This window comes from Cydia strobilella, chromosome 5 (assembly GCF_947568885.1).
Source record: "Cydia strobilella chromosome 5, ilCydStro3.1, whole genome shotgun sequence".
NCBI lineage: Eukaryota > Metazoa > Arthropoda > Insecta > Lepidoptera > Tortricidae > Cydia > Cydia strobilella.
Window position 1 is genome coordinate 2,084,515 of NC_086045.1, and position 247,841 is coordinate 2,332,355.

Consider the following 247,841-nt stretch of genomic DNA (forward strand, 5'->3'; position numbering starts at 1 on the left):
TTTCGCAACAAAAGTACACGTGCTAACGTTTGGAAAAGTACCTAACTTGCGTTATTTACAAAACACACTAATTAAATATTAAAACTAAAGTAGCACTAACATCACATTCATTACTTACAGTCTAACAAGATCATTGTCATATCCAAAACCAAAAAATACGAAGAATTAAATATTTCAGTAAGTTTTAGGAACATGCGTAAAAGATGAAAAGCTCAATTTCAATTAGTTCCCTAAACTATTCTAGGTATTTACATGTTGAGCACTCCACACATTGTGTATACTAGGACACTTTCGTAAAAGTTTACAGTCTCACTCCGAGCATGTGGGGAATCGCAGTTGAAGGGTTAGAAATTTTGAACAGGGATGGGCAAAGTACGGCGTGAAATGTGTTCGCAGATGAACAACCTAACCTCAGAACAGTCTACCTCGTAGAGCACAAAAACTAAAATAATGTATACTATAGGACAAATGGAAAAATTAACCGCTTCGGTCAAGATCAAGACACGAACTTGCGATCCGCCGGAACACCGGTCAAAGCTTACCAGAAGCGTGCGAATCTTTCATTCCTTCCTTATTATTTACCTACATGTTTTAGGGCGCGAGGTGCATTTCACTTTTTTCTCTTTTCTCCTTTAGTATTTCTAAACATTTGTAGTCACATATCTGCTTGTTAAAAAATTGTTCAGAAAAACTACGGTCCCCATGACCAAAAAAGCTTTGCCCGCCCCTGTTATCACCAGCTGCCTATTCTAACTCTTCAAGACTCCGTAGAGTATGATTCCCCTGCGACCAGGGGGACATCACATCTTTCCCTGTTACTCCGCGGTTTAGCAGACGTTATCCTGACGCCCCGGACCCGTTGCTGTATACATCAGTGGCTGCGCGCTGACCCGCACGGATCACGCTCTGGACGGTCTGGGCGGCGCCCTGAAAGTGCATTAATAAACAGAAATTAGATATATGTATAAAGGATGGTTTTATGATGTAACTATATTCTGCGACTACGGCCACGGGCCTATGGCTTCTTCGCGCTCTCACATACCCCTGGCCCCGTAGACAACATGCCAATCGCTAACGCTAGGTAGCGAACGAAACGCAACTGTCACTGTCACGCTAATATGGAAGAGTGATAGAGAGACACAAAGCGATTCGATGGCGAAGCGATAGCGATTGTCACCTTGGCTAGGCCGCCTGTTTGCAGCACCTTTACACGCTAACACAGACGCTAATAAGGTCTTGTGATGTTCGTAGTTTCTTTATAATATTCGGAGCATGCTGGTGTGCTCCAACATACAGGGAGCCTGCTCCACTCCGGCCGTATGTATGTGACTAATACTATACCTATGGCTGATTCGCGTGCTCAAGTTTGGGTATTCTATTAGGAGAAGCGCGCTTAGGAGAAGCAAATTTAAAACTTATTTCGTTTAAGTCTGGGGTACTAACGTAAATTATATCTGTGATTGTTGAAGTAGAGCATTGAAACTTAATATAAGCAAAAAAAAAATAATACAGAAATATTGAATCCTGAGAATGCAGAAATATTTGGATTATTTTTAATTTTATTTGATAGCAAAGAAGTACAATATGAAACAGATAAAAGTGATAAAACACCTGTTTCAAAAATGTTGTTAATCAAGTTTAAGGTTAGTTAGTAACGACAATTTTATTATTGATTTCAAAGCAAATGTTGAAAATGTTTATAATGTCATGTCAATATGAGATGAAATGACATAAGTTTGTTATTAATAGGTGATTATTTTGTTATCACAAGTACGAGTATACAAAAGAAAAAAAAACTTAACGCACATTATCCTGTAACAAAGTCCAAACATAAAAAATTTCCAATTTTGGTTTTTGAATTATAATTATAATTAAGTATGAGTGGTACCCTTGGTACCTACATTAACTAACCGCATCCAATCCACCTATTTACAAATATTCCATTCATAGGTACCTAAGTATATCAACACTCTCTATATATATATCTCTATGTATATCTGGGAGACCGAGCTTTGCTCCGAAAACATATGAAGGGTACACGGAAAGCACATATCTACTCACTTTTTTCGGAAAATGAGATTTTCATTTCAAAATGTAGAGCTCTTAATGAAGTATTAGTTATACCTTTTGGTGGTAACTGTAAAATATATATAACAATTTTTTTTTTAGTTAAAAAAGACGGTCACGGAATTATCATACATTTTGACATGGTTCCAAATTTTAAAACCTCGATTACTCAAAATGTTACTAAAGTGACTAGACATGTTATTTCCGTGTACCCTTTATATAAAAACTCAAAAATGCGCGTTTTCCCAGATATAAGACCCAGCTAGATCGATTTTTCGCCCCCGAAAACCCCCATATAGCAAATTTCGTCAAAATCGTTAGAGCCGTTTCCGAGATCCCCGAAATATGTAAATATAGATAGATATATACAAGAATGATTGCTCGTTTAAAGGTATAAGATAAAGGAATGCATTAACTTTTTATCAATATCCTAAAACCGATTTTGTTATTACTTATTACAAACCGACCTATTGGCCGGTGTAACACATACATAGTTCGTATTCCCAATTTTTGGTGTATTCCCATTTGACCCCGCCCACGTGTCCGTCGCCTTACATGAGGCAGGGACAAATGGCAATGATTCATAAGAATGCACCTATTTCCAATTATATTACTATTATGCAAACATTTCTTTCACTGTTGCATCCATCCGCTTTCCATTTTGAAGTTACCTGAATAGCAGCCCCCAGGAACTGCGAGAAGGCCCTGGTAACGTTTATCGCCGCGGACACCAACTGCCCTCGTCCCGGGGTCTGCTCCGAGGTCACTGCCCTCGGGGGGTCCAGTGGTATCTATTTATGAGATGTCAAATGAGTTAGACGCACAGGGAGTTGGCTAAAGCGAGGTGTGATCATTATTTGGAAGCTTAATTAAGTTTGCGTGAATTTCACAAAAACTGCTTATTAGAGGGCGCTTCGAATTATAGGTATTAACTTAAAAAATAAAAGTAGAATTAACCATAATTTTGTTTAACAAAGCAGTTTTTGTGAATTTGGTGACTAATTACTGATAAATTGAGTAAAAACAAAATTTAAATAAATAAAACATACAATTAGTGCAAGTGCAATATTTTCATGCAATATAATAAAGAAAGTGGTAGGTATATATTTTATATACGTAATAGTGATTGTTAGTGATTTGTATAATGTAGGTGATTATTATATACCTACTGTATTTTAGAAATGTAAGGATTTGTTACATTTCTGAGTCGTAATATTTACAATAGGTAGTTAAATATTATCACATTTAGAGCAATTTCACATTGTCCGATCCGATGTGAACTTAAATAAGTTTTTGGCAAAAATTTAATTTTTGGTACAAGCTTTTATCGCTGACTGTACTTTTTTTCCACAGGCAACTAATACTCATCGAGACAATTCTAATAACCCCAAACACAATTAGGTTGCGTTGTTTTATCATAGTTCCTATGGCCATCTCCTGTCTCCAGCATCAGATCAGCTCGATGGCACCATAATATTGCATTGTCACACGACTTACATATGTATGCGAATTTTCAGCTTCGGAAACCGAGAAGTGGGTCAAATTTAACTTGCAAGATTTGACCCTTACAAACATGTTACATACATATTACATACAAACTTACATAGGTACATTGCAAGTTAAATAAAAGCTTGTAAAGAGTATAGGTACAACAGGCAAATCAGTTAGATCCATTGAGTAGGTAAATTAGGAAATTTTATAGTTTAGAAGATTTAAGCTTAAATTTCAACAGCCAAGGAATCAGTAAGTAATTGGTTATTAGGTAGGTTACAGTTATTAAAGTTCGTTAAATTACTCACCAAAATGGAGTGCCGTCAAATTTATTAACTTTGTATTAACTAACTGTTTTTTCTTCTTTTTTTAGACAGAAAATTTATACTTATTTTACAGGTATTTATTACTAATTTAATTTTAAGTAATTATCATAAAAAATCAATATAAAGTAACTGGTATTTATTTAGAAAAAATGCTATAGTCACTTTTACGTTAAAAATGAAAGGGAATTTAAAAAAAGAATAGTAGGCGGCACTCCTTTACACAAAAACACTTCACTTACACTGACACTGTTATTTACAGGGTTTCAGGATGACATAACAGGGATACTAAGGGTACGTATGTTTACACTAAGTTGTAGTATATATACAGGATGTCCTTAGCCATTGGACAAAGCCGAAATGTACTTATGCATTATTAGGGTATATATAATCAGTATACAAAGTATCATAACAACCGGTGTAGCGGTTACGAAGAAATTAACAAATTCCGATTTTTTACTTTGGAGCAGCCTGTATGTGTTAGTAGCTCCTGAGGTAATAAATAGTATGACACCTTCTTCGACTTTATCGATTATCTTTTTTATTTATGACATTAATAAAATTCCGACTTTTGACAAATGTCATCATTGCCGCACATTTTCAAGCAAATTGTCAAAAACACTGCCAATGATTAATACAGTATGTTTCTTTTTGTTGTCGGTCATTGGAAAAAAAATTTGTTTGAAAATTTATTTTTTTATCTTTTGTTCTAATTAAACAAATATTAACGTTAAAGCATTCTTGAGAAGTAACGCTACTTGGGATTTCAGGGTTTGTATAATGGCTAAGGTCACCCTGTATAAATATAATTAGGTATTTATTTCCTACTACTACTAATTTTTGCAATGATTTTCTGCGTCGGTTTATTGTTAACTTACATAAATGATAAGCAATAATAACTAACAAGTGTTATGTCGGGGAAAAAACAAGTAGGTAAGTACCTAAATAAATAAAATATTGAGTATAATGTACTATAAGGTCGGAACTTTATTACTTTTGCATGCTGCATGATAGGTCATAAGAATCTAGTCATAGTTATAGGTAATACTTGTTATTTCTATGCCTATTCAGGCAGGATGTGCTGATCAAAAATTGTTTTATTAATGCATCTTTATTGTACCGCATTCAAGAAATAAGTAAATAAATGATAAATGATTTTTAGCAATATTAACATTGCACAAACTTTCATCGATTTTCTGCTTGACTGTGTTTTATTTATTTACACTAAGTTTGTTTTGGCTTTGTCACCTACACTTAAGTGTGTAGGTAATAGGCTGGCTAGTAGGTAAAATCAGTATTCGAAGTACCCATAAATCTTGCAATTTTGACTAAAAATTAAAAAAGGAAATGCGACCAAAGATTAATCATGAATGAATTGTGGTCAACATTGCTGTGAAACTATTTTTCTTTAGTCATCATCATCATCATTCGCTTGCCCGAATCCCATTCATTTCAACCATTTCAACTATTTTTCTTTTGTATTTGCGGTAAATTAAATTTTGATTTTATTTTAAATTTTACGGTTTATTTGGATTTTTTATTCCATCCAGAAGTTACTGGATAATCCACCACTAAAATAAAAACCGTATGTATATGAGTACAATAGTGTAATTCTTATAGATTAAAAACAAAAGTCGTGTAGGTGAAATCACGGGTGTGTAATTTTCTATAAACTAGGTGTTTGTAGGTTTCAAGACTACAATTATGGGATCCTTGTTAAATCCGGGTAGTGTTAAAACGTGCAAGGTTAGTTCGTATCTATTTCGGCCGATTTTTATATATTTGCCATTTTTTTCGTTACATTTTGATACAATTTGGCCGGTTTGAATTGAAGAGCTCCTCATTCTGGGCGGGATAAATACGAAATCTCATCGAATTTGAAAAAAAAATAGAAAATTTTCTGGTGAGTTAGTATATACGAAAATACCAAACTTTTTCGTAACTCAGTGGAAGATTTTTTAGGACCTACGGTGATGACTTTTAATGTACAGAATAGGGAGCTCTATCTCATTTATCCACCAAGTTTTATCAAAATGATGGAACATAATTCGACAACATAATAAAAATAGGCCAATTTAACGATTATTTTCAGAAACACAACGTATACCAGTGTACAGACATAATATGTATTAGAGTAACACCAACGTATTTTTTTATTAAAACGCTAAAACGAAATCTAAAAATCTGAAGCTATTTAACAAATAAATTAACAGTATTATTTATATGTACACTATACAAATAGGTACTAAATTCATGTCTAAGGAGATATTATGTTACATTTGGGAAAGGACAATCTTTACCTTACGAAACAATTTATTTCTCTATTTACAAAATATCCACCTCCTCAGTGCTATACAAAATCTTAACAGACTTAGATTAAATAGGAACAAATTATTTAAAAAAATAACTAGCACATGGCATTTTTGAATTAACTGTACAAAAACAAAGGAAATTTAAGTCCACAACCATATTTAGATCATAAGTACTTGGTCTTTACAACAAGGAAAATGTCCCACACGTTCACGAGAGTTAAGGAAACTGAGGGCCTACCGTGAAAAACGAAAATCGAAATTTCGTTATCTGCCTCTCTATCTTTCTTGCAAATTCGAGCGATACTTTTATAGAGGCAGATAAGAAATCGATTTTTCCCCTCACTAGCTCGGAAAGTTGTCGTTTATCCTTCAATACAAGCGGGGAAAAACGCGTTTTATCCACTAGTGGGGAAAGTAATTTGACCTTGGATGGAGCGTGTTTAAGTAGCTTGACAGATAACAAAACGTAAAACGCTCATGATAATGGTTCGTTCGATATTAATTATCATTAAATAAATAGTTTGAGAATCTAATAAAAAATACCAAATTTAGCTTTATTTAATGATTTTAAGTCATAAACCTTAAAATTCCATAAGAAACGTTTGTTTTTCTATAATGATGTTAAATATAATTCTGAACGTACAAGTTGACTCGATGCAATTTCAAAACGCATCGTTGACATTTTATACATCAGAAATGTCAACATTGTCAACAATTTTTTTACTTAAAACCTTTTCTCACCGACTCGCGTAAAAATACACAACTTCCAGAGTTTTCTGTTATAATATCGTAAAGAAATGTGTGATCCCAGTGATGAAGATGATCTAACGCCTGTGGATGTTGCACTTTCCTCGCTATAGTGAGGTGAAAAGTTTTGTGTTACACACGGGCGCAAATGTATTTTACTTCTCGTGTGTTGAAACACTCGCTACGCTCAGGATTCTATTTTAGAACCACTCGCTTCGCTCGTGGTTCACCGATAGAATCCTTTCGCTTACTCGTGTTTCAATTCTACACTCGCGGGTAAAATACAACTTTGCACCCTTGTATAACAACTACTACTACTACTACTTACTATTCTTGTATTTGCTTACACATTAATTGCCAAGAACACGCTAGGTGTGTTCATTTTGTATTGGAAATGGGGCGCCTGACACTGAAAGTTTTAATGTATGTTTTGTGAAGAGATAATATTTAGCTGTGAACGGCTCGTATCCTTAACTCTCAGGAGCGAAAAACTAAATTAGAACATAAATCCGAGTATGACCAATTTGTTTATTTAATCTAGTCTGCCTCCCTCACCGCCAATTACCCCAGTTACACATTTTTAGTAAAAGTGCTGAAAAACCCACTCTGTTGTTTGGCTTATCGTCCGCGTTTCCGACGAAAGGCCCCGAGCCAAACCAGTTGACCCTGTTGCTCGTCGCCTGCGACGCGGACACCGCGGCCGTAGGGGAAGGATCTGGTCTTCTACTTGGTCTCTGCTGGGCTCCTGTCCCAGGCCCCGTCTCTCGCCACTGCTGCCAGAGCCACGCCAGTCCGTCCAGGATTGGTCTTCTCGGCGCCGGTGGTGGCGGCGGTGTCGTCGTCCGCCTAGCTTTCGGCGTCACTACCACTTGATTGAGCAATGCCTACGAGGTTATAGTTAGCAAGTTATCCTAAATAGATATAGAACATGCGTATTTGAAAGAGAAAGATTAGAATGTATATTAAAAAGACTATGAAGCCAGAGAAAGAAAATCAGATGAACGAGAAGCGTCTGATGATGGGATTGAAATGAGAAAACTAGCTTCCTTAAAAGGGATTTAGATGTCTTTTGTCCCTTTGAAAGAAGTAGTCTAGTAGGAAAATAGTGGAAAATTTTGGACTAACGGCGAGACGGATTTGCTCATCCAAAGAGCTGGCGGTGGTGGGTCCGAAGCCTTGCTCCTTCAGCAGGGCAGCGAGGAGTGCATCGTTGCTCTTTCCGTATTCCGTGCTGATCGCAATCGGCATCTTGGTCGCATCCTGCACCATACCTGGCGACTTTGTTTGCTGGATCAGCTTCTTTAATGCTTCGTCTGTTGATTGCCCTGGAATAGAAATAAATATTTTCTGGTTCTTCATTTTCTGATATTGAGGATTGATCTGCTTAATCTTTATATGTTGAAAATGTTATTGAAAAGTTTACCTGTAATAGCAATTTTACTCTTTTGCGTCGTGGTTTCTTGCACGCCCTGCAAGTTTATTAAAGTTTGTAACAATTTCCCATCATCTTGTATATTTTTAACGTCATCTTTTACTGCAATCTTTGCGCCGAAAGGTTTAGGAGTTGTAGTGATAGTGGTCTTAATTTGTTCTTTTGGTTCTTGCGTGAGTGAATCGAACGGCTCATTGAGAGGTGAAGGTGAAGCAAGAAGATTTGAGAGAAGATTTAGTTCACTGTGAACTCCTGGTGGTATTTTCGGACTCACATTAGCGTTTATGTTTGGTATTGTCGGTAGGTTAAGTTTAGATGGATCTTGTCCGGTTGCCTTAAGCAAAGCCTGCAAGAGTTTAGTATCTTCTTGAAACTGTCTCAAATCATCTTCGATGGATGGTGTGCTAGGCGCAGCTGAGGTTGGCCGCGGTGTTGTGGTGGTCGTTGTGGTTGTGGTCGTTGTGGGGGCCGTAGTAGGTACCAGATTTTTTCCCATGCGCTCAGTTCCTTGGCCTGATTTGATTTCATTCAAACTTCTGTCTACTGCAAGAGCTATGATGCGATTCGCTAATGCCGCTTCAGGATCCGTACTATCTGTATTTGTGTTAAGGACAGATTTCTGAAAAACAAACACAATATATTTAAATAAGTATTGTAATTTGGGCATCAGCATATTTATAATTTACTTAATTTTAAAAACGTACCAGATTGTTTAGGAAAGCTAAATCTTCTTCAACTGAAAAAGTTGATGATGTAGGAATCTCTGTTGTTACAATGAAGCCAGGTATTGGAACTCGTCGAGCGGTCGCCACAGTCGTTGGATCCGTAGATACAGTTGTTGCAGTAGGTCTTCTTCTGAATGGTGGGAATGTGGTAGATATCCGAGCGGTTGTAGAGTCGGTTGCACGAGGCTGGAACGTAGTAGGTACAGTAACAGTGGTAGGGGGCAACGTCGTCGTTCTCAATGTTGTGTATATTGGCCTAACATTTATCGGGGTTGTGGGATTTGACCCCAGGGATGTTGTGAGCGGATTAGACGCTATTCTGACATTTGAAGTTACTCCCGTTATATCAGGGATTTTAAAGTTTCCATTATTTTGACCGGTAGCTTGTAGAAGCGCTTGTAAAAGTTTAGCATCTTCTTGGAATCGAGTTATGTCTGCGTCTATTGACGGTGTGGTTGTTTGTGCTCTTGTTGATTCAGTGGGTTTAGATGTTGTTGTTGTTTCTGTTGTAGGAACTAATGTTGTAGTTTTAATGTCTAGAGTCGGTATGTTAAATTTGGCTGGGTCTTGTCCTGTAGCTGCTAACAGGGCTTTCAACAATTTCGTATCCTCTTCAAATTGTCGTATATCATCTTCTATTGAACGAGCTGTTGTAGTTTGTACGCCGTTGACTTTAATGTTACCTCCAATATTTGGAACCGTTAGAGTATGCGGATTTTTGCCAGCGACCGAGAGAAGTTGTTGTAAAAATTTATCGTCGTCGCTCTGTTTAGTTGCCGATGCTAGCTTTGTTTGAGTATTAAATGATGAAGTACCGGTGTTTTGATCTAAAGTATTGAAGTTTAATTTTTTAGGAAGACGTTCAGCGCCACTTAAAATTGCTTCTAAAAGTGCTGCATCTTCTTGATATCTTTTTAAATCATCTTTAGTAACTCCTTCTGTTGGTGCAGAGGTAGCTGTCGATGGGAGTATAGTTTCAGCTGCAGTAGTCGGTGCAGAAGTCGTTGGTGGTACAGTCGTTGTTCTTAAAGTAGTTCTTAAAGTAGTTCTAACTTCGGTCGTTGTTTCTATCGCTTTCGCAGTAGTCGTCGTAGTTTCTGTGGTCGTTGTCACTGGAGCCATGGTTGTAGTTGTGACCGGTTCAGTGCTTGCTATTGGTGTTGTGCTAGCCTCAGTAGTGCTTGTCGTTAGCACGCTTTGAACAGTGGTTGATTCTGAGACAGCGTCCGTAATAGTTCCTGCTGCTACTTGACCCGTAGTTGTTCGATCATCATTTTGTACTTGTGTTGGAATCTGAGGTGTCTGTGTACTAGACTCAGTCGATGTCTCCATTTGACTAGTTATAGTTGTAGCGGGTGATTTGCTGGAAGCCAACTTTAAGACATTTGTGTTTGGAGATGTAGTAGTGGTCACTTCGTCGATTGATATGAATTTAATTTCACCAGGCTTTTCAGTGCGTATTTGTTTTGTCTGTAATGGTTTAAAATACTTTTTAAATGTGCTACGTACAAAATAAAACAACTAGTCTCGAATAGCGTAGCAATCTACTTCTAATATACTAATAAACCAATCACCTAATTTTACTAAAGTATCAAATTTGTTGAATTGTATAATTTGTATACATCCACCAAATTTGATTCATGCATGAAACTTTCCCATGGAGTACCATTGCTATAAATGTGGTACTTCGTGACAGAAATTTTTGATTTATCAAAGTTATTATTGTGAATGAGAAAGATTTACATTAAAGGTGATTTTAGTCGAGATATACATGTGTTTATACCTCCGGATCAATATCCAGTGTTAATATTGTAGGCTGGCGAGTGGAACTCGTCATTGATGATATAACCATTTCCTCTTTAGCAGCCGAAGATATACTATTAAGCAGAATCTCATCGACAGAGGGTAGCATTGTAGTTGTGCGTAAACTCAAAACATGCGAGGCTGTGCTTTGCTCAGCTGGCTTACTAGCCACAGTAGTTACACCTCTACTGCTATCTTTTAAATTAAGTGCCGATGTCGATATCTGCAATTACGAAAAATTAGGTTATGACGGGTCTGTTAGAAGCGGTTAGAGTGTGACTGCATGCATAGCTTACTAAGTCCGCAGGCCCCGCATGCGAGGTTTGTCCACTACGCGAAGTGAAAGAAAGCACCAAGCGCTTCAAGCTAAATAACATGAAGTCGATACCATATTTTGTAGGTTATTTACAGTGTCGGTGGTAGTTAAACGTTCCGTTCCGTTATTGGAGGTGGATGTCTCTACATTAGTGGATACTCGGATGGGGTTAGACTGTGGTCTGACAATGGCCGGATTGTTATGGATGGGGCTGTATGGATTCCTCAAACTCCATGGGCTGATTGGTAGTATGTCAATTTTTTGCATAACTCGAGGTACTCTGGTTCCGTTTGGGAATTTCCGTATTACTGTGTTATTGGGTAGCAAACCATAAACGATGTAAGGGCTTGCCTCTGTTAATGTTTCCAAAATGTCGTCGTTAGGATTTTTACGAATCACGGTGTTGTTAGGCAGTATTCCGAATATAACATAATCTTTTTTCGGAATAGTCGATTGGTTATTATTATTTAGATTAATAGATGTTGAAGCTGAATCTGTCTCTTCGTTAGTATTTGTAGTATTTTCTATCTCTACCTCGGTAGTTGTTTCAATATCATTTTGAGTCGTAGTTTCTTGATTCGCTTGCGTTGTGGTTGCGACATCTGTAGGCGTGACCGTTTCAATACTCTGTGTGGTTATTTCCTGTATAGTTGTAGCCATTGTCGACTCGTTTAGCGATCTATTCGATAGTTCAATAGCTTCCGTCGTTGACATAGCAGTAGCAGTCTCTGCATTGCTCGATGTAGAAGATGTACTTGTACTAATGTCAGATAACGAAGCTGATACCGTGGTAAACGATTCATTACTGATGGCGACTTCTGACGACGTAGTACTTGTAGTGAGGTTAGCTTCGAAAGATTCGTTTGAGGGCAAAGTAGAAAGAGGACTAGGAAGAGAAGGAGTAGGAGAAAGAGAAGAGTCATCGGAGTCGGTTGATTTTGTCGTAGTATTCATAGTACTCATTATTTTAGTCAGTCGTTCAGATATAGGTGAGTTATCTGATTGTCTAAACATATCTGTCAGTGCAGTCGCATTTGCCAGTTCGTTGTTATGGTCACGTATAAGGTCTTCAATCAATTTCAGTACTCGGGCTTTTTTAGATAATATCCACAGCTGAAGGGGTGTCACGTCATTGATGTCCTGAATGTTAGAATCATCGTCATTTTGAAATGGTGTTGCAGGTACAGCACTGAAGGGTATAGGTACACTTTGCAAAACTGATGTGTTATTAAAATTACCTGAATTCTGTGTAGTGAAATCATCTATTTGGAAATTTGATAAAAATGGGAAGGATACATTCGGATTATTGGGTGCAGCATTATTGTTAACCCCACTCTCAATAACAATACTATCGCTATTTTTAGGAACGAATGACGAAGCTAAATTAGGACTGGCTGCATCAGAAGGTGTTACGGTTACAGTAGTTGTGGGAGCAGTTATTAATCTATTAAAGTTAGCTGTCGTCGTTCGTCCATCATTTGATTCTGGCAAAATACTAGCTAATTGTGAAAAACCTTGGTCATTACCATCCTGAGTAAAATCAGGCTGTTCTACACCATTTACTGTATTAGCAACACCAGTTGTGATATTTACATTGCTAGTGTTACCTACATTTTGAAGAAGATCAAAGGTCGCAGGGTTACCATTCATATTTAAGTTAACATCAAAATTTACGTTTTCTGTGTCTTTGATCTCCTCTAAACTGTAGGGAGTGGTATTTGGGGTAGAGTCAACATCGTTATCTAAACCACCTATAGCCCTGGGAATCAAGTTCTTCAAAATTCTATTCATGTCTGCGGACACTCTAGATTTAGTCCTGTCGTCCATATTTCGGAGTATATTGTTAATATTACTAGACAACATGCTGGTTAGTTCAGACGACACTACATTGTTATTAGACAACAAAAGATCAGAAACAGTGTTATATACCATTGATGGGTTGTCAGTCGATGGCTGGTTTGATGTTGGTTCAAGTGCAGTCGTAAGTTTGTCTGTTGGTTCGGAGTATAAAACTTTGAAAGCGAAAGGTTTCCTTGCGGAAACAGGAGTAGTGGGGATGGGTGTGGGTAAAGACTGGGGCGTCGACGTCGATGCTGCGCTAGCCGCAACCGATGGGTTATTCACATTTAGTGTCTTGTCAGTGTTTTGTACATTAGTGTTTACAATAACATTCAACGTGTCTTGATTTGGCAAAACTCCGCTATTTACATTAATGTTGCTACTCACGACGTTGAGTGATTGTATAGAATCGGTTTTAATGTTTTGTTTTTGTACTTCTGTTGTCGATGATAGTCGGTTTCTGGGTGTAGACGTAAGGATATCAGCTAAAGCATCGAATATTGATACAGTAACTGACTGGGAGTGTTGTGAAGTTTCAACATTCATGACGTGTGGTTTCACCAAACTTTCTGATAGTTTCAATAGTTCAGCTGGACTTCGTGTTTGAGTAAACGTGATAGCATTCATATCTGGCCCTAATTGATATTCATCTCCCTCTATCTGAAATAAGAAGTGAGCTCACCCACATAAATAAAAAATAGATAGCACAGTGTAGGAACTAAGATTAAGTAAAAGAAAGGGAAGAAACTCTTGCAATTGGAACTGTGAATAAAGTTCGTGCAAAGACCAAAGCCTCTTTATTACTTTTGGGCTTGAGATAGATTAAGAAGTTAGAAGAATGACTGGTGAAAACAGCCGAAATGAAACAACTGTTGATTAAAACAAGTTGTACAGTCATTATGATTTTAATTTATATTACTACATGTTAGTGTTATTATGCTAAACTACTATATTTTTATTTAGATATATTATCATTAAGTTTGTGCGTTATTTAGATCATGATGATGTATAAAATAAATAGCGATTATTTTTTGAAAAATGAACGCAAAAACTTTATTTAACATTATTCGTTTCAAAGAGATGTATTATAATAATTTAATAACTACTTAAATAATAAAAACAATTGTAAATGCATTGAGTAAACGAGTGCACGACATCTCTTCGAGACTGAAATAAAACACGATAAATGTACAAGTGATGTTCATGACAAGGTTAAGCATTGTGAATATGTAGTTGTTAATTAAATGAATCCATTAACCAGTTCTATGGATGATTCGAAAGTGATTGGTGGCGTGATGTTCTGTCTGGACACTGGTGTCGTGACGTCATTATAGTCCTCTTCGAACCAATGTGGCTCGTCGACATACTTTGTCAATAGCCGATCGGTCACGAAGAATTTCAGCCAGGCCTTTAGCGATGAAATGATTTTGATTACTATGTGTAGAACTGATTACATTGTTAATCGATAAGTGTAATTTAGACTGAAGCTATGCTACGTATATAAAGCCGAAAGAATGGTAATGGTCTGGATATATTGACTTGATGTACACCAAGGGCCTATTTCTCGAACAGTATGAGTCTAATATTATTAGTGTGATGTCATGGTAAACCATACGATTTGACAGTTCGCGGACTAATCATATTAGTCTAATACCATTCGGGAAATGGGCCCCAAATGTAGGGTATGTATGTGTAGTGCTGAACAATATAATCAGTTATACATTGAAAATTTTGTAATGATCCAAAACATGAATGATGATGATAAATAATGTCTATGATAACATTTTTGAATTGTAAAAAATTTAGAAGTTCTTGAGTATATTTACATCAATAATAAAATGAAACACTAATGTTTTGGCCAATTTCATAAAGGGGCTTTGAATTTCAAGATTATTGTAATAATGTTTATTTATGTATAAAATATGTATCGTATAGTTTGATCACGTGTATTTGTATGGTTAGATTTGTTTAATATTAGTGTAAAATTGAGTACGAGTAAAGAGTAATGTACTCACAGTTGACGGTGTAACCGTGGGCACAGTTGCTCTATAAATTGGTTTGTCATGCGAAGCTCTAAATTTAGAGCTGAATCTATGTCTAGACTTTTCAGTGTCCGGATTTATCTGTGAATATAACACATATTGTTAGGAAGGTTCAGGCTATAATCCCTTGGCTTAATGTTTCGTACTCATAATACAAAAACAAACTTACCCCATTGGTAGAAGCTTCAGTGGTTTTTGTATAAGAATCTGTATACTTCCCAGCCCCTCTGTCCCTCGTTACTGGTTCTTCTGAGACTCCATCATTTTGACTTCTTGAGCTAACTCTGCCTCGTCCAAATTTTCGAGTCGGAATGTTTCTAATGGGAGGTACAGCACTCAAAACGTCACGTTCTTCTACTTTAGACGTAGTTTGAGGAACTGTATATGTAGCATGATATTTTGAAGTCGATGAACCCACGACAGATCTTACTTCAGTCTCCTCAACAGTATTAGATGTCATTTCATTTTCTGTACTAGATTCTGGAGACTCATTACTTGTTACTGCAATAACAAACATTTTATGTGGTTTTTCGCTATTGTTTTCATTTTGTGAAATATCTAGATTGTTTTCATTTTGTGATACGTCGGTGGGTTTCAATAATGTATATATCAAGGGTATGTCTACATTATCCGCGTTTTTTCTATCAGCAGTTTCTATGACACTGTTACTGTCCTTAAAAGGCTCTTCCGTCGATGGGATAGATGTGGTTAAGACTTTTTTACTATTTCTCTGTCGACTATAATAAGATGTCCTCGACAATGTTGCTTTGTGTTTTGCTATACTTTCTAAAGCACTTCCTATATTAAGGCTTTCGTCGTTACTTGGGGTTGTGGTACTGGCGTCACTTTTGCTTGAATTTCTTCTTGAATAAAATGTAGGTCTGTGCGACGTCTTTTTTAAGAGATTGTTAGTTTCAACACGTTTGGAATTAATTTTAAGTTCGGTTTTGGGAGCCTCGGTAGTGCTCATTTTAAATTTTCTATTATATTTGTAAGGGGGTTTATCACTACTTTGTTCTGTGTTTGAGACGGTTGAAGAAGTAAGGTGACTAAATTTTCTGCTTCTTGTGGTTTGTTGAGACCGAAATTTATAACTGGGTGCTTTGGTTGTAAGCGTATTTGGTGCTACAGTGCTTTCTGTAGGTTTATCATCAGGTTTGATGGCATTTTTCAATTCTTTTTCTACATTGGGTTTAGGTCGTAACTGAAACATACAATTTTATATGAAACAAATTTATATTAATTTCTTACACATTTTAGTGATAAATGACAGTGCAACAAAACTATATGCTAGGTACAATGGTGATATGTGAAATTACCCGTGAGTATTTATTTTTAAGAGAACTTAGTGTCGACTGTTGTGATGGTGCAAAGGAATTGTAAACTTTCTGTGATGCTTTCAGGGTCAGACTCTCGTCATTCGGAGAGGTAAACTGTGTCTGAAAATTTAAAATTTTGACATGTGAGTTAGGCCAATTTTGTAAGAAAAGAGGAAGATTTGATTACTTAAATAAAACTCACCGAAGCATTTTTAGCTTGCAACAGCGCTTTAAAAGGTTCAGGATAGTTGTCGTCTTCGCTTACTTCATCTGAACGTTTTTTAGCTAGAGACAAGGACGCGTTAGGCTTGAAGCTTCCCTTTCCTCTCTGGACAGGACGCCTGACTATCCTCATGACCTTCAAAGTCGTCGTTTTCAAAGGGTTCGTCTCAGTGCTTTGTTGAACATTTTCTACCGGAGCAGATAGCTTGGTCTCTTGACTAGGGATCTCCTTTTGACTAGACTGTTGAACCTCATTTGAAGCCGTAATGCCGAGACCCGTTAAATTGGTATCAGTATCTGATTGCCGCTGTTTATACCTTAGTTTTCGGGAACCTCTTAGATCTATCATTTTGTCAGTAGTGGGTCCCTTTTCAGAAATGGAAATGGAGTTTGTCGTTCCGGAACTGGTAAGGTCTGATTGCTCATTGGTTCTGACATTGACTCGGCTACGTCTTCGTTGAGTGACATTTGCAATGGTTCGAGTTGAACTTCTGCGATTAGATTGTGTTACAGGTTCATATTCTTTAAAAACCATTTTGGTTATTTCTTCTAGAGTAGAATTGATGACTTCTATTTTGCTTTCATCTATAATGGGAGAAGTCACCTCTGGTGCCTTTGTAGTAGGGGTGGGTTGGGTTGGAGCTGGTCTATTGAATCGCGTTCTGCTTCTAATGACGTTAGCTTTAGGAGTATCTTCTTCTGGTTCGGGCCTGTTTCGGGTCCGACTGTAAGCTTTTCTCGAATCGAAGCTTTCGTCGGTGGTATTTCGTTTAGTTTCTGGTTCAGTGACCTCTTCAATTTGAGGAGCACGTGTCCTTGTTCTTCGCACAGCTTGCCGTGGCGAGGTTTCTTCTCTTCTCCTCGATCCCCTTCTTGGAGTAGAAGCATGCTCTTGTCCAAGAGCGCTGCTTTCTGTGGACGTGTGTATTGACAGTCTTCTGCCTACACGCGTCGTTCCCTCCGCCTGGAAATAATCAAAATTATCCTATTAGAATTATTAAGATCATGAGATAATTACAGGATAAGATAATACGGATCGTTGGGTATTATTGAAATTTGCATAAAATGTTAAGCAATTGACTCATGGTCATTCTAGTTATCTTACTGGAAATCTAAATAAAAATATTCGTATTAGACAAATTACAGGATGAGATAATACAGATAAGTATATCGCTATTCTTGAAATTTACATTGATTAATTTAGATAACCGTGGTTAACATAATATTAGAAATCGGATATCAGGTCAACCTAAGATATTTGATAACAGTGTTCTTCGAAGTTAAGGTAGAGAAACACGGTGATAACCTTCGAGTAACACCGGAAAGGGAGTCGGCATTCACACTATATTTCTATTTCTGTACACAAAAAGAGATCGAGGTGTGCAAGGTTTGTCTGTCGTGTGTCATTTTCTATGTATTTGTGTCGTCATTACATACTGGATTTTGTTAATATGTAGTGAGTGAGAAGTGCAACTTTATTGTGCATGTTTGCCCCTGCAAAAAATGGCAGAACGATTTGTACGGTAAGATATCGCTTGGACTCCCTCCTTCCGACGTGCGAAGTTGCGAATGGGATGTCGCTATAATAATACGCGCATGCGACATGCGAATCGGATGCAGTGTGCCATGCGCCTTATATGTACTGAACATTCAAAAGAATTATCCCGCATAGATAGAGGTACAAATAGGTTATACTCGTAGACGGTAGAGGATGACTCGCGACTGGTCGCGTCCGGCCCGAGGCGTCCGAAACTTCAGTTTTTTTCGGTTCGTACCCAAAGGGTAAAAACGGGACCCTTTTACTAAGACTCCACTGTCCGTCTGTCCCTCTGTCTGTCACCAGGCTGCATCTCATGAACCGTGATAGCTATAGACAGCTGAAATTTTCACAGTTTTTTTTTTCAACAACTCGGTGGGCGAGTACGACTCGCACGTGTCCGGTTTTTTATAGTTAGAAAGCATCACGTGATCACCGATCAACCGTATAAGAAAACGAAGTGTCGAAAGCCTTGGCCCGACCCGGACCGTTCTAGCATGAGTCAAATTCTAACGTGATGTAATATGTAACTCAAAAATAGAACAAGATTCTGCATCCAACTAGAATTTAACAGGCCATTCGAGTTTTACTTTTCGCCACTTTTGACATTGACAGGTCAGTATCATATCGGAAACAATTCGAATAACTAAAACTCGAATTGGCCTGTAAGGTCCTTGTTTGATACGAGTAGTAAGTAAAGCAAGTTACAGCAGCGATCTCTGTTCTTGTGTGCAAAGTTGCAAGTTAGGTACTCAAGTTAGGTAACATTGGTGTTCCGCACATTGTTGGCATCAAAGTTAAATCATCGCACTTTCTTTGTTTATACTTTAGATGGTAGATGCATTGGAGTAGATGTCGAAATAATGCATTGTTGCATCGTTGCTTCATCTTTATTAAAGGTCGCTGCATATGTAACGATTTTTTTTCTTACGTGACAGAGGCTGATTTGAAAACGGACACGGAACGGAACGGACGGAATATGGGACAGGAGCGCTCGTACGTTGCTTACGAAATTTTCCTATCATAAACTTATTTGTGTTGCGTATATAGCCAAGTTTTAAGAAGAGCATAGCCTATGTATGTTGGCAGGTTGATCGTCATATTGAAAACCTTGTAGAGGTACTTGATTAGGGGAAGGCAGGGTAATTACGAACACCTAAGGGAGTTTTGGAATAAATCAAAAAATAGTATTTGTGGTTAAATGTAATAGCTTCTTCTGAGCCTATTGTCAGGTATTCTACACGTGCAGCCTCTGGACTAGTTATACGCAGAAGACCATCAGTTCCCTGCGCGTCCAATATAATAATGGTTTCAGGATGTTGTTGGGGCTGTCCCGTTTCTGCAGCGCATCGGGCATGTTTGCGCAAGCTCACACGGATGACTACTATGCCATAATACGCAAGAGAATTGCCTCGTTGCTCTGCAGAGTGCGGGCCAGCTCCAACCCCATCCTGACCACTGTTGCGGGCCGATACGACTCACCTATAATGCGGCATTTTGAATGTGTCATAACCGCTATTAGGTGAGTTGTAAGAATTTTATTGCTGTCTGTTTTTGTTTTGTCGTTTTCTGTTTTTTGTGTTCCACTAACACTTAGTTTTTAACCTTAATTGTTACTAACCGTTATGGGCCAGTGTTGTCTTAAATAAATAAATTGAATTGAATTGAAAGGTAAATTATCGCACTTTAAATTACTACAATCAACAGTATTAATTTATCTTTATTTACTCAACTTTTATAACAAAAACAAAACCTCTTAGTATTCGTGTTTACCCGACACTGGTCGGGCAATTACGAACACCGAATGGGACAGTTAACATCGTTCACAATTAACCTAGGTTAGCTTAAAAATGAGATCATTGTACGACAGATTAGTCAGGATTACGTACATATTCCCAGGTAGCAAAATGACGTCAGCGACGTCATAATGACGGCATTATTACGTCATAATGACGTCGCTGACGTCATTATGACGTATAAATGCTACTGGGGATTGCCCGGCCAAAATCATAACGTTATCTCTAACATAGTGAAACAGCTGCGTTAGCGACTACCCAAAGTTCGTGATTACCCGGTCTTCCCCTAATTTTATAAATTCCAAATAATTTTTAGTCGTCTTCCTCTCCTGATACTTATCTTTTCTTCTTTTTATAAGTATGACCGTTATATTTACCGTATATCCAATTCAATATTTTATTAGTACGTGACTGTTGACATGGCCCGTGGCCACTAACCATACGAATGTCTATCGGTTTCAATATCACGTGTTATCTTTAAAACAGTGGAATACAGGTTGGCCTAAAAATTCGTTGACATATTTTTTTTGGCGGCATATTATTGATAATTTTTACTAACATTTACGTTTGTGTATCAAAAAATATATTATTGTATAGGTAATACGTTTTGTTTTAGTCAAACGAATACATATAATAGAAGACGTTTACACGTGATAAGAAAAATATGCCTAAAAATTTGTTGTTCACGTATTTTTTGGGTATACTCCGTATACTATACTTGCTGATGTTAATATTGCAATTTACTAAACCGCTGAGCTATTTCGAAACTGACTGAGCAAACCTTGATCTATTAGATACTAGGTCTGTCCTTAGGTATACATTAGAGGTAGTAATTTTAACACTTAAATTAATCAAAACCTTTTAAATCCATTAACGAATGGCTTGTCATATGCTTAGAGAGTGTAAAGTGGTCAAATCGTGAGTCTGAACTTCGTGACCGCCAAAGCCTTTTGTGAGGTTTTTAAATCAAGAGTGAATAGACATCTTTTAGGTAAGCATGATCCATCCTAGACTGCATCGGCACTTACCATCAGGTGAGATTGCGGTCAAGTGCTTGCCTTTTTGTAATAATAAAAAAAAAAAAAAAAAAAAAAGGCCTAGAAGGTCGAAAATATTTGCAAAACGCTGAGAGAACTGGGTCATGAAGAAATTTCATACAGTTGATACTTCTTAAATAAATAATACACTCAAGGGAAATTTCTTATCAAAGTGCCTTGTTTGCGCAGGCAGTTTAATTAATATTATTATTATTTGCCTGTCTTTCCGTATCTCGGGACCATGGGGTCCCGGACCTTTGGAAGGCGTGCGTGGGGCCGAAGCCAACAGCGCAGAGGCCCTTTAAGACAAATAAATCTAAAAGCAAGGGATACACGTGACGGATACCATCCCCGAACTCACAACTGGAGATGGCCCCACCAGGTGCACAGACTATTGCGTGCAGCACTTTTGTGCTGCGATGGGAACTAAGGTCATAGGCTATAGATTTGAATGTTGGATGGACTGGATAATGGGCTATTGGAGGAGACCAGCGGACACCTGCCGTGACAATCAGTCTAAAAATTGTGAAAGACAGGTGGTGACTCGCCAACTCATTTAGTGGGCCCTACAACGGCCGCATGCACACTGCGACAATAATAGAGCAACACTTCAGAGCGGCTGTGAGGTTGTCGAGGGGCGAGTCTGTGGTAGCCAGTTCCCTGTAATCCGTTTAGCAGGCTGCCGGCGTTATGACATTTTACATTTCCAACCTGGAGCATAGGTCCCGCTCTTGCGACTCCACTCTGGCCGGCCAGTCAAAGCAAGCACAGAGGCGGTGGCCAGATGAAAGGGCCGCCGTCCGCTCGCCACAAGCTGCCCCCGCAGGGTTATTATTATTTCACAGCCGACTTCTAGAAAACAGACCTTTCGCCTTTATAGTATTTAATACGAAAAAGCTGATTCCTAATTTAGATCGATCTAGCTAGGTCTTATCTCTGGGAAAACGCGTATGACATTGCAATGCCATACGCATTTTGATGCCATAATGTATGTTTGAATTGGCCTCATTGACCAAAACATGCTTCTTTTTACAAGCTGTTTCAAATCAAATGTTTGTCAAATCTTGCAACTTAAATTTGACACTTCCCGACTTCCAATGAAGCTGGAAATTTGCATACATATGTAAGTCGGGTGACAATGCAATATTATGATATCATCGAGCTGATCTCATGATGGAGACAGGACGAGGTGGCCATGGGAATTTTGTGATAAAACATCATCATCATCATGTCAGCCGATAGACGTCCACTGCTGGACATAGGCCTCCCCCAAGGCTCGCCACTCCGACCGATCCTGTGCCGCTCGCAACCACCGAATTCCCGCGGCCTTCACCAGGTCGTCGCTCCACCTCGTTGGAGGCCTACCGGCAGTTCGTCTTCCGGTACGCGGACGCCACTCCAGAACCTTCCGGCCCCACCGGCTATCAGTTCTGCGAGCAATGTGCCCCGCCCACTGCCACTTAAGGTTTGCAATTCTGCGAGATATGTCGGTGACCCTAGTTCTACTGCGGATATCATCATTTCTGACTCTACCACGCAGAGAAACCAACGATGATAGTGTTAAAACAACGAAACCTAATTGTGTTTGGGGTTTTTAGAATTGTCTTGATGAGTATTAAAGTGTCTAACTTAGTGTCAAGCTAAGTAGACAGCGATTTTGATAGCCCAAACTGTGCAAATTTCATAGAAGTTTGACGTTTAAATAACACTGGCACTGCGTGTGCTATCGAAATCGCTGCAGACTTATCTTGGTCTAACTCTGGAAAAAAAGTACAGTCAGCGATAAAAGCTCGTACCAAATATTAAAATATTTGCCAAGAACTTATTCAATTTTTCATGTATTTAAGTCGGTTGGTACGAGTATGTCTGCTGATCAATGTAAAACAGATAAGCTCTATGGGCTATGCAAATACAATTATTTCACACTACTTACCTACAATAAACAGGCGTATTAATTTAAGGCCCTTAAGGGTCTAAAACCAGTTCACACCACACGTGTGCCACATATATGGCTTGATGTAGGCATAATGTGTGGACATTGTCGTATGTGGACCTCTCACTTTAGCCAGCGTTGATTTAAACTGATATCGTTTGAACTCATTAATTAACTTTGACTTAAACGGACACTCGAAGACATGTAAATATTGTATATGTATAAATACTGCATGTGATTATTAGGAACAATAAGATATGAATAGTAAGTAAATAGACAAGTTCTTTATTTGCACTTGTATAAATGGATATTAAATAACAAATGAGAGACGAAAATGATTGAATGGTCTTTTATTTATTTAAACTTTATTTCACAAAATATAAATGGCATTCTCTACCAGTCAACCATAGGGCCAAACAGAGACACTTACAATTGGTGCAAGGAAAAAAAGAAAAAAAAACAATGAATTAAAATAAAAGCAAACTATTATACTTATAAACTACACATATTAGGTAATCTTAAAATCTTAAAACATTTAATCATTTAAATATTCATCAATAGAATAATGCCTTGTTAACTATAAGGATTTCTTTTAATTTGCTCACAAACAGATTTCCTTTTCTTCCTTTATTTTTTTGGTACAGTCACCTGCATATGTTACACAACGAAGGCCGCAAAAATATCTGACACCATATTATTTGTAGAACCATAAGTGTGTCACATAGTACAGTCGCCATCAGATATATCGGAGCGGCCGAGGTGCTCACAAATATCTGAACACGCCTCTATTGTCAGGGCGTTAGAGTGCGTGTTCAGATATTTTTGAGCACCTCGGCCGCTCCGATATATCTGATGGCGACTGTACTATTATTGCAGGTGTTTAAGTTCAACATGTCAGTTACTAACTGCAAGGCACCTACACCAGTTAAACAATATAGACAGCTCTGAGCAAATATATAGGTAATTAAACGATAATTAAATTTGTGCTGTCGGTGATTTATGACATAATATCGGCAGGACAAAGCGCTGGTACAGGGGTGAAAGGCAAGGCGACCATTCGCAAAATGTAGGGTGACAAAGTTTTCTGATAGCTTAAAAAACTCCTTTTGGGTAGTTGACACATGTTGAATTTTATAAATAAATCTAGTTAAATAGGTAGAAAATGAGCAATTAATCACAAATTTTAACTTTCACATAGGAAAAAAATAACGGTACCATTCGATTCCTTACATTTTATTTAAAAAAAAATATTGTATAGCAACAATATACATAAACATAAACAACATTTCACCGAAAAAATCGCAATTTCCTTGTTTCCCATACATCTGTAAGGGCAAAGAGAGATGTGAAATTTAAAATTAAAATAATATAAATATTCTTTTCAAATTAAATTTCAAAGGGCATGTAAGGGCAAAGTCGATATTCAGGTCGAACCATAATACTCACAATCGATATGTGATAACCCCGTAAGAGTGATAAGGATAGATATATGTAAAACAATAATGTTAGAGTAGGATAGCGCTTTAGAGAATAAAGAACACTTCCAATATGTCGTTGTTTCAATCAGCAAGTCCTTACACATCGAAACGGCTTCTAAGCAAAGCAGCTTCTACGCAGTGACACAGTGACGTCACGATGTGTTGCCATTTGTGTTAGAGCGTTTGCTCAGTAAAGTGGCGATGCCAGACTTTGACCATCATTTGTGACTTTTGTATTGCTTTAAGACAATGGGTCCCATACGGACATTTGTTCCTCAAAACAAACCTGATCGACTGATACCATTAAAAAAAATTGACAACTATTATCGAGGTTCTTCAAACAATTAAATGGATGTCCAGACACAAGCGGAGTTGACAGCTATGACCGTTGCGTTTTTATTAGTTGAAAACTACCGCCTATTCCTCGAACCGTCCTAAACGAATGTACTTATGTCGGGATAGTGTATGGTGACAGGCGATAAAAACGCGACCATGATAAATTTTTATCGCCTGTCACATTATAGCAAGTAAGTGTAAGTGCGAAAGTGACAGGCGATAAAAATTCAACCATGCTGCCCTCTCTCCAGCGGCGGTAAAGAAGAGACGCTTTTCACATAGATTTTCGTACATCGACCCGCCTGTTGCTATCTCTATTGCACTCTCATAATTATACTGCTGTACCGCCCATGATGCTGGTTTTCAAATCAAGTCAAATGTCACTGTGCGAGCTAAACAGCAATATAATTATGCGCGTAATATAGTAGTAGTAGTATGTGAATAGGTAATTCACAACTCGTGTCGATTTAATTTATTTTTAAAATTTTCGAATTTCCTACTTTTCGCACTTGTACCTATCGTAATGTACTATTGCGACATTTGCGACGCTTAAAATATTGAGTTACAAATTCTAAAAACCCTACAAGCTATGAAGCTAATACTGTATTGCTACTTTAGTATATCATAAAGTCTCAGTACACTAAGTCTAGCATAATTACCTGACAGTCAAAGCTATCGGTTTACATTACAAACTCATTAAATACCTGATAACATGGGTCACATAACCGCAGAACTCGGTATTTTGTTCTGTCATACCTCGCCCCGAAATTACTCTATTATGGCCTCTGTATCACCGTAATAAGGCAGAATATAGATGGCTATCTAGACTTGTCTGTCCTGAATGTTACACATACGTCAACGTAAGTGGCTTTGCATGAACTTACGCAATTCAGATTCGATTTTTGACAACGCCCTAAAATGACTGCTATTATAATTTGTGTCGCACGATTTTGTGGGTTCTGTTGACATTAATAGTAGGCCTAGAGTTCTAAATCAATCACAGTTATATCAGTATGACAAAATACTCGTAAAGACTACCTATTTACCGCTTCCAAATTGACCAAAATGCTTACAGCGAAATTATTTATTGAGAGCTTTTGGACCAGACTCGAAGCAGACGTTTTTCTAATATGAGCAAAGTAAAAATTAGGTATATCTAAAAATAAATATGTGTTTACATATAAGTTTACATTTAGGTCTAATTAGATCTACATAGGTGCCTAGATAAAACGAGTCTCAATTTATTAAAGCATATTGTTTTGAATCAAATTTGACCACAGAGTAAAGTTCTCAGAGAATGTATTGAAATATAAATGCATTCGGAATTAAATATTAAATAAGAAGTCATAATCAAGTCAAGGAGTCAACTGACGACAAAATAAGAATTGTCGTTCTGTAGATTTTAAAATATTTGCCTGGCCAAAAATAAGTATTTACTTACTTATACTTACATAGTTGAGGCGAATAAAATTTATAAATACATTTTATTACGATCAGATTAGAATCGGTTTAAGTGACTGTTATTGAATTATAGGGCATACTCGGGAAATAATAATGTGCAGATAGGCTGTGCAAGGAAAAACGAGTACTTATAGTGAAATAAAACCAATATAACGAAATTCCCAAAGCCCTGATAAAAGCCTAAAGGTAGCAACAATTTTTTGACACAAAATTACGTAAGATTAATCTTACGAAAACCTTTTATTAAATGATCAAAAACCTCAGAACCCGTTCGCCAAGGCGAAATATTTCATGTAATTCAGAGTTTACTGTAATTCGAATAAATCATTTAATAGCAAATAAATTTGCAAGAAATTTGCGTTGACTTCCGACAGGCCAATGTCAGCCCGATATGTTTGAAAAACCACCAGTTTTACTATATTTAGAAAATGCTCGTGAGCTCGTGACAGACGGACAGGCTACAAATGAATAAATATTGCGGTTTCCAATTTTAGTACCCACGACACAATGTAACATTTTCATTATCGATTAATCGTCACGTCACCAGTCGTCACTGTTCCAGACATGTAGTCTTTAAACTTGTCACGAGCGATAGAGGCGACATCGGGGTGTCTGGTGTCAGCTACCTAAGGACATAGGTAGTAATTAGGCAGCATGTTGAGCACTTGATAAAGATTTATTGTTCAAGTCCCCTGCCTGAAGAAGATTTAAATCCCCCTCAATTGGAGGAGGCGTCTTGGACGTTTACCTTAAATTGGTTGACGCCATACATCGATGTAAGCTGATCAGAAATTGTTTCATGATTAGAAATATCTTTGGAAATATTAAGATTCATCACTATAGTGGGAATATTTAGGTCTGCGTTTTCTTTAAAATCTTAGTAGGTATGAGGTGCCCCATTTTCTCAAATTAGGCAAGCCAGTGGTAGTCGAGTGGACGCTTCGTCATTGGTACTGCCTTTTTAGGGTTCCGTAGTCAACTAGGAAGTTCCTAGTAGCAACACTTATAATTTTACATATTTGTATTTGGAACGCCCGCTTAGCAACTTCTGCTGCTAACTGTACTCCAATTATAAGCACACATAATGTCACATATCAATAATCAGTAAGTCACAAGCCTTCGTCATCGATCACGCCTTTATCATATCAGAAAGCTCTGCTTTCTTACATAAAGCCGAGCCAGGTCAAGGTGGGACGAAAGTGAACGGGGGCAACGGGAGCATATGTTCCGATTTTATCAACGGGGCATTGTAGCCTCCGTTATTACCTAAATCATGTATGCAGACGATGCTGCGACATTTGACAAAACGCGCGTGACTTTTGATAATGTTATGTTGTGTGTGTTGTGTGTGTGATGTTGTGTTGTGTGTTTTGTTGTGTTGTGTATGTGTGTTGTAAACTTATGAGTCACACGAACATGCAGCCGCTGGCATACAATCGAAGTTACGCTCTCATCTTAAAATACATTCTGAAATAAAACAAAATTTGACAATATAAGTCTCGCGCACAGGCCGGCGCTGCTGCCGACCAGGCCCAACTACTCAAGCGCCGCAAATAATCATCTTTACTGCGAGATTATGAATTTGCGGCGCTTGCAGTGGAGACAATGGGTCCTTGGTCGGCGGACATGGAAACCTTCATGGGGGACCTGTCGACATGGCTGGTCGACGCCTCGGGAGACTATTGGGCTGGCACTTACCTCTCCCAGCGTATATATAGCTGGCAATACAGAGCGCGGTGCCTGTCGATTCTGAGTAGAATGAACCCAAGAATGTCCAGGTTTCGAAGAATCAGGTTTTCAATATTTAGTTTAGAAAACGCCCAGGTACCTTATTCTACTTCTTGCTAAAACTTTATAAAACTTCTCCTCGCTCTATTTTCTTCGATATTTGACTTCAATGCAATGGAGCGGTATTTTGGCGGAGGGTTTGTAAGACTTTTAACCTCCTGATGACCAGCGCAGTAGGTACACAGACGCCCCCATTGAATTGGGATCGACTTTTTCAAATTTATACGTGTTATATATATATATATAACTATATGGACACCATAAAAATTTTTAGGCTCAAGTCACAAATTTAGACAACTTGAGGTCTATTAAACTTTTTTAAGTCTTCTGTAGAAATTCGTAAATAAGTCGTCTGTAGAAATTTATAATGAATAATTATTCAGTTTCTAAATTAATACTAGGGGGTAAATAATGTCACCATATGTCTCTTGGAGTCAAACCGTTCAAGGCCACAGGCTTGTCCAAAAATTCCACCAACTTATCCGTATCGAATTCCATGCATCTTGCGGTGGACAGTTTGCTACCGGTTGCAAATGTTACTTAATAACATTAAATATTTACATTCTTCGTAGTAATTCAGGTATCTGAATTACTGATGTGTTCGTCAGGTTAGCCTGATGCGTCTTGTGGATAGGGTTGCCATATGTCAGGATTTCCCCTGACATTCCGGATTTTTGGTCCTTTGTCAGGATTGCGGGGGGACTTGGTTAGTGTCAGGGTTTTTTTAGAAACCTCACCTAACCACTAGAAGTTAGCTAATAATAGTTTAGAGTTGGGCAGAGGAAATAGAAGGATATGTTGTAGCTACAGCATATGGTACTCGTATTATAAATTTGAGAAATTACCGTGTAAGAAAATCAGCATTTTTAGGCTAAGGATATTTCATTTTTCTATTTGCGGGCAAATCTGTCAATGTTTAGCGAGTGTTAGGCACTGATCTGTCTGCATCTGTCAGACAAATAAGAAGACGGTAATCTGTTAAACAAAAGTGGTTCCTTTTGTGTGAGCGGTCGCCCATTGTGTACCATTGTCTCTGACAATGGCACGCGCCGTAGCACGCGCTCAGACTCAATGGTAGACAATGGGCGACCGTCGCATAAAAGAATCAATGGGCGAGACTATATCTAATACTTATTAGATTTTTTAGTGAGCTGATGTTTCATATACGGGGTAGATGGATGTCAGCTCGGTCTACTACATTCAACAGCATTGGAAACGGGTATCTTTCTATGAAAATTCATAAACAAAGGAACCATTTTATTGTTGCTTTTAGGTGTTGTTACGGTTTTGTCAAAACAACTTCTATTAAGAATGAGTAGAATGACTGTAATGAATAATGAATCGCACGCGCCACGATTTTTTGTTGAATAGTCGTGCGATTTGTAAGCTTATCGCTTTTCTTAAACTATCAAAGAGGCGTGAGCAATACTATTGTAATAAATAGAATAAAAGGGGCACGTGCTTTGACTAGGAATTGACTTGAGTCTGTTTAAATAAAATTTTGGAGTCACACGAACTTAGCCGCCGCCATACAATCGGTTACGTTATAATTTTTATACGACATTCTGAAATATGTAACATGAAATTTGTACATGTACATTGAGGTATAGTATGAATTATCTCATATGGTTTTTTTTTGGGCTCGGACCCTTATAAACAAAAGGCATTGTTTCCTTTATGCAGTGGTTACACTGCTTACTAATAATAGCCCCAACATAAGTAACGGCAAAGATAGATATAACTCCGTAATAGCTGGATACAGTCTAAGGAAAAAACGTGCCTCGAAAATCAAGAAAATTTGGTTCTCGTTCAGAGGGCGCTACTAGTTTTGGCCTACAGTCGTATAGATGGCGTTGACGGTTTCGTTTGTTATTTAACAATTTTAATGCATATCAGTGAAAGAACATGGGTCAAAATCATAAAAATAATTAATGCAAATAAAAAAAAAACATTTATCTATATTTAAATACATTTTATCGTATTTTTATAAATCTTCACTTTTAGTTTTAAAGTGTGTCGACAGATGGCAGTGAATTTACTGGGGTTACAAAATTTACTATGACAGTACCGCTCTAGTATAAGTTACTCTATGGTAACGGGAACAAGCCCGTTTTAAAATCTTTACCATTCTATATAATATGGTTCAAATTCATAAAGCAGCCTATTCGGAGACGTTTTGTTATCTCCAAAGAAAAGCCCACCCTGATTGTATTCTGAATGAGCTGTCACATAAATTTGAACCTTAATACTATCACGATAGTTGTTTTTTAAACGACATGGCTGCTTTGGCACGTGCTGAAGACCGCTCTTAAAATACACAAAGGCTTTTGTTTAACAGATTAGAGCCCGAGCCTGAAAAACTTATCTGAAAAAATTCATAGTATAACATATCTGGGACTAGTTTTTGTTGCAAGACATTGTAAATTATAATATAAAGAAATTAGAGCTATTTTCTATGAGAACATACCTTCGATTATATGGAAAAGGCTTTTTGGCGGCGGCGAACGTTTTCATAATGATCTCCCTAATGTGATAAACACGACACTTTATGTTGGCAGGAAAACTTCTGTCTTCTGGTGTTTTGCAATTCAACACATAATAACACGTAATTTAGACTGTGTGGCTAGACCGTTCTTAATTACCTACCTACGGTTACGCAAATTTAATGCACTCTGAACACTTCCTTATTAAATGCATATTTAAAGTTATAAATAGTTTTTTACTTTTTAGCGTTGAAGCGTGGCAAAAACAAGGGAAGCCGATTTTTTGTTCCGTTTAAATTAATCTCATTCTAAGGCCTTATTAAAAAAATTTTTTTTGGCGCAATATTCACCGTCTAGTGGTTACTAGAGTCAGTCTAAGCTACGAGTAAGCTAACTGCACCGATTTAGGCTGCGTTTCGAGCAGAGATGTGCGAGGGATGTATTTTAAGAACCAATAGAATCATTGCACGCTGAACGAGGAAAAAAAATCAGTGGTTCTTCACAAACGCATCCTAACCTAACACAACTTTGGTCGAAACGCAGCCTTAAAAAGGACAAAGAAAGGAAATGTCATATTTTCATACAAATTTGACATCAGTGATGACATTTATTAAATCACATATAAAATCGGGTCTATCGCGAATTTATTTTGTTACCTTTACGCGAAAGATTTAAATGCTATAGTGTTATTATCTTTGTTATTGCAAATGCCGTGCAGACGACGTTGCGGGCAGGAGCTAGTACATATACAGGTTGGCTTAAAAATAAGTGCATTCCCGTTGCCAACCACGAAATCGCAAAAAAAAAATTACCCTCCCATAGAAAATGGACCAGCCAAAATGTATGAAACAGCCAAATTTTTTTTCGCGATTTCGGGGTTGGTCCCATAGTAAAAGTTGCTCAGTATAATCCAAAAACCTCCCTGGCAACGGGAATGCACTTGTTTTTTAGCCACCGTGTATAATTAAGTCGTATAGGGACCGTGCGCGTTGGAGGGTCTGCCATCTTGTGGCCTGAATCGGAACCATAAACATGTACATCACATGTACATTGACACTTCACGCCAAAGCAAGTGCTTCCATCTTGTGGGCTACTTTGGAAGCATAAACCCCAACCTCGCGCCAAAAATCTGACGTCTCCTGTGCTGCCCCCTACAGTTTATGCACGCTCCCTATATATAGGTACAAACAGCAACAATCTCAACTGTCCATCGGTGGACCTTACGCCTTTTGTAATAAGATTCACGAACTGTCAGTTAACAGTGTGTTAACTAATAGTGTTAACTATGATTAATGTATACAAAGTAAGCACAGGTTATACTAGAAAGTAGGTAAATGAAACGATCACAGATCTTAGATTAAAATGAGGATATCGTATGTTAGACTACAAGCTATCATTCGAGACAAGAAAGTTAAGCGATTAGTACCCTAGCGATCTAGTACATATCCAGATCTTATTACTTACGCGGCTGATAACATTCGTGATTAATATGTTTGAACATATTTATTAATGTAGGTAATAAAATATAAGTATTTAAAGTTGAGTAGGTAATACTATAGATAGTATCGCTTGCTCTACTTACGAGTACAAGTAGCTGCAAGTGAATATTTTAATCACCTTTTTTTTCAAGGATTCTGAAGTTAGAAGCAAGATGGTAAAAAGGTCGTTCTGGAAAGTTTGTAGAAAAATAAAATTATTATAAAAAGTTCTTTATTTAAAAGGCGAGGCTTAAGAGTCCCCGGCAAGCTTGGCCGAATTCCACCTTCCACCACCTACGTGTTGGATTGTAACGAAATATCTAGGTCTGTAATTTGTTTTTATAGCTCCAGTTTATAAAACAAACAAAATAGTGCAAAAACAAGTTTTGTATGATACATTAGCTGTATTTTTTTAAATATGGTATCTAAAGCTACATAAACTAATTACAGGCATACCCTATAATATTGTAAGTACAAAGTTTCAGAGCAATCTAGCTAGTCGTTTTAAAATGAGAAAATAAATAGGTACGTATGGAGAACCGAACTTGCTGCCAAGAGTTGCTGTTAGTTCATTTTGTGGTAATAACACCTACTTATTACCTACTTTACAATTTCGATAATCTTAATCAGTTACTCAGTTAATGGCGATTTGATGAATGTCAGAACTTTGATGATTGCATCTCCATTCTAATTCGTGATCGCTGGACATATGTGATTGCGAAATCAATAACAACTTGATCGATTTGATGAATCTATTAGCATTAAAAGTTTGCGCAACATATATTGTAGACAGATTTAAAATCGGGACGCACGTATTGCCGTTATCCGTTATTAATGAATTGTAGTTAATATATTCACCCCGTTTTACTTTATTACCAATAGTAAACCATGACATTTAATGACTGACTTAAAAAAATGTAGGCAAAAATCGCATTTTACTTGTGTAGTATTGATGTAACGTAATATGTATTTTATAACTTAACAGGCAAGAAGTTATAGCCATTCATACATATTCATATTCTATGGGCCAATAGTTGCCTGAAAATAAAGATTTTTGTTTCATATAACATATAATATACTTACACAATTAAGAGTTACACGAGCACGCCGCGCCGCCAAAAACCCGCTCCCATACAATAGAAGTTACGATCTCATTTTAAAACGACATGATACATGAAAATGAAATAGAGCGAGTAGAACTATTGTATGTAAAAATTCTACTGACACTAATTTCGTTGTATGTAAATTTCTAGCAATTTCAGCTTATTTCAGAATGTCCTCTGGAGTTGCAGGCATACATAGGAAGACTGCTTAACATCAGGCGGGCCGTATGCTTGTTTGCCACCGAAATAGTATTAAAAAAAAGAGCGTAACTTTGATTGTATGACTGCCCGGCCTGATTCGAACTTTAATATAAATCAAATATTAGCTCTAGATACGATATGGACTGGATATGTCAATGTCAAAAGTGACGTTTCTTCAAACAAAAAAGCCACTGACATATCCGATCCATATCGTATCTAGAGCTAATTTTTAACATTTATTAAAGTTTGAATCAGGCCGCGGCTATTTAGGTTCGTGTGGCTTAATACAATAAGTCACACGATACGTCACTAGACAGGAAGTATAATGACGACCGGTCTGGCCTAGTGGGTAGTTACCCTGCCTGTGAAGCCGATGGTCCTGGGTTCGAATCCCGGTAAGGGCATTTATTTGTGTGATGAGCACAGATATTTGTTCCCGAGTCATGGGTGTTTTCTATGTATTTAAGTATTTATATATTATATATATCGTTGTCTGAGTACCCATAACACAAGCCTCCTTGGGCTTACCGTGGGACTTGGTCAATCTGTGTAAGAATGTCCTATAATATTTATTTATTTATTTATTTATAATTATGTATTTGTTGTTCTTACCACATTTTTAATAGTTGTAGTTTGTAGTTGATATTTTTTAATTTGCCGTTACCTGCAAATAAAAATAAAGCAAGATTAATATTTGAAACTTAAATACGTATTTAGTAACCGAAATATAAAAAAAAACCGAGAAAGCTACATAATACAAATTCGAAAATACTTTAGAAATCTCTTTAAGAATATAAATATTGATATTTAGTGTTTTAAGCGATTCCCAGCAAAGTTTGTGCGAAAGTCGTCCAGCCCGCGATCGCTTTCCAGCGAAACCAGTCGGCTTTCTTCGGAGCTTAATAGCTTAGTCCGTGATGCATGGGCGCATGCCATGAGCGATAGCGGATGTGTGTCCGTCTAAAGACTAGCTGGACTTCCGAGCAAAGCGGCTATGTTTTTGGCGCCATTTCTTCATGTACCATTAATAAAATAACTAACAAAATCTCCAAAATTTTCATTGTTCTCCCATATATCAGTGCGAGCGAGATAGACTGAAATCGAGTTTACGCAGTCGCTAACGTAAACTTTAAGTGTCAACTCGTGGTACGGCTATACCTATATAGATATCGGTTTTGAAGTAGGTACGTATACAGTACAGGTTAATAATCGCTCGATAAAATATCGATTCAAATTAAATCTCGAGCTATCTAATCTTAAGCTTTATTTAATTAAGTATACTGTGATTTCATATATTTAGATTTTGGTTTCATAAAATAAATAAATATTATAGGACATTCTTACACAAATTGACTAAGTCCCACGGTAAGCTCAAGAGGGCTTGTGGGCTTGGGGACAACGATATATATAATACTTATACAAATATTTATAAATACATAGAAATGTCCATGACTCAGGAACAAATATCTGTGCTCATCATCACACAAATAAATGCCTTTACCGGGATTCCAACCCAGGACCATCGGCTTCGCAGGCAGGATCACTACTAGGCCAGACCGGTCGTCAATATATTTGGACTAATCGCATATCAATATCTAAGTCCGTGGGAAAGGCATTTGGGAAGGCCGTGATGAGCTTGCAGCAGCGCTAGACCGACACAAACCAGATATTATAGCATTGAACGAAACGTGGCTGCGTAGCGGCGAGGAAAAATGTATACCTAAAATGCCGGGATATATCCTTAAAAGCAAACCACGCCAGTCAGCCGCCAGAGGAGGAGGGGTAGGTTTTTATGTGCGTAAGAATCTCCGTGTACTAATTAAACAGCATCCTCCTTCCTCTCTGGAGCAATTGTGGCTAGAGCTGCGGATATGCGGTGTCGGGCGCCTTGCGATCGGCACCGCATATAGGCCTGAATCAGTGCCCGTTGACAGCGCTAGACTCTCTTAATGAATCTTTAGACGTATTTTCATCATACAAAGGCGTATTCCTATTGACTGACTTTAATGTTGATGTACAACTTCGAGACAAACCTAATACAAAAAAACTATTTACATTTTTATCACAGAGAAGTTTGGAACAAATCATAAATGAACCGACTAGAATTACAAAAGATTGTTCTTCCATAATAGATCTTTTTATAACAGACAAGCCTGCTATTTGTAAAACAATAAATGTGCATCATAATCCTAAACTAAGCGATCATGCTATGATAATAGCAGAACTACTCATTGTCAAACCTAAACCAGTGCCACAATATATCTACAGGAGATCTCTAGACAAAATGGATATAGAAAGTTTCAGTGCAGATCTTAGACAAATACCTTGGAGTCAAATAAAAGACATAACCGACTTGGAAGGCAAAGTGAGTCGTTTTAACTGCCTTCTATCTAACCTATTCGACAAGCATGCACCCATACGTCGATCGCGAATAAACGGTACTTCGCACCCATGGATCACAGAAAATATTAAGACCATGATGGACCTTCGTGATGCTGCCTTAAAAAGAGCGCAAAAAACAAAAAATGAGTCACATCGCAAGTATTACAAAGATCTTCGTAACTACACTACTGGGGCATTAGAGCGTGAAAAAACGGCTTACTTCGCTTTCTACGTTAACAAGAATAAATCACAACCAAAACAAATGTGGAAACACTTAAAAAACTCATCGAGTATAGGAGACACGGATAGATTCACTATACCTGACCATTTATTGAAACCGGATGAAATAAACAACTTTTTTTTGACACTGCCGGGGAAGCCCAATACAGACAAGGAAATGCAGAAATTCTTTGAAGGACAGAAGCTTCACAATAGCGTGTTTGACATTAAATGTTGTTCAGATAGCGACGTCAGTAAAATAATTAACTCGATAAAAACAACGGCAAGTGGTCACGATAATATTAACATAGAAATGATCCGACATACACTAGATGTCACTTTGCCTGTAATAACCCACATCATTAACACCTCTATCAAATCTAGGACCTTTCCCGAAGCCTGGAAACTCGCCAAGGTAAAACCAATACCTAAGTCCAGCAAAACTGAGGAATACAAAGATTTGCGCCCTATTAGCATCCTACCTGTGCTGTCCAAAGTCATCGAAAGAGTTGTCAGTCAGCAGCTGTCTATGTACTTAGAAAATAATAATATACTACCTAGTATACAGTCCGGGTTTCGCGGTAGGCACGGAACGGCGACTGCCTTGGCCAACGTGACAGATGACATCATCGCGGCATCAGACAGGGGCAAGGGATCTATTCTCGTTTTGCTCGACTTCTCGCGTGCCTTTGACTGTCTTAATCCAAAACTGCTGCTGTCAAAAATGTCATATTACGGCGTATCTATACAGGCGTGTCAGTGGTTTGAGTCGTTCCTCACAAACCGCAAGCAGTATGTCGAAGTACTAAATAATAAAGGCGAGTTGACTCATTCAACTACTCGAGTGATCAGTCGTGGCACACCCCAGGGGTCTATTTTAAGTCCTCTGCTATTTATTCTGTACACGGCTGATCTTGTAAAAAACTTAAAACAGTGTGAAGCACATTTTTATGCAGATGACACCCAAATATATTATTCATGCGCACCAGATGAACTAGACACGGCAGTTAGTAAAATAAACGAAGATCTCAGAATAGTAGCAGATTGGTCAATCAAGAATAACCTGGTTTTAAACCCTTCTAAATCCCAGTTTGTAATAATGGGAACTATCAGTCAACGACTAAAAATCAAAGCACAAAGACCAAGGATCAGTCTTGGCACAGAGATAATCTCGGAAGTAGAACACGCAAAAAATCTAGGAGTGACCATGGATGGAGAGTTGCGGTACATAGAACATGTGAATATAAACATACGAAATGCCTTCTACAGACTTAAGGTACTGTATAATATTCGTAAATACCTATCGGTTAAAGTCAGGGAAATTTTAGTGGAATCACTAGTTCTCTCACTATTTAACTATGCCGACATTGTGTATGGACCGAGACTACTTGCGAAAACAAAGAAGTCTATACAGCGTGTGCAGAATGCATGTGTTCGGTTCTGCTATAAAGTTCCAAGCAGGTCACACATTACTCCCTTTCTTAATGAGAACAAAGTTCTAAATATGGAAAATCGAAGACGACTGCATTTGGCATGCGCTGTTAGGAAGGTGTTAGATCTTGAAAAACCCCGCTATCTGTTTGATAAAATAAAATGGATAAGGGATACGTGCTCAAGGTCGCTGAGAAAATGCACAAAACTAAGAATCCCACCGCATAAAACTGCGTCTTTCAGGGGGAGTTTTAAATTTGCCGCTAGTAAAGTCTGGAATGACCTACCACCCCCCTTGCGAGAACCTTCAGCGTTTTTAAAATATAAGCGACTAGTTCGAACACATTTATTAAATATGCAAAATATGTTGTAAACTCTAATAACTATATATTTATTTATTTATTTATTTATTTATTGCTATATATACATCTTTTTTAATTATTTTTTCTTTTTTAATTATCTTTTTTAATTTTTCTCTGTATGTAATGACAAAACATGATACACACACACAGTACAAAATACATTCTTACCTACACTACATCCACATATCAGCCCCACATATCCATATACGCACACTAATAACACAAATACACATAAAGTTATAAATATAGAGCTGTACCTAAGAAGGGTACATTATGATAGTAGCGACCGACCCCAACCGTCCCGGGACCAGTCTGAAAATCAGCGCGGAGCCCTCTGGCACCGCACATGCTGAGATTGGGACCCTTTGCCTCACCATAGATTTAAGTTAATAGTTATTATGTTATGTTAAGTTGATATTTAAGTTTAAGTTTAGTTTATATTGTATTTTTAAGCTATCCTTTCATAAATTTTAGATATTTTTTTCCTAAGGTGTGGCAATAAAGATTTTTTAATTTAATTTAATTTGTCAGGATTTTGGACTGGAAGTTGTTCAGTATGATTTACATTGTACGGCTAAAATAAAAATATAAAAAAAACTTTTTTTATCGTATATACCTCCTAAGTGGTTATCACGCTGATGCGAATTCGCACGTCGCTCCGATTTATGAGCGTGACAGCGGGGTTACTGATGCATTACCGAAATTTTTTTGCCAAATTTTCATATCCCAAACTATCTTTCCCAAAAATTTTAAACCCAACTAATCATTTCCCAACTTTACATAATCCAACCTAACCTAACCCAACTTATTACGTCATTTTCATTTCCCAACTATGTGGTTGGGAAATGAAATGGTTGCGAAATAATTATATGGGAAAGATTGAGTTGACAAACGTGCAGTTGGTAAAGTTTGGTTGGGAAATGAAATTTGTAAAAAAAAATCGGTAAAATAAAGGGATCCGGTGACAGCGCTATCCGCATATACATATAGCGATGTCCCACACGCACACCAGAGGCGTGCGAATCCGCATCGAAAGATAGACCGCTGTAGAAAAATTGTATTCCTTGTTACAGTCACTGTCATAATCGGAATGCAACATTGCATACGCTGTTACCCATGCCGCGCACCACACACAACCGTAATAATGCGACAATATAACGCGTTCAAGGTTGCGCGCGCGCCGAAAGTGACAAAGCCTTGCTGGCTGCTGCGAACTCGCACTTGTTAGGGCCCTTTTTAGTTGCAAAATACAACTGTATGTCTAGGTAATATAATTAGCTATTACCAAAGATAGATATAACTCCGTAATAGATGGATACAGTCTAAGGAAAAAACGTGCGTCGAAAATCACGAAAATTTGATTCTCGATCAGATGGCGCCACTAGTTTTGGCCTACACTCGTATAGAGGGCGTTGACTGTTTCGTTTGTTATTTATAATCTTAACGCATACCAGTGAAAGAACATGGGTCAAAATCATATAAAAATATAAATGCAAATAAAAAAATCATTTATCTATATTTAAATACATTTTATCGTATTTTTATAAATATTTATTTTTAGTTTTAAAGTGTGTCGACAGATGGCAGTGAATTTACTGGGGTTACAAAATTTACTATGACAGTACCGCTCTAGTATAAGTTACTCTATGCTATTACTAATGGTAATATCATTTATTCATGTAATAACAATTAGAAATACATATAAAACTTAAAAAACTAAAACTAAAAATAAATAAAACTAATCTTAAAATAAATACTTAAAAACTAATCCTAAACTAATTAGCTATTACTTATGCAAAGTTGCTATTATCTTCGGTCGCGACAAATGTTTTTTTTTTATACAGGATGGCTCAAAAATAGGTACCATGTATGTGAAAGATTTTTACTGTGGCAATGTGGCATACTGTTGATAATTTTAACTAAAATTTGAATTTGTGTATCAAAGCTAAAGGGAAATATTTTGTAGACAATGCGTTTTGAATTGTTAAATTATTATAATTTTAATGTTCAATGACATTTTGTATTTCGCCCACAATTTAATTCGGTGTGGTATTTTATCGGCGCAAATTAATCTAATTCTTAATTTAATTTAATCATATATTATTATGTAATTCGTTTTAAATGTTTTAACCTCATATCATTTTCTGGATTAAATAATTTCATTCATTCATTCATTAAATAAAAATTTATAATCGTAAATTTAAATTTCGGAATTTTGAAAGTCTACCGTTTTAGTTGTCGGGACTCACTTAATCTAATATGTAGGTAATCTAATCACTTATTGCCCAAAACCGGAACATAATATACTAGTAGCTATATAAGAGAACGGATATAATCACGATAAGCAAAGCTCCAATTGATCAAGGTCTGTGAGAAAGGGACCTTGCAACTAGTTGGTTGTAGTGAGTTGCTGACTAACGTTTAGGTGTCCTAATGAACTTTGTATTAAAGCCATATTTTGTGTTATACACTATAACAGTCGGTATGGTGGAAGTTATATGATGTTTACATATTATATTATTCATTATGAAAACGGGACTTATTTGCATATAATTAAGTGTGGTGTAGTAGTTGTTTTTAGTTTTCGTAATTAATAATGTGTAAAAATCGTAAGAGTTAAGTGCCAGTTGCACCATGTGCACTTGACAGACTGATCAACGTCACCCGGCACGCCGCGGCGGTTTACTATGAAACTCCATACAATAAAATTTAGCGAACTCTTTAACGTAACGAACAGTTTGGTGCAATCGAACCTTAATCAGATGTTTATATACACGGTGGCTAAAAATAAGTGCATTCCCGTTGCCAGGGAGGTTTTGGGATTATACTGAGCAACTTTTACTATGGCACCAACCCCGAAATCGCTAAAAAATTTGGCTGTTTCATACATTTTGGCTGGTCCATTTTCAAGGGGAGGGAATTTTTTTTTCACGATTTCGTTTAGTTGTTGGTCCCATAGTAAAAGTTGCTCAGTATAATCCCAAAACCTCCCTGGCAACAGGAATGCACTTATTTTTTAAGCCACCCGGCACCCGTATATGACATAGGTTACCTTTGTAACCTACCCGACTTAAAAAAGAGAAAATTTTAATTGATAAAATAACTGATCTAGGACAAAGCTAAGTAACATATGACTCGTTAAGGTGTAAAAGTGTTTCTATTCGAAATAATTTGAAGCTGACACGTGTGGGTGGTCTAAATGATGGACTTAACAATCCACTAAACGTTTAGCAGTTTAGTTGCGCAGTTACCAGAGCGCTAAGAGGTGTAATTCCAATCGCTATGGGGCACAGTCGAGTCGTGGACTCAGATGGACCAGTATAATATTAAATGCATTTTTAATTATGCGTCGTATAATGTTTTTTTCCCCTCACTAGCTCGGAAAGCCGTGTTTTATCCTTTAAAACAAGCGGGGGAAAACGCATTTTATCCACTAGTGGGGAAAGTAATTTGACCTTGAATGGAGCGTGTTTAAGTAGCTTGACAGATAACAAAACGTAAAACGCTCATAATAATGGTTCGTTCGATATTAATTATCATTAAATAAATGGTTTGAGAATCTAATAAAAAATACCAAACTTAGCTTTATTTAATAATTTTAAGTCATAAACCTTAAAATTCCATGAAACCTTAGATTTTTATAGTGATGTTAAATATAAATCTGAACGCACAAGTTGAGTCGATGCAATTTCAAAACGCATCGTTGACATTTCATACGTCAGAATAGAAATGTCAACATTGTCAACAAAATTTTTACTTAAAAACACTTCTCACCGACTCACGTAAAAACCAGAATTTCCAGTGTTTTCTGTTATAATATCGTACGAAAAATTAGTGATTCCAGTGATGAAGATGATCTAACACCTGTGGATGTTGCACTTTCCTCGGTATAGTGAAGGGAAAAGTTTTGTGTTACACACGGGTGCAAATGTATTTTACTTCTCGTGTGTTGAAACACTCGCTACGCTCAGGATTCTATTTTAATCCTTTCGCTTGCTCGTGTTTCAATTCCACACTCGCGGGTAAAATACAACTTTGCACCCTTGTATAACAAATAACTATTTTTATATACTACGTCAGTGGCAAACATGCAATATAAAAGAAAGCATAATAATAATAATAATAAATATTCTTTATTGCACCACAAAGAAACAAAATTTTTAAAACAGATTTACAATGTAAATAATGGTAGCAACAGGCGGTCTTATCGCTGTGAGCGATCTCTTCCAGACAACCTTAGGGTAGCAGGATATGAAGAACAAAAGTTTTTATAAACAGGTAGTGCACGAAATAATTAGAGGAACAGGAATTACACATACATTAATCAGACAGTACATATAGTAAATTTTAGATAAATAAATAAATAATATAACACAAATAAATATATAAATATATATATATATATATATATACATACATACACAATATATACACAGCAGCACATTAAGGAAGAGATAAGTAATGATTTTTAAGTAAGGTTTTAAAACTTTGAAGAGTTTTTGCGCACCTGATATCTAACGGCAGGCTGTTCCACAGCCGTACAGCTCGAAAAGTAAAAGAATCATTGTAGAATTTCGTAGAGGATGGAGGGGGAATAAGTAGATATTTCCGTGAAGGCCTGACGGAGGAGAGATAAAAGAAACGCTCTTTAAGATATGGGGGAGTAGAGGGGTTGAAAAGAACGTTATAAAGAAGAGCAAGAATATGGGAAGCTCGACGAAGACGTATAGGGAGCCACTTGAGTTGGGCACGGAAGTTGGAAATATGGTCAAATTTGCGTAGTCCAAATATAAATCTGACACAAACATTTTGCAAGCGCTCAAGTTTATTAAGCATAATACATGTTTAAAGGTTAAAATATTGAAAAAAAATTGGTGGTTCATAGATCATATGCCTGAAGACATTTTTTCAACGATTTGAAGACGTCTATAAAAGTTTCGGTTTCGGCTGAAACTGAGTCAAAACCTAACATTCGGTTTCGGTAAAGAATCCGGTAAAGAAACTTTTTTTAATAGTTATAGTTCAATTTTGTTGTATATACATTATAGTTTACACTGGTTAGTACTACAACTCGTTGCGCCTGCGCGCGAGCTTCCAATAGGAATGCGGCAAGGTCCTAGTTGACAATGAGAGCTCAAACTCAGGTCGTCACGATAGAGGTATAACAGTGACAGCGTGTGAAGATCCACATCTTAATTTCGTTTGAGAATTTGTGTCATTTACTTGATGGTACCAATAAGGATGCGGAGGCTCTACCAGGAAAAATGAAAATCGAATTTCTTCATATGAGTAGATAGGCAGATAATGAAATCAGTGCCTCTGATCATCGTTTATCATTTTAGTAGCCCCTAAACGAGAATTGGAGCTTACTCAGATATACTAATACTACTTCTAAATCATCTCGAGTATGCCGAAGAATCCCCGCCCTGGCTTGACACGGGTGCAATGCTGATGTATTATACATATAAACCTTCCTCTTGAATCAATCTATCTATTTATTAAAAACCGCATCAAAATCCGTTGAATAGTTTTAAATATCTAAGAATACATATGGACAGGCTTCCATCCAGACAGCAGGAAGTGACTTTGTTTAATACTATGTAGTAATTTCACGTTTTCGTAAATGTAAATTTTATCCAAATCAATTGCTTGGTAAATATTTAAGATGGATAACTGTCATAGTTATGTGTGCAAATTTTAATGTTCTAGCTTTTGTAGTTTCGGCTTTGCGTTGATGAATAAGTCAGTCAGTCAGTCAGGATACACGCATTTATAAGATATCTCTCTGTGGTCGCTCCCTCATGACTGAGGATCGTGGTCATCAGTGGATGTGGATGTTCCACACCTGGTTCTTGTAATCTGCCTCCATCGGTGCCTGTCCATCGCGTCTCTGACGACCGAGCAAAAGCTGGTTGAGGATGGGGCCCCTTTTACTTGATCGCTCCATCTAGTTGGAGACCGTCCCCGGCCTCGTTTGCCCTTCGTGTTTCCAACAATGATCAGCTTTTCAAGGCTTTCATCTCTCCTCCTCATTATGTGGCCGAAGTAGGACAATATGCGCTGCTGACAGACTATGGATAGGCGAGTTTGGACACGAAGCTGTGAAAGGATCGATACATTGGTGCGCATGGCGGTCCAGGGTATCCTCAAGATATATTTATAGATAATTGTTACATATTTACTTATTTCTCAAAAGTGTTTTTCAATAAAGAGACACGTCAAAATGAGCTATAGTGACAATGTGATTAAATAACACACCCTTTGACGCCGTCAGACCGTACCGTACCAAATGTTCTTGTTTTCACATATTTTGGAAATAATTAGCATCTGAATCGCGTTACGTAAGTGTAGCCGGGATTTTGTCTAGATCTATAGATCTAGGTCGACACGAAATTCTTTTGTACCTAATACCGTGAAATGTCTACGTGCCATCAATATGTAAAGTTATTGTTTTCATTTCAATAGGTCTCGGGTGTTGTAAGTGTTGCAAGCTAGGTATTGAAATTGCTTTGTATAATGGATATCAATTTTGCAATTGTGTTTTACTAATTATTGCAGTATTTTTATAAGGGAGTCCATTGAAGCGTGTAGAGCGTTCCATTAAGAGATAATTAAGGTTTCATAGATGAAATTAAATTATTTTGTAAAATACTTTAATTCCGTCATACATGGTCATACTTAAATAATAGACAAGTCAAGGCTAGAAATATATAAGTGTTTTAATTGAATAATGTAGGATATCCCTATCATAATCGAGTTTGCGTTATTTCATGTTGTAGGTACATTTACTAATGAGGTATATATTCTTAACATACTGTAGGTTAGGCAAAAGTTGTATCCGCGTGGGATTTCCTTGTCTCATGAGCAGATTTCAAAAACTAAGTAAACTTATTAGGCCGACCTTAAAAATTTAAGCTTCCTATACCATGTTTCCATACAAATATACGATTTAGCCATAGTTTTAATTTCGTAATTAGATACCAATTAGTCATTACTATTAATGCCTTCATTGGTGTATATACCTAGCTACCTACTGATTTGAAGTAGCAAAGACAGATAAACTCAAAAAAACTTAGGTGTGACAAAACAAGCATAAACCGGCCACACACGCTCACAGCTTTACATTTGGCTTCTGCACGACTGCTCTCAAAATTGTTGGTAGGTAACTTAATACAAAACAAACGTGTGTTAGATAATCTGGTTCAATGTATGTAACATGCCGATTTGAAGTTGTAAGAGCAAGTGCTCTCCTTTCCCTAATAAATGAATAAATAAACATTTTACGCCTCCCTCGCTCTCCTCTGTAAACAAACGAAGGAATGGAAGAATTCACACGCTTCTGGTAAACTCAGTAGCTTAGTTGGTTAGAGCGATTTGATCAGTGTTCCAAAAACACGCAAGTAGAGTCGTGCTCGAGGCGATTTTTTCCATGTTTCCTTTAATTTAAAAATTCACTCCTTAGGTACTTACCGGAAAAAAAATCGGAAACAAGACATCAAATACATCCTGTTGAGGTAGGTATATTATTGATTAAACAATTTAAACATAGATAATATCATAGTACTACCCTTTAATCATAAATATAAACCGAAGTGGGTTATTAGCTAGGTCCATTTTAGCATCAAACTATACTAAAAGTTAAATGTCACCTTTTAATGTATCTTCCAAATAAATAAACTAGTGGCTCTGTGAGCTGGAGACCTCGCGAGCATAACTTAAGATAAGATGGATTTGTAGAGCTGTCCTGCCGCTCCCGACTAACCACAAAAAGATCAGTAGATTCGTAATGTAAAGTAACCTAGATAGCGGATGGAATGTTTATTGTTAAAAAAGATTAGCAATTAAATTAAAATTCTTGTTTGAGACTTTGACAAGGCACTGATATTTTCAGACATTAATTGTCATGTGCTCGTAGGATCCGTAATCTCTTGTTTGAAAAAAATAATCCAGATAATAGCTGAGATACCTACATGGTTCAAACCCCGACGGTGCTAATTTTTTAAAATAATTTTAACGTTCTTTTTCAAGTTAAGCGTATGTTATTCTTATTATCAATTTAGTGTCACGAATTCTTCTACCGATAACTACAAAAACGCTTCTATTGATAGCTTAGTGCTGTTGGCGTGCGAGTCACATTTTGAGTAGGTAACAAAGTTTTACATTTACTATGGAGAAAACGTGAATTTTTTTTCACATTTTTTCTATCTCGCCGATATTCAGTCCTGTTACGTTTAAGAGGGTAGAATAGCTACAGACAATAGGTACTTTTTTCATAGAATTTCCATTTCGGCAGAAAACGGTTTCCACTAACTAAATCTTAACAAAGAGTAATATTTCCGAGAAGTAGTCCTTCTAGCCCTGAGCCGACGGAGCCCCGCTACGCGGGGCTCCTATTTCTGGGCGGTTTGCCCTTCGGGCATCTGAAGCTACCTAACGAACCTAACCTACCTATCTATCAACTTAGTGTGACTATCGTGAAAACATTACTCTTTGGGGAAAACAGCGACTGGGACATACGCGTGTGATTAAATTAACTACTGAAAAAGTTAACGCCTGGTTAAAAAGCAAAATGGAGAAAAACGCGAATGGAACAAAAGCTATTGGGGAACAAAAATTTTGGGTAGCTAGCTAATCTAAACAGTCATTGCGAAGACCGCATAGGGCCGCTTAGGGACCTCATAGCGTAAAGCAGGCGCCCTGTATGTAAGACTTAAATGTTGGGCTTTACCCTAACCTACAGTGAAAAGGTTGTAGGCAAGGGAAAAAGGCGCCGCAGGCGCCTTGTACGTAATCTTTACAGTGTGAAAGGCGCCGCAGGCGCCCTTTACGTAAGGCGCGCTTTTGATTGTTGGGCTTCGCTCCACCCTACAGTGTAAAGCCTGTGTGTAAAAGCGCGCTTCGCGCGCTTGAATGTCGGGCTTCGTCCGGTCCTACAGTGTAAATCCTGTGTGAAAGAGCGGGCTTCGCACGCTTGAATGTCGGGTTTCACCCGACCTTAGAGTGTAAAGGGCGCCACAGGCGCCCTGTATGTAATCTTTTCAATATAAAAGGCGCCCCAGGAGCCATGTATAAAAAGCGCGCTTCGCGCGCTTGAATATCAGGCTTTACCCGGCCCTATATTGTAAAGCCTGTAGGTAAGAGCGCATTTGAGCTTTTTATGCCTTAATTTTCGCACACGGTGGCCCCAAACAAACGCAGTCGTGATATTCCTTTAAAAATGCCACATTTTAACTCTTTTCCAGCTTTTTATAATACCGCGTATTTTATTTTTATAATATTTCAAAAAGATCTATCAAATGAACTCAATTGTATCGAAATCGGTTAATGGACTGATGAGTAATTATTAAATAAACACTGCAAATAGGGGTCATTTTAGCTCCGAATGCGTCGTTTCACTCGTTTCTAGCGCAGAATCAGCGCCATATATATCAGCAGCACATGCAGTTCCGAGTAATGGCTACTTTCGTTGATACACTGATATCAAAACCATTTATAATATACCGCCACCGCGCCATAACACTTTTTCTTTAATACCGGTTTTCGATCCGAGCCCCTCTACGGGTTTTTAAAGACGTGCACCTTGTGTGTGCAACACAAAAAAAGTTTGTCAAAAATGACTTTTTTCTCGCATCCTGTAGGTACCTTTTTTCCAAAATCAGTAAACCCCAAAATTAATTAATTTGAAATTGAGGGAAGGTTTTCTATGACCATTTTCGCGTAGCAGCACGGGATCCGGTAGCTGCCCTCTTAGTAGTGGAGATATGTCGACTCTAAAAACCGAACAAGTGCGGGTCGGACTCGTCCACCGAGGATTCCGTACGTTTTAGTATTTGTTGTTATAGCGGCATCGGCAACAGAAATACATCATTTGTGAAAATTTCGGTTCATTAGATACAGCCTGGTGACAGACAGACAGACAGAGGAGTCTTAGTTAATAGGGTCTCGTTTTTACCAGGGACCGGCCCGCTATCCCTTATCGGGGTTTTATAAGGGTATTGCATAAGGCTTAACTCACCATACCCTTTGCCAGACGAAACCCTTTGTTTTGGTTTTAAAAACCCTTATATAAAGCTACCACATTTGAGTAATCGGTAGCCCAAATACCCTTACAAAACCCTTATCATCCGCTTACCAACACCTTGCATATTGCTTATAAGGGTTAGCCTTATAAAGGGCTTCCCTTTTAGCATATAAGCGTGCTAATTTAAGTCGTCTACCTTGTTCATAAAGCACACATTACTTCGAATCCGAGCGCTCGTCGGCGGCGACGGCGGCGTTCTTTGACTAGGCACGTATTTTCTTTCCTTTTCATACACTACCGTAGATATATACTAATCCTGTCTCTTTCACGCAAAGGGAAACCTTTATAAAAAGCGCTTAAAGATAAGGGTAACCCTTATTAAGAGCTAGCCTTATTTTTGGTTAGCTTTTCGGTAAGGGTTAGACAAAGGTAAGGGTATATGAATGGGCTTGCAGTTCAAAAGGGAAAGTCTTTCAATGTGTTAGCCGTGTTTAAGTGTCGCCCATTGAAAGGGTTTTATCGCGGAAAGGGTTGTCCGGTCCCTGGTTTTTACCCTTTGGTTACGGAAACCTAAAAATCGGCCCGCTTCGACCTGACGATGTCACCACCTGTCGAACAAATTAGATACTACTTAGTTAGGTCAACTGTGTTAAAGTGACATCTTTGTTAGTTATTATTAAACAACTTGTTTGACATGTATAGTGTAAAGGTCACTCACACAAACAGGCGTTGAGTAATATTTTCTCAATTTTTTATTGAATTTTTCAATAATATCATTGAATAATTGGCTCCATAAACCCGCTCAGACAAACGAAGCTATACTACATAAACCTCAAAGTTTATGGTGCAAGAAATCTATATGTATTTTAAAAGAAAAACTGTAAATAAAATTGTATGACATTCGGAAAAAGGAGAGAACCATTTAAAGCTAACTAAATGTATGCCTCCGCCGTTCAAAACACTTTAGAAAATTAAAATAACAATAATAAAACATATTTTTTAGGGCTAGTTAAATAAAAGCTTGTAAAAATGAAACGAATACGCTAAGCCCGCGCTTGATCAATTAATTTCAAAATAGAAAAATAAAAAACAAATAAAAAAAAACAATACGAAATTTAACTTTAAGTGTAAAAAACAAAATACAAAAAGTTATGTAGCAGCATACAATTACTGGGGATCGAACCCGGGACCACCCGGTGCAAACGAAAAAAGCGAATGTTTGCAAAACACGCCATGATAGTGCTTACCTAAGCTGACGAAATTCAGCTACTCATTCTCGAATAAAAACTAAATATCTAAATACCGCCAAAACCAGCAATACAAAGTTTCTGCATTTTCCGACATTTAATCTGTGAACATATCTTAAAAAGAAAATACTATTATGATATCGATACGACTATTTTTTTAGGCGCGAGCTATCACGACTCCGCCATTTTGAAAAAATTCCAAAAACCGGATCGACAAAAAAATTCTATTTAGTCATAGAATTTGGTCACAAAATTTCACGAGAATCGGTTGAGAATTGCGACCTGTAGAGGAGAACATCCGGACATACAAAAGCAAAATGCGCGAGTCAAACCGTAGACCTTCGCTACGCTTCGGTCAATAAAACCGGCCAAGTGCGAGTCGGCCTCGCGTCTGAAGGGTTCCGTACCATTACGCAAAAAAAACGGCAAAAAAATCACGTTTGTTGTATGGGAGGCCCACTTAATTTTTTTTTTCTGTTTTTAGTATTTACTATTTGTTGTTATCCATCAAGGTCCATGTCTTTATATGCCTTAGAAGTCGCAAGAGATAGAAATGCCTGGAAATCTGCTATCCGAAATCATGTGCTCCACGTAGGTTACGACCCTCAGCACTGAGGAGAACGAAGCAAGGAGGGAGGTTATAGCGGCAACAGAAATACATCATCTGTGAAAATTTCAACTGTCGATCTAGCTATGATCTATGATGGTGCTTGAGATACAGCCTGGTAACAGACAGACAGACGGATAGACGGACAGAGGAGTCTTAGTAATAGGGTCCCGTTTTTACCCTTTGGGTACGGAACCCATAATGATTCAGCTATTTAAAGAATGAGGAAAGGCGAGATACTTTTGACGCGTAGTCTCAACCGCTACTTGTGATGCTGACTCTATAAAACGCCTGATTTACCGTGTTTACTCAATTTCCCGGTAGATGTCGCTTTTTATTTCTAGAACTAGCGAACGGTTGTCTATCGTAGGATACTTATGATATTTAAGTTATTTTTGTATATCGACTAATTATCGAGGTAATTTGTGTGAGCCCATTAAACATACTATTGTTTATACTTAAACGAGGTGTTTGATTGAAGCTTTCCCTTCGAAACCAGTCCAAATTGTACACTGACTGTACCTACCAAATTTTAGGAACTTGGTGTTATTGGGCTAGAGAGTGTTGTGTACGCGGACATTGGATAATATTGACACGAGAATATCAAACGGTACACGTATTTCCGTTTCCTCTTTTGTTGTTAAACGGATAATACATAACACAAAAGCTTACAAAGTTTAGTATGAGTTAGAGAGATGACAAATAAAAACCGGCCAAGTGCGGAGTCGGACTCGCGCACGAAGGGTTCCGTACCATTACGCAAAAACCGGCAAATTGTTGTATGGGTACCAAGCCCTCCAATGGCGGAGGAAGGGGGGACCTAGCGAAGATGATAATTGTTTGCCGAAAACGACACAAATTTTTCATCTTGGCTTTTCCCCTAGACCCCCAGGCTGTGCCAGGGCGGTATCCTTCCCAATTTCTCAAGTATATTAGTTATGCAATCTCTGAAAGACTAGACGTCATTGACCGACTCTAAGGGTGAGCAGTACTCGCTTGCACCTCCTATACAAATCCCTAACCGAATTACGATATAGCGAGTACAGGTTTTTTTATTTAGAGTTACAATAAATCTTCACTAAATGTCAAATGGAATGATATATCGATGCCGATGACCAAAGTGGTAGCTATCCTCGCTCGAAAAACTAAATGTCAATTCGTCCACTTTGCAACCAATAGACTAGACATGTATTGTCCTCACATATACCCAAGTGGTCTTATGTCAAAGGCATATGATTTAGTTTCGGCTAACATTATAAGAAAAAGGTGTTTGGACATTCGAATAAAATGCCATTGTGGAATGGAAGCGTGTAAATGTCAGTTGATAAAATGGCTGATAACGGTGGTTTAATTGAGAGTTTTTCATGTGCCTGACAGACATACATTAGGCATCAAGTTGTGCAAGGTGCCTATAGGAAGACGCCAACGCGCAGCTCAAAACCATATGTAAGCTTGAAATTGGTTCTTAAAATTTCCTTTTTACATTATTCTGTCGGCCCGCTAGCCTCTATACTCGGTAGTGAGTCACGCCGACAGAACTAGATTCGAGTTAGACCAAGAAAAGTCTGCAACGATTTTGATAGCATACGCAGTGCAAGTGTTATTTATACGTCATAATTGCATAGAAGTTTGACGTTTAAGGTCCTGGGATTGAAATTGAGGGAAGGTCTTCTAAGCCCAGTTTCGCGTAGCAGCACGGGATCTAGTAGCTGCCCTCACTGACCCAATTAGGTTTGTTCTAATTGTACTTTAAACGTAGTTGTAACTATTTACTTACTAAGCCGATTGTGACATTTGTGACAGTGACGAATGGAATGTCAATAGATTTATTTTTACACTGAATTCCAAAAACTAACTTAGTAGGTATATTTACCTCTGACTTGCTAAAGTACCTTACCTACCCATATTAAAGTTGTTTAAATATTTGTGACATGTGGTTATACAGACTTAAAGCTTGCATCATGTAGATATCGTACAATTATTATAATTTGTTATAGGTACTTAGATATATGTAAAACAATATCAATGAAATTAGGTTTAACTTTTTGCTATAGGTAACTCAGTCGGGAAAATTTATAAAAACACTTCCGCTGGTGAAATCGTTTTAACCTTGCTTTAGCTTTGACAATGGGTAGTCACTACAGAAAGTAGATTGATTAATAACAATTACGGCGGCATTATCAATGGTTCAGCTAATTTGATGATTAGAGTTTAAAATAGTAGCCAATTTCAATGTTTTTGCTTAGTACTTGTAGTGTGCTGTAGAACACAGTGTTTTCAAGACTTTCAAGCCCAATGTAAAAAACCGGCCAAGTGCGAGTCGGACTCGCGTTCCAAGGGTTCCGTACATTACACAATTTAAAAAATGTATTTTTTATGTGAAACGTGCGTGAAATGTCTTTAATAAACCCGTAGTGGTTGGATCAAAAACTAAATAATTAAGTCCGACTCACGCTTGACTGCACATTTCTAATAGGTTTTCCTGTGATCTATAGGTAAAGATCTATTTTGTGTATTTTTTTCAAAATTTTAGACCCAGTAGTTTCGGAGATAAAGGGGGGGGGGAATGGTCATGTTTTGCATATTTTCTTGAATAACTTCTAAAATGTTTATTCTACAATTAGAAAAAAATATATTTGAGATTCTCACAATGAGCTCTTTCATTTAATATGTAACACGATATAGTTTGGAAAACTTTATTTTTTAATTTTCTTTTTTACCCCCCAAAAGTGGCCCCCATGTTTAAATTTAATTTGTTTACGGTACATGTCCGTATTTGGGTCACAAACTTACATATGTATACCAAATTTCAACTTAATTGGTCTAGTAGTTTCGGAGAAAATGGGCTGTAACAGACGGACAGACAGACAGACAGACAGACGCACGAGTGATCCTATAAGGGTTCCGTTTTTTCCTTTTGAGGTACGGAACCCTAAAAACCGGCCAAGTGCGAGTCGGACTCGCGTTCCAAGGGTTCCGTACATTACACAATTTATACCAATGTACCTTTTTTTTATGTGAAACGTGAGGTCTTTAAAAATCCGAAGGGGTCGGATCAATCTATAGGTAAAGGGCATTAGTATATTTTTTTCAAAGTTTTAGACCCAGTAGTTTCGGAGATAAAGGGGGGGGATGCTAATTTTTTGGCCATTTTCTTAAGTAACTTCTAAAACATTTATTTTAAAATTACAAAAAATATATATTTGAGATTCTCATAACGAGCTCTTTCATATATATTTTTTTTTAATTTATTTTCAAAAAAGTATAACACATTTTAAACTTATACAAGTTTCGCCAAACTTGCGTTTAACGGCGAAATGGTGCACTCATTTTCAATGTTAGTACCTTAATCTAAATTTAATGATTAACTTATATTACTAAGGTTAATACTTTTATATTACATTAACAAAGTGTAAGTTGTAGGTATATATGTTGTTGTTATTCTTTAAGAATTTATTTGTAGTTTTACATGTATGTAAAATGTATGATTTTGGTGCAATAAAGGATATTTATTTATATACAATATTTACCTATCTTATATATTTAGTCATGCGTTGTACCCAATAGCAACTTCTTAATTTTTGATTTAAAGATGTTTTTACTAGCACACTCGTCTTCTATTGATAAATTTTATTGTTCATTATTCGCGGTGTGATATACTTGCGCGTCCTTCTACCATAGTAGTTGCTAGCGGTTGGTTCCACGTATTTACGACGTTTTTTTGTCTATTATATTTTTTATCAATCGTAGTTGTAAGTTTAATATTTTATCCAAATAAGTTTTGAAGGTGCGTCCATAAGCTATTAACCCGTATCCAATAACAGCGTCAGCCAGTGCATGGTATAACATTCGTAATATTTTATTATTAACTATATTTTTTAAACTAATAATTTTACATAATATAGACCGTAGTCTATTACATACTGTATCTATGTGTATTTTCCAATTAATGTGTTTATCTATAGTTAGGCCTAAGTATTTAAATTTATCAACTACTTCTATTAAGTTACATTTACAGTCCCGCTTCTCGACATGTAAACAATCGTATGTATGACCAATAATTTTAATAGGCTCTTGACTTGGTTTTATATATGGTGATTGTATGAGTAGAAATTTGGTTTTTTCGGTGTTCAATATTATACCGTTATCGTGTGACCATTTGAGTACATTTTCGAAATCCTGCTGTAAGTCTGTATTTTACTAAGGTCTTTATCAGCATACAGTAAGCAAGTGTCATCCGCATACATGTATGTGGAACAGTTCCGTACAACATTCGTTACGCTGTTTACATGCATTATGTACCCGAGTGGGCCATACACCGAGCCGGTCGGCACTCCGGTCTGCACCTCTGCCTCGTCACCGGTGACACCGCCCACGGAGACGCGCAGGGTTCGTCTCGACAAATATGTACGGAACCATTCCAACACCGGACCACGAACCCCACATTCGTCCATCGCCTGCAGTAGTTGTTCGTGGCCCAAAGTATCGAAGGCTTTTTTAAAATCAATAAAAAGCACCCCTATGTATTTTTTATTATCCAAATTGCTATAAACTTCATCTGTAAATTTCGCCAGGGCCGTAGACGTACTTCTTGACTGCCTAAAACCATGCTGCGCATCCGAGATAACGTTATATTTTTCAAGGAAAGTACTTATCTGGTTCACAATTACTTTTTCCATGATTTTATTGATGACAGGTAAAATCGCTATAGGCCTATAGTTTGAGTACTCGGAATGACTTCCCTGCTTATATATCGGCCTTATAATAGTTTTTTTTTTTTTTTTTATTTGATATGTAACACGATATAGTTTTAAAAACTTAATTTTTAATTTTCTCATTTACCCCCCAAAAGTGGCCCCCATGTTTAAAATAAGACAGACAGACAGACGGACGAGTGATCCTATAAGGGTTCCGTTTTTTCCTTTTGAGGTACGGAACCCTAAAAACAATGATTGTTTGTCATACAGCCAAATGACGATTGCCCATCGTAGTTTTGTGATTACTATGCCAAAGCTGACCCCGGGCTCGTTTAATGGATACATTAAGATGTAAAGGATCTCAGACACATAAATTATGTTCTGTATGTTGATAAAAAATAAAAAAAATAAAATGAAAATTTCAACTGTCTAGCTATCACGGTTCATGAGATACAGCCTGGTGACAGACGGACAGACAGACAGACAGCCAGCAAGCCAGCCAGACAGACAGACAGACAGACAGACAGACAGGCAGACAGACAGACAGCGGCGTCTTAGTAATAGGGTCCCGTTTTTACCTTTTGGGTACGGAACCCTAAAAAAATTAAAACGTGACGGTACGAGCATTTATTGCGTCTACTCAAATAGTCTGTGGTTAGAGCATATGTCAGAGATTCACACGGAAAGTCCTTGCTCCGATTGGGTGAAGATGACCGTCTCGTCTCCTTTCTAGTACGAGGCCGCGAGTTTCGAGCTTTAGATTGTTTTTAGTTTAGCATTAGAAAGATCACAGAAGTTACTTGAGTGATCTACTAGATATACTGGGGGTTTTTAGGGTTCCGTACCCAAAGGGTAAAAACGGGACCCTATTACTAAGACTTCGCTGTCCGTACGTCCGTCTGTCTGTTTGTCTGTCTGTCCGTCTGTCACCAGGCTGTATCTCATGAACTGTAATAGATAGACAGTTGACATTTTCACAGATGATGTATTTTTGTCGCCGCTATAACAACAAATACTACAAACAGAACAAAATAAATATTTAAGTGGGGCTCTCAGACAACAAACGTGATTTTTTTGCCGTTTTTTTTGCGTAATGGTACGGAACCCTTCGTGCTAGAGTCCGACTCGCACTTGGCCGGATTTAAAAAAAATTCTTAGCCATATGTACCACATAAATGATAGTACTTTTGTACTGATTATTAAAGCAATTCGTGCAAAATTATTCCCTAACCATTCCAAAATATCAAAAATGTATAACGTTAATATTCAAGTTTTCACTTCTGCCGGCACTCCCGGAGTGCAACCCGTTGTTTTTTAGATACTTTATTCATTTTAATTTTTAATTTTAATCCTGTGTCGAAATGTGGCAGTAAATTTACTGTGACTGCAAAACTTACTATGACAATAACTCTATCTATACACACTGTTCTCTTTGATATTATCTTTATCAACAGTGATGTGAAATTGTATTTAAATAATTTTAGCTAGGTAGGTATGTACTTTTGTTGTTAACTATATTAATGATCATCTTCATTCGTTTAGATCACATAGGCTATAACACTAAATCTTAAAAGCTCCTGTCGAAACAAATCCATTTATTTCTATTGCCCAATATTGACATTTGAGAGATCAAGAATGGTCCAATGGGTTTTATCACTATTTTACCATTATTTTACACAAGTACTAATGCGATATCCGTTAGTTAATTTTTATGATGTGCAATGCCATTAACATTTAGCACGTTGCATCATTATAGAAATAAAACATCAAACATCAAACATTTATTCAGCAAATAGGCCACAGGGGCACTTTTACATGTCAATTTTTACAAACAATAAAATTAACCCAAAATTACAAAAAAAAACAATTACATAAATATAAATGTCAAATTACACAAAAATAAACTAATAAAAAATATACAAACAACAGAAGTACTAAAATTGTTTAGAGATGTAAAAGTCTAGGTATCAGAGATAAAATGTATACATAATAATAAAAAAGATCATCAAATCTCCAGAGATGTAAAGGGTCTCCAAGACTTGAATTGTTATATAATTAATAAAAAGACAAGATATTAAATCAGACAAACAGACAAGAACCGAATGAAGTGCCTCACGTTAATGCCACTTAAAAGTAAAGTTACATAGGTAAAATGAAGCCCGTGTAAACTTAAACAGACCGGTCTCCACAAACAGCACCCGTTCACGATAATGATAAATGTAAAATACCTATTTAAAGTGAATTCCCAATGTCAAACCATAATATCTTAGAATCGAGTTCCTAGCTACTATAATAAACATCTATCCGAAATAGATTGCTTTCAAAATTCGTTAGCTAGTCTAAAAAATATTGTTAATCGTAAGTTGTTTTTAGTACCTAAGTACATATAGCAGTTCTTAATCTAATATATTTATATAGATAATATGCATTAGTTATAATTGTATTGGCTTCAGTTAAGATAATTTATCATTATGAACCTCCAGGTCTTTTTGTTGTATTTTTCTTTTGTTGCGGTACATCTTTTGTATCGCATTTTTGATATGTTTATATGACTGTTTTCTGAATAAACGAAAAAAAACTGTTTTTTAGGGTTCCGTACCCAAAGGGTAAAAACGGGACCCTATTACTAAGACTCCGCTGTCCGTCTGTCTGTCTGTCTGTCACCAGGCTGTATCTCATGAACCGTGATAGCTACACAGTTGAAATTTTCACAGATAATGTTATTCTGTTGCCGCTATAATAACAAATACTAAAAACAGAATAATATAAATATTTAAATGGGGCTCCCATAGAACAAACGTGATTTTTTTGCTGTTTTTTTCCGTAATGGTACGGAACCCTTCGTGGGCGAGTCCGACTCGCACTTGGCCGGTTTTTTAACAAGTCTCTTTACCCTTTACAAGTACGAGTACCTACTGGTTTCATAAATTGAAACTAATAAACAGACAGCGTCGCACCGTATAGACGGCGTTTACGTGAAAAGGGTCACATTACACGCTCCACCGGTCATCAGTTCCGCACTACCGTCAATAATAACTGACAATTGATAAACTTTGTGTCAACGACATAAGGATTACGATTGATCAATTAAAGTTCTACTGACCAGTTCTGGTTATGTAACGTTCCGATCGACTTCATATTTGCGTTTTCCATCATTTATTGATATTGTGCGTATTTAAATTACTTCATTGACGCAATTTTAATTATTTATTGCACTAGGGTACAGTTGGACCAATCACAATCACCCAATAATGACCGATGATCGTTTAATATTGAATATTAAAGGGTTTTTCAATAATAATATTCAATATTAAAAAATAAACGTGTTATAATGATGAAGATGTTGATTACGACGTTTAAAGGAAAATAATAAATATTAACACTCATCAATAAGTAGTCATGAATTGGAACAAGAAATTTAAAAAAAAATGGAAAAGTGAAAAGCACTAGTTCGCGAAAACCAACTTTCCGTACGCTAAACAGCTAAGCACTTTTTGAGCAACTGTATTAAAAACTAATTTAATTAATGCTTAGGTACTTTTTTAACGGTGACAATCCGACAGGCTAACTATTATATATATATATATTATTAGGCGAGAGAACCTCTATCTTCTAGAAGGTATTCATATATTTTGTTAATAGGTACTTACCTACCTACCTATATCTAGTTGCATATTTTTTTTCAAAAAAATAGTCTAGAATATCAAGAACAAGAACAGCACAACACAACAGGTCAAGGACAGAATACATAATTTAACCTATTAATGTGATAATGTGGCTTCCGTCCTCATTTTATTAGCAAATGCAATTAGATTTTTTAATGTGAATTCTCTTAAAAAATAGCACTACAAAATTATCATGTCTTAATACCTATAATAAATAAATAAATATTAGGGGACATCTTACACATATAAACCTAGCCACAATCTAAGCAAAGCTTGTACTATGGGTGCTAGGCGACGATAAGTATACATACTTATATAGATAAATACATACTTATATACATACAAAACACCAATGGTTTCGCCGGAAGATCAGCGCTGACTTTTGGGTTAGCATTATGCTGAGGCGGGACCATTTCGTGGTAAACTATTTATTTTTATGTTTATATTTCTTTGTTCTTTTATACTTTTGTATGTCATAGTTTATCACGAATAAATGCGATGATTCTGATTCTGATTCTGATTCAATGACTCAGGAACAAATATTTGTGTTCAACACACAAAAAAATGCCCTTACCGGGTTTAGAACCCAGGACCATCGGCTTCACAGGCAGGGTCACTATCACTACCCACTAGGCCAGACCGGTCGTCACATAATCAGCAAATCTAATTTAGTTTATTGTGTGAAACCATAAACAAAATGTCAGTGTTGAAGGTCATCCAGATACTTTTAAATTAGCGAGACTAAATTAAATGTTTCCATTTAGGTCTAAAAGTAGTGGGCCGTGAGCTGTTGAAGTTGAAAGTTGATGTTTCGAATATTATTCGTTGATTGGTGTCTTTGAGTGATGTCTTGTGTCTTTAGTTTTATATCCCTCTTCGTGTTTAATTAATCTTTGTCTTATGGTTTTGCATTTAAAAGCTGGTTTCCCCTGACATACCTAATTACTTATCAGGATATTTGCTTTGTCCGAAGAGCATGGGGACATTTGGGACTTGCAGAGTATCAGGGGTTTTTTTAGAAACCAGGACTAACCACTAGTTAAAATTTGGGCAGCGCAGAAGGATAACTTGTTGCCACATCACATGGCATTTTTTGTGAATTTATCGTCTAGGAAATGTCAGGACTTTTGTTAGGATGTAATAACATTTTCTCATATAGCAGTCTCATAGGAATTATTGTTCAGTATAATCTGCGATTAATGACTTTAATTTTATTGCCACCTTGTCATAAGCACAATGAGTAACAAGAAATTCCTCGCGGCTTTCATTATCGTCAGAAATATTCCTTGCTTACATATCCACTTCACAGGGAATTACTAAACTGAATTAGAACATTTTAACATTTATAAAAATTATGTAATGTTATTCAATACATCTTTATCTTCGCGTACCTGAGATCAGAAAAATACTTTTAATAGAGGAAAACGTATGTTCTAAATCTACCAACAACGATCAGTCTCAGACTAACTTTTCCTTTTCTTTAGAAAGCAGAGAATAGCAAGTAATTTTATGTTCAATAAATGTGATAGGACAACAAATACCGTGTTTACGACGTTTTCATGTGACTTTCAAACCGCAGGTTATACGGTGAATGTGATAGGTATTACATGCGACTGATATATTTATTACCTATGTCTGCCCGCTGCCTTGTCTGCGTAGAATTAGTGTAATGGATGGATGCCAAGTATTGCTAAAACTAACTTAAGGTCAATGTGGGGAGGACCGACTTATAGAGTTTTTCTCGTCTCTCGTCTTTAAATACGTTCTTGCCCAGACACAGTTAGGAAGAGATTAGCTTCTTCTGCTCTACCGACCTTATGTGTACCACTCCGGCGTTTCACCCCTCTGCCGATTGTGAGGGCGCACTGGGATCGATGACATTCCACCACGGCGCCCTCCGGCAGCCTCGGCTTGTTGCAGGGCACCCTCACACACAGTTGAGGACTGCCAACCATCTAAGTGGTGAGGATGGTAATGTTGCCGAAGAAGCGGCAGGGATTTTTCTTTTGGGGTTGTCTTAATTATTATCTTAGTAGCAATTGAACGTTGTAAAACACAACACAAATATAGTAAACGGTTCGTCTTTATGGCTCGAGTGCCAAAAGCCATACTTTTGATCAAGTTCCAAAAACATAGAGGTTTCCTTTACCTATATCCCTCGCTCTGGCTCCACAGTAAACCAGCGCCGTTGACAACGCTAGTCATGCCAACTGCAATGCTGAGTGGAGACCATTTCAGCCTCACATCTTTGTCTTTATCTGTTTTTTATATACTTCTTCTTTCTCATTTTTGTTATGCATTTTGTAATGATGTGATGCCTGAATAGACATTATTCTATTCTATTTTATTCTTCATATACCTACTTACAAAAGATTTTTAAGCCTTTTAGTTCTTGTCTTCCAGTTTAGTATGCTTGAAAAATATTTCATAACTCATAACCGCTGACACGTGAATGCAGATTTTCCAGCGAATGCATCCATCTTGCATACTGTCATCACGTTAGGTAACCGACACGTTTTATAGCGTATTGAGATATCAGAGATGAATGAAAAATAAACACTTTAAATCACCATATAGAGTCATGCATGCGTACCGAATATCGAACTTGGCAATTATGTGGTCTTCAGTGTTTTCCCATTGGATGTGACTGTGCATATTATCTGTACAGTATGAGAATCCGGAATTTACAAAGTCTGTACCTACTGTATAAAAGTTCAAGCGCAAACTAAATTAGATTACTTAGCTTATTGCACCTATTAAACTAACAAAATCTATGTGATTTTAGTAATTTATGAACTATAACTGATTATGGTTTCGTCCAGTTTTTACCTATAGGTACAATATCTAATACAGTTCAATTCAATGCGACTCAGTCCGGAAGTTATAGGAATAAAACATGACTTTATTACAAAACATAAGAACACACATTCTGAATTTTTGATGATTACATATACATCTATGATGATGATCGATGATGATCCTTCCGGCCGATTTCGACCATGGCGACCACTTCGACTCCTAGTAACTAGGAGCTAACTGTTACAGTTAGCACGGCGCTCGTGCGCCCGAATATGGCTGATGTAGCCGATCTTCGAGGCGAACCCCCGTGCACATTGAGAGCACGTGAGAACACCAGCCACATAATGGTAATGAATGGAAGCAGGCTGGCGTGCTTTCAGCTCGTCGCGTTTAGCATCGAGGTCAACTATGTAATATACATATCGATAATATTGATTGTGAAATGATGACAATTATAATTTATAACCATGACGAGTACCTAACGCAATTTTATTTGTACGCTCCATTCTCTAATATTTATTAGTCTGTATTCATGTTTCGTTATTGTGATAGTTCATAACCGCACATCGTTTGGGTCGTATCGAGCACACTTCGGTGACTTCGCTGCAATACATCAATTTGCATGGCTACATGCACAATTTATTAGGAAAATCGTCGGAAGATAACATCAATAGGGTTTTTCCACATGTTGAATTTTATAGCTAAATCTAGTTAAATAGATAGAAAATGAGCAATTTGTCACAATAAATTGGAAACTTAAAATATATATGGGAATAATAAATATATAAGTACAAGACTTCAGTTAAATTTTTTGTAAAAAATTAACTTCCAAATAGGAAAAAAATAATGGTAGGTACCATTCGATTCCTTACATTTTATTAAATATATATATATATATATATATATATATATATATATATATATATATATATATATATATATATATTGTAAGTATAGCAACAATATACATAAACGCAATATTTCACCGACAAAATCTCAATTTCCTTGTTTTCCACGGCTTCTAAGTAAGCGACGTTACATGCTGACATTTGATCCTCAAAACAAACCTGATCGACTGATAACATTAATAAAACATTGTGGACTACCCTATTACTGTAACCTGATTTTAAGTATTTTTTTATGATTTCCTTAAGTACAATAACACCAATAAATGGCTATTCGAACGAGGTTGTTGCTAGGCCTACTTGAATAGAGCATAATATTTTTTAATGTTTTACATTATCCTTGAAAGTCGATTAAAATGTAGTAGGTATAGATCATCCGCGTCCGCAGCCCGCGTTCGATAAACAAAAATGTAGCTTATACGCGTCAGACTAACGAATCGATTGGCACATTCACAAAAATCTGCTCATACTCGTACTACAAAATTACAGGTAAATAAATAAATATCCCTACCATATATATTATAGGAAATTCTTACACAGATTCACTAAGTCCCCCAGTAAGTCCCACAACTCAGAAGGCTTGTGTTGTACTACTCAGACAACGATATATATATAATACATACATACCTAAAATCCATAGAAAATACCCTCATGGCTCGTGGGCGGGTTCCTGAGTCATCAACAAGTGTGCTCGTCACACAAATTAATGCCCTTACTAGGATTCGAACCCACGACCATCGGCTTCATAGGCAAGGTACCCACTAGGCTAGATCGGTCGTCAACATTGTTTGGAAGGTCTGTAATTTTAGTGTAAGATTACAAAAGCTTATATTGGGTACTGAATTGCCTAATCGAACTATTTTTATAGTATCTGGGTATTTAATAAAAAAACACAGTTTAGTAGGCTTGTGAACATTAAAACGCTGTCGCAATAAATAATTAAAAGCACTAAGTAAAGTTATCACAAGTGAAAATGCGGCCACATTCATCCTTTGTCAGTAAAATGGGCTAAGTAGCGCGTAGGACAAAGTGAATGGGCATCATCCATTAGTACATAGTAATCTACCCACGTGAGTTACAAATACACACTTAACACTTTCTTTTATCATGTACAAACACCGTTATTCATGTTACAATTCATTTAAAATTAGGGTTGGCTAAAATACAGGGTGGCCAAATAACAGGTATACAGTACACTTTAGTTTTGTAATTGTATTCTATGAAATATAAAAAATATTAAGTCATCATCATCATTCGCTTGCCCTTATCCCATTCATTTGGAGTCGGCGCAGCATGTCTTTTACTTACATACCTCTCTCTCGCCCGTCATCTCATCACTCACTCGCATTCGTTTCATATCATCTCTCACACAGTCCATCCACCTTTTCCTCGGTTTTCCTCTCCCGATACTTCCCTCCACATTCATTCGTAATACCTTTCTCGTCACATGCCTTTCATCCCTCCGCATTACATGTCCGTACCACGCTAGGCGATTCGCTCTTACTTTTTCTACTATAGGTGCAACTTTTAGGCTTCCTCTTAGTATACTCATTCCTTATCCTATCCATTCTTAAAAAATATTAAGTACTTCCTGTTAAATATAGTATTTAGAAGAAAAAGAGAAAGAAAATACATTTATTTAACGCCACAACAATATGAAATGGAGACATACAAACATAAAAAAACATTGCAGGCTAAAATAGGATTTACTCCCACTCAGCATAATGCCGCGGTAATCCGTGGCGCTGGTTTTTAGTGGGGACCTGACTTAAAACTATAAGTTAGTGGCGAGTGGCGTATGCCAACGACACACAAAAAACAGACATAAAAAAGGTAAGTATGTACCTACCACAAAAAAATCTATATATACATACAATACAACAACAACAAAAGAGAAAAAAAAAAACATACTAATGACATATAAAATACACCACAGAAATAAATATACCATAGAAGACGCAAATGCATCTACTTCGCGTCCGAACGCCGACCAAGCGTCGAGGTTGACCGTCGCTCTTTACAGTCCACGCCGCCGGTTGTTGCAGCCGGACGTCCGTGAAAACTTAAAAAATGCTTCGTTGCATGATAATTAACTGCAACAGCTCAAAACTTGCGAGCACCCAAAGGCAAGAACATATTTCCTATCACAGATGAGTAATTTTAAAATTATATTAGGTATGCGTAAATTTTGTATGAAAAAGTCGGCACGCTTGGTTTCAATACAAATCGTGGTATTTGCGTCATCTAGCGTATATATAAATCTGTAAAATACACAATCAATTATAATAAAATAAAAATACATAGAATGGAATCTTACCAAAATAAAAATTAAAACACCGTTTTAGGGTCGGCAGTTAAACATGGAAAATAATGTCAGACAAATGTCCACCTCTAGCAGCATGGCAGATGTGAACCCTTTCCATCGCGTTTTTCATCACATTTTCACACATTTCCTGCGTTAATGTTCTAACTTCAAACAATTTCTAGGCTCAAAAATACCTGCACATTTTAATCCAAATAGCCAGTGAGCTAGAAAACCAGATAGCCAAAGAGATCTAATTATAGAAGAAGAACACTATTGAATTACTCACAAGGCGCATGACATTTAAAAATTATAAAATAATACAGAAGAGGTCATAATTTTTAAAACAGGAACTTTTCGCATAACACCGATAAATATAAAAGAGTTAATTAGTAATGATAAATGCTCATAAAAGTGGTTAATAATGCTTATATGGACATGTTTGGAGTTGCAACTGGTTTACACTTTCCGTGACCGTCAGGAAGACAATAAAATGTCAGTATATTCTGATGATTTATGAGTAACCGTAGCATTTTACTGGCTAAAATAAGAGTTCACCCCTCGGCAAGGTGCCGTAGATGCTGGCAGCATTACCCGCATGAATTGCAATACTAATGCGATGTGCTAGGAAGCTGCCAGCCCTACGGTCCCCAGTGACATCCATCAACCTCTTTCATAAGGCTTCGAAAAATTTCAGGACACCGGGACCTTACGGGCCGAGTGTTTCCTAAAGTACTTGGCCCTTTTTCTTCGCTCAGCCGCATCCGCAGCCGCACTCGGTGAGACGGAAGTGCCATGAAGATGGGACGGGGCCAGTGTATCCACGCATGTAGTGTCCTACACCAACACCCGCCCCATCTCCCACGGAATCAATGACATTCCGTCCGGCCTCTTACCATTGTCCCTGAGGACGCCGGAGGGCTCCAGCAAAGCAATACTTTTTTTTAACCATTCAGCTTTTGAAAAAAAATTGAATTTACCAATCTATTCGAAATCGCCAGGTCAATAGCTCACAGTGGCACTAGTTGTCTACAGAAAATTTGTCTCTAATCCAGCATATTGTTAAAAATGAAGCAATAAACACGGGGAAGTCCAATCCAGATCAAGTGATCTTTACGCGAGGACGACAACTCTCCTCTCGCAGATTACTAGCGGTCGAGTAGTCAAGTAACATTGTACAAGTGGAGCTGTATTTTTATTTCCGTAAAGACACGCAGCAATGATTAAAGTTAAAGGTTCACCACTTAGATGGTTGGCAGTCCTCAACTGTGCATTACTCCAGAAACTTCCTGCTTCGCAGAGCTAAACTGTCGTCTGTGACCTGCGGTATTTCCGGACCTTCAAGAAAAGAGCGTACTTTACTCAAAGATCGGCAACGCTTTTACAAACCCCTCTGGGCTATAACCGCGAAAATCGAAGTCCGTAAATTGCGGGCATTTTTCTGTCACTCTAATTACGCCTACATTGGAGTAAAAGAGAAAGATCCCCGCAATTTGGGAATTTCGATTTTCGCGGTAGCCCCTCTGGTGTTGCGGGTGTCCGTGAGCGACGACAACAGCCTACCATCAGGCGATTCGTCTTCTCGTTTGCCTTTAATATCATTTAAAAAAATTAAAGTGAAAAGTGGCTCGAAATGTTTTTGTGTGCCCTTAAAATTCTTACCGGGCCTAGATAGTTACCGGAGCGCAGATAGACCGAAAGGCGGTGGGACGATTCGGAAGCGATCTTCATGAAATGGAGGGAACATATGGGGCATTTTCTATGAAAAGGGACCTTATTGTCGATGGGGCTTACGCCGCACAGCGTCACGCGGCATTGTATTTATATCGGAGCATCGTTTATAATGGCGTAAGCGCCATCGACAATAAGGTCCCTTTTTATAGAAAATACCACATATACGCGCCAGGGCAGATTGCAGAAAAAACGGTAGTCTTGCGCCACGAAATAGGCTAATATTTAATAACGGTCTTGAAGGTAATCGAATTGGTTCTGGATTTTCACATTTTCACTTATTGGGATCCTCCAAAACATATTTGAAAAGCCACGAACTAGACACACTTACGTGAGCAAACAAGTTAAGCATAGAAAACTGTGTGTGTGCTGGACGCTTAGATATTTTCCCTTAATGAGAGATGAAAGAACGTTTGTCTGATGCCAAACTCCTCTTGCGTCTGGAAGCAAACACTCGTTGGTATGGAATTTAGTTCATGATAATTCAAGCATTTTTTATGTCTCCAGTGCGTTTACGTTTTGCCCGTCAATTTTCTGCAGTCTACTCGTACATTACCTTGACGTATAGGATGTAGAGAAATAATTGATTTTTTTTAATTGTATGGGTTGTAAAATGCACTCAAAACAAAATAATCAGTAAATTTGAAATAAATAAATCTATGCCAAATTTTTGCTGTACCTCTACCTGCCAATCAAAAAAATTCTGGTAACAGATCGAAACTTCGAAACATGTCAGCGACATTCGAATTAATTAAGAGAGCCGTTTTAGACATATTTGCGAATTCAGATTTTTTTACTAATGATATGTTAATATTTATTATGTCGTAAACAGAAATGCGGTTGATATATTGCTGACATTTTCAACTGGTTTCCTATTGACGTTAGCAAAGGTAACGATGCCAAATAAATTTAAATACTTCTTGTTTCAATTATAACATTTGATAAATGACAATGCGGAATGAGAGAACAATGATTGATGCAAAAAACGCAAATGTGCTGTACGAATATTATAGGTATACTAGCGACCCGACCCGGCTTCGCACGGGTGCAATGCTGATGTATTATACATATAAACCTTCCTCTTGAATCACTCTATCTATAAAAAAAACTGCATCAAAATCCGTTGCGTAGTTTTAAAGATCTAAGCATACATAGGGACAGACATACATCTAGACAGCAGGAAGCAACTTTGTTTTATACTATGTAGTGATATATTGATTAGAAATAGTTATTTGCTATACAAGGGTGCAAAGTTGTATTTTACCCGCGAGTGTGGAATTGAAACACGAGAAGTAAAATACATTTGCACCCGTGTGTAACACATAACTTTTCCCCTCACTATAGCGAGGAAAGTGCAACATCCACAGGCGTTAGATCATCTTCATCGACTGGAATCACTCCTTTTTTTACGATATTATAACAAAAAACTGGAAATTCTGTACTTTTACGTGAGAAGTTTTTAAGTAAAATTTTTGTTGACAATGTTGACATTTCTGACGTATGAAATGTCAATGATGCGTTTTGAAATTGCATCGACTTAACTTGTGCGTTCAGAATTATATTTAACATAATTATTAAAAAACAAACGTTTATTATGGAATTTTAAGGTTTATGACTTAAAATTATTGAATAAAGCTAAATCTGGTATTTTTTATTAAATTCTCAAACCATTTATTTAATGATAATTAATATCGAACGAACCATTATTATGAGCGTTTTACGTTTTGTTATCTGTCAAGCTACTTAAACACGCTCCATCCAAGGTCAAATTACTTTCCCCACTAGTGGATAAAATGCGTTTTTCCCCGCTTGTTTTAAAGGATAAAAGACGGCTTTCCGAGCTAGTGAGGGGAAAAAGCTTTTGCAACTGTAGGAATTAATGCAAGGAAAAACTGTTCGACCCCCGCCTAAGGAATCTCCAATGTTATTTACCTGAGGGGCATATAGCATTTATCCAATTTCTAGAAATAATCGTTCAGATAATTGTCACGAAGTCCGGTGTCGCTTTCAGTTACATCACCACGCATTTCACACATACGAGTAGCTGTTATTTCCCAGCTTAGAAATTGTCACGTATTGTCTATTTTAGTAAGTTGGCGGGGGCGGATCGTACAAAACTAACAATAACGGTGACATTAAAAGGCAAGCATCTGCACTTTAATGCAATAAAACTTGGATACGTTGTATAAAATCTACATACAAAGTGACCAACTTTTTAATGCTCTTGAATGTAATCAACATCAACATCCTAACTCCGCCCACACAATGCAATGCAATCACAGCTTATTTAGCAACAGCTTGTTCAATCCTATCAAATTGAACGCTCGCTTGCCTGCTGATTACTTGATTAGACACTACGTTAGCACTAGAGCATGAATGGTAGGTGGGGAATTCCAAAAAACCTGAATACCGGAACTAATTTTTACGATATTTCAATACCGGTGTTGAAAAGGAACGATTAAAATTTCGAATTTCCAGTATTGGATGTTATTAGCTTCATTTTATATAAAAAAAATATGAAAAATAAGATGACTGTTGAAACGGCTTCAATCAAGCTCCCACTAGCCAATAATATGCCTGAAAAGACTCATACCGTCAGATCTTTTATTCAGGGCCACCTGTCTTTTACTACCTGACTTATGCCCACTTGCACCATCCCACTAACCCGGGGTTAAGCGGTCAAACCGTTAACCCAGTGTCAAATTGTACTGGTGACCATAGTAACTCCAGGCTTAACCGGTTAACCCGCGTTAGTGGAATGGTGCAAGTGGGCCTAAGTCAGGTAGGGTTCGATTTTTCGACTTAAAATACGTGAGTGACCCGTTATTAATATGTTTAATATGTCTGTGTCTCACGGAAGTTTTGTTATTAAAACAAAATAAATTCGCGATAGACCCGATTGTAAATGTGATTTAATATTTAATATGTTATTCCAGAATGTTGTTTTAAAAGAGAGCGCAACTTCGGTTGTATAGCGGCGGCCAGGTAACGCTGTAAAAACTACAATACATGCTAAACACGTAATACAATAATAACTGTAACTGTAACATTCGAAATCCCGGAACCAATTGAACATCGGAAACAATAGTTACCAAGTCGGACGTATCATTACATTCATTACTTCTATTGATGTTCAGTCGCCATCAGATATATCGGAGCGGCCAAGGTGCTCACAAATATCTGAACACGCCTCTATTGTCAAGGCGCTAGAATGCGTGTTCAGATATTTTTGAGCACCTCGGCCGCTCTGATATTTATCTGATGGCGATTGTTCCATTCCAACATTTCCAACAACATTTAACCGACCTGTCTTGGGTCTTAAGTCTTCGAAATAGGGTTTTTATACTTTTTATATTTGTCAGTTAACAGTGTGAACTATATAGGAAAATGTATTTCCGAACTTCCGAATATCGGAAATTGCAAAATCACTCATATTTCCATCAATTTTTCATTACTCGACATTCGTGTTTCGGAATAACTTGAATACACCCCAAGCACTTTTCCGGTTTTTGTAGGAGGGTGCAATGCTTATTAGAGTTATTACTTATTTACAATTCGTCTTTCCTGTTCATCAGTGCCTTGGCATTTTAAGCTTATGTAATGGTAAAATGGTATTTGACATTTAAGAAGTCATTAAGGTCGGGGTGCTCTGCCGAAACGAGCACCGGATCAAAATATAGATAGATCAGTGACTCCTTTATTGCTTGAGATATTTACTGAGTATTTTCGTGGTCGCGGCTAACTGACGTCCCAGCAAAATGTCAAAACAGAGATTTGTGTGACTACCCCACGAAAAGCACCTGACCACTGAAACGCGGTAAATAAAGGTAACTTGGCTTGGAAGACGAACGGGGCTTCATTTTGTTTCCTGGAACTTCGTGTTTCGTGTGTGACCTTTCAAAAATTATGTTGACTGAACTAGATTGTTAGTAATTTGTTCATTTAATCGAACACGAATGCATCTGAACGTAAGTAATAAATTATATTTTCTCGTCAAGTACTTAAATGCATACTTTGTTGACAAGTTAACAGGCAAAAATCAGAGCGACAATATCAATAAACCACTTCAGGCACAAGGCAAACGACAAACAACGGAGAGTACTCATTGGTTGCTTGGCCTGCGCGAGCGCAGATAAAGAGTGCTCTGGACCAGTGTAAATTGACCTCTATACGTTTACACAGCTGCACAGTTTGGTCGACATAGTGACCAGCGACTGCTTTTTAGGGTTCCGCACCTCAAAAGAACGAAAACACGGAACCTTGTAGGATCACTTGGTTGCCCGTAGCGAACGAAACGCAACTGTCTCTGTCGCACTAATATGGAAGTGATAGAGAGAGATCGCTACGCTGCGGAGTGTAAACGATTGACATCTTGTCTACGCACCCTGAACAAATGATAAATGAAGGGCCATAAAACAAAGATTTCTGTGCGCAAAAACATATTTTAAAATTATTATGGGTTTACCCATGAAATGAAGATGCCAAATGTCAATGAAATGAAGATGTTGAGGTGGGCGGCCGGTGTGACGAGACTCGATAAAGTACGTAATGAATACATCAGAGGAAGCTACAAGGTCGCCCCCATCACCGACAAGATTCAAGAATCCCGATTGAGATGGTACGGATATATCATGAGACGCGACGAAGACCATGTCGTGAGGAAAGCCCTTGCACTACCAAATAATAAGAGAGGCAGAGGCCGCCCGCCTGCTACGTGGTGGTCCACCATATCAATGGATTTGAAACAGAGCCAGTTGAACAAACAGACAACCCAGGATCGACCGACCTGGCGCTTAAGAACGAGAAGGGCCGACCCCAAATAATGGGAAGAGGCACGGAAAGAAGAAGAAGAAGATTATGGGTTTACCCATCATGCTCACGAGTTCACTTATTTCTGTTAAAGTCTTGTCGTTTGTCTTATTATTGAGTACATTTAAGTTCTAAAATATTGACACGGACAAACCTCTAAAGTCTAAAATATGAGTAAAAGACCTGTACATTTTGATATTTTTAATAAAAATAACTACACTTTCTTTACCTTTGGTGACTTATTAAAACACATTTACGACTATGTCACTACGTAATGGTTAACCAAAATTTTCATACATTCATTCGTATAATCAGGTATTTGTGTTCAGCTTTGTTTTTAAACATTGAACCAAATTTATAAGTATGAGCAATTAAGTAACCATATAAACCAAACTTTTATTTACATTTGCTGTTATCCGTATGTAAGAAATGCCCCAGTTAAGGAAAAGACGTGAGAGCTTAGTACAAGTGTAAGTGCCAACAATGGTCGAGTTGACAATGTCCGGTCAAGCAACACGAGCGGATTATTGCGTCACGACAATGTGCGTCACGCACCATAGGCGGTCGGCTGCCTCAACTGAATACTTTGATAAAAGTACTAAAATGCACTACCCTATTACAAATTTAAAAAAGTCTTAAGACTTTTTCTTTCGTGTCGAGGTTCTCTTTAACAGTGGATGCCCAGAAAGCAGCGGTGCAGACAGCCCTGACCGTCGCGTCCTTCAAACAATTAATTGTTGTTATACCATTTATACCGTACAACGAATCGTGTTTCGCGACTTCGTCCAGTTTTGTATGAAGCTACTGACTATAAGACTATAGGTACCTAGAAAACAAGACGTGCTCGCCTAACATGGACAGTTGTCCGGTGAAAGACGTATAGGTTTACCAGCCTATTAGATTACCGAAGACTAATAGTCTAACCCGTTCGTATAAAAATACCGCAAATCGCGATGTACAGGTTAGCCGTTTGGCACACACATACTAGAGGCCAAAACAAAATTTTTGACCCGCAGTTCCTAAAAAAATTTCGCTGCGGGGGGAGTGGTAAAACATTATTTTTTTTGTATGAAAAAAAAAAATGTTTTTATTCCAAAACCTATGGAGTGTGTCGGTATACGAAAGGGCATTTTGAGGCGATTCTAAAAATATATCACATCATTACATTTCGGGCATTTTTTTAAATTAAAACAAAAAGAATTTTCGAAACATACCAAGTTTGGGCTCCTCCAAACACGATATGGCTGATTTTTTTTTGTACAATATACCACAAATGATACGTGATATCCTCATGTCTAACTCCAAGAAAGCAATTTTGAAAATAATATCATTAACAATTTTTTTTTTTTTTTTTAATTTTACAAAGTGACACAGTTCTACTTCAATACCTATTTCACGAGACTTATGGAACTATACTGCAGATACGGTACATATTAATCATAAAATGATACGTAATATCCATATATCCAACGGGAAATACCTCTTTAACCCTTTAACTGCGCTTTTCATCAGTTGGTATAGTTTGTTTAGTTTTTGACACAAAATATCAAGATTGTATCCTTCAGATAAGATATACCCTATCGATTTTTCTTTGTACAATATACCACAAATGATACGTAATATCTTACTATCTAACCCCAAGAAAGCAACTTTGAAAATAATTTCATTAAGATTTTTTTTTCTCAATATTGTAATATTGAAAAAAGATACACATAAAAAAATATTAAAAAAAAAATCTTAAAGAAATTATTTTCAAAATTGCTGTCTTGGGGTTAGATATCAAGATATTACGTATCATTTATGGTATATTGTACAAAAAAAAATCAGCAAGGTACATATATCGTCTCTGAAGGATACAATCTTGATATTTTGTGTCAAAAACAAAACAAACTATACCAACCGATGAAAAGGCGCAGTTAAAGGGTTAAAGAGGTATTTCCCGTTCGATATATGGATATTACGTATCATTTTATGATTAATATGTACCGTATCTGCAGTACAGTTCCATAAGTCTAGTGAAATATGTATTGAAGTAGAACTGTGTCACTTTGTAAAATTAAAAAAAATATTTGTTAATGATATTATTTTCAAAATTGCTTTCTTGGGGTTCGATATCAAGATATTACGTATCATTTGTGGTATATTGTACAAAAAAAAACAGTAAGGTATATCGTAGCTGGAGGATACAACCTTGATATTTTGTGTCAATAACAACAAATTATACCAACTGATGAAAAGGCGCAGTTAAAGGGTTAAAGAGGTATTTCCCGTTGGATATATGGATATTACGTATCATTTTATGATTAATATGTACCGTATCTGCAGTATAGTTCCATAAGTCTCGTGAAATAGGTATTGAAGTAGAACTGTGTCACTTTGTAAAATTGAAAAATTAAAAAAAAATTGCTAATGATATTATTTAAAAAATTGCTTTCTTGGGGTTAGACATGAGGATATCACGTATCATTTGTGGTATATTGTACAAAAAAAATCAGCCATATCGTGTCTGGAGGAGCCCAAACTTGGTATGTTTCGAAAATTCTTTTTGTTTTAATTAAAGAAAATGCCCGAAATGTAATGATGTGATATATTTTTAGAATCGCCTCAAAAAGCCCTTTCGTATACCGACACACTCCATAGGTTTTGGAATAAAAACATTTTTTTTTCCATACAAAAAAAAAAATGTTTTACCACTCCCCCCGCAGCGAAATTTTTTTAGGAACTGCGGGTCAAAAATTATGTTTTGGCCTCTAGTATGTGTGTGCCAAACGGCTAACCTGTACATCGATTTGCGGTATTCCTTTGAAATTGGGGTCGAGCGGCTTCCGCTATAAGGGCACAGAGCACAGAATAAGTAATACCTAGTATTATGATACAGAGCGGCCACGCACCGCCCCGCCCCGACTCGAATTACCTCGCCTCGCGACAGCAGATTGACGGCTGTTTGCCGGCCGCTTAGTACTATTTTTAAACAACTTACTCGCACTATGGCGCATGAGTCGCATGACGCGTGTACAGAGGTGCCGTTCACACATAGAAACGCAAGTGATTTTTGATGTATAGCGTCCGCCCTGTGCTAAGGGTGAGGTAAGGTTGCCCTTGGCCTAAAATATGCATGGTGCCCTAATCAACAAGCTCCCTGTGACCATGGCCATTGGCCTGTGATCGTTGCCATTCAAAAGCCTCTTCAGCCCGGCTACGGACGGTTTTAAGTACTACCTTGTCTTTAAAAGCCTCTTCAGCCCGGCTACGGACGGTTTTACAATACTACCTTGTCTTTACAATAAGGCGTACGAATTAACAGTTACTAATGTGATCGCCCTCTGGTTTGATTAGATAAGGTTACGAGTAGTAGAACCTCCGAACTTTAACACCTTCAATATGGTCGAAAACCCCCATAAAAATATGCTTAATTAAGAGTTACACTAATTGCCTCACCGAAGGCGTTAAAAAATAAATGCAATGAGAAATTTGAGAGTAATGTTAGTTACCTGGATATTAGATAAATATCAGATTTTTAAAGTTCTAGTTCTAATGCTGCTCCGAATGGATAGAAAGGTTATTCTAATAATACAAGTGACACCTTGAGGCTTGAACGTGATTTATAGACCATATTTTAAAGTCAAGTCTGATATAACGCACTTTTTATAACTGTTATTAAACTGGTCTTGCAAGTAACCTAATCGTATATTAAAGTTATTAAGTGCAAAAAAATACAGAAATTCAATACCAATTATGATTCCGCATAGTCACTTTAGATTAGAAAAATCCAATGACAACATACACTTTTATATCCATTTATTAGGGTTCCGTACCAAAAGGGTAAAAACGGGACCCTATTGCTAAGACTTCGCTGTCCGTCTGTCTGTCACGAGGCTGTATCTCATGAACCGTGCTAGCTAGACAGTTGAAATTATCACAGATGATGTATATCTGTTGCCGCTATAACAACAAACACCAAAAAGTACGGAACCCTCGGTGGGCGAGTCTGACTCGCACTTGGCCTTTTTTTTGTTCGGCCAAGCGAAAACCACGTACAAGAATAGGTACCAACTTACATCTGCGGCCGAAAAAAACAATTTCTTCTATCAATGTACTAACAAAAACTAATAAGTGAAACACAACTTCGTATTCCTCTAAAAACAGTTAAAAAGTGACCTTTTACTGTACAGAATAAAGTTTATATCATAACGATGTTAAATAAATAAGATCTTTTAAAGAAAATGCAATTCCATAGAAGCCTACACCGACTGCACATTTAAGTTTGTATATTTCTGATCATGGTTACACAAGTCATTTTAGTTTGGAGGGGAATGTTAAATCTATAATTTAGGTTCGTAATGTTAGATTAATAGTTAGATTTGTGTGATCGAAATGACATCAATTTACTGAGTAACTCAAAACGATGGAACTAAATGCGGTTAAGACAGGACAGGACCACCAGGATTTATTTAGGTGGGTAATTGCGCCCAGCTAGGGAGTTTTATCCAGCGGGCGCAGCATGGTTCCAATTTTATCGTTTGTCACTATATGTCACTATATGTGAACGTGACAGGCATGGTGACAAGCGATAAAAATGCGACCGTGCTACCGCCGCAAGTAATTGATATTAAGTACGGCTACCACCAGTTCCACGGACATATTCGCTAGCGTGCATCTCACTCGTACTGGCATATTAAATTAGTGCGAGTGAGATGTATAGAAAGTAAGTTACGCAGTTGTTAGCGAATACCTATGTCAGTTTGACACTACTAAGGCAGTCCTGTGTGGCTACCACCAGTTTGGCACTGACATAAACGCTATCGAGAACGTAACTTTCTATGCATCTCGCTCGTACTCGCATATTAGTGCGAGCGAGATGTACAGAAAGTAAATTACGTAGATGTTAGCGTATACGTCAGTTTTGACACTTTCAGTGACTCATGGTACTGGTAAGGCTACAGATATTATGGGTATAGAAAGGATCGAAATCTCTTATGGCAGAATTGTTGCAAAAGTGACCAGTTTTCAGCTGTAAATAATAGTTCCAAATCTCTCCGGAGAGTTTGGGAACTATTATTTACAGACATGAACCATAGAGGTATAATAATGTAGAGATGAAATGGGGGAGGGGCAGCAAATAACCCGACGAAATTACGTAGGTTTTTTCTGGTATGTTGTCAGGAATGTTAAAACGTGTTTTTAATTTTGTCGCATTGCGTATGTTCTGTCCCTCACGGTCGCACATCTATATAAAATACTAGGTGTATGGTACTGCAGTGTATGGTGGCACCGCCTATTTACTGTTTTTTACGGTCACTTTTTGATACTTGAAGATTCATTTCCTTGCCTCCTTCCCACCTTCCGTACATACGTCTCTGTCACCCGTCATCTCATCATTCACTTGCGTTCGTTTCATATCAGTATTAATATAGTCTCCTCCTTGCGTCGTATTCCTCAGTATTGAGGGTCGTGACCTCCCTTTTGTATCACTTTCTCTCTTACGATCTTTCTCCATCTGCTTCTGTCTTTGGCGGTGTGGTATTAATATAATATAAGTGGTATAATGTATGTATGTTATGGTTCAAATTTTACACTTTTATGAATCCAAGTCACTTTTCTTTTCAATTAAATATATTAAACCGGGTCACTCACGTTCATAAAGTGGAGCGAAACATGTCGAGCAATCATCGACTTTATAAACGTGAGTGACTCGTTTTAATATATTTAATATGTCAGTGCCTCACAGAAGTTTTGTTATTAAAATTCTTATCTGTCATTCGAAAAAAATGTTTCAGTTTTGTTAAAATTGCTCTACTTCTTTTTCTGTCAAATCTCTAGCTATGTTCTTATTAAACTAATCTGTCCCGAGATCTCGTTAGCAAAATATCTATTATTGTTATCATGTAGACTAGATTACTGTTTCGCAACACCATTATGTTGTTATCAGCAGCATCTGATACATTTTTATTGCATTCCTTTCACTACTTGTAACAGCTTTAACGGCGTCTTTAAAAAAAAACTGTTTTTTTAGGTGGTGCTAGAATGGCATTTATCATTTTTCTAAAGGGGCCCACTGATTATCCGTCCGCCGGACGATATCGGCCTGTCAGTTAGAAAAAAAAATTGATAGTTCCGAATAACTGACAGGCTAATATTAAGACATTTTGTGATGATGATGACGCCTAAAATGTGCTTTATTCTGGTATAACCTACATATTTGACCTGTTGCAATTAAAAATAAAGGGAAAAGAAGATCTGATCGCACGAAATATTCAATAGACCGGAATCACAAACGACGCTGAGGTTTTAAACTTTACTTAAAATCGGAAGAAAACTCACTTCCTAACTTGAAATTACAAAACTTCAAAGCACTTTTTTGCCAAAACATGATAGGTAAATTCGTACAGTGGCTATCATCAGATATATCGGAGCGGCCAAGGTATTCACAAATATAAAAATATCTGAACAAAGCCTCTATTATCAATTAATATTTTCGAGCACACAACCAGGCGGCCTAGCCAAGGTGACGATCGCTTGCGCTTCGCTATCGAATCGCTTTGTGTCTCTCTATCACTCTTCCATATTAGTGTGACAGTGAGAATTGCGTTTCGTTCGCTACGTAGCGTTAGCGATTGGCATATTGTCTACGGGGCCTGATGGCGTACTAATTTATTCTAGTTTAGGAGCTAAATAATGTGATACACTACATACATACATAATAGAGTAAGACCAAGAAAAGTCTGCAACTATTTTGATAGCACACGCAGTACATGTGTGTCATAATTTCATAGAAGTTTGAAGTTTAAAATAACTCTGCGTGTGCTATCAAAATAGTTGCAGACTTTTCTTGGTCTAACTCATAGACATTATGTGTGTTATGTGTTGGAGGTAGCTTAAAACGCATAGTGGCAGAGCAGAGGCACTAGAATATAAAGAGATCCGTTGCTAAAGCTTTTTTAATCTCATTCCCAATATAGGCGGTTCCTCTGAAGCAACGCTTGTGTAAGTTTCTGTCTAATAACAACTCGATCGATACCAGCCATGTTTTGCGACAGCTTGGGTAACAGATGCTTGGACAAAATTGATACTATTACTGGGTTTCATACCGATCGCTTGCCGAGCTTATGTACCTAATTCTAAACGTCGATTTTACTTACTTTTTCGAGATTTCTTGATTTTTTTGGGCTGCGGCCCGCAGTCTGCGCCGGTCCGTCACCGTCAACGCAAGCTCCTGATGACGTGATGACACTACTCGGTACGGAGTGAAACATGTCGAGCGTTTTTCGACTTAAAGTACGTGAGTGACCCGTTATTAATATATTTAATATTTCTTGAGAGAATAGCATCTCTTTTTTCGTGTTCGGGAGTTATACATTTTTTAACGACGACCGGTTTGGCCTAGTGCGTAGTGACCCCGCCTATGAAGCCGATGGTCCCGGGGTCGAATCCCGGTAAGGGCATTTATTTGTGTGATGAGCACAGATATTTGTTCCTGGGTCATGGTTGTTTTCTATGTATTTAAGTGTTTATATATTACATATATCGTTGTCTGAGTACCCACAACACAAGCCTTCTTGAGCTTAATGTTTGTGTAAAAATGTCCTATAATATTTATTTATAAATGCTTATCTTGTGCATTATGGATCTGGAGGGCAAAGTTACACTGGTGCTAGAAAACTACTCGCTTGCGCACACGCAACCAAGCTGCCTGTTTGTTGAGAGTCTTGCGACAATAGAACTTGTGAGGGCAAATAATCATTGTAATAACTGTTAACTATTTTAAATTAAATGTTGCAAATAGTCTAGCTAGGCTATGTTTGTTATGGCTATGAGATAAGGTTAACAATGTAATTTTTTTGCTAAGTAATGAGATGAGATCTAGGTACGAGTATTCGACTATTCTATTTGCTCAGTCTTGTTTCATAAATCTTGTTTCATAACATCTTCACTATTGTAAAAGTACAGTCAACAGCAGAAGTTGCTAAGCGGACCGGGCTATAACCGCGAAAATCGAAGTTCGCAAATTGCGGGCATCTTTCTCTGTCACTCTAATTACGCCTTCATTGGAATAAAAGAGAAAAATCCTCGCAATTTGCGAATTTCGACTTTCGTGGTAGACCCTCAGGTGTTCTCGACGTGTCTTACTATGGTGATCCGCGGTCTTGGTAAACGCTTAATAAAATTGTCTGACGGATTTTTAAACACCCGAAAATGCTAGGTCATAGATTCATCATAAAACGCTTCAAGCAATATCGTGGGCATTTTTAATCTAACTAATCGCTCCGTTATATTGATACCACGTACATTATTATCCATTAAGCTATCTAGGCCGGTGCAGTCACGACGAGCACTTGTCTGAAGACCCACTCTTGCGTAACAGAGGTCAAAAATTTGCTGGTTGCTAATTTTATGATTCAAATTGTTGATAATATAATTGAACAGATCACTTAGAGCGTATAAGATGGCTCGCGGTCATTGCGATTTTACAGGATAACCAAAAAACAGTTTGACGTCACGTAAAAGTCGGTTCAGACAGCTAATTAGTAATTAGCTTAATACGGACTCTACAAGCAATGCCGGTAAAGTCACACTAGGATAACTGCATGGTAATGGCATTTGCAATGACAAAGTGTGGAAATGGAATTGTAAATGTCAAATGCATAAATAATGTCAATACGACCACAATTTGTTCTAATTAAATCGGTGTGAAGTTAGATTAGACGGACTGTAACAATCTAGAGTCTGTGCGAAAAGAGAAGAGTCGTGGAATGTATTGGTTCCCATATACATTCCACGATTCTTCTCTGTCCGCACAGACTCTATAGTCTAAGTGTAAGGCCTGAGTGGACGCTCAAAGCGGAGCGTTCGGCGGGGCGTGCAGCGTCGCGTCGGCCTCACAAGTGATTTGAGCAGCGTGCACTAAGGCCGCTCCTATACGTTTGCATTTGTTTAATATGTACGCCGCAGGCCTCGCCCCGCTGTACGCTCAACTCGAGCGTCCACTCAGGCCTTACACTAACGCAGCTAAGAAGTCAATTTTGACAGTTATAAATTGGCCCTTATATATATGACAGTAAGGCTCTCAGTTCGGAGGAACGTTCAAAGTCACAAAAATTGAGGACAAACTGCGAGAAAATCGCTTGCGGTGGTATGGACAAGTTATGAGGCGAGACCATGCAGGGCCATATGACGAGAGCAGTGATGCAAATAGAGGAAATGAAGCGAGGCAGAGGCCGACCTGCCGCCACCTGGAAGAGCACAATCGAAAAGGATCTTAAAGCTAATAATGTAGATTGTAGACGTAGGAACAACACAAAATAGAACGTACGAGGAGGGCTGACCCCAAGTGATATGGGAACATAGCCAGGCCAGGAGAAAGAAAGAAAGAAGAAAGAAAGAAGGCTCTCAGTTAAACGATAGGTGTTAGCTTCGTAAATATAAGGGTTAATTCATAAGTGTCAAAATTGACTTCTTAACTTACAGACGACTATAATAATGCTAAGGCAGCATGATAACGTCAATTATTTATGACATGTCTGTATCGCCGGGCAGATTACGTCTTAGTCCGACAGACGGGAAGGTTACAATAGCAGATTGCATAAAGTGACAGGATTACGTGTGGCGGTAGCCGCAAGTTTCATATGAGACTTTCAAAGCGGAGCGGAGGTCGCGGGTTTGAATCCTAAATATTTAGTTTCTTATTTATGTTGTCATCATTATCATCTATTCTGTTGACCATTTTCCCATTTATTTATTATTTATTTACTTGGGGTCAGCTTTTCTTGTCCTCTACTTATAGTGGAGTCAATATAAAGTTTAAGTTACATTAAATGCACACTCAATTTTTTCTACATGGGTGAATTCTATATCATATTGAATACCCGTCTGTAAAGTAACAACTTGATATCAGTTCCCGTTTTTGAGAAATAAAACTTTTTTTTAAATCTTTTATACTACTTAAACAATAATTCCCACATAAGATATTTTTCGTAGAATGGGTTATGAAGCTTATACGACTACACGGTCAGAATATCTCTCGACAATAATGTAAATTATAGATTTATTGAAACAAATTATTATTTTGTAAGTTTTTCATGACCGAGGAACTCCCACACCGAGAGAAAAGTTTACTATGGTGGTTATGAAGTAGTTGTATCGATCATGTTTAAAAATCTCCCGAGTCACTACTATATTTGTAGAATAGCAGCAAGATTTTGGAAACAAACAGCAAATAATGTTCTGCACAATTAATGGACATTTCTAGTTTTTTGCCAGTAACTGCACAAGTTATGGAAGAATAACATATTCATTTTTCTCTCGATAATTAAATCAATTTCCAGCATAAAAAATTTAAAAAGTATGCGGTATTTCCAGGCATTCACAGAGGCCAATTCGAACTTTATTTAAGATGTCAATAATATATCATTTTGTTATCATTCGCCCGACCGTCTCGCTCGCTCCAAAACATATTTTAACTAGTACGAGCGAAACGCACACGCGAATTAAAAAAATGACATATTTAATAACAAAGTTCGAATTAGCCTCAAGGTATATTAGGAAAGTATACCTTATGGCTTATGGGATTGCGTTAAGGTTCAATAGTTCAATGCATTAAGTGTCTGTCTTTATATGAAAAACGATAGCTGTCAAATTTTTATATCTATTCACAAAACGTTTAGAATACTGGATGCTGTGTCAGATATAAATAGACCCTTGAAGTCTTACAACTATCTATTATGCTTGATCTGAATCTTACTGGTTAGTAAGGACCGTCCACTTAGTTATACTTCGAATAGCCGCCCGGACAAATTATAAAGCTAATTTCGAATTTTAAATTTTGACAATTCACGAGAAGAGTAACGTAACGTCAAACGATATGTTTGTCCCTTTTCAACGATCCTGTCATCCGATGCTTTTAGTAGCGGGAGCTGTGAGAGTGAAAAGACGCAAATGTCAGCAATTCTTACCGCTTGGTATTTGTCAGCGAGCGCATCTTGACATGAAACCAGTATGAACCTGGCCCTCGATTACGTATAATTGTAAGGAAACTTGGGATCAAGTTATATTAGTCTAAGGTCTAACAGTTGAGAATAAGACGTGCTCTGAATATACAGTGTGGAAATTTTTTATGGGCCCTGAAGGGAAAGTGCCTTAAAACCTTAAGTTAGCTCATTTTATTTTTAAAAAGAAACAAAACTGCATTCAAAGGTTTTTTGAAATTCGCTTGTCTCGCCTGGGAATCGAACCGACTAAAAATTCCAAACAATAAACACTCCCTATTTTATTCTACTAGTCGATACCACATCGATACAGTTAATGTTAATGATAACATTTCTTCAAGAAACATTAGGTCTTACACTCGTCTGTCGTACAAAATTTCCATAAAATCGAATATTTAGTACTCAAGAATATTTTTAGACAAGCAAAATTGAAAAAAAAATTAAAAACCTTTGAATGCAGTTTAGTTTCTTTTTAAAAATAAAAGAATGTCTCCTTTAAGTAAAATGAGCTAACTTAAGGTTTTCAGAGAATTTCCCTCCAGGGCCCATTAATTTGATTATTAAATTATAGTGGTAAGTAAGCGCATTGAGTATGCACTTTTGTTTCAGGCGATGCCGCTTGGCACGATTGATTGTTCCTTAGGGCAAATAAAACTGATTCAGCCCGGTAGCCACGAGATCGTAACGCCCCCCAAAAGGGGGGTGAAAGGGTCGGCTCCCCAAGTCCAATCTATGCTATATTTCTTCCTGTTCTTAGCAACTAGGGCAACTTATATATCATTTTCGTATAATTTAGGAACGAGGAATTCATTTTTGAAAAAATTATTAGACCTTTCCATACAAAAAAATGAGTTGTTTACAAAAAATTTAAATGTTATGTATTTTTTTGTGACAATTTTCCCTGTTACAATTACAGTGTGGCGATTTGCACTAAATAAAAAATGGACAATGTAGCCCAATTATTGTTCATTCTGGAAAATATCACTTTAAAGGAATAGCTGCCGAAACGCCTGTCAAAAACGAGGCGTTTTTTCTTACTAAGCGGCGTTTTAAGTTTCCAAGTTTTTATTCCTTACTTGTTGTTTTTATTCCTCACTTGTTGTTTTTATTATTTTTTCGCAACTGTGTTAAAAAACGTCGTTCGATACACGTGCGGAAATTTCATTCTTTACTCGTCCCGAGTCTTGCCAAGATACCTATCTCGGTACTCGTGAAGTAATGACATACTTTCCGCACTAGCATCGAAATGTACTATTTATTTCATTTGGGCACCAAGAAGTATGTTGGTAGTAAACCTTTTTGCGAGTAAAATAGTATGTAGTAATGATTTAATATAATATTGTTAATTAACTAAAGTTTCATTATTGCGTCATTTCATCTCATAACCCTACTACCCATTGAATTGAATGACCTTTTTCACGTTTTCTGCAGCAATGCAGTCGACTGCAGCAATATTGAAGCGCGACATTGCTGTCGACTGCTACGGCAGTAGCCGTAAATGTCAAAATCAAATTTCCTGTCTGGATTTTGACGTTCATTTAAAATAAATAATCAAAGGGGATCATCGATTTTGGGCCCGGAGGACAAACCATCGCGTATATTATGGTACACTACACAGACGGTTACAGTAATTATAAACGCATTTGATTACGGAAAAAGATATAATATTGGGTGTAAATGAAACGGGAATGTATTATACAATAAAATAAATTATATCTATTATTAATTTCCGTAAATCACACCATCATCTTTATTAGCATAGCATAGCTTAACGCTCAATTTCGCACAAACTGTGAGGTTTTCACTAAGGAGTTTAAAATTCTCTTTGCACTAAACTTTATGGTTGGTAGAAAAGTCTGTATTCTAATTTGGCACTAACTGCCACTGTCTGTCATTGCTATGTCATAGCCTCATAGCTGACATACGTGAGATATATGCCGCAATGTATGCATTGCGCGTTTTATCGGAGCTTTGCCTGAGGTATGTTAAGTAAGCGCGCAATCAAAATTAAACATGCGTAAACAATCGTTACGCGTACCGATGAAACTGGGTAAGTAAGTCATGGGAGAATTAACGGTCGACCGCATCGCGAACTCTTGGCAGTTCAAGCGGACCGATCGTCTACCGCGAACATTGAAGTGAGACGGAGATATGGAAGTCGATCAAACGTTCTCTACAGTGAATCAGTACCCGTCAGTTAGTGTCTGCGTGGGTAATTTAAATAGCTTGGACGTCGTAATAATTATGGTTGTATTCCATACAATATTACATATACGTGAGAATTTTTTTGTTATTCCACTAACATGAGTAAGAGATTTATGAAGGTGAAACAAAAGTCGAGTGTCCATTTTCTATAAGCAACAAAAAAAAATTCGAAACAAAAATGGTTAATAGTAATTAAACGGATTCATTTACGTTAGAGATTTTTTTGTAGAATATAGTAAATATAAAGAGCTTAATTAAAATGTAATTTTTATGTACACATTAGTTGTTATTTTTATGTAAAAAAAAATTTTAATAAAGAAAGTTATTGGGGGCAGGTTTCTGTGCCAAGCTGGAAGAAAATATAAATACTTAATGAGTATATGCCTGAGAACAGCATATTAGAAAATCTCTAGTGTGGGGATTGATGTTTTGGTTTATTTTTCTATTTTAGTAATAATTTGGATTTATAAAAACAAATTGACATATTTTGTGGAGATTTTTTTCAAAATATATTATTTGTAACATAGGTAATCACATCTCAAAAAATCTCTAATGTGAGAATGAATGTAGATTTCTCATACATTTTGAACTGTGCTGACCGGCCTATTAACGTTTGGACTTTAATCATTATATCTTAATTTGAATTTTCTGGACCGACTAACTAACCTTAACTACTTATGAACCCAATTTGCAAGTCTATGAAGATTCATTATTTTTAGTATGTGAGTATTTTTGCACTTTGTAGTTTTTCCTCAGTCACCCGTTGACCACGAACGCTGTAAAGGGATGTATTATAAATTTAATATACGCGATATAATCCGTTTTCATAGTTTTATTTTCTGGAACGTTTTATAGAAGTAGTATTTCCATTTTATCATGATCATTGAGAAGTGTCTTGAATGTCATGATCCGGCATCAGTATGTTAATTAACAGTCTGTCTGTCTAACTGTATTCATTGTATTGTTTATTGTTTTATTTATACCAATTTTAATTTTTATATTTATTGTATTGTGAATAATGATAGTACTTATTAATTAAGAGGAATTTTAAACGATTATTTTTAATTATACATATAGTTTTTGTACAGTATTTTTTAATGGAATTACATATGTGATACCTTATTTAGCAATAAGACGATTTTTTTACAACTGATTATGAGTCTTGTAGCTTGAAATAAATGTTTTATTTAATTTAACGGAACAAAGTGAGGGAGTGGCATTATGAACGTCATGGTTTCATAGAAATTAGACATTAGGTCATGACATTGCCACAATTTGTCATTGCAAATGCCATGCACTGCATATAATATAGGTATAGTTGGTCAAACCAAATTATAGAAGAATAAAGAAGAATAAAGAATAAAGATAATTTATTTTCAGCTAAAGGTTACAGACATTCCAGGGGTCTCCGCACTAGGCAGTGCCTGTATCGCGGGGAACCAATTATAATTTAAATATCAGACTTTGTTACAATTAAAACTACAAACTAAGGCTTAATCTAGACACAATATTGAAACTAAATTTTGTTAAATATGGCTTCTGTCTCGGCATAATTTTGTGAGTGCAGCAGTTTGAAAAGCAGTTTTTTCGCTTCCATTTGTGTGCAATCCCTGAGGTTACATAGTTTATTTATAGCATTGTATGTAGACGCCCTGATGCGTTCCCCAAAACGTTTGCCAAAAGCTGAATTTACTCTTGGAACGGGTAAATTGAAGACGCGTTATTGTGATAATATATTATACTCCTTTGATACTTTAGACGATTTATGTGTTTGTAAGCAAATAAGAACAAAACAAACTATACTCATCCTTTTCTTTTGGCTGCTAGTACTAAGTAAGATAGTATGATTCTCTCTGTCTGTGTTTGAAATGAGACAGTCCTTTGACAAACTACATATACCTACTATGTATTAATATGCTGTCTGTGAGTTAGTCAGCTTTTTACTAACTGCGTGGGATTAACCAGTGTGGCTACCACCAGTTTCTATCGAGAACGTAACTTACTTTCAATGCATCTCGCTCGTACTCGCATATTATAGTGCGAACGTTAGTGTATATGTCAGTTTTGTTTTGACATTGTTAATGATTCATGGTACTGGTCAGTTACATATATAATCGAGTATCAATAAAACACATCAAAAGGTGAACGACATTTATTAAGCGCAACCACACGATTCGACAAATTGTGAACACATCCGGGCATCCTCTCACTAATGGTGACCAGTGACCTAATACGTCACGTATTATGTAAAACTAATGCACTAAATTCCGCATTACATCAAATGCATGCAAAAATAGATGCGAAATAGTTATTTTCGATACAAGTGCGGAAAAGAGGAAATTCGAAAGGAGTGGCGATAAATTAAAACACAACCGCAGGGAGTGTTTTAAATCGACACGAGTTGCGAATTACCTATTCGCACGTGTATCGCAACGTTTTACAGTACATATGGCCCTTTAAACTTTCGACATATGCACAAAAAGTGAACTTTACGCACTAGTGCGAGAAAGTAGCACCATATGTACTGTAAAGGACTGTTATATGGAAGTGAACGGTCATAGATGTTATTAATTCCTACTTTTAAATGCATAAAATAATTGTTACAGTTTGTTAACTCTTCATGCTTAAACCCCTTAAAGACGAGTCACACAAAATAGTTTTTCAGTTCCGTACCCAAAGGGTAAAAACAGGACCCTATTACTAAGACTCCACTGTCCGTCTGTCTGTCCGTCTGTCTGTCATCAGGCTATGTCTCATGAACCGTGATAGCTAGACAGTTGAAATTTTCACAGATGATGTATTTCTGTTGCCGCTATAACAACAAATACAAATACTAGCAACAGAATGAAATAAATGTTTAAGTGGGGCTCCCATCCCTAACGTGAGTCATCCTTAAAAGGTTAATTAAAGTTCGATAAAAAAAAACACGAAAACATGTCAAATTTTCGTTTAATTTCAATCGTTACCCCTTATACTATAGCAGAATAATTTTATTATAAAATAGCTAGTGACTAGCAAAATTTATGGGGAGGGATATGACGAGCAAAATTTTAAACACAAGTATATTTTTAGAGTAAATGAGGTAAAATAAAACGTTAAAACTTATCTTCAGACATACTGAACAAAAACTAAAAAAAATGCAGCTAAGATTCTTCAGACGGATTTGTAAATGGCATCCCTGGGCTTAAGTAGGTATACGAATAGGTTAAGTAATTATAATTACCTAATACAATTTACTTCTGTTTGATTGATGTAATTGCATTTTATTTCTTTATAACTCATCATAAAGTAGCACTCAGCAGATTCGGTGAACTTTTAACCTGGTCTTGCGAAAGATTTAATCTCCGGAGCGTTTGAGCGGCTTCCGAAACTTTAAAATATAATTCAGATTTAATCGCGAAGCGTCTGGTTGACGTAACTGGTGAATGAAGAGCTGGCGGCTTCCTCGCACAACGTATCAGCATTGCGATTTGCAATACAGCGAGGAAATGCCGCCGGCATCCTATTGGTACAATGCCTCAAGCGCCTATTTTAGATTTAAGCTAGTTATTAATTTCGTTTATGTAGTACCACTGTATATATCTTGTATGTAAATAAAAACCTGTTTATTCAGATTTGATATTGATTAGGTTTAAACGAGAAACGATTAAGCTGTCTGAAACCAACATAAAAATCGGAAAAAAATCTGCTGTTCGGTATAAAACAACTTTGTCTTCGCGCCTTCGGATTTAGCCCCATATTTCGTTATTCTGTTCAGTTGAGTTCAATTCAGGTCAGACATTAAAAAAAAGATTCTGTACATTTGTGAGCAGTACCTAATGTTAAATTAATATTAAATCAAGATCAAATGTTTAAGTTCGAATGCCTCTTCAGTGTTCGTGACTGCACTGGCCTAGATATTATATTTAATAATATACAAGCTTTAAATTACGTGTTTCTATTAGTTTAATACATGTTTAATATGGTCCACACTCCACAGATGATACAAAATAGGAAGCTTTGTTGTAAAAGTGTGCGACTTTCAATTCGGAGGTCGCGGGTTCAAACGTTCAAACCCTGAAATCCCGGCTCGTACCAATGAATTTTTCGGAATTTATGTAGATACGATATATCAGTTGATATTTAACAGTCGCTTTTCAGTGAAGGAAAACACCGAGAAAACCGGACTAATCACTAATCCCAATAAGGCTTAGTTTCCCCTCTGGAGTCTGGATTGAAAGGTCAGTAGCAGTCGCTTTCGTAAAAAAATAGTGCCTAGGTAAATTCTGGGATTAGTTGCCAAGCGGACCCTAGGCTCACATTATCCGTGGCAATAAGCCGGGACAAACGCTAGGAAGAAGAAAAGCGCCGATGATCGGTATGACATTGAAACCAGCCATAAATAGATCACAGTCACAGGTATAATTTAGGTACTAAAACACCGTATGCAATTTCCTAATAGTTATCAAAAACATCATATACACGGCATTACCTAACCATTCAGCACCACTCACTGCAATATTACAAATCGTATCATTTTAGCATCAATAAAACTAATTCATCCTATTTCAAATCGATAAGAATGATTTTCGAATATCAGTCATTATGTCTTCGTTGTTCTAACTGCATAATAGTGCATACGTTTTATATAATTTGTGACCTATTAGGTCATGTTTAGTGAGAGGATGCGGGCATCACAATACTTTATTGGTCACTGTGGTTACAATTACATTTCGTTTACATTTAATGATTTCATCGATACTTAACTATAATTATACAGCATGAGACATTGTTTTGAGTAAATTAAGTTATACCATACCATACAATATACAGCGTATGCAAAAGTGCGTATACATACCCACTTTATGAATGAATCCCACCGAAAAGGTAGCAGAGACCGGCTGTAGCCCTACAGCCCTGGGGTCAAAATGTTTAGAGACAAGGATTTCCATAAAAAACCTACTTGTGGCTGTGTGATGTGTGAGCTGTAGACCTCGCGATAAGCTTACAAAATGTAAAAGTGAAAAATACTTAGTTCGTTGAGCTTGAGTTATTACCACAGTGAACTCACCATAGACTCTATTGGTGCTTAAGTCTTATATGCCAATTTCTGCCATTTTGAAAATTTCCATAAACTGGATCAACAAAAAAAACTATTTTATCCAATAGAGAGAAATGAGATTTGCGACCTGTAGAGGAGAACATCCGGACATTAGGAAAGCATTTTGCCCGAGTTTTAACTGTCACACCAATGACAAAGACCAAAGCTTCGGTGGCTCGGCCATCTTGAGCGAATGGGAGGCGATCGGGCGGTGATAAGAGCGTTTGAGGGAAAACCGACAGCTGAGCACGCCGCCCGGTCGGGCGACCTAGGTACCGATGGGCGGATATGGTGGACGATGAGCTGCGCGAGCTCCAGGTTCAAGACTTTCGAGAAACTGCACAGGACCGGGATCAGTGGCGTTAGTGTAAGGCCTGAGTGGACGCTCGAAGCGGAGCGTTCGGCGGGGCGTGCAGCGTGGCGTCGGGCTCACAAGTGATTTGAGCAGCGTGCACTAAGGCCGCTCCTATACGTTTGCATTTGTTTAACACGCACGCCGCACGCCCCGCCCCGCTGCACGCCCAACCCGAGCGTCCACTCAGGCCTTACACTTAGAGGCCAAGACACACTTTGGGTCGCTGCGCCAAAGTAGTAAGTAAGTAAGTAAACTTCGCTAACGCTTCGTACTTAATAGGACTCCCTTAATTTGCGTTTAGTTCATTTTTAGCACCTCACCCGCTTAGCCTCATCCGCTGCTAACTGTGCTGATTTGTTTAGAAAGTTGTTTGGTCTTTAGCAAGATTTATACTTTAAGATTTTTATAACAAAACTTCCGTGAGACCCAGACACATCAAATTGAAGCAGGTCACTCACGTAATAATTTCAAGTCGCAGATTTCTCGATAACTTTTGTTCCATAATAAGAAGTTTCAACGGGAGCACGCGTTGGCGGACATGTCGAGCAATCTTCGACTTAAAATAAGTGAGTGACCCGTTTTAACATATTTGATACTTTAAGATTTGCCTTAAGAATTAATTCACAGTATAAAATAATCTACTTAAATTGTCCTCTAGTCATTATATGACCTCGGATTAGGGTCAACAATTTGTATGTATGATCCATTGTCGTAATGTATGAAGATGTTGATCCTATTGTTGCGCGAAAGTAACGATCAACGTTCAGCATTCTATGCGCGTGCGCTTTATAACGCCTTTATAGCTTAAAAGGACGTATGTGGGAAGTAATACCACAGATATATAGGTACATGTAGACAGTGCTAACTACAGACAGTATATACAGTAGGTACAGAATAGGCAGAATGTGAGTAAGTTTCATCTTCACTGCTTAGATGGTTAGCGTGGGTAGGTGGTATTCAACTGTGTCCAGAAACTTCTCACTGTCGCCCGCAGTATTTCCGGACCGATACGACCTTTAAACCTTGTGTATGATGTACTCCCATTTTAAAGGCCAGTAACGCACTTAGGTTGCAGGTGACCATGGGCCATTGCCATTGCTCCCATTGGAGCCCCACTTAAATATTATTTTTATTCTGTTTTTAGTATTTGTTGTTATAGCGGCAACAGAAATAAATGATCTGTGAAAATTTCAACTGTCTATCACGGTTCATGAGATACAGCCTGGTGACAGACGGATAGACAGACAGACGGACGGACAGCGGAGTCTTAGTAATAGGGTCCCGTTTTTACCTTTTGGTACGGAACCCTAAAAAGGCAGTGGGCAGGGATCGTAGGTGGAAATTTGTAAATCTCAGTGGCATGGCATGACTGTATCCTACAGTGGACTATACAAACTGATAATGATAATGCAATTTTAATCCCATTATTGGTATTCTACATTTATCGACTAAACAAGTAAACACTCAACGGAACGTCATAAAAATATTTAAGTGGTATTGACACAACTCGCGCCACATGCGATATCTACATAGCTACATGTCTGCGTCACTTACGACATTTCGTATGAAAGAAATTATAGAACAATATGACACGGACGACCTGTTTCTTTCACTTGTTTGTTTGCTTAATATTTAAACGATGTGAATCGTAATGGCGTTAACTCTTGGAACGCCACCATCGTGCGCGGCGCGAGATCTTGAACCTTGTGGGAATGCACGAAGGTTGATGTTAGGCTGTAGCTGCACACGTCAGTTGACGTCTTTAGCCGTGGGTTAATAATGAAACGACGTGTGACTAGTAATGGCGGTAAAAGGGTTTTTATGTTGTGTGTGCTCGCATGAGAAATGCACAAGACCGGAAAATAGCACTACGAAAGTGGCGAAAATTACAATTGTGATACTAAAAGGCTTTTATGGGTTAGTAAAATTACGTTTACGGGCATTTCACTTAAAAGTACCATTTGCTTTTTTTCGAAAATCCATCAAGTTTTGGGTTATTTCTACTCAGAATCACGAGGACTATCGATTTAAAAAGTTTTCTGGCACTATTTACTAACACACCTTTAATTGTTATTAACGATTGAAATCGATAATTCATATAGATACTTTCAAATTAAATGCTTTAATGTTTAGGTTTACATAAATTTAATTAAGGAAACTAAGTGTACAATATTACCAACTACCCTTGTACCTAATGTTACATATACGAGACTGTTTGTTTCTTAATAAATAAATAAAAAAAGGATAAAATATGTCCCCAAAAAAATTAGTTTTGTAACGCATTTTCACATACATTTTGTACGGACCGTTACAAAATCGCCCACGTAGGACACTTCTATAGGCAGGGCTCGGAACCGGTATTTTTTTAAAACCCCGAAATAGCCCAATATTTTGAATTTTTTTATGCTCATTATGTATAGGACTGAATCATGTATTTAGGAAACAATTTTGCATTATTAAAACGTCCCATTAAAAATGAAATTATAAACAAAAGAACGAAAAAGAACGTAATAATACCGGTATTTTTGTATGGAGCAAATACCGGTTTCCGACCCCTGTCTATAGGTATCAAAGGATTGATTCACCCCGCGCCGCATCGCTTCGCGTTCGCGTGTTGTTCGCTACGTAGTACGCTGCGTTAATCGCTGTGGTAAATGATTGAATATCTTGATACACATGGCGTAACAATGAGGGGTCTAATTGCAGTGTGCATTTTAGTTAGCACGAGTCTATCCGGATAAAGGATGACTCACGTTAGACCGGGCCGTGTCCGGGCCGGAGCTTCCGGCGCTTACTTTTCTATGACATGACAGGTGATCACGTGATGCTTTCCATAGAAAACGAAGCGCCGTAAGCTCCGGCCCGGACACGGCCCGGTCTAACGTGAGTCATCCTTATTTTTTTATTTTTTTATCATTTATTGCAGACAACATTGGTCCATATACATAATAAGCATAACACAATAAGACAACACTTACAATTATAATAAGAATTAAAATAAAATTATGTTAAAATTAATAATAAATAAATCTTGACATTAAAATTTAATAGATTGATCATAATAATGGATACTGGTACTAATAATAATAGATTGATTAAATTCTGATTAAAAATAATACTAAAATTAAGATTAAAAATTAATTTGTGTTGATATTTGTTACATCTTTCTTTTTGAACATTTCATTGTGCAGCTTAACTACACTTCATCATAGAGTAACTTATACTAGAGCGGTACTGTCATAGTAAATTTTGTAACCCCAGTAAATTCACTGCCATCTGTCGACACACTTTAAAACTAAAAATAAAGATTTATAAAAATACGATAGAATGTATTTAGATATAGATAAATGATTTTTTTATTTGCATTTTGACCCATGTTCTTTCACTGGTATGCGTTAAAATTATAAATAACAAACGAAACAGTCAACGCCCTCTATACGAGTGTAGGCCAAAACTAGTGGCGCCATCTGATCGAGAATCAAATTTTCTTGATTTTCGAGGCACGTTTTTTCCTTAGACTGTATCCATCTATTACGGAGTTATATCTATCTTTGACTTCAACAATGTACATTGAGTGTACTGTTAGTAATTTTAAGCGTTCAAATGGGCCTGATAGCTTAGCCGGTATTTTTAAAGGTAATTTACGTAATAAATTCCATTTGATTCCAAACAGTGGCATTACCGGACACAGCGACTAAAACACTGATCAATACTTTCACCCAAACCAATTAAATACGTCACAGTGACGTCACAAATACCGTAATCGTAATGAATTCAGTGATATACACCCAAGAACCATGAAAACGGGTCACAATTTATGAAAATTAGTGACCCGTTTGAATTGCTCTTAATAAAAGTTTATTTTCAGCGTTAAAGAAAACTTCGCAGAAAGAAACAATGACATTTATCGGGTACTATCTCATATAGGTATAAAATACAACGATAAACTAATTAAAAATAATATTATGATCTTCAAAAGTGTAACGAATAATAAAGTGCAATAACTTCATGCTTAGAGCATAGATATAACTATTATTGTTATTTATTATTTCATTTTAGACAGGCAGCTGATGCTGGTACGTCTAAATCATAGTTCACTTAGCACAGTTAGCACTAACTCTACCTTTGCTTAGAGTAAAGGGGCCCACTGATTATTCGTCCCCCGGACGATATCAGCCTGTCAGTTACAAAAAAAAATTGACTGTTTCGAACAACTGACAACCGGCGGACTGGTTTTAAACCAAGAAAAGTCAGCAGATATTTTGACATCACACGCAGTGCAAGTGTTATTTATACGTCATAATTACATAGAAGTTTGACGTTTAAAATAACACCTGCACTACGTGTGCTGGGACTTCCGGTTCGAACGCCATCTTGATAGTAGCCTCGTGATTAATTACTTTGTTTTTTGCTCATTAATATTGTTTAAAGTGTAATACCGATAGCTTTATTATACAGTAATCTAATGTAGTAGTGTGCAGTGAATGGAGAATTAATCTCAAAGCGTGTTTAACCACCATTTTGGAGTCAACGGCCGGTAGTCCACGTGCTTCTCGTAAAATCCAGCTATCGGTTTTACGAGTCAACTACAAATAATAACTACCGAACAACGTCGTGCTCTAAGAGCATTTGGTATTTCTACCTCTAACCGTGTCTGGCTAGAGCCCTAGAGGCCCATTATTTTATTATTTACCGTACACTGGCTGAAATATTAAGAGCGTTCTTACAAGAAAAGTCGAAATAATGTAAAATTGATGATATTCCCGACAACATTTAAGATTTTACGCTCATTATTAGGTATAAAGAGTACTTGTTCCAGTAAGAGCGTCTTCTTATCTCTAGGAATATCGTTGAACATTTTAGAAAAAGGACTAATTAAATTAGTAATGATCTTTTTTTCTGATGGTCGTTTACGAAAAACCGCGTGAAGCACTGAATTGTGAGCTCTTATTTGTAAATTTTGAGAAGTTTACTCTGCTAAAGTTGGATATTTTCTATTACTGATATCCTGTACTTTAGGAATATCGAACGATATTCTTCCTACATGCTTTTGAGAAAGAGAAAATCAATGTTAAACGAATTGAATTTTCTCTTCGAAACAAGTGTAAATTCCTACGAAAATCTACTTAGTATCGAAGTCATTTTTATACACGAGCAATCTACAACGTTTGCTTATACTGTTGGTATACATTTGTGTTTATCAAATTCTACTTTAATTTTTTGGCAATTTCGATCCCACTTTGACGTTGGCGAAATCATCGACAGTATCGATGGAGCCATACTACCTAAAGATTGATTGATTTACGTGTGCTGTCCAAATCTACTTCTTCTTGGTTTTCTTGGTTTAACTCTAGGTACCTATTCGTACTTTAACCGGTATCAATTATAATTATGAAAAAAAAAAAACTTCAAAAGTTTAGTGCTAAAAGTGCCTATTTTGAACTAAGAACGTCACTTACTTCTGAGGTCTTTATAAATGTACCGTTCGGGTTCAGACTACACCCTAATCACTGCAGCAATATTGCAGCGCTTCATTACTGCTGCAGTAATGCCTCCGACTGCATTACTGCAAGAAGCGTCAAATTTAATATACATATCTCTACAAAATGACCTCTTTAAAGTTTCTAGCAGTAATGCAATGCAATGTGTGACCAGCCTTCTGGGCACCCTGCCGAGCGACTACGACAGGCCAATTTTTTTATTTATTAGTTTTTGCTATTCTTTTGACCAATTCCTTAAATAGTTTAGACGCGTTCGGACCCCACGGGCCAATATATGACTTTATTATTCTTTACTTTTGTGAAAGAATGCCAAAGAGTGCCACCGGTGATAGTAGAGCTGGAAACTTCCTCGCACAAAGAATAAGCATTGCGATACAGCGAGGAAATGCTGCCAGCTTCTACGGCACCATGCCGTAGGGGAATAATTTTTAGTTATTTATTTTAAGATTAGTTTTATTTATTTTTAGATTTCGTTTTTAAGTTTTATAATTTAGACAACTGTTCTGTACCTATACTAAAGAATAATAAAATTAGTCTTTGTTCTAAATTATACCAGTAAATAAATATACTGCCTACAGTAGACCCGCCTCAAGGCCTATTTTAATTTGCACCTTCGACCAATAATAGCCGGGTATTTAAAGCAGTCCAGCTGCGTAGGTACTGTTAATGAACTAAGGCGGCTGTACTTTATTAGATTTAACCTACTTTTGATCGGCTTAATATCACAAGACTTTTCAAAGTTTGCATGGGCATAATTTGACGACTATCAATACTGTTCAGTCAAAAGGTGAAGGAAGATTCTATTTTGATCTGATTGTATATAAAATATAAATTCTGTAATGGACCTAAAGTAGCAGACTAAGACTACGCATCAAAAGCACTCTCGGTATTCTTCATAGCTTTAGCGCGGTATATCCAGACCGATACGATCTTGAAACCTCGAAGAAAAGAACGTACTCTTAACATATGGGTCACGGCAAGCCTCTATTACAAAGCCGTAAGATTGACAGTTGAGACAGTGAACGTGTTAAAGAAAGGCCAGCTTTGGTGTTGCAGGTGTCCATGGGCGACGGTAATAGCTTACCATAAGGCGATTTGTCTGCTCGTTTGCCTCCTACATCTTAAAAAAGATATTAAGCCAGTTCGATTGATTAAATGACTATCCAAAAATCCTGACCAATTTCGTACTAAATTGGCGGATCGTTGAACAAATCGGGGCAAATCTTAATAAGTTCAAAGATAGATATAACTCCGTAATAGATGGATACAGTCTAAGGAAAAAACGTGCCTCGAAAATCACGAAAATTTGATTCTCGATCAGATGGCGCCACTAGTTTTGGCCTACTCTCGTATAGAGGGCGCTGACGGTTTAGTTTGTTATTTAACAATTTTAACGCATATCAGTGAAAGAACATGGGTCAAAAACATAAAAATAATTAATGCAAATAAAAAAAATCATTAATCCATATTTAAATACATTTTATGGTATTTTTATACATCTTCATTTTTAGTTTTAAAGTGTGTCGATAGATGGCAGTGAATGTATTGTGGTTACAAAATTTACTATGACAGTACCGCTCTATCTTATTGTATCCTCTTTGATAAGGTTCAGCCTAAATGACGAGATTTAAGGTGACAGTCCATTTCTGACCGCAGCTGCGCGACTGCACCGACACTACTGCAGCGGCCTGAACGCGTCGGTGTTATTGTCAATTTCCATAGTAAAATGAATGACGATATCGACTGCACGTAATATGGTGATTTTAACGTTTTCCCGACCGCAGCTGCACTACTGCTCCGACACGTCGGTGTTATTGTCAATTTCCATAGTAAAATGAATGACAAGACCGACCGCACGTAGCATGGCCATTTTTGCGTATTTGGTGTATTATTGCAACTGCGGCTGCAGACCGCACGTCAAATCTGTCGCCTGCACTGAAATGTCTTTGGTCACAGATATTAGTAGTTCTAAGCAAAGAGGATATAACCACTACGTTCTAAGGAGCTTATTACACCCACGGACAAAGAATCCCGATGGTACAGTCGCCATATATCGCAGATATATCGGGGCGGCCAAGGAGGTCACACATATCTAAACACGCCTTTATTGTCAAGGCGCTAGAGTGCATGTTCAGATATTTTTAGCACCTCGGTCGCTCCGATATATCCGATGGCGACTGTACCTACTGTAAACTTTTTTGCTAATCTATATTGAGCCCTAGGAGGATATAACAAAACGGAGTAGCCATTGGCATTCCCCTCTGTCGAAAATAGTCGGCCAATGGTCATACACAATGTATGGACTGACGTTTATCTGACATGGCTATTTTGACGTTACGTATACATTTGACGTTCCCCTCCCCCGCAAAAATTGGCAGACGTTTATGTACCGCAAATTACAGACGTGGCGGCTCCGTTTGGTAATATCCTCCTAGATTGAGCCATGTCACAGAGCCAGTCAGGAAACTATAATGATAGGTCCGAAAAGAGAGCGTCAAATTCGGAAGTTAACTATAGTCTGGCAAACACTTCGAGCAACACCGGCTTCCGACACGTCGGAAGGGAGGAGCCCAAGCGATATCTTACCGTACAAATCGTTCTGCCATTTTTTACGGAGGAAAACGTGCACACAGTCTCACTCACTACTTACAAAATCCAATCTCTAATGATGACACAAATACATAGAAAATGACACACGTCAAAGACAAGTCTTGCACACCTCGATCTCTTTATAATAAAGAGCGCATTACACAATTATTGTGTGCAACACGAGGTGTGTGTTGTACGTACCGCGCTAGTTGTATGCATGCACAATTGATCTTGTACCTCGACAGAGGGGAAATAGTGCGAATGCCGACTCCCTTCCGTGTTGCTCGAAGGGCAAACCAAATCTGTCAGTAAATAAGAACAACCAAAAATCTACTCATCCATTTCCTTTGGGTGCTATAGTATACTAGCCCAAGACAAAGATAGTATATGATTCTCTCTGTCTGTTTCAATTGAGACAGTCCCTATATTTTCCTATGTGATTTTTTTAACATTTCATGATAAATTCATTATATAAACTGTTCTTATATTTTTTCGTAGTTTTGCGAAGATAGCCATAAGGCCTATAAGCTCGACAGGGCACGAGCGATAGAGAGGCAAATAGAATACCGAATATTCGGCAAAGTGGCCGAATAGGCCGAATACCGAATAGTTGCGAATATTCCTGGCAACTCTAGTCGTAATATCATAGTATAGTTGGTCATCTAATGTTTGAAATGAGACAGTCCTTTGACAAACTATAATTATATGATGTCGTTTATGGTGACACTTTCTCATTTTGTCATTGCAAAGCCATTCCTGAGCTAAATAAAAGAAGCAATCATTAATTTTTATTACAAGGGGCAAAGATGTTGTTTAATATCTCATGGTATTGATACCCAAACGTACGAAAGGATACAAAATTGAACTACGAGAGAAGCGAATGCTTTAAAATTTAGAATATTGACAGTTGCGGGGATCTCAAGGCATGAGGGTTAAACAAACTTTGTTACAGTGCAACACATAATTTTTCATTACACCAACACGAGGAAACCATTTATTATTCAAATTAATTTATTAAAAGTTCTTTCTATCGGCCAAGGTGAGGGAAATAGCTTAAGGATTTCTTGTCTCGCCCGTCAAGTTTTATATGGATGGTGCGGTCATATCATGAAGAGTGGGACACCTGCAACACGAGAGGAATTATAAGATTTAAATTTGTGTTTCAGTTTGAAATACGAAACTGGACAATATGAAGTGTAAATTGCGCAATTACTTATAGCTCTTACAAATTATTTTATTCATCATACTTCATTGTTAGGTACCTAAAGAAAGTAAAATTGGCTAATATGAATACTTAGAAAGATAAATCTGTAATACTTTGCTAATACGGAACGACTGTCTGCCCACCATTGGATAATTTATTGTTACGTGTCGCATCGCCATCTCCGGAACCCACGAATCACTGCAGAAATCAATGAAAGACCTGATAAAGAGCCTACCTGGCATGGTTTTGAGGGGACGTTTATCACAGACTTCTAAATCCGAATTCTGACGGCCGAGTAGGTACCTATACTTGATGCAGGTGGATTAAGTAGTATATATCACGAACTACATGAGTCCCGTTTGCGTCGGCTTGCTGTGTGCGGTGGTCACGCATTCAGGCAAGAGGATGGGGAAGAAAATTTCACAATGTGATCTTACCTTAATGTTAAGAATAATATTTTTCTTCTGCATTAATTTCATTTGAGGAATTTGGTTGTATTTCGTCAATTATTAAGTCTCATTCAATGTTGAATTGCTTTTCATTTAATCGGCAATATTCCCTGAATAAACGATCACCATTAAATATCAGATTTTATATTAATATTGCGTAGCTGCCTTCGTCGGACTCTGACTATTGTACTATTGTAGAAAGGCAAACTGGTCTTCTTTTTCATGTAACATGTAGCATTATCGTCACTCGCTTCTTCTCGTAAAAAATACAAAACTAAAATAAGTATTTTATTTGTACGTCTGACATTATATGACTTGACATTGACAAGCCATCAACTAACGCTGTCGCGACTGCACGCCGCAACAGCAGCAGTCGTGCTGCTACAGTAGTGCTGGACCGCGTAACGTCGCAACTGCAGTGCAGCGGCAGTCACAAATGGACAGTCACCTTTATATTGACCGGGATATAGACCGTGATTACCTTACGCAAGAATGAGGGTAGACCGAGCGCTGTCTACACAACTTTGACACCCACCCGCTATCTTCAGTCACCCGTGAACATGATGCATGTAACTGTGTCGAAATATCGGGAGCTCATAAATAATACAAAAGGTAATCACGGTCTATATCCAGGCTAGTGAAACTAACCGTGAATCATTCAAAACTCAAAATGACGAGATGTTATTTAAAATATCAACTCTCCCAAACGTCTCCGAGAATTGGCAAACGTAGGTACTTTCATTTTATTGAATCACCGATTGCATTTAAAAATGAAAGGAATAAAACTGAAACCGCGTGTGACCGTGATAACATCGGTATTGTTAGGTACTCTTACAGACTTTTGAGTTGCTAAATGTATAATTAGGTACAATAGCTAGGTTGGAATTGAGAGGTAGGTAATGAAACTTAGATTTTGTAATACGATGAGACGATGAGTCGATTACTATCGACCGTCATGTAGCAAGTTCTAAACTAGCACGAACGTTTTGAACATTTACTGTTTAAAATAAATATCAAACTCTACTTTATGAGCCTTTTTTAGTATTGCCACCTTAACAATAATAACTATACTGAAAGCCGAGAAGGACAAATCCAGCAAATACCTGTATTTGGCTCAGGAGTTTACCGCCATGTGGGATGTTGACTCGACGATCATTGTTCCGATAGTCGTGTCAGCGAACGGTCTCATAGCGAACAGTCTCGACCAACACCTATATAGAGAGACTCTCGCTGGGTGGTTGCATAGATTAGTATATGTTATGGTGGTTGGATCAAGGGTCAGACGCAGAAGGCGGTGATCTTGGACACGGCGCGGATAGTCCGCCGGTTCCTCTCTCTGCGGCCCTGACCACCGGCAGCTTGGACCATGCCCCGCTGCTGGCGGTACCCTAGGTTATGTTTAGTTTATATGTTTTTTGTATTGTTCTGTAAGTGTTTATATATTTTAGTTTTATATTCATATTTTAAATGATCTCGCCTAAGAAGGAAAATAAATAAAGAGAATAACTATATAACGAATATAATATGTAACGAAGTAATGTCTACAAGTCTGGTGGACCCCAAAGCGGAACCTGAAATTGGCAAAAATCCTGATTTTTGTCAAACAGTCAGTATCAAAAGAAACATGATCCGTTTCTTTACTACGCGTCAAAAGTATCTACCAATTTCTAATAACATAACAAAAAGGGATATCTCTATATGTATTAGAATAGTTAGACTGTAACACTACTTTTGAACGCGAACTTTATAAATAAATACGTAATACGTGTCTCTTTGGAAGAGTACTCCAGGGTGCCTAGACAACGTGCCAATCGTTTACGTTTCGTAGCCATACTTGCCTTGTTTCATCCGCTTCTATTGACGCTGACTGTACTAAGAAAAACCGGCCAAGTGCGAGTCGGACTCGCGCACGAAGGGTTCCGTACCATTACGGAAAAAACAGCAAGAAAATCACGTTTATTGTATGGGAGCCCCATTTAAATATTTATATTATTCTGTTTTTAGTATTTGTTGTTATAGCAGCAAAAAAAATACATCATCTGTGAAAATTTCAACTGTCTAGCTATCACGGTTCATGAGATACAGCCTGGCGACAGACAGACAGACAGACGGACAGACGGACAGCGGAGTCTTAGTAATAGGGTTCCGTTTTTACCCTTTGGGTACGGAACCCTAAAAAAGCATACCTAATATTGAGAATACAACAAAATTCTTTTTGAATAACAAGACTTCCGTGAGACATAGACATTCCTATCGGTACGGAGTGAAACATAGTGACCCGTTATTAATATATTTAAAATTCTTTTTTATTAGCAATCGATCGGCCTGTACAAGTGTACTAGTAAGTATACAATCAGCAGAAAAAGTTACGTACTAAGCAGGCTAGGTGTTCAAAATAACCTAAACAACGTCGTAAATTTTAACATTAACTGTATCGACTAGAGAAAGAAAATAGTGAGTGTTTTATTTTTAGTCGGTTCGATTCCCGGGCGAGACTAAGCAAATTATTTTTTTTTTTAAATGCAGTTACGTTTATTTAAAAAAAAATGTTTCCTTTAAGCAAATATAGATATAACTCCGTAATAGATGTATACAGTCTAAGGAAAAAACGTGCCTCGAAAATCAAGAAAATTTGATTCTCGTTCAGAGGGCGCTACAAGCTTTGGCTTACTGTCGTATAGATGGCGTTGACGGTTTCGTTTGGTCTTTAACAATTTCAACGCATATCAGTGAAAGAACATGGGTCAAAATCATAAAAATAATTAATGCAAATAAAAAAAATCATTTATCCATATTTAAATACATTTTATAGTATTTTTATAAATATTTATTTTTAGTTTTAAAGTGTGTCGACAGATGGCAGTGAATTTACTGGGGTTACAAAATTTACTATGACAGTACCGCTCTAGTATAAGTTACTCTATGCTTTAAGTAAATTCAGCGAATTTACGGTTTTAAGGCACTTTCCCTCCATCCATTATTTTTTTCCAACTTGTATATTTAAAAATGTCAACACTGCTTTATAGATTTACCCTAGAAATTACCAAAACTAGGAATCGTGTAAAAAGCCATTGCCATTGACACAGAAAGACTGCAATAGCATTCGTTCCGAGTCTGTTCTCGATACCCGCTGTTACGGTTATATTAACGTAACGCAACTTTTGTAATATATGCCAATTTTGATCAAATGATAACTTGTTAGTTGTCAATAAGGTGGTGCTATTTTATAATGCGCTTAGGAATCTTGGATAAGGGCGAAACGTAGATATCGTTTATAGGGTATTTCGAACCATTATACAAAGAACATAACAATCGGCATGGGGTGCGGAGGCTAAGGAGTTTGTGTGGCAATTGGGTCCGCGACTGAGGGAAAGGGGTTGCGATCTTCGCTCCGGATCGTATCTGGTCCAACAGATCTCCTTGGCAATTCAACGGGGCAACGCTGCCAGTGTCATGGGGACTTTTGGACCGGCTACGGTCCGAGGTGGGGACTTGGCCTAGTTTAATTTAGTGTTTAAGATTGACAAAGCCTGTTGCGGATTATATCATTTGTTAGTAGGTGACGAAGCCTGTAGCTGATTTATTGTTGTAAGCACTTGACGAAGCCTGCGTTGCTAATCATGAACTATGTGTTGTATATAATAAATGATTTAATCGGCACACTATTTACGAAGAAATTATCTGGTAAGGTCAATGTGGGGTAATTTAAACCATTATAGAAAGAACATAACACCCTCGGAATGTTTATCTAGGTACTTAAATCTCATCCTGCAACATGTGCTGACCAATCTTAGTCTTATTGCATCTTCAATATCTAAATACAAACTAGCAACGGTTAGTTAATAGTTTGTTGTGAGTGCTTTGAACTTGACACATACCGTAAAATGGGGTGAGTAGGTTTCGCCGGGAGAGTTGGGTTATGAATGGGGAGAGAAGGTTTCAAATGGGTTTTTAGGGCTACTGCTACAAAAATAATGTACAATTTAAAATGGAGCTAGTAATACTCATAATAATAAAAACCACGAGGTGAGGTGGTTTTTCCTGTTTATCGTCAAAGTTATGAAATGTAACTACCCAAAATAAAATAAAAACTAAAATACAAACGTCCGGAACACTTATTATATACACCATTCAGTTTGCATATGTAAAAATAAAATGTTATCGAGGTTTGAATGTCAGTTTTGCTCCTACTCACCCCATTTTACGGTACCTGCTGATGTGGTAAATGATACCAAAGATAGATATAACTCCGTAATAGATGGATACAGTCTAAGGAAAAAACGTGCCTCGAAAATCAAGAAAATTTGATTCTCGTTCAGAGGGCGCTACTAGTTTTGGCCTACAGTCGTATAGATGGCGTTGACGGTTTCGTTTGTTATTTAACAATTTTAACGCATATCAGTGAAAGAACATCGGTCAAAATCATAAAGATAATTAATGCAAATAAAAAAAATCATTTATCTATATTTAAATACATTCTATCGTATTTTTATAAATCTTCATTTTTAGTTTTAAAGTGTGTCGACAGATGACAGTGAATTTACTGGGGTTACAAAATTTACTATGACAGTACCGCTCTAGTATAAGTTACTTTATGATGATACTAAGAGAGATTTTCATTAAATACTTATGCCCATTAGATGAGTATGCGTGGAAAGTTAAAATGAAGATTTCTCCAACGCGTCTACTCCTACAAGACAAGTATCTGATGTTCCAAACTTTCCTAAGGAAAGTTGGAAAAGTTTTAATAAATTTCAGGATTTCACAAAAATCAAGGGAAACTTTTATTACAAAAAAATCACGTTTGTTGTATGGTACTCAAATATTTATTTTTTCACATTATTTAATAATGTGATTTATCAATTATTGAGTAAAAAACACTTTTATTTCTATTTTTTATGAATTTTTAGGTGAAATTCGACTAATCTAACTTTTGAAAAATTATAAAAAATAAAAATAAAAATGTTTTTCATCTAAAACATAATGAAAACTTAATAAATAAATATATAAATAAAAATCTATTTATACTTAATACCTTCAGACAAAAGAATATTAAAGTCAAACTATGAAAAGTCTGCAGAGATTATGACAGCACACGCAGTGCAGGTGTTATTTTAAACGCCAAACTTCTATGAAATTATGACGTATAAATAACACTGGCACTGTGTTTGCTGTCAAAATCTCTGCAGACTTCTTGGTATGGATGGTATAGAAAGGACGCCAATCTCTTATGGCAGAATTGTTGCAAAAGTGACCGCTTTCAGCTTTAAATAATAGTTCCTAATCCCTCCGGTGGCGCTAATTAGGCTCTGGGACATGAGTATAACATGAACCATATAAGGCAACAAATAACCCGACCAAATTACGTAGGTTGTTTTTGGTAGTATTTCGGTGTATTGTGGCGCCGCCTAATTACTGTTTTTTGATGGACACTTTTCATACATAGAGATTTGGCTCCTTTATATAGTCTCCATGCTTCTTGGTCTAACTTTATCGAGATCGACTGTCAATGGCTACCGGATCTTGATAACAAGTCGAACTAATTATAATTATACCCCGAAGGTCAACTATAGGTCAAACGCGGCACGGAGATATTTGGTTTGTCAACTTTATAAAATTGTTAATGGCTTTATAGCATGGCGTACAGGTCAGAAATATCGAGACGGAGTTAGAGGCAAAATTATGTATACATTCTTAATCTTGATAGCAATTCAACGTTTTCCACAGCTTTTCGAGTGACAATGACAAAATAGAGGACTCCAAATTCTAAAACCGGCCCTCTACTGATATGACGATGATAATAATAATACACGTTTTTTTTTTTATTAATATATCTTTTATTTCATTATTTACTGAATCAACATTATTAATTAACTTTTACAATTTTTTTTTGCAACGCAGGCTTCGTCAAGTGCTTACAACAATAAATCAGCTACAGGCTTCGTCACCTACTAACAAATGATATAATCCGCAACAGGCTTTGTCAATCTTAAACACTAAATTAAACTAGGCCAAGTCCCCACTTCGGACCGTAGCCGGTCCGAATAATTTAATTAAAGTTACACATTTCACAAGTGGAGTAATTATACTTACTATATGGATGGTATAGAAAGGATCGCAGCAATCTCTTATGGCAGAATTGTTGTAAAAGTGATCGCGTTAAGCTTTAAATAATAGTTCCTAATCTCTCCGGTGGCGCTAGTTAGGCTCTGGGACATGAGTATAACATGAATCATATAAGGCAACAAATAACCCTACTAAATTACGTAGGTTGTTTTTGGTAGTATTTCGGTGTATGGTGGCGCCGCCTAATTACTGTTTTTTGATGGACACTTTTCATACATAGAGATTTGGTTCCTTTATATAGTCTCCATGCTCACTGCTTTAGGTAGTCTAATAGTATTCCTTTATACGGGCGATGAGAAAAATTGGTCTCATGTAATGGTTTTTTCATAGGTTTTTTTTTAAATTGCTAGAAGTTTTTTAGTAATATGCTGAGTATCCTAATTGTAATTCACAGTATTTCATTGCAATATTCATCATTATATTTGTATAAAATGACTAGTAAAATACGCAATCTACAAACTAACCTATATATATTGTTTACTCTATACAAGCTCATACAAAAACACTCAAAGGTGATATATAATTGGCCGGTACGTACGCCTCAGTATGTATGTATAAAGTTACAATTTTTCGAATCTCCGTATTATGTAATACCTAGTTTACTGACATAACCAGCAGCTTTTCAGTCTAAACGGCATTAAAACACAGTTTCAAAACGCTAAACACCAATTGAGGTGAACCCCAATAGTAGGTAATCATGAGTGCTATTCCATTTGCTTACCGAGCTCATATTACTATATCTAGATTTTTTAAACCCTTAAGAGGAAAGTGTGGAGGAAGCGCTGGTGGCCTAGCGGTAAGAGCGCGCGACTTGCAATCCGGAGGTCGCAGGTTCAAACCCCGATTCGTGTTACCAATCAGTTTTTCCGAACTTATGTACGAAATATCATTTGATATTTCGTACCCAGTCGTTTTTCGGTGAAGGAAAACATCGTGAGGAAACCGGACTTATCCCAATAAGGCCTAGTTTACCCTCTGGGTTGGAAGGTCAGATCGCAGTCGCGTTCGTACAAACTAATGGCTACCTACGTCAGATCTTGGGATTAGTTGCCAAGCGGACCTCAGGCTCCCATGATCCGTGGAAAAATGCCGGGACAACGCGAGGAAGAAGAAGGGGAAAATGTAGAGCTGTGAGGTATCCGTCGTGCTGATGGGGGCGTCTCCGCGCAGCGAGAGTGATACACTACAGGGAAGGCAGGGAGTTTAGTTTCAATTATTCTAGTTACAAAAGGGCGAGAAAACAGCAAAAAGCTCTAAGTTAGGTAGTCTGTGCGGGCGGTAGCCAAGTCATGGATTGTATGCCTGTATGGGGCCTAATACATTTCACGACTTCTCTTTCCGAACAGACTCTATGTCCAGAATTTTTGGACGTTGGTAAAAAGGTTAATGTCCGAATTGTACCTATCTAGAAATTGAATTTTGCACATTCTTAATTCATTTCAAAAGTTCGCTTGACGGCTACAGTACTAAAGGACACCTAAATGACTGCTGGAAGATGTCAAAAATATAAATCTCTTTCTCACAAAAGTTTGCCATGTTAAGAGCAATACACGTAAGTGTTTACAAGTCGGTGACCGCACGTCGCACGCTAGCTGGAGGTGCTGAGCTGACTTGATGATACGTTTTGTAATGGCCGGGGCTGCCAAATATTGCAGATTTTACATATTAACACACATCTGGGACAAAATAGTACACGGTATTGTAAAGGGATACGCCTAGAAGGGAGGATATGGAAGGTTGGAAGGGCATTAAACATGGATTAATAGGACTTGATATATATATTCTTTACTCACAGGTTTCATACCTATATTATAGGTATGAAATATAGCCATTTATCTAAACGCAAGCGTCTCTTAAGTTGGCGTAATGTCAAACAAAATTACCGTCAATCACTAATAGCGCGCCTAGGTGCATGAATGGGCCACTTAATATCATAAGGGGCTTCTGCGCTGCTAGTCCCTGGTGCTAAATCATAGAGAGGGCAAAATATGCACTCTAAATGTCATATATCAGGGGGCCTTGCCAAGACAAAAATCGTTGATAGAAAACGACCATCGCAACTAAAATAATGAATGAAAATAATCACGTGAATATTCATAGCATCTGCCGCTGCCGGGGTAGCACAGGACTGGCGCGACAGTATCTCTTCCGCGACTTCCCGTCCCTCTTTAATTAATACGGTTAGAAAAAGGCGGGACATCCCGATAATTTTTTTTGGCGTTTGTCGATGTACAATTGCCATCTCGGCCAGCCCCAGGTATAACAAATTTAACCTACCTATAATCCGCTCTATCTTTTGAATGTCAATAACACTGTTTAACTACAACAACTGCTAATAGGTATATGTACTCGCTTTCGAGCGCAATTGCATGCTGGTCATGCTATAATCGAAAGTATACGCATTCATATCATTTTTAACAGCAACAGTATTATACTGACCGTCGTTGTAAGTACCTTAAATCTTTGTGTTAAAGTTTATTTTCACTTAACTGTGTGGAAGATGGAAATACTTTATGGACAGTTTGGTTAATGATGTTTACTATGATTTATGTTTCATAAATTATGAACGTTAATCCAGTTGTAGACAGTTTGTGACAGGTTGGAAAAAAGTATAGAAAATTTCTTAGTAACTTTTTATGAGGCCTTAATTACGGGTTATGATTTAAGCCGTCATTACCACGTCGTCCGTGGCAAACAAGAATACATTATGTCTAAAGGTATATTATGGATGCCCTCAACTTCGTAATACTTTTTATCGACCTTAAACCGACCCTAAAAAACTTCTTGTTTGAAGAATCCCTAAATAAACCCTCGGGAAAACCTTGACAGGGAACTGTCAATGTCACAGCCGGAGCGTTCACGAGAGGAAATATAGATAGATATCTATCTGGAATACCTACTATTACTGCACACAAAGGAACAGTTTTAGAAATAAACACAAGTGATTAAAGATGGACAGGCGATGTTATCGCTAAAAAGCGATCCCTTCTAGTCTAGACATGTTTTGGGTAGCGAAATCAAAAAATATGCTTTGTCAAGATTTGTTTATCAGTGGAGCATGTTTTTAGGGTTCCGTACCCAAAGGGTAAAAACGGGACCCTATTACTAAGACTCCGCTGTCCGTCTGTCCGTCCGTCTGTCCGTCTGTCCGTCTGTCTGTCTGTCTGTCTGTCTGTCTGTCACCAGGCTGTATCTCATGAACCGTGATAGCTAGACAGTTGAAATTTTCACAAATGATGTATTTCTGTTGCCGCTATAACAACAAATACTAAAAACAATAATATACATATTTAAATTGGGCTCCCATACAACAAACGTGATTTTTTTGCTGTTTTTTTTCCGTAATGGTACGGAACCCTTCCTGCGCTAGTCCGACTCGCACTTGGCCGGTTTTTATTTTTCTACTGTTACTGATCAAAATTAGTTTGCTAGACTATAGCTATCAAATAATAACCTAGTAAACATACAGATATTTACTCCTATAGAAGCATTTTATTTTGTGTTAGAATTAAAATTCTAGTGTTCTTTAGGCGATGGTTATTTTTCTATGCAATGTTTTGAATGTTTTGATCCTTCGATACAGACAAAGGAACTGTAGTGTACCTGAAAACCTTCATAAAATTCGCGTTTGTAACTTTGTACGGGATAACGGTCAAACAAATATAGATATTTACATTACATTTACCCCATGAACCTATTCAATACGCCGTTTCTAGAACACAATACGGCAAAATCCGTAAATAACAATTAGCTAAGAATACGTAACGTTTTCGACGGAATGTCATAACAGTAACCACTAATTTAATCATATTTGAACCGTACCGGGCATATCAAATGAATTAAATGCAGTGAAATTCCAAATGAAAATACCAGAACTCTTAGCTGAACTTCATCGGAGGACCATAATGTCTTAACAATAAGGCTTCCAATCCAATTGCCAGTTAACACTATGGATAATACTGTTGAGTCCTATTATGAGAAAAACCAGAGTATCACGACCTCGATATCCTTTAAATCTATAAGAATTCTGACGACGCATTTATACTGGTTATGAGTTGTGCGTTGATTATTGTAACAACCAGAGCAACAACCCCACTTTCTATAGGCCGTTTACTCTGATCCTCATTTATTCAGTTGATTACTCTCTCAACACCGTATTTAAGATTAACTTGCTTTAAAAAAGCAACCGTAATATGTACAAATTAAGGTTCTTCTTTCAAGATCATGTTGAAGAGATACGACAGTTTCAAGAAGTGTAACAGCCAATTTAACGCGCACGCAATTTTGTACGTGATATTTAGAATTATAATTGTTAATTCGAGTAATTATGTTAAAACGTGGTACACGTATGTGCATGCGGGTGTCTTTTGTTTTTGACTAATAAGTGTGGATTATACCTAATTGAATTGTTATTTAGAGACAAATTAATGAACTGATTTCTGGTTTACAGTTTTGTCAAAAACAGGACTGGAAAATTCTGAGTTTTTCAGGTATTTGACTTCAAAGTCAAACCCCGGTTATTAATTCAAGTTTCTGACCTCTGAAGCCCACAGGGCCCACAGAAACTTAAATTAAACAAGAATATTTTGTCACTATTGACATAGGGTGCGTTGGGATAAGATTGAACGGTTTTTTTATACTTAAATTTAATTTATTTGTCAATATGGGTGGGTTCATGCGGGGTAAAATGAAAAGTCGCCCGTAACGCTTCGGCATACGGACGATTTTTTGTCTTACCCCTCATAAAAACCCGTTCAATCTTACCCCAACGCACCCCACAAAGGAAACCACCGACCTTTGTTTAATGCAAGGAGGGACGTAGGTACCAATTTAATAGGCTATGAAGGAAGGCACTAATGACAATTATTGATATCCATCAACACATAATAGTCTGTTCGTTCCACAATTAGTCTAAAGGACGACGACAATCAACATACCTGAGTGGGTCGGAGAGCGCCGCCGACAGCCAGCAACGCCAGCGCGACGCACCACACCCCCGCACGCATCCTTGCGCTGAAACAAACGATTTTTTTTATTGTAACACTAGAGAACTGAGTAGTAGTAACTGAGCAATAAAATCCAAAAAATAAATCGTAGTAACTGAGAGAATTTATCCTAGGGTAACACCAAGCTCGACAAAATGTGCAAGTCAACGTCATACGCATACTTTTTGGCGCTACAAGGTCGGTGCAGAGGCAGAGTTAACTTAGAGGACTAACCCACCTCTAGATAATAATAAATAATAGAAACAGGGAGAATTTGCACAGATTTACCTAGTCCCACAGCACAGAATAAGTAATAGTATTATCATACAGAACGGTCACGCACCGCCCCGCCCCGACTCGAATTACCTCGCCCCGCGACAGCAGATTGACGGCTGTTTGCCGGCCGCTCAGTACTATTTTTAATATAGCGTTTCCGCCCTGTGCTCATAGTAAGCTCAGTAGTTAAGACGTTTAACACAGTAGTATGGAATCCTATACTAGTTACCATAGAGTAACTTATACTAGAGCGGTACTGTCATAGTAAATTTTGTAACCCCAGTAAATTCACTGCCATCTGTCGACACACTTTAAAACTAAAAATAAATATTTATAAAAATACGATAAAATGTATTTAAATATGGATAAATGATTTTTTTATTTGCATTAATTATTTTTATATGATTTTGACCCATGTTCTTTTACTGGTATGCGTTAAAATTATAAATAACAAACGAAACAGTCAACGCCCTCTATACGAGTGTAGGCCAAAACTAGTGGCGCCATCTGATCGAGAATCAAATTTTCGTGATTTTCGAGGCACGTTTTTTCCTTAGACTGTATCCATCTATTACGGAGTTATATCTATCTTTGCTAGTTACAGACACACGTGTGTCTGTAGTTGCACAGTCTGTGCTATCAACATCGCTGCCAACTTAGCTTGGAGCTTTAGATTTGAAAAGCGTTTATGAATATTAACGCCATTAGTCAACAACATAGGTACACACACGCGGAAAGCGCCGAAATTTTAAAACGTAATAAATATAAAGTATATAAATTAAGTTAAGTACAGTTTGTTAAGTACCCTATTTCCTAATGGAAGAGCGGGCTCTCCCGTCACAAGTATTGTTATACTTAATGGGAGACTCCAGCCTTTTATGTAAAGTGTATCATAATGTTAAACCAAATAAACTTTTTGTATTTGTATATAAGAGCCTCGGTAGAGAGTATCATTTCGTCTCATTTGGAGTTGAAACTCTAGGTCCATGGGGTCCCAGCGCGCACAAGTTGTTTGCAGAAATCGCGAAGCGTCTGGTTGACGTAACTGGTGACCGAAGAGCTGGCGGCTTCCTCGCACAACGTATCAGCATTGCGATACATCGAGGAAATGCCGCCAGCATCCTTGGTACAATGCCTATTTTAGATTTAAGCTAGTTATTAATTTCGTTTACGTAGTACCACTGTATATATCTTGTATGTAAATAAAGGGTACACACTTGTCAAAATAGCAGATTAAGGATTAATATTTAAAGCTTGTTGGGTGTTAATAGTAATATATAGATAACACCATAACATACGTTATCAAAAATATGCATTCACGTGCTCATAGCAACTTTTTTAAGTTATTTTAAAAGTCTTGGTATATCTTAGGTAATTTTATGTATCGTGTAATAACTGTGCTATACATATTTCAAGTTATTAAAACCAGATTAAATCGTTGCTACTAGGGCTAACTTAGTATTCGAACTAAACCTGTTTTTATCGTAGGTACACATTGTTTGCTGGACAATTGTATACCTTATTGGAAACACACAAGGTTCACTGATGGTCAGTTGTTTCTGTTAGTACCTACCAAGCCCTGCTGAATGAGTCAGCGCTCTAGATCAGAGTGAGAAAACAGGATTTTCCTTACGACATTAAAAAGTAACAGCCTTGCAACAGATTACATAATGTATTTAGGGAATTGAACCCAGAAAAACGCTGCGCTTTGCATCAATTTTCAAAAATATCCATGAATTACAACACGCCACTTATAATAACAGTTTTTCTTGAATTCCTTTCACGCATTTTGCACTGTATGTTCATTGAACTAAAAAATTGCGTGGAAACTAGGCTAAGCATGACGTGTTTGGTTTCCCCTCAGGATTGGAAGATGGAAAGCAATCATACGCCAAATTTTGGGATAAAATCGCAACCCGCAACGTTGAAGGATATCGAGAAATCACTAAAGTATTTTTCAAACTCGATGGGTAGGATGACAGGTGTCATCTCCATATAATTTATAAGCTAAAAACGCCAAATCTCGCAAAATTGTATTGAAATGACACCTATCAGCGTGACCATAGATTTAAAAAAATACTATAAACAAAGTAGGGAAGTGTACTAGTACTACTGACCAGTCAAGCCAGATACTTGTTTTTAAGCAATTCATGACTGTGAAACAGTTTAATTTATTCATGTAACATGGCATCCCTATTATGAAGAGTTGACGTCGTAATAACATTTAATCTGTGTATTTGTCCAGTTTTTACGCAAATATTTTACAAATATCTATATTAGGAGAATTGGCTTGTAATTGGTGTGTCTAGCATTTAACCGCATATTTGTACTCTGTCAAACTATTCCGATATTCTACCACTCGCTTCGGCCGCTATTTAAGCCATGTTAAGAAAATTTTATGTTAAAAGTATTTTATAATAAGATACACGTGCTATTTAAGCGTTTTTCCAGCAAGTGAGATGCATAAAAAGTAAAGATACGCTCATGCTAGCGAATATGTCAGTGTCAAAGTCGTGGTAGCCGTACTGTATATATTTGCGTAATTTTGTACTTCTCACTACTGCTTGCAGTATCCTGCGCGGGGAGTCGGACTGTATCGAATTGGCGGAGCAATTGGTACCTACGTCTGTACGTTCCCTCACGGACCAGAATCGATTTCAGACCTCGTGACCGTTGTCTCCTGGCAGTCCCGGCTTTGCGTACTGTATCGCGTAGGAATTCCCCTCTGGTTCGTTCTTTGCTCCTTTTGAATGCGCTCCTTGCATCAGCCTCTCAGTGTGATTTGTTTGCAGACAGACAGGTGGTTGTGCGTGATGAATGTTTGAGGTTTTGTGAGAAGATGGATGCACGTCCTTCAACTGTTTAAAATGTGTTAATTATTTATTTTTAAATGTTAGTATTGTAATTTGTGATTAATTGTATATTGTTTCTTTTTCTTTTTGTATTTTCTGTGTAAGTTAGCAGTGGTTTGGTATTTTACTGTCATACTGTTTAACTTGTTTGATAAAATAAATAAATAAAAAATAAAATAAATAAAAATAAATATAACAAAGGTGCGGAGGCACTTAAAGTACTAACTTTAAGTAATAAAGGATTTGATCAGATAGTTTTTGCACTTATTACAATGAGCCGTGTCCATTTGTGTCATTCGTGAGTTTCCGCTGTCAACTTTAGGTTTTGTTAGACATTCAGAGTACCTATTAAGTATTCTGTGTTTCTAGCCTAATTGATTCGCTTCTCCGCACACAGTTTGAATTCACAAGTTGACCAATCAGCAAGCAATTAGTTGCCTCACCGGCCCACATGGCAGCTGACCGGGGAAAGCAAGCGTTGCAAGTGCAGTGCGTGACGTGCATGGAATGCAACGGGGGCGAATGCAAATATAAGGCTTGTTCGAGAGAAAAAAAACTTACAAGATCTTAAAAAAGCCTTTGATACTAATTGTTAACTTTAATAGGGGGATCCTTCAGGGTTCTATGTTAGGCCCAACGTTCTTCATGATCCATTACATTGATCTCATGGAAAAATATTTTATACCCGATACCACTTTCGTTTTTGTTTGGGTGACAAGAATCCAGTTTGAACGGGTAATAATGGTTGGTAGAATACTGTCTTAAACAATCTAGAATATTATAGGTACCAATTTGCTATGGTCATAAATTAGTACCTATCCGTATTTTACAAATATTAGGTTCCTTATCTACTTTGGTTACGGTTTGTAACCTATCGTTGTTGCAATTCTTGTTTAAACCCACTGAAATAAAGTTCTTAAAGTTTAGTGGTTTTTAACATACCTACGTTTAAACAATATTAACATACATTTTGTTTCGTGTACTTCTGATCATTGTACTATCTTCGTCAATGCATTACTGGTTATTTACAGACATACACACAATTTATGCTGTTTTGTCATTTATTTGTCATGAACATAAAATTTTACTGTTGTCATTTAAATTTTCTACTAAAGTAGTGAAAGTTAAACTATAGATAAATATTATTTTACTTACTGCTAATTAAGGAGTAAGTAGTGTTTATGTATATGTCATCTTTATTCTGCGTTTGATTAATTAATAATTTTACGTTAAGGATTGTATTTTGAAATGATAATCATTTCCGGTAGAACTTTATTATTAAAATGGCAAAGTCGTCACGAGAATTGTTTTACGAAAAGTAGTAGTCGGGTTATAGTTTTTCAAACGTTTTGCTGATCGACCTATTACTTGCTTGTCTGTTTATTACACATAATGACTTCATAAAATCAACAACACATGATTTAGAGCAAAGACAAGTTAATATCTGTATCAGTACCTTAATATCAGTAATTATATACAGCTCGTACTTTCTCCGCTTCCTTCCAGTGTTACCAGTTCACTTCGCTTACCGAGTGCAACGTCTCAAGTTAACCGATAGGTAGGAATACTAGTATAGATAGGATCGTGAGCCTTGGGAGGCTATTTTTTTGCTATCCTGTAAGGTAGAGTAAATTAGTAGTAGTAATAGGTACTTTATTGCACAAAACAAGTACAGAGAATACAGTAAATATATACAAAGGCGAACTTATCCCCTTAAGGGATCTCTTCCAGTTAACCTTTAAGCAATTGAGAAAGATACATACGAAATGGTAGTCAAACTAAGATAATATGTACATGACGGCAAGACTAAGACAATCTATGTATAACAATTTCTCATTCTTGAAGATTGTTTCATCTTGATGTGGCAGGACTGCAAGAGTAATAGTGTGAACATGCACCGAGCTTCTAAAGTGAATGACCACTTTATAAATGAATTGCATTCATAATTTGTCCGTGAAATTTTGGATAATATATGCCGTAAGAACAAATTAAATTATTTTCTATGAAAATATTTTAATTTGTGGTTTTTCAAGTAGACACACTACTATTTAAACTATAAACTGAAATAAATATCATATACGAAGGAAAAAATGACCAAAGCCTCCAGTGTCCAGAGCTGGAATCGAACCAGCGTACCCCGTTTACCGGACAGGTGCCTGAACCGCTCGGCTATCCGGCCACGGTGGCATGGGTCGAAACATGGGTGGATGGGCCAGGGGGCGCCACAAGCCTTCGGGAATTGTCATATTTCGACAAAAACGATTGATTGTTAAATTTCGACCCATGCCACCGTGGCCGGATAGCCGAGCGGTTCAGGCAACCAGACCTGTCCGGTAAACGGGGTACGCTGGTTCGATTCCAGCTCTGGACACTGGAGGCTTTGGTCATTTTTTTTCCTTCGTATATGATATTTATTTCAATATATGCCGTGTTCAAGAAAAATACTCACTAAACCTTGAAAAGCCTTTGATTATGATTGTTAACGTTAATAGGAGGATCCATCAGGGTTCTACGTTAGGCTCAACGTTCTTTGAGACCCTTACAATACATACGATGTCATGTAGGTATGAACTTAATATGTACTTTAAAAATACCACCCGATATTACTCTTAGTGTTTTGTTGGGTGACAAGAATCGAATTGAAACGGGTGATATTATTCTAATACATTGCTACAAAAGCATAATAATATATAAGTACTATATTATAGTTTGCGTGAGGCGTGTGCTCGGTAAGCGTGTGCAAAAGCAGTGCACCGCCTATACTGGTTTGATCGGTCACTCACTTTTAAGGCTTTTGAGCCATTTGAGATAAATGTTAAGGCTGTTTCTCCTACGCGGCTGACTTGTATTTTGCATGTAGACTGATTAAACAAATACCTTAAATAAATACGATTATTTTATACCGTTGGCATATGCCAGTCAACCAAACCGGCCAAGTGCGAGTCAGACTCGCGCACGAAGGGTTCCGTACCATTACGCAAAAAACGGCAAAAAATCACGTTTGTTGTATGGGAGCCCCGACTTAAATATTTATTTTATTCTGTTTTTAGTATTTGTTGTTATATCGGCAACAGAAATATATCATTTCTGAATATTTCAATTGTCTATCACGGGTCATGAGATACAGCCTGGTGACGGACGGACAGACAGTGGAGTCTTAGTAATAGGGTACGGAACCCTAAAAACCAACGATTCCGGTTTCTTAACGGGACAGACTACACATACAGCGTGTAAGAATAACTCGAGCAACGAAAGTGAAACCACAGTTGAAACACTTTTACTTGCGACTGAGCGACGTGCTCACGCGTAACTGTTGCGTTTGTTTTGTAATGCAAACAAATTGATTCTATTTCATTTATTATTTGCGGAAAGAGTGTTGATTGTTAAGAAATAAGTTCATTTTAGCGGATATACTTTTTTTTAGGACATCATTACACAAACTTACTAATTCCCACAGTAAGCTCAATAAGGCTTGTGTTGTGGAGACAACGATATATAAAATATATGAATATTTATAAATACTTAAATATATACAAAACACCCATGACTCAGGAACAAATATTTGCTTTACCAGGATTTGTACCCGGGACCATAGACTTCATAGGCAGGGTCGACTTTCATTTCTGTAAAATAACGGCTACGAAATACACCTTATTGCCTACTGTTATGTAAACTCCGATTTATAATTAAATTCCAATAATCTAACCTCATTTTTTCTCTCTTCCGTATATCCTTTTTCTTAATAAATAAAATAAACTTTACATATTTTTCATTATTACGAAAGAAAAAGGATCTGAGTGAGGTTAGTTTTTTGGAATTTAATTACAAATCAGAGATAGAGTATTAGTGGACTGACGCCTTTGATGTTTGCGTAAATGCCGACACCGCACAAGAACACAGCAGGGTTGTCAGAGACTTTTACACAACTGCTAACTTTCGAACTTTCGGAGAGATGACACCACTGGCACGATTAACGTCACCTCCGCGCATAATATTTACGTAAAAATATCTAAATATGAAATACAAGTGTAAGAATCAAAGTAACATGTAAAACCTAGTGTAATTAAGGCCGTACAGTGTTATCTACGCGAAATATTCGTTCGTTAATTGTGACAATATGTCACAATTAATTAATGTGTTAATTTCAAGAAACATAAATTATTTAAAGAAACGCAGAAACTGCCCAAGACTAACACTTGACTTACTATAAGACACGCTAGCCCTCTAAGTAGTACCGAGCTACTAACAATGGCAATGTATGCAGCTCGGGTGCGTGCGAGTGCGACCCACCCTTCGCCCCTCGCACCCCGCACGATTGCCCTATCTATAGATTGTGCTAATATTTTATGACGGCCTCCTTGCCTAGTCGGTTGACCCCACGTTGACCCTGCCTACGAATCAGAAGCTCCCAGGTTCGAATTTTTTTGTTTGTAATAAATATTTGTTTCTGAGTTATGGATGTTTTCTAAGTATATACATATTTATTTATATATAACTATATATTTATAACAATACCTATCGTCATCTAGTACCCAGAACATAAACCTTATTGAGCCTTGGGACTAGGTCAATCTGTGTAAAATTGTCCTATAATATTTATTTATTCATTTCTGCATCGAAGGGTAGTAGGTAACTAGATTAAAAACTCTTAAATCATATTTAATTTAGTCTATGTTTGAAGAACTTTAAAAAATTGAAGGGTGATTATTGTGATCAAAAAGTACACAACTCTTACATATAATACCTAATATTAGACACATAAAAACTACATTAGTTTATGCATGCATTTTACACAAAAAAAGGATATTATTTTACTAACAATAAAATTTGAGCTCAGATAGTTTTTGTGCGTAATTTGAGCTGATATTTTGGATCTGAGTGTACCTTATACACACAAAGTAAGGATATGACGGGTTATTATACGTAATGATAGTTATTTTTATTATATCTAAGCTGTCATAGATTGCAAAAATCTACAATGACCAATTGCCTAATACAATAGATCCATTAGTAATATTCATTTTAACAAAAGGATCAAAATTAAGACTAAATAATAGATGTTAATCAGACAGGAAGACCTACTGCGAAAGATCAAGTAGTGTTATGTTAGAACAATGGAAATGTCACGGCCAAAGACACTACGATACTAGTGCACACACACACGCTACGCTATTAATCTTTTTAATATTAAGTGCAGTTAAAGGTTAGATAATTAAAAAATACTATTTTGAAGCTACGAACTTATTAAGTATCTTTTGAAGTATAAATAAAATCGGCCAAAAGCATGTCGTGCCATGCTCTGTGTAGGGTTCCGTAATTACCATTCTGTCAGAATAGGCTAAACGAGGGCTATTAGTAAGTATCATGTGCAGTCAAGGGCATAAATATATATACATTTTCAAAGTTTCAAAAAAATGTGTACGCTCTTACACCTTATAAAGTCGTGTTTACATATTTTGGGCCATTTGTCTGTATCGATTTTTTTTCGAAGGCCTTCGCAGCGCTTTTACTAAGAAGAGAAGACTTTTTGCTATGTTTAAAATAACGAAGAAGAAAATTAAGTTATCATTTAATTTATTTATTAAATAATATCTACTTTTAACACAAATATAATTTTATAAGCAAAATTTGGAGCGATCACTAGTGCATCGAAAAGACATCGAGAAAATTGATTTTATTTATATAGAAATGCCCTACCTGCCGTTTTCTTTCGCCCCTAAAAATCCGATGTCTCAAGACTTGTACTACCTATAAGTATTGTCTATAAAGGGGCCCACTGACTATCAGTCCGCCGGACGATATCGGCCTGTCAGTTGTTCGGAACTGTCCAATTTTTGTTCTAACTGACAGGCCGATATCGTCCGGCGGACTGATAGTCACTGGGCACCTTTATAAAAATAATTTTCCAAATCGGCAACGACGGCAACCCATTCGTAAAAAATTTTTAGAACTGCCTTCAAAATTTTGATGTAGAGTCAATTAATACACAAGTAGCTTAAGTAATTATGGATTGTAGCGTGTAGTGCGTAGAGTACAGACATAAGTACCTAAATAGCAATTTAAAAATTTAAATAACAAATTATATCAATACCTGTATTACCACAAATTACAATCAATTTACATATCCCTATTGCATGAATATTTATTTGCGAAAATCATGCAACAAACCACGCAAACTATAATGAATGGATGCGACAATCATTATTAATGATTTAATTGAGATGTCATAGATAAGAATGATCATCAAATCAACTCATAAGGTTTCTTATATTGTTTAGTTAGGGTTGTCACGTCAGTTGCAACATTGACTTGGTAATTGCATTTAACATTGCCACTATTTCATTTTGCATTAACATGAAAGACAAGACGACAATGATGATGATGATGATTCTAATAGAATAATTAAATGTGTGTACACATGTAGTGCATAATCCTCTGCCATCGTATTTTTTCGGAAACGTTCGTATAAACAGTAAAACACCTTAATATCGTCTTCGGTTACCGCGATAGTTACTCATGAAATAAAAGTATGAAAACGGATTATATCGCGTATACTGAATTTATAATACATCCCGACGTTTCGAACTCTTTACAGCGTTCGTGGTCAACGGGTGACTGAGGAAAACTACAAAATGCAAAAATACCCACATACTAAAAATAATGAACCATCATAGACTATAAATTTTAAGGCTGGTTGTACGTGCAAAATCGGTTCATAAGGCTAGTTATACATTACAATTATTTTCAAGTAAGTAAGTAGTAAGATAGAATAAGAAACACAGCTATAAGGGAAAAAACAGGCATAGAAGATGTCATCCACGCAGCCAAAAAAACTAAATGGTCATGGGCAGGTCATGTATGTAGAATGCCAAGTAATAGATGGGCAAAAATAACAACAGAGTGGGTGCCCAGATATAGAAAAAGGAAAAATCATAGACCTAAACTTAGATGGAGAGACGATCTGAAGAGTTATGACAGACACTGGTGGAGATCAGCTCAAGACAGAAAAAAATGGGAACGTTTGGGGGAGGCCTTTGCGCGCAAAGCGCCATGCAATTAATTAATGTATATAATTCATATCTAATTCATTATTTTAATCATAATTAAAATGGAAAAATATTATAAATAATTAAAATTTAAAAGTTATTACTATAGATAGCTGTAAATGTAAATTTACTACTTATAAAAATTTTTTTTTTATAAATACATAAGTAGATACTATTTGCATGTTATGTTACCTGTACCTGCTATGCAGTTAAATGTAAAAAAAAAAGTATTGTTATGTTAAATTGCATGAAATAAAAGGCTATTATTATTATTATTATTATTATTATTAAGTAGTAAGTATACGCGATATAATCCGTTTTTATAGTTTTATTTCATGAGTTACAAATGGCGTAAGGTCCACCCATGTACAGTTAGCAGTGTGGGTGATAGTGTTTTGTCATGCTACTTCGGTCAACCTCAGTGCTTTTTGTACTGAGACTGACAGAAATAGCATAACACGTTCATTTGTTTCCGTGAAAATACGATGGCGATGGATATATATCTACCTTTAATTTATATTAGGGTTGTACCTTGTTTTGCAGAAAATAGTTTCATAGAATGTAATGTTTCGCAGAATTTTCATTTCATAGAAAAAATAGTTTTTCACAAAGGGTCGCAGTTCTAACCTAACCTAACCTTCTTTTCTGTTATACCTATCGGGTCCAATGACCTCTTAGTTATACCTAAAAAGTTATTTAACGGTTAAAAAAAATAAAGTTTCTATGAAATGAAAATTCGCGAAACATTACGTTCTATGAAACAATTTTCAGTGAAAGAAGCGGACACCTTATATTAGTCAGTCATGTAAGCCTGACCTGTAATTTATATTATCAATATAATACATAAAAGCCTTAAAATAAAAAAAATAAAAAATATGAGTATGAGTATATGAATAAAAGATTAGGTATGCACTACATCTGTAAACTTGAGTTTTGCAGATAAAAACATTACAAACGGACTTCCTGTTAATCATTATAGGTAATTAATTTTATTCAAAGCAAAATTAGAAATTTTTATATTGAATTTTTACACGTTATAATGAAAAGTACATGCCATGAAAAAAATATGTACTAGAGTATGTATGTCAAAGGATTGTCTCATTTCAAACATAAACAAGAAAATCATACTATCTTTGTCTTACACTAGTACTATTCAATAGTTGTCAACCCTATCTAAAGAATAAAGTATCTTTCGGCCCTTGGCCAGAAATCTTAGGTTAGCGTGCCGCCGTCTATAGCGACACCTCAGCCACCTCACATTGTCTAACAATGCAATTATAGCGAGTTACTCGGTTCCACCGTGCACATCCAGTACGGTCGTTCTCAATATGTTTACAGGTTTGAACCTTACCCCATTATAATAAGGTGGAAAATGTGTAGTTTTTGACGTGGATTCTATGATAATAGAGACCCCCAAGGTATTTTTTAGTTTTTTTTTGTGTGTAAGGTTTAATGTAATGTTTGGCATGAAAGTTAATGTTGTACTATTTAACTATATGTGACTAAATTTTGAAAAACCGGCCAAGTGCGAGTTGGACTCGCGCACGAAGTGTTCCGTACCATTGCGCAAAAAAACGGCAAAAAATCACGTTTGTTGCCTGGAAGCCCCACTTAAATATTTATTTTATTCTGTTTTTAGTATTTGCTGTTATAGCGGCAACAGAAATACATCATCTGTGAAAATTTCAACTGTCTAGCTATCACGGTTCATGAGATACAGCCTGGTGACAGACGGACAGACAGACGGACGGACGGATAATGGAGTCTTAGTAATAGGGTCCCGTTTTTACCCTTCGGATACGGAACCCTAAACTGAACCCTAGACTGCCATCACGCATTAATTCATCCAGACGGCCTTAAGCCCTAACCCCGAAGAGAATGAGAGCAATTTCCCCTGACCTTGCTTTGATAGCATCTCCTTTACAATGCTCGCGTGTTCTGATTGTTTATATTACGCGAGTCGAACTGACTAAGCCATTGTAACTAGAATTACAGGCCCATTCCAGTTTTAGTGATGTTTTTGTGAGTGTAGTGTGCTTGGACGGACCAACGAGTGTGAACGCGATCAGACCAACGAGTGTGAAGTGTGAACGCGACCAGACTAACGAGTGTGAATGCGACCGGTGGCAACGTTGAAAGCGAACGCAGCCGACGCGCACGCGAGTTTTTTCAACTTAAAAAAATATACACACAACACTAACACATTAAACAACAACAACAACTAATACATTAAACTTTCTTTCCTTCTTTTACTTATTTTTCATGATTCTTTTGTACATACATATATTTCGGCGCATCTGTGTGTACTGTGACTGTGACGTCACAGTTTGTATGGGGTTTTTTACTCGCGGTGCGCGTCCCACATTTATTTTTGCAATTTGCAAATTTCTCTGATAGCAGGTTTATCAGAAACTGGAATCTCACGGGAAGTAGAATCGATTGACATCTTCCAAAAAATCATGCATATAGTTAAGACGATTCTCGCTGATTTGGCCTTGAGCGTCTCAGCGTCTCTGTACCCGCACCCCGCTCACTGCGATCGTACGTGAATTTCGTCTCGGTGCGGCGACTGCGGCGGAACGAGGTTCAAAGAATAACCTACAGCCCAGAGGCGCGCGGCATTTGGCGCTATACCTCGTATTTGTGTATCTTTTGCAGATATTTTGTTGTTTGAGTATGAGTAGATCATGCGTGTAGTGGAGGTCGTAAATTATAATAAAAATATATTCCCTTATGCATTATACTTTACAAGCCTCAATTAGTTAATTTGTGTTTTATCTGTTTCTTACAAATAAATACCTAAGTCAAATCGACGGATTAAGATTTACAGCTAAAGCTTGGTATGTACTGTGCGTAATTGAGGCGTACAATGCGTTTATTTTATCCGTAATAAATAAATATAAATAATGCCATTAATAGTTAACTTATAAAATTAAAGTACCTACTAGCTTCATATACTACTACAAATGTGTTATTTTTCGAAGTTCGAAATTTTCTCAATCATTACGTGGGAATATCATCATTAATAGGGTTCCGTACCTCAAAAGGAAAAAACGGAACCCTTATAGGATCACTCGTGTGTCTGTCTGTCTGTCTGTTCGTCTGTCACAGCCTATTTTATATATGTAAGTTTGTGACCCAAAGACTGACGTGTAAATTAAACAAATTAATTTTAAACATGGGGGCCACTTTTGGGGGGTAAAAGAGAAAATTTAAAAAAAAGTTTTTCAAACTATATCGTGTTACATATCAAATGAAAGAGCTCATTGTGAGAATCTCAAATGTATATTTTTTATAATTTTAGGATAAACAGTCAATTCAATTCAACACAATTCAATTTAATTCAATATATTCTTTATTCAAATAGGCCTAGCAACAAGCACTTTTAAATTGTTTAGAAGTTATTCACGAAAATAGGCAAAAAATGAGCATTCCCCCCCTTTATCTCCGAAACTACTGGGTATAAAATTTTGAAAAAAATACACAAAATAGATCTTTACCTATAGATCACAGGAAAACTTATTAGAAATGAGCAGTCAAGCGTGAGTCGGACTTAATTATTTAGTTTTTGATCCAACCCCTACGGGTTTATTAAAGACATTTCACGCACGTTTCAATTAAAAAATAAATTGTTTAATTTGAGTAATGTACGGAACCCTTGGAACGCGACTCCGACTCGCACTTGGCCGGTTTTTATTACAAGCGCGCCACAACCAAATCAGCGCTTTGCAGTCATTTATTTTTTTAGTGGTTAATGGCTATGTATGATGAACCCCTGTGGACGTCAGCTGCCGCTCCGTTGATGGGTTGAGGAATGGCAGCCCGAAACACGCAAAAAAAATTGTTATCGCCTCCCGCTTGATACTGTGTCAGATGATAGTTTAGATGCTATTGTGAATTAAAAAAATGGTCAGCCGGTTGTATCTCGGTGGACCGTCAGCTGGTCACATGAACATGTAAAAAAATCTTTTCAGTCATCGCATCCCATTTCATAGTTTGTCAGATGGTAGTTTAGATGATATTGTTAATAAAACAAATCGTCGGCCGGTTGTATCGCGGTGGAAAGACCGTCAGCTATTAAAACATTATTGTTAGTTTAAAAATAATTTTAATTGATTTAGCCGTTTAGTAAAAATAACCAAAGTTAGCCGCAAAATGGCCTGTTTTATTATTTTTATTACGGTAAAACTATAAATGAAGATTCATATTTTTTTTTTTCATAATTTTTTGTTTACCCATTTAGAAGACATAATACACCAAGTTGACCCAATGAAATAATAACTGAAATCCAGAAGGAGATACAAATAATAATAAAATAATAAAACGTTTATTAACAGGCAAGGATCACCCATGAAAAATTTACAGACATAACTACAATTACACTATTTAACACTAATTACTACTTAACTAAACCTACAATAAACTTAATAGTAAGTTTTTCCGTAAATAAAAATACGATAGGACGTTTTGCTAGTTTTTAATCGATTAAAATTATTTTTAAACTACAAAAACAATGTTTTTTAACAGGTACTATTCATACATACAACGTAATAGGTAATAGGTAGCTTATGTTAAATCAATTATTTATTGTTTCGAGATGGAATGGAACATTATTCAAAACGTAAAACTTGAATGACATTATAATATGTCGGTTAGAAAACATTTATTTATTTATTTCAAATGAAGTTTTCTCAAACATACGTATATTATAGTATAATATATACGGATATTATCATTACATTCATTGTAATAGACCGCAAAATACCGTGTTGCGCTCGCTAATGCGCGTCGCAACCAAATCAGCGCTCTGCAGTTATTTATTCTTTGGCCACAATAACTCCGATATTATAGCACTTTGCTTGTGCATAAGCGAACATAGTGCAAGGAAGGCACGGAGCGACGAGCGACACAGCCTCCTCGTCTCAAAGCTGGCACACGACTGCCGGCCACGCCATTTTCAGGCATACGCATGAAATGTGGAAAAACGTTCGATTTCTTAAGAAAATATTTTTTGATTAAGAAAAGCTATGTTGCATTTGTGGAACCTGTTAAAACATTTTTGTTAGTTTAAAAATAATTTTAATCGATTAAGCCGTTTAGAAGTTATAAGCAAAGTTAGCCGCAAAACGGCCTGTCGTGTTATTTTTTTTTCGGTGAAACTACAAATTTCAGGAAAAAAGTCAAATGTTGCGATTGTTGTCCATAGAGTGAAGATGCATATATATTTTTTTCATAATTTTTGGTTGACTTATTTAGAAGTTATAAGCTCTAAAAAGTAACAGTTTTTGGCCAAAAACTGCGCGAAGCGCCTTAATTGCCAATCTCTAATACTGGTTTCTTCGAGCTATCAACTCGCCAGGGCTTGGCGTGCGTTTGGAATACATACTATTATCACATTAGCACCGCAATAAAACAAAACAAACAATGCAGTTGTGTTTGGTGATGTGATGTGCCGTGTGATAGTGACAGTTTGGCAGCGCTAATTTCCTGTCATGATATCTTGTTGGTGCTTTGAAACTTCCAAAGCTGGGTATAGTTTTGGTTTTGACATGTTACTGTATTTTTTGTGACACAGTTTTATTGCTCACTCTGCTTCTTCTCATTTCCATCAATTACTTCTCGATACCTTTCTTATCAACCTGAAGGGGAGTTCCGTTTTTTACCTTCCGCCTGCATCCTCAGATCAGCTCCACGTTAACGTATAATTGCATTATCAATTTATCCCCAAAACTAAGTAATTATTAATTTATTACTAGACCAAAAATTAGATTATGTGGGTTTCAGTCGTCGGACTAGCGTCGATTACGTAATATTAATATTCCAAAAATATTTAACATATTTTTCTTTATTGTAACTATTTATTTACATAAAATATAAGTAAATACTTGCCAGGCACTATAAACTGCGTATTTAACTGTCAATAAGTTTACCACTGTCAACATCAATTGTTTGTTTCAATGTTTGTCACTAATGTAAAAAATGTAAATATAATTTGTAACGTGTAAACATAAACAAGACATTGCTACATCATTGCTAATTATTTAATTATTAATCTCTGATACATTTCACTTATACTGCCGAAGAAATCATGGATCAATTGGACAAAATCGTGAAAAACTGTGACAATGACATTATATTTTTATTTTACTTCAGAACTGGAGTGGCCAACTAAGTAATAATAAAATTAAAAAGGTTATCATAATTTTAATTACTTCATGTACAATTTTAGTCTCGCAATTTAGACAGAGACACGAATGGAATGATGGAATGAATATACACATAGATAAAAATTTTAAAATTAAATGACACTAATATGTCATGTCCTTGTCCTATGTAACGGTGTATAATTTTAGTATACTATAAAATAATATATAATATAAAAGTCTAAGGATCTAATGACTGATGAATAGAATTTCAAATAGGATTATATTTTTAGAGTAATTGAGATAAAAGGTAAAAACCCTCGCCACAGCATTCCATCGCAAGTTTCGCGCGGTGCGCCATATCTTTTGTTTCATTCTAAATTTCTTTGCTTTACGCCCTCTCTTAAGCACAGGCTATACGTATGCTAATACTAGACAAAAGCATTATGGCCTGTGTTCCTGAGAAATTATAACAATGTGGACAGATCAAGGGTGTTTCTTTGTATGCTAATCCATCTTAGATCGGGAAGCGTCTTAACTGTCTATGTATTCACAAAACAATTGTTCTCGTTTCTGACAACTCTATTATAATTTGACCTCTGATTTTGTAATCACTTAGAACTCTTAGAAGGTGCGCAGTCCTCAACTATGCGTTTCTCCAGAAACTTCCTGCCCCGCACACGCACAGCTAAACTGTGAAATGAAATGTCGCCCGCGGCAGGCGTCGCTCACTCCGCGATTTTGTTGCGACGCTAGTACATGCGGCCCACACCAATTTTGGTGTCTAGCAGTGGTTGCCGCGCACCGCTACGGAACGGATGCCTGCTCGCTTGCGCCACCTAGCGGTCATATCTGTCGTAATAGATGCGTTTTGTTAGAGAGTGAAAAAAAAAACATTTATTCTGGCGAAATAAATCCTATTTTACATTTAATTATTCTGCCAAACTGCAAGACAGTTTGTTGGCAGAGAGGACTCCCTTAAAACAGATCTCTCTGCCTCCCAATCTTCAGTACCCAGTACTATTATTTATTCTGTGCTCGCCATGGTGCTCGCGGTATTTCTGGACCGATACGACTCATTCTTAAACGCCGGCAACGGCGGCAACGCATTTGCAACCCATCTGGTTTTGCGGGTCTCCATGTGCGACGGTAATTGCTTAGGTACCATCTGGTGATTTGTCTGCTCGTTTGTCTCTTATCATAAAAAAAACTGCATGGGGAAAAACTATGGCGTTATTCATAAACATTGGTGACGTTTTCAACCAAAAGAAGCTATGGAAGCAGCGCCTTAGTGACAAGCGACAATAAATACCCTTTTGGTTAATAATGGCACAATTTGCAAGTTTTTATGAATAAGGGGTGACCAATGGTTGTCTATAAATTAAAATTAAATTAAATAATCATTTAGCAGATCATAACAATCCATAGATTCTGTTAGTTTTAAATCACATTTAGAAACGGGTCTATCGCGAATTTATTTTGTTACCTTTATATATTTACCGACGTTTCGACACAGGTTTCACTGGTCGTGGTCGCGGCTAACTGACGTCCCAGCAAAATGTCAAAACAGAGATTTGTGTGACTACCCCACGAGTTTTGTTAGTTTGTCTTAAGCTAAGTACCTAATACTAGTGTTAGTAATTAAATAAGTTATTCTACAACTAAAAAGAACTAAACACCATACAGGTCAACATACAGGTCGCCCAGTTAAGAATATTCGACAGTCGTACCTGTCGGATAATACTTTCAGAAAGCTGTTGGGACTGCTTCTTGCTCTTTGCATTAAATTAATTTTTATAATTTGTCTATGCTCGTTGGTTAGATAAGTTTTGTGAAAAGCTTACTGCCATTGATTGTCAGAAGAATTGACCACTTAATAGAGGAATGGGTATCGAATCTGTGTAAATAGCTAAGATTTCACAAGATTGTTATGATAAGAACACAACGTTTACACTCACTGGAATTTTTTGTCGCTATTGACGACATGTTCAGTTGGTGTAACCGTTGTGTTCTAAATATTTTAAAATATGTCTTACGAAAGTTTAATTCCGAAGATTTTTATATATAGGGTGGCCCGAAAATACAAAAGTTTACAAATATTTTCAGGAATATTTTTCTTAATTAAACGTTTTGACAAAATCTCTTAAAATTGAACCTGCACTCATTTAATTAAACTAAAACTGTGTTATCATCAGAATTATTGTATTGTAGATTTTATTAGATTCGATTGAATATGCCGCAAAAAAATTTGTCAACGTATTTTTGGGCTAGTCTGTAAATAACCACTTATAAACATAGAGCTAATAATGGTCATGGTTAAAAATCTTTTCAATGAAGTGACTTACATAATTCTGTTAGATAAAGTGTGCCCAGCCATCAATCTATTAGCCAGTCATTATGTAGATCGAGAAAGAGTCATTGATGTGTTACCGAAGAAAGTAGTTTCGGCCGAGCATACATTTTTAAGTACTTAAGCGCTGGTTAAGTTCACTTGTATTTTCCTATTTATTTCTGTTTCCTTATAGTTATTCTATAATATTTTTGTGCCCATTGGGAGTATAACTGAAATCCACCGAATTTTATATTTTAGTATAAAAAAAGTAAAATGAAAAGATAAAATATATTGTTTAAAAAAAAACACCTAAATACTAGAGGCTCTGTGAGCAGTAGACCTTGCGATAAGTTTAAAACATGTAAAAATAGAAAAAATACTTCGTTAAGTCAATAATATATCACAGTGAACTCACAATACTGAGTTTCGTTCTCATTTTAAAACTACGTGTTGGATTATAATCACATTATAATTAAACCTTGCACATACAATGACATGAGGTATATCTATGCCTGTAATTAGTTTATATAGCTCCAGGTTATAAAACAAATGAAAAAGCAATAACAAGTTTTGTATGAAAATTTTTAATTCGCTGTATTTTTTAACTATTGTATCTGAAGCTACATAAACTAATTACAGTCATAGATATACCTTATCCTATTGTAAGTCCAAAGTTTCAGAGCAATCTAGCTAGTCGTTTTAAAATGCGTTTGTATGGAGAACCGAGCTTGCTGTGGACTCTTTTCTCTAGTAAATTTCTCGCACGTTAAAAAGACATCAACGCGCGGCTAGTTGTTTCATTCATAAAGGTGATAAAGGTCGCAGCATTTGTTGTAACTCACAAATGGAGAAGAAAAGATACTGTCACGGTAATTTGTCAAAATACTTTCGAAGGTTTGTTCAATGTGCTTATTCAATGTACAGGTACATACAGATCAAGAAACATATGTGTACAAAAAAGTTACGCCGAATCTCAAAAGGACTGAAATTTTTATAAGTAGTAATACGATACTGTGGAAAGAGCATGTAAGCTATGTATTAAAAAAAAAAAAAAAAAACATCAAAATATTTAATAAAATAATTTGATTTGTTCCCAAACTTGTTCTATGTATTATAATTACGGTTAAAGGTACTAACTTTATTACAAGCATTTGTATTAGTCGTACTTAAAGGTCAAATTCGGCGTTCTGTGAACAAAAGATATTCTTTGGCATAAGTAATCTTAGTGTTCCTAAGATGTATTTAAGAAGTGGAGCCATCAAGTTTTTAAATGCAGGTGGAGAGGGGATCGTCGACGTCTAAGGTTGTAAGTCAAGTCAAGAAGTTTTGGTTCTAAGTCAAGTTTGGTACCATTTTCAACTAAACCAAAGATCAACTTTGGAAACAAATCACGCAACGCCGTATTTCACGAGTTACAAGTAGTACTATATAAGTTTTTTTTATAGTTTTTCACGTCTTAGTTGAGACAGTGCTTTATTACTGGTTTTTGTTACTTGAGGCATTTCTTCACCCAAGCCGTAAGTTTCGTTGATTTATTGGCTTTGCGTGAACATATTTATAGTTTGTCAAGGGACTGTCTCATTTCAGGCGTAGACGGAGAGAGTCATACTGTCTTTGTCTTGCACTGGTGCTAACGTCCAGAAGAAGGGGATGAGTGTAGTTTTTTTGTTTCCATTTACTGACAAGATTTGCTTGACCAACTATACTTCGATTTCTCTTTTACTGGTTGTAAACAAAAACGCTATTTGTAAAATACAAAATAAAATCACCTGAGATGGTGTTACAAACGGCTATTAATAACGGACTATAAAAAACCGGCCAAGTGCGAGTCGAACTCACCGCACCGAGGGTTCCGTACTTCTTAGTATTTGTTGTTATAGCGGCAACAGGAATACATCATCTGTGAAAATTTCAACTGTCTAGCTATCACGGTTTATGAGATACAGCCTGGTGATAGACAGACAGACGGACAGACGGACAGCGGAGTCTTAAGTAATAGGGTCCCGTTTTTACCCTTTGGGTACGGAACCCTAATAAAATATCTATGCAAATTCCTTTTCTAGAATGGTCAATAAGTAGAATGGGTTTTTCTCTGTTAAAAATTAAATACTTATAATTCAAATTGTATGTGTGTTGTTAGATTGATTCGTCAAGGTTTGGCAATAAACGCGACTTTCCATTGTAAATATTAGGTAAAATATTGTTCATTTAGTTTAGACTATGATTTTGATCATATCCGTAAGTTTGCAAATGTCAGTGCCAGAGCCATCCCATTAACTTTATAAATTAAACAAATATAGGTACTTAAAAATATGGTTTTGACTATCGTCGACGTTTTCCTATATTATCTGATAAAAAGATCGTTATGTGACAACCCAAGCTCACTAATTACAAAAAAAAACACAAAAATCAACCTTGTTTTATTTAAAGTGCGGTTCACTATGACTAAAATTTTAGCATTAATTACTAAGTGTTGCTGGTTATCACCTGACGATATTGAAACATGTAACATTTATAAATTCATTTACGAATTTTAACCTGTAATTGTACAATCCGTGGACGTCTCATTTTAAACATAGACAGAGAGAATCATACTGTCTTTCTGTTACGCTAGTAATAGAACCCAAAAGAAAGGGATAAGTATAGTTTTTATTTACTGAGTAATTTGGTTTGCCAGATAATAAGAGGCCGCTGAACACAGCGACATGTTGGAATGTCTTTATTATCTGTAACATTGGCGTTATCTAATTGGCCGCTATAATTTAACACTTAGCTGATCATTGATGTACCCTATGACTTGGTATTAAGGTTTACCAACTGCCAAACTGTGGACGATGGTAACGTTAGCCCGAAAGAGATGGAAAGTGAAATGTGTGGCAGTCGCCGCCGGCTGATTTACCTTGCATCCAAACACGCTTCCGTCAGAAAACGTAAAAAAAAACATATTATAGGAGTGATTCTCAAACTTTTGGCTACCATTTTTTATATCGATAATTTTTTGTACTAATTTCCCAACGTACACATTACACATTAACAAATAATTTGATTGATTATTATAAGTATTAGTTAAACATTTATTTCAACGTAAATTAAGTTGTGAAATAATATGAACCGATCAATTAATTTCAGCTTAGAATAAATTTTAAAGTGGAAAAATTACTGCTTTCCAATATGACTTGGAACTCCGGTGGCCGTTTAAGAAGTGTAACACTCTTACGGTAGATGTCGCTGGGGTCCCCTAGACTCATATAGTGGGAAGATTTGTGCTGACTATGGATGAGGTCTTTGGTGGCTCAGTTGGCAGAGCGCTGGAGTATCGATCCAGAGGCCGTGAGTTCAAGTCTCACCCAAGGCAGTAATTTTTCCACTTTAAAATTTATTCTAAGCTTAATAGCATCGATCGCAGACGTTTCTGCTTGTTAAAAATCAATTAATTTCAGTCAGTCAGGATACTCAGGATGTGTACTTATTGTGAGTTAGTGAGCTGCTATAACAACAAATTATAAAACTTAAATGGATTGAAACCTTAAACATATAGAAAATATCAAACTTGTGTGATAATTAAGAAAAAGATTAGGTACTGCGTGACAAACAAACCGATCAAGAGAGTCGGAAGGTAAAAATAAAACGAAACCAACACACACTTGGCCAGGAGGAGTATTCTGATTGTTATAACAAGTTAAGAATTTGATCTGAATTTATCATGGATCAAAGTGCCATTTGTTCAACCAAAAGCATTACTTTTGACACTGACAAGATCATATCCTTAGAATACCAGATCAAATTTATAGCTGTGTAATCAGGTAATCACCGCCAGTTTTTTTACTTGGACCGCCAACCGGGACAGTCTGTATTAAAAATAAAATTCGATTTGCATCGATAGCAAGGCCACGGCAGTAAAACGTGAATATAATTTAATGTGTATTAATATACTTTCTCTTCCTGCGCGTTTTTTGCTTACTACTTATAAGAAATGGAGACCAACGAAAAGTTTAATATGTACATAAGTAGTGGGGAAGAGTCACACGAACCTAGCCGCCGCCATACAATCTAAGAAATGACCATTCATTTACATTAAATTTAAGTATATGACTACTTTTAAAACGGTTGTGTTAAATTTTAAATCTTTGTCTTACACTAGTACTAGCACCCAAAAAAAAGGATGTATAGTTTTTTTGGTCCTTATTTACTGCCAATTTGGTTTGACCAATAATACATGGAGACTGTATAAAGGAGCCAAATCTCTATGTATGAAAAGTGTCCATCAAAAAACAGTAATTAGGCGGCGCCACCATACACCGAAATATTACCAAAAACAACCTACGTAATTTGGTCGGGTTATTTGTTGCCTTCTATGGTTCATGTTATACTCATGTCCCAGAGCCTAACTAGCGCCACCGGAGAGATTAGGAACTATTATTTAAAGCTTAACGCGGTCACTTTTACAACAATTCTGCCATAAGAGATTGCGATCCTTTCTATACCATCCATACAACAATAATTTAGTATGACTAGTAGTATGAGAACGTCGTAATGTCAGTGTGTGAGTGATCAGCCCATGATCAGCCTTATATTATAATTATGACATGACATTTCAAAAACAGAAATAAAAGACCTTCTGAAATAACATTAAACCAAGTAACATGAACAAGTTTGGGAACAAATCAAATTATTTTATTAAATATTTTGATTTGTGTTTTTAAGTAGTCACACTACTATATATATATAAATTATAAATTAGATGTCATATATTAAAGAAAAAGTGACGAAGCCCTACAGTGGTGAAGGCCGGATTCAAACCGGCGTCTTTAGCTATCGCGGCTAACGCCATGAACCCCTAGGCCACCTCGCCACCGCGGTACCCGTCCGAATTTCTCGAATATATGCCATCTTAGTAAGACTAGGCGTCTTTGACCAACTCTAAGGGCAAGCAGTGCACGCTTGCACCTCCTACACGAATACACGAATCATGTCAAACGAAGGGGTATACATACAATAAATTGTGTTTAAATATTTTCCATAATGTCAATATCCAAGCAGGAAAATGGGGACTACATTTGTAGGTATGGAGAAGCGGACGTCGCGAAAAGAACGCGCTTAAAAAAAAGCGAGGAATAAGGAATATTACGCGAAACTCTGCGTAGAGGGCGCCACTGGCACAATCTGAGGGTCTATCCCGAAACAAGAAAATCGAAATTTCGTTATCTAACATCTGTGTCAAGCGATAGAGAGGCATATAGCGAAATTTCGGATTCGCGTTTCCCGGTAGGTCCTCTGGAAACAAACCGCCTTGATGCCACAATGTCATATTTTATTATCTCTGAAAACTTGTCAACAAATTGTTAAAGGTACAGTATGTACAAGTTACTCTATGGTTTACAGTTTACTAAAGGGGCTAATGCTGCACTCTGGTGGAAGAACATTGCAGTCGTACCCCCCTATTGAGAACCTTCGAAATCTCGAAGTCGGTTAAATGCATTAGAAGCCAGAGAACTCCAAGGGGGTCACCGACCTTAATGTGTAGAATTACGAAGCTATTAAACAATTTTCATAATGATCGCGAAACGCACGCGCATCGCAACACGCACGGCTACTGCGGACGACGAGATTCTTAATTGATATTACCGTCAACCGAGGTGAATAGGGATGGCTGGGGTGAATAGGGACAAAACCAAAAATGTGCTTCACCTGACAATTTACCCACCAGATTTGTAATTTATTTTTTGTGGGTAAAGAATACCCACAAAAATTGTATCATACAAAATCTACTATAATTTACAATCGAATGATACAATTTGTGTAGTTATTTTTGAAGAAATTGTCGGGTAAATCATATTTTAAGTTTTAACCCTATGGGGTGATAGGGGCCATACCTATTCACCCCAGTTGACGTTATTTATTTATTTACTGGCGCAAAACAGTCTTTGCCTGACATAGGCCTTCGACATTCTGCAAAAAGGAGAGTCGTTTCTGGTGCAAAGGCTGTCCATTGCCATACAGCATGGTAATGCCGCGAGCATTATGGGCACTTTTGCACCGGAAGCGACAAGGAACGGTCTTGACTAGTTACAGTATGTAATTATTTGTAATATTGTTGTAATTAATATATCAATTTTTTTATTGACTTAAACTTTATTGCAGAAACAAAGATAAATATAACAAATTGCGGACTTAATGCCAAAGGGCATTCTCTAGGCAAAGGGACTATATACATTCAAACAAAAAATAATTTTCCAAGTCGGTTCAGAAATGACGGAGTTCTGACGTAACATACATACAAAAAAATAAAAATACGGTAGAATTGATAACCTTCCTCCTTTTTTGAAGTTGGTTAAAAAGATTAAGCTAATACTCATGTAACTCCTCTGCTGCTTAACATTAGGCGGGCCGTATGCTTGTTTGCCACCGACGTAGTATAAAAAAAAACAAGTATATTATGAATAGTGGCAAAGCGTAACGCAGATTTTGAATGGCTTTGACCGGAGCTGATTTTTGAATCTTTTTAGATGTCACAATCACGCAAAAACTGCAAAAAGGGGTTTGGCCACACCAGCTCGTAAAGGCTGTCTTCATTCTCCAAAAACTGCAGAGAAAGTTGCATTTTATCCACAAATGGTAAATTAATTTTCACTTTAAGCTGCCTTCTCAAACAAGGGTACTTCGCTGCTTAAAAACAGTGAGCAAAATGCGATTTTGCAAATTTTTTACCAATCACATTTTTTTTAAGAGCGGGAAATTGTGTGTTGGGTAATTTTCAAAGCAGCGGGTTTTTTTTTATGATGAATAGGCAGGCGTTTGACCACGATCCCACCTGATGGTAAGTGATGATGTGATCTACGGTGGAGCACGCTTACCTATGAGATACCTATTAACTCTTGCCTTGAAGAGCTCCAAATTGTACTCATGCGGAAACACAGACTCGGGCAGGGCGTTCCACTCCTTGGCAGATTTTATTGAATATCAGTCACATGGACCGTTTTTCGAAGTCAAAAATGTACCGAGAGTTTCATTTGTAGATTTCGTTGCTGGTTCAGTAACCATAGAGATTCAGATTCTTAAATTAAAATAATGTGAAATGGCGAAACTAGAAATATATACATATTAAAATATGTTAAGCCATATTTGTAGTAGGTAAACTGTTGACGCAAGCAATAGAATTGGACCTAAACGGCAAATAAAGGAAACAGCTACTAGGTCAGATGGCTCGATTAGCTCACAGTATTGAGAACTAATAACCAGTTTATAGTAAATATAGTAATAGACATGCAACCAAATAGTAGCAAATTTAAGGCCGCGTATCCTATTTATAGCCGCTCACACCACACGTCAAAACATTAAGATAAATGCAATTAGAGTCTGTTCGGAAAGAGAAGTGTCGTGGAAATTGGGCCCCATACATTCCACAACTCTTCTCTTTCCGAACAGAGTCTATGATTTGACAAAGATCAGAATAGGGTTGTTTGTAGTTAAATATATAGAAAAAGCGACCCGCCCCGGCTTCGCACGGGTTACACAAAACCTTTACAAATTATACACTAAACCTTCCTCAAGAATTACTCTATTGATAGGTGAAAACCGCATCAAAATCCGTTGCGGAGTTTTAAAGATCTAAGCATACATAAGGACAGACATACAGCGGAAGCGACTTTGTTTTATAATGTAGTGATGAGCAATTTATTACAATAAATTGGAAACTTAAAAATATATGGGATTAATAAAATATACAAGATGACAAATTCACAATATTTTTTTTTAACTTTCAAAAAGGAATATAAAATGGTACCATTTGATTCCTTACATTTTATTTAAAAAAAAAATTACGAGAGACAACCCTACGTGCCAAAAGTATTCTTTTGACGGGCTTTCAACAACTGTCATTATATTAAAGGATTTGCCACACTGGTTGCGTTCTGCGGGCAGCGGTCAGGTCAAACCCGCATTATGTATGAACAACATTGACAGCAACCTTTGAAGTTGAAGTTTGACCTGACCGCTGCCCGCAGAACGCATCCAGTGTGGCAAAACCTTAAAAGTTATTCATATATTCGTTAAGGTACATAAAGGTAGAACTTAATACTACACACTACACGTAGAATAATGAAATATTCAATAAACCACTCCCCAGAGCACTACAATTCTCCAGAAATCTATAACAAGTTCCACTTACTTTATAAAACAAAAGACATCAACGCGCCTCCAAGGCGATTCTGCACTTTGTTTCTGCGGGACTTGGATTTCCAATAGATGTGTGGGTGTTTTGAACACCTGTATTCATGTATTGTATAGCAATTGTTGTTGATTGTACGTGATAGATAAATACAATTACAATTTGCGACAGATGAAATGGAATGTTTTAATTTAAACGGTCGCCGGCTTCGAGTTATGTCGCACTTTCAATTTTATTAACTGGTTTTTGTACTCACTGTTATCTATATAGTACCTAAACGCGTCATAATTGTTTACCTATTAAAAGTGTATATCTTGTTATAATAAAACAGTTCCTTTAGGTACTTAGACACTAACAGACAACGCACAATTTGAAACATATATTTTTCAAATGTTGTACAACTCCACTATTAATAGTAGATTGTGTCACAAGGGAGCAAAATGACGTATTTACGGCGAGGGCGTACATTGAATCCTGAAAGAAGCGAAGGATTCTATAATTGAATCCTGAGCGTAGCGAGGGATTCTAAAATAGAATCCTGAGCGTAGTGAGGTATTTAAGTGTTAACGCCCAAGGTGGAAATAATTTTGCTACGACACATACCGTTTTTTACATCACCTATGAGGAAATTGTTGTGTTCCAAAATGTTATGTAACCTAAAAAAATGTATGCAAAAAAGAAAAAAAAAATGTCTTGAAACAGAAAAGTGCCACTTTGATCCCTCCTAGCAGGGAAAAAAAGTGTCATTAAGATCCCTCCTAGCGGGGAAGAAAAGGTCCTTTTTCGAATAGGTGGTGTGGAAAGGATATTTTACACATAAGGGGGTAAATATGGGGTTGAAAGTTTTCAACAAATTATACGCAAACCATGTTGCGGGCGAGGCGTGTGCTAATTTATAATTATAATTATTTGTAAATCTGTTATCACGAAGTGTTATCGATTTCTATTAATTTTTAGCCGCCCAGACAACAAAACTTGGCACGAGAAATGAAATTTTGGCTTGTCATAATAATTATTCCGTTTTTTTAGATTAGAACGTAATGGGAGACCTTTTTATAGGCCTCTGGGCGGCTACAAAATAAAATTAGCTACAAACGGTTTATTATAGGAGGTTCCAGGATTATTCGACCTAGGTTACATTCTTGGGAAATAATAATTTTGTGTGACGAAAAACTCAAGACAGCGTCTTTGTTATTTTTTTTATATTTCGAGCTTTTTATTTAATACGGAGGATTTTTCGAGAGAAGAAGACAATGTAGATAACTCACAACGCGAGCGTATCTCAGTTCCTGGATAATAACCAGTTTTAATACAACTTGTTACAATTAATGTTGTAAAGCATTTCACGTTGCAAATTTACCCGTCGTGACTGCGGCCACACTCATGGCCGAGACTTTAGAAAGCGAAAGACACCAGAAAATTTATCATTGAGTAACAACACCGCCACTTAAAGATACTTACCGTATTACCTATTTAATTATGCATCTACTCACCTTTATAGTATTTTTTTTAAATTCTTGATGTATTAAAAGCACTGATAAATATTAAGTGGAATTCACCATTGTTCACTTTCAGGCAGATTAGTCACGATCACTGTCAATTAAAAAAAACTTCGTCACACGTTCCCGCCAAAAATCAAAAGCGCGTTCGAAAACCGAGGAAAATAAATTCCTGTAAAGCGTTCCATTTCAAAGGTTCCGATGTCAACGGCCGCGATTTGGACACTGGCAGGTCAGTTTTGGCTGAACGCGCGAGTGCGCTTGGAATAAAAAAAGGTGTTCGAACGTTCGAAGTTTGAATCGTGGCGGGAAGTGCGTACCTTGGGAGCGTGGAGAGCGTACGCTAAGACGTGCGGGTTTCGACTGCCTGTGGTCAGTCGCGACGTTCTCTGCTTGCCCACTCTAGCATGTGTTGAATGTTAATCCTTTCAGCTAGCTGCTAGCTTATCTAGACCCGCCGCAATCACTCACACAACCTATTTCTTTGCGCTTTATGAAATGTCATATATACGCTAAAGGGGTCATTTCGTTTTGGACACTAAAACTAGTGTATTAGTCTTACATTTGCGTTACAAAACAAGATAGGATCATTCGTAACTGTTTCAGGATTTCATAATTTTTTCACCGTGTTCCTTTGTTTTTCAGAGCATTTTCACGTAATCGTATTTTAAATACAGATTTTTGCAAGTTTTACAACCAAGTATTGTGCAGAAATGTTGACGCTAAGCGCTAAGCTAAAATACGCGAATTGCAGTGAGTTTGCGAAAACTATTTTAGCAAAAAAAGTTTCCATTGCGCTATGATAGTAAAACAATTACGGAGCTGGTGAACGTACGGTCAATGATATCGGATAAAATCTTGTCATTTTAACAATAAATAACATTTGTACTAGGGTGGTATAAAAAACCGGTCAAGTGCGAGTCGGGTTCGTGCTAGAAGGGTTCCGTACCATTACGCAAAAAAAACGGCAAAAAAATCACTATTGACTGGTAGAGAATGCCTTTTGGCATCAAGTCCGCAATTTGTACATTTTTCTTTTTTTTGTGCAATAAAGTTTAAATAAATAAATAAAATAAAGGAATTAGAGTTAGACCAAGAAAATTCTGCAACGATTTTGATAGCACACGCAGTAATGCCGAATTTTACCTTCCCATGCAAACGGAGTTTCGTTCTTATTTTAAAACGACGCGTTGGATTGTAATGAAACTTTGCACATAAAATGACATAAGGTATATCTAGGTCTGTAATTAGTTTATATAACTCTAGTATACACCCGTACACTTAACTATGTTCGCCGTTTCGCTATCTGAAGGTTGTCTGGAAGAGATCGCTGTTTAGCGATAAGACCGCCTGTTGTAACCTACGCCGTTAAATTCCAATGTATTCTCTGTAACCTTTATTTTGTAGTGTGCAATAAAGTATTTTATTATTATTATTATTATTATATAAAAGAAACGAAATAGAGCAAAAACAAGTTTTGTATGAAACACTTAAATTCGCTGTAGGTGTTTTTTATATGGTATATGAAGCTACATAAACTAATTACAGGCCTAGATTTACCTTATCCTATTGTAAGTACAAAGTTTCAGAGCAATCTAGCTAGTCGTTTTAAAATGAGAGCGTAACTACGTTTGTATGGAGAACCGAGCTTTTTTTTTTCTAAATCCTCGCTTTCAGTACGGGCGGCCTACAACTATTATTACTTTGTTTCTGTTTTACATTTACATAAATATTGATTCATCATCATCATCATCATCATGTCAGCCGATAGACGTCCACTGCTGGACATAGGCCTCCCCCAAGGCTCGCCACTCCGACCGATCCTGTGCCGCTCGCAACCACCGAATTCCCGCGACCTTCACCAGGTCGTCGCTCCATCTCGTTGGAGGCCTACCGTTGAAATATTGATTACTGAATATAAAATATTGATTAAATATATATTTATATAAATATATAATATATATAAGTACGATCTATTTATGTATTATTAAATTTCTTTAGTGTGTTTATTATTTTTGTGATAAAAATTTTCGAACGATGTTTTTGTTGTTGGAGAACCGAGCTTGCCGGGGACTTACTTAATACACAATATACTATTAATGCCTAAAGGGGCCCACTGACTATCAGTCCGCCGGACGATATCGGCCTGTCAGTTAGAACAACTATTTGATAGTTCCGAACAACTGACAGGCTGATATCGTCCGGCGAACTGATAGTCAGTGGGCCCCTTAAGTTGAATAAAGACCTATGACAACAGCTGATGTTTTATTGCTAATCACGTTTTTTAGGCGCTGCTCTTGATTAAATACCGAATCTCGACTTAATATGTCCTAGTTTCGGAGCAAATAGGCTGTGACAGACGGACAGGCATCATGGTCGAAATCATACAAAAATAATAAATACGAATAAAAAAAATCATTTATCCATATGTATGTACATTTTTCGGTATTTTATACATTTTTATTTTAAGTTTTAATCGCGTGTCGATAGATGGCAGTAAATTTACTATGGCTACAAAATTTATTATGACAGTAAAGTACCGCTCTATCTTATAATTATATTCTCTTTGACATTTAATGAGGTTTTTTTTTATTTATTGTTTAATGAGGTAAACACACAGTGTTGCCAGATCGTCCCAAATAGGACGATTTTCCGTCCTTTTTAATGTCACACCACACCGTCCCTTTGTCGTCCCTTCCGAACTACCGTCCCTTCCAAACTACCGTCCCTTTGGGCATCGAGCGTCCAGTATAAAATATTTTGAAAATCTACCGAAATACCGTCAATCGACGGTAAATATCGAGTACCTAAATACCGTTTGCCTATGTATTTGTCTATACATCGATCATTTGTCTGTTTTGAAGAAGCCTGATGTACTAACAACACACTAGCTTTGACAGTTTTGACCATTTGCATTGATCGCAGATACACAAATTATGATAAAAATGTTCCAAGTTTGTTTTCGTCCCATTGTGATAACGACCGCCCTGTTTAGGGTTCCGTACCCAAAGAGTAAAAACGGGACCCTATTACTAAGATTCCGCTGTCTGTCTGTCTGTGCGTCCGTCTGTCACCAGGCTGTATCTCATGAACCGTGATAGCTAGACAGTTGAAATTTTCATAGATGATATATTTCTGTTGCCGCTATAACAACAAATACTAAAAACAGAATAAAATAAATATTTAAGTGGGGCTCCCATACAACAAACGTGTTTTATTTGCCGTTTTTTGCGTAATGGTACGAAACCCTTAGTGCGCGAGTCCGACTCGCACTTGGCCGGTTTTTCAGATAACACATCGTCCGAAACTGGGGAACACGCTGGTAACATTGGCACAGTGGCAGCTGCTCATCACACTTGTTCCCGGGCGCACGCTGCGCTGTTCATTTAAAATGATTTTGTTGCTGTTGTTGTGCGCGCTCGTTTTATTTGTTGTTGCTTCGTGGATTTACTTCCTTACCGATGTGAGGAAGTATAATGTCCCTGGACCCACTCCGTATCCTGTTGTTGGGAATGGGAATTTGTTCCTGTGCGATTCTAATAGTAAGTTGTATTTTTATATTTTATGTGGATTATTAACATACACATATAAGGTGGGCAGATTAAGTCCGTATTACCCTGGACACGTCGCGCTTCAAGATACCAAATGGCGGGACACCATCAAAGAGAAGCTGATTCCACGGGGATTTCACGACCCTCAGCAATGAGGAGTAGGATTAACATAGAATATAATAGAATTAGAATAGAATTTCATTTAATCAAGTAGGATTTTACAATCTCTTCTCATACACCGGGGTTTGTGCTGCCAGAATGGGATTGTTTTTTATTAAATACTTACCTACCTACCTACCTACTTTTATTAAATAATTAAAAATAGGTAGTGTTTCCGTTAGTGAAAAACATCCCGCACCTAAAACCCCGGAGTATGATTGTTAAATAGTGGATTGTTAACCAAGGGATGAGGCGCTCATTCTGCCGAGGTTGTTTGTCCAATAGTCCAAGGCTAAAATGATGCCTTACACCCGAGTTAAACACTCTACTTTTCATTTCGAATACGAGGAAAGAAAAAGCCATCTGTTTTTTTTTAAAACATGACTAAGTACATTTTTATAGTATGTCTTGAGGGTACTTTTAATTAGCAATTTAGGCAAAAGTACTGTTATTTATGGAGTGGGGAGTTAAATATCAGAATGGAAATTCTATAACAAATTCATTTAAACCCGAATTTCAATTGCTTATTGTAAAAAAATAAAAAAATCGTACTTGAAACGTAAAATGCAGACACGTATCATTTTCTGCACACCTTTTAGAACAACAATGACCCTTTCAGAGCATGAGGAATGAAAATAAATTAATATCCTAGGTTATATTTTTAAACTCCAGATAATAACCGCTGCTTTTAATACGGTATTTACGTATACCTACAACGTTCCAAAATAAATCATTTTAAATAGGGTAGTTGACACATGTTGAATTTTTGGGCGCGCAAAGTTGTGTAGACAGAGCGCTGTCTACACAACTTTGACACCCACCCGCTATCTTCAGTCACCCGTGAACATGATGCATGTAACTGCGTCGAAATATCGGGAGCTCACAAATAATACAAAAGGTAATCACGGTCTATATCCCGGTCAATATAAGTCTAGTGAAACTAACCGTGAATCATTCAAAACTCTAATATATGGGAATGATAAAAAAATACAAGACCTCAAAATTTCGAAAAAAACAATACATCTATTTAAAAAAATAATTATATATAATTAAGACGATGGGTCCCATGCAGACATTTGATCCTCAAAACAAACCTGTTCGACTGATACCATTAAAAAAAATTGCCAACTACCCCATTGAAGAAAATATCGGTATTTCCTATTTTCAATGTGAACTCAATTAGGTATATAGATTGTTTTACTAACAACTCGAAATATAGCTATAATTAAAGGTTTAATGGTGTTACTTGATTTGCCAAAAATAAATTTTAAATTGCGTCCCATTATTATTAGTACCTTTCATAGATGTAAAATGTAAAACTTTAATATAAATGGCAAAAAATGTAAATAATAAAACTGACAACCTAACCTAATATTTCAACATAATATATTTGACTTTAATTGAATGTGATTAATAATTACGTTAACAAAAAAAAATTGATGATAGACACGTGATTAAAAATAATGGCTCCTCTACACGATGGCCCAGCGTAGGCCAGTCCAAGGGACGCATTTATGCGTTAGAGTTTATGCAAGTGATATTGCTATCTCATCCCACCGCATAGCTGCGTCCCTTAGACTGGCCCACGCTGGGCCATCGTGTAGAGGGTTTGTTTATGTACATTTCACCATTTTTTATTGCAGAGTTTTTGGGAATTCTAACCGATTTGGCGGTACAATATAAAGATGCTTATCGCATATACATCATGTCAGAGAGATATATTGTATTGTCACACCCAAAATACATCGAGGTAAGTGTAAATACATCAGTAGGTACCTAAACTGTTAGCGTTAATGGAATTTTAATTTTATTTATCCACATTTTAATTGATTCCGTTATGTTACAAAAATTACGCAAACGAATGACTTATTTTATTGTTGTATATATTAAACCTACCATTTTTTTCCGCAAACGTTATTTCACTCTTAATTCTGAATATCATTGAAATTATCGTTAGCGTCATACTCGTGAACGGGTGCTGTTTGTGGAGACCGGTCTGTTTAAGCTTACACGGGCTTCATTTTACCTGTGTAACTTTACTTTTGAGTGGCACTTCATTCGGTTCTTGTCTGTTTGTCTGATTTAATATCTTGTCTTTTTATTAATTATATAACAATTCAAGTCTTGGAGACCCTTTACATCTCTGGATAATTTGATGATCTTTTTTATTATTATATACATTTTATCTCTGACACCTAGAGACTTTTACATCTCTAAACAATTTTAGTACTTCTGTTATTTGTATAGTTTTTATTAGTTTTCTTTTTCTTGTGTAATTTGACATTTATACTTATGTAATTGTTTTTTGTAATTTTGGATTAATTTTATTGTTTGTAAAAATTGACATGTAAAAGTGCCCCTGTGGCCTATTTGCTGAATAAATGTTTGATGTTTTATTTCTATGTAATCGGGAAATAGATTGTAATAATAATGTGAGACGGAATTATGAGCGATTTACTAACTTAAATAAGTTCGTTAGGTGACGACAATAATAATTAACCAAAATCACCCTTTTTTTTGTTACTTGTATACTGTTTATTATGGCTCTGAACTTGTGCTAGTGACAAGTTGTTGTTATTGATGATGAATGTTAAAGCAATTAGGCGTTTCAATGGGGTCATATATTAATTACGTCACACGAATTTCTATGTTGTTTGACCCCCCTTGTCACAATTGGTCACATTTGGCAAACTCCTCCTGGTGTGACGTCACATTTATGGCAATTTTGTTTTTAACTAAATAGACAATTCGAATTAGGTATTATTAATATTTTTTCAAAATATTTTTTGAATAGACAAATATTATTACTAATATTTGTATATTATTACTAATATTATTACTAATATTTGTATATTATTTTATAACATAAAATCGATTAGGAAAGAAAATTTAACTAATAAAAACGATTATCGTTCCAAAAACTCGTGATTTAAGTTTACAACGAATTAAAAAAAAATAGGTTACTGATGAAGTTAGTGACGTCACAAAGTTTGTAACTCCCCTCCCCCTTGTCAAAACATGTCACATTTTCTTGACCCCCTTCCTCCCCCTAAACTTGTGATGTAATTAATGGATGATCCCAATGCGCCAGATGCGCGATGCGCCTCTTAGGGCCACTTGCACCATCCAGGGTTGGCCACTAACTCGGAGTTAACAGTTAACACAGAATTAAATTGTACTGTTAGCTCCGGGTTTAACCTTTTAACCCCAAATTAGTGGTTAACCCTGCCTGGTTTTATTGCAGACCGTGGTACATAGTGTGTTAGTATAGGTACAATTAATATTTACATGTAGGTAACATAGGTAATTAAATTATGTCCAATGGTGGACTGTTAGCAGTATGTAATTGATGCCATATTTGTAAGTTGAGTACAATCACAATAGGAAGAATATTCATTTTCATTACAGATATGCATTCTTAATTTAAGATCTGACATTGGTTGGGTATTTTGGTATTTCGCGAAACGCATGTCTTTTCTCCATGTTCAAAGTGAGGAGGTTCTCTTTAAGCCAGGAGGAAACCAGCCTGAGGCCTTTGTTTACTATTCATAAAAACTTGTTATTTAGCCTATTTATTGCATTGCATTAACAATGATTTTATTATTTGTTTTACAAGCTCACATAATTACTTTCGGTTGCCTTCATAACGATCGAGACAACATAATTAATGCACCTTAATCACGTCCTATTGTATGCAATTTATACCATAAACTACCTGGTGCAATGTTGCGAGGTAGCATGACCAACTTGCTTGCTTATGCTTGCTTGTATATAGAGCATTTTCTATGAAAAGGGACCTTATTGTCGATGGCGCTTACGCCGCACAGCGTCGCGTGGCATTGTATTTATATCGTAGCATCGTTTGTAATGGCGTAAACGCCACCGACAATAAGGTCCCTTTTTATAGAAAAACCACATATTTGTATAGGTACCTACACTAAATATACAATGTGCTCCCCGATAGGTTTAAAGAAAAAAAAATTGGTATATGAGTTGTCGAGAACGTTTGTATGGAAAAATTACCTACATATATTCTCTCTCGCTACGCTCGTGGGTCAATTCGGGTATCAATATTACCACGGCCCCTTGTAACACAAATAACTATTAATGTATTACCTATGCTTAAACACTGTTTAGTTAGGCTTTTTTGTATGTGATTCAACAATTAGACTAAGCCCATCGAGAGTGGTTTTTTTAATTTTAAAATTGATATTTTTCAGCAACTGATATCAAGCACAGAAATAATAACCAAAGGAATATCCTACAACTTCCTGCGGCCCTGGCTAGGGGATGGCCTCTTAACATCTACAGGTATTAACATTAACACCCTAAGTCAAAAAGTTTTGTTATCAAAAAAAATCTTCTATATTTTCCTAACCAGAATAGGATACCGAATATGCCTTTAAACGGATCCCACTATTTTTATTACATCCTGTATATTATTATTCATGCACTGTCCGTGCGCGAATTCCGTGCACGGCTGAGGAATGTTAGGAATGTTGGGCGTCATGTGAGACTCATGACAGTGGTGTCATTTTGTACGTACGGGCGCGGCGCACACCCCCCCCCCACTTCCTCGACCTCCAAATGCACGGAATTGGCGCGCGGACATTAAGTATGACTCAGTTACAATTTCTATATATTTTGGAGATTATCTTAAGAGTCCCCGGCAAGCTCGGCTAAATTTCACCTTCCTATACAAACGGAGTTTCGTTCTCATTTTAAAACTACGTGTTGCATTGTAATGAAACTGTGTACCTACAATGTCAAAGTATATCTAGGTCTGTAATTAGTTTATATAGCTCTAGTATATCAAATAAATGAAATATAGTAAAAACAAGTTTTGTATGAACAATTTAAATTCGCTGTATTTTTTAACTATTGTATCTGAACCTACATAAACTAATTACAGACCTAGATATACCTTAACCTATTGTAAGTAAAAAGTTTCAGAACAATCTAGCTAGTAGTTTAAAAATGAGAGCGTTATTACGTTTGTATTGAGAACCGAGCTTGCCGGGGACTCTAAAGGGGCCCACTGACTATCAGTTCGCCGGACGATATCGGCCTGTCAGTTAGAACAAAAAATTTACAGTTCCGAACAAATGACAGGCCGACATCGTCCGGCGGACTGATAGTCAGTGGGCACCTTTAACTAAGTTTAGCATTAATTACAATTATGTATGTATGTGTAAAAAGTGTTTTTATTGAACACGATACAATAGGACTTAGAATACAATCAAATGAAACAAGAATAAAAACTAAACTAGCAATAAATAATGCAACATAAAAATTATATCCTGTAATTTACTTTGCTGTGACATTTTCATTATCAACAACATGAGGTTATCTGTGTGCGTTAAGAATTGCATGTAGCCAAGTAGTTTTTTCCTACTCTTAAATGACTGACAGTTGTATACAGTTTTAAATCAACTGCTGTATTCTAGTGAAGCTACTGGTTTTTTAGGGTTCCGTACCCAAAGGGTAAAAACGGGACCCTATTACATCGTCACTGTAGCGCCTCCGGGATCTTTGCGGCCATCATGCGGAGGCGGTGCGCCTCTTTACTTAGCCGCTGGCGGGGCAGCGCTAACAGTATCATGATGGCGTTGTTGGATAGGTGGGACTCCCCTCTGCTGCAGCAGTGGACAAAACTCCACACTGCAGTAAAATAGGTTAATTTATACTTAGGTATGTAGGTTAAGATTATTTTTGTAATTCTTCTAACACTATTTTATAAGTTAATGTAATATGTAACTAACAAATATGGATTTATGTCCGAAATAAAATTCTTTTATTATTATTATTTATTATATATTACTAAGACTCCGCTGTCCGTCTGTCCGTCTGTCACCAGGATGTATCTCATGATCCGTGATAGCTAGAGAGTTGAAATTTTCTCAGATGATGTATTTCTGTTGCCGCTATAAAAACAAATACTAAAAAGTACGGAACCCTCGGTGCGCGAGTCCGACTCGCACTTGGCCGGTTATTCAATGTAAATTCATAACAATATTATACTTAAATTTAAAAGTGGAAAAATTACTGCCTTGGGTGAGACTTGAACTCACGGCCTCTTGATCCAGAGGCCGTGAGTTCAAGTCTCACCCAAGGCAGTAATTTTTCCACTTTTAAATTTATTCTAAGCTTAATAGCATCGATCGCAGACGTTTCTGCTTGTTAAAAAATAATATTATACTTATTTAAACTTTCACGATTTTTACTCATTATTATTCACAACGGCGGGACTTAATCGCGTAATATTATTACGATACAAGTGCGAAAAATAGGAAATTCGCAACGAGTGGCGATAAATTAAAACACTACCGAAGGGAGTGTTTTAAGTCGACACGCGTTCCGAATTACCTATTCGCACATGTATCGTACAACGTTTTACAGTACATATGGCCCTTTGAATTTTCGACATAGTTGCGTAATGAGCTTATTATCGAACTAGTGCGGTAAAATAGCACCATATGTACTGTAAAATAAGTTTTAAATTGGGGCATTTTCTATTAAAAGGGACCTTATTGTCGATAGCGCTTACGCCGCACAGCGTCGCGCGGCATTGTATTTATATCGGAGCATCGTTAAAAATATAATAATGGCGTAAGCGCCATCGACAATAAGGTCACTTTTTATAGAAAATACCACAATTTACCTCCGACGACAGTCTTCTCCGAGACCACGCGGGGAATTTAAAACTTATTTTACGCGATTAAGTCAATTAAGTCCCGCCGTTGTGAATAATAATAATATATTTATTGAAAGGTTTTTATTTAACCTCTTGTCTACAATGTATATGATTAGTATCCTAACCGACTTTTTATGGGGCCCACCCATTAACCAGTCCGCCGGACGACATCGGCCTGTCAGTTAGAACAAAAAGTTGACAGTTCCGAACAACTCACAGGCCGATATCGTCCGGCGGACTGGTAATGGGCCTCTTTCTCAAAAACGATTTTTTCAGCTTTATCCTCGTCCTGCCCACCATGCTGAGTGTAAGCCATAGAAATTTAATACTCTCAGCGCCATAGAACAAACGATTTTGTTTTTATGGCAGGCCATGTGGGTTGCCGGCCGCCCCAAAAAAATTGAGTCCAGAAGGCCGCTGTGATATTTAGTAACTTTACCGGCAGGCCAAGTAGGCCGCCGGCGGCCCACATTGATTCTGTTGTAGCAGACCAGTATGATTTTTTAACAACTTTACCCGCAGGCCACGTGGGTCGCCGGCGTACCAAAAGCAGAAACTCATAATCATAATACATTTTTAGTCCTTGACAAGTTAAAGTTTTAACACAGCACGCCAAAATTTCCATTGGCCAATTTTTTGAACCCGGCATTCAAAATTTTTTCACGCGCCTGGACGAACACGTGCGTAAACCAACACTGTAAATCCGCGTGGATATAGGGTAAAGGCACCAGTGCTCAGCCATGCACCAGTGGTCAGCCTTTCTTGCTTATTTTTGGCTGTAATTATCAAACCTTTTCTATTTTTCATGTCAAAAGTAGGTGATATTATAGATAAAAAAATAAAAAAAATAAAAAGTTGTTTATTAAAAGAAAGATTGATAAACTAGTAATAGTTTAATTTTTGAAAGAATTGTCTAGCATAAACCACAACACTACTTCAAAGAAGTGCTGTCTTCTGACATGAAGGATCATGTGATATGCGCCATTTTTTTTGGAGTGTCACATGATATTTTGATAAGTCGTTAACAGACGAATTATGATTTCTTATTAAAATAATGTGGACTGCATCACATGATTAATACTTATTCTATCTGAAAAAAGTAAAAAATAAATATAAATCCATATAAAAGTAACATTTTTAAGGCGGATGACTATTGGGAACTACTTTTTTGTACGAAATCCAATAGTCAGCCTCCTTTGGTTGACTACTGGGTTTATGGCAGTAATTTTGAAAAGGTCGTAAACCCAGAAGTCAGCCGGGGGAGGCTGACCATAGGAATCAGAACTTTTTATTATTTTCGAATGAAATCTAAGTCGTTAAGCCAAGCACCTTTAAATATTTACATTATTATGACTTTATTTGATTGAAATAAGTAACTACCCAGTAGTCAGCTTGTGGGCATGAGTTCGGAATTTAAGAATTCGGAAAAAATCTTTTCGGAAAAGTGTAAAATCGGAACTTTAAGCTTTCGGTCAAATGACAATCGTATTTTAAGTTTTCGGAAATAGCACATTCGTGATTTTATTCCATCGTGTTTTTAAAAATCGTAGTTTTGATATTTCGGACTTATAAAAAAATCGTGATTATGAAAATCGTGGTTATAAAAATCGGAAAAACATTTTTCGTAATACTTGGGTGTTCCCTTAAGTGACACAAATAAAATTGCATTATTTCAAAACAGAAGGAAAGTTACCTATTTTTGACGCCGTACCACGCGTATGCCTATTTTGCATCTGCATTATACGAAAAGAGGAGTCGCAAGATGAAAATATGGTAATTAAATTTTTGTGGGATCATTGCGTACCACGTGGCCTGCCGGTAAAGTTTACACTTTGGCCCGCTGGCCGCCCACATGGCCTGCTGATAAAGCAAATTAAAACTGATGAAAAATCATAGTGGCCTGCGGCACTGGAACTTTTGTGGGCCGCCGGCGTACCATGTGGCCTGCCCGTAAAATCTTTAAAAAAATATAGTGGCCTGCTGCACTCGTATGCTTGTGGGCCGCCGGCGGACGACGTGGCCCGCTGATAAAGTTACTCAAAAATCATACTGGCCTACTGTACTCGAAAATTTGTGGGCCGCCGGCGGCCCACGTGGCGCTGAGAGTGTTAAACCAAACAAATTTTCCTATGTTTCACGTTTTAAGTGAAAAAAAATTGTATCCAGGCTTTTTAGGGTTCTGCACCCAAAGGGTAAAAACGGGACCCTATTACTAAGACTCCGCTGTCCCCCTGTCCGTCTGTCTGTCTGTCACCAGGCTGTATCTCATGAACCGTGATAGCTAGACAGTTGACATTGATGTATTTCTGTTGCCGCTATAACAACAAATACTAAACAGCACGGAACACTCGGTGCGCGAGTCCGACTCGCACTTGGCCGGTTTTTATTCATAACTTGCTCAAACTGGAATAGGTCCTTTAAAAATCACATTGGGCAGAACGCGAGACTATACATACATCCCACGAATTTTACCCACCACACACATACGAGTATGAAAGGTTAAACAGGTTAAATCATGGGCATGCATTGACACTCGTATTTTGACACAATAATAAGCGCATTATAATATAGTCATACTTGTTATGAACAAAATGCTGCACTTCATGATAAAAGCAAGCCGCTTTGCACAGTGATAGTAGGGACCAAATTGAGCGATTTGACCCGCAGCAGCGGCAGTTTCACCCCTTAGGAACAGAGATGGCGCCACGTCTTTCAAAAATATTTCAAAAAATTCTACAAACTAAACCAATTAACCGATTTAAATATTTAATATCTAAAATAAAAGCTCATTATATACATTACTTATAAAAAAATACTCAAAAAACATATACTGAACACTTTTGGCAAAAAACGGCATCTTAAGTTTTTTTTTCTTACTCGATTGATAGTTTTACTTGATTTCTTAAAAAAATATATGGAACATGAATAGTTTAATACATGTATATATTACTGAATAAATAACAAGTATTATTAAAATAACCCGACACCGGTACCTTTTATTCTTCACGAAATATTTAAGTTCAATTATGCACGCTCTTATAAATAAATTTATTTAAAAGAAATCTTCAACCGCAGTAAGTGCACGGATTTTAATATGAAATGTGTCATATGAAAAGAAATCACCCAATTTAGTTTAATAAATAAAAAATAAATAAATAAAACCTGAATAAAGTTTTTTTCCTGGTGCTGAATTACAAAAAAAAATAACAAAATAGAAGTTATTTTTTCCCCTCACTAGCTCGGAAAGCCGTCTTTTATCCTTTAAAACAAGCGGGGAAAAACGCATTTTATCCACTAGTGGGGAAAGTAATTTGACCTTGGATGGAGCGTGTTTAAGTAGTTTGACAGATAACAAAACGTAAAACGCTCATAATAATGGTTCGTTCGATATTAATTATCATTAAATAAATGGTTTGAGAATTTAATAAAAAATACCAGATTTAGCTTTATTTAATGATTTTAAGTCATAAACCTTAAAATATGTTATATATAATTATGTTAAATATAATTCTGAACGCACAAGTTAAGTCGATGCAATTTCAAAACGCATCATTGACATTTCATACGTCAGAAATGTCAACATTGTCAACAAAAATTTTACTTAAAAACTTCTCACGTAAAAGTACAGAATTTCCAGAGTTTTTTGTTATAATATCGTAAAAAAATGAGTGATTCCAGTCGATGAAGATGATCTAACGCCTGTGGATGTTGCACTTTCCTCGCTATAGTGAGGGGAAAAGTTTTGTGTTACACACGGGTGCAAATGTATTTTAATTCTCGTGTGTTAAATACAACTTTGCACCCTTGTATAACAAATAACTATTATTAAAAGTGACTACATTCGTAAACAAAAAACTTAAATGTCCTCTTCGGGTTGACCGGTAGATGTAGAACTGAAAAAGAAAAGTCGTTTTGAAGGACTCGTACCATTCCAATACTACAAAATCACCGATCATACATGAACTGGTTGCTGTAGATTACTGTTGAATTATTTTTGTGCCTAGCTGATTACCATTAAACCTATAATTTTGTGCCAAACCTATAATCAGTGGTCAGCAACTCAGCATGCAAAATAACCCTGGATTGAAAATTACATTAACTTAATTTTGATTTGTACAGCCACCTTTGCATGATTTACACTGGGCTGTGCATGGTAAGCTGACGCGACGACAGTCTACACCCACAACGCATAGTTTCGCAGCCAGATTTGGAGGCTTGGAGGCTTAATTGCGACCAAATCGCTGTAACTGCCGACTATTCTGCAGTTCAACTCTCTTTTTCCTTAGTCCATGCCTAAGAAGATGTACATGGTATGGAAACTTCTGGTTCCAGAGGAGCGTTTCCCCATATATGGCCTGCTTGGTAAGCTGCTCGAAGTGCATGTTTAAAGAGAGCAGCTGATGTAGGTGGCAGGCTTGTCACAAGCTTGTTTTTTGAAATTGTAACTATAGCAAAACAATAACACAAATCTAGGGTTACTTTATACTAAAATTAAAATATGTAGGTACACACCTAACAACTGACAAAATCAAAAACTTAAAAGTTGACGTACTCCTATATTCCCGTCTTTTTATAGTGGCCAGAGAAAGGCAGCTTGATCTGAACGAATTCTTCCAGTACGAAAACCAAATCTGTCCACCTTCGTTGTCAGTCAATGGAGGGCTTCGTTCAGGGAACAAATTTCTCGGCCAATTTCAAAGCAGATGATTTGGCCGAGAAATTGGAACCTGCCTACCCTGCCACCTTCATCATGCACTTCGAGCAGCTTACCAAGCGGGCCATATATGGGGAAACGCTCTGAAACCAGAAGTTTCCATACCATGACCATCTTCTTGGGGATGGACTAAGGAAATAGAGAGTTGGACTCCAGAATGGTCGGCAGTTACAGCGATTTGGTCGCAATGAAGCCTCTTGGACCATTGTGGCTGCAAATCTGGCTGCGAAACTATGCGTTGTGGGTGTCGTCGTGTCAGCTTACCATGCACAGCCCAGTGTAAATCATGCTGACCACTGATTATAGGTCTGGCACAAAATCAGCTAGGAACAAATATAATTCAACAGTAATCTACAGCAACCAGTTCATGTATGATCGGTGATTTTGTAGTATTGAAATGGTACGAGTGCTTCAAAACGACTTTTCTTTTTCAGTTCTACATCTACCGAAGAGGACATTTAAGTTTTTTGTTTACAAATGTAGTCACTTTATATAAAAATAATTTCTATTTTGTTATATTTTTTTGTAATTCAGCACCAGGAAAAAACTTTATTCAGTTTTTATTTATTTATTTTTTATTTATTAAATAAATTGGGTGATTTCTTTTCATATGACACATTTCATATTAAAATCAGTGCACTTACTGCGGTTGAAGATTTCTTTTAAATAAATTTATTTGTAAGAGCGTGCATAATTGAACTTAAATATTTCGTGAAGAATAAAAGGTATCGGTGTCGGGTTTTTTTATAATACTTGTTATTTATTCAGTAATATATACATGTATTAAACTATTCATGTTCCATATTTTTTTTTAAGAAATCAAGTAAAAACTATCAATCGAGTAAGAAAAAAAACTTAAGATGCCGTTTTTTGCCAAAAGTATTCAGTATATGTTTTTTTAATAATTTTTATAAGACATGTATATAATGAGCTTTTATTTTAGATATTAAACATTGAAATCGGTCAAATAGTTTAGCTTGTAGAATTTTTTGAAATATATTTTGAAGAAATTTACACTCACATTCAAACTTTCATATTTCGTAAAGTATGAGAGGTATCGGTGTCGAGTTTTTTGTATAATACTTGTTGTTTATTCAGTAATATGCACATGTATTAAACTATTCATGTTCCATACATTTTTTTTGAGAAATCAAGTAAAAACTATCAATCGAGAAAAAAAAAACTTAAGATGCCGTTTTTTGTCAAAAGTATTCAGTATATATTTTTTGAGTATTTTTTAAAAAGTAACGTATATAATAAGCTTTCATTTGAGATATTAAACATTTAAATCGGTTCATTGGTTTAGCTTGTAGAATTTTTTGAAATATTTTTTAAAGAAGTGGCGCCATCTCTGTTCCTAAGGGGTGAAACTTGCGCTGCTGCAGGTCATATCACCCAGTTTGATCCCGTCTATCACTGTGCAAAGCGGTTTGCTTTTATCATGAAGTGCAGCATCCGGGCAAGAAATAGCCATATCAAGTATGACTAATATGCCTACTTGAATAATAAACTATCTTTACCTTTAATTTTAAACGAAAACAAGTTTTTATTGCAGTATTGTACAGTCGCCATCAGATATATCGGAGCGGCCGAGGTGCTCAAAAATATCTGAACACGCACTCTAGCGCCGTAACAATAGAGGCGTGTTCAGATATATATGATGGCGACTGTACAGTCAAATAATTCAACTTCCGTACCATTTCCTGCCTTGCCACGATGACAATCAATATGAAAGTCGCTAGGGACCTCATACTATTGTCACTGTGACAAGGTACGCGAATTTTCCTTTTAGGAGCCCGATATTTAATTGATATTTAACAATTTGTTACGGTTTTGGTCTTATTTTGATACGACCTTGAGGGTCGCAAACGCTGATTGATGCCTGCGATATGAAGTGAAAGTCATGCATGAGATGCACGCCAATCACCGAGACAATGTTCAAGGTCGTGTCAAAACCAGTTCAAAACCATAACAAGTTGAATCTGAATCGGGCTTCGGTCTGTTATAAAATAAATAAAAAATAAAATCACTTTAATTCAGACAAAAGTCCATAGAACAATAAAGAAAAAATAAGAATAAGAATTAAAAGACTTGGCTACATCTTGTTTTGCAACTCTGATCTTCGTTTTAAGAACCCTTTTTATATACCTATAATAATATAAGCCTTTTATTCAGACAATTTTACAATTTAAGAGCTTAATTATTGTACACAACTTATACATCGAAATATATAATTTAACATTTTTACTGTTTCGGAGAACATCGGTTTGGTCTGTATGCCGTTTGGCAAAGGCCTCTTCCATCCCTTTCCATTTTTCCCTGTCTCTCGCCAGTCTGGTCCAATGTCTCCCTGCGAATTGTACAATTTCGTCTTCCCATCTCATTTTTGGTGGTCCTTGTTTTCTTATTCTATCTAGGAACCACCATATAATTATCTTGCTTCATTTCTCTTTGCCCCTGATCGTATGTCCTGTCCAGCTCCATTTGAGTGTTTTAACTTTAATGGTTATATCTTCTACACGTGTTTTAGATCTGATAAACTTGTTTCTGATTCTGTCTCTCAGTTTAACTCCAATCATCCAATCACCGTGGAGGATAAAGCCGACCAAAGCCTTCCAACCTTCCAAACCTTATATATATACCTACATGTTGTTAGCTATGTTTATTTTCATCAATTCACAATCATTCTTTAATACTCATGGACAGCAAATTTAGAGCAATGGAAATAAAAGTTTAATTACTAATTTTGAAATTACCTTAGGTGCTGTAATCTAATAATTAAACCTTTTTTTGCGTTCCTCTAAATTTGTCCATGAGTATTCAATAATTACATTACAAACTTCAAGGACCGGGAAGTATTTATGAAATTGTTTAAGAAGTGTGTCACAGCAACCAGGCATTACTGCCTTAGAACAGTTAGCGCCACTTGGACCATCCCACAAACCCTGGGTTTAACCGGTTAACCCCGGGTTAGTGGGGTGGTGCAAGTAGGCCGTAGGCGAACAATGTTTCTATTCTGAATATCCGAAAGTAGCGCATTTAGTAAAAGGACCGCATTTTATTGTTGTAGTTTTTTTTCGTCAGAATTCGATAAAATTTGGTTGTTCTGTACAGTTGACGTAAAATAGTATTTTATACAATCGTGATTAATAGAGAGCTTTTCAGTCGAGTACCGTGTTTAAGCAACGAAGCTTGCTGAGTTGCTTAACTAAGGTACGAGATTGAAAAGCTTGATTATATCACTATTGTATACAATACTTTTTCTACGAGACAAAAATAGTTATTTGTGCAATAAGAGAGGAAAGTTGGTTTTTCTTGCGAGTGTTTATTTCCCTTGCGAGAGTTAAGTCCCGAGAAAGCGAAAGATGCTATAATTGAATCACGAGCGAAGCGAGTGATTCTAAGGTAGAATCTTGAGCGTAGCGAGGGACTCAAAAACACGAGATGTAAAATAACTTTGCTCTTGTGTTGCACACATAATTTTTCACCTCAGTAGTGAGAACATATTAAAGGTTAAAATGTATTTCGAATTACACAGAATAAACAGAAAAAAAAGTATTATAATATGTACGATAGGATAAGATACGATACGAGACGAGACCGGACCGGACCGTACCGTACCGTACCATACCATAAAAAATGTAATAAAAGTGTGAAGTTCATGGTCTTCACTAAATTAAAAAGTTACATTGTTTCACTCCCTGGAGTGAGGAAAGTCGCACTTTCCTCACTCCAGGGAGTGACGAAAGTAGGCTTGTTCGAGCTGCTGAGGTGAAAAATAATACTTTCAACTAGTAGAATCATACCACCAAACCAAACCGAAACCAAAAGTATACAGCTAAGATACGCGAGCTGCCGCAGCCCGCGATACCTTTTATACTCGTACGCGCGCCGGCCGCCGGGCCCGGCGCCCCCGGCGGGTTGGTCAACGACACCTCGTAACTCATGAGGCCCTGGTACCTGCTCCGCGCTAAATTCAATTTTAAGAGCCAACAGGAGTGGTCATTTCTCCATACAAACGTACTCGACTGTTTCCTCCCTGGTTTTTGAAGCTAGAGGAATGATTTTTTCAACACAGATTAATATTGTCAATATCTGTGTCGGTGTGTTTTGCTTTTTTTGATATTTTTGTTTTTTAAGGCGCTAGAGCCCTTCAAACATGGCCAAAAATGGCCTCACTGACTATGCCGCAATGAGAGGCGTGGTATTCAAAACTGGTATCAATTAGCCAAAAAATCAAAACAGTCCGACACAGACAATTTCATAATCATTTAGATTTCCAAATTTGGTTACGATTGCTTAAGTTTTGGAGGAGGAAACAGTCGAGTACGAAACCTCGATTTTTGAGATTTTTACGCAGGATTTTTCGCCTAAGCTGCAGTTGTCCTTATCGCACTAATTTTAGGGGCGGGGTCAAGTTTCTAAATACGTACACGGACAGAAAAGTGATGGGCAATAGTCGACATTGAAAGTGGATAATCTAGTGATGTGATAAGTTATCGATAAACCATAACAAAGTCGCGATTTGCCTCTTAGTAGGCGAAGTAAGTAAAGTGAGTATGCACTTTGGCCTCAGGGGATATCGTTTAACACTATTTATTATTCCTTGGTTCATACAAAGCTGAGCTGACGCACTAGCTACGAGATTAAGTCCTGGCTACCCCCCAAAAAGGGAGGGGAAAAGTCGGCTTCTGCGGTCCAGTTTGCCTCTATTTCTACCTATCTCTTGATATGAGATTAAATTTGGTATAAATTTTGTGTAAATTAGGGACGAATAATTTATTTTAGAAATAATAGTTTCACATTTTCATACACAAATCTGAATATACGAACGAAAAATTAAAACTATATATAATTTTTGGTCACAGATTTGCTCTTTAGAAGCAAATTGTGGTGATTTGCACTAAAAATTAATTACACAATTTAGTTTATTCATTCTTTATTTAGAAAAGTATCAGTTCTAAGTACGTATTATTATATTGCTTTATATTTTACAATTTTCACTATTATTCAAAAATTTATTTTAAACAAAGTATTAATTTTATTAAAACTTTTGTGACGTGATCTCATGAAAGGGGCTCCACGAGGCGAAATACTTTTTACGCCAATTATTATTTTTTTTTTAATTTACAACAAAGACGAAAGTTCGAAAAAAATGTGGTTACTTAATAATTGCCTAACTTGTTGAAAAAATTACTTTACATAATATCAATTTATAACCGTAGTATATTCCATGATATGTTTTAAATACACCATATTATTTCCTAATTTTTAAAAGAATATTTAATACCTTTAAAATAATATCTGTCTGTCTGTCTGTCAATCTGCCTGTCCGTCTGTCACCAGGCTGTATCTCGTGAACCGTGATAGCTAAAAAGTTGCAATATTTACGGATGATGTATTTCTGTTGCCCTTATAACAACAAATACTAAAAACAGAATAAAATATTTTTTTAAGTGGGGCTCCCAAACAACAAACGGGATTTTTTGCCGTTTTTTGCGTAATGGTACGGAACCGACTCGCACTTGGCCGTTTTTTGTTAATAGCTTTGAACTTTTTTTATGTGGGAATAAACGCTTCGAATACATTTTTCTAGACATCATTCTGAATCCAATGAGGTATCATACGTATTTTTAGGAGTTAGTATCTCTATTAGTGGCAGCCGTACAAGCCCAATTTCAAAGAAAACCCGCAAATCGATGTACAGGTTAGCCGTTTGGCACACGCATACTAAGAGGTCAAAACAAAATTTTTGACCCGCAGTTTCTAAAAAAAATCCCTTAGGAGGGGTATGCTGAAACATTTTTTTTGTATGAAAAAAAAACATATTTTTTTTCCAAAAACCTATCGTGTGTGGTATCATACGAAAGGGCTTTTTGAGGCGATTCTAAAATTATACCACATCATTACATTTTAGCCATTTTTTTGTAAATTAAAACAAATAGAATTTTCAAAACACACCAAGTTTGGGGTCAAGTTAAAGGGTTAAGTAGAACTGTGTCACTTTGTATTGAAAACAAAAACCAAATAAATTTTTTATTGCTTTTTTGGGGTTACATATGAGGATATCACGTATCATTTGTACAAAAAAAAATCAGCCATATCGTATCTGGAGGAGCCCAAACTTGGTATGTTTTGAAAATTCTTTTTCTTTCAATTTAAGAAAAAACCGGCCAAGTGCGAATCGGAATCGGGCGCCGAGGGTTCCGTACATTACACAATTTAAACAATGTATTTTTATGTGAAACGTGAGTGAAAGGTAAATTGCGGTTTACGATTTATAACGTATTAAAAAAAAACTACTAACTAGATCTCGTTCAAACCAGTTCTCGGTAAAAGTTGGCAAGGTAATGTACATCATATATTTTTTCAGTTTTATCATTCTCTTATTTTAGAAGTTAGAGGGGGGGTTACACATTTTACCACTTTGGAAGTGTCTCTCGGTCTCGCGCAAACTATTCAGTTTAGAAAAAAAATATATGAGAAACCTCAATATCATTTTTGAAGACCTATCCATAGATACCACACACGTATGGGTTTGATGAAAAAAAAATTTTTGGGTTTCAGTTCTAAGTATGGGGAACCCCTAAATTTTTTTTTTTCTATTTTTGAGTGAAAATCTTAATGCGGTTCACAGAATACATCTACTTACCAAGTTTCAACAGTTCTTAAAAGTTTTTTTTATACAAAAAAAGGTTTCAGCACTCCCCTCCTAAGGGATTTTTTTTTAGGAACTGCGGGTCAAAATTTTTGTTTTGACTAGTATATACGTGTACCAAACGGCTAACCTGTACATCGATTTGCGGTTTTTTTATGCGAACAGCTTACACTATTTTTTTCACCACCTTGAACCTTTTGTAGACCTATTGTCCCAAAATATTGGGCGACGACCGGTCGTCTGGCCTAGGAGGTAGTGACCCTGCCTGTGAAGCCGATGGTCCTGGGTTCGATGATATGATATGATGAGCACAGATATTTGTTCCTGAGTCATGGGTGTTTTCTATTTGTATTTAAGTATTTATATATTATGTATATCGTTGTCTGAGTACCCATAACACAAGCCTCCTTGGGCTTACCGTGGGACTTAGTCAATCTGTGTAAGAATGTCCTATAATATTGATTTAATATTTATTATTATTTATTTATTTATTGGGTTTCATATTTATTCCGATCAGAATTAGGAGCTCTTCAATTTATACCTATTTTTATCAAAATCTGACACATAAATAAAAAAACGGACCATCAATAAAACTGTATAATTACATCAAAGTAAGAAATATCACATGTCACATGTTTCTTTATTATGATAATTTTATCTAACCTGAGGCTTTCTTTTTTTCTATTCAACGGAGCCGGAGAGCGGCAAATTTGTTTTTCAAGACGCTTGCTCGAAAAGATCTTATTTCATGCAGGTGTACTGAAGGGAAAAGGCCTATATTCTTCCCGCGGGAGTTATAGCTTTCTTTTTTAATTAGGTATGTCACTAATTCATACGAACCAAGTAAGTTATAAGTAAAATACTTTGTTTAAAATCAAGGTATAAGGGAGTTTTACTTTTAAAATACTCACGACTATAATTTATTATTTTTGTTTATCATATTTAAAAATATTTAATTGGATTAATTTAACAGCCGTTATCTTGTATGTTTTTATACAACAATATTTTCTTGTATGTCCATGTTATGTTATGTTTTTTTACTATTCTGTAACTCGAAATGTTAATTAGATTGCAGGTTGTAGAAGGATATTGAATTTAGTTACTAAAAACGCGAGCGGCGTGAGGCCGGCGAGGAGCGCAAATAACGTGCGCGTCGGTGTGCGTGCACCACACACACTGGGATAGTCCCTCGGTACGCGGTACCGCCCCCGTCAGCGCGACGACGATATTCTCTTTGAAATCTCAAAATTGAGTTTGGTCTCGGCTCCTGTTGGCTCTTAAGAGCCAACAGGAGTGGTCATTTCTCCATACAAACGTACTCGACTGTTTCCTCCCTGGTTTTTGAAGCTAGAGGAATGATTTTTTCAACACAGATTAATATTGTCAATATCTGTGTCGGTGTGTTTTGCTTTTTTTGATATTTTTGTTTTTTAAGGCGCTAGAGCCCTTCAAACATGGCCAAAAATGGCCTCACTGACTATGCCGCAATGAGAGGCGTGGTATTCAAAACTGGTATCAATTAGCCAAAAAATCAAAACAGTCCGACACAGACAATTTCATAATCATTTAGATTTCCAAGTTTGGTTACGATTGCTTAAGTTTTGGAGGAGGAAACAGTCGAGTACGAAACCTCGATTTTTGAGATTTTTACGCAGGATTTTTCGCCTAAGCTGCAGTTGTCCTTATCGCACTAATTTTAGGGGCGGGGTCAAGTTTCTAAATACGTACACGGACAGAAAAGTGATGGGCAATAGTCGACATTGAAAGTCGATAATCTAGTGATGTGATAAGTTATCGATAAACCATAACAAAGTCGCGATTTGCCTCTTAGTAGGCGAAGTAAGTAAAGTGAGTATGCACTTTGGCCTCAGGGGATATCGTTTAACACTATTTATTATTCCTTGGTTCATACAAAGCTGAGCTGACGCACTAGCTACGAGATTAAGTCCTGGCTAACCCCAAAAAGGGAGGGGAAAAGTCGGCTTCTGCGGTTCAGTTTGCCTCTATTTCTACCTATCTCTTGATATGAGATCAAATTTGGTATAAATTTTGTGTAAATTAGGGACGAATAATTTATTTTAGAAATAATAGTTTCACATTTTCATACACAAATCTGAATATACGAACGAAAAATTAAAACTATATATAATTTTTGGTCACAGATTTGCTCTTTAGAAGCAAATTGTGGTGATTTGCACTAAAAATTAATTACACAATTTAGTTTATTCATTCTTTATTTAGAAAAGTATCAGTTCTAAGTACGTATTATTATATTGCTTTATATTTTACAATTTTCAGTATTATTCAAAAATTTATTTTAAACAAAGTATTAATTTTATTAAAACTTTTGTGACGTGATCTCATGAAAGGGGCTCCACGAGGCGAAATACTTTTTACGCCAATTATTTCCTTTTTTTTTTAATTTACAACAAAGACGAAAGTTCGAAAGAAATGTGGTTACTTAATAATTGCCTAACTTGTTGAAAAAATTACTTTACATAATATCAATTTATAACCGTAGTATATTCCATGATATGTTTTAAATACACCATATTATTTCCTAATTTTTAAAAGAATATTTAATACTTTTAAAATAATATCTGTCTATCTGTCTGTCAATCTGCCTGTCCGTCTGTCACCAGGCTGTATCTCGTGAACCGTGATAGCTAAAAAGTTGCAATATTTACGGATGATGTATTTCTGTTGCCGCTATAACAACAAATACTAAAAACAGAATAAAATATTTTTTTAAGTGGGGCTCCCAAACAACAAACGGGATTTTTTGCCGTTTTTTGCGTATAATGGTACGGAACCGACTCGCACTTGGCCGTTTTTTGTTAATAGCTTTGAACTTTTTTTATGTGGGAATAAACGCTTCGAATACATTTTTCTAGACATCATTCTGAATCCAATGAGGTATCATACGTATTTTTAGGAGTTAGTATCTCTATTAGTGGCAGCCGTACAAGCCCAATTTCAAAGAAAAACCGCAAATCGATGTACAGGTTAGCCGTTTGGCACACGCATACTAAGAGGTCAAAACAAAATTTTTGACCCGCAGTTTCTAAAAAAAATCCCTTAGGAGGGGTATGCTGAAACATTTTTTTTGTATGAAAAAAAAAAATATTTTTTTTCCAAAAACCTATCGTGTGTGGTATCATACGAAAGGGCTTTTTGAGGCGATTCTAAAATTATACCACATCATTACATTTTAGCAATTTTTTTGTAAATTAAAACAAATAGAATTTTCAAAACACACCAAGTTTGGGGTCAAGTTAAAGGGTTAAGTAGAACTGTGTCACTTTGTATTGAAAAAAAAAAACTAAATAAATTTTTTATTGCTTTTTTGGGGTTACATATGAGGATATCACGTATCATTTGTACAAAAAAAATCAGCCATATCGTATCTGGAGGAGCCCAAACTTGGAATGTTTTGAAAATTCTTTTTCTTTCAATTTAAGAAAAAAACCGGCCAAGTGCGAATCGGAATCGGGCGCCGAGGGTTCCGTACATTACACAATTTAAACAATGTATTTTTATGTGAAACGTGAGTGAAAGGTAAATTGCGGTTTACGATTTATAACGTATTAAAAAAAAACTACTAACTAGATCTCGTTCAAACCAGTTCTCGGTAAAAGTTGGCAAGGTAATGTACATCATATATTTTTTCAGTTTTATCATTCTCTTATTTTAGAAGTTAGAGGGGGGGTTACACATTTTACCACTTTGGAAGTGTCTCTCGGTCTCGCGCAAACTATTCAGTTTAGAAAAAAAATATATGAGAAACCTCAATATCATTTTTGAAGACCTATCCATAGATACCACACACGGTCGTATGGGTTTGATGAAAAAAAAAAAATTTTTGGGTTTCAGTTCTAAGTATGGGGAACCCCTAAATTTTTTTTTTCCTATTTTTGAGTGAAAATCTTAATGCGGTTCACAGAATACATCTACTTACCAAGTTTCAACAGTTCTTATAGTTTCGGAAAGAAGTGGCTGTGACATACGGACGGACGACAGACAGACAGACATGACGAATCCATAAGGGTTCCGTTTTTTGCCATTTGGCTACGGAACCCTAAAAATGGCTAAAATGCAATGATGTGGTATATTTTCAGAATCGCTTCAAAAAGCCCTTTCGTATGATAGATGAGAAGTATACGATAGGTTTAAAAAAAAAGTTTTTTTTTATACAAAAAAAGGTTTCAGCACTCCCCTCCTAAGGGAATTTTTTTTAGGAACTGCGGGTCAAAATTTTTGTTTTGACTAGTATATACGTGTACCAAACGGCTAACCTGTACATCGATTTGCGGTTTTTTTATGCGAACAGCTTGCACTATTTTTTTCACCACCTTGAACCTTTTGTAGACTAGACTATTGTCCCAAAATATTGGGCGACGACCGGTCGTCTGGCCTAGGAGGTAGTGACCCTGCCTGTGAAGCCGATGGTCCTGGGTTCGATGATATGATATGATGAGCACAGATATTTGTTCCTGAGTCATGGGTGTTTTCTATTTGTATTTAAGTATTTATATATTATGTATATCGTTGTCTGAGTACCCATAACACAAGCCTCCTTGGGCTTACCGTGGGACTTAGTCAATCTGTGTAAGAATGTCCTATAATATTGATTTAATATTTATTATTATTTATTTATTTATTGGGTTTCATATTTATTCCGATCAGAATTAGGAGCTCTTCAATTTATACCTATTTTTATCAAAATCTGACACATAAATAAAAAAACGGACCATCAATAAAACTGTATAATTACATCAAAGTAAGAAATATCACATGTCACATGTTTCTTTATTATGATAATTTTATCTAACCTGAGGCTTTCTTTTTTTCTATTCAACGGAGCCGGAGAGCGGCAAATTTGTTTTTCAAGATGCTTGCTCGAAAAGATCTTATTTCATGCAGGTGTACTAAAGGGAAAAGGCCTATATTGTTCCCGCGGGAGTTATAGCTTTCTTTTTTAATTAGGTATGTCACTAATTCATACGAACCAAGTAAGTTATAAGTAAAATACTTTGTTTAAAATCAAGGTATAAGGGAGTTTTACTTTTAAAATACTCACGACTATAATTTAATATTTTTGTTTATCATATTTAAAAATATTTAATTGGATTAATTTAACAGCCGTTATCTTGTATGTTTTTATACAACAATGTTTTCTTGTATGTCCATGTTATGTTATGTTTTTTTACTATTCTGTAACTCGAAATGTTAATTAGATTGCAGGTTGTAGAAGGATATTGAATTCAGTTACTAAAAAACTAAAAACGCGAGCGGCGTGAGGCCGGCGAGGAGCGCAAATAACGTGCGCGTCGGTGTGCGTGCACCACACACACTGGGATAGTCCCTCGGTACGCGGTTCCGCCCCCGTCAGCGCGACGACGATATTCTCTTTCAAATCTCAAAATTGAGTTTGGTCTCGGCTCCTGTTGGCTCTTAAGACAGTTTTTTTCTCGATTTTGGCCACCGTAGCCTATAGGGTATTTGACAACATTAAAAATATATAACGAATTGCTGTCATCCTGAAAGATAATAAACTAATAAAGTATATTTCACTATATTTGACTGTAAATTATGTTTAGTTTTTGGAAAATAAACGAAAGAAAATTTAATATTTTTTGAAATTTCATCAGGGACGTGAACGCTCTGTGATTGGTTAACGCTCGGATGACGTCACACGCGGGTAAACATTCTTGATTGACTTAAGTGTTTTAACTGTTTTATTTGTATTTAGTTAATTTTAGTTATTGTTCCACAGTTTTCTGATATATTCCGATTTATCCGTATATCTAGTAGCACAATATTCATAAGAATGTCAAAATGGAGCCGAAATATGTGAAAGCTGATTAGCGGCAACCTACCAGACATAGACGCATTAATGGTTGCACTTTTCTTTAAAGATAATCCGGATTACTATGCTGCGGAACTTAGAAATGTAAAAACAGCTGTGTGAGTATACGTAGAAATTGTTTATTTACGAACATTTCGATTTCGATGATACGAATACGACGACGATATATATATAGAATACGATGACGAGAAAAGTATCTCCATACTGCACTTTAGTTTGAAAGAAAAAGTATGCTACTAACTACCTACTAATGCTGAAAGAGCTATGTTATGAGGTTATGTAGTAATACATTAAATACCTAGATCTTGTTTCGTTAAATACAACAAAATCCGCTGCTTTAACTACCATATTTATTTACAGTTAAATACTACTTACATCGAAGTGGTCTTCACACATAAAAACATTTGTATGCGCTAAAATGCTCTTTGGGTCTCTTCGCGCTAGTTTTAACCATATTTTTCTTTTTTTGGGATTCGTTGGAACGGAAACAAACAATTTATCTGGATTTTTTATAGTCGTACTTGAACATTGCGGCACTATACACCATTTATATACCATTTTACAGTGAAATAATCAATTCAATGCACATAAACCATAAGATTTTCTAAGGTCATTGACTGAGTTTACTCGCGTGTGACGTCACACGTGTCACGTGATTAGCCCCTTTGCAAAAACAGCGTTTAAGGCGCGTTCAAAATAAATAAACTTTAACATTGTTTTTTTATATTTAATACAGGAAATTTCACGGAAATATCAATGTAGTGTAATTATTAAGTCATAAACAATCAATTAAAACCATTTTCTAAAATTAGTCAAATAGCCTATTGAGACTAACAAGCAACGCTAAGCGGTTTTCGTAGGGTATGGATGTTGCTATATGAAGGGTGTCATGTGCGCGTTTCTGACTTATGAAGCAATTATTTCTACTACAACATAAAATACAATGTTTCTGTTGGCCAAGCAATCACAAGACAGATGCGACGCAGCAGCGTGTTTAAGTAGGCTAATTTGCATTGAATCGAGTCTCCTTAATTAAACAAGAAACATTTTATCGAAATGTATGAAGTTCTATTTTCAAAATTTTTATAATTGATTAAACCGTATTGATAAAATTCTTATGCTTGAGTCGGAAGTGCCATAGACTATCCAACGTTGAAAAGAGTAAGGTTGTAGTGTTGCATAAGTTGTAATACACAGATTATACTCGACGAGTAGAAAAAATATGTTTACACTTTTGCACCTTACTCCTTTGTAATAAATAATAAATAAATAAATAAATAAATATGGACATTCTTACACAGATTGACTAAGTCCCACGGTAAGCCCAAGGAGGCTTGTGTTATGGGTACTCAGACAACGATATACGTAATATATAAATACTTAAATACATAGAAAACAACCATGACTCAGGAACAAATATCTGTGCTCATCACACAAATAAATGCCCTTACCGGGATTCGAACCAAGGACCATCGGCTTCACAGGCAGGGTCAATACCCACTAGGCCAGACCGGTTGTCAAAAAATAAATAATGCCAAAAATGTATACATATCTTTGACGTCGGCTGTACAACATAAGCACAACTTTATTCTACTTATGTCCTACAAAATCTTCATATTCAATCGCTTACGTCAATATCACCGAACCAGTTTGGATTCACACCCTCAAAATCCACCACCGACGCCATACAAGCTGTCCGAATAATAACCGATAAGTACCGCTTAAACAAAGAAGATCTGCATTTTATATTTATCGACCTGGAAAAGGCGTTCGACCGGGTACCGCGTAGACTTGTATGGCAGGCGCTTAGGGCTCAACACCTGCCTGAAATTTACATACAGCTTATACAGGACATGTATCACAATTCACATACGAGAGTAAAAAGTCCAGCAGGCCTCAGCGAAGCGTTCGAGGTAGGAGTGGGAGTTCACCAAGGTTCGGCAATTAGTCCACTACTCTTCAACTTGGTCATGGATCTTATAACCAGAGAAATCCAAGCTCCATTGCCGATGAATCTCCTGTACGCGGACGACATAGTACTCATGGCTAACACAGCAAGCAAAATGCAGGATACTCTACATCTCTGGGTTAACGCCCTAGAACAAGCGGGCCTCAAAGTCAGTCGAACCAAAACCGAACACTTGCAATGCAGGTTCACTGGCAGAAACCAACAAGCAACTGTCTGCTACCCCGACTTGACACCGGTGCCTAAAGTTACACATTTCAAGTACCTGGGATCGGTTATCTCAGAAGATGGCAAAATAGAGGAAGATGTGGCGCACCGAGTAAATGTTGGCTGGCAAAAGTGGCGCACGCTGTCTGGAGTACTGTGTGACACTCACATGCCCGTGCGAACTAAAGGAAAGGTCTACAAGATGGCTGTTAGGCCAGCGCTGCTTTATGGATCGGAGTGCTGGCCTATCAAGGAAACTAACGTGCAAAAACTCCATACAGCCGAAATGAAGATGCTTAGGTGGTCCGGAGGTGTTACACGGCTTGATAAAGTCAGAAACGAGTACATTCGTGACAGCTTCAAGGTAGCCCCTATACCTGAAAAACTCACAGAGAACCGACTCAGGTGGTACGGACACGTGATGCGAAGGGGCGAAGAGTACGTTGCCAAAAAAGCTCTGAACCTGCCGGAGAAAAAGAGAGGCCAGGGACGCCCGCCGTCAACATGGTGGACCAGCATGACCCAATTACTTAAGAGAAACAATTTACCCGATCCGACAACCCTCGACAGAATTTCGTGGCGCAAAATAATTAGGAGAGCCGACCCCACCTGAAGTGGGATGGAGCAAGGAAGAAGAAGAAGATGTCCTACAAAATCTTCCCCTGAGCTACGAAAACTATGGTATTTTAAACCCTACGTAAAATTACATTTTTTATTGTCCTAAATTGGGATTTGGTATTTAATAAATATGTATAATAAATACTATTTATTCCGCTCAGCTCTTCAAACTTACCAAATTTTATCAAAATCTTACGAAGATCCCAGAGGATTTCGTAATACAGAGGAAATTTTTCACGACATACTGCGAATGAGGGCTAACGCGTATGAATTCGCCGCTAGGGGCGCTAGTGTAGATGGTGGTCTTTTCCATAGTTCGAAATGTCAAATGTCACTTGTCACTTTAATGACTGACAGCTTTTCTATAGTCTTTTGGACCACCATCAACAGAGGCGCCAACTGGTGAGCAAAAAAACGATAGCCCTCATTGCGCTTATACCTATTGTACAGAATAGGGAACTAATATCTATTAACCCAATTTATTGAAATCTGATGAAAAAAAAAACAACAAAATAAAAATCGGCTCGTGTATACATGAATAAAAGCTTGCAAAAATAAAATAATTTTTTTTTTTTAATTTTGCGTTGATTTTTTTTTTCATAAAACACGTGAAATTACAATTATTTTCTTTCAGGTCTAAAATGGAGAAGTCATCGTAAATTTCTCACTCCCGCTTTCCATTACAACATACTTCACACGTTCCTTCCCGTGTTTCTGAAGAATGGGAACATTTTGTGCGATGCACTGAAGAAAAAGGCCAATGGTTCAGCTATAGAGTTATTCCCGGTTATGGCTATGGCGGCGCTGGATAATATTACAGGTGGGCATATTTATCCATTTAAAATACACATCAACATCATATCAGTCTTTTATCGCCCACTGCTGAGCGTATAGGCCTCTCTTCTAGTACGTCACTTGTCTCGATCCTTACCTAATCTCATCCAGAAGTGACCCGCTATCTTCCGGATGTCGGCCACTCAACGAGCCTACGGACGCCACGCGCTTCTTTCATGCGAAAGTTAAAAATTTATTAATTATTTTGTCATGGATCATTCGAATCTCAACTCATTAGCTCGAGATATTATGTAGCTACAGGTATCCGTCGGATCTGTCTGGCCTATGTCAGAATTGCCATATGTTAGGGTTTTCCCTGATATGTAAGGATTTTTGGTCCTGTGTCAGGATTGCGGGGGGACTTGACGAGTGTCAGGGTTTTTAAGAAACCTCTAACCTCTAGACGCTAGCTAAAAGTATGGAGTTGGACAGAGAAAAGGGAAGATTATGCTGTAGCCACAGAATAAATATGATGGCGAGTTAAGGGACTAGTATCCTACGAAAAGTTTTGAAACGAGGGATTGCATGGGCACTTTTATATTTTGTATGAGGATTGAGGGATGTGTGACGGTCCAGAAAATGCTAGGATTTTAGGGCGATTTCCAGATTTTTGTCAGGATATAGCACTTCTCATATTGTAACCTTATAAGGATGACTCACGTTAGACCGGGCCGTGTCCGGGCCGGAGCTTCCGGCGCTTCGTTTTCTATGGAAAGCATCATGTGATCACCTGTCATGTCATAGAAAAGTAAGCGCCGGAAGCTCCGGCCCGGACACGCCCCGGTCTAACGTGAGTCATCCTTCGAGAAAGGCAAAATAACGTATTTTTTTTTACCTCGTTGCTTGATTAAAATTGATTGTATTTTACAGAAACAATAATGGGGGTGTCCTTGGATGCGCAAAAAGAAAAAGACTCTAAATATGTTAAATCTATTGACGTGTAAGTTTGCATCAAGTCATTATTATTGCACTAATTATCTCAATAATAAAACGTAAACAGTTCTATTACTTAAATACCTACAGACGCACAGGCCTAATCCGTTTAACCATGGGAACCTTGAAATATGTGGTATTTTCTATAAAACGGGACCTTCTGGCGATGGCGCTTACGCCATTATATAGGTAAACGATGCTCCGATACAATGCCGCGCGACGCGTAAGCGCCATCGACAATAAGGTCCCTTTTCATAGAAAATGCCCCATATACATATTTTAAATATTGTAGCTAGAGCTCCATGTTTTTTTCAATTCAGTACATATGTACAGTCGAAGGCAAAAATATCGATCCAGACAAATGGCTCAAAAATATGTAAACACGACTTTATTGTCTAAGGTGTAAGAGCGTACACATATTTTTGAAACTTTGGGAATGTATATATATTTTATACCCTTGACTGTACAGTAAAACTTTACATGTAACTGAAATGATGTATACATCTGCACTGCTTTATCTACACAGATATTATAAGCTCTATGATGTAAAATAGGGAAATAGGGGAATAATATGTATGATGTGTTCAGAAACCGCATGTTCGAGATGCTCGAAATAAGAATGTCATTAACTAAAACGTGTCGACGTTATTTTTATCTTCTTCTTTTCCTAGCCTTAATCCCATCATTTGGGGTCGGCTCTCCTAGTAATTCTTCGCCAGGACTGTCTGTCCCGGGTCGTCTGGGCTGGTATTTTTGCCTTCTTTAAGTCCCTATTTATAGTGGCCATCCATGTTTGTCGGGGTCTTCCTCGCCTCGCCGACGGCGGTGGGTAAATGTGCAGCACTTTCTGTGTCATGTGGTCAGGTGGTCGCCGCATGACGTGACCATACCATCTGAGTCGGGTTTCTTCCAGTTTGTCAGGGATAGGTTTTACTCTGAAGCTGCCTCGTATGTGTACGTTTCGTACGCGATCCAGTAATGTCACACCACCTGCCCAGCGCAACATTCTCATTTCCGCAGTGTGCAGCTTATTTTCCTGTTGTTTCTTTAAAGGCCAACACTCCGCCCCATATAACATAGCTGGACGCACTGCAGCCTTGTACACTTTACCCTTGATGTGCACCGGCATTCTATTGTCACACAGCACTCCCGACAGCTCCTTCCACTTCATCCATCCTGTGTTTATTCGGTGGGTTATGTCAGCATCTATAGATCCATCGCTACTAATAACTGAGCCAAGGTATTTGAAGCTGTCTACCTTTTTTAGTGGGGTGTGCTGTAGTTTAATGGTGTCAAGGCTACTAACGCCGCTAAAGTTACAGTGAAGGTATTCAGTCTTTGGTCTACTGATGCGTAGCCCAGCTGATTCCAGTGCTGTCCTCCATTTTTCTAGAGTTACTTCTAGGTTGTTTGCGTTTTCGCTGATCAGAACGATGTCGTCTGCGTATAGTAGGTTCCACGGCGGTGCTTGCTGCAAGCTGGCTGTTAAATGGTTCATAACCAGGTTAAACAAGAAGGGACTCAATACTGAGCCTTGATGAACGCCGACCTGTACTTCAAATTCTTCGCTCGTTCCAGCTGCACAGCGCACTTTAGTTTTGACGTTTAAGTACATGTCTCTCACAACATTCACGTAATGCTCTGGTATGTTGTGCGCTTGCATGGCTTGCCAAATCAACTCCCGCGGAACTCGGTCGAAGGCCTTTTCCAGATCGATGAAAACCATATGTAGGTCAGCCTTGTTATCCCTATACTGTTCCATTAAAATTCTGACTGTGTGGATGGCGTCGGTGGTCGATTTACCTGCGACAAAGCCGCACTGGTTTTCTGTGACTTCTGCGAGTTGGAGTAATCGGTTACATATGATACGTTCCCATATCTTCAGGGTATGTGGGATTAGTTTTATCGCCCTGTAGTTCTCGCAAAGTCTAACATCCCCTTTATTTTTATAAAACGGAACCAAAAGACTGTTCCTCCATTCGTCCGGCATTCCATCAGTCAGAATTTTGTTGAAGAGGTTTGTCAGGAATACTACTCCATCCGCCCCCAGTTTCTTCCATAATTCAGTGGGTATACTGTCTGGACCTGTCGCTTTGTTATTAGCCATTACTCGAATGGCGGTTTGCGTCTCTTCTTGTGTTATACAGGATATTGGTCCCAAGATCGGTAACGGCGGTTCGGGGGGGTCTGAGCTAGGATATGTTTCATTGAGTAGCTTAGAGTAGTATTCCCTCCATCTGTCCTGGATTTCTTTGTTAGATGTGAGTAGCTGGCCGCTTTCATTTTTGATGTACTTTATAGTCTTTACATCTTTGGTGTTATTGTTTCTGCACTTTGCTATTCTGAAGATTTCTCGGTCGTTTTTGGCTGCATCGAGTTTGGCGTATAAGTTGTTTTCCGAGCTGGCTTTTGCTTGTGCCACCGTTCTCTTTGCGTCTTTTTTTGCTTCTTTGTAGGCTGTTTTGTCCCCATCATCATTCGTTTGCTGCCACAGCTTGAAAAGGAGTTTTTTGTGCTCTATTTTCTCTTTTACCTCCTCCTGCCACCATTTCGAGTCTTTGTCTCCACATAGTGGTCCTTTTGATACTCCGAGTAGCGTGGTGGCTTTTTGGTTGCAAAAGGTTTGGAACTGTTGCCATATGGCGTTAGAATTGCCATCGGTCTTCATTTCTCGGCAGTGGTTTATGATGTCATTGCACAGTTGTGTTCCCTCCTGGCGCCCTATTCTGTGCCAACGAATTTTTGGTGTCTTGTCCTTCTTTACTTTCACAGACTTTAGCATGACAAATTCTGCGACCAGGATTCTGTGCTGTGTGGTCAAGGGTTCTCCGGGGATTACCTTACAGTCTCTACATCTTTTGAGGCAAGAGCGATTTGTCAAGATGAAGTCTATTTGTGTATGATTTCCTCCACTTTTGTAGGTAATAAGGTGTTGTTGTGATTTAGTAAAGAAGGTGTTGACGATGGCGAGGTCGAAGGTTGACGCAAATTGTAGTATAGTTTCGCCTTCTGCGTTTACATTTCCATATCCCTGATTACCGTGCACTCTTTGATATGTGGTTGAGTTGCTGCCCACATGGCCATTGAAATCCGCACCGATGTACTTAAGCTCATCTAATGGTATTGACTGTAGCAGATCGTGCATGTCGTCCCAGAATAGTTGCTTCTCGACGGTCGAGCAGCCGTTCGACGTTATTTTTATACTTATAAAAAAACCGGCCAAGTGCGATTCGGACTCGCGCACGAAGGGTTCCGTACCATTACGGAAAAAACAGCAAAAAAATCACGTTTGTTGTATGGGAAGCCCCATTTAAATATTTATATTATTCTGTTTTTAGTATTTGTTGTTATAGCGGCAACAGAAATACATCAGCTGTGAAAATTTCAACTGTCTAGCTATCACGGTTCATGAGATACAGCCTGGTGACAGACAGACAGACGGACGGACAGACGGACGGACAGACGGACAGCGGAGTCTTAGTAATAGGGTCCCGTTTTTACCCTTTGGGTACGGAACCCTAAAAACATTTTCACAGATAAAAAAATGTGTTGTTACAAAACGTTTATTTATCTGTATGCTGGCCGTAACGTAATTGCATTTATAGAGGGTTAATGACACGCGTGTAGATAAACGTAATCAAATGACAGTTAAATTTAATAAATAAAACTACCTGCCGGGCTAGCACATGATTGGCGCGACAGTATCTCGCCGCGACATAAACTACCCGTCCCCCTTTAATTCATACAGTCAGTAAAAGACCGGTAGTCTATCTCGTGGCGAGATACTGTCGCGCCAATCATGTGCTCGGCCTACTGATATTGATATGTCTAAGTAAAAGTCTGTTCTGCATTTTAATCTCTATTATCCGGTATTATTTACAAGTATGTAGTTAAAAAACCTTGAACACTGAATATAAACTTTTTTTCAGCGTAAGTCAAATCATGGCGACCAGAATGAGAGACTTGTTCATGGGCAACGATCTGTTTTTCTCCCTGACATCACAAAAGAGGAAACACGACAAAGCGCTCGAGTTTATGAACAGACACACGAAGGAAGTGATCGATGCTAGGAGGAAAGAGTTGAATGTCGCCAACGCTAAGAAGTTGGTTGAAAGTTCGGAGTTAGGTCGGTGAATATCATAGATATAGTATATACAAGTAGTTATAGACGCGCCACCGAGCGACCGGGGGTAAGAGAAAGAATATTCATATAAAATTTGGGCAGCATAGGATTTTTTCTCTTTCACTCTTATAAATTTCGGTATTTCGCCATCGCCTCCTTCCTATGATGGTCGGTGATAAGGAAAAAGCATAGCACTATTCTCTTTCCTCTTATAGGAATCGCAATAAGACTAGCTTTCTCTATCAAAGAGTGTCAGGCCCTTGACAGATACACGAAGGAAGTAATCGAAGCTAGGAGGAAAGAGTTGAATGTCGCCAACGCTAAGAAGTTGGTTGAAAGTTCGGAGTTGGGTTGGTGAATATTTAATTATTTTATTTTCATTCCTCATGCTCTGAAAGTGGGTCATTGTTGTTCTATAGTGTGCAGAAAGTGATACATTTCTACTCTAGAGCATTTTATTTTCCAAGTGCGTTTGTTGTACGATAAGCAACTTAAATATGGTTTTAAGTGGATTTTTGTACAATTTCCATTCTGATATTTAACTCGATGATATTTTTACCTAAATTGCTAATTGTTAATACCCTCAAAAATACTATAAAAGTTTTTACTTAGGCATGTTTTTTAAATACACGTGTATTTAACTCTTCGTATTCAAAATGAAAATATATAATATATGTAGATTGTTTATAGTATGAATTTTCTCAAATGATTTTTACGCCTAAGACCTTAATCTGTTAAACAAAAGCCATTGTTTCTTTTGCGTGAGCGGTCGGCCATTGTGTGTCGTTATCTCTGAGCGCGTGCCATTGTGTCTCACAATGGCACACAACGGCCGACCGCTCGCACCAAAGAAACAATGGCTTTTGTTTAACAAATTAGGGTCTTAGACGTAAAAATCATTTCAGAAGATGCAGACTATACTATCGTCTTATACGTAGCCAACTAGCCAGCCGTAAGGTTACAGGTTAGGTACCTAAGCGTTACAGGTTTTGTTTTTTGTGTTTTACAGGTTATTAGGTTTTTTTTGGTGTTACAGGTATGAAAAACAAGCATGCCTTCCTGGACCTGCTGCTATTGGCTGAAGTTGACGGCAAACAGATCAGTGACGAATGCGTCCGCGACGAAGTCGCCACATTTATGTTTGAAGTACGTATCAATAACTGCTGTAAACGGGGGGCGCCCCCGCAATCCTGACAAAGAACCAAAAATCCTGACATGTCAGGGGAAATCCTGACGTATGGCAACTTTAAATAGGACTGACTTTACTTTTAGGGTTCCGTACCCAAAGGGTAAAAACGGGACCCTATTACTAAGACTCCGCTGTCTGTCTGCCTGTCTATCTGTCTGTCCGTCTGTAAGCTGTATCTCATGAACCGTGATAGCTAGACAGCTGAAGTTTTCACAGATGATGTATTTCTGTTGTACAACAAATAGTAAAAACAGAATAAAATAAATATTTAAGTGGCTCCCATACAACAAACGTGATTTTTTTTCCCGTTTTTTGCGTAATGGTACGGAACCCGAGTCCAACTCGCACTTGGCCGGTTTTTCAGGGTCACGACACAACCGCGTCGGGCACAGTGTACGGGTTGTACTGTATTGCGAATCACCCAGAAGTGCAGCGGAGGATTGTAGAAGAGCAGAAGGAAGTTTTGGGCGGCGACCTAACAAGAGATCCTACCTTTAGGTATGAAAGTCAAAGTTTTTTATTCTCATAATATAAATTTATCGGATATCTTTTGTTTCCCATAAAGTTTTAAGTCATAATGTATTGTTTGTCCGCATTTTCGTTAGTCATAATTTGGTTTTTCTCAGAAACGCGTTACTTTTCAGGTTTGCCACAAAACAAACCTAAACCTATCTATAGGATAACCTTACGGAAATCCTGAAAAGTTAACGGTTTCAGAATTATGATTAATGATAATCTGACAATCATTACATTATGACCAGGCATCGTAAACTGCGAGCGAAATCCATTGAAATGACGTATGACAACCTGTAGGCCGAGCACATGATTGACGCGACAGTATCTCGGCGCGAGATAGACTACCCGTCTCTTACTAACTGTATGAATTAAAGGGGGACGGGTAGTCTATGTCGCGGCGAGATACTCTCGCACCAATCATGTGCTAGCCCGGCAGTTACAACCCTAGTACTTCAATGGATTTCGCTCGCAGTTTACGATGCCTGATTATGACTCAATAATTATGTCAAACAAAGGGATCCGAAATTTACCTTATCTAATAGACCTGTACCAATAACTTCTGAGGTTATAAGAATATTAATGTTGCTTATTTTTTATATATAGTTTCCAGACCATATACTAAACCTAAAAATAATATTTTGTGTCATCCTAGGTATTTGCTTAGGTAGAAATTTAGGTATTTCTTTTTTCAATCAGCATTCTGTAAAAAAAATATTCGAGACGAAATTCTTTGTTTCCCTGTAAAGGCAAAGTGGCTTCCGACGTACACACGCATTTTGTGTCATTTTCATCCACGGCTATAATGGCATTTAATAAATACCTAATATTGATCCTAAAACGCCTAAAAAAATATTAGAGTCGATAAGTGAAGTGTTGTACTTTACAGAACATTGTTATATGTTATTCAAACAAATCTGTGTCAAATTCATCCACCGCTTTTATTTAAAAAAAATTTTTTTCTAATTAACACCCTGTATCTGCCACAAAAAAAAATTCATATTATTAAGTTTACGTCTACAATATTATAATACCACATTGAGACATCATTCATAATTTGGGTCATTTTGATCCACGGTTTTTTTACTATCTGGCAAAATAAAACTCAATTGAGCAAGAAGGGCGTGCGCGGGGAAGGGTACCTACGCGGGTGGGGTGCTCATTATACTTGCCGCAATATCAGCTGGCGACTGAGATCTTAATACTATCTCCTTTACCCTTGTTAAGACCAACCAAGAGTGAAAGAGATGGCATTATGAGCTGTCTCGCCACTTAGTTTTGCGATACAGTGTATTTATTTCATTCGGAGGCATAATTACATTGTCTTATCAATCTTACCGTAGTAGGTATATAAATATAATTAAAAATAAACTGTAGGCTGCACTCCTCATACTGACCAACATTTGTGACGTTCCTAATCAAAAGGTACCAATTTCTCTGACAGGTTATTTGTATAAAGATATAATCAAATTTCGTCTTTATGGTAAACGACAAAGTGGTACCTACCTTTTGATTGAGAATGTCAAATCAGCGACTTAAAAAATACTTTTGTTTCGATTATTAGTAGACTTTTTAAGTTTATTTTAAGACGCAATTTATTGCGATTTTTGTTATGTTTAAGCGTGGCAAGCAACATTAATTACAATGATGATGATGTTCATTAAATACAATATTTTTTCATACTATACTGAACTGTCACCCTATACATGAGAATGAACAGCGCCCTCTTGACAATGATCATATATTACTGGTCAGGCTTTAATATGTGTCATAATTTAGTAGTCCCCTTTGTGGATTCTAAGTTTCCGAGTTACAGCAGTTTAGTGAAAGCGTTTTTTTTTTAATATAAATTAAGGGTTGAATAAAGAGGAAAGAAAATTTGATTATTTTTGCGCTACGACGTACGGTTTAGTAGATACAGCCCTATAAAGTTTTTTTTATTGTTTTTTTTTCTTTTTTACATTGTGTTTTTTGTATATTACTTTGGGGTTTTATAAAGGGGAACGAAAATTTAATTATTTTTGCCCTACGACGCATGGTTTAGGAGATCAAGCCCTATAAAAAAAAATCTCTTTTTTTTTGCGTTTTTTTGTGTATAAATTAATGGTTATATAAAGGGGACCGAAAAGTTGATTATTTTTGCGCTACGACGCACGGTTTAGGAGATACAGCCCTATATAGATTTTTTTCTTTTTCTTTTTTAGGTTTTTAAATCTTAATTAAGGGCTTCTTAAGGGGAACGAAAATTTGATTATTTTTGCGCTACGATGCACGGTTTAGGAGATACAGCCCTATAAAGTTTTTTTGTTATCATTTTTTTCTTTTTTTTTCTTGTGTTTTTGTATATTATTTTGGGGCTTCATAAAGGGGAAAGAAAATTTTATTATTTTTGCGCTACGACGCATGGTTTAGGAGATACAGCCCTATAAAGATTTTTTTTTTTAATTTTGCGTTTTTTTAAATATAAATTATGGGTTGCATAAAGGGGAACGAAAATTTTATTGTTTTTGCGGTACCACGCACGGTTTAGGAGATACAGCTCTATAAAGTTTTTTTTCCTGGTTTTTTTTGTTTTTTTTTAAGTATTATTATATATTATATAATTACGGGTTTCTTAAAGGGTTTTTTTTTATTATTATTGCGCTACGATGCACGGTTTAGGAGATGCAACCCTATAAAGATTATTTTTGTTGTTTTTTTTTTCATTGTGTTTTTTGTATATTATTTTGGGGTTCCGTAAAGGGGAACGAAAATTTTGTTATTTTTGCGCTACCACGCACGGTTTAGGAGATATAGCTCTATAAAGATTTTTTCCTGTTTTTTTTTTTGTTTTTTTTTTAAAGTATTAATTAAGGGTTTCTTAAAGGGGAACGAAAAATTGATTATTTTTGCGCTACGATGCACGATTTAGGAGATGCAGCCCTATAAAGATTTTTTTTTTGTTTTTTTTTTTTCATTGTGTTTTTTGTATATTAGTTTGGGGTTCCACAAAGGGGAACGAAAATGTGATTATTTTTGCGCTACGACTTTTAGGAGATACAGCCCTATAAAGTTTTTTTTGTTTTTTTTTTTTTTTTATTGTGTTTTTTGTATATTACTTTGGGGTTCCGTAAAGGGGAACGAAAATTTTATTATTTTTGCGCTACGACGCACGGTTTAGGAGATACAGCCCTAAAATGATTTTTTCCCTCTTATTCTTTTTTGCGTTTTTCAATCTTAATTAGGGGTTTCTTAAAGGGGTTTTTTTAATTATTTTTGCGCTACGACGCATGGTTTAAGAGATACAGCCCTATAATGTTTTTTTTTTAAATTTTGCGTTTTTTTTTAAATATAAATTATGGGTTGCATAAAGGGGAACAAAAATTTTATTATTTTTGCGCTACGACGCATGGTTTAGGAGATACAGCCCTATAAAGATTTTGTTTTTAAATTTTGCGTTTTTTTTTTTAATATAAATTATGGGTTGCATAAAGGAGAACGAAAATTTTATTGTTTTTGCGGTACCACGCACGGTGTAGGAGATACAGCTCTATAAAGTTTTTTTTCCTGGTTTTTTTTGTTTTTTTTTTAAGTATTAATTACGGGTTTCTTAAAGGGTTTTTTTTTTATTATTTTTGCGCTACGATGCACGGTTTAGGAGATGCAACCCTATAAAGATTTTTTTTGTTGTTTTTTTTTTTTTCATTGTGTTTTTTGTATATTATTTTGGGGTTCCGTAAAGGGGAACGAAAATTTTGTTATATTTGCGCTACCACGCACGGTTTAGGAGATATAGCTCTATAAAGATTTTTTCCTGTTTTTTTTAGTTTTTTTTTTAAGTATTAATTAAGGGTTTCTTAAAGGGGAACGAAAAATTGATTATTTTTGCGCTACGATGCACGATTTAGGAGATGCAGCCCTATAAATATTTTTTTTTTTTTTCATTGTGTTTTTTGTATATTACTTTGGGGTTCCGTAAAGGGGAACGAAAATTTTATTATTTTTGCGCTACGACGCACGGTTTAGGAGATACAGCCCTAAAATGATTTTTTCCCTCTTTTTCTTTTTTGCGTTTTTCAATCTTAATTAGGGGTTTCTTAAAGGGGTTTTTTTTTATTTATTTTTGCGCTACGATGCACGGTGTAGGAGATACAGCCCTATAAAGTTTTTTTATTTTTTTCTTTTTTTTCATTGTGTTTTTAGTATATTACTTTGGGGCTTCATAAAGGGGAACGAAATTTTTATTATTTTTGCGCTACGACGCATGGTTTAAGAGATACAGCCCTATAATGATTTTTTTTGCGTTTTTTTTAAATATAAATTATGGGTTGCATAAAGGGGAACGAAACTTGTATTATTTTTGCGCCACCACGCACGGTTTAGGAGATATTATATCTATATATATAGCTATAATAGCTCTATAAAGTTTTTTTCCTGGTTTTTTTTAAAGTTTCAATTAAGGGTTTCTTAAGGGGAACGAAAATTTGATTATTTTTGTGCTACGATGCACGGTTTAGGAGATGCAGCCCTATAAAGATTTTTTTGTTGTTTTTTTTTTCATTGTGTTTTTTGTATATTACTTTGGGGTTCCGTATAGTGGAACGAAAGTTTTGTTATTTTTGCGCTACCACGCACGGTTTAGGAGATATAGCTCTATAAAGATTTTTTCCTGTTTTTTTTTTTTTTAGTATTAATTAAGGGTTTCTTAAAGGGGAACGAAAAATTGATTATTTTTGCGCTACGATGCACGATTTAGATGTAGCCCTATAAAGATTTTTTTTTGTTTTTTTTTTCATTGTGTTTTTTGTATATTAGTTTGGGGTTCCATAAAGGGGAACGAAAATTTGATTATTTTTGCGCTACGATGGTTTAGGAGATACAGCCCTATAAAGTTTTTTTTTTGTTTTTTTTTTGTTGCGTTGTTTTTAAATATAAATTAATGGTTACATAAACGGGACCGAAACGTTTATTTTTGCGCTACGACGCACGGTTTAGGAGATACAGCCCTATAAAGATTTTTTCCTCTTTTTTTCTTTTTTGCGTTTTTAAATCTTAATTAGGGGCTTCTTAAAGGGGAGCGAAAATTTTATTATTTTTGCGCTACGACGCATGGTTTAGGAGACACAGTCCTATATTTTTTTTTACAATGCATGTGCTCGAAAAGTGCGTTTCCTACGGAGCCATATCGTGCGGAAAGTACTGCTTTTCCGCACTAGTGCTTTTTGTTTTCAATTTTTTTTTACAGTACATATGGTGCTACTTTCTCGCACTAGTGCGGAAAAGAGCACTTACCGTGCATATGTCGAAAGTTTAAAGGGCCATATGTACTGTAAAACGTACGATACACGTGCGAATAGGTAATTCGCAACTCGTGTCGATTTAAAACACTCCTTATAATAATTAAACTTATTTGCCATGATATGTTTTTTTATTTACTCGCACAATGCATAGTAAAACATTGTATGATACACGTGCGTAAAGATGATTTCCGCACTTGTTGCATAAATAGCAATTTTTTTTTATCAAAGAATGAAAGAAAGTCACGGTATTAATAACCAAATTTTACTTTAGTGGTACCTTTTCCCTATCACTGTCACAAATGTATGTGGCGTTCACGTAAACGCGATATTTTTAAGATTTCCCTGCGCAATGTTGCCAGCTCGCTCGCAAATCAAACATGTACTTACAGTTCTTTTGCATAATGGTGACATTGTACAATATCTATAAGTTTTAAATAGGTAAAAGATAATTCGACGCATTCTTTGCTTGCTTGATTTTTTTGTTGTTTTTTTTTTTTTCATTGTGTTTTTTGTATATTATTTTGGGGTTCCGTAAAGGGGAACGAAAATTTTGTTATTTTTGCGCTACCACGCACGGTTTAGGAGATATAGCTCTATAAAGATTTTTTCCTGTTTTTTTTGTTTTTTTTTTAAGTATTAATTAAGGGTTTCTTAAAGGGGAACGAAAAATTGATTATTTTTGCGCTACGATGCACGATTTAGGAGATGCAGCCCTATAAATATTTTTTTTTTTTTTTCATTGTGTTTTTTGTATATTACTTTGGGGTTCCGTAAAGGGGAACGAAAATTTTATTATTTTTGCGCTACGACGCACGGTTTAGGAGATACAGCCCTAAAATGATTTTTTCCCTCTTTTTCTTTTTTGCGTTTTTCAATCTTAATTAGGGGTTTCTTAAAGGGGTTTTTTTTTATTTATTTTTGCGCTACGATGCACGGTGTAGGAGATACAGCCCTATAAAGTTTTTTTATTTTTTTCTTTTTTTTCATTGTGTTTTTAGTATATTACTTTGGGGCTTCATAAAGGGGAACGAAATTTTTATTATTTTTGCGCTACGACGCATGGTTTAAGAGATACAGCCCTATAATGATTTTTTTTTGCGTTTTTTTTAAATATAAATTATGGGTTGCATAAAGGGGAACGAAACTTGTATTATTTTTGCGCCACCACGCACGGTTTAGGAGATATTATATCTATATATATAGCTATAATAGCTCTATAAAGTTTTTTTCCTGGTTTTTTTTAAAGTTTCAATTAAGGGTTTCTTAAGGGGAACGAAAATTTGATTATTTTTGTGCTACGATGCACGGTTTAGGAGATGCAGCCCTATAAAGATTTTTTTGTTGTTTTTTTTTTTCATTGTGTTTTTTGTATATTACTTTGGGGTTCCGTATAGTGGAACGAAAGTTTTGTTATTTTTGCGCTACCACGCACGGTTTAGGAGATATAGCTCTATAAAGATTTTTTCCTGTTTTTTTTTTTTTTAGTATTAATTAAGGGTTTCTTAAAGGGGAACGAAAAATTGATTATTTTTGCGCTACGATGCACGATTTAGATGTAGCCCTATAAAGATTTTTTTTTGTTTTTTTTTTCATTGTGTTTTTTGTATATTAGTTTGGGGTTCCATAAAGGGGAACGAAAATTTGATTATTTTTGCGCTACGATGGTTTAGGAGATACAGCCCTATAAAGTTTTTTTTTTGTTTTTTTTTTGTTGCGTTGTTTTTAAATATAAATTAATGGTTACATAAACGGGACCGAAACGTTTATTTTTGCGCTACGACGCACGGTTTAGGAGATACAGCCCTATAAAGATTTTTTCCTCTTTTTTTCTTTTTTGCGTTTTTAAATCTTAATTAGGGGCTTCTTAAAGGGGAGCGAAAATTTTATTATTTTTGCGCTACGACGCATGGTTTAGGAGACACAGTCCTATATTTTTTTTTACAATGCATGTGCTCGAAAAGTGCGTTTCCTACGGAGCCATATCGTGCGGAAAGTACTGCTTTTCCGCACTAGTGCTTTTTGTTTTCAATTTTTTTTTACAGTACATATGGTGCTACTTTCTCGCACTAGTGCGGAAAAGAGCACTTACCGTGCATATGTCGAAAGTTTAAAGGGCCATATGTACTGTAAAACGTACGATACACGTGCGAATAGGTAATTCGCAACTCGTGTCGATTTAAAACACTCCTTATAATAATTAAACTTATTTGCCATGATATGTTTTTTTATTTACTCGCACAATGCATAGTAAAACATTGTATGATACACGTGCGTAAAGATGATTTCCGCACTTGTTGCATAAATAGCAATTTTTTTTTATCAAAGAATGAAAGAAAGTCACGGTATTAATAACCAAATTTTACTTTAGTGGTACCTTTTCCCTATCACTGTCACAAATGTATGTGGCGTTCACGTAAACGCGATATTTTTAAGATTTCCCTGCGCAATGTTGCCAGCTCGCTCGCAAATCAAACATGTACTTACAGTTCTTTTGCATAATGGTGACATTGTACAATATCTATAAGTTTTAAATAGGTAAAAGATAATTCGACGCATTCTTTGCTTGCTTGTTGCTTGTTGTTGTGTTGTTTGCGTAACTTCTTTTAATAAGTTGCGTTAATTTGGCGCACAGGCGAAGTAAACATGCGTTGCGTACGGCAAGGTCACGCCGCGGCCCCACCCTGCACGGCCTCCGTTGCCCATTCAGACCGCCCGCTAGCTTCGTTCGAACGCAAATAATATTTTTGTAATATTTGTTTAAGCAGTGGATGCAAGTGACACAAATTCATACATCTTATTTATCCCGCATTTCAAATTAATAAGATGTAAACTCTAATATCTTTAATATTCTTTTGTAACGGTGACAGCCTGTTACATAAAAATCATCAAATATCTTATGAAGCTATGCCTTAATAAGACACAAAATCATTTAATGGACCTATTTAAACGATTAAATTCGACCTAAGTAATTTTTTTTAACTCTAATTTTTTTTTGTGTCATTTAGAATATTATGACATAGTATCAGATTGCAGTGGACGTAATTGACACAAACTATGTTTTCACACTAAAAACACTATCCTAAATGCAACACAGTTACATGTTTTCTCTCGAATATTTTTTTCTCCAAAATAATTCAAAATAAAAAATAATTACCACAAAATAACAAATTACTAGAAAAGCAAATTATATATATGACACAAAACAAAATGTAAGATTTACATCTTAACAAAGTATTCATAAGCGAAAACAGAATTGACTTTAATATTTTTATAACCTAGGGGTCAAAATATAGCCAGCGGTACAGGTCTATAAGGTCAATGTTGCGAATGTGGGTCACACTCTTTTTCTTACTCTTACAAGCTCCTTTGTCACTTCTAACTAAACAGATATTTTCAGAGTAATTGAGATAAACGGTAAAATCCCGCGTCTTTTCTTGCGTCGCAAAATTCGGGCGGCGCGCCATATCTTTGTCGCCTTCTAATACCAGGGTGCGTCAACGTGCAATCGTTAACGCTCCGTGCGAACGAAACGTAACTGTCCCTGTCGCACTAGTGTGGAAGAGTGACAGAAAGAGATGACTACGATATACTAGATAGGCTACGGAGCGTTAACGATTGGCACGTTAGCTACGCGCCCAGGGACTTTACGCGCCTCTTTTAGTCCTAAAAATTTACTCTAGTCCGAAAACGAAAGCCTGTATTTTTTACGAAACCAACTGCAAACTTCAAAACTAAAGGGGAAACCTCATTAAGTCTCCGGTTTCAAAGCTTTTTATGTCATTACATTCGTTTCTCTCTAACAGCGAGCTTCAACAGATGAAATATCTAGAGTGCGTGATCAAGGAGAGCCTCCGCTTGTACCCATCTGTGCCCATGATCCAGAGAATGGTTTCGAAAGACGTCGGTAAGTATCATAATATTCGTTTCTATCAGTGAGTTTCAACAGATGAAAGTATCTAGAGTGCGTGATCTAGGAGACCCTCCGCTTGCATCCATCTGTACCCATGACGATCCAGAGAATGGTGTCGAAAGAAGTCGGTAAGTATCATAATATTCGTTTCTATCAGTGAGCTTCAACAGATGAAGTATCTATAGTGCGTGATCAAGGAGAGCCTCCGCTTGCATCCATCTGTGCCCATGATCCAGAGAATGGTTTCGAAAGACTTTGGTAACTATTTAAGCACTTAAGTAAACTACTTGACTGTAGTCCAGTACCACAACTGTGGTCCGTAAGTCCTTGTATCTTGTATTTAATATGGTCTGCGTTTTTTCTATTAACTATTTCTTCCAGAAATAGGAGGCCTGCGGTTCCCAAAGAACACCACGGTAATGATCAACATATACCGCATGCAACGGAACCCCGATGTGTTTGAGGACCCCCTAGCATTCAGACCAGAACGATTTGAGACCTCCAGCAGTGCCAAGAACGCGTTCAGTTGGATCGCGTTTAGCGCTGGACCTAGAAACTGTATTGGTGAGATTTTTTTCCTACATAGGTACGCTACATAATTACACTTCAACGATGACGAGCACGACGGATTTACTACTAAGAGGAAATGGGACGACCGCTTCGCCATACAAATGTAATCCCCATTTTCCTCTCTGAATATTAACGTTATAGAAAGTATGTTTACACAATTACTGATAAATAATGAGTCCGCATACCTTACGTCATATTACTTCTTCCTCGCGTTATCCCGGCATATTGCCATGGCTCATGGGAGCCTGGGGTCCGCTTGACAACTAATCCCAAGAATTAACGTAGGCACTATTTTTAACGAAAGCGACTGCCATCTGACCTTCCAACCCAGAGGGGAAACTAGGCCTTATACCGGGCTTTACGTTGAAAAAAAAAACGATGTGCCGGCTACAAAATACGAAAAACCATTTAAATTTCTATACACATGTCAATGTCATTAATTAACTGACACTCAAAAAGCAAAATAACCATTTACACAATGAAACATGCAGGCTATTCATAAGATTTCATATCTGAAAACATAGTGCGCAGTATTAGTACGGTTTCCTCATGATGTTTTTCCTTTACCGAAAAGCAAAGATAGATATAACTCCGTAATAGATGGATACAGTCTAAGGAAAAAACGTGCCTCGAAAATAACGAAAATTTGATTCTCGATCAGAGGGCGCCACTAGTTTTGGCCTACACTCGTATAGAGGGCGTTGACATTTTCGTTTGTTATTTATAATTTTAACGCATATCAGTGAAAGAACATGGGTCAAAATCATAAAAATAATTAATGCAAATAAAAAAAATCATTTATCCATATTTAAATACATTTTATCGTATTTTTATAAATATTTATTTTTAGTTTTAAAGTGTGTCGACAGATGGCAGTGAATTTACTGGGGTTACAAAATTTACTATGACAGTACCGCTCTAGTATAAGTTACTCTATGCCGAAAAGCAACTGGTAAGTATCAAATATACAAATTTCAAATAAGTATGGAACGTCTATCTGAACACTTCACGCATACAGAAAATAGTATGATTACCAGTCCGCTGGACGATGTTGGCCTGTCAGTTGTTCTGAACTGTCAAACTTTTGTTATAACTGACAGGCGGAATGATAATCAGTGGGCCCCTTTAGGAAAGTTTGTCACCGGCCGGCCTGTTCCTTTTTTCAGGTCAAAAATTTGCAATGCTGGAAATGAAAGTGACCTTAGCAGCCATCGTGAGGAACTTCGAGCTGTCTCCGTGCGGTGATGAACCTGAGCCTTGTGGGGACCTCATACTGAGGTCTAGGAATGGGGTGCATGTCAAGATGATGCCGAGGAATTAAGAGTTGCGAGTCGACGACTGTCTTACCACATCACATTTCAAAATAATTAAATCACTACGGTTACACACTAGTATTATATCTATACACACACACACACACATGCACACACTTTCACACACACACAACACACACACATACACGTTTTATTTCAATTTTTGTAAATTCTATTGTTTTGAGTGCACTAATCTCTCAACATTATATGTATATAATTTTGTTTTCAAATTTAATTTTACTTCATTGTAATATAAATTGTATGTTTAACTTTACTTTAGCTAAAGTTCATACTAATTAATATCTTGACCTAAATATTACTTCAAATGATATGTTCGGTTACTATTTATAAACCCTTAATAGTTAGTAGCGGGGTCTTCTGTCACAAGTATTTACAATACTTATAAGGAGATTCCAAGCATAACTAAATTTTATTGTAAATTGTGAAATGTTGTAACCAAAAATAAACAATTTTTTCATTTTTTCATCATTGATAACTATATTGTCCCGGGTAGATTAGATTAGATTAGATTAATTTATTTCTTATTGGGAATTACATTGTGCAGGTTGCGGAATATTTCTAAAAAGTAAATAAAAATCCATGAAAGGAAACTTTCGTTTTGGAAGTGGAAAATTTCGATCCCCATACAAAATTATGAAGGTAATTACCGTTAAACGTTTAAACTAAAAGTTTCAAATAAATAGGTGTCAGTCTTATGATAAAACACCTGTGGCGATGTAAAAATAAAATGTTTATATTTATTCCAACAATTTGTGTTTTAGTTTCAGTAACATTCAACATAATTAATTATATAATTTAACCTTTTGGACGCCAATACTTACTTACTTACTGCTGTGGCGCGATGACCCGAAGTGGATCTTGGCCTCCGACACCAAAGACCGCCATGCTACTCTGTCCAAAGCCGTTTCTGTCCAGTCAACGGCGCTAAGTTCGCTGAGGTCTTTCTCCAGCGGTACCTAGGGCGTCCAGACGGTCTTCGGCCACTTGGTACTCCAGAGAATGCCCTCCAGACTGCGCGATCTTCCCCCATCCGGACTACGTGCCCGAGCCATCGGAGCCTGGCGGCTTTCGTTTCTCCGACAATGTTCGGCTCGGACACCAGATCTTCAATCTCCTGGGTCTTGCGGAGTCTCCAGGTTCCATCCTCTCGACGTGTGGGTCCCAATATCTTGCGGTAGATTCTCCGCTCGGCTACCAGCAGCGCGCGCTCCTCTTTTTGTGTTAGTGTCCAGGCTTCGCATCCGTACATAAGAATTGGCCTTATGACCGTTTTGTATATTCGAAGCTTCGTGTTCCTGGTCATTAGCTTGGACACTAACACTTTGTGCAGGGCAGCAGCACAGCGTAGAGCATTCTGGATCCGGGCTTGTACCTCGCCCTCTCTCTGGTTGGTATCTGTGACGATGCATCCAAGATACTTTGAACCTCTCCACGCCATTGTATGAGGTATCTCCCACTGTGAGGCCTTTCCTACGAATCCTTGTGTTTTTGTATCTCTTCATGTGAAGGTACTCAGTTTTGTCGTGATTCACTCGTAGGCCCACCTTCACAGCTTCCCCCTCTAATTTCTGGACAGCTCTGCGGACATCGGACATTTTGGACGCCAATGACGGATAATATGTCGGCACCGCAGGTCCAACGCCAAAGACCGATTAATCGGTCAAAGACCACAGAGCAACATAGACCTACGTGCATGTGCATAAAGTTCAATTTCAATTTTGACACTTCGGTGACGTGGCGTCCGAGTGACAGCTTTTGTGTTTGACACGGCGTCGAAAAGGTTAAAGTACTGGTTGCTCAGGGGAGTCAGGGGTTATTTATCGTGCCGAAATGTTTATGTTGTACATATGAAGATATATCGGCAATGTTGCGATCGCCGTTTTTTGCTTAGTACTTCATAATCGAAACAGTATAAACCGAATTAAATATCATATACGAAGGAAAAATTACCAAAGCCTCCACTGTCCAGAGCTGGAATGGAACCAGCGTCCCCCGTTTACCGGACAGGTGCCTGAACCACTCGGCTATCCGGCCACGGTGGCATGGGTCGAAATTTCCAAGTATATGACAATTTCCTGAAGGCTTGTGGTGCCCCTTTGCAAACACAAAAAACATATTATTTTCATACAGAGTAATTTAATTTTTTTTTTAGAGTATAGTATAATTATGGTCTACAACTGGAGATAAAATATGAAGAAGTTTATTTCAGGCTCTGAGCCCATAAACTGAAAAACTTGTTTTCGTTGTAAATTCACAGTACATAAATGAGACAAAACCACGGTATAATAATATACTCCGCCTGGTACTCTCTTCCGAGACTCGCGAACCACGTGACTGGCACAAGCGTACCGTACGTCATCGTGAACTGTCACTATGACGCATGCCGCGTGTACAAACGTGCCGTTCACACATAAGTGATTGTTGATGTATAGCGTGTCCGCCCTGTGATTGCGTTTACATTTACTAATTAATAAGTCCAATTATATTATATCGTATTGAATATTAAAGTAATTGAACAGCACTAAACCAAGTAGGGTGAAAACACTATGTATTAAATGTGTATTTTGCGTTACCTAATGATTCTTTTGGTCGAATCAAATTAATTGTATTTAATAATATTGATTAAAATATTAGCCACAAACATGTTATATTATGAAATAAAACTATGAAAACGGATTATATCGCGTATATTGAATGTATTATAAATTCAATATACGCGATATAATCCGTTTTCATAGTTTTATTTCATGAGTAACTATCGCGGTAACCGAAGACAATATTATGTTATATTATGTTAAAACACCAAAGTAACTGACTGTTGAAGGAAAAAAGGAACATGCAGTTGGTAACATACCAGGAAATAGATTTAAAACCATATTTGTACAACAAAGCCACTTTATTTATTACTAATCAATTGTTTGTCAATTGTACAGTCAACAACAGAAGTAGGTAGTTAAACAGGCGAAGTGGTCAAAATAATCTTAACATAACTTCATTGTTAGACGAGTAGGCTCGTGTAATATAGTACATACATACGATTTACAATATTTTCTACAACTGTTTCACCCTTTTTTTTGTCGAGGTGGGAATGCTGACGCATCGTCCCCCTGACCTGAGGTGGGCACATTATAGAGGGTAGTAGTAGTAGTAGTAAACTCTTTATTGTACAAATATACATATTAAAAATTACATGGTACAAATAATAAGATGTACAAAGGCGAACTTATCCCTTTGAGGGATCTCTTCCAGTTAACCTTTGAGTAGATGAGAGGAGAAAGTGAAAAGAGGGTGACAAATGTAGCAAAATGTACAACAAGGTACCAGAAAGATAAAGGATATAAATACATACAAAATTAATAGGATAAACATATAATATATTACACAAAAAGGAATGGGGAAAATACACTAAAAATTGGAAAGAAGTAGAAAAATATAAAGCAACATACAATACAAATATAGGCACATTAATCAATCAGATAACCATAGCTTCTTTAACCTCTCCTTGAACGACGCTTGAGGGTATGTGGGACTGGAACATTCTAAACCCCCCCCCCCCCCCCTCCCCCCCTCAACTGTTTCACCCTGACAATGAACAGTTGAACACATATCACAGTAAAACCTATAAATTTACAAGTTGGGGAAACTTTCTAAAAAGTTCAGTGTTCTCGGAAATTTCAGGAAACTTTCATTTTGGAAATAGGAAATTTCGAACGAATTATAGAAATATGAAGTTTCCGAAATTTTTCCATGGCACATCAGTAGTTGAAACTTCTAAACATATTAATACTGCTTCGCAGTACAATTACGAAAGCCAATTTAGAATATTTCTCAAAAGGCTACTTTTTATCTCCAAAATTAGCTACTTCCAACATTCCCATTTTCTTAAACTTTGATTTTAATATAGGTTTTTTCTGGTCTCTCTTTAACACCGTCTTAAGTCTAGGAGATGCTCTCAAAGGCTGTTTGAAAAACAGATCATCATTTGTTTTTTTCTCTTCATTATTTGGACTTTTCTCGTTTTTCTTCGGTCTGCCTCTTTTCGTAGGTTTTTTCATTTTATCTTCATTTTCATCTTTTGTATCATTATCTTCTCCAATATGTCCTTTTGTATTATCTATAACTTTATTGTCGCCCGTACTATTATTTGCCTTAGAAGATTCAGACGAAATATCATTTGGATCCTTTACTTCATCTAGTATTTCAATTTCAACGAGTTTTCCATCATTTTCACTATTTATAGGTTCACTCGAATTCATTTGGTCACTAATTTCAATTTCAATTTTTCCGTCATTTTTATTAAAAACAGGTAACGATGGTCGTTTCATTTCATCTATAATCTCAATTTCGTAAAATTTTCCATCGGTTTCTGTAGTCAGTAAACGAGGGAGAGAATCTATATTTAACTGTGGTTCTTTTACTTTGATTATTTCTCTAAAACACGCTTGACTCATAACGTCTTTTGCTAGAATTTCTATCTCCTTATCATCTTCGTCCTCATCTGACGAACTGCTTGAGTTTGATCTTGTTTTCAGTGATTTTTTTAAACTTTTTCGCCTTGTTGCATCTTTTCCCTCTTCTTTGTTTCCAGTTCTTGGTGTAGAATTTCTGTAAGTAAATATAGTTGCAGTTGGTTTTAGTAACGTATGTATGTGTACATATTGAACAAGTAAATGGTATAATTTACTTTCAATACAATGATATTGTCTATTTTAGAGAGGACTTTATTACGCTAATTTTAAGGTTGAAAACCAAATGTACTAAAAGTTTGTCAGGTCTAAATTAAAACCTGAATAAAAAAATCTGTAAAGTAGTAAATAAAACAATACTCCATTTTGACGTGGCGTTACTCCCATTAAATAATAACATTTTATAAAATTGAGTAGGTAGTAATCAGAATGACTGTCAAACTGCGGATTATCAGATAACCAATTATCGTTAAACTAATTACGTTCGTTGTAGAAATTAATTCCACCAAATTAAGGTTCATAAAAATATTTTAAGTTTAATAGTATTTCTGTTTCGTTTGGTTTAGCGTTGTTCACAACTGTTCCAAATTTTAAAACGATAGCTTTTTTTTTATTGTTATTTTTTTTTTTATTTTTTTTTTTGACGATCATGATAGAAATTCTTATATTTTTGACATTAATGCAAACTTATTATGTAAATTGTCTTTCATGAAATAAATCATCTAATCTAATCTTTTCCTATCTGGCTTTTACTCCCTGCAATTTTGCACAGGGTGAATTTGCCAATGTCGGTTTTTGACTCACACGCTTTGCTGAGCTTTAGTAGTTCTCGAGATAATTAGCGATGTGACAGACAGATGGACGGACAGAGTCGCACCATAAGGGTTTTTAGCTTTTTGGTACGGAACCCTAAAAAGAAAAAGTAAAGAGTATAATTTTTTTTAAACCCCTATAAATGCAATAATAATATCGTATACTCACCTCTGCCTCTGCTCGGCAGAGTCCAGATGTCTCACAGTAGAAACAACGTTTTGCATCGCACGTTTCTTTATCTCCTGCACGCTGTTGTGGTGGTCCAGGACGGAGCTCCCTACTGTAAGTATTAACAGGAATGTCTTTTACAATTAGAGACTTCACAAAAGAAAATCAGTGCCATGTAAAATTGAGAAAATCTTTTCTGAAGTAATCTATAAGGATCGAAATTAAACTATCGTGAGACATATTTAAAAATATTTGGATCAGTACGGTTTCACTCACTATTGGCGACATGTTGTGTGTATTGAAATATTATGTTAATGTTTTATTTGTATGTGCGCCTATTTTAAGAAGCCATAGTACTGGCAGTAGATGGAACCCTGTCAAATTTGTATTTGTATAGCAACGGTTCCAGAATTGTTTGTTTACGTTTAGATAAGTCAGTCGGTCAATAACAGCCCTCATGTAAAGCCTGAATAAATTACAAGTATTCACTTTCTTGGTTTCACTGTGTTGATCTCTGCTAAATAGTGATAGGTTTATCCCCCACAGTGGTTATGGGGCCTACGCACGAATAGTGATCAAGAATAGTGTTGACGGTAATAAGAAGAATTTTTTCAGCCGAAATGAGTAGTACTACTGTTAAAATTGATCGACTCAACGAAAGTAACTATGAAACATGGAAGATCCAAGTTGAAGCAGTGTTAATAAAAAACGACGCCTGGGGATACGCAAATGGGAGTATCCAGAAACCAGAGACAGTACCCGAAGCAGCAAAATGGGAAACAGGAGATTCTAAAGCTAAGTCCGACTTAATTTTATCGATAACCCCAAGCGAGTTAAGACATTTGAGAGGATGTAAGACATCGCGAGATGTATGGCTAAAGTTAGAGAATATTCATGCTTCCAAGGGACCTGCGAAAAAGGCTACACTGTTAAAAGAGTTGTTGCTGCGAAAATTGGATGAAGGTGGTGACTTAAGAGAACATGTCATGAGATTTTTCGATGTAATAAGCAAATTAGCAGACATGGATATTGAAATGAATGATGATTTGACGTCTATAATGCTCCTTTATAGTTTGCCGTCCAGTTTTGACAATTTCAGATGTGCCATAGAATCTCGAGATGCATTGCCAAAACCAGACGCATTGAAAATTAAAATATTAGAAGAGGAACATTCCAGAAACCAAAAAGAAAGTGTAGATAAGGCACTTCTTGTAAAAGGCAAGAGATCTTCTAAACCCAAGAGTAGTATAGAGCAACGTCAAGCATATGATGCCTCTGGGCAGGCTAGTTCGAAATTCAAGTATAAATGCTTTAAATGTCACCAGCATGGGCATAAAGCCTCTGAGTGTACACAAAAGAAGAAGGAACGTAATGATAGTGCAAAGTATGTGTCGAACTTAAGTGACTTACCAAATGTTGATTCCAATTTTGTAACATTCAATTGTGTTTCAGATGTTAATGCTGTTTGCAACGAGAATGGAGATTGGATCGTTGACAGTGGGTGTACGTCACACTTGTGCAATGATGCAGATAAATTTGGTACTACATTAATACAGTTGTCCGGTAAGCTAAATTTAGCGACGAATTCGAGCACAAACGTACAAGGTAAGGGGACAGTAAGATTTTCTTCATGTGATAATGGTTCTAAAACTGAAGTGCAACTGTTAAATACTCTATTTGTTCCGGATTTGCGATGTAACCTAATTTCTGTAGCTAAAATTACTGATCTAGGGTATAGCGTTACGTTCAAGAAAAACATAGCTAGTGTTCAAGATAGCTATGGTAACACTAAACTTGTCGCGAATCGTAAAGGTAATCTATATTACGTTGAGGAACATTGTGATGGAGTGTCAGCGATTTCTGAGCGAAAGGTTGACGTATGGTTGATGTATGAGCGTTTAGGTCACTTAAATGCGAAAGATCTTGTCCGAGTCTTAAACAAATCTGGCATGAACTTAAAAATGACAGATGTAGCTGAGTTGTACGATTGTGACATTTGTGCGAAAGGAAAAATGAGTAGGTTGCCTTTTTCTAGATCGAGTGGGCCATGCGATGAAAAGTTGAGGATAATACATTCTGATGTAGTAGGACCTATGCAGCATACGTCAATAAATGGAGCGAAATATTTCGTAACCTTTATCGACGATCATACGAGATGGTGTGAAGTATATTTTCTTAGCAAGAAAAGTGAAGTCTTCACTACATTCAAGGTATATAAAAATCACGTAGAGAACCTATTCGGACGTAAAATAACTTATCTTCATACAGATAACGGAGGCGAATACTGTAATCGAGATTTCGATGAGTTCCTGAAGAAAGAAGGAATAGCAAGAAGATTGACAATTCCTGGAGTACCCCAGCAGAACTCCGTAGCGGAAAGAAAGAACAGGACCTTGGTAGAAATGGCGAGATGTATGCTGATTTCGTCAGGACTTTCCCCGGGTTTCTGGGCAGATGCTGTAGCAACAGCTTGCCACGTAAGAAACCGTTGTCCGACCAGAAGTCTTGAAGGTGAGATACCTTCTGAGAAATGGTTTGAGCGACCTGTCAAGTTAGACTACTTACACAAGTTTGGATCTAAGGTACACGTCTTGGACAAGTCAACCGGGAAAGATAAGTTCGCACCAAGAAGCCTGGAAGGTATCTTTGTAGGCTATCCCAGAGATCGTAAGGGTTACAGAGTATGGATACCGAAACAACGACAAGTTATCATGTCTAGAGATGTGAAATTTCACGAAGCATCACAAGAGAAAAGTGAAGATAAAGAAAACATAAACCTTAAGATTGACCCCTTTGAAATCGATAAGAGTGAATCAGTAAATATTCAAAATCAACCTTTAACGGTAGATATAGAATTCCATCCGACTCAAACTAGTGGAAATCCTGTCGTACATATCTCCAATCACGAGGATGAGTGCATCGAGTCATCGAGTGGTCGTGATCCAGAACCTCAGGGAGGAGACGATGTTCCCGTTGAAGTCCGCCAAATGACAGACGATCCAGCTACTATCGCGGAATCATCTCAACATGATCCTCATCAAGACGACGTTCATGTTGATGGGGGGAGGATAGTAAAGAGAGGTCCAGGGCGACCGCGACTGGAGCGAGGTCATATTGGGCGTCCACGGAAAATATACAACATGGTTGACGTAGAGCCACTGGTTTCCTTGGAAGAAGGCGTTTCGACTAATGGCTCATCAGTGGACTCACCCATAAGTGATGAGTATGCAGACTGCGAGGATTTCGTCGGAGTGGCCAAAATAACACTAAAGGAGGCATTATCCGGTAATGAGCGAAAAGGATGGAAAGACGCAATAATCTCAGAAGTAAAAAGTTTAATCAAAAACGATACTTTCGATGTTGTCAAGAAACCTATGGGTCGAAATGTTGTTGGTTGCCGTTACATATTGACAACGAAGATGAATGTCGATAGAACTGAGAAGAAGAAAGCCAGACTAGTCGCGAAAGGTTTTAGCCAACGTTACGGCATCGATTACCAGAAAACCTTTGCGCCAGTCGCTAGGCTTGACTCGGTAAGATTGTTAGTTGCACTTGCAGTGGAACTAGATCTTGAAATTCATCAGTTGGACATTAATACGGCATATTTAAATGGATTACTAGAAGAGGAGATATACATGAAGGTGCCAGATCTTCTAGACGAATGTTTGCAAGATCTAACACGATTGGAGCAGCCAGGTTCAGTTTTGCATGAAAGAGCTAGCAAGATGTTATGCGACCTGAGGTCTGGAGGCAGTGTGTGCAGGCTCAAAAGGTCGCTGTACGGGCTTAAGCAAGCTGGTCGACAGTGGAACATCAGACTGGACGAACAGCTGAAATGCATGGGATTGCAAGCATCTTTAAATGAGCCGTGTCTTTATTTTAAAAATATAGATTCGCAAACTAAACTCTTTGTATTAGTTTACGTGGATGATATTCTCGTCGCTTCGCAAAGAGGTGAATGCATTGAACATTTCAAAAAGGAACTGGCCACTAAGTTTGAATTGAAAGATTATGGCATTGCGAAATATATGTTAGGCATAGAGTTTGACAGATGTGACAAAGGCATGAAATTGTCACAAGAAAAATACATTGATGATTTATTGATTAAATTTCATATGGATAAAAGTAAACCAATATCTACGCCTATGGAAGTTAAGCAAAAGATGGAAAAACCTGCGAGTAAGTGCAGTGAAAGTGAACAGTACCCATATCGTGAAATTATAGGTTCGTTGATGTACCTCTCTACGGGAACGAGACCTGACATTACGAATACCGTGGCTGTACTGAGTCAATTCTTGGATTGCCCTAATGAGGAATGTTGGAATGCTGCAAAGCGTGTGCTGCGATACCTAAAGCATACAAAACAATATGGACTTGTTTACAAAAAGACAGGTAAATCATTGCATGGTTACTCGGATGCTGATTGGGGAGGATGTTTGATAGATAGACGTTCTTACTCCGGTTATGTTTTTATGTTAGGAGGTGGATGCGTGTCGTGGAAGTCGCAGAAGCAGAAATGTGTCAGTACCTCATCCTGTGAATCCGAATACGTAAGCTTGGCCTCGTCAATGAAGGAAGCAATTTACTTGAACAGCTTGCTTACTGAAATTGGGTTACGTAAGTTTGCACCATTATCTTTACATGTAGATAATCAGGGGGCGATTTGTCTTGCGAGCGATCCAATGTTCCATTCTCGGAGTAAACACATTGACATAAGGTACCACTTTGTACGAAGTGTATTAAAGGACAATAAAAGTATTGAGTTAAAGTACTTACCAACCAGCTCAATGCTTGCCGACATATTAACGAAGGCTTTGCCTAGAGAAAAGCACTATACGTGCATGCGCGGTTTAGGCATTGCTTGTTAATTGTTTATTTATTTTTACAGTTGTTCTTTGATGTCACTTTGATTTGTTTGTATGTTTTATTGTGTTCCAATTTATTTTGAATATGCACATTAAGGGGGCGTATTGAAATATTATGTTAATGTTTTATTTGTATGTGCGCCTATTTTAAGAAGCCATAGTACTGGCAGTAGATGGAACCCTGTCAAATTTGTATTTGTATAGCAACGGTTCCAGAATTGTTTGTTTACGTTTAGATAAGTCAGTCGGTCAATAACAGCCCTCATGTAAAGCCTGAATAAATTACAAGTATTCACTTTCTTGGTTTCACTGTGTTGATCTCTGCTAAATAGTGATAGGTTTATCCCCCACAGTGTGTTGTCCGAAACATGTTGCCAAAAGCGACTAAAAATACTAGTGAGTGAAACCGTACTGATCTAAATATTTTGAATCTATAAGGAACTAGCTTCTGAGTAGAATTATTCCATTTCCATAGTAAATTCCATCCCCCTTTTTACACCCTAAAGGGATAATTTCGGTATCCGTGATAAAAAATCTATTTTACAGGAATTATACTACTTTCTGTGGAAAAAATGTATGGGCCCTGGGCAGGGAAAGTGCCTTAAAACCTTAAGTTAGCTCATTTTACTTAAAGGAAACATTCTTTTATTTTTTTTAAAGAAACAAAACTGCATTCTAAGTTTTTTTTTATTCGTTTGCCTCGCCCGAGAATAGAACAGACTAAAAATTCCAAAAAATAAACACTCGCTATTTTATTTTACTATTTGATATAGTTGGATATAGTTAATGTTAATGATAACATTTCTCCAAGAAACAGTAGGTCTTACACTAGTCTGTGGTACAAAATAACCATACAATCGAATATTTAGTATTCAATAATATTTTAAGACAAGCAAAATTGAAAAAAAAAACTGAATGCAGTTTTCTTTCTTTTTAAAAATAAAAGAAGTTTTCCTTGAAGTAAAATGAGCTAACTTAAGGTTTTAAGGCACTTTCCCTCCACGACCCATTTATTTTTTCCACCATGTATATCCTTTCCCGGCACTTTACTCTCCATATCAAATTGATCAAAATTCGCTCAGCAGTTTAAGCATGGAGATTTAACAGACAGACAGAGTAACTTTGGCATTTATAATATTAGTAGGACTACAGCCATTTTATTTACTTGCCTGGATCATCTGTAATACCATTAATGACTCTCTTGAGCGAGTCGCTGAGCTCCACCGCCAAGTTACGACTGCTGTCATCGTTACGCTGAAATCCTGAAACAACCGGCTATTTCACTAGGCGGGTCCATACAACGAGCCGCCTCGTGAGGAAATTGCCGCGCGAAGCAGCTCGGTCGGTGTAGACGTGCCTCGCCCGAGGCAATGCGGCCGAGGCACGTCTACACCGACCGAGCTGCTTCGCGCGGCAATTTCCTCACGAGGCGGCTCGGTCTGTGTGGACCCGCCTCATATCTAAAAGTGAACAGAAACAAGGATGAACACTAACATGAACACTCAGAAAAATAGTTTAGTATCCCTTCACCGAAAAGCGACTGGTAAATATCAAATGTTATTTCTTACATAAGTTACGAAAAACTCATTGGTACGAGCCGAGGTTTGAACCCGCGACCTCCGGATTGAAAGTTGCACGCTCTTACCGGCTTACCAGCGTTTCGCAATAAGTTTAGTCTATATAAAATTTAAAACTCGCGTTTTGAACACATATTAAATCACATTTACAATCGGGTCTATCGCGAATTTATTTTTGTTACCTTTATTTACCGACGTTTCGACACAGGTTTCACTGGTCGTGGTCGCGGCTAACTGACGTCCCAGCAAAATGTCAAAACAGAGATTTGTGTGACTACCCCACGAAAAGTGCATTTAAACCACGACCACTGAAGAAACCTGTGTCGAAACGTCGGTAAATAAAGGTAACAAAATAAATTCGCGATAGACCGGATTGTAAATGTGATTTAATAAGTTTAGTATAGTCTAGCGTTTGTATTTAACAGGACAACTTTATAAAATAACTCACCTGGTATTTGCGATTTAGCCTTAGAGTAGCGCTCGAAGATCCCGTTCATGTCTCTCAGAAGGTCCAACTCTTCGTTTTGTCGCGAATATACGCCTTTAGGACGGACACCGTGGGCGTCGATGTTGCAGAAACCTGCAAGAAATAAAGGTACATTTTCGTCTATTTTCTTAAATAACTTCAATCAAGTAGTTTCGGAGCAAATTGGACGTGACGGACAGAAAGACACACGAGTGATCCTAAAAGGGTTCTGTTTTTAGGGTTCCGTACCCAAAGACCCTATTAATAAGACTCCGCTGTCCGTCTGTCTGTCACCAGGCTGTATCTCATGAACCGTGATAGCTAGACAGTTGAAATTTTCAAATGATGTATTTCTGTTGCCGGTATAACAACAAATACTAAAAAGTACGGAACCCTCGGTGTGCGAGTCCGACTCGCACTTGGCCAGTTTTTTCCTTTTGACGCACAGAACCCTGAAAATTGCCAAATGCAAACTACATAGGTTTAGATTTTATATAGTTGTGTACGCGAGGGGTTACGGATATGTTTATTGAAATTAAACCGTTATTTATTTAGGCAGGCGAATCAACTTCTGAAATGGAGATTATAGAAGCTATTTGGGAGTTTTTAGTAAAAATGGTACCATTTACTATTTTTCGAAAAACCATCAACTTTTGGGTTATTTAGACTCAGAATCACGAGTACTATTGAATGATATAAAGAAAAAAGTGTTCCCAGTTTTTCATACAAATTTTGGGTGTCAGTTTTGTAATGTATATGAAAATGCGTTACAAAAATGTCATTTTTTTGGGGACATTCTTTTCTTTTAAAATCGATAGTCCTTGTGATTCTGAGTAGAAACCACCAAAAAGTTGATGGATTTTCGAAAAAAAGTAGATGGTACACTTTTAAGTGAAAATACAGTATTATAGACGCTTCGCCACTGCAATGGTGTCACATGCTTGTTTCTGGTTCACCTACCTTCCAGGTTGTTCCTATATGCGGCCTCCATGCCCCTCGGCCTCGCATCGGCGTGGAACTGCACCGGCCCCCGGATTAGCACGTTCGCCAACACGTACAACACGTCGAGGCGGTTGTCGCGCCGCGCCACGCGCTCTAACCGCGCGATGGCGCGTAGGTCATCCTGTCAAGCAAGGTTCATTATAATTAACCGACCGAGTGCGAAGCGCGAGCAAAACGTCTTCGGTCCGGCTATTCTCCACTACAGGTCGATTTCTCGACAGATTCTCTTAATATTTGGTAAGCAGGTTCGATACCTAATTATAGTAATTATAATTATGGAATTTTTATGTTAATAGACGGGTCCACACAGAGCAAGCATACGCGCGAGGCATTTTCCTCGCGCACAAAACGGCCATTGTATCGACATTTTGTCATTTTTAGACGTGCCTCGCGCACGCCGTCTCGGCCGAGGCACGTCTACACTGGCCATTTTGTGCGGCGAGGAAATTGCCTCGCGCGTATGCTCGCTCTGTGTGGACCCGGCTATTAACATAAAAAATCCAAAATTATCTCTGTGTGGACCCGGCTAATTGAGTTTTGGAATTTTTTTCAAAAATGTCACTAGTGTTAAAACCTCTTTACATATTAAATACCTACAATTCCTCATAGAGAACCTCCAACAGTTTTTATCTGTTACGCCTTAAGATATTACCTAAGAAGCGTTATGACTTCGATGTGACACCTAGTTTCCATAGTCGGCACCGACGCATATTCAGTAACGCCATCTGGTAATCACCATATTTTAGGACGAAACATTATAATTTTGGGATGGACATAAATTACATAATACATAATATAGGTCGCGTTATGATTCTCTTTGTTCTGGAAAGTATTCTTCCTGTAATAACCCATATCATCAATTTCTCTTTTCACACTAGACAATTTCCATCTTCTTGGCGTAAAGCCTTTGTTATCTCGCTTCCCAAAGTGTCTAACCCCAGCTCTCTTAGTCACTTCAGGCCTATATCTATTCTCCCATTCATGTCCAAGATACTAGAGGCTGCAGCACATAACCAAATCTCAAAATTTATTAATTTCAACCGTTTACTGTCTCCATACCAGTCTGGTTTTCGGGCAGGGCATAGTACGACCACCGCGCTTTTGAAGGTCACTGAGGACATAAGACAAGGCATGGAATCCTCGAAAGTTACAGTACTTGTTCTCATTGACTTTTCAAATGCGTTTAACGTTGTTGACCACGACCTTCTATTGGCTGCTCTTTCCCATTTCAGGTTCTCCTCGGAATCAATGGCGTGGTTTGATTCGTACCTATCCAGTCGCACCCAAGCTGTCCGTAGAGATAGGTGTATGTCTGATTGGCGTGATCTGAACACCGGAGTACCACAAGGTGGTATTCTCTCTCCATTGTTATTTTCGATGTTTATTAATTTCATCACGCACGGACTCAAATGCGATCATCATCTGTATGCAGACGATCTGCAATTATACGCCCAAGCCGAGGTAGCGGATGTCAACTGCGCTATTGCGGCTATCAATGATGACCTGGATCACATAAATGACTGGTCTGGTTCTTTTGGCATTTCTGTCAACCCATCTAAGTGCCAGGCCATTATTCTGGGTAGTCGATGGCAACTTTTGAAGTTGGATGCGGTTTCTGTTGCACTGATAATTTTTGACGACTCGGTTATCCCAGTTTCGAGTCAAGTGAAGGACCTCGGTTTAATCATTGACAGGCATCTCTCATGGGACGGGCAACTTTCTGAGATCAGCCGGAAGGTCACCTGTACCTTACACACACTCTACCGGTTCAAAAACTTCCTTCCGGTATGCACAAAGAAATTGCTCGTTCAAGCACTCATCCTCCCGCTCATTGATTATGCTGATGTGTGCACAACCAACATGGATCAAAATTCTCTTAACAAACTCGAGCGACTGGTAAACAACGGAATACGGTTCATTTTTGGAATTCGAAAGTTTGATCATATATCCAGCTACCGCCGCCAGCTCAAGTGGCTCCCCATACGTCAGCGCCGATCCTTTCGAATACTCTCCTCACTGTTCTCTATCCTATTTGAGCCCATCACTCCAGAATATCTCAAATGTAACTTCAGCTTTATTACCCCACGCCCAGGCTGCGAGCTGCGCGCTGCCCGTTCTCTTAAACTCTCTGTTCTCCCTCACCATACCGGTTTTCTCACGTCTTCTTTCGCTGTTCAAGCAATCCGTCTTTGGAATTCGCTCCCTCTAACGATTAGACAAGCCCCAAACAAGCTGACTTTCAAACGAATGCTCTACAAGCACCTGCTAGATACTGTCTAGTGGGACCCCCCCCCCCTCCCCCCTTCCCCGCACATGCAAATATATATTTATGTGTATTATATGATAAATTTGTATATGTATTTATATTGTTTATTTATGTAGTTTATAAAGGTATTATAGTTATAAATATTACTAGTTTGTATATTGGCATTAGTATTAGAATTTATATTTAGAAATTTTTTTTTCGCATCGCACTGCACCCACCTTAACAATTTCTGTTTGGCCCAGTGGTTGACTGGTAGAGAATGCCTCAAGGCATTAAGTCCGCCTTTTGTACTTGTTCTTGTGCAATAAAGTTTTAAATAAATAAATAAATAATAAGATATTGTCTTGTACATTATTAATTTGTGGTTTTTACCGGCACAAGGCGGAGCGCCGCGAAGCGAGAGAATGGCTGAAGGTTCAGGAGCGCGTACACGATGAACAGACCGGCGACTGATTCCTGACAAAAAGGAATACAGATATACAGATCTTTATTGGTAAAAATAAAATACATTTTACAATATAATAATAGCAAGGAGAGTCGTAGCAGAAGTGTGTACCCAGTCTACGAAACTTGGCGTACTTTATCAACATAATATAAGATTAATAAGTGTAACAAAATAAGGGCGTGCCGCGTCTTCTGGCTAGAGTTTGAATTTTTCCCATACAACGAGGGTGCGGAGTGTTTAAGGTGGGCAACCATTCGCGTTGGACACCTCTGGAGTTGCAGGCGTCCATAGGCTACAGAGACTGCTTACCATCAGTCGGGCCGTATGCTTATTTGCCTACGACGTAGTATAAAAGAAGTGAACGTAGTGAACCACCCTAAGCCGCATATGACTTGGGCCAGGGCAAAATATTTTTACTTAAAGCCCCATTTGGGGTTGTGATAAATAAAAATAAAAAAAATAGCCTTTTATTTCAGACATTATTTACAATAGGCAGGTTGAAATATCATTATCATTTTTATACATATATTCTAGTAATCTATCATATCACATTGGGGTGTAGGGGGGGGGTAGGTGCGTGAGTGCAGGTGTGCGACGCTGAACTCACAGTGCTTACCCCCTCAAGTCTATCATACCACGTCCCCGTCGTCCATGGCACTGCCGCCGCGGGCCATGGACGAGTCCACCCCACTTGGGTGGGCCGTACACCCTGGTAATACTGGTGGTCGGTCGGGCGTCGCACATTACATCTGCCCCGGGCCACCAGTAGCTAAGTATGAAGGCGACGTCATAACCCGCGAGGACCTAAAAACCCGAACGGGATATGACACACTCTGGAGATTCCAGTACGGCATGGCTAGTAATTTGATTTAGGTCAAATTGCTAGCTATGCTGTACGGATCTCCCAGTTCCGCTTAGGGTGTAGGTGACCTACGCGGACTATACTCACCTACCTGCGTAAGTCCTGCGCAGTAGAGCGCCGTAAGCGGGGATGCAGGAGTCCTGGGGGCTGAGGCCTGCAGGGGGTCGGGGTTAGTTACCCCCTGTGGGCCAATACGCCCTTTTTGGTCCGAATTTCCGGCGAAACGGTAGCCCTGCAACTAGCCACTGCAGGGTATTGGACACGCGTCCCGTACGGTCGAGGTGGTACGGTCCGCTGGCAAGGTGTGGGGAGGGGCGTCCTCTGGGAGGATGCCGGGGGCTCGGCCATGCTGACGGGGCAAGGGCGCGTGGAACCACTGGGGGAGATGGGATCGTCTCCCACAGCCACGTGTCTGCAGCTCCCGATGTCGCGCATGAGTCCCACCTCAACACACCTATACCTCTTGGGTATTCCTGGTGTCCAAGTGACATCCCCAAAGGTGCGGGCTCCATGGAGGGTGGGAAGCTCGAGAGGTGAAATCACAGACAATAAAAAATGGATACATCTAGATCCCCAAACACCCCACTACCGGAGGGAAACGGCGCAGCTCCGGCTGTACTGGAAACCTCCACCCTACACCACACACCAAAGGGAGATGGAGCTGTCTCGACAGTTCCCCCCTCCACACAACACAATACACCAGAGGGAGATGGAGCTGTCCTGACAGTTCCCCCCTCCTCAACACGTGCCTACAGGAAGGCGGAAGCAACCCTGCCTGTAGGGACACCACACAGACACAGACACAACAGACCCCGTGGCGGCGCTGGCTCGACAGTACCGCCACCCAGGGGGCAGACCGCATCGGGACGGAGAGCTGACGGGAAACCGAAGGCACGAAATCCTGTTGCGTTCGTCCCCAGACCAGTAGGCTCAGGACCACAGCGTCCTGCCCTACTGCCAACGCCGGGAACATCCACGGGTGCTGTTCCGGCAGGAGGGAAACCCCCTGTCACGGAGCAGACCCCGGCGTTGGACCCCGTTTCCGCTCAGCTGGAGGCCGGATGGACCATTCAAGTGTCCAGAAAGGCGCGGAAGAAGAAACCCGGTAAGCGGGTGGAACTCCCTGTGCCTCCGCCTCCCACTGTTACAGCTGCGGCCAAGCCGCACAAGCCTAACAGTAAGCAGCGGCGGAAACTAAGGAAGCTGCGCCAAGCGGCTCTAAACACCGCCTCAGTGCCCCCACAAGGCGCCCCTGGGAAGGGAGAGACGCGGACAACAGCTGGACCACCAGCTACAAACCGTGCCCCCACCAAGGCAAAGGGCGCGCCAGGGACCAGGGCTGAAGGAGGGAGTAACCAGGGTGCCCGGTCGTCTGCCAAGAGGGCTCGTCTGGATGAGACCATCTCTCCCAGAGGCGAGCCTAAGAAGCAGAGGACTGAAGCGCCTGGTGAAATCCTCCGCGCCGACTATGCGGAGGCTGCAAAGGCTGACCTGCTGGTGGCGGTGACCACTGCCACCTCAGGACACCTGACCCCACAGCAGTCGGACGAAGTCCAGAGGCAACTGCTAGCCCTTCTCTCGAAGGAAGCTAAGCAGCCCACCGAACGCCTTCCCGCAGGCCCGATCTTTAGGGGCAAGCCAACACTGGCTAACGGCTCCCTTAGGTTGTGGTGCGAGGACCAGGCCACACTGGCATGGCTCAAGCGCAGCGCGGCTACCATCACCCTCGATAAGGGGGAGAAGGTGGTGGTCAAGCGCCAGAGCGAGGTGCCCAAACGAGTACGATGCGGCATCCTGTTCCCGGGTGTCTGGGAAGACTTCGGCGAAGTAGGCAGAGCCCTTCGCTACCAGAACCCGTGGGCGGAAATAGACCGCTGGCTGCTCAACCGGCGCGAGGTGCAGAGAACGGAAACGTTCGCTGTCGTCAGTGTTCCGGAAACGGCCGTGAAGCCCCTGATGGACCACGGGCGCCGGCTCGGCTTTATGCTGGGGTCGGTGTACGTGAAGTTCGAGGGGCAGCGCGGCAAGTTCACGGAGCAGCCGCCCGCCAGTAGCACTGTCACCACTGACGACAGAACCACTGCACCACCCGAGCCCATGGTCACTACCGAGGGGACGCAGGCACCTGTGGACGAAGTCCAGGTACCTGAGTCCCAAGCCCCAGCGCAGTCCGCTCCCGTCTCCGAGAAGGATGAAGAAGAACTTCTCCTTGTCTCCTCGGAGGATGAAGGGGAATGCGCGCAGGGGCTAGGTAAGCTGGCCATCGGCAAGGAGGAGGAACCGATGGAGGAGGGTGATCCCAGTAGTGGAGCTCCCTTCGCCGACTGGTAAGTTCCTCCAAGCCAACCTCCACCACAGCGAAACGGCGACGGCACAGATCCGGAAGTGGTTGGAGGTCAACACCACAGCCGTAATTCTGATCCAGGAGCCGTGGGTCAGAAGAGGCTCTGTCTGCGGGCTCCGTAACTTAGGAGGTAAGCTAACAGTCTACTCGGGTCCGGACAACCCCCGGGCCTGCATATACACAACTAATGATATACATGCGCAACCTCTAACGAGCTTCTGTTCCAGAGACCTGTGTGCCATAAGGCTGCACGGGGCGCAAGACTCCAGCCTGCAGGAAATGGTCGTAGCCTCTGTGTACATGCCGGAGGCGGACGACCCACCACCTCACGATATGACAAGGCTGGTCAACTACTGCGAAGAGGCGGGGCTCGAACTCATCGTGGCTACCGACTCAAACGCACACCACCCCCTATGGGGCATGGAGACAGGTAACGAGAGAGGTAAGAAGCTCGTCGAATACCTATTCACCACAAACCTTAACCTCCTTAACACAGGTTCACAACCGACATTCATAAACAGACGGAGCAGAACAATCATTGATCTGACCCTAGCGACCGAAGAAGCATCGAAACTCGTCTCGGACTGGCATGTATCGGAGGAGGTGTCGTGCTCAGACCACAGGTGGATTCGATTTGACATTCAGGTAAAAACACTCACAGCAGTACCAAGGCGGGACCCACGTAGGACGAATCGCGACCTCTACACCCTGCGTTTAAGCGCAGCATTGGAACAGCAGGGGGGTCCCCTCAAATTGGAAGGCACAGCGAGAATTGAAGAACAGGTAGACATCCTCACGAACACTATCCTGGATTGCTACCAACAGGCATGCCCATTATCCACCCCACCGACAGGAAGCGGAAGGAAGAACAACTGGTGGGGACCTGAGCTGGAGAGACTCAGGCGCAAGATGAGGAGGCAACTCAACAGAGCTATGAACACTGGCGCCGACGAGGACTGGGATAACTACAAGTCCACCAAGGCCGCGTACAAAAAACGTCTCAGGTACAGAAGCACAAACTCATGGCGCAAGTTCTGTACTGACATTGAGACCACCATGCAAGCTAACAGGGTAAGGAAGGTCCTCTCCACCAACTCGACTATTACCTTAGGATCCCTGCGTAAGCCAGACAACTCTCTCACCAACTCACCGGAGGAAGCAGAGCGGGTCCTGGTGCAAACACACTTCCCGGACTGCGCTATATCGCACCCAGTGAGTCTGGGGGAAGAGGAGACTACTCCGACAGAGGACGAGTGGCTACAGACACACGAGGTAATCAGCCTACAGCGCACGCAGTGGGCCATAAACAGCTTTGACTCCTTCAAGTCTTCAGGAACGGACGGGATCTTCCCTGCGCTACTCAAATGGGGCGGGAAGCATCTCACCCTGAAGCTGACCATCGTTCTGCGCGCCTGCCTGGCTCACAGATATGTGCCGAAAAGATGGAGAGAGGTCAAAGTGATCTTCATACCGAAACCAGGTAAAGGCGACTACTCGGATCCTAAATCGTTTAGGCCCATCAGCCTGACCTCCTTCATGCTGAAAACCTTGGAGAGGTTGTGCGACAGGTATCTGAGGGAGAGGGTGCTAAGTAATGTGCCCCTACATCCCAACCAACATGCCTACAGCCCTGGCAAATCTACAGAGTCGGCACTTCATGCAGTGGTAAGCAAAATCGAGGTGGCGATCAAAAGCAGGTCCATGTGCTTAGGAACCTTTATTGATATAGAGGGAGCTTTCGACAGGACCAGGTTCAGCAGCATAACAGCAGCACTGGTAAGGCACGGTGCGAATGCAGTTATGACCAAATGGATAAACAACATGTTGAGCCAGAGAGTCATCAAACTCGGGACAGGTGAGACACAACAGGCACTAGTGGCAAAGGGATGCCCCCAAGGCGGAGTCCTATCACCACTTCTATGGAACCTAGTGGTGAACGACCTGATCACTACACTAAACAACAATCACTACTACACGATCGGCTATGCCGACGACATAGTGATACTAACGAGCGGCAATCATTCAGGTACGGTGTGCGAGGTTACCCGCTCTGCACTAGCCATCGTGGAGCGCTGGTGCATTAACAACGAACTCACAGTCAACCCACGCAAGACGGAGCTGGTTATGTTCACCAACAAACGCAATTTGGGAAACTACCGCCTTCCCAAACTGTTCAATACAGAACTCCAACTATCTGCAGAGGTAAGGTATTTAGGGGTAATACTCGACAGCAAACTAAATTGGAGCAATCACTTAAACAGCAAAATTGACAAAGCTACAATCGCATTCTGGCAATGTCGTAGAATGGTTGGTAAAACCTGGGGACTAACTCCCAGGATAATTCTATGGCTCTACCAGGCAATCATACGACCAATAATAAGCTACGGCGCGATAGTATGGTGGCCACGCACCAAACTATCCACAGTGGAAGCTAGACTACAACGACTCCAGAGGCTGGCCTGTATGGCGGCCACGGGCTGCATGAGAACAACACCAACTGCGGCCCTGGAAGCCCTACTGGGCCTGCCGCCGCTGCACCTCTTTATACAACAGGAAGCGCTAGCTGCGGCGGTACGTCTCAAAAAATCTAATCTCTGGAGACCGCCTAGGGTGCCACACACCGAGATCCTCTACGAGGCCATAGGTAAGGAACCGCTAATTGAGGCGGTGACTGACAGGATACCCAGGCAATTCGTCTTCGACAAAAAGTACAAAATACAATTACACGAAGAACCCCATGAAGGACTCAACCCAAGGGAGCTGAGAATCTTCACGGATGGATCAAAGACAAGGTCAGGCACTGGCGCTGGGGCATTCTCAGAGGACCTAAACATACACATCTCGACACCACTTGGTGCACATAACACAGTCTTCCAGGCAGAATGTATGGGCATCATAATGGCAGCACACGCAATCGTCTCAAGGAAAGTACTGGACTACCCCATCCGCATACTCTCCGATAGTCGGTCGGTATTACAAGCCCTGCAAAGTTATACTTTGACCTCAGGGCTAATCTACGAATGCCACAAAGCTCTATCAGAGGTATGTACCACCAATAGCGTAACTCTGCAGTGGATTAAAGGACACAGCAACTCGCGAGGTAACGATGCAGCCGACATATTAGCAAGAGGAGGCTCGGAACTGAAGGTGGCAGGACCGGAGCCAATCCTACCTCTGCCATATGCCTGGCTCCGGAACATGCTGCGACACAACACCAAGGTAAAACACCAACAGTATTGGACTAACCTAGGTACCTGCAGACAGGCGAAGGAAGCCCTCCCGACGATCAACCCAGGTCTGTCACGGAGGCTGCGACTGCTGAAGAGGCCACAACTCCGGCTACTAACTGGAGCCATAACTGGCCACGCCTCACTAAACAAACACTTACTAACCATGCGTGTTACAGATAGCCCCCTTTGCAGGGCATGCATGGAGGCAGAAGAGACAGCCGCCCACGTCATCCTCGAATGTCCAGGGGTGGCAGAATACCGGGCACAATACCTCGGTTCGCCGGGGTCTCTCCCAGAAGTCGTCGGCAACATCAAGGGTCTGCTAGGCTTCTTGGAGGAGTTGGGTTGGCAGGAGTAGTGCCGGCAACCCATCACGCAAAATAGGCGCATCGTAAGACGTCGAGTTGCGGAAACCTAGCCCGCGAACACCTATAACCTATAACCTATATATCATATCACACTTCTTTGTCTTTTGGATGTCTGTTTGCCAATTGGTAAAGGCCTCCTCCAACCTTTTCCATTATTTTCTATCCTGAGCTACTCTGTTCCAAGTTGTTCCAACAAGTTGGAACAACTTGTGATAAATAAAGCTTACCTCAATGTTGCTTGTATCACGAACCATGTAGTGTTTAGCTATTTGCAGCAGTTCCTCGGAGAGTTCACCTATTTCTGCGTTTGTTGATCTGTGTCTGAAAATATTTGACTATTAATCTTCATCTTCACGTGCCATCTCTGTCCAGCGGCGGTAGCACGGTTGCATTTTTATCGCTTGTCACCATGCCTGTCACGTTCTAACAAGTATGTAAGTGCGAAAGTGACGGGCATAGTGACAGGCAATAAAAATGGAACAGTGCTGCGGCCGCAGGAGGTCGGCAACCATATGTCTATATGTCTCTCTATGTTCAGTCTTGCGAACTAGTCTATCTATGCTCTTCACTTTTAACCAGTCTTTTATATAAATAAAATATTTTAATTCATGAACAGATTGTTCACATAGGATATTGTGCAATACATATAGCAGAAGTTTATTTATACTTTTTTTTTTTCTTGATTAATTTATTTATTTCCACTAATATTTAGATTTTAGGTACAATCAATTAACAAAACAACATTAGAATTAAGTAATACAAGGTTGACAAATTCAAATGCGCAAACGTAGGCTTCGTCAGGTGGGTACTACCAAAAATCAGCAACAGGCGTCGTCATTACACACAAACAATAAAGCTATCCGCAACAGCTATACTTTAAGTGAGTTAATAATTTCTAAAACTAGGTTATACATAAACAGTCATGGTTTGTCATCGGATTTTGTAGTTGAGGTGGTTCACACAGAGGCAGCGGTGAACAAGCTCCTTGCAGTCATCTGTCTAATATTTACACAAGGCTGCTAAAGTGCATACCCACATTTTCGTACGATGCGCCATCACTTTTTGAATAGAATCCTATCACAAAGCGGGCATGCACTTTTGCAGCTTCCTGTACACCTGCTGTATTGGATTACCTGATTAAATAAAGAGTACTTACTGATAAGATTAGTTGGACCGAGAGAAAATCCAACGAGGAAGTTCTCAACCTTGTGCAAGAGAGGAGGTCCCTGTTGCAAATCATTGAGAGCAGAAGAGGGAAGTTGGTTGGGCACCTGTTACGACACGACGAATTCATAAAAAATATTGTGGAAGGGAAAGTAGAAGGAAGGCGGAAGAGAGGGAGAGCAAGACGAACATACATGGACTAACTTAAAGAAAAGATAAACGTCGTGTTGTATCAGAAGGTCAAACAAAAGGCTCAGGAAAGAGATACATGGAAATTGCTCCGACAAGAGCTAGGCTCTTAAATTAATGATGATGACTTACTGATACACCGTAGCGAAGTTCATCTCCTTGTAATGCGAGCAGAACGTCGGGTAGTTGAGGTGGTCGACGCGGGAGCAGCGGTGCACGAGCTCCTCGCAGTCATCGGCGAACCCGTCCGCTATGTACACTTGTGTTATTGGATTACCTATAACACACAGACATCATTTTTAATAGCCGGGTTCACACAGAGCGAGCATACGCGCGAGGCATTTTCTCGCGCACTAAACGGCCAGTGTAGACGTTTAAAAAATGTCGAGGCACGTTTAAAAAATGTCGATACAACACGCGCGTCTCAGCCGAGGCAAGTCTACACTGGCCGTTTTGTGCGCGAGGAAATTGCCTCGCGCGTATGCTCGCTCTCTTGGACCCGGCTAATCATGGGTAAAATCAGTGGTTTATCTAAAATAACAAGTCATAAATACTTGATAGAAAAACAAGTTTAATATCACTTACGCGGCATTTTGAAAGTCCGTACGTAGCGTAATTGGCGTTATCCAATTTATCTCAAGTTTTATACAAATAATGGTATAATTTTATGAGTTTGAACAAGAAAGACGAATTTTAATTTAAAATGGACAAAATGGAAACTTGGAAAGCAAAGCAAAACTCTCGGGCAAGTCCCAAATGTCAAAGTCAAATCGAATGTAATTTTTTTCATTGCCAGGCCTAAATTGAAATATTCTTAAAAATATCGTAAAATGATGCTTTAAGTTAAGCTATTGTAGGATTCTTTAAATTATCGAACGGTTTTGGCAAAATCAGTAAACGAAAATCTGATTCTGTCTTTGAGGGACTGTTATTTACAGAAAAGCTTATTTGTACTTTAAAGTTGTCATATAACCTCGTATTTTCTGATACTTAATTAGTGCATATTAGCAGATTATCAACAAGCTTCACCATTTACATTAAAACGTGTTTGTTTGATTGGCCACACGAATGTTTGCAACGTACAACATTTTGCAACTGTACAATAAAAAGTCTTAGGTATTGGAACTTTATCATAAACTAGCAACACTGAAGATGTTAAGCTATTTAAGATACTTTTAAAATCGACATTACGATTCAGTAAACCAATGAGGGCTATCGTTTTCTTTATGGAATGTAGAGTTAACTCTACATTCCATATTTCAGTCATTAAAGTGACAAGTGACATTTCGAACTATGGAAAAGACCACCATCTACACTAGCGCCCCTAGCGGCGAATTCATACGCGTTAGCCCGAGGTTAGCCCTCATTATAATGACAGTTCAGGCCATTAAAAAAAACCGTACCATAAAAAAAAACATAATGACAGTGACATTGACAGAAGCTCGCAATCGCATGCTGCGATTACTGCGCGTCTTGTTATTGAAAAAATCGGATTTAAAATCATTGAATTAATCTCGAACTTAATATTACTTACATTAACCAACAGAAACATGAGTTCCGACACCTTGAACATAAGTCGTCGAAAGCTCAACGAAGTGCTTGGCGAAAAATCAACAAAATACTTCCATCATATGAAACAGTGGTTTCGCATGAAACTCACCAAAGAAGAATTCGACACCGAAGCTCGAGCCCTGTTATCTTCAGACCAAGTCCGCTTCCACAACGAGTTTTTACTAGCATTGTTGAACAAAGTGGAAGGTTTGGCGGAGACATCTATTAATATAGCGCAGGAGAAAGCGAGCTCCCATAATAGGAATAGTCGTCGGCATAAGCGAAGTTCGCGTACGTCGGAGAAGTCGAATTTCGAACCGGCGGATTTGCTGGAATATTTGCCGCCGAACTCACCACCTGGTGCGGGCAGTGATGGAGCTCTGAAATATGCAGCACAGGTGATTTTTATTTATTTTTCGTTTTACATCCTTAGTTTTACCACCCAACTATGGGTCCAAAGGATCAATACCTGATTAAATGTCAATACCAATACCAGGGGTGCGAAAGTCGGCTCCGTTCGGCTCAGCATTGCTCCGAGCAATTACTAGGGTTGACACAACTTGATGTCCCTTTGCGTGCACGACCACAGATAAGATAATTACTTGAATTTTGACAACCCTAAATAGCCGAAAGGGATACTGCCATACATTAGAAAGGGACAGCATGATTCGTCCCTAAATTGCTGTCAAACTTTGGTTTTGTAGGAAGTGACCTTTCGGTATGGTAGTACTATTATTTATTCTGTGGTTGTGCCTGAGATTTTTCTGCCATTTGTTAAAACATTTTGCCATATAACTAGAACATGATTACAAAGATATTTTTCTTGTATCTATGTAACGGTTTTTGCCTCAATATACCTTCTTCAATTTCAACATATCATTTCAGGAAATCTTCCTCCCAGACCACGCATTAGTCGTTGGCCGTTTCATGCTAGCAGCATGGGAACTCGGCCTTGAAGGTGCTGACGACGAAGCAGCCGACCTAATTGTAGTCGCCGTCCAAAACTTCCTTAAAAACATAATCTCAGCCGTCGTAACACAACGGAAAGGTTACAAACAACGTAATCATTTCATGTATGATGTAGGTGGTGATATGCCTAATATGTGGCTGCGGAATACGGCGAAGTTGTATGATCCGCAGGGCGATGGAAGAGTGGAGGTTGATGATGCGGTGGACGGGTTGGGGCCTCGGTGTCCCCCGACTATTGATGAGGTTGAGCATGCTACGGCTTATGAGATTGCTTGCAGGTAAGACTTAGTTTACACATTATGTAACATTCATACTTATGTAAGAGCAATTAGCCTCATGCATGAAGTTTATTTTTGAACGAAATGTGTTTTATTCGGATGTTTGTTACCGTTATATCATGTTACAAATGCATTTCCGTTATTAAATGATCATTTAATTGCTTAAAATAATAAATAAAAAGCTCAAAAATTTGCCCGCGAAAAGCTAGTGAGCGAATTGCGCGAAATGTTACATAACGTCACGCGTTCGACAAATTAGTTCACATAAGTGTCATTAGTAGCAAACGTCAGTTGGACCGTCCAACGTGTGACGTCATCACGCTCTGTCGAATTCGCGCCAAAAATTATGAGCGTTACAACCGCTCAAAAATATTCAACATTTTAAAATTATTAATATAATAATGTGAAGGTTTACAATATTATTTTTATTTTTTCCGGTGTTCAAACGATATATAAATTATGATTACAAAAAATTTAAACAAATCATGCATGGAGCTAATTGAACAGTTACAATACTTACAATTACAATGTACTAGGTGTAGGTAGGTAGGTTGGAAATGTCCATTTCCTTATCTTGGGAATTTCACAAAAATTGCAATAGATAAAATAGTGAAAGTTAGCTCTGCCTTTGCATTTTTTTGATAAAAGCTTGAGTCATTTCATTGTGATTTACTTAATCATCATCATCATCATCATCATCATGTCAGCCGATAGACGTCCACTGCTGGACATAGGCCTCCCCCAAGGCTCGCCACTCCGACCGATCCTGTGCCGCTCGCATCCACCGAATTCCCGCGACCAACACCAGGGCGTCGCTGCCGGTAGGCCTCCAACGAGATTTACCTAATATTTTGTATAAATTTATAACTTATTCTTAATTCTATAACTAATTACACAATTTCTCGGGCTAAGATATAAAAGAAATAAATAAAATAAAACAAAGTTTGGGTTGATGAAGTAAAAAATTTTAACAATTAGGTACTCTTATTTTTTTAGATTTATGTATTAACTAACTTTTAACTAATATTGTCTTCGGTTACCGCGATAGTTACTCATGAAATAAAACTATCTATATATCTTTACTTGAAAAATAATTATAGTGTATAACTAGCCTTATGAACCGATTTTGCATGTACAACCAGCCTTAAAGTTTGTAGTCTATGATTGTTCATTATTTTAGTATGTGGGTATTTTTGCATTTTGTAATTTTTCCTCAGTCACCCGTTGACCACGAACGCTGTAAAGAGTTCGAAACGTCGGGATGTATTATAAATTCAATATACGCGATATAATCCGTTTTCATAGTTTTATTTCATAACTTTTAACTGTTTTTTTTTTCAGTGTGCCAAACCAATCGCCAAATGAAGACAAATTAACAATAGACGAGTTCTACAACACACTCCTGACACACAGAAATGTGATAGCCAGCCATTCAGTATATGCAGTCAATATGGAGCGTCTAGCCGTCATGCTATCCCATCCTAGCTATTGATAAGGAGGCAAAGAAGGCCCGCAAAAAGGTAGACCACAGGTCTTAAGGCACTGTTGAATGCAGAGACTGGATCCTTAGGGGAAGGCCTAAGACAATGAACAGAAAATATATTTTAGCCCTTGACCGCCAAACACGTCAGCTGACGCGCGTGGTAACCCAATATAAAACTTCGTGCATTCAGATAAGGTTCAGATAACGCACTGCGCACGATAGGGGTGACATTCAAAAGGATTAATAGCCTCCATTTTGTTGCTGATTACGAAAATAGGTTACCAAATGGGACTGAAAGTATTGTTTAACTTAACCGTCCAAGTTATTGGCCATAGAGTTGACACACAGACACATTCAGTAAGTTTACGTCGTCAATTTGGAACGACTAGCCATCATGCTGAACCAGTGGGACTTATTTAAGTTTATGATGATGATAAACACAGTTATATTATGTCGGAAAACTATCGAAAAATTAAGTTACGATCTATCAAAAAAAACTAAATAAACACTTATTGAAGTTAATTCTGTACATTTTTTTATTACACAATTATGTAGCACCCCATTAGTTTTTATTATGAATAAATTGTGATCCCAAGAAAATTACTAAAAATATTTTTATTATCTACGTAGCTTATCCTAGTGCCGCCCAGTGTACAATACGCTGTACATAAATCAGCTGTCAGTTTAAAATGTTCGCGGACTTTTTGTATGGACGAGTACGGTATATTTCCCTCTTAATGGATAACCTTCTAACCACCAACATGGCACCTTAGGTCCAGAAAATGAACTTACGTGTCTAGTAAAAATTTCCTGGTTTTCGAGAAAATTGAACCGTTTTTTTCTTTTTTTAAGAGTACCTACTTATGTCACAGATTGTAAAAGTGCGAATGCCACACCACACCGGTACAGCGAGCTGCAAAATTGCATGAATTAAACACATTTATGTATGAATTCGTCCATAAAGTGGCCATGCAATTGCGGTCGTGTGTACCTACGTATTTACGTCCCGTACCTACGTGAACGCTGAGACCATGAATTGCTAAAAAATGGAGGCGTGTTTACTAACAACTTCCTATTTTTGGCAATCTCTGGTCATATCTATGACCTAAATGATAATAAAAGATTGGCAAAGTGCGAGTTGGACTCGCTTCATAATGGTTCCGTTTCCATACCATGTATACAATTTTATGCCTTAAGACGGACTTACGCTTGACCGGTTTTTATTACCCATGTGTTATTATATGGCCTGGGCTATAGCTATAACCGCGAAAATCGACGTTCGCAAATTGCGGTAATTTTTCTCTGTCACTCTAATTACGCCTACATTGGAGTAAAAGAGAAAGGTCCCCGCAATTTGCGAATTTCGGTTTTCGCGAACTGACAATATTTGAACTGCCTAATACCGTCTACCTAACGGCCCGGCCACGACAGCGGCGAGCGGCGGCCATGAGTGGGAACGAAAGGTCCGATCGCTGTGTCTCGCTCCAACCTATGGCCGCCGCGCGATGTCGTGGCCGGGCCGTAATAATGGTTTTTAATATCGGGTCACCGCGAACACCGAAGTTCGCAAATTGCGGGTATCTTTTACTTTTACCAACTACGGCGTAATTAGAGTGACAGAGAGAGATGCACGTAATTTGCATACTTCGGTGTTCGCGATAGACCCTCGAGGCTTAGTTATTTGGGTTCCATTCTTGCATCTTGCAAAGCATGATAAGTTATATTCAAGTTATCAATGTTATCGTGCGATGCAATGACGCAATCTGTTGTTGTAATTTTTTTATGATAAAAGTTCGAGGGAGGTAACCCATATTTATGTCATTTGCTATTAATTCGTAAGCTCGAGAAGACATTAAAAATAGTTAATTTTTCATAAAATTCAATAATTGGAAAAAAAAAATTACGTGCATTAATTTTAAAAAAACGCTATTATGACTTTCAACTGTTTGATTTATTTATGTTTTATGAGTTTTACGACACCTGCAATATTAGGTAACATATTTTTTTATCAAGCATTAATAATTAAGGAAAAATAAAACATTTTTTTTTCAATCATTCAAAAAATCTCCGCTTTGGGCAAGACTCGAACTTGCAATTATTTGGAACATCGGTCCAATCCGCCTCCACTCTACCATCCACACCATTTCATTTCCATTTTTTTTATATTTAAAAATTTGGGTAGTTTCATTTCTTACACCTATACTTTATTAACTTAACTATTTCTATATACATATAGAATAGACCACTTAACTGTTGGGCAGGCGTACAGCGGAGGCATAATAGTATCCCTTCGACACCCTTATGTTTGCCTAAAAATCAATCTTTTATTAATACCAATTTTTTAATAATTTCCTTCCAGGCTATAGACGCATGAAATACGAGGGAGCCGACCTTATCCTTGCAAAAGCTGGAGAGACCATAGATGTGGTTTGCGATAAAGATGTGCCTCTAATCCGGTGCGGCTTTTCGCACCCTAACGGAACTAAAGTCTTGTAAGTTGACACAGAACTATATCAAGATAAGTTGAGGAGAAACTATTGATACCTTTAGAAAAAATACCAATAAGTACGATACGATGTTTTATCATGATGTTATATTTTTGCGCGCAACATTGTTTAAATATTGGTTTGTATTTTTAAATATTGGTACGGCAACCAGACCAATACGGTTAGATGGGGGGTAGCACAGTCGGAAGCATATAGGTTGGAATGCGGAGTGAGGCAGGGGGGCTTAACCTCACCGAAGCTTTTCTACTTATATGTTAACGGACTGATAGAGGAGCTCAGCAGAATGCCGGTGGGGTGTTATGTCGACGGCGTTAGCGTGAACATGACATATGAATTTAAATTAAGAGAAATTGGTAAATTTTTGACATTCTAATTATTATTCTAGTCTATATTATTTTGAATCTGACATATTAATTATTTAAATTTATTGGATTTTGATTTTATTGTTGTTTTGTTTTTATTTTTAATGTATTTACTAACACATAGGTATAACGATGGTACTAACAATATTGTATGGAATTTTAAATGTTCTGAAATAAAGATATTTTTTTATATTTTTTTTATTGTTGATTTGTGCAATGTAGGTACCATTTTATGCAATATTCTGTTGTGTAATATAATGATTTAAACTTTCACGATTTTTACTCATTATTATTCAACAACGACGAAACCGAATATTGTGAGTGTTGTGTGTCGACCCGGTGACATCCCTAGTGCGCAAAACGTTCAAGTTAATAAACAAGACCAAGTGCGGGTAGTTCTTAAAACTCGCGCGCCTAGAAGATGTTGATGTCAAGGGAGCAAAATGACATATTTACGGCGAGGGCGTACATTGAATCTAAACGAAGCAAAGGATTCTATAATTCTAAAGTAGAATCTTGAGCGTAGTGAGGGATTCAAGTGATAACGCCCAAGATGGAAATAATTTTGCTACTATGTGACACATACTGTTTTTCACATCACCTATGAGGAAATTATTATGTTCTAAAATATTAATTACCTAAAAAAATAGTATGCAAAAAAGAAAAAAATCGTGTCCTAGAACAGAAAAGTGCCACTTTGATCCCTCCTAGCAGGGAAGAAAAGTGCCACTGATTCCTCCTAGCGGGGAAGAATAAGCCCTTTTCGAATAGGTGATGTGAAAAGGTAATTTTCAAGTCGTTGTAAAACACACCCATTTTTTTTGTTTTTGGTCTCAAATTATAGCAATTTTAGTCTACTTGAAAACATTTTGTTTAAATCGCATAGTTAAGGACTGAAATTGAGAATGAGGTGCCAAAATTTCGCGGTTTTTCGAGTGGTGCAAAGTTAGCACAGGTCTTTCGAAGCTGCAAACTGGGATATACGGTACTATATATAGTAGTGGTCCTAACAACATATTTAAAAAAAACTGAACTAGCTGGAACTTTGCGATTTTAATGTTTAATATGACCGGCCTAATTTGTGATTTAACCATTTTAGATTTGTCGACGTCGTGCCGGGCACGCCATCATGCAAATTCACCACCAATGCCACTACCTCAGAAATAGGAATCTGGACCTGTCATCTATGGACACCAACGGCACCTGAAGAAGAAATTACAAAAACAGTCGAAGTGAGGGTAGCTCACAAATTTGCCGCGCTAGACAAAGAGGTTGGGGTGAAGAAGGGGGATAGAGTGACATTGTCATGCGTCAGTTCGGAGGGAATGATTCCGTTGAATGAGTGTTACTTTACATCGCCAGAGCAGCGAAGGATTCATATGGATGATAAAATTACTGAGGAAAAGTAAGTCCCTAAGTAGTAGTAGTAGTAGTCAAAATATTTTTCTCAAAAATGGACGGCAAAGTCGACGTTGCCGGTTAAAAAGTTGGTCGCGAAGTGCGTTGTTTATGGTCAGTCAAAAAATTAAAAAGTTAAAAACATTGCAGTCTCGATTTCGGGACTGCAATGTTGCATACAAATTCCATTATTTGTCGAGTTCCTAACTTTTTAAAAGTTGAAGTGGCCATATCAAATGAAGGCATAGGTCCATTAAACAGCCAAACAGATGATCAGTACTTATTATTATAATGTTGGTACCGCGACTATTTAGGTGTCTCAAATAGGTTGGCGTATTTTCAGCAGAAAAATACACTTCTATTTTTAATAAAAAAAAAAAAACGGCGGCAAAGCAAATCTTTTACTTTTTTCTGTGAAAATATATACATAAAAACGTTGCTTCTGTAAAATATTTCTATTATAGTTGTATTTATTGCGCCATTTTTGAGAAAAGCACTATATATGACTCGGCTGGAAGGCTACTTGCTGGCTTCGGATTCAATTAAACGGACTCCCAAGGTCGTCCGTTTAAAACGAATCCTCAGCCAGCAAGTAGCTACTTCCGAGCCTCGACAATAATGTACTATATCAGTACGGTTTTTACTCACTATTATTTTTAGTCGCTTTTGGCGACATGTTTCGGATTCTTTGGGAATCCATGCTCCGTCTTGCCCGCAACCCCGTCTTGTCCCCCTTCCCCTAGTTAATTTAATACCCACGGTTTTCGGTAAAGGATACCTATGTAATAGATAAACCTACGATAGTTCTTAGATAGGTTGTAAATTGTAATTCACTAAATGGCGATGTTATACACATGTTATAAGTAGGTATGTCGAGTGGGTTTTAAAATAAAAATTAAAACTAGTAGAGTTATTAATTATTTAGGTAATATCAATCAAATTTCAGTCAATCTTCATCCGAAATATTAAACATAAAATAAAGAAAATTACTATTATTTCCAGCCTCGACTTCAAAAAGTTCTTCTACCCCCCAAACCTGAGCGTCCATCGTGGCGACTGCAGCATCACACTCCAGTCTACCGAACTAACTGATCAAGGCATCTGGGCTTGTACGGGTTGGCTGGAGTTTGAGAACCGGGCGTATACCGACTACATACATTTGAGCGTGCTTGATGTTGCAGAAGCTACAAGTATAGGTGAGAGGTTATATTAGGTTAGGTATTTGCAATAGTTTTTATGTAGGGGCAGTGGCATAGCTAGGGGGGGGGGGGGCAGAGGGGCAAGGGGGCGTTCAAATATTACGTAACGCAATTTGGGGGGAGGGGGGGGGGGTCTTGTAAAACGTTACGATGCGTTACAGGGGCGGGAGGGGGGGATGAAGCAAGGCGTTAATTTTTTTATTAAATAATATACATACATACATAATCACGCCTATTTTGCGGAGGGGTAGGCGGAGACCACGGATTTCCACTTGCTACGATACTGACACACCTCTTTCGCATAACATTCCCATACACGCTCGCTCATTTCTTAAATTTTATGATTATAATTCGCTGAACATTATTGTGACTTTTAAGTGAAAATGGTTACTTGGGTGTTACGTATCTTTTAGGTGGGGGGGGGGGGGGGGGTACACGAAAACGTTACAGTGTGTTACACGGGGGGAGGGGGGGTTAAAAATCTTCGAAAATTGCGTTACGTAATATTTGAATGCCCCCCAAGTGCCCCGGGCGCCAACCCTAGGGGGGCGCCAAAATAGGCAAAAGGCAGCGGCAGGGAAACTTTTGTCAGTCGTCAGGGGGCGCAAATTTTTGGTGACTACCCCGGGCGCCATATAGCAGGGGCCCCTGTGTAGGGGGTCAGATATTTCTGTCTGTGAAGTCGAATGATGAGGGAATCCGAACATGTTCGGACTATTTACAAATCGCTTCGCTCGTGATTCAATTATAGGATCTTTCGCTTTCTCGGGACTCAAAATCAACACTCGCAAGAGAAACCAACATTCCTCTCTTGTTGCACAAACAACTATTGTGTTAGATTAGAGTCCCTCGCCGTATGATACAGTCTATCAAACACATGTAAATTGGAGTTATAGTTCGTCAAACCAAATTGTCAGTAAATAAGAACAAAAAAAACTATACTTATCCTTTTCTTTTGGGTGCTAGTACTAGTGTAAGACAAAGATAGTATGATTCTCTCTGTCTATGTTTGAAATAAGAGAGTCCTTTGACAAACTATACATTTAAGTTCTAAAGCTTTTTCTTTCCTTGCCAGATACCAGAGCGTTCAGCGTCAGCATCGCAACCTTCATAGGCGTCACTGTCGCCCTCCTTGTATTCTTAGCCCTTATCTGTTGGAAAGAGAGGTATTATACTCGTTTCTACGGGAAGAAGTGGGATGACGAGAGCCTTGAAAGCTTCGGAATGACAACTGACACGTCACAGATCTTGATTAGAGAGACTAAGTGAAACGAATCAGAATTTATTAATGTATACATTTATGTACCTCATCAAATCATGTTCCTAAAGGGGCCCACTGATTATCAGTCCGCCGGACGATATCGGCCTGTCAGTTAGAACATAAATTTGACACTTCCGTACAACTGACAGGCCGATATCGTCCGGCGGACTGATAGTCTGTGGGCCCTCTTAACGCTGTCCTAGCATTCTGTAATTATCGTTGACAATGTCGAGATATACGCGGCGGTGTAGAGATATTTTATAGCGAAAAGAAAAAAAAAACTGAATTTTCTTTTCCCCACACCAACACAAGGAAAATACTAACTGTAAAATATCTAACAAAAACAAAGCAATGTTATTAAATATTTATTATTCAAAATCATCATTTAAAATTCATTCTACCAGCCAACACAAGAAAAAAGCTCAAAATTTGCATTTGATTACTTTGTCCCACATGTGGATAAAATGCAACTTTCTTATCAGTTTTTGAACAATAAAGAGAGCCTTTACCAGCTGGTGTGGTAAAAAGACAATTATTGCGATGTAAGTATAACATATTCACTCTTGAATGATAAATATGTAATTTTTTTTTTTTACTGCTGGGCAAAGGCCTCTCCCTTTGATTTTGAATATGTAAATACCTCTTATAATACGAGACATTATATGTGACGTTTTCAACCAAAAGGTACCACATTGTCACTTGCCGATAAGGTTGATTTCAAATTGAAGCTACATGGAAATAGCGCCTTATTGACAACCGACAATAAGTACCCTTTTGGTTGAGAATGGCACATATAAGTATAATGTCGTTTAGTTCATAAAATGTAGGTAGTATAAGTTTAACTTAGTACATAATATAATTAATTAGGTCGATTATCGTCATGTAGTTATTTTTAAATACCTAGGTAATTTATTTAAAACATTTCTAGTCGGAATTTAGTTTACTAAGTTTATTACTAACATGTTCTTTGATTTTAATAAATGTCTTATCTAAAACCTAATATTTTTTCACCAAATTACAGCATCCCTTTATTAGAATAATAATAATATGATTATCGATAGGAATAAGGTGCGTTGGGCTAAGATTGAACGGGTTTTTCATGAGGGGTAAGACAGGAAATCGTCCGTATGCCGAAGCATTACGGGCGACTTTTCATCTTACCCCGCATGAAAAACCCGTTCAATCTTATCCCAACGCACCCTACGGTATCTAGATACCTACTGATCTCAATTCGTAGGATTGATTTGCGAAAATGGACCCCCGGTTTCTTTGGGATGCAATCAGTATTAAAGCGCTAATAGCGCCACCCCAAGGCGTGTAATACATTAGAGAAGGAATGGAAAGATTTGCTCATTTCTGGTAGGTTTTCGTAGCTCAGTTGGTTTTTGCCAAAAACTTATTAAGTAATATTTAATTTTAATAGGCACTGGACCTTCACGCTTAAACAGATACCTGCATAATACGATTTGAGCATAAATTAGGAATGGACACATACAAAAAGAAGGGGGTTAAACATCACACTTATTTATCCTCCAAGTTTCTAAATTAAACCGTGTCCAAAAACAAAAAAAACCGGCCAAGTGCGAGGCGGACTCGCGCACCGAGGGTTCCGTACTTTTTAGTATTTGTTATAGCGGCAACAGAAATACATCATCTCTGAAAATTTCAACTGTCTAGCTATCACGGTTCATGAGATACAGCCTGGTGACAGACAGACGGACAGCGGAGTCTTAGTTATAGGGTCCCGTTTTTACCCTTTGCTTTGGGTACGGCACCCTAAAAACCAAAGGGTAAAAACGGGACCCTATTGCTAAGACTCCACTGTTCGTCTGTCTGTCTGTCGGTATCTCATGAACCTTGATAGCTAGACAATTAAAATTTTCACAGGTGATGTATTTCTGTTGCTGCTATTACAACAAATACTAAAAACAGAATAAAATTAATATTTAAGTGGGGCTCCCTTACAACGAACGTGATTTTTTTGCCGTTTTTTACGTAATGGTACGGAACCCTTCGTGCGCGAGTCCGACTCGCACTTGGCCGGTTTTTATTCAAATCACCACGTTGTTTAGTTTCGTGAAATCTCTGCTAGTAGGCTAACACTAAATCACTAGAAAGCTAGAAAATGTTAGTCAAATACTAGATTCTATCCTAAGTCGCCCGCCTTTTGACAATAATGTCTCGTAATATTTGGCAGAGACAATGTATGACCGCCATACATTACGTATGGCTATCATACATACATTATCTCTGCCAAATATTACAGAACATTATTGTCAATGTCTGAAACGCGTAAATATTTTGTGGAACTTTGGCTTGCATATGTTTGATTCGACTGGACCGTATTAAGTGATTGCAAACTTAGTGTGATCGGAGTCTAGTGAAGATATCGTTTAGTCAGTGACCGTCATTTCTCTAGAAACATAGTTATCAATGTTTCATTTACTTCAGAAAAGGGTAGAACGCTGCGCGGACTGACTCATTTTATCTATAAACAGTATAATGTATAAGGCACTAGTGTTCGTGTATTTTACTGTGATTTTAAACGGAAATCCCATAGTTCACGGTATTTATTTGAAATGTGTTTATAAATAGTGTTTGTGGTGTGAAGTTATTGATATGTAATGAAAATTTTTGGATCGCCAGGAAACCGTTAGCCTAATTTCAAAGGAGAGATAGGAGATTTGGGTTAGATGATGTCTGAGAGTTTTCAGAAAAACCTTACGTTCCTTTTTATTTAAAAAATAAAAGTTTTATCTTATTTCTATTTAGAATAATTACTTTTGTCAATTTCATGGCGCTCCCTATGCTAAAATAAACTTAATCAAAGTGTTCCTGAATTTGAATATAAAAATAACTAGTTTTTACAAAATAATGTTAAAATTGTGTCTAGCTAGTTACTCCTTTTTTTCTAAAAACGCCCGTCTCTCATAGACATGTATATTACTTCGTAAAGACCGGCCTTACGAGAATTACGAATGAGGCCTATACATTAGAGTCAAAATCGCATTTAGTTACACAAGCGCGCTCAGTCGTGTGGCGAATTACGCAGTGGGAAGGCGGCACCAGTGGTGTAAACAAAGTATAAGCGTATGCATACAACTCCGACCGAACACCGACGCCTTTCCACTGCTTTCGACTAAGCGCGCTGGTGTAACTAAATGCGATTTTGTCACCAATGTATCGGCCCCATTCGTAGTGCTCGTAAGGCCGGTCTATGAAGTAAATATGTCTATGCCGTCTGAGTTATAATGCAACCGGGACTGTGAAAGTAATAGTTTCCAACAGCTTTCAGAGAATTTAATGTAAATGGCGCGGTGAAGATTCTAGCGTTGGAAAATGAAAAGATAAATATACAATGTAAGCAGGATACCCCCATGGCTTATTGTGGCTTTGTACACCCAAGCGGCAAAAGGTTTTCGTAAGTACCTAAGTATTAATGTAAAGTTTCACTTCCTTTTAAGGGCATATTTAATTAACTTTGTTATATCCAAAATTAAAAAAGGTAGATAAATTAGCAGCGGTATGATAAAAGGCATATTTACCTAATTAATAAGTCGCCATCAGATATATCGGTGCGGTCAAGGTCCTTAAAAATATCTGAACACATCTTTATTGTTAAGACGAAGTGCGTGTTCTTATTATTCTGATATTTTTGGGCACCTCGCCGCTCCGATATATCTGATGGCGACTGTACAAGTTGTACAAGGTTGTTGACACATGTTGAATTTTATAACTAAATCTAGTTAAATAGATAGAAAATGAGCAATTTATCACAATAAATTAAAAACTTAAAAAATGGGATAATAAAAAATACAACTTAGTTCAACTTCCAAATAGAAGAAATATAATACAAATTTGTCAAATACCCTATTCAACAGATCGATCAAATTAGTTATCGTAATGTAAATAAACTCGCGTACTTATGAGTATTCACACCATCTGAATGTTTTGTGATAAATCTTGATTAGGTTTGTTATGGTTTTGGTTTTGATACGACATTATCGATGTATCTTATCAAAATAAGATCATAACCTTTAGAGCGTTTTCACAATGTCCGACCCGATATCGGATGTCGGAAGGAAGTAAAATTTAAATAAAAAAACAACTATCACTAAATTAAAAAAAAACTGAAACAAAAACAGAAATAAAAAAAAAGAAACCAAAATAACTTAATTTCATTACTTTTTAAAAAAGGGAACCGCCTTAAAAAAACCAACCCACTGAAAAGCACAAAATAAAAAACGATAAATAACGCAAAAAAGGCGGACTTAATGCCAATGGCACTCTCCTGCAGCTGTTTTTGTCATAGGCGCCTTACGACAACCGGTATCGGAAAGGCGCTTCCGATAAATTCAGCGATGTCGGAGCCCCCCGTCAGCTATCGGACCGATAATATTTGTTTGCGTGCGTATGGAATTATGTCCGAAAAAAATTTCTTTTATTTATTTATTAAGGCCGTTCCATCGGTTTGCCGCTGTCTTTGTCACATTTCGCAAGAAAGAACGAGAAAGAACATACGCGCCAAGTGTCAATTTTGATCGAATTTTGTCGGTTTTTATTTATTTTAAAAACGTTACCTTACAATATCGAAATTCTAAAGCTATGAAATTACTATTTATGTTAAGATTGTTTTTTGCTTTTTTTTTGTTTATAGTATTACATAATAAATAACCGAGTAAAGTAGGATTAAAAGTCCGAGTTAGAGGTTACTTTGGGAATTAATTGTATCGAGCGAAGTGTCATAATTCGTGTATCGGAAGCTATGTTGTTAAAGATAATATAGTCAAGAACTACATATATTTTTTCCACGTCTACGAATATCAACGCCTCTTAGAAAAACAGGATCATATAAGGAGATTTTTCGCCTTCTGGCTCAGGGAACCGCCTTAATAGGTAATGCTTGCTATAGTGTGCGTGACCACTAAAGACGGCGCCCGGGCGCTCCCCCGCGGCCTGACTACGCGGATGTAGGATCCTAATTCCTACATCCGATATTGGATCGGACAATGTGAAAACGCTCTAACAAGGTCTTAAATTAGAAACGGGCTCCAAGTCACATGTGATTGCATTGACAGCGGAGTAAACACGTTTTATGTATAAGTTGATAGTAAAACCAATGATAACAGGGTGTTATTAGTTGCATTGGGCGTGAGGCACAATAGCAACAGTGGCGTAATGTTTCGCGCTTAGTTTTAAAATTATTATTGTCTAGGTATTACAACATAGGTAGGTACATTAGCAGGTTTATGGGTCCCTAGCTTGGCTAAAGATGGTTCCATATCACAAAAATCATTAACTACATGCTTTTCAGGAACGTTTTTTTTTGTGGAAACAGTCGTCAAGTTATGTAGGTATAATATATCCCCCTTAAAAAGCCCTCATTATCCCCATGTAGTAGTTGTCCAAGTCGTAACTTTAAAAACACCTATCGTGATGGTTAGTTTCAAATGCACCGAGAGATGGCGCTGTCACCTGTGCAAACTAGCTAACGACTGTTTGCCTTAGAAATGATAAGTGTTTAATTTTATATTTTATTTGTGAGACTTGTTTGGGAGATTATTATAGATGTTAAGAGTACAAACGGCTTTAATTTCAAAACGACCTAAGGTACATAGTGCTAATTAAGTTTCATATAATGAATATTTTTCATTTCATATCATTTCAATAAGTAGGTAGGCAGTAGGCACTAAGGCACTAATATTCAATAATAATTACACCCAGACGAATTATACCTATACATGTAGCGTAAACACTCCAATAATTCAATGCCAATAATCGACATATTAAAACCCAATATTCGACACATTATGATTGAAAATGTCGATTATTGGAGCTGTGTCGGACACTGGAGTTACGTTATATGAGGCAGTTTTGGACCATACATGGAATATTTTGTTGGGTAGTTTTACAGTGCCTAAGTAAAGCTGGAAAACTTTATTCATTTTGTTTGGCAGATTTTCAGGAAGCGAGCTCACAAACGGACACTGTGCCATACCCATCAATGCGACTCGTCAGGATGTAGGCGAGTGGAGATGCCATATAGGACGAAAGCTTACAGGTACCATGGCAGGCAGCATGTACCAGGCTGAACCATGATGCTTAAGGAAAAAATATTGTAAAAAATGTGTGGAACCCTGCACCTTGGGGCGCGAGTCCGACTCGCATTTGGCCGGTTTTTTTATATTGGCTGGTTAGCTGCATATAGCAATGTGCAAACAGCAGAACATTCTCCAAAATTTCCGCAATTTCTGGAAACATTCATGAGAAAATTCTCCTGCAAGTTCTCAAGTTTCCACTTAAAAAGTTCCCCTTCAGATTTGGGATTATTTTTTATTAAATTTGTTTCATTAAAGCATTAAACATTTACGTCACTCATTGACGTGTATTTCATATGTCATAGAAATCGAAATTAACGGTTTGGCAATAATAAACGTGGCAACGTGCAGGGAAAAACGAGAACATTTGAGGCATTTTCTATGAAAAGGGACCTTATTGTCGATGGCGCTTACGCCGCACAGCGTCGCGCGGCATTGTATTTATATCGGAGCATCGTTAATAATGGCGTAAGCGCCATCGACAATAAGGTCTCTTTTTATAGAAAATACCACATTTTATGAGAACTTAGCAATTTTTGAAATTTATGATTTTAGTTTAGTAAAAAAATTGCAAGATGTATTTCTATTTCTAATCACAGGTGTAGAAGATCTGCAGATAATCGAACTTCGTGTCGTCGACAAAGTAGCGGCAATACACAACAACATAAAAACAGTTCACCGCAAAGATGTCACATTAGAGTGCGCGACCACGGAGGGCTATAGCCCACTGAGTTACTGCCGCTTTGAGCCCCCTAATGGCGCGCCTTTCAGTATTGATTCAGCAGTGAATTACACGACGTAAGTATTTAATAATGTGCTCCTAACAAACATATCGTCGATGAGATTGCCAATTCCGCTATGTGCATTTTAGCAACTTTTCAGGAGAGACAAAAAATCAATTTATGAAATAGTTGGGCAAAAACATGACTTAAATGTACGTCCAAAGAGTGTCAAAAATAACTAGAAATATGTTGTATGAGAAAAAATGGGGATTACATCATTACAAATAAAGATATATATTTTTTTATAAATTTTGTGCACATACGGGTATTAGTTTTGAGCTTACTAAACGCGTATGTGTAAGTGTTGTACATAGGGATTTTAACTCATATTAATTAAAGGTTTATCACAGTAAGTTATGTGTGTCTATAAATAAAAACACAATGATATCTGAGAACAATCACTTGTATTATAAAGAAATGAAATGATCACAAGGAACATTTTAGCATCTAACAAAATTACTGTATGCACTACCTACTCAATACCTAAAAAAGTATCTAATTCGCTAGTTATAAAAAATATAATCAGTATTTGCTTCCTAATCAAACTAATCAACTAATCAGACTTCAAATGGTATCAATATGTTTGCATTAGATGCGGAATTTACTTTTAAAGTCAAATCTGCAAAAAGCATAATATCGAAAAAATGCACATAACGGAATTGGCAATCTCATCGACGATATGGCAGAAACTATATCTCAACGGTGGAACCGCTCACTAAGCACCATACCACAGAATAAGTAATAGTATTATCATACAGAACGGCCACGCACCGCCCCGCCCCGACTCGAATTACCTCGCCTCGCGACATCAGATTGGCGGCCGTTTGCCGGCCGCTCAGGCAACACACTATGACGCATGACGCGTGTACAGGCGTGCCGTTCACACATAGAAATTATAGAAACGCAAGTAGATATATCGGAGCGGTCGAGCTGCTCAAAATGTTCTGGCCACACACTCTAACGCCTTGACCATAGAGGCGTGTTCAGACATTTTTGAGCGCCTTGGCTGCCCCGATATATCTGGTGGCGACTGTACAATTTGACACTGGGTTAACGGTTTAACCGCTTAACCCCAGGTTAGTGGGATGGTGCAATTAAGTGGCCCTAAGAAACTAATAACTATTTTTTGTGACCCAGGAGTGTTTGAACCCACGACCGACCGTTTGTAATAATCGTACTTATGCATATTTTTATAAACAGCGAGTGAAGATAACACGAGTCGTGACAGTAATTAAGAAATGTATTGACACTTAGCTATTATCTGACTTAAGGGTCAGAATGCTAATTACTTTTGCCTATTGCGTTAAATTCGACCTTGAGCCAGTTGAATAGAGTTTAATATCGCTTTTTTACGGGAATGTGCAAGTGTGCAGTGGCATACATGCAATGTCCCGTCCACACTGTTATCTGACCTTGTTGGAAAGACATAGAGTCCATTGATGGCATAAGGTACATCTGTGAAAATTTCAATCTCATGAACCGTGATAGCTGTTTAGTGTTTAGTTATCACGGTTCATGAGACAGACGGACAGACAGACAGCGGAGTCTTAGTAACAGGTTCCGTTTTTACCTTTTGGGTACGTAACCCTAAAAACCATCAACCGGGACATATAGTTGGTCAAGCAAATTTTATCAGTAGAAAAAGGCGCGAAATTTTCTATGGGACGATATCCCTTTGCGCCTACATTTTTAGGGTTCCGTACGTAAGGGTAAACACGGGACCCTATTACTAAGACTCCGCTGTCCATCTGTCCGTCTGTCTGTCTGTCTGTCAGAGGCTGTATCTCATAAACCGTGATAGCTAGACAGTTGAAATTTTCACAGATGATGTATTTCAGAATCAGAATCAGAATCAGAATGCTTTATTTGTAAAACATAGGTATACATGGGTCTTAGGTGTAGGTATACATTGAGCACTATGTTTTGCCGCTGTTATTTCTGTTGCCGCTATAACAACAAATACTAAAAAGTACGGAACTTTCGGTGCGCGAGTCCGACTCGCACCCCGGGTTGCGTCAGGGGGTGGGGAGGGGACGCTAGTGCGCGTAAAGCACCATACCCAAAGGTATCATACTATAGGTATATACATTCATTTCATGTTGGCTTCATAGCTTTATAGGTAACAAATTATTTTGTTTGTCTTCCCCATACATTAAAACATAATTTGATCGAATTTGGAAGGTTCGTGTTCACATTCATGATTGAACGGCTCCTAAGTTTCCCTACAATTACATTTTTAGACTGAAACTTGGATGATGATCATTATTCCATCCATGAAATTCCAGATCAATCCTCGGCCGCTACTACTTCCCGCAAAACAAGAGCTTGGATCGAGGAGATTGTGCTGTGACAATCAGGAAGGTGAAATACGAAGATGTGGGAATTTGGACTTGCGGAGCTGGTCTTAGTGACGGGAAGGAGTATACGGACACAGTGGAATTGATCGTAGAAGGTACAGGGGTTTCTCCAAAGATATCAGGATTCACGTGAAACAATGTTAACCCAGTGGCGTAACTAGGGGGGGCAGAGGGGCAATTGCCCCGGGCGCCATCAAGGGGGGCCGCCAAAATGGGCAAGGCAGGGGAAACTTTTGTCAGTCGTCAGGGGGCGCAAATTTGGTGACTGCCCCGGACGCCATATCCTCTAGCTACGCCCCTGCGTTAACATTTTGAACGCTTTTCCTCAAGCGTCAAGACGTGCCCTACACGCCAATATCTCGACTAGTGAATAACGAATATAAACCTTATCTGTCAGCAGGACAATTGCTTTGACAGCGTCCGCCATGACCACTTTAGTGGTTGCTGGCGTGGCAGGCACGACAGCACACGACCTATTTAGTGGCTCTTGGCGTCCAAAAGGTTAAATTTAGACCATTTATGACCAGGCAGGTAGTTAAACAGGCAGCAGGCATAGACGAACGCCAAACTAGAAATAAAATTTATCGAGGTGATAGATGCTACGACAAGTCACGTTACTATTTTCATCCATTATTTAAGTATCGATTAGTGTTATCTATCAATTAGGCCCGCTGATGTAAGTGCGAAGGGCGCTGCCGTTTGGTAGAGGGTATCTTATCTTACTAGATAGAGCTGACAATCTGTCTAAGCGCCCCTGCTTCCAAAATCCAGCAGTCTACATCTAGATGGTGGAAGATTAAAGGTCTTGATCCGGAAGTCAGAAGGATGTCCGGTCCTAGTATTGGAGACTTCTAATATATTACTAGTTACTTGTATTACTATTTTATTTCTTTATTCAATAGGTATGTGATGTACAGAGAGGAATCTTTGGTAATGTTTAACATGCCCATGCCTGCGTTGCCTAAAATAATCTCATTTATTAATTCATTCACAGGCATATACTCCATGTCAACAGCATCAGCCACAGGGGTGACCTTCGGCGCGATAGGTATCGGGGCGTTCCTGATCATCCTCGGGTACCTTGGCTGGAAGAAGAGGAGCTTCCTCGGGGTAGCGCCGAGGCAGGAAGGGCACGACGAAGGGCACGAAATGGGGGAAATTCCGCAGGTCTGTAGTATTTTATGTGTCTTAAGACCCACAGGCATATACGCAATGTCAACAGCATCGGCCACAGGAGTGACTTTCGGTGCGATAGGTATCGGGGCGTTCCTGATCATCCTCGGATACCTTGGCTGGAAGAAACGGAGCTTCCTAGGAGCGCCGAGGCAGGAAGGGCATGATGAAGAGCACGAGATGGGGAAAATGCCGCAGTTCGTACCAATTTTGTGGTTTTAAAGTGCTGATAGAGCATTCAATTGTAATTAGCGTTCTCGCGAACAAGACGTACATACTGCTTAAAAACGGTGAATACTCGTTGTTCTGCTCTAGTGAATGATAAAATCTACCAGCACCTTATAAGCCAATTGTGCGAGTAGGTGCCTAAGAACTGAATACTTCCTTCTTGAACTCCGTGTTATAATGGAAATGACAAACAACAAGTTTAATTTGACCCACTCCCAGGTATCCGTTTGAGATACGTGTCTGCGCCTACCATTTAGGTAATATAGTCAAATATAGCGTAAGAATTTTAGAGGCTACTCACCATACTTGTATTATTATAGAGTAGGCTCAATTATCTCAACTAACCTTACATCAAGTCGACATAGAATAATCCACAAGAAATGACACAAAACTCTCTCTAATCTTAGCGTTTATCCCGCTTTTTCTCCTATTACACATAACATCTAACATTTAATACGGTTTTCAGGCCCGGAACTCGCCACAAAGTAGAAGATCATCCATCAGTAGACGCTCGCCGCAGACCAGTTCAGTGCCCATTGTGGTCGTCCAATCACCGTCAGAAACGGGCTCGCCTCATAACTAGTAGACAGGAGGTGATCGAACCATAGAAGCGACAGACAAGATTAACCCAGGTAGCAAAGTGACGTCAGCGAGGTCATAGTGACGTCATTTATACGTCATAATGACGTAACGGACGTATAAATGCTACCTGGGAACCCTTTGAACGCCACGACTATCGTGCGCAGCGCGTCATTATGAACCTTGTCGAAATGAACGAAGGTTGATATCGGCAGTCGAAAGGTTAATAGTCTCCAATTTATTCGTCCAATCAAACCAGAAACAAGAAGAGGAGACGATCGACTAATACAAGCAACAGACAAGTTTAGTAGTCGTCCAATCAGCGTCAGAAACGGTCTCCCCTAATGTCATTGATCACTAGTAGATAGTAGACGGAGACACGATAATAGAATGCCCAGTTGTCGAATCAGCGTCAGAAATGCAGTGCCGGATTAAGCCAGCGCGGGGCCTGTAGCAAATTCTATCATGGGTCCCATAGATTGTTTTAATTTTGTCGTAAGGAGTGAAACTTAGGTTTTTTACGGCCACAATGCGTAGGTGCGCGAGGCCTCCAAACGCGCGGGGCCCGTGGCATTTGCTACTTTTGCAAGAAACGGGTCGGGGCAACGAAACCGACCGATCGGAAACTTCGGTCTGATACTTACTAATGACAATATGATCAGTAGACGGGAGGGAAGGCGGAGAGACAGACGATTAATAGGCCAGGCCAGGTACAGGCCAGTACTGTCCGAACGAAAAGAACCGAAAACATGATTTTTATACCGAAACCGAAAGTTTGGCCAGACACTACTAGTTTCGGCGCGGCCGAAAGGTTTGGTAGTTTGGCTGAAACCGAACGTTCGGTCGGACACTAGGTACATACTCGCCTTGTTGTCTTTAGTGTACATTAGGGCGATCAAGATGTATATAAAATGTTAAACGTATATAAAGCGGCGGAGATATATTTAATAAAATAATTGAATTGGTTCCCAAAGTTGTTAAAAAGATTTGTAATTATATTATGTTAATTTGAACCCGTTTGCTATAAAAGTAAATAGAAGTAGTAATGGAGAAAAAAAATGGAATGAAAGTGATACTCATCGTTTTCCTGGTCCTAATATATAACCTAGTGACACTTCTATTCTTGTTAAATCTATGCTAAGGTGTACCTATTTATTTGTGTAATTTCCAAAGTCACTCTAATATTAGAGTAACATTTTTTTCGTTAATCTAAAACAATTGGATTACCCGAATACACCATAAGGATCTCCCCAGACATATCGACGTGGAATCGGCAAAACACGATAGGAAAAACCTTTGTCTGCGCAATAAATAAAAGCGAAAAAGCCGGCAGGCGTCGGCCGATGCGAGCCGAGCCGAACGACGACTTTTTCACTCTTATTGCGCAGACATAAAGCTTTTTCCTATCGGCTTTTGCCGATTCCGCGTCGATGTATCTAGGGAGACCCTATTTATATATAAACATACGCTATCTAGTCGCTATTTGTAATCAAATAGGCAATATAAATCAATATCATATTAAAGCAGAAATAAAACAATAAAATATTTTTATGCACCGTTTCGTTTTTATTTTTTTATTTTTTTTATATTGTTTAGACTTTTAGTGTAAGGCCTGAGTGGTAGCTCGAAGCGGAGCGTTCGGCGGGGCGTGCAGCGTGGCGTCGGGCTCACAAGTGATTTGAGCAGCGTGCACTAAGGCCGCTCCTATACGTTTGCATTTGTTTAACATGCACGCCGCACGCCCCGCCCCGCTGCACGCCCAACTCGAGCGTCCACTCAGGCCTTACTCTTAGAGTAACACCCTGTCTCTGATCGGATGCACGAGTTAATTGTAGTGATTCTGATAAACATATGTGTACTTATTGTATGTATTGCACAATACAAGTGTTATTGAGCTTACTGTGGGACTATACAGCCTATATCTTTAGGTAGTTAAATAAATGTCGGTAAACAATGTGTTTTTACATTTTCGGGTACTTGAAACATTTATCAGTTAACCAACCAAATAGAAAACTGCCTGTTAATCGTATTATTTTTTTATCTGCCCTCAAATGGCTAAATATTGGGTCTCGTTTTACTAGGGCGAAGTAATGGCGTATATTACAAAACTAAATTACTATTGATTAATCAAATCATTCCGATATATTCCTATTAACAAAATAGCATGATTACAGCAGCTTCGTTGTTACGTTGAGTAAGTAATATATGTAGTAAAACTTCTAAAAATTTTGGTTTTTCGAGTTAAATTAATTGACTTGAAGAATTGTCTTGCCCAATAAAATGCCTAATTGTGGTTTGTTTACATTCTTTTAACCTTTTGGACGCCAATGACCGATATATACGCACCGTAGTTTCAACGCCAAAGACCGATTAATAGGTCATAGACCACAGAGCAACATAGACCTACATGCATATGCATAAAGTTCAATTTCAATTTTGACACTTCGGTGACGTGGCATCTTGATGACTGCTTTTGTGTTTGACATACATACATACATACATACATATAATCACGCCTATTTCCCGGAGGGGTAGGCAGAGACCACGGATTTTCACTTGCTACGATCCTGACATACCTCTTTCGCTTCCTTCACTTTCATAACATTCCTCATACACGCTCGCCGGTTTAGGGTGCTCTTGACCTGGCCTTTCTTCAGCATTTCCCCGATCTGGTCAGAGAAAGTCCGCCGAGGTCTGCCCCTTCCAACTCCCGTTTCTACCTCTCCCTTATACACTCTCTTTGTTAGCCTTCTTTCACTCATTCTTTCCACGTGTCCAAACCATCTCAACATACCTTTCTCAATTTTGTGTTTGACATGGCGTCGAAAAGGTTAAATACCTAAAGACACAGACTATAGGTAGATTTGTGTAAGATGTCCTATTTATTTACGGTACCTATTAAACAGTCATAGGGTTAAATACATAAGTTCGATAAATTGTCTTTCTCTTACGCTTCTGTTACACGTTAAACGCCATCGCAAGCCAGGCTGCACGCCTCTTCGCTGTCGAATTTGTTGGCGTTCCCCCCGCAGCCACCCCAGGTGTAAGAAACGCATCTGAAAAAAAAAAAACATTTCCAACAGACATCCCTTCCTTACTTATTGATACTGATCTTTATAATATCTTAACTTGCTTCATCTTGCGTTATAATATAAAAGTATAGTTTATTTTATTTTTTATCACATTGTTTTTATTTATTTATTGTGTACCTGACCTGACCACTTTTTTTGTTATTCCAAATTCCGAATTTCCTTTATTCCTTTCCGCGTTATTTCCTACCCTTTTACATGACGTTGGCTACGGACAACACCGCCCTCAAGTCCATCAAGAAGAAAAAAAAAACATTAAATTAGGAGTCACAAGAACTCGCCACCAAAAAGCCGCTTACATACAATCGAAGTTTTGCGATTATAGGAAAAAGACATAATACTTGTCTGGTATTAGTTTTTGTTGCTAAAAATTGTAATACAAAAAAAAATAGAGCGTGTAGAAGTTTGGTATGTAAAACTTTAAAAACAAAACCGACCAAGTGCGAGTCGGACTCGTGCACAAAGGGTTCCGTACCATTACGAAATACGGCAAAAATCAAGTTTGTTGTATAGGAGCCCCATTTAAATATTTATTTTATTCTGTTTTTAGTATTTGTTGTTATAGCGGAAACAGAAATACATCATCTGTGATTCAACTGTCTAGCTATCACGGTTTATGAGATACAGCCTAGTGCCAGACAGATGGACAGTGGAGTTTTAGTAATAGGGCCCCGTTATTAACCTTTGGGTACGGAACCGTAAAAATTGGGATAGGGTTTATTACATCTACTTTTTGAGGCAATTCCTGTTATCTTTTTGATGTGGGACATGAAAATGACAGTACTCCTTTCTCTGTCCCTCCTGGTACCTGCCCAGGTAGCAAAATGACGTCAAATGACGTCAGCGACGTCGTAATGACGTAATAATGCCGTCATTATGACGTCGCTGACGTCATTTTACGTCATTTTGCTACCTGGGTGGTACCTACTAATTTAGTTTTTTTTTTGTTTTATGTAAAATATTATCGCTTCTTACTTGTGTTCTCCAATATCGTAGTACCAGCTAACGCCATAGCACCAACTGGTCTCTAACGCCAATTTACATATACTCTTGTCTGTAACAAATATTATTCAACATACAAAAAGCGGTAAGTTGGCGACCAAGTTTCTAACGGTTCTAGGTGACCCTGACCTTTTCGGAGTGGGAAATGCATTTACGCACCGTCCCCCCGGCCGCGGGAAGGCCATTGATGGGGGGGGTGTGTGGGACTTGCCGCTCCTGTCCCCTCTCGGCGAGAGGGGAGGGAGAACTTGGCCCTACGCCCTACCCACTAAACCCACTCCGGCGTTTCACTCACTTTGCCGTTTGCGAGAGCGCCATTGGATCGAATACACTTCATTCCACCATGGCAGGTGACCCTGACCTTGGTCGAGGTGCAATGCGGGTGGTATAAGGTAGCTACTAAGGTAATAGTGGGTGCTTAACCAATCATGAAACTAAAACTGTGCCCTGAAGGGTAAATGTCTTAAGCCCATCGTTTTATGGACTTAACTAGACTCAACCTCATATCTGCAACAATCATTTGATGGAAATGTCGCTTTTCTTTCATTCGGAATACGGGTGTTTTTGTCATCAAATGAGTTTTGCAGATACGAGGTTGAGTAAGTATAGCGGCGATATGTTGCTTTACCGATATTAGCGAATGCATAAGTTTCAACAAAAATACCCTAATGACTTTATGTAATGTTTAATAATAATCTTTGCAGTTACCTTTGATTCAGACAAAATCCCGACGAATTGAAAACATCGTTTTTGAAGTTGGTTAAATAACATTACAATACCTTGAGAGAATATCAGCTATTACTTCCTGAATGTCAGAAGCCTTCTTACATACATTCATATGTAATAAAATATTTTCTACTCCAGCACTCTTATTTGTCGATTAAATGACTGCCAGTGAGATTGAAATCGACTTCATAAGAAGCGCGGCGCGCGGGGCCCCGGCGCAGTGTCCTTAGGATCTTAACAGCAGTGTTCTTAGGAATATACATATAATATTACTGGACCGCGGCGCCACGTGATTGATCAAATTCATTATAGTTGTCTAAACCGTTTCGAAATGAATATTATAATTGAGTTGTGAGTACTCAATTACAGTTTGGTATACGAAATCTTAATTCAACCATTACAGTCGAAGAGTAGAAAAAATACTATTATAAACCACTTATCAGAAGATACATACCTATTACATATTCATTCGATGCAAGGAAGACAAATGGGCCAAAGAAGTGACTGATTGGTATCCTAGGGAAGGAGGCAGAAAAAATCATAGGCCTCTACGAAGATGGGTAGACGACTACAAACCTATTGCTGGTGCCACTTGGCGGAGGAAAACCCATAATCGGGAACTTTGGAGGAACTTGGGGGAGGCCTATGCCGGAAAGCAAGACAATCTTGACTCCGATGTCTGACAGCGGAAATATAATAATAGTTTATTTATATATATTTAAGTTAAGATAGAAATAAGATTTTTCCATTATATTTTGTAAAACTAGTTAATAAGATTGTTAAATAAAGGCTTATTGAATTGAATTGAACATACCTATTTTGTTGCTTTCAAGTCTTTCAACTTCAACAGTGAGGTAATCAGTGTAGTGAGCAGTTCCATCTACGACGGCACTGCATATATAATACCCCGTATCATCTTCCTTGGCCGCAGATATGACCAGCGCATTGCCCTCTTGTCTTGTGCCGCTGGTGAATTGACCTTCCTCCTACATGAAACAATAAATACGATTCAATTACAAGTCTTCTGAAATAACGAAAGCTCTTTGGCTAGGGATAAACGTAGGGTAAACTCTATTAAATATATTAATAACGGGTCACTCACGTGTTTTAAGTCGAAAACGCTCGACATGTTTCACTCCGCGTTTCACTGGCGTTTTCGACTTAAAACACGTGAGTGACCCGTTATTAATATATTTAATATGTCTATGTCTCACGGAAGTTTTGTAGGGTAAACTCACATTATTTGGTAACACGCCTAATTCGGTGATACAAGTTTTGAAGCATGACACCGAGGAAAAATAGTGAATTAGGGCCTTTTAAATGGACCTCACGGCAAAGCCGCCGAAGCCGTGAAGCCGTGAGGTCCCATTTAAAAGGCCCTAATTCACTAGCTTCCCTGGGTGTCATGCTTCAAAACTTGTATCACCGAATTAGGCGTGTCACCAAATAATGCGAGTTTACCCTAAGTGTCGGAAAGACAAATCTGTCAATGTATAGCGGAAATTAGACACAGATATATCTCCCAGATAGATCTGACGGACACATCTACGTATATCTTTAGCCTTTCCCTATAATTATGTGTTTATTAAATATTGCAAACATTACTAAACCATAAGCCCGCTCCACACTCGTGCGTGTATCGCGGCGCGAAGCCGCGAACGCGAGTGTGGAGCGGGCGTCGTAGATCTGCGAAATCGACTCCACACTCGCGTTCGCGGAAAGGTATTAAGAATGAATGTGGAGGGAGGTACGAGGAGAGGAAAACTGAGGAAAAGGTGGATGGACTGTGTGAAAGATGATATGAAACTAACGCAAGTGAATGATGAGATGACGGGTGACAGAGAGGTATAGAAGGAAAAGACATGCTGCGCCGACCCCAAGTGAATGGGACAAGGGCAAGCGAATGATGACTCACGTTCGCGGCTTCGCGCCCGAAGATGGAGGGGGCTCTGGACAGCAGGGATTTTAAATGCAATCATCTAAAGCAAACGGCTGTCATAAAATGTTATCAACAATAATAAAACACTATCAATACTGCCATGCTGTCCCTGTCACACAATGTTATGTAACATTCCATAACAGCCAATGTGGAAGCACCATCAGTTCCTCCAAGAGCCACCATCAGTTCCTTCTTATGCCAAGAGCGCATAGACAAAATTGGGGCATTTTCTATGAAAAGGGACCTTATTGTCGATGGCGCTTACGCACAGCGCCGCTCAGCATTGTATTTATATCGGAGCATCGTTTATAATGGCGTAAGCGCCATCGACAATAAGGTCCCTTTTTATAGAAAATACCACAATTACTTCTCTTTTGGTACATGTCAGAATTGTCAGAAATTACCTTCGTCCACTGAACGATCGGCAGCGGATATCCCTCAGGATTACAGTCGATGGTTTTGCTCTCTCCCTCTGTCATTTTCACTTGTGACTCGCTGACTTTTACTTTAGGGGGATTTTGGTCTGACGGTCTTGGTTCAGCGACCGGTTCCACATCTGAAACGAAATATGTAATATTAGTCCTCTCTTAACTAACTTAGCGGTTTCACTCACGTATATTTTAGTCACGCGCATATGCCACACGATAGTTTAAATTTGATTATAGTTCTCTTATTTTCTAAGGCGGTTTACACATTGGATCCTTGATTGGATCATACCTTCTATCACAACTTGCAGGTAATCTGTCCACACTGGCGTCGCTTACTCAATGCCGGTGCACAAGTAGTCCCCCGCGTCACCGTCTTGCGCGTTATTACCAACTTGGTTCCGTCTTGTATAATGCTTAATACGTTAAGTTCATACCTTCTATCACACCTTGCAGATAATCCGTCCACACCGGTGTCGCTTGTACGATGCCGGTGGTAATTGTCAGCTTGGTTCCGTCTTGTATAACGCTTAATACGTCAAGTTCATACCTTCTATCACAACTTGCAGGTAATCCGTCCACACCGGTGTCGCTTGTACGATGCCGGTGGTAATTGTCAGCTTGGTTCCGTCTTGTATAACGCTTAATACGTTAAGTTCATACCTTCTATCACAACTTGCAGATAATCCGTCCACACCGGTGTCGCTTGCACGATGCCGGTGGTAATTGTCAGCTTGGTTCCGTCTTGTATAACGCTGAATACGTCAAGTTCATACCTTCTATCACAACTTGCAGGTAATCCGTCCACACCGGTGTCGCTTGCACGATGCCGATGGTAATTGTCAGCTTGGTTCCGTCTTGTATAACGCTTAATACGTCAAGTTCATACCTTCTATCACTATCACAACTTGCAGGAAATCTGTCCACACCGGTGTCGCTTGCACGATGCCGGTGGTAATTGTCAGCTTGGTTGCGTCTTGTATAACGCTTAATACGTCAAGTTCATACCTTCTATCACAACTTGCAGGTAATCTGTCCACACCGGTGTCGCTTGCACGATGCCGGTGGTAATTGTCAGCTTGGTTCCGTCTTGTATAACGCTGAATACGTCAAGTTCATACCTTCTATCACAACTTGCAGGTAATCCGTCCACACCGGTGTCGCTTGCACGATGCCGATGGTAATTGTCAGCTTGGTTCCGTCTTGTATAACGCTTAATACGTCAAGTTCATACCTTCTATCACTATCACAACTTGCAGGAAATCTGTCCACACCGGTGTCGCTTGCACGATGCCGGTGGTAATTGTCAGCTTGGTTGCGTCTTGTATAACGCTTAATACGTCAAGTTCATACCTTCTATCACAACTTGCAGGTAATCTGTCCACACCGGCGTCGCTTGCACGATGCCGGTGGTAATTGTCAGCTTGGTTGAGTCTTGTATAACGCTTAATACGTCAAGTTCATACCTTCTATCACAACTTGCAGGTAATCTGTCCACACCGGTGTCGCTTCCACAATGCCGGTGCAAACGTAGTCCCCTGCGTCACCGTCTTGCGCGTTGGTTATTACCAACTTGGTTCCATCTTGTTTAACACCGTTGCTGAATTCGCCTTCTCCCTTTAAGCAAAGATAGATATAACTCCGTAATAGATGGATACAGTCTAAAGAAAAAACGTGCCTCGAAAATCAAGAAAATTTGATTCTCGTTCAGAGGGCGCTACTAGCTTTGGCCTACTGTAAATGTTGCATAAATTTGATTTATGTGCAATCCTTAAAAAATATTATAAATCAGACAGTAGCTCTGTCTGTATGTCTGTCCGTCTGTCTGTTAATTACCTCCTTACGCAAAATGGTTGTCGATTTGCGGAAAATATCAAGCAAAACTAACTAAATAACTACCTCCTTACGCTAAAACCGCCGAACCGATTTAGATATAATTTGGTATGGGGATAGTTTGAGAGTCGAGGAAGGACATGGGATAGTTTTTATCAATCATCATCATCATGCAGACCAAGTCGCGAGCAGAACATAAGCTAGTAAGTATATAAAAGTTATCTTAATTTATGCACTACTCAATATGGTTCCCAACAATATGGACCTCAGCGAACTCGGCGCCGTCGACTGGACAGAAACGGCTTTGGGCAGAGTAGCATGGCGGACTTTGGTGTCGGAGGCCAAGATCCACTTCGGGTCGTCTCGCCACAGCAGTAAGTAAGTAAGCAATATGGTTCCCGCCGGGGCGCATGCGGTCGAATGCTGATGCCCTGCGGCTGCGGCACCCAATCTAACACGGAGTCGGCACTCGTTGGTGGTTTTAGACGGTAGTCCTCTGGTTAGACCGTCATCCCCCCTGGTTCCTCCGGACCAGGTGGCATGCGTAAACGCATTTCCCCAACGTAAAAAGAAGTACTCAATGTGGTGTTGTCACGAAGTTTTGTATTTCACGTATCTGGCTGTTCTCTATAAGTCTCATTTTTCCACCGATTTTCGTTAAATTTTGTGAGCATATACTTTCATTACATTACACGGTTTTATTAATTCAGTTCTTGAGCGTTTTCAAAATGGTGAATAGGTACATTTATTCAGATTAAAGCTGTGCAAAAACAGATTAATAATATTGCAAATCTTTGCTCCACTGGACCCTCGGTAGCGGGGACCCCTTAAGAATGCAGTCCACAGTCCTACTTTACCCTCTTGCTATCTTCAGTGCACGTTGACGGTGACTAGGGCTTGTGGTGGCTATATTTGTGGTAGTTATTATATTAAGTACGTATATAAGTTAGGTCTATCTCAGGTTACCTTGCTCCACTGGACCCTTGGTAGTGGGGACCCCTCAGGTGTGCAGTCCACAGTCGTACTTTCCCCTCTTGCTATCTTCAGTTGGCGCACGTTGACAGTAACTAGGGCTTGTGGTTGCTATATTTGTGGTAGTTATTATATTAAGTACGTATATAAGTTAGGTTTATCTCAGGTTACCTTGCTCCACTGGACCCTTGGTAGTGGGGACCCCTCAGGAGTGCAGTCCACAGTTGTACTTTCCCCTCTTGCTATCTTCAGCTGGCGCACGCTGACGGTGACTCTAGGGCTGGATTTTGGTGGCTGTATTTGTGGTTGCGGTGGTACATCTACATAGAAAACAACACGTCATAACACTTTAAACTCTCGCGTTTTTTACACATATTTAATGTCATTACCGGGTCTAATACATACATACATACATATAATCACGCCTATTTCCCGGAGGGGTAGGCAGAGACCACGGATTTCCACTTGCTACGGTCCTGACATACCTCTTTCGCTTCCTTCACTTTCATAACATTCTCTTGACCTGGCCTTTCTTCAGGATTTCCCCGATCTGATCTACCGGGTCTAACGCGATTTAATTTCATTATTTTACCCTTTTTCCGACGTTTCAGCTAGGTTGCACTAATTATGTTAACGTTAATGACATTAATTATGTTAAGGTGGTTCGACTAGGTTACCCAAAGCTTAAACCCCGCTAGATGGCGTCACTTTCGCAAATTTTCAGGTTTTATTTTTTTGTGGAATAGTGTTGGTATCTGTATACTTAAAAGTATGTTTAGCGCACTCTTTACATAAATATTGAACTATTATAATAAACATTGAATACTTCATTAGTGCAAAAAACACTTTTAAAGTCGACAGAGTGTTTCTGTCATGCTATTTCCTACTCACACATGCAAACAGTGTTTCCGTGATGCTTGTAGTAGACAATTTCATGCAGTGTAAGTATGCTGCAATGGCGTTGCGGTATGTTCGTGGAAATACGTGCAAGACGATTAGGGTTCGAGACTGGTACGTCAGGGGTACTTTTTTTTTGTCCTTTTTGTGTTATGTTTCTTATACCTTTTAGTCTTCGAATTCTTGTCCGATTCCGATATAACCGAAATATATTTCAGTGATATCGGAAACGGCTCTAACGATTTCGATGAAATTTGTCGTAAGGGGTTCGATCTAGCTAGGTCTTATCTCTGGGAAAACGAGCATTTTTGAGTTTTTACTTATGTTTTCTTTTTCTTCCAGATATTCAGTATTATTAATAAATTCGTTTATAACGTTTTATAAAAATATGTGACGTTTTGAACTAAAAGGTACCACATTGTCGGTTGTCGATTAGGTTGATTTCATTTTGAAGCTTTATGGAAATATGACAACAATAAGTAGGTACCCGTTTGGTTGAAAACGCCACATATATTGAAAACCTGACTTTCACAAATCTCACCTTTTTGGGTTCTTCCAACTCAGAAAGGATGGAGAATACTGACGATTCTTAGTAGCACTAGCCCAAGGAAGTCCTGGTTTGTAAGTGTCAGGTATCAGTTTTTTTTTAAAGCGCTAAATATAGTTCTACAAGTAAAGCAATCCCTTACTGCCCAGCCTCTATAGTATTTTTCAAACTGGAAGGGTACGATGATAGATTTAATCTCCATACAATTTATAACCTAATAATGCCAAATGTTGCAAAATTATATTGAATTGAGATCTATCATCGTACCCTTGCAGTTTGAAATAGTTATTTACGATACAAGTGCGGAAAAGAGAAAATTCGAAAAGAGTGGCGACAGATTAAAACACGACCGCAGAGTGTTTTAAATCGACACGAGTTGCGAATTACCTATTCGCACGTGTATCGTACAACGTTTTACAGTACATATGGCCCTTTAAACTTTCGACATATGCATGAAAAGTGCTCTTTACGCACTAGGGCGAGAAAGTTGCACCATATGTACTGTAAAATACTTTTTAGTACATATGGTGCTACATATACGTTACCGCCCTAGTGCGGTAATTAGTACAATACGTGCATATGTCGAAAATGTAAAGGGCCATAATTATGTACTGTAAAACGTTGTACAATACACGTGCGAAAAGGTAATTCGTAACTCGTGTCGATTAAAACACTTCCTTCGGTCGTGTTTCAATTTATCGCCACTCGTTGCCAATTTCCTACTTTTCGCACTTGTATCGTAATGTACTAATAATAAAGTAGTAATTGTAAAATAAAATTAAAACTTTTTTTATATTTTTTTTTTTGGATTCAAGTAGGTACAGTGAGTAACAACATTGCATGGCCTTCTAATTATAACTATTATAGAAAACGGGATATTTATCATGTTTATTTATATTATTTATTTCTCGATATTTTGGCCGGTCTTGCAAGACCAGTCGTTGTGGAGATCCCTGGGGAGGCCTATGTCCAGCAGTGGATCTTGTTGGTGTAGATGGATTCACACAACAAATGAAATAACATTTTTTCATATTTGTTATCCGTAGTTGTCCCTGTACCTGAAAGAAAAATAATATCATGATAGCACAAATTCTCTAATGGTATAGGAAGAAAGATGATGCAACAATATGGATTCTAATAAAGTTATCATTTACTTACCTAGTAATAATTGTGTTTTTCATTCATAGACAAAATTCCATAATTTTCATCCCCAGGAAATGTTTTATTTTACTTTATTGCAGTGAGGATGTCCTGATTTTTTCTGGCTAATGAAGGAAAACATTTTATTTCCAAGAATGCCTCTTCATTTTGCACAATACCTAAAAAAACCTAGAGTTAGTGACACATTGACTATTCGGCAACCAAAACAGTAATAATTACATTATATAGGTATTATTCACTGCTTATATTACCATTACGGAAGAAGTGAGAATTATTTTCTAAAAAGATCGGCACGAGAAAATTACAATGTACAATGAAGGAATGAAACTGTACCTACCTTACGAAACTTCACCATCATGAATTCCGCTTCAATTGAGTCTGAATTTTTCTGGATTTTCGCGGACCAGAACACCGATGATTTTTGTAACTTGATTTAGACGTTGCTATCATTTTCAATTTATACAAACAAATTGATGTCACAATAAACATGACCCTATGTGTCAGTGTCAACACTGTCAAATAAAAATGCACTAAACATGACGGCACTGCAAATCCTGCCAGGTCGGCCAGGCAACGTCGCCAACGTCATAGAGTGGCAACGCCGCACGCAACGTATTTGTACACGACATTTGTGACACACACATACGTAAAATTGATGAAAAAATTACGTTGATTTATGTATGATTTCTGTATGAAACAAAGTTTTTCTATTAATTTAGCGCAAACGAATATTCGAAAGTAGATAAATGAGCAAATATTTCTGTAGTAATAGTGTGTAGTGCCTTAATTAAAGCAGATTGAATTTTGTATGAAAATCGAACCACCTTAACAACACGTTACTTAGGGTGGTATTCCATCTGTCCAATGTGTATTTGCGTCTCACATTTTGCTTAGTGAGAGAGTGAGACGCAGTGCACATTGGCCCAAAAAATTGGACAGGTGGCACAAACCTTAAATACTCTCAATTAATTTTCTTTTAAAATCAAATCGATAAAACTTAAGTGTAAAATTTTAAAACTGGGATTCCGTTTGTTAGTGGTGGATTTTTTTAATGTAGCTCTAAGTGTAGCTACCTACCCGATCCCATGTTGTTACGCTTAAATGTTCTTAGGAGATCTTTCCTGTGCTATTAATTTTGTACCTAACGTTGATTGGCATTCACAGATTTTGGGAAAAATGTTCAGCGACATAATCGTAAATTTTTACAAAGATTTAATTTGGTGCCAATAGATTTTATTTCAATTTAGGTGTTCAAAAATCTCAGCCTAAATATGAATTCCTACGTACTGTCCGCGCGCCAATTCCGTGCATTCGGAGGTCGAGGAAGTGGGGGAGTGTACGTACAAAATGACACCACTCTGTCATGACGCCCAACATTCTTAACATTCCTCAGCCGTGCACGAAATTCGCGCGCGGACAGTACGTGCACGCTACTTCCCAAA

At 37.9% G+C, this 247,841-nt stretch overlaps 6 protein-coding genes and 2 long non-coding RNA genes across 16 annotated transcripts; 4 read left to right on the plus strand and 4 right to left on the minus strand.

Moving 5' to 3' along the window:
* Window positions 1-774: 774 nt before the first annotated feature.
* On the minus strand, window positions 775-138,668 carry LOC134741302 (mucin-17-like). Of its 9 annotated transcripts, none has more exons than XM_063674038.1 (15): window positions 138,228-138,668; window positions 109,875-109,950; window positions 16,619-17,602; window positions 16,417-16,536; window positions 15,267-16,301; window positions 15,071-15,178; window positions 11,751-13,715; window positions 10,881-11,123; window positions 9,077-10,567; window positions 8,647-8,991; window positions 8,364-8,409; window positions 8,066-8,265; window positions 7,546-7,824; window positions 2,739-2,858; window positions 775-927 (listed from the first exon to the last, which is right to left on the minus strand). In XM_063674038.1, exons 2-15 carry the CDS (start codon window positions 109,941-109,943, stop codon window positions 838-840), a joined length of 7,095 nt encoding a protein of 2,364 aa, XP_063530108.1. In that variant the 5' UTR covers window positions 109,944-109,950; window positions 138,228-138,668; the 3' UTR covers window positions 775-837. The 9 variants fall into 9 exon arrangements, with proteins under 9 accessions (XP_063530108.1, XP_063530104.1, XP_063530106.1 ...); XM_063674034.1 differs by having other exon boundaries at window positions 8,364-8,991; window positions 138,228-138,331; window positions 138,558-138,587; XM_063674036.1 differs by having other exon boundaries at window positions 8,364-8,991; window positions 16,682-17,602; window positions 138,228-138,665.
* A 2,920-nt stretch (window positions 138,669-141,588) lies between these two features.
* Window positions 141,589-188,026, plus strand: LOC134741310 (cytochrome P450 4d2-like). The gene is made up of 11 exons (XM_063674058.1): window positions 141,589-141,779; window positions 143,591-143,697; window positions 146,168-146,258; window positions 169,308-169,493; window positions 170,378-170,447; window positions 174,370-174,566; window positions 175,600-175,709; window positions 176,117-176,250; window positions 185,348-185,448; window positions 185,836-186,018; window positions 187,191-188,026. Exons 1-11 carry the CDS (start codon window positions 141,629-141,631, stop codon window positions 187,343-187,345), a joined length of 1,485 nt encoding a protein of 494 aa, XP_063530128.1. The 5' UTR covers window positions 141,589-141,628; the 3' UTR covers window positions 187,346-188,026.
* On the minus strand, window positions 185,011-237,958 carry LOC134741335 (uncharacterized). Its single transcript, XR_010127875.1, has 3 exons — window positions 237,873-237,958; window positions 236,771-236,864; window positions 185,011-185,022 (listed from the first exon to the last, which is right to left on the minus strand). It is a non-coding gene; the product is annotated as an uncharacterized LOC134741335 (long non-coding RNA).
* On the minus strand, window positions 190,966-212,333 carry LOC134741284 (uncharacterized). Its single transcript, XM_063673998.1, has 9 exons — window positions 212,169-212,333; window positions 211,716-211,860; window positions 210,458-210,551; window positions 203,354-203,437; window positions 200,674-200,836; window positions 199,696-199,827; window positions 198,840-198,932; window positions 192,806-192,917; window positions 190,966-191,963 (listed from the first exon to the last, which is right to left on the minus strand). Exons 1-9 carry the CDS (start codon window positions 212,173-212,175, stop codon window positions 191,195-191,197), a joined length of 1,599 nt encoding a protein of 532 aa, XP_063530068.1. The 5' UTR covers window positions 212,176-212,333; the 3' UTR covers window positions 190,966-191,194.
* On the plus strand, window positions 213,022-216,449 carry LOC134741312 (transcriptional adapter 1-like). The gene is made up of 3 exons (XM_063674061.1): window positions 213,022-213,532; window positions 214,020-214,381; window positions 215,723-216,449. Exons 1-3 carry the CDS (start codon window positions 213,134-213,136, stop codon window positions 215,871-215,873), a joined length of 912 nt encoding a protein of 303 aa, XP_063530131.1. The 5' UTR covers window positions 213,022-213,133; the 3' UTR covers window positions 215,874-216,449.
* Window positions 217,843-222,652, plus strand: LOC134741826 (uncharacterized). Its single transcript, XM_063674720.1, has 4 exons — window positions 217,843-218,356; window positions 219,833-220,138; window positions 221,134-221,327; window positions 222,406-222,652. The coding sequence occupies exons 1-4, from the start codon at window positions 218,235-218,237 to the stop codon at window positions 222,597-222,599; spliced, it is 816 nt and encodes a 271-aa protein (XP_063530790.1). The 5' UTR covers window positions 217,843-218,234; the 3' UTR covers window positions 222,600-222,652.
* On the plus strand, window positions 225,007-236,538 carry LOC134741311 (uncharacterized). The gene is made up of 7 exons (XM_063674060.1): window positions 225,007-225,157; window positions 225,880-226,012; window positions 228,549-228,652; window positions 229,289-229,487; window positions 231,757-231,923; window positions 232,823-232,995; window positions 233,696-236,538. Exons 1-7 carry the CDS (start codon window positions 225,094-225,096, stop codon window positions 233,810-233,812), a joined length of 957 nt encoding a protein of 318 aa, XP_063530130.1. The 5' UTR covers window positions 225,007-225,093; the 3' UTR covers window positions 233,813-236,538.
* A 1,520-nt stretch (window positions 237,959-239,478) lies between the features above and the next one.
* Window positions 239,479-241,596, minus strand: LOC134741828 (uncharacterized). Its single transcript, XR_010127899.1, has 3 exons — window positions 241,540-241,596; window positions 240,969-241,120; window positions 239,479-239,611 (listed from the first exon to the last, which is right to left on the minus strand). It is a non-coding gene; the product is annotated as an uncharacterized LOC134741828 (long non-coding RNA).
* Window positions 241,597-247,841: the final 6,245 nt, after the last annotated feature.

Coding starts and splice junctions, on each gene's coding strand:
- LOC134741826 (XM_063674720.1), top strand. CDS start 218,235: ATGAAATACGAGGGAGCCGACCTTATCCTTGCAAAAGCTGGAGAGACC. Junction 220,139..221,133: donor GATAAAATTACTGAGGAAAA/GTAAGTCCCTAA, acceptor TATTATTTCCAG/CCTCGACTTCAAAAAGTTCT. Junction 221,328..222,405: donor TGCAGAAGCTACAAGTATAG/GTGAGAGGTTAT, acceptor TTTCCTTGCCAG/ATACCAGAGCGTTCAGCGTC.
- LOC134741311 (XM_063674060.1), top strand. CDS start 225,094: ATGTATAAGGCACTAGTGTTCGTGTATTTTACTGTGATTTTAAACGGA. Junction 228,653..229,288: donor TATAGGACGAAAGCTTACAG/GTACCATGGCAG, acceptor TTCTAATCACAG/GTGTAGAAGATCTGCAGATA. Junction 231,924..232,822: donor AGTGGAATTGATCGTAGAAG/GTACAGGGGTTT, acceptor ATTCATTCACAG/GCATATACTCCATGTCAACA.
- LOC134741284 (XM_063673998.1), bottom strand. Junction 210,552..211,715: donor AACTTCGCTACGGTGTATCA/GTAAGTCATCAT, acceptor AAATATTTTCAG/ACACAGATCAACAAACGCAG. Junction 199,828..200,673: donor ATATAGGAACAACCTGGAAG/GTAGGTGAACCA, acceptor TATTTCTTGCAG/GTTTCTGCAACATCGACGCC.
- LOC134741312 (XM_063674061.1), top strand. CDS start 213,134: ATGAGTTCCGACACCTTGAACATAAGTCGTCGAAAGCTCAACGAAGTG. Junction 213,533..214,019: donor CTCTGAAATATGCAGCACAG/GTGATTTTTATT, acceptor ATATCATTTCAG/GAAATCTTCCTCCCAGACCA. Junction 214,382..215,722: donor GCTTATGAGATTGCTTGCAG/GTAAGACTTAGT, acceptor TTTTTTTTTCAG/TGTGCCAAACCAATCGCCAA.
- LOC134741310 (XM_063674058.1), top strand. CDS start 141,629: ATGATTTTGTTGCTGTTGTTGTGCGCGCTCGTTTTATTTGTTGTTGCT. Junction 146,259..169,307: donor TGGCCTCTTAACATCTACAG/GTATTAACATTA, acceptor ATTTTCTTTCAG/GTCTAAAATGGAGAAGTCAT. Junction 186,019..187,190: donor TGGACCTAGAAACTGTATTG/GTGAGATTTTTT, acceptor TCCTTTTTTCAG/GTCAAAAATTTGCAATGCTG.
- LOC134741302 (XM_063674034.1), bottom strand. CDS start 109,943: ATGCGTGCGGGGGTGTGGTGCGTCGCGCTGGCGTTGCTGGCTGTCGGC. Junction 7,825..8,065: donor ATGAGCAAATCCGTCTCGCC/GTTAGTCCAAAA, acceptor ATAACCTCGTAG/GCATTGCTCAATCAAGTGGT. Junction 2,859..7,545: donor ACGATAAGCCAAACAACAGA/GTGGGTTTTTCA, acceptor TCTCATAAATAG/ATACCACTGGACCCCCCGAG.